The 288,358-nt window shown below is 45.2% G+C and overlaps 3 protein-coding genes and 4 long non-coding RNA genes across 13 annotated transcripts in view; 5 read left to right on the top strand and 2 right to left on the bottom strand.

Annotated features, from left to right (window-relative positions):
- OTC (ornithine transcarbamylase) overlaps positions 1–9,219 on the top strand; it is a 25,861-nt gene extending 16,642 nt beyond the window's left edge. Inside the window, exons 5-9 of the mRNA XM_048289146.1 lie at positions 4,708–4,830; positions 5,503–5,556; positions 5,662–5,811; positions 6,324–6,461; positions 8,455–9,219. Coding sequence (XP_048145103.1) covers positions 4,708–4,830; positions 5,503–5,556; positions 5,662–5,811; positions 6,324–6,461; positions 8,455–8,514 — 525 coding nt within the window. The 3' untranslated portion in view covers positions 8,515–9,219. The remainder of the gene's footprint in view (positions 1–4,707; positions 4,831–5,502; positions 5,557–5,661; positions 5,812–6,323; positions 6,462–8,454) is intronic.
- A 36,705-nt stretch (positions 9,220–45,924) lies between these two features.
- Positions 45,925–56,525, bottom strand: LOC125318466. 6 transcript variants are annotated; one of them, XR_007200367.1, is made up of 4 exons: positions 55,825–56,525; positions 49,728–49,789; positions 49,195–49,490; positions 45,925–48,963 (listed from the first exon to the last, which is right to left on the bottom strand). It is a non-coding gene; the product is annotated as an uncharacterized LOC125318466 (long non-coding RNA). The 6 variants fall into 6 exon arrangements; XR_007200370.1 differs by having other exon boundaries at positions 45,925–46,140; positions 46,652–49,490; XR_007200371.1 differs by having other exon boundaries at positions 45,925–49,331.
- TSPAN7 (tetraspanin 7) lies at positions 54,416–139,308 on the top strand. Its single transcript, XM_048289174.1, has 8 exons — positions 54,416–54,560; positions 120,427–120,615; positions 122,775–122,849; positions 124,329–124,424; positions 126,198–126,353; positions 131,170–131,253; positions 137,791–137,863; positions 138,183–139,308. The coding sequence occupies exons 1-7, from the start codon at positions 54,480–54,482 to the stop codon at positions 137,857–137,859; spliced, it is 750 nt and encodes a 249-aa protein (XP_048145131.1). The 5' UTR covers positions 54,416–54,479; the 3' UTR covers positions 137,860–137,863; positions 138,183–139,308.
- Positions 139,309–140,689: 1,381 nt separating this feature from the next.
- On the bottom strand, positions 140,690–171,469 carry LOC125318478. Its single transcript, XR_007200373.1, has 3 exons — positions 171,382–171,469; positions 145,107–145,213; positions 140,690–142,098 (listed from the first exon to the last, which is right to left on the bottom strand). It is a non-coding gene; the product is annotated as an uncharacterized LOC125318478 (long non-coding RNA).
- A 193-nt stretch (positions 171,470–171,662) lies between these two features.
- MID1IP1 (MID1 interacting protein 1) lies at positions 171,663–173,437 on the top strand. Of its 2 annotated transcripts, none has more exons than XM_048289188.1 (2): positions 171,663–171,838; positions 172,226–173,437. In XM_048289188.1, exon 2 carries the CDS (start codon positions 172,375–172,377, stop codon positions 172,867–172,869), a length of 495 nt encoding a protein of 164 aa, XP_048145145.1. In that variant the 5' UTR covers positions 171,663–171,838; positions 172,226–172,374; the 3' UTR covers positions 172,870–173,437. The 2 variants fall into 2 exon arrangements, with proteins under 2 accessions (XP_048145145.1, XP_048145155.1); XM_048289198.1 differs by lacking the exon at positions 171,663–171,838 and adding an exon at positions 171,855–172,042.
- Positions 173,438–180,832: 7,395 nt separating this feature from the next.
- On the top strand, positions 180,833–186,429 carry LOC125317086. Its single transcript, XR_007199937.1, has 3 exons — positions 180,833–181,068; positions 184,070–184,249; positions 186,357–186,429. It is a non-coding gene; the product is annotated as an uncharacterized LOC125317086 (long non-coding RNA).
- Positions 186,430–244,531: 58,102 nt separating this feature from the next.
- LOC125318480 lies at positions 244,532–256,140 on the top strand. Its single transcript, XR_007200374.1, has 2 exons — positions 244,532–245,053; positions 254,914–256,140. It is a non-coding gene; the product is annotated as an uncharacterized LOC125318480 (long non-coding RNA).
- Positions 256,141–288,358: the final 32,218 nt, after the last annotated feature.

Raw genomic sequence — 288,358 nt, forward strand, 5'->3', positions numbered from 1 at the left:
ATTTTCTATACGCTATTAATTTTGTCATGTGCCTTCTTGAATCCTCCTCAAGTACTTTGTCTTTGGTCTGAAACTACAAAATTGCCTGGTTTGTCTTGTCAAAATGTTTTCTTGCTTATACCTTCTGATTCCCTATTCAGGTGCATTTTAGTATGGTTATTTTAGTATAGTCCATCGCACCCCCCAAACAATGCAGCTGGTTTATTTTCAGGGATGTGAATTCTCCTTCTGTATTCAGGGCAAATTCTCCTCCTGTAAATGTTCAGGGTGTTCTTTTCAGATCCTACAGTGTGCTCCTGTTATGAATATTGGGGTGAGATTCCTCAGGTTCAGCATCCTCCTGCCCAGTGCCTTCTTCCTGAGCAACCTGGATCCCCTCACGTTTGAAGTCTAAGCTGGCTCTGTCCTTTAATGCTGTGCTCAGGGTTAATGCCCTCTATTATGCCAAGATAAATGTTTTTCTTCGTGCTTATATACTACCTTCTTTCTTAAAAGTTGTGTTGAACCGAGTTATAGCCCACTCCAAATGGTTGCAAACATGTAAAGAACCTGATTTTGAGGGTTTGGGGATTTGGCCTTTAAAGACTGTGAGTTTGTGTGCTGGTAGTGTGCACACACTGAGCCCCTTTACTCCTCTGCTGTGCTGCCGCCGTGTAACAGCCTCGTGCTGAGTCCACCCGGTGCCTCTCAGTGTCCTGGGCAGGAGCTGTGGCTCAGCTTCTGCTCTGCTCAGCTTGGCTGGAGGGCAGCATCACACAATTTGTATTCCAGAGACAGCCTGGGTATTGACATTGATTCAATTGATATTAATGTCACTGGCCGAATCAGCTCACTTGTAACTGACTGCAGGATGGCCAGACTGGTAATTAGAGTGGATCCATATGCCACTAGCTTTTTATGTCACTGGTCTGGGGGGAATTTTCTTTTTCAGAAAGCAATGGTTAGCATAAGAAATACATCAGAAATACACAGATTTCTTTTTAAACAGCATAACAAAGAGTGTTGCCCAGCTTGAAGAGGGCTGAAATATATTCTGAAGTTCTCCTCAATGTGTGACCCCGACCTCAAATTATTACAATTTTCAAATTCATCCCCATCATCATCTTCATTATTCTAACAATTAGAAATCCCTGCTAAGTTCTGTCCTGATCCTCTAGAATATACTGTATCAATAACCATTACAAAAAACAGTGTGGGAGTAAGAAAGATAACTGGCCCAGCATTTGCCTTAAGCCCAGTTTGAGAGCCAGAAAATACAAGTTTGCCCAGTTTCTCATTTACTGGATTGCACTGTCTCCCAAAGGGCTAAAGCTTTGATTCGTCGCCAGCATTTCATTTTAAAATTTGACAGATTATTGATTCATTATTCAAAAGCTTGTTTTAATTGAGGGCTGTTATGACAGTTGTGGTCAAACATTTCAGAATTAATCTATAATGGTGTCAAAGTTTCAGTCTCGCTGGAAGCAAGTCCAGGCAGAGGCAGACACGAATGTACCTAGTTAGTTAACCCAGTCTTCTCCACACGTACAGCAGGGTCCAATCTCTGAGCATGCTTATTTTTTCCCAGGGTTGGATACACTGATACGCTGCAGCCTTGGATAAAAACAGAATGAAACATTGTAAAAGCAACATGAGGGTGAGAAAGTTGAATGTAAAGTCCGTATTACTTATTTAGCTGGGATTTTTCATGAGAATAACAAAGGCAAGTTTTATGGCACTACAGCAGCAATTACTATTGTGCCAAAGAGGCTTCATAAGGGAGAAGGGCTCTAGACTTTCTAAACATGTTATTTTTTTGTGTGGCTTTACTAGGAGTCATGTTCTGAATACAGAGTGAAACTGCAGAACACCCATGCAGGTGTAAAGCCTACATCAATATAACAAAGTTTGGAAAAACTGGGGAGGGCTGCAAAGGGGAAATAACTTCTAAGGCTCTGGTAATTAACAGGTAGTGTAAAGGCTCTCATTTAATCCAGAGTGTTACCATCCCGGCAAAACACTTTTAGCACGATTTCATCTGTGTGGTCGCATAAGCACATAGTGTAAAAGAGGGAGTGGGCAGGAGGGGAAGTGTGTCTCATTTACAGTAGCTTTTGTGTTGCCTCAAAGCTTTCGGGTTCTGACCAACAGAGTCACCTCAACTCTGCTGGAAGCTGAGGGTGCGTGCTTGCTTTTAGGCAGCACAGTCACAGTGATCTGGCTTTAGATGAAGAGGTTTGAATTACAGCAGCAGTGCACCAGTGGCAGCATAAAGCCTAGAACAGGATATAAAACAGGTTCCCCTAGCGCACACACACAGCTTGATTCTGCCTTGCTGTGACTCCTTCCAATAGCATAACATCTTCATTAAAATCAGTTCAGCTATGTCCACTCTATCCAGTAGGCACTGCAGATGCGGCTTTGCAATTTGCAGCGCATATCAGGGATCGTTATACAGACACGTCCAGTACTCCATATTTTATCTGTAACAGCTAGTGGCTTGGGAAAACAGAGGAAAGTACTTAGTATGCACTGTGCTTCTTTTAATGTAGAGTAGCAGCTGGCAATAAGGTGAAGTTGTTTAACATAGCAGTATATTTGTGACTCTAGTCAATGCTTTGAGTATTAAGGCTGAGATGTCTATTTTTAAACAGTAAGATGAAAAGAACTCAGGACTGTCTTGTTTGCTTCTGGCTGTGGGTTCCAGTCTCAACTACCGCTAAGCGCTAAATGGAAACAGCACCTTAAATAAATGCTTCAGTTCTGCCTTCTCCTAGGAGCACCATTGCTAGGAGATGTGGAAGGACTTTGAAAGATCCTTGGAGACCTACAGAATGGTTATACTGAAATAGCTTCCATGTCCACAAAGTCCTGATTTGTTTTCCTGTAAATTTGTTCTCCTTGCATCCAATCTCTGCCAATAAGCTTGCTGCTAACAAACTTTGGCTGAAAAAGTGATATTTCTGCAATACCATAGCTGTAGCCTTTGAGCCTGGGCAGTCTAGGACTCTATTATGTTTAGATTTTTACAGCACTTTAATGTCATTCCATATTTCGAGTACTGCTATTTTTGACTCAAAATTGTGATCTCTGGAAGAAATGCCAGTAACTTTGTTCTGGAACAACTTCACAAACTATTTGTTTAGGAGAAACTGCCGCCAGGAGAGGAGGGGGTGGTCCCAGCCCTTTTTCCTGTTCAGTCTTTTGGCATCTTTTCTGCAACTGCCTTCGAGGTTGCCACTCAGTAAAATGTGGATGCTTATCCTCTCTGACAAGCATTGAATCATGCCACACAAAGTGTTGAAGTGCTGTCTGGCTTCCAGCTACTACAATGCAATCGTAACATGGCCCAGATTTGAACTAAGAATAAAAGGCTCTCCAGAAATTTTTTCAAGTCATGAGGTGGAGTTTTACAGAGCAGGCTTATAGGAATATTTGGTTATGTCTTTCAAAAAATTTTGATATCAGCTTAAGTGCCTATAAACATGCATATTTAAAACAAGGCTCATTAAGGAGCCTCAAATTATCCTGCTCTGGAAATACGTAACCCCTCTTACTCTTGTTCCTCCTTAGGCCTTATCTGTTGGGGGGGAGGGACAGAGTAACTGCACATGGCCAGGCTCTAAGTGCCATCAGGCAAAGCCACAGTTAACTCTGTAATGCTGTTTCAAGTTTGGATAATCCACATTTTTAAAAAAATTCCTGCACTCTTTTGTTGTACCAGCTGGACTCTGCCGAGCAGGCTGCAGCTCCCTGAGAGCACAGCGGGGGTTTCCCTGGGCCGTGCAATTGGTCACATCCCGGAGTCCATTTCGGACAGCCCCTCGATGTGGCTCTGGCAGCCAGCAGTGTTACAATGCAGTGGTGGTAAAGAAGGCAGAGAAGGGTCTCTCATGAGGGTTTGGGATGGCTTTATTCACATCTTGTCCCAGTGCCCTCGGAGGCAGAGAGAGAGAGAGAGACCTCGTGGTCTGGGTGTGGGGTGGTTTTGTCAGGGGCCCAGGGGCGGTCCCTGGGTGGGGTTGGGGTACAGGAGCCAACAGGGAGAAACCAAGGGAGAGGCCAGGGCTAGGGCAGGGATCAGGGGGAACATGGCATCACAGAATCAGGGGTTAACAGGCTACCACACTCTTTGGCTGTACAATGGAGAACAAATGCTGCAGGCCATGCGTGGCACAGCTGCTTTCAGAGTGCTGCCCTTTGGTGTCCTGTGCAGCTGTGGGGTGAAGATGCCTTCCCAGGGCATGGCCACAGCCACAGGGAACAGCATGTAGAGGCAACCAAGCCAGAGCAAAGCTCAGTAGGGGTATTTTCACAATTTTGGGGGAAAGCTGAAAGGTGTTCTATTCCAGGCATTAGGACAGTCTCTAATTAGTAGTTTCTAACATTCCTCTAGTTTATGAATCCCAAAGAACAGCTGTACATCAGTGATGATAAAATCACTTAGTGTCTGGTGCTGAATCCCTCAGCCTGAGCCTCACCACTGGCTCATGTTCCAACGTGTCCTTCTCGAAGGGAAGCAGCTGCACTTGGGCCCTCTTGTATGACATGGGGGGCCTTCCCTCCATGACCATCCTGCAGGAGCAGTAATTTCAGGTGTGGTCCATGCAGGTAGCATTGAAGGTAGCCAGCTGCCTTTGTGCAGAGCTGTCTGATCATTTCCTCTTGCCCATCAGCCTGCCCAGCTCCTCCAGAACATAACCCCAGAGCTTGTGATTGCTTTGGCAGGAGCACTATGGAGGGCTGAAGGGACTCACCATCACCTGGATCGGGGACGGCAACAACGTCCTCCAGTCCCTCATGACGAGCGCTGCAAAGCTGGGAATGCACCTGCGGATTGCCACTCCCAGGGTAAGAAAAACCATGTTCGTGGAGAAAGGAAGGCAAACTTCCCCCAGGCTTGTCTCAAACACTCAGGCATTGCTCAAGGGCCCCAGCTGGGGGTGCCCACATCTATCGTGAGTGCCTGTTATCAGAACCAAAATCCTGATCCAGTTATTTTGATGCAAAGCGAGAGTGATTCTGCTGAGTCCAACATCAGAAATGGGAATTAATGACAGGAGTATAAATCATGGAGGATCACAATTCCATTTGACAAAGCCTTACAAAGTCATCCAATGCACTCTCCCCCACCAAAAAAAAATTGAAGCTTTTTTCAGATGGGTGGAGGTGTTGCATCTCATTTGGTTTAAATTGGTGGTGCAGCATTTTAGAATGTTGCATTGTAATACAATATAAAATATTTTTTTAAATCAGTTTAGAACCAAAAAAATAAATACTGTGTATGAATTTAATTCTGTGACTGTCAAAATACATTTTTCTTATGTTTTTAGAACACTTGCCACCACTTTATCTGCAAAATAAACTTTCAACAAAATCAACATAATTTCTTCAAGTTTTACGGTTCTGAAACATATTCTTCCATGGCAAATGGTTCAGTCAGTAGGTTTTTAAGCAGTGTTATTAAATAGTGAAGATATTATACATGTTCCATGATGTGTTGCCTATTATTTCTTTTGTCAGGGCTTTGAACCAGACCTTGGGATAACTAAAATAGCAGAACAGAACTCCAAAGAGGTAGGAGCCTAAGGAACAGCCGAGTAGAATTGTTCGAATAGAACTTATTTTCATTATAAATGAAGTTCCTTGTCTTAGTGATCTTCCTTATTTGATTCACATTAGTATGGCACCAAGTTACTTCTCACAACAGACCCTTTGGAAGCTGCAGACGGTGCCAATGTCTTAGTTACAGACACATGGATAAGCATGGGACAAGAAGAGGAAAAGAAAGAAAGACTAAAGGCCTTTCAAGGTTATCAGATTACAATGCAGGTAAAAACTGAGATATAGGTTTTTGTTTACATTCTTACAGTTTGCATTTATCAGATTCAACATCAACAAAGCATAAATTTGGGGGGTTTTTTAGTGGGGCCATGGAAATTCAGATGCAAACCTTCCTCCAGCTTAAAGAACTCTCAAAGATAACAAAGTTTGAATTATTTCATACACTCCACATGGCTTGGCCTCTTTCAGAGCTTCCCAATGAGACCCAGCTCCTGAACATGTTCAGCAGAGGCGTTCTCACTCCCCTTCTAAAGTCAGAGAAATTGGAGTGACTTTTTGACTTTGTGAAGTCAGCATTGAACTCTTACAGACTTGCATGGACATATTCCATCTTATTCACAGATGAGGAATTCTTTCGCAGTCTGTGGAATTCTTCTGAGTTCATCATCCAAGTAACCAGAGTGGGAGTTAATATAAAATTTGTTAACATTTTTACTAGTTAAGGACTTTACTAATGTCCTCACTTATGTCTTTATTTTTATATGCTTTTTAATCTACAGACTGCAAAATCTGCTGCTTCCAACTGGACTTTTTTACATTGTTTACCCAGAAAACCTGAAGAAGTTGATGATGAAGTATTTTATTCTCCACGGTCATTGGTTTTCCAGGAGGCTGAAAACAGAAAATGGACAATTATGGTAAAAAAAAAAGAGAAGATAAGTGTAGTTGGACATTAGGGTCAGTTCTGTTCTGCCTTACATTACAGGCTTGAATTAAGCCTGGTTTCACAATAAATAGTAAATGTTGAAAACATATGTTTCAAATTCACCCCAGAGCACATCACAATTTTGACTATAGGCAACATATATTTGTAGCACAAATGTGATCTTTTGGTGATAATCTGCTGTTGCTTGACCCAGGTTTTATCACTAAGTGAAATCTACAATATGAACCATTATTTTTTTTGGTAATTAAATCACTGGATTTACTGTAATGATTAACTCAACTTCTCAATTAAAACATGTTAAAAGCTGAGGTCACAGGGTCTGGTCCTAGAAACTACAGTTTCCCAAACACTTAAAGCTAGTTATTTTCTGTCAGGAAAAGCTGCCGCTGACACTGATGGGAACTTTCCTTGAGAAAGTGCTGGAAGAGCAAAGATTTGAAAGATCCTGAGAAGTTATGTTGTGGGCAACACTGTGTGATCTGTGGGAACCATGAGAGGACACTTGGCATTTAACATAAACCATAACTCCCCTCTCAGCATTCCTAGAATTTCAGAAAATTACTGCCAGATCTCAGTAGCCTATTATTTATTTTTGGCTTTAGAACCACCAAGTTGACAGAAGCTAGTGAAAACTTTCAGAGGTGAAAAGAAAAACAAAAATGGCATTGTCATAGCTCTGAGAGGAAGCCTAGATGTGCTCCAAATGAATAAATAAGGGGTTGAGCATTGTGTTTACTAAAATCTCAGACATTGCACACAGTGAAAAGTACTAACAAATTTGTGTTAAATTCGTAGTTTTGGCCTTAAAATTCAACAAAAGGCTCATATTTTAAATTTTAATTTTGCAATTTAATTGCCCTAAATACTACTTTTTTAAAAAGAAAAGAATCCCTTTACTTTGGGTTCCAGGTGCTCAGTTTTTTGGGGGGTGGGGGGAAAGAAAAAAAGTCATCTTTGTATTTTATCAAGCTATAAAAATAATGAATGTATGGGTCTTGTTTACATAGTATTTTCTACCACTCAGCACAGAGAGAAAACTGAAGAATAGATTATTTGCTCAGCTGTAGATCAAGCAGTGCTGAGTGCAGCCACGAATGTGCAACACTGAGGGGCTGCACAGCTGTAATTCAGCCACCTCTGTGTGCCTGGGGTGACCTGTCACACTGGGCAGGGATGATGGGAAAGGAAGGACAGGCAGCAAGCTCACAGCCCCTGGAGAACCCTCATAAATCCAGTGCTGGGCCAAAATAACAATGTGCAGCCAGACCTTGCTGTGAAATCACAGCAGTGTGAACCAGGTAATGCCCTGTCAAGGCAAAGCAAGCGTGGTGCTTGTTGCATGCACAGGCATGGGAAGGACAGCAGAGATTCTGCAACACCACGTTTTATTAAGCTGACAGTCCCATCACTCCCATTTCACAGCCATGCCTAAGGCTGGGCAGGCAGGGCAGGAGGGGTAGATGGCACACTGTTTACCTCAGGGAGGATTTACATGTTTTACTACAGAAAGTATAGCTAAACTGGTATAAATTTCAGAGCCCATATTCCAGTGTGGCTCTCACTGATGCTAATGGAAAATGCTGAAATCCACAAGTCAGCCCATGTGATGTCTGGGTACCTACAGAATCTCCTAGAAGTAGCTGAGAATACATCACTGCATGCCAAAAAGGCCTCAGTATTTGATCTAAATGCTTGTCTGAATTGCTCCTAAGCTGTCCATTAATATATTTTGTCCACACTGAGAAAATCAATCAGCTACAATACAGAACTTCCTAACTGATTTTCAGCTTTTGCCTGATTCATCATCAGAAATTCTAGTGAATAAATCTCAGTGTGCCATTTTTGTCAGGACAATAATTTTCAACACAACGCTTCAGAGCTGGAAAATATTTCCCCCTTATTTATTTTTATGGAGTATCTGTTTCCAATGTGATTGGATTTTTTTTCTTTTCTTCCTCCTCTAGGCTGTCATGGTTTCCCTGCTGACAGATTATTCACCACAGCTACAAAAACCCACATTTTGATGCTTGAATTCCTGCCAGGAGAAAAATATTCCTCATCAGCAGAATATTCTGGTCTGCAAGCACATAGATTTTCTTCAGAAAGGACCAAAGCAATGAGTGATTTTTTAATAGAACCATATAGTTAGCTGTATAATATTGCATTACATTCGTGAAAATGTTCAAGACAATAAAAACCATTGCAGAAGCTGCTTTTCATCTGGATGCTCCAAGCTGGCTCTGCTTTTTAGGGGTCAGCATCACGGAAAACCTTCCAAGGTTGCACCTTAATGGTTGGGTCTACCAGCAGCATAGGCATGGCATAGCCTACAGGTGTGGTGGGGCTTGCACTGTGTGATATTGATGCCTGAAGATTTTTAGCTTTTTCATATATTTGTAGCTTTGTAGATTTTTAATATATAGTTGTATAATTTCTAGTGCTTTTCCTGCCCTCTTTCACATTTTAGAACAATAAGCTAACCCTTTCTAACACATTCTTGAAATTCTTTTTAGTCTTATTCTCAAGAAGAGAATTTCTAATGAGGACACCTGGTTTTTCACCAGAATTTGAGAGACATAACAACACATAAGGCAAACAACCTCCTGGACCAACTGCTAAGAGGCAGACCCCAGGGTGGGTTACTGGGGCAACTGATCTCCAATTGGATGTACCTGCTAGATATACTAATTATTTAACCTTATAAAAATTGTAGAAATACCGTATCAGGCATGTGCGGAGCCATATTTGTGCACCTGAAAGCTTCCATTAAAGAATTGGTTTTTTCTTACCACCCTCAATATTGTTTGGAAAGTTTTGTCTTTTGATTCCAAACAGCAATATGACAGACATAAACTCCCTAAACCTGTCCCTTAATTGCTCATCTAGGGAAGTGTGTGTGGAGAAGCAGTGTTGCAGTTTGCCTTGGCTGCCTGCACTTCCCAGGTGCCCTGGCTCCTGTTTCTGTTCTCCAGCCAACATCCAAATCCCACTCCCGTTTGACACCAAAAATATAGAGACCTTGTGAGCATTATCCTCCTCCATGACATCCCTGTGGGCTGGTGCAGGGGGATATTGCTGTGGAATCGGAATGGAGCAGTTTCCACGGAGCTGGATGCAGCAGAGAGATACAGCCAGAAGGACCTGGTTCATTCTGTGCCTATCTCCCCTAGACCGTCATTCCCCAAAACAGAATTTTGGCTACAGAAGTGAATATTCCATTTTTTTTTCCTAAGCAAACATGAGGGAGACCACATGATGAAACTTATACAGCTCCTTTGCAGAAATAATTTGCTGCATTTTGATGTACACTGTAACACAGTGTACATTTCAGCTAATCCTTCCCAGTAATAAATTCATGACATTTGTAGTTTTTGTGATGGCTAGGTGTGTGCATTTAATATTTTAGGCAAAGCTTAGAGTTAAGCATTAAAAAACACCTTCTTTGTTGTTTCTAAATAGTTTCAAAAATACACTGATTTTTTTTCCCACTGTTATACTGGGACAGTGTCTGTGATATTCTAAAAAATTCTGCAAATGGATTTGCATTTTCTGACCAGCTGCAAAACATTATTCAACTCCTTTCTAAATTGGAGTTCACTGCAAGGCCACACAGACCATGGAAATGAAAATAAAGATACATTTTATTCCTATCTATTTACAATTGATTTCTTGGTTTTGCAGGCATTTGTGTGTGTCTCGTTAAGATTAACATTTTCCTTTACAACATTACAAGGGTTTCAATAATTCAGTGAACATTTACACCTCAGCAGAGATATAACTGCATCAATGATGCAGGAATAGGGTATGTGCTAGAAATCAATGTTTTACCTCCCAGTTCAGCATGTGGAGGAAAATGCATGGAATACAGTATATTTTGGTTTGCAGTAAGTCCTGCTTTTTGAATTAGATTCCAGTTCAGCAAGATATGCAAAAGTGTGATTGGTCCTCTTGGATGTGGTGAGCAGTTCATGTGCTCAGAATTGAAGATATCCTTACTGACCTGATTTTCATTCTGTCTGAGAGTAAGACAACTCACTTTGCTGGTCCTTTCATAAAAACCACATTAATATCAGTTTTATGGTGTTGCTCAATGTATTAGCAGTGAAGTCAGGCACATTTATGATACCAAAGCTGTGTTGCTAAATGTTTCCTGGTGAACAGTTTAACAATCCTGCTCCTCTTTTGATTCTCAGTGCTCTGATTAGAGCTAATGTGCATCTTGGTTATTGCTGACTCTTTTTGTATCCAGGAATCTGAGCAGGATGCCAGGCAGCTGAATCCCCTTGACATTTTTATAACACGTCCATAGAGCTGCTGCATAGCATGTGAGCAAGAGGGTCCAACATCTTCAGGAGGGTAATTTCACCTCATCCTGTTTCTCTGTAAAGATATACAGGAAAGGATGACAGTCCCTGCTCTGTCTTGCACAAACTGCTCACACCATGAGCTGTTCTGGTGCTTTTTAAAAGTACTGGGTGGACTTTACACATCCTGAGTGCTAGACCACTGTGTGGAATCACCAAACCTCCTACACCCTCCTGCACGTGCAATACCCAGTCTGTGTGCTGGGGAGCCAAAGACATCCCAGGAGGGCAGATTTATGGACCATATGTAGATTGTCTGCACAATGCACACAGAGCAGATCTGACACTTTCTAGAGGCATTGGGTTGGTACCAAATAGACTTTCTGCCCCATGGACCCTGAAATATGGTGCCCTGAAGGGTTTCTGTTATGCCTGTAGGGACTTTCACTGCCTTGACATACAGCAGAACAACACTGTGAGGATTCATCCACTTGGGTGGGTTAAGCATCCTGGGATTGCTGGGTGGTAGCTGTGGTAGTGTGCAAGACAGCATTATTATGCCATCCAGACTCCTCATGAATTCATTACTTGAATTTACCAGTGATGACTGCAAATGTGGTAAGGGAAACAGCAATAACGTAGGGAGATTTTCTACGGGGGAAAACAGTTTATCAGCATTCAAAGGACTTAAACCAAATGTATAACAGGAAGCAGTCACTAATAGCTCACAGTGTTTTTCATTACATTTATTATGCTTTAATCAGTAGGAGTGCTGTTTTCATTGCTGAGTGTACTTGAAGGATAGGGTGTTATTCTCTCCATGTTTTTACAGAGATGCTCCTGCCTGACTCCTGATAGCCCAGACCTTCCTTCCACAAAAATCCTGCTCTTTGGTTTGACCCAGAGAACAGCCCAGGTTCAGTTCAGGTCTATCAAGTCTTACCCACATCTGACTCATTCAATAATCCCCTGGTCTAATATCTTACCCCACACATCTGTAGGGCTGTGCTCTGGCCCTGTCTCCAGGACCTTGCACTGGTGGGGACAGCTGCCAGCCTAATCCATCTCCTGCTCAGAGGCACAAGGGGTGGACTGATCCCCCTGTCCTGTTCCTCCCCCCTGCAGGGCTGGTTGTGTGCTCCTGCTTGTGCAGGCACATCCAGACCTCACACACAGGCAGGCACTGAGGTCATGCTGTGTCCCAAGAGAGAATATTCATACTAGCTTTGGTGCCCAAAGTCCAGATGCAGATCCGAAGCTAGTACTAAATCTAGCTCTGATCCCAGATGAGGCCATGGAGGACCACAGCAGACCAGAGGTACTCTAATGTCATTTTAGACAGCTGGAAGTCTTGGGAGATATCTGCACAGACCCAGGAAATGTGACACAGGACCGATGGGGCACTTGGAGCAGAAATTTGTAGCCAGCAAGGGCATTCTACAGCAACTCAAAAGGCCCCAAATCCAGTGCTTTGGCAACCACTCCCTCACTATATTAATGGCCCATAGAGGATTTCTCCTATGCCTAGAAAGAAAAGCACAGAGTTACCTATTAGCAGTTCACAGACTCTGTAAATACTTGTTCTGCAGCACATTAACAGCAGTGGGAGGATTCTTTGATTATCAGTGCATGATGTCCTAAAAGTGATCTAACACTGATTAGAGATTCAGTAGAGAAAGAGGGGCAGAAAGCTTCCCTATAATTTTCTCAAGGAGAAAGAAGAGCATTTTTTCCCAGTGTACTAGAAGGCTAAGAGAACACAGTCACTACAGCAGGTAAGAGGCCTGCGGAAAGAATTTGCAAATGATTAGTGCAACTTAGGAAGGACTGAGTGAGGAGCCTGGACAACCAGGAGAGAACAAAGTAAGAATTCTCAAACAGAATTAAATATTTTATGTGAGCCAGCTTACATCCGGAATGACACCAAGTACAGCAGATTTACTCATTGTCTGGTAGCAGAATCAGTCGCCTGTGAAAGTCTGAGCTGCTAAAAGGGAAATACAGGAATGACTAAATAGCAAGGACACACCGAGGTTTGGTTGCCTGAAGTCCTCTAGAACTCCTGAATTAATGTTTGCCCCTCATAAGACAGGGCTGTAACTAATGCATAATTACCTCTCTGCCTTTCAAATTTTGTGAGAGAAGGAGCAAGAGCTGCACGAAGATCTGAGCAATGCACTGAGCTGATCATTCAGTCTGGGGAAAGCTTTCATGGCTGAGTTGAGATATATTGAGCTTAGTTTTGTTTTCCAGGAATGTGTAATACTGGTGGAAAGTCTGAAAAACAAATTTCACACAAAGGGAAAGGTTTCTTCTTTCTTCTGGGTCTCTCATTTCTCAGCTAATCACTTGGTTAATGTATTGAGCAAATAAACAGTGCTTTTTTGATTATTTTGCCGTGGTTATTTAGCCAGCTGCCTTTCAAATGCAGCGCCCAGAATTTCTGGGTCTTGCCCAAGGTTATGTGTACAGAGACACTTCATAAGCCACAATCAACATTTAATTCAGCCCAGCATTTGCTCTCATGACTAATGGGATACAGCTATTTGCAAGGCTATTTGATTCTTACACAATCTTGTTACCAACTTCTTGAAGAAATCCCAAACCTCTGTGGCCTATGTAAAGGCTGATGATCCCTTCCATGTGTATGTGTGTAGACAATTTTTCTCTACGGGCAAGAAATCTGAGGTGCCTCCATTCAGACCACAGATCCTTCACAGCCACAGTCAAAGCATTGCCTGCCCTTGCCAAATCCCTTGGAAAGTTCCTTCTGGTCGGCATTACATGCTAGAGGATTAATGAATGCTGCGGCTCTTTAATGGGCCTATTTTCAGGGGATTTACACTCATGCAAAGTAGGCTCCAACACAAGCACAATATATCTAGGAAGAGGGATGAGCACCAAGATCTGCAATCCTTGCTGATCAAAGTTTACTTAGTTGAGCCAAAACTTGATTCCAACTATAAGGAACAACAGTGATAGCTGGAGAAGACTACTGAAGAGTTGGCAGGGCAAATGCAGGTCATTCTTAGTGATTTAAGCACAGAGTAATATTAATTGGAGGGAGAAAGCTAAACTACCCACACAGGTCATAGAGTCATAGAGTCACAGAACAGTTTGTGTTGGAAGGGATGTTAAAGATCCCCTTGTTCCAACCATCCTGCCTCAGGCAGGGACACCTTCCACTAGGCCAGGCTGCTCAAGGCCTGATCCAACCTGGCCTTGAACTGTTCCAGGGATGGGGCACCCACAAGTTCCCTGGACAACCTGTTCCACTGTCCCACCACCTCTGAAATTATGGGACTTCACAGGTTCCTCTCCATCTCACAGTCAACAAGATCAATGGTATTGCACCTGACTGAGTTCTGTCCTGTCCAGCAGCCTCACCTGATATGCCCACCCACTATCTGAAGGTGAGGTGAATGTTCTCCATGGTCCCACTCCTGGCCAGTTTGGATTCTTGGAGGGGAAGCGCCCCATGGCTCCCTTGCTGCTCACGTGGCCAATTCCCTGCTGGTGGGATGCAGGGTGTGTGGGGTGGGTGTGTCCCAGTCCTGAGAGGTGGGAACCCCTCCATGCCCCCAGGTTTGGGCCATGCATCCACAGCCCCTCTGCAGCCACAGTGTGGGACACCTATTTCAGAAGATAAAGACCAGGCTGATCACAGCAATGCCAACTACATGGGGTTAAAACACCTGTTTTGGGTGACAGAAACCAAATTCTGTTTGTGGCCCAAAATGGAGGCCTACTTTCCCATCCTGCTCCCTATGCTGTGCCCAGGTGAACGTGGCCTGGGTGTCGCTGTGCCAAAGGGTTGTGTCTGCCAGACTGCAGCCACTGCTGCCTGGGTTCTGTGCCACACACAGTGCTTGTGGCTGGCTGTTCTTGTTTGGGTAACAAAGAAAGAAAGCCTCAAACGCCTGAAATGAGAAACCCTGTAGTGCACACACAGGAAAAAGGACCCTGACGAGTCCAAGTACAGGCAGCTGCACACAAACCTTGGCTTAGGTTAGAAATGAGAGTGTCAGAGTGCTCTCCTGACATGTCCCCTCTGGCAGAGCAGCCAGCCATGCTCTCTGCTGGTGTAAGGATGGGATCTGCACTGCTCTGGTCACACAGGAGGCTCTCCTGCGTGCCTGGGGCGTGCTCTCCCCATGGATGGGCTTCAGCCACAGCAGAGCCCTTGGGTTTTCTGCAAAGCACTGTCCCACTGATGGGTGATCACATCCTGCGACCTCCTGCCCTGCTGGGAGACAGGGCTGCCCCAGCACCCCCTGTGCCATGGGGCTGAACCGCCACCCCAGGGCAGCCTCAGTGGGGCAGGTTTGTCCCTGTCCTGCAAACCCTGAGAATGGGGCCCCACAGATGGTGCATTGCACTTGTCCTGGGGCAGACTGAAATATTTGTAACTGATATCACTTGAAATATATCTGCGTACTTCAGGAATTTAACTAATTGAAAAGAAATGTCTGCCAGCACCACAGGATCCCTGCATGATTCACCAGCAGGCTTACAAGACCCACTCCACAGCTCAGATTTCTGACTTCAGCCCCAGAGCAGTTTTGGGGCTTCCTGAAGACAGGCTGTTAGAGGAGGAATGGCACTAATATCTCTCCAAGGCGTTTCCCTTGTGGCAGAGCAGCCCTGTGGGCTCCTCCGGGGCACTGCAACCTGCAACAGGGCACAGCCACCTCTGAAGGGACCAGAGGCAGGAACCATAGGGATGTCTAAAACACTTAAACCTCAGACTGACTTCAAGCAATAAAATGTCTTAATCCCAATCCAACAATTAAAGAACACACCTCATGTGGTGATCTATACATATGCCTTATAGGCATATAATTCTCTAATGGAGAGCTATTGATAATATGGTCTACAGAAAAAGAAGAGAGAGCTTTCAGATCCCCCGTCTTAATCCTCTGTGCTGTGACACAGCTGGGTCTTTCTTAAGCCCATTTGTAACCCTGAATTTCCTGTGTTTTGTGTAATTTCAATACCCCATGTTTTTCTTTAAATTTCTCACACGGTCTCGCAATGGAAGGAACTTTTAAAAGTGTAGCCAAATAACTTGATTTTGAGAAGCACTGTGGAGGAGATAGGGGAAGATGTATATAATTTGTCTCCTACCGGCTTTATGAATGTCTCTCAGGAAAGGTAACAATTCCATCCAGAAATAATTCCATTAGACATGAAATATCAGAGCTGTGAATCACTGGGCATTACAGAGCATCTTCCCAGTAGGAGAGAATCTGAGCACTGCACCAGAGAGAAGAATTTAATTCTTATTGTAGCACAAGGGAGGACAATGCAATCAAAAACAGCTATAGGAAATTTCAGTACAGCAGAACTATCTATTTTACTAGTTCTCTTCCTGGGAAAAGGAAACCAGGAGATTATAGTTATTCTCCCAGCAACACTGTTGGTTTGCTCAGGTAGTAACTAGGATTCACAAGACTTCAATTAATGACTCATGAAAGAGTGTTAAATAAATTCCTCTGAAAGACTATTGGAGTGACTATGCACAAATTGCTTCCAGGTGTCCATATAGCAGGAATAACTGGGTCTGCCAAGGAAAAGCTTTTCTGATGTTCTGAAAGGGCATTAAGTCCAACCTGTATTAGAGATTTCTAAAGGCAGGATGGATCCTGAATGGTGGACCCAGTCAGTTATTGCCACTTGCAAGGATTTAGCTCTGTCTACAGGAAAAAGTCACTGGTTCCTTGTTCTTGTCCCTGCAGCTCGACAGAACTCCACAGTTTCACTGTGGATGACTGTGAGAGCATCCCTCCCACAGACAGGGCCCTGTGAGATCATCATAATTAGGCAGGGCAGTTGCTTCACCTGTAACTTTTAGGATTTGCCCCATTCTGCAAAGGGACAAAGCTGTTTTCCAGTGCTCACTGCAGATGCTCAGGCCCATGGTGGGTTTTCCTACTCTTCCCCATTGCTGAGGTGGACAGAAGAAGGATCACAGGCATGTTTATTCTGAACACTGTATGTTGCAAGCAACAATAATCAGAGCCCTGCTGACTTGCGAGGTTAATTTATAGACCTGGGACCTAACCTTCAGGAGAAATAAATTCACAGAAATTGCATGGACCTTAAGCACTCAATATCTCTGAAAGCAAGCTCATACTGCCTGTCTCCAGATTACTGCTGCCTGTGTAATAGGCAGTAAAGGCTAATAAACAAAAAATAAAGGAGGTCCTTGCAGGTTGTTAGCTAGGCAGCGGAAAAAGGTGATCTGCAGAGTATTTGCCTTACATGGCTTAACTGGATTAGCCTCTACGTCCTAAATGTCTGGACTGTCTCCAAAAGAGGTAGTGAGTGCCTTTCCTTGCAGCAGTCCTCTTTTTCAACCAGTGATTGGAGAGCCATTGCTCACAGAGATGCCTGGTTGTCCAATACCAGGATGAAGACAGGGCACTTGTATTACAGGGGCTGTTTGCAGAAGCAAACACAGGACATGCTTAAGCAAATTCTTAAGCAGGAGAACACTCTTTGCAGCAAAACTTCTGTAAAAACCATGGGCAGTTTTTCCAGCTGCAGTTGGGGCAGTATCAAAACACTTTGCCAAGCCAGGTTTTCAGGGTAGAGCTCAGGTTTTTTCAGGAAATTTTACTTGTCTTTGAGTTTTTTCAGTAGGCTACTGAAGAGAGTATGTGTTCTTTAACCTAGGTGTTTACCTGGTGAGGAGACACAGACCCAAGTTCCCACCAACTTTGGGGATCCTCCTACCCCAAGCATCTGAGTCCGTGGCTGCCTGAAAACCTGGGCTCATGGTCTGATCACCCTGGAGCCACCTCTAGTGTTTGGCACTGAGGTGCTTGGCAGGGGACTGTCCTGTAGCCAAGATCTTCATTCTGTTCTTCAGAGACTTTCAACACAGCCAGAATTATCAAATTCTTCTGCCCGTTCCCTTCTCTCAGTCCTAGAATCCCCAATGCATCTCCCAGCTTCCCAGGACCCAGGAATGCAACACAGTGAGGAATAAAGGCCTGAAATGAGAAAATTTTTTAAGGAAAACATCCCTACTCTTAAATAATGAATGCAATGTGATGCTCCATTTATGTCATATATTGTCTGTAACCACAAAAATAAGAGAAAAGTAATCCTAGATTTGTCTGAGATAAAAAAATTCTGGAACAGAATGAGGGCTGCCAGAGGTGTCTGAGTCTATAGAGAAAAGTCTGCACGGCTAAGAGGTACATCTCCAATGTGGCAGAAGACCTTGCTAAAATCATTTGTGATGTATTTCCTGCATCTGCCTTGAATTGTCAGGAGGCCTTCAACGTGTCCTTCATAATTTCCCATCTTTTTTCTTCTTAAACTTCAGTCTCTGCATCCCCAATGGGATTGTGATCTCACATAAAATCCAAGAGGAATGCCATTCTGGCCTCTGGATGCCATTTTGCACTAAACTGGTTGCTGGCCATCAGCAGGTGATATGAGCCACTCCAAACATTTATTTAAATATTCCTGTGCACTAATCCCCACGAAGTCATAAGCAGTGTCATTTATCATGTGTGTGCATAGGTGTAGGAAAAAAAAGGACAGTCATGAGAACTGTGCTGAGGTGACCTATGTCCTGGCTAGAAATGTGTTAAGCTGGTAAAAAAGAGGGGGAAGATTCACTGATTCTCACCTGCCCTCTACCAAATAAATCACAAAGGCTGGCTGTGCCTCCCTTGAGATACTTATTTGTTCTGCTCTCCCCCCGGCCACAATGAAAGGGGCTTTTCTTCCGCTTGAACTGACCTTTGGCAAACATTTCCCTTCCAATTAATATCTGAAATGTCCTTGTGGATTGCTGCTTCTGGAGACAGCAGGGAGACAGCTCTGAAGCCACTCGCAAGAGAGTCAGGGCAGAGAATAATTACCTGAATTCATAAGGTTAATTCCAGTCTAGATGAAGGCAGAGAGTAGGTTAACTAGAGGTCTTCTTTGGAGAGCAATATGTTTGTTTTTCTGGACTCTCTGGTCTCCTTGTGCTGGCTGCTATCTATATACTGTGATTATTTCTTATGGACTGTTGAGCAATTACTGTGTCTGAGCACTGGGCTCACTGTCCTCATGTCATTATCAGTTTTATAGCCCAGTGTGAGCCTCCCAGGAATGAGGCTTTGTCTGGGGCTTGACCTGGTTCACTGGACTGAATGGAAAGACAGCAGGCTGGGCGTAGGTGTTTGGCAGTGGGGAAGTTATTGCCGGAGTAAACCAAAGAAAATTTATTAAAAACATACATCAAAATCTTGCTGCATGCAAACTTAAAGGTAAAGCCCAGAATTACTTAATATACTTGAGACTTAATGTAGTCTCAATAAAAAGGACCAGGATAACTAGAAGAGGTAAAAGAAAAACATTAGATTAATGACTGCAGGAAATTTAAGGGTTGCACTGAGCATTTCCTTGTCCAGACCAAGTTCTCTGGATTTTGAGAATTCTTGCTAAGGGGACAATACTGCAGACAAATTACTGGCTGGAGACTGGCTATGTGATGTGCTCTGAAACACTTGGGTTTACATGGTACAGTTATCTGGGTTTCATGGCACTGCCATATCAAGCCAGTGGTGTTAACAGTGGTGCCACTGTCAGGATGGATGAAGGACATGATGTAAGGTTGGTTGGTGAGAAGAGGTAAGGTCCTTCAAGACAAGGTTTTTGCCACACAGCTAGAATTCTCTCATGTGCTCCTGTGCAAGGATAGGTGAAGTGGGATGAGCAGTGGCCCAGTGCTTGTGCATTTTTGGTGGGTGGCACATACACTGTGTGTCATCCCTTCTTTCTCAGCTAGTCCATATCTTTAGGTCCTAAGCCTCCTTCCTGGCTTTGGTGACATCACTTTTATCATGTTGCTGAAACCTTTTCTTTCTTTGGCTTTGGCAGTCCTGTCCCTCTCAAGACCCCTTTCCTCTTCTCTTATTCCTTTAATGCTTCTTGTCAATGGCTTCCTCTGTTCTTTTCCTTGCTTCCTTTGAACAGAGAATCTCACAGTGCTGCTCATCCTCTCTGCATTCCAGCCACATACTCTTATGAGCTTATAAGAGCCATTCATTAACCTGGAAGCCATCATTCTAGCCTAAAAATCAACATCCTTTGCCTCTTACTTCCCTTCCCTTAGTCGTCACCATTCTTCTTGACCTTGGAGGTCTCTCATTGACCACTCTCCCTGTCTTTCAGGTCCATTCTAAGATGAATTTCCACAGCTTTGAGTTACTTGCTGTGCCCAGCATGGTATTTGTAATAGTCCACTGTGAGGAGAATCTATGAATCCATCCCCTCTTGGCCTTCTTAGTATGAAAACCATTAAACGTAATGCATGTGCACTGATAAAGCAATTTCCTTCCCTGCTCTATCCCTTTCTGCTTCTATCTTCCTTATAAATACATCAAACACATTCTCTTTTCCTGTTCCAGACTTCTGTCCCTTTATTTACTTTAACATTCTGTTGATTTGCATCCTCTGCAATGCCAGAAATCCCAGCCCCATTTTCTTGGATATCCAGCTTCCCACTGAGTGCACACATGCTTTCCTCATCGGGAAGGGAGGCCCTTCTGATACTGGTCTCTAAAATCTGCATTTTGCAGGCATTTCCATTGTGCTGCCTACACAACAGTGCCAATTAAGCATGATGGTGCAGGCAGCCAAGGAAATGAAAAGGCCTATTCTGTGTGGTGTTTTCCCCCACATTTACATGTGTGTGCCTGAGCTATTCATAGGCATTACGTGATCTCTTTAAATGGGACCCGAGGAGGAGGCAGTGTGAAAGTGAGGGGAGGGCTGGCCTATGACTGGGGTTTTGATGGCAGCTCTGTCACTGCTTTGGCATGCTCTGACAAGTCAACTGCTCATGCCTCTCTTTCCCCACCTTTGAAACAGGGATAAATTTGCTTACCCTGTTTTCCAAGTGCTTTGATTTGTTGATAAAATATGCTATGCAATAACCATGCAGTGTTGTTTTTCCTGTCCCATTCTTTCTCATTATGTGTCACCCCAGCTGGTTTCATCTGTGGCTAAATTAGTCCGTGGGCATCTGAAGGAATCCTACATTTTTCACAGTATGATGGCAGAGGCGTTGCAGTGGTCTCTAACTTGCAGGTAGTAATGCAGCACAAATAAAAATTATAGTAAAAGCACCTCTCCTGGAGCTGTGGATAGTGCTACAAAGGGGAATGCTAAGTGTCTGCTCTCAATAATGGGGATCTAAAGTGACTTCTTGTGACATTTTGTAGTCGGACGGTTGCCTGAAAAAGATCCCATATGGGATGTAAATTGCATGTGTTGCTACCATATGCTTGGGGAAGCAAGATCCATTTGTTCTGTTAGAAGAGAGGAGCCTGCTGAATTCAAACCAGAAGTCAGGTACACATCCTGTTCATCCCAGCTTGTGTGTTAGGGCTGTAGCAGTTCTTTATTCTTTTTCTTTTGAGTGCTGCATGGAGCTCAGTTTGGTGTGGCCGAGCTTCTGTCACAGGGAAGTTGTTTATTATTTGTGAAGGGATGTATCACATTCTGGTTGAAAATGGTATTTTTACTCCAAGGGAAAAAAACCCATATGAGCTCCCCCATATAATATAGGAAGCCAAATTTAGGCATAAGCCTGACTTCATGAATTTCCTGACTTCAAGAGTGTTCCAATCACTTACATAAGGGCTGAATTTGGCCTGGGACGCACATTAGGACACTGGATTGCTATTTGAAAACTAAGAAGTTTCTCTTTAATCTTTTCAAGATTTTTATACTCCAGAAAAGATAGGTAGAATGGGTAGGGAGTGTTGTCTGAGTTTTCTCTATCCTCTGTTTCTCTGTTCTGGCACCTTATAATGTTTTAGGGATTCTAGTTCTTTATTTAAGACCTGTAACAGTTTTGTTGCTAAGCATAAATACAAGAAATAGCAACCTGTGAGACACAGAAACTGCCAGACTGAACAGATGCTGATCTTACCTGTCCCTTGCTGTAATTCTAAAAACAAGGCACTTTTTGATTAAGGCATTATGTTCTATGATGGCTTAGGCCCTTAACAGTATCTGTGATTTCCTAATAGCATATTTCTAAGTTCATTTTTAATTTGGCCCTGACACTCAAGAATCTTGAAGCAGAAACGCCATGATCCTGAGAGGATATTTTCCTCAGGAAAAAAAAAACAAACCCAGGCTGTTAGATTTAATTTTTTTTTTTTTTTTTTTGCAAGATCCATGTACTAGATCACAAGAAAATGGCTTTGCTTCCAAAATACCCATTGTACAGGTGTCACCTGAGGTTAGGGGGTTTGCAACCACTCAGCAGCTGCATCAAACAAGGTGCTGCAGGGCAGGTGCTGCAGCCTCTCACCTAACTCGAGACCTCTGAACTGCTGATAGCTGGGCACGTTTCTGAGGGATGCATTTTGTCCTGGTGTGAACATCCAAAGCAGTCCAAGAGGTAAATGCCTGAAGCCCAGCTACTGCTTTCTCCTGGCTGTAAGTAGGGTATTCATGACCACCCCACATATGGACATCTCCAGTGAGAGAAATTCCTCTCATACTGTTTCAGTTTGGGCTCCTGGATTTTATGGCTGCTTTGAAAATGTGTAAATTGCTTTCCTTGGGTCATGAAGTAAGTCTGCATCGCATCCCCCAGTGAATCTTCAGATGACTCATTCCTACACTGGTCACATCCCAGTCTCTGCCTCTCTCTGCCGGTGTCCCCATCTCTATCTCATTGCTTATTTTTTGATAATGTGGCCAAGTGAACACTTTCACTGTGAATATTTGAAAGAGCCACTCGCTGTCTTTCATTTACATGCTGATAAAAGTCATAAGCCATGAAATAGTTTAGTCATATATCATCCATGTTTCCACCTTCCTGCAGGGATTCAAATATGTCTCCCAGGAAGAAATTTTAGGCAGTTTACCCACCCCTAGGCAAGGGCAAAACATCTCTCCTCATTCTTTAGCCCACATATGGACTGCCGACAGAGAGCATCACACTCACCAAACCATTTAAGAGAGAAAAGAGAAAAAGCAAGACAAGACTACGAAAAAAGTCCCTGAAAGAAAAAAAGAGGGAAAAAACCAAAGGGAAATAACCCCCACCAACAGTAAATCAGAAAAGAAAAAGCTACTAGAGTGAATTAAAAAGTTTTCCAGGGATGCTGCTGAATGGAGCTTTTGTGGCACTTGGATGCTGTGGTACAGAGCAGAGACCTCAGGCCATGTCGTGTCCTGCACCTCTTCAGTCTCATTTCTGTGCCATAATCAGCACTGCTGTCTGTGCTGCACCAAAACCACGGGCAGTCAGAAACCAGAAATCCCATCCTCAGGAAAGCTGCAGGGCTTCAAAACTTGGTTTCATTCTGAATCATAAATAAAACTGACTTTCAATGATTCTTTTTTGTTTTGTGGGGGCAAATGTTCAAACACTAAAGTCAAATTTTTTCCATTGGGCTTATTAAACTAGACTTCATTTTGCATTTATGTAAAATAACAGTGTAACATAAAAGCTGTAGCAAAAGGTAAAACCAGAATATTCCAACATATTCTGCAAATATTTTAATGAAAGCCATATGTACCAGTAAAAAAATTCAGTTTTGTCAAACCAGCATTTTCCACCTGAAGAAAAAGTATCCCTCTAAAATATCTCTGCCTTGTCTTTCTGATACATTCACCTATTGGTTAAAACTAAGTGTTAAACAATCAAAAATATGTATCTGTCGTGCTCCTCTTTCGATTTCCTTTCTGGAAGGGAGAAGGCCACCCAGTGATTTATGGAGGCCTATGAAGACCAATAGAATTTTTTTCTGATGGAGACCAGCCTGAAGATTTTTCATCTCAGTGTCATACCAGGATTTAGGCTTCAGAGGCAAAAAAAAGAAAATTGGTGGGAGAGGAAGAAGGGAGGGACCATAAAACAGCCATGCTAGATGGTTGCAGATGAGTAAAGGTTGACTCCACTGCTTAGAACCAAGCCAAGATAAAGGTCAGGTATTTATAACATTATTGCTTGTCATCATTCTCTTATCAATATGTTGTGGGACATAGGGGACAGCCATCCCTTGCATTCACACGTGAGAGAAGCAACACCACAGGCAGCAAGCAAGTAAAGTCCCAGATCATTCAGGAATGTAAATATTTTTCTGTCCCTCTATGGGTCATTTCCCTTCTCCTCGATGGTCTCTTCAGGTCAGCATAGTAGAATAATGCATATGACTGAGCATTTATGAAACTCTAATAACTTGCTTAGGCCAGAAAATGAAGTTGTGCATTGTTTGATAATCCAGCAATTACTAATAATCCTGCTAGTTTCCTTTGGGAAGAAACAATGGTTATGGGAGAGTCGCTGCATGAACAAAGCATTCAAAATGCTTTTATGAAGTGGGTAATATTTTATAGCTAGTTCTGTAAATATATCCCTGGGCAAGGAGATTCAAATCAGGACTTAAACTAGGGAACACCTCCTTTGATGAAAAAAATATGTTTCTGAGAACAGTTGGAGCCATTTGCTGAGATAAATCAGATGCTATGCTCCACTTTTATGGGTTGCTAAACCCCAGAAATATACGGTGTGTCTAGGATCTGTTGGCTGCATTCTTGTGCTATGAACACAGATCTTGTAGTTCACTAACAAAGAAAAACAATGGACCCAGCAGGCAACGGCGAATATCTTCTTTTCCCATTCTTACTGATTAGAGCTGAGAGAAAACTGCTCTGGTGAAACCTCTGGAGTTGTCTGATTTTTCCCATATTAGGCATGTGCTGAAAACAGCCTGGGTCTCCCACTGCCACTTTTACCTCTAGGAAGGAAAGTAAAAGAAATATCACTGAGCTTTTTTTTAAGGTAGAGCAGAAGGCTCACTAGCTGTTACAAGGGTCTGGAAAGAATAATGGATTTTTAGGAATGCTGTCTCAAGGGGCAGTCTTAGAGACCACTAAGTCCCTCATGTCTCCAACATGTCCAAGTTTATGATAAACACATCTTCTATTCTGGACACTGTCAACTTATATAAAGGGAAAAAAAAATCACTTATCTTAACAATGATCAATGGGTTGCAAAAGCAACAAAAGAGGAAATATATTACATTGCCCTTCCTCTCTCCTCCCCTCCTGTGCAGGATGGGTTTTCTTCACAGAAGCACTTCTCACAAACAATTGCACCTGAAGACTTTCAGCCAGGCAGCCAGAGAGCCATGGGGACACAATCTGTTCGTAGGTAGAAATGATTGATGATGAGGATGATGCAAGCAAAAAAATACAGGTATAAATGAATAAATACAGAGAGCAGATCTCAAAATACATGTGAGGCATCACAAAAGGATAACAACAACAAAGCTTTGCTGCTTTGCAACATCAGTTCAGGAGGCAGAGAAAGGTCCATTTCCAAGCACCCCCAGAAAATATGGAATGTGAATGATCTGCCCAGTTCATGCCTTGTTTCATTTTTCTGAAGCTTGTGTTTCTTGGGTGTGGTGGCTGCAAAGGTAAGGGACAGACTCTTGTACTCCAGACACTTAATTGGCTGCCAGTGAGATGCCCAGTGTTTTCTTATGGAGATGTTGTGTTTTTTCCCTCTATTGTTCTGCTTAGTCTGTGTTACTATTTATGTTACAGTTGTTCTTCTGCTAATCAGTAAACTGCTTTGAAATTCTCCCAGTTGAATTATCAGCCAAAACTCAAAGTGTTGCTTTTGTTGGCAGCTAGGAGAGACATCACAACATTACATCATACAGAAGTGTTCAGCCTTCTATTCTCACTCCCTCTTTTTGTTTCCTTCACTTTTCTTTGGCCTGGATAAAAAGCAATGGTAAATATGTTACTAGCACTTATAGGGCAATATTTCCATTGTGAAGTCTCCAGGATGTATTCTATTGAATTTGTAATTCCAGTTCTGAACTCTCAGACTAATTGTCTCAGCAATTCCTCTGGTTCGATCTCTTAAGGAAAGGATTTTTTCTGCATTTTTTTCTAAAGCTATTTTAGCCAGTTGAGATATACACGTTTAAAAAGAAAGCTGTTTCTTCCTTCCCTCCCTCATTCTGCTTCAGCACTGACAATGATGTAGCCTTTTCTGTGTGGAAATGTGCAGTTTCCTGGTGACTGATGTAATGGAAGGTACCACAGGGGATCTCCAACACACCTGCAGTGAGAACACGCCTTCCTCCATTTTTGTGCCAAACAGAGAAAAAATCCCATTTTTAACTAATGACATTTTGGGGTGACTTAGGGGTAATTTCAAAAGTAGTGCCAATTAGTTAGACAAAAATCCCCCAGTTACAGAACTCTCTGTTTGGTAACTTGGGTTGACGTCATTAGTGTAATTAAAGTTTTCAGAGAACATTCTAGTGCTAATGGCGCCATGTAGGGTAAGTGTGGACCTGCCTGTTCTTGTGCAGGCCAAGAGACAGGGTGGAATACATACAAGAAACAGCATAAACAGGATAAATTCACACCTCTCTATTCATATAATTTCTTTCTTCCACCCACTTGACCCCACTTTTACAAACCGACACAGATGTATCTTCTTCCACCCTTTTTTAAATCTTGCACATTGAGTTATGCTCATAGCTAAGAAAAGCAAGCATTTCTAAAGGTCAGAGAAGTGGTGGGCTTTTCCACCTCCTGGAACAAGGAAACTTAGGAAACACTATAATGATCAATACTAAGAACAAGAAAGAGTACTGCAACAAACTGCATGCTCCAAAGAAAGATCGGGGCAAGGGGTGTGCTTTTAAGTGTGTATAAAAGAAAAGAAAAAGAGCATTTTGTTATGATCATTACAGAATAGATGTTTTTTCAAAAGTCTCAGAAACCAGGAAAGAGGAGATCTCCACACCCTTCCCACAGTTCCTCCTTCCAGACTGGAAAGAACGAAGCACTCATCTCTGAGGATGAGCTGTGTGCAGTTGTTCTCATATGGGTACAGGAACACCATCAAAAAGCCTGAAGCAGATGGCAGGCACGTGGGTGGGGAGTGGATTGCAGAGATTCCAGGAGTAGCAAGGGAGAACACTGGTTATTAGAAGAACTACAAATGTGCAGGGACATGGCTTCACCCGTGTTTAGCTCCCCTTTGCTGCACAAGCCTATGAGACATTAACACTCTGGAGGGGTGTCAGCTAGTGGGAGGAGTGTGGTGGGACAATAATACCCTGAGATGATTAATAGCAGCATGGTGAGAGTTGCCATTTATATTTAGTTATTCTTCTGCTCTGTGTTATGAATCATCTGTCGCACCAGAAATTGAGAACAGATTGTGCAGAGTTTGAAGTGCTCATGACTGGGTGCCACTCAGGTAGCACAGGCCATGCTGGCCCTGTGGTGAGCCCTGTAGGCCTGCTCTCCTTTCAGAGAGAAATATAGGGAATGCGTGTCACTGCTCCTCTCTGGACAGCTCATGCAGGCTTTTGGAATGTGGAGACAGGAGTCTGACAAATATCCAAGTCGTGATTCAGCCCCAGGTCTGGAAGTGGGAAGAGGGCACACACACAGATCCAGAAGCTGGGAAATACCCCTGGATCCCACAGAAAAGGTACAAATCTGGAACCTGAACAAGCAGATGGATTGGTGAACCAGTAATCCAGACAGTTTTTGAAAAGCCAGGGTTCTTCAGGAGCCTACTTTTCTACCAGTACCTACATCAGAAACCTATAGCACAGAGCAGCTTGGGATGCCCTACAGAGCCTGCTGGAGAAGGATGCATTTGGGGCAAAAGAGTGGCCTTCATCCCGTCTAGCAAAAGGGACATGGAATCACATTACTCTCTCTTTTTACATTCCTATTGTTGAGATATTTTCACATGAGCATAAAAATAGAGGCATCACATAGAGACCAGGAATTGTATCAGAGGTAATGATCGGGTGGAACAACTGGCAAGGAGATCAAACTGAGAACCTAATTCTATTTTATCTCCTCTTTTTTCTGTCCTTGATGTCTAAAGTATTCCATGTGGGGATACTGGGCAGTGTCAGTGTCATTCTCTGTCACTAGAGCCAGCAGGAGGTATTTAGACACGAAGACCCAAAGAATGGGATCACAGCTCTGCGTACAACGTTCAGGATTGTTGCACACAGCCATGCTCAGATATCCACCCCTGAAAATGATACTGACCATGAAGAAGAAGATTAAACCAAGTATGTGCCAGCTCCCAGTGATGTGAGGCCACTCAGGGCAGGATCTGCACTGCAAGGCCCTGGCTTTTCAGGACAATGGGCTCAGGGTGGGCTACCCTTACCCTGGAGCCCAGAGTCATGTTCTGTAACATGAAATTTGCTTTTTTTTTACTTGCAGCACTTTTGCTAGAGGGACTCGCACTTAATACTGCAAATTCCTAACACCAGGAATGTGTCTGTTAACAAGTATTGGAGGAAGGCATCTCTGAGCCCCCAGGGGCAAACTGCTTCTGATGATGCCATTTCAGAAGATCCAGGGATATGTGCAATATGCAGAATATTATTCCAGGAATGTCAACAGCATCAGGGCCAAGAGGTCTCCTGAAACCACATACAAGAAACCAAAGGCAATCACTCACTTTCTCTCAGTGCTCATACCTAGGTTATGTAACATGTCCTGGTCACTATTGTTTTTGTCTTCCCATCCTATCCCTGTGGCAGATGGTTCACCTTGTGTTAATTTGATTCACAAGATTTCTGGGATAGAGAATGTATCTCGCTGTGCTTGCGGTGTGTACATCTGGCATTTCCTGGCTTTCAAGTGCTGGACTATGCAGCCTAAATAAATACAGTTTTTGTACAGAGACATTTGTAATACATTTGTATTGCTATATTTATATTAATAATGTATCATTAAACATTGGAGGAAAGTAATTTGAAATGCAAAATGAAGAGAGAAGTAGATACGAAAAACTTATAATGTTGTAAAATGTAGAAAATTGTAATATATTCAAAAGGTAACTGAATTATGTTTTGCAGAATGACTTCTACATACAGAACTTTTAATTTTCAAGTGTCTGACTTTGCAACTTGTTTCTTAACATAAATTTTTTTGCATGTTTCAGGGTTTTTTTAATGTAATTCCCCATTTTTTCCCCTGGAGTGGAAAATGATGAAGAACAAATTATATGTAACTGTAGCAACCTGCTGCCCATTGTGAGAAGGACCTGAACCCCAGGCACAGACACAGAGGATGGGACTTGGCTCCAGACCCAGACCCCAAAACCTGGGTGGTGCTGAAATAGCTGTCTACATGTGAAACACTTACCTATACTGTCACTGTAGTCATTGTGGTCTACAGGCCTTCCCTAAAATGGGATGTCTGGTGAATTCACAGCTCTCCAGGTCCTACTAAATGGCTCTCCAGTGACAGTAACAGGAGCTGAGACATTCACTCCACCTGCAGGTACCTGTAGTGGGGATAGGTATGTTTAAGGGTCTGAAAGTGGGGATAAAGAGGAGCATCTGAATCTATTCCCTAGTCATGGACCTCTGGAGCTATATTACACTTACTCTCCAGCCACCTCTCCAGAAGATCATGGGTCTCCTGCTTTTCCTTCAGCCCCAGAGAAATCTGCAGGAGAGAAGAGGATGTCTGAAACAGCACAAGCTGTCTTTGGACAATGGAACTGAGTCCCAAGTGTCCCCTCCAGGCTGGAGAATGGATACACCTGGAACCGCTGTGGTCAGCTCGCTCCTTGCTTACCCTCTGGAGACAGGAGGGCCCTGCAGTGCGGGGAGTGAGCAGCTGGAGGGGGAGGAGGGAGAATGCTGGTGTTTAACATGGTGCCCCAGAAAAGAAGGTGTTCTACTGCTGTATACAGGGCTCAGAATAATGTTTGGTTGTACAGGGAGAGGGAAGGCCCCTGGCCTGCTTCTCTTCTCATCACTGATTGCTTCAGCAGAGGCATCTCAAGAGGAGTGAGTGGTTCTGCTACAGCCACAGCCCACCCTCAAAAAACTGATGGCTGGCAAGGAAGCAAGTCTTTCCCAAAGATTAAAATTAAGGGTGATATTTTGGGGACAATATACTTCTTCACAAAAACTTAACAAGAATTTCACTCTTTTAGCCAAAAGGCTGTGCTGCTGCTGAAAATCCAGCTCCCCTCACCCCCTGGTAAAACATATGAAAGCTTCTGGTGAAACACCATGATGGTCTTTTGTAATGGAAAGCATTAAGCAATGTAAAATGACAGGGCCCTAATCCGCTCCTCTTGAATTAATCAGAAAGAGGTATAGGCTTTTAAGAGAGGATAATGAGGGTAGAGTTGCTTATCACAGACACGATGCCATTTACATGGGTGCCTGACAGGCAAATCATCTTGGAAGTGGTGAGTATTGCTGTGCCAAGCCCCTGTGATGGTTTGTGTGATGCTCACTGAGACTAGAATGCAAAATCAGCCACTCTGATGGAAACCGCAACTCTGTGAACTATTTTCAGAAGACACTAATGAGATTTTGCTTTGGGTTTATCAGTACAAAATGGAAAGCCCAAAGAGGATAGACAGGACAGTTGCTGCCTCGCAAAACTATAGCTGCATCCACATAAACCAGAAGTTCAGGGTTACCAAGAACTAAAAAATTGGTTAAAAATTACTTTAAATGGGGCATCGCATGATTTGAAAGGAGTCTGACCCTGTGGTGAATCAGAATGTGCTAAGTTTGTGTATGGACATCCCTTCTTAGTCATGCTTCAGGCATGTCTACAGCACCACAGTTTGATGTTCTGTCACGTGTTCTCTTGGCTGACGAAGACCTGCTGCCACATTCCCAAAATGTGCACAGCTGACAGGTGGTCACTTCCATGACTGTGCCATCCAGGAACATATCCTGACACTGAGTCTTGCTTTTATCCTGTTTAACTGCAGATGACACGTTCACCTAGTTACGTTCAGCCTGGAGATGAGACTTCAGTGAGATGTCACACCCTCTCTATTAATGGCATCCTCAGCCACATGTCACCACAGCAGCTGAAAGCCTGACTTGTTCTGAAAGGGGATATTAGAACACGGGTTTTGCTTTCTCCCAGGGTGCTAGGACGTTATCCCAGCTTCCTGCAATCAGAGGTTTTGTGTTTCCCTATGCTGCTTCCAAACTTCTGTGTTTAAGTGCTGCTAATGATAGCTTTTGGTACCCTTGTTGCTGGGCATTTGCATCAGCAGCTGTGCAGGAGCTGGAACAGGCTCGTGGCTCTGCCATGGCAGTGGCAGAGCAGCCCGAGTCAGAGGGTTTGTCTTCCAAGCTTCCTCAGCATGCCAGATATGAATGGCTGTATTTTTCTTTATGTGTAACCTCTACATGCTCAGGACTAGAAAGCAGTTCAGAGGTGTCTGGGAAGTGGGCTGGACAGTGTGCTCCAGCTGGAATCACCCATGAATCCATCTCTGTGTCATGCTGAACTCAGCTGGGACTGAGGGCAAACAGTGAATGAGTCCACTCAGGCACCAATATGAAGCTGAAGAAATAACCACTGCACATTTCTGCCTGTGTTATAAATAATTGACATCTGACCCCTCAAAAAGTCTCTGGGAAAGTCCCTGGTGTTGTCTACTTTTCTACTTCTCAGCTGCCATATTCCAGACTTTGGAAGATGGGGCCATATTATAATGGACCAACTTGTTATACTGCCTATTTTTGAAAGGCCACTGTGACCTCTGCAGAAAACTATTGAAGTGCTACAGGAAATTCAATAATCTTAGCCATAAAATATGAATGGGTTAAAAATTCAAAGTTCTTTGTTTAAATACTGTGTTTTCAGCAGAGCACAGAGCTGCCCAGAGTGTGCTATTAAAATATAGTCCATCAACTCGGGTTCAATCCATTACAGCAGAATATTATATACTGATGGAAAACCATAACAGCAACAGCAGAAGAGATGTGGTATGGAACCAAATCAAACCATGTATTTTGTAACAGCTCAAATGCACCCTGACTCTGACTGATTACTACCTTACTGCTGTAGCTGCTGCATGGACATGCTGGGAATGTATAAAGATTCGCTCTGACTGTTACTCAAACCCTTTTCTCTGTGGAATGACAATTTCCCATTTTTCAGTCTCCAGCACTCCTTCCTTTCTGTTCAGATGTGCTTAATTATTCAGACCCATTTAACTATTTGTCCTTCTGCAGCATGATTCATACCTCAAGACTCAACACAGGAACTGTCATACCAAGAAAAGAATACAATGCCATCCAAGACACCCTCTTCTCAACAGGTTATCCCTTCATTTTCTAGTGGAAAGCCCTTTGGCTTGGTTTTATCTTACCAGCATGACAGACTGTTTTAAAGTATTGGGGTTTTTTCTGTAGCTGCTGGGTACAGTATCCATCTATTTCTGTCTCCTATTTTGTTCTTGTCTTTTCCATGCATTTCTCCTTACAAGCATAGAGCCATGCTGGCTGCCATCAGTTCTGCATGTTTTTCCTCCTATTATATTTCCTCCTATGTTAAAGGCTTTTCCTCTCCCCAGTCTTGCCATTCTCAGCCTACTCAGAACCACCCCTCTAGTGGAGAGAAGAAAGCCCTTTCCAGGTATTTTGGCTTTTCTGGGACAAAAAATATAGTACAGATTTTTTTTTTTTTTTAACCAAAAATAACTGACTTTTGGCTTTGTGCATAAATCAAGACAAGGGTGGAGCAATGGTTGTTTATCTGGGTCTGCCTCTCTGGCCTCTTCCTCAGGGACTAGGTCAGAGGAACTGGTTGATGGCTCTGTGTTACTTCCTAACTTTCTATATTTATATTTTCTTCCTATAGCTCCACTGGAAAAAGATACTGCCTGAGGCCATGAAGGCTCTATGGCATCCTGAATCGTGCCTCCCCTGAGGCAGGGGGATCTCAGGGGCAACAGCTGGGTTAGGAGAGAGTCTGAGGAGACTCCTGGTCCTCCCTCCACTCCAGTATAAACACAATGGTCTCCGTTTCCTCAGATTCATTTGCAGCAGTTGTGCTATTTGTCTGACAGAGGGTGGTCACTGAGCCTTTCAGATATTACCCAATACTCCCAGAATAGAGTTATTGCAACACACAGATACGAGAACTTGAGAAATTATGGGCATTTCTTGAGTTAGCCTCTGTAGACTCACCAAAACTGTTCGTGGAAGAGAAATATCCAGTCGAGAAATTTATTACAACCTTTTTCTGTCTGAACATTGATCCTACCAGGTTTTAAAGACGAGAACCTGAGCAGCTCTCATCCATTCCCCTAAATCCTTCCTATGGCTTTTGGAGTATAAGGGTTTTTTTTTCCTTTTAGCTGGCTACAAGTACTAGGACCTTCTTCTCCCTGTCTGCTGGAGACATGGGGAATGAAATCCTTCTGAATTCCTCACAGAGTAAGTGCTGTTCTTCTCTAGACCATGGAAACAACCCAGCACGCATCAGGCAGAGGAGGTGTGATAAAGACAATGGGGAGTGCAGCAAATACATGGGGAATCCAGCAATACAGTTCCCTCAGTGGTGGTCCCCATAGCCCTTGCAGCACAGACACTGCTTTTTCTCAATGTTCCTGAGGGAGCAGGACAAAACTGGGAGAAATGCAGCTCTCTGCCTCTTTCCATGACCACACACACACACAGAATCCATGTCATCAGTCAGTGAAGACAGAGACCAAGTAACATCCATTCAGCCCAACCATGACTGACATATCTGACAATATACAAACCCTCTATTTGAGCCCTGCACATAGAGTTCAGCCAAATCCCCAAAGATTTTCAGTCATAAATCACTAAAAAACCAGAATTTATTTTCCTTTGCTTGAAAAGAAATTAAGAAATTGCCATGAGTTTAGAAGACAGAAATTGAATGAGTTTTGAAAGTAAGATTAGGGGCAGGTTAATCTTAAGACCAAGCTGTTTCCAGATAGATAGAACCTTCAGGTAGGTTTAATGTAGCAACTGGTGGGAAAACCACACTATTCAGTGCAAAGAAAGGAAGGGAGGAGATAGGAAGAAAGAAGGTGTACCAGTGGGTATAGAAGATGGTGCAAATATTACTCTGGTTTCTAGGCATCAAGAAAGTATCATATTTTTGCAATACCCAGCTTCAAGTCATATATACCTTTTGACATTAACACAGACTTTTGCAGACTGAAAGAAATAGGTATGTTTTCTATACAGACTAAGAAACAAGAGTTAAAAATAGCCCATAGAGTCAAATAATTCTGAAATTCAATAATTAAATTGCACTTAATTCTTGCACAATACATTAATTTCAGAGCAGTGCCTGAAGAGTAATTAATAGTCATCATAACAGCTGAAAGAGTGTATAAATATTATCCCTGGTTTAAAAATTTGAGAAAAAGGGGAGGGACAATAAGTGAAATGCCTGGGACTAGTGAGGAATTATAGGAGAAGCAAATGAGAAAGAAATATCTTAGAACATCATCTCCACTGGTCAGCAAAATGGGCTGTCCTTCACTCCACTGGAAGATGAGGACAGACTACCACCAGTGGGGAATGGGAGAACATTCCACTACTGCAGGCTGCTTTAAACAGCTGTAGAAGTGGTGGGCAATGACACAGTGGATTCTTTGCCTCCCAGTCCCAGGGTCAGATAATAACATCCCCATGCATCACCCCTCTGCAAAGGAACTATGGTTCACTTACCAGCAACTCAGGGCAGAGCTAGAATCAATTAGCTCTACATTAAAAACCACTTTTCTTAGAAAAAAATCTATGTTAAACATTAATACTGGGAAATAAGTTAACTATTACACAAGAGCAGAGCACAGTACAAAAGGACTTTATACACACAGGCAAGTTTGTGAACATAAAGTAAAATCCAGGCCCCACTGAAGTCAGTAGGATCAAGATTTTATCTACTTGGCTTTAATGAATTTAGCAATTTGTCCACAGATTCTTAGCCTGTAGAGGACACCATATGGTACACCACTCTCACTATTAAAGCACAGGGACAAGGAAAATGATGGAGGACTTCCATTTCCTCGGATAGGTTAGTAATAATACAATATTTCCATCACCTTGCGAGGAGGTGACATAAATGCTTCACTAGCCATCCCTGCTAAACCACATATTTCTCCTTCAGCACTGTTCTCAGAACTATTATGGCATTATTTATATTCTGCCAGAACCACTCCTCTGTGAGTAAAAAATGGTTATACAAGCAGACAGCACAGCAGCTCCATGTAACTGTGTGCTCCTCTTCATGTGGACTTCAAATATTTTGTTTTCAAGGGCTGGCTGTGGGGCATCTCAAGCAGGTTTCTGCCCTTACATGAACAGGCTTGTGGCTCCAACCACTAAAGCAGAAGCTGTGCAGACAGAGCCTGACTGTAATTGGGCTTTCTAATTTTAAAGCCAGACTACATTACCACTGATCAAATTCTTCAAGGCGCTGAAATTGATCTCTGCAGTAAAGCTGCACCCACAAATGCTACCCATGTGATCCTGTTTAAATTGGAGCACCATAGAAAAGACAAACCGTTGTGATTGCTTTTATTCTGCTCTCTACAACAGATATTTACCAGCCTGGTGAGTTGATAGGAGAGAAAAGCAGAATAATCCTTGACTGTCTTAACTGTGTCAGCAGAAGCCTCTGGTGCAGATCCAGCTACACTGACGAGAGTTTGTGTTTTCTGGGATAGTTTAGCTTGCTCATAAAATATAGCTTTGCTTTCTTTAGGAGCACAAAAAGCAGAAATGGTGATACAGCTAACACACCCAAGAACAAACTGTGTTGTTCAAATCACTGTACCTGTATTACTGTGCAAGAAAAGTCCTTCTAGGGCCAGTTCTGACTGCCACACATGAGCTTTGAGAATCTTGAGCAACTGCTTTAATGTGTGACCAGATCCAGCTGTCACTCACTTCTAGTTGCAAAGGTTATTGCCCCTGTAGAAATACAAGGTGAAGGAAATGTCACCTCTTCTTTGGTGGCTCCAAATTTTGATCCATGACATTAGCTGAAGGCCTCAAAGTGTAGGATTGGGAATGAGAGCAGATGTAGGTGGGTGCACGTCTCCTTCTGCTGACTCTTAAGAGGTTGTGACTTTGAATAGAGGGACAGAGCAGGCAGCTGGAGGCTGTAACACCTTAAAATGCTACAGCAAGGGTTACTATCTGACAAAACCCTTTGTAATGGAATTGCATACATTGACTTGAGAAATACAGATGTTAATATCATCTGCTAAAGCACCAAGAAATAGGGAGAATATGTGGTAAATTTCCTGTGTGCCAGCATCCCCCCAGGACTTCTGTGGCTGAAACCAGGACTCAAACCTGGTGCTTTCCCTTTTGAGTCAGTCTCTAGCAGGGGAGGGTTAATGTTTTTTAAGCTTTCCAGTGTTTGCTGTTAAGGAGATCTGCAGACTGGGGTTTTTCTGGTGCTCACCTGTGTGAGAAGGAACAGTACAATCCTGGGACCTGTTCTGATAGACACCTGAACATGCAGAGAATCTCTCTGGTTACCCTGACTCATCTCTGGTTGGAAGGTGAGAGTGATGGAGCCAGAAGCAGAAGGGGCAAGAGCAAAATTGCTCCAGTTAAGGGCAGTCAGTGCCTTGTCCCAAAACACCCTGGGTCCTGCTCAGTGACTACTTTTGTTATTATTGACATATTGCCGGGAACAGAGCCTCCTGCTGCTTCCCAGTTGAGACTCACACTCCCTCTTGCTAGCTTTCCTGCTGAGCCCCAGGAGGTTTGGGAGCTACCCCCTTTAAGGATTGCAGAGGGATCCCCTGCCAACAGGAGGGACAGAGGATTCCTCACGCTCCCTCCCTGGCTCCCCTCCACCCTGAGGCTGGCATGCTCTCATATCAGACAAAACCAGATCTCCTCTGAGGAAAGCACAGAGGCAAAGCTGTTTTCATTCAAGGCACATTTTCCACCCCCTAGTCTTATTATATGGTGAGATGGAAGACGAAGAAAAAGATGAGCTAATGCCACTGCCTTTTCTTTAAAAAGCTGCTGATCCTCCTCAGAAAAGCAGTACCTCTGGTGGAATGAGTCATCCAGCATTTCCTACTCATTTCTTAAATTATCAATGGACAGAAAGAAAGATGCTTAATCAAAGATGCTGATTTAATATCTGGAAGCTTCTAGGGATGCCTTCTGCCCTCTCTAAATGGCAGAGAGAATTTGCTTTAGGAAGGCTGGAATAAAAGTTTCTATACCATGGGCTAGAGATCCAAAAAGCAGGCTGGTGCTGACCTAAATTGGATCATGGAATCATAGAATATTCTGAGTTGGAAGAGACCCACAAAGATCATCAAAATCCAACTCCTGGCTCCACACAACACAGCTCCAAGAATCCCACCATGTGCCTGACAGTGCTGTCCAAACACTCCTTGAGCTCTGTTGGGTTTGGAGCTGTGAACATTGCCCTGGGGAGCCTGTTCCAGTGCCCAGCCATGCTCTGGATGAAGAATCTAATATCTGGATGCTTCTTTATGCTTGGACAACGCCCACTCTGGAAGACACAGTGTAGGAGTATATCTGTGGTGCTCCAGCCACTGATTGGACCTCAGCTCATGGGACAAGTCCAGGGTCAGACTCAAGTAAAACCCCTGCATGTCCTGCAGTAAGGGTGAGGGATTCTGGCTGTCAGACCACCCCCCCGTTTCCAGGTTCTGCCTCTGCTACTCCTCCTCATGGACTTGTGTGAACAAAGCCTAAATGAGGTGGCATTTGCCAGGCAGTTTGCTCCCTTCCCTTGTGGCTCATCCTGCTCCTTTTCTCCCTTCTCACCACTGTTTTCCTTCTTGCTCTTCCTCCCACTCAGCAAGCTGCTTGCTTTCCAAGGATAGCAGGTCAGAGCTGCTGCTAGCAGCTGTTTTATTTCTTATTAGTGTTTGAGGAGTTCCCTCCCTGCCTCCTAGGTCTGCCTGCAATCCCTGCAATGACATATCTATAAAATATCTGCACCTCCAGTCTAATAACGCAAACTAGATTTCAAGGCTATTGAACTAACATGGTATCTTAGCAACAAATATTTATTTTAATAACAGTACTCCCAGCCATGTTAAACAAGCACCTACTTCAATAGTCAGAATGCCCTAGAACATTTTATTTTGTACCACAACCCACCTTCTGTTGGCTCATCTTCACTTTAAAGAGGTACTAAAGTCAATGCCGTTGTCCCAGAGAGGTCATCTGCGGTGTCTTCCCAACATTCTAGAACAACACCCAAAAGAAGCAGGTCACTGTGCTCCCACTAACCACCCACACAGATTTGATGTGGGGGCTTCTCTCTCACTGTCTGCTAGAAATTTCTGATGTTGCTTATGGTGATTTGCTCAGAGGAGTTGTTGAACTGATTTCTTGCATTGTCTGTTTACTGCATATCCAAAGACTGCAACACTCCAACTACTCCCCCAGCAAGGACCACCAGGCTGATGCCTGCTCTCGTCACAGTCCATCCCTGACTGACATCCTCTCCTTGAAGCTGTCATGAAGCAAGAAGTGGCATCCCAGTAAACCTCCCTGCTACCACTCATTCAGGCTGCTCACCCAACTTGACGTGAGGCTTTACCATCCATTTCCTCTGGCCCTTATTAGGATTCCAGAAGGGATTTTTCTTTAAAAGAAATTTCCAATTTCCTCTCGAAAATTAGCTGTAGTGGAAACATTCACACATCAGAAATAATGGCTAACATAACCACCTAGCTTTACTGTTTTATTGTCATTGTACATTTTGCAATTACCTTTTCCTCTCCCCTGCTAGCTAAGCCAAGAGACTGACTGTGACATCAAACTATAATTTGTATGGTCACTGTTATAAATTTATGAAAGCAAGTAATAGTTTGTCTTATGGAATAAAATAACACAGCATGAAATTAGAGTAGCTTATCTTCATATTCCTTGGACAGCACATTGTTGCTCCCTGATGGGTTGAAAGATCTTTCTTTTGATAAACTCACTAGTATCTGCCTTTGTACTCTCCTAGTGAGATATTTTAGTGACAGAAACATCCAGAAACGTTTCTCTCAGCATCTCTCTATAGAGGATAGACCCAGCCCTTCTTGTCCCCAACACTCACTGGGGTTCAGTTTTGTTTCAGGAAGGGAATACACTGGTCATCAGAAAGCTCAGCCTCTCCGAGTGCACATTTACCTGGGGATTGTTCAGGAATACGTTCTCCAGGTCTCTCCATTTTTCCCCATATTGCCTCCTGTTAATTTGTGTGTCAGCAGCAGTGAATCCAGTGGCATCTGAGCACTTCTGCTCCAGGGATTCAGAATGATCCAGCCTGGGCCAGTGGGCACTTTCCTGGCTCCTGGGGATGGTCCAGCACAGGCCAGAGTGCACTTGCCCAGCTCCCAGACACAGCTGCAGGCTCCTCACTGAATTGCTCCTCTTCCAGGCTGACTTTAGTCCAAGTATTTTCTCTCCTTCTCCTGTCACCCTCCTCCCCTAGTTACAAATGAATGTTTGTGTACAGCTCAAGGAGAAACACCTTTCACAGCTTCATAAAAATAAATTATGTCAGCCTGCGCTGAGGTAGTCAGGAAGTTCTGCTGAGGACAAAAGCTGTTCTAAAGCTGCCATCATGCAATATTTAGCAAACCCACCTGTGCTAGAGGGTGGATCTACTATCCCCCAAACTGTGTGCATGGACAGGGGAACTGGTAATGACACCCATCTCCCTGAAACAGCTACAGGGCTTTAAAAAATGTTATGGCAAGAATCACTGTTTACACACGGATAGCTGAGCACTACTTATGTTGAAAGAGGAATATTGCTCACCTCTCTCATTCTTGCTTGGTAAGGGTCTAAGTCCAGACCAAACAGGTGGTGCAACCTGCTCTGCTCCCCAAATGAGTGAAAGGAATATTTTGGGTAGGATGCCAGACACTTTTGGTCTGAAAACAACTCTTCCTCTGATTCTCTTAGCATAACTTCATTAGTGACAAGGACTGAGAGTGAAACTGACAGCCTCATCATTTGATTTGATTGCTTATTGTGTTAATTTGGTGCAGAAGCACTTTGAAGCTATTAATCTATTGATTCATTTTTACTTGAGAACATAATTTGATTACTGTATTTTTTGCATTTTTATTAGCTTTGTAAATAAACTAAGTAGCATGCTTGCTTTCAATTTATGTTTGGTCTATTATTCAGTTTGATAAATTCTATAAAAAAGGCCACTGAGCTGGCTACGTTAGACCATTCCAAAGGCAAGCCTGCCTACCATGGCAAAGTCCATGCATGTGGCTCCTCTTCCACATTACCCATACACAGCACACATAGCTGTACTCTGTCCAGCAGCACTACCCACTCCCCTATTCATAAAGCACAGCTGGCTACTCCAAATGCATCACAGTCCTATTTTCTGGTGTGTGAGCCACATTTTTTGCAGCTGCATTAACCAACCTTTGCCAATGTCTGTCTAAGCCAGTACCAGCCCAAAAACACACTCCAGTTTTTCTAGGTGGAGCTCTTCTCCCCATTCACCCAGAGTAGCTGCTCATATGTATGCACATACAGCCCTATAAATTAGGGCAACCTGAACTCATAAAAGCAGGCAAGCTGTCGGTGTTTTGGGCTGTTTTTAGCACTGCTGCACAGCTGAAGCAGGAAAAATGGATGCAGGCTAGGCATTTAACTTGCTGCTCTCCAAACACAAAGCACTTTTCACCATTGCCAAGATGTTCATTTCCAATCTCAGATTCTAAGAGACTCTGATGCCTGTTGTAAGGCAACACCTCTCGGGATAATTTTGCTTTTTACAGGTCTCAAAAGAGGAGATGCCATGAAAACTGTAGTGTTGAGTGCTGCTTCATAAACTGGCCTAAATTTAGGTTTTGTTATTTACAGCTAGAGCAGCAATGCATTTCAAAGCACTGGTTCGGTAGTAGCTAGGAAATTGAAGATGAGAGATCTGACCTTTAAAAATGTGACCTCTTTGTCTAATGAAAGTATAGCCATCTCTTCTTCCCCCTCTTATGAAGGCCAGCCTTAACCCTCCAGGCTTTGCAACATCACCGTCAGTGTGGCCTAGGAGAATGAAATATACTTCCCTTTAGAGACTATCAGTGTTTTTTGATCATAGACACTGACAGTGAGTCACCAATTAAATAATCTGTTAAGTATAAAGCTGGAAATTAGCTGGGAAAATGATGGAGAAAGATCCCATCAAATATTTGTGCCTAAGCACACAGAGATCCTGCTCAGCCAGGCTTAAATCCCTTTGTGTTTCAGCAAACATTTGAGCTGCCATTGTTTGTTCACAGGGAAATGTGGACAGGGACTGTTCATCAGTGCTTGTACACAGACAAATCCACGCTGCAGGAATTGGTACCAATGTGGTTTAACCCTCACTGTGTGGGCAGGGGGTGTTTGGGAGAATGTAAGGAAGCACAGGGAGATCAGGGAACAAAGCAACCAACACTTTTAGTCCAGACTCACATGACAGATGCCTGGCAGTGGTGAGGAAGAGGAGGAATTCTTGAGAAGTGGTGAAGTCCTTGACCAGAGACAAGCTGTTTGTGGTCCTGAGCAGGAGCCCAGAATGAGGTGCCTGAGCAGGAGCTGGGCAGGAGGATGCAGCTAAGTACAAACTCTTTATGTGCACTGCCCCACTCTAGCTTTGACCCTAACAATCACTGAGATGGACTTGTTTGGTTGGGAGAGGGAGACACTGGTAACTATTTACATGGTTCTAAATCTGACTCCTCTCTGGATGAAAAGGACAGCTACCAGCCTGCTGTCCAGAGATAAGTGTGGAAAGAGAATTGGGTATCTTAGCAAGATTTCTGCTGGAGCTGAATTCAAACTGCAAACTAATACATCACTTGCAACTCTTCAATCCTTATTACCCTCTTTGCTATCTTGAATCAAAGTTCTCTGTCTTCCAGAGTTCAGTTCTTATTTTAACTGAGACATTTTTCCTGAAGAGCAACTCTCCAATCTAGGGGCAGGCAATAAATTAATGAAAAGATAGGTATAAATCATCACTCGTGACTTGGAATAGCTCTGCAATTATTTGGGTCTGTAAGGCTCAGCTAATGTTTCTAATGTAATATTCTGCCATGAGATTTAATTTGCCTCATACGAGTCATTTAGCAACATAAGCATAGATGTAGAACTGACAAATATCTATTAAACCAGTATGTCCAGATACAATGGGGTGGATTTGTCCATCACTAGGTATTATGGCAACACTGAGCAGATGATTTTGGATAGATAGCCTCAGCTGTAAACTCTACTTAATTACATGTTTGTTATTCTCTTATTGTATCTGTCTTCCATTGAGCCATGTGCATCAGGAGCTCTCTCACATGAGATTTCTGGGTACAAACAACTAATTTACATTAAATGGTTTTCTTAGTCACCTGCCTGTTATGTTTCCATCTGGATATAATTCCATGCCATGGACTGGGCCTTTTTCTATGGATTTGAGGTGGCTTGTCATCACTCCAGGAGTTTATGACTGAGGCATAAGATACCACTGAAGTCACAAAAACCACAGAAGGTTATAGCAACAATTACCACACCTCCAGTTATTTTAATTGAATTGTCCATGGCATTCCCAACACACCTCCATGCGCTGTTGTTTTTGTGTGCTAGAAATGATATTGCACTTTTCATAAGGTAATAGCAATTAGCAGAACTATGGTTGGTGTTTACTTTAGGCAGCATTGCCTCTTATGGTAACCCTCAGTTTTCTTCTCAGCAGTTGTCATGGTGCACCTGAATGTGATATTCTTCTTGGTCACAAGGTCCTTGACTATAAAACTGGTTAAAACTGGCTTCAGTCCACAGTAACTTGTCATAAAACAAGCTCTTTTAACCAAAATCAGTGGGAAAGCACCTGCTGGTTAAAGAGAAAAACGTAAATGGAATCCAAAAGCAAAAGCTAAGAGGGGAGGGTATTCAGTCAAGACCTGACACTCTCTGTGCCTGATCTGTGCTTTTCTTCACCACCTTTCTCTACACAGGAAAAAGTGGTGCACTTCTTGCTATACCACCTGCATGTTACCCAGGGAGATAAAATTCCTCAATTAAAAAAAAATGAAATGCAAGGCTATATGCTTTCAGAATTAAGCCTCATTTTTTAAATTCAAACTCCTCACATCTTCAAGCAAAATAGCATGCAGCATTTAGTCTACAGACTTCTTATCCCCCTTCTTATCCCCGTGTTTTGAATTAATATTAACCATGAACAATTCTACAGGAAGAAAAGACTAAACACCAGTGTTGCAGAACACACTCCTGGATGTGTACCAGTTTCTGAAGAGACTATCAGCATTTCCTTTTCTTGTTTTATTGTGCCTAACCAGAGGAAACTCCCAAAAACTCAGATAAGCCTGGCACCATATGGCCCTAAACTTCTCTTGTCATCTACCTTCCAGACTTAATTTCTCTCTGCCCTCTTTCTACTGCACTTTGGAATAAAACAGGGCTTTAATAAGTGTTGATTACAAAATGCTCTGATCCCATCCTGCTTAGATTGCATGAATGGCCTATTGCTAGACTGTTCCGAACTTGACCCTCATTCTGCATCCAAATTCAATGATACAGCCCATTCATCAGCTTGATTTTGGCAGTGTTATACATGCTCTCTGAAACATTATTTTTGGCAGGCTCTCAAAGCACGAGTGACTTTCAGCATACAAATCTCATTTGCTGCATCGTCTCCTTCATGATCCTTGATCAGCAGGAGCTCAGGACCTCGGCTGACTAGCACAAAACCAAAAATAGTGTGTTTGTCAGTGCAAGTCTGAATAACCATTAATATGTAACCTCAGTGACAACAGGTGGGACGTGCATCTGTGCTGCTGGTTGTTGGTATGTGCTCTGTGACTGCTTTCCTCCACTTGTGTTCATGTGAGCTGGTCAGCAGGAGGAAGGTGCCCTAAAAGCACTTGCATCTGGTCCCTCAATCAAGCAAATGTTGCAGTAAGTTGATTTGTCCCACCAAGGACTGTCTGGAGATGGTAACTGCAAAGGGCAGGCCCCTGAATCAGGGCCTTTTTTTGGCTAGAGAAGCAGTAGTAATGACTCTGTGTATTTTTTTAATCTTTGGAAAATTTTAGAAGCATTTCTATTCTTTTTGATGGCCTGGAGTTGAATGTTAGTTACCCCTGTGCTACCAATGGAAAAATGGCAGCAGAAAACAGGCCTGGAGCTCTCCCTGCCACTCAGATTTTCTCCCTGAAGGACCAGTTCTCAGGCTTTTTCTGAGATTGCTGGATCTCACCTCTTTAAGTTCTCAAAGCCTCCAGTGATAAGTACAAGGTGCGCTGCAATCCTCGTGCGCAAGGTGTGAGTGTCCCTGCAGCAGTTCTTTGGCAAAGCAGTAGGAAGTATTTGATTGCTGCAGTGCCTTATATAACTCAGCAATACCCACATGCAAAGGCACCTGACCCCCCTGTAGTTGAAGAAATGTTGTGGGGATCTGCTCAAGTCCACCGAGGCACAAGTGACACCACTGCACCCCAAACACCCCTCTTCAGACACTCCTGCAGGGAAAAAACTGGAGGAGCTGCCTGGACACTGGCAGTGTCCTTTACTCCCTCAGAGGCAAACCTCAGGACGAGAAGTGATTCAGCAGAAGATGATGCAGTGCAGGAGTGATTTGCTTGGCAGAGACCCCATTGCAGGTCTAAAGTTGCTGCTCTACAGCACCTCTTTCACTGAAAATGAGTAAAACCAAAACCTTTGCCTGTCACAGAAGGCAGATACTAAACATGAAACCACCTGGAATTGTTTGCTCTTAGATAATACCCTAACCTAGCAAGTAGGAGCCAGCATTCATAGCAATAGCCCACAGCTTTGTTCTTTCAGCCGGGCTAACTGGAGTCCTTGTGTTCCTCAGTACTTTGAGAGCTGAACCCAGCCCTTGCCAGAGCAGGTCTTTGTGCCCTCTTAATGAAAGAAAAAACAATCACTCAGACTGCAGGGGTGATTCTTCACTGAGTTGTGCATATTTCATGCCAGTAAATAACTGTAATAAAATCTATGTTCGAAGCCAGTAAAATCTATTCTGTGATGATGAGGGATCGGGCTCGGTAAAACGTATCCAGAAATTAAACAAGTAAAACAGAGCAAACAGCTCTGTCCTATCAAGGTAATTTATATCCTGTTAACCACAAGAAAAAAAACAACCCAACATGCACAAGAGACATCTGGAAGTGAAAATTAACTAAAACCAGACTAACGACATAAACGAAATACAGCCTCCAGATCTGTGTAGCTGAGCCTGATGTATATCACAAACTAAATTGCTTGGGGTTTTTGTTTTTAAAAGAACACAACAAATCAGGGAGGAAATTTTCCATTTAAAGCCACAACTTCTCAATTCAGACATTTGTGAGGGCATAAAAGACACAAGCACAGAGAAAAAAAAATCAGCTGCCAAGAGCTCTACATGCATGTTGGTCCCAGAACTGATTGAATAACAATAACCATTATTTGAGAATCATTTTGGCTGTCAAAATTCACAATTAATATTATTTACAATCTGGTGTATGACTGCCTGCAGATTTAACAGAATTTAAAAATACATACTGACATATACATGCATAAATTTGGAAAAAATAGTTTTAATTCTAATTTTAATCTTAAAAATGCCAGTTAAGCAAGCACATTCTGCCCCTGTTGCAATATTGTCTTATACTGAGGGCATTTGATCCTGGTTGTGAAAGAATTTCTGGGTTTGGTGCATTTCCTCTAAATTTGTGAGAAAGGCTGTACATGCTCCTAGTTGAAGAAAATCTGGGCACAGTTTTCACCTAATCACTGACCTTGACTATTCTCTTGTCTATCTAGCTATGAAATCTTCATCCAAACTGCAGTGGGATCTGCCATCTGTTTGATTCCCCTGCAGATCTGGGCAGAGCAGTTTTATGATTTGCTTCCATGCCTATAACAGAGTTTTTATAAAGGTGGCAAATGCTACTGCTTAAAAAACTGGGGGGATGTTGGCTTATTTTTTATTTTCAGTATTGGAAAAAATATCATTATGGAGCTTTTATTTGCTCATATAACCCCCAAAACCCCACCAAAACAAACATTTGCTAAAATAATGGTAAGCTAAGCAAAGCAGAAAGGCTCAGGTTTTGAATTATATACCATCAGATCTTAAACAATATTGCCTGCCAAATCCAGAGTCCACAACATTTTCAAGCATACAAGTAATTTTCAAATACCCAGCTAGTTTTGCAGTGCTGACAGACTAAAATGATCTCCTGCTTTACTTAGAAGTTGACCCAGTTTGACAGAAAAATCTTCAGGAGGAAGCAAATGTAGAACTTTGTATTTTATTTGATACTACTTTACTGAGTACAGCAAAGCTCTGAAGGTCAGTAATGTTATCCAGGCACTAAATACCAAATACTGCATCAAAACACATCCCAGAAAGGTGTGCCTTGTTCTTTTATTCCTGCATGGAAATGGTGAAGTCTTTCCCTATGGTACTGCTTCCATGGTGCAACCACCCTGTGTCTTCATTGTCCTGCTCCTGCACAGAAATAATACCATGTCAGTAAGTCATAACTATTATAGAGGCCCTTGCTGTGCTTCTGAAGTCACCAGAAACCCGTGAAAGGCAGCCTATAATTTAGTTTGGTTTTGTGTGACATGTGCAGTCCTTGTAGCTCCCTTACTTATGTACATCGTGGAACTGCCACATGACAACCTCCCTAAACCTGTTCTGCGGGACAGAAGATCCTGTGCAGGTCTGCAGGCTGGGCTGGGCTTTGGAGAGGACTGTAAAATGTAAGGTGGAAGGAAAACACTGAAATGGAAAAAAAGGAGAGTCAGACAAAGTTCATTTTCTAAGGCCTATAAGTTCTCAGGCACCAAAGTGATGATTTAGAGATTTGCTGAGTTCTTCCTCCCCACAGGGGATGTTCCACACAAGTGTCCCTGGGACACCTGCAGCGACTCCCAGGGGCTGAAGGCAGGCTTTGTATCCCTCATCCATGAGGCCAGCGTGACAGCAAGAAGACATGGGATGTTCTGGGGCTGACCTGTGATTCTTGGGTCAGAAGCTCCAGGAAGAGCTGGACAACGCAGGGGGCTCTTCAGAGATTGTTTCCACAGCGTGTTGTAGTGGTGATGTTTATGCAGCCCTGGTTTTATGTTTTCTTTCCCTATATGAAACTGAGTATTGAATACAAGTGACATGGTTAAAAATATTTCAAATGAGTCAATAAACTATTTTTCTCAGTTCCTAATACAGGTATATTTCTGGAGGTTGTCCAGGAAAAGAAGAAATGTTAACAAATACATACAATTTAGGACAAACATGGAAGTCACACATTTCAAAGCCAATAAACCAAAACAAAATTTTATCAGCCCCCACTATGCATCCTTAAAAAGGAAAGCCCTAGCTGATTCCCTGTTAATTAAAACTCTGCATCTTTCCAGTCTGAGCCTGGATGCAGCAGGCCCAGCATGACAGGCCAGCAGTGCAGGCACCCTTGGTGCCTCAGGTGTCAGTGACAGTGGCACCAGAGCTTGCCTGCCGTGCTCTGTGCTGGGACCATGGCACATGGACAGGACCTCATCTCCTTGTCCAGGTTAGTGATCCTGCCATTGGTTTCACCTGCAGCTAAGACAGCAGGGGAGGCTGTAAGGCAAAGAGGAGGGCGGTGACGGTGTCCAAAAGCAGTAAAAAGGGGAAGATGCCCATAGAGTAGCCACCTACTGCCCCTAGAGGCAGGGTATCAGAAAAAGAAGTGGGGAAAGCCCCCTCTCAGAGCTGCGGGGAGAGGAGAGGAGGCACCTCTGAGTCACCCCTCAGTGCCCATAAGGAGGAGTGGGGGAGCATGAAGCAAGGTGTCCTGGTGCTTCCCCTGTGCACCTCCCTCGCCCTTCTGCTCCCGGCTCCCTTTGCCTTGGGCTCGTCCTTTTGCTCCGGCTGCTCGAGCATATGGTGCTTTGTTTCCAGTGCCAGGCAGGCTTTGTGAACAAGCTGCGTGTGCTTCTTGCATTCCTTGACCCGGGCCCATCTCGGGTGCGTGGCCAGTCTGGAGCACAGGCACGGCCACAGGCTCGGCTGCGGAGTGGCTGCAGGGCATGAGGGGAGTGCCCAGCCTAAGGGCACCTCCGGAGAGAAGGACAGCCATTCCATCCTCACCAAGGCTTCTCCAGGTGTCTTCCCAAATGTTTGATTCAAGGTGTGACACCTGCACCCCCCAGCCAGGCCGGCTCGGCGCCCAAGCAGTGAAGACCCCAGGAGGGGAGGAGGGTGTGCTGGGGGTCAGACAGGCAGTGCTTGGCAGACTGGCCCCAATTGAGACACAGCTGTTTGCTGCTCCTCCTCTTAGAGGAACAGAGCTCCTCGCCCAGTGGCTCAGGAAACCGCTGTGTGGTTGTGGAGGAAACGAGGCTGCTCACTGAGGGAGCCTGAGAGGGACAAGCAGTGAGTGTCTCCAGGGAACAGATTGCTCCTCCAGAAGGAAGGGATGGGGGCACAAAGCAAGAAAATCCTCTGCAAGGGAAGAAGAGCTGCTCTTGTGCACCTCTCAGCTCGTCCAAGAAACAAGCAGGGTCTGAGCAGTTCATGTCTGCCCCCTTCCCCAGCATCAGAGGGAAGGAGTCTGCTCCACAATGAGCAGCTGGGCCTGAAAGCTGGAGCCAGAGCTTTTGTGTGCTCATGTAACAGATACCTGTATGCAACATGCAACAGGCTGTCCTTAAAAGTCAAGAACTCTGCCTATAGTGGCACAAGATGTGCTCTATCAATCTTGTTTCTTTGGTTGTATTAAGATTTGTTGTCATACACTTTACCTGTAATGAATTGGTTTTTAAACATTATTGCTTTATATAGCATAATTCTATTTGCTAAAACATGTTGCCTATAAATTTGTTGTAATTTTCTCTCTTTTCATCACTAGCATGTTGCTGTAAAATACACATCAGCTTTAAAAATCATCTTTTATTTTGAGGACATGAAGAGAAGCCATTGTTTAGAGGAGCAGAAGGAAACCCAGACACCATACCAAGACAGAACACATTGGCTCAAAATTCATACAGTGTACCTCAAATTCCTTTCATTGTGTGCATTGTCTCATCTTACCTTGAGCGTGGCTATTTATTAAAGAGCTCTTGGTGTTCCCATGGCCTCTGTGGTGCTTTTCACATTGTCCCTTGGAATACCACATTTCATACCATGACCTCCCTCAGCAGCATCCATGTTGTCCATGGTCCATCAGCTGTCTCACACCTGAGCTTTCCCCATCCCGCTCTCCATAACCTGAGGACATCCAGAATTCCTTTTCTGCTTAAATAGCTGCACAAGACTTAGGCTATGGTTTCCTTTCCTCTGGAACTAGACCTGAGATGCATACAAGGAAAAGCAAGCCTCAGGGAAAATGAAGCTTTCTCAAACCTGTTTCCAAAGTGTAACTGTTTGTGTAACTGTTTGGAGTGGTCTCTGCTGAAAGGCTGTGAACAATTTTGCTGCAGGGCTCTTAGGGCTGACACAAATAATCCAGAGTCTGCAGCTGGGGCAACAAAAGTAGGAGCACCCCAGGCAAGAGGATAGGGTCCTCCCCCATGTACTTACCTGTGATTGCTGTCAGAGACGAGGTCCAGGGCCTTGCAGGTCCTTGCAGGTGGCCAGGCTTACCCTGCCCAGAAAATACCACACTATATGCAGACACTTCCATGTCAGCCAGGACCCTGCATCTGCCGAGGGGATTGCTGCAGGACAGAAAAGTTGGAATTTGCTCTCCTGCCCCTACTTCTTCTGCAAACACTCACAGACCAGCGATGACAATGGATAACTTCTGCCAGTGCTGGAGAAGAGGCTGAGATCCTCAGTTCTGCCTGCATTTGCTTCAGGGCAGTCAAAGGAGAAGTCTAGTGGAAACGAATGGCACAGTCAAGAAAGGAAAGGGAGGAAAATGCAAGCAGTACTGAATGCTTTGGTGTTCACAGTTTAAGGTGCAGCCCAACCACGCTTCCTGACAGAAGCTAAATAACAGAAAACCATGGAGAAGCGGGACCTCATAGATGTTTCTTAGCCCCTCACATTGATCTTTCCAGAAGAAGAAATTACCTAATTCCTCCCAAGGCTATTATAAATTATCTACTGACCTTAAGAAAATGTCCAGGTAATCCAGGGACACCAGGACAGAATCTGGTATTGTTATTCATAACTACAAAGAAAAGAAAAAAGCAGAGAAAATACAGTGTGACAAATAAATTTGAGTGACTTGACAAATGTGCAGGGTTAATTGTCACTTTATTGCTAAAGATGAAGGTAATAAAATGGTATGGCTCAATTTTTCTTTCTATGTGTCAAAACTCCCATCATTTGGAGACGTAATAATGCTTCTCCTGAAATAATATAGACATGCTCTTTGTGTATTTATATGCTCTTTGTGTATCTGTTTTCTGACCTCTTATCTTTTCCAAGTCCTCCACCCTCCCTTTGTAAATGTTGGTGATCTTAATTTGTCCTGTTGTGGTAGTTATGCTTAGTCACAAATGTATTTATGTTTCATTCCCTTCAAGAGGACACTTCACAAAGCTTTGGAGTAATCAGGAAAGTCATCACAGGCCATGAGAAGTACCTACCTACAAAACAGCTATAAACTTCCCTTTCAAATCAAGGCATTTTCTGAGAAATAGGAAAAGTTATGAAAAGCTTATTTGTATCAAAGTTACTGATAAAAGCCAGATATTACATGTCTGCTCTGAAGGGAAATGAGATAAAGGACATCTCTTTTTGGCCTAACATAAGAGCATAAACTGAGCATAATTCATAACGCATGATGTGCTGCCTAGAAAGCATCCTAAAGACCCTCTTAAAAGTTTTAAGAAAGTTTCCTAGCATTGCTGTTTCTCCCTGTGCAAACATGTACTGCTTGTCCACCAGGTTGAGGTGGCACCATGATCTCAATACTGCAGAGCCATCCCATGAGCCCTTTATGCTGAATTGGTGCTAAATATGCATTACATGATAACTCATACCTGTTACCAAACTACTGAAGATGATGTCTATATTTGCTCCTTTATGCCTGTCCTGCAGGAGACGGGCCCTTTATTTCCAAGTGGTGGTAAATGGAAACACCTTGGCTGATTTTGTCAACACTACATTCATCTCCTGACAGAATCTTTTCTGGGAAATCATTCTCTGGCACTGGCTTTGTAACCCCACGTCTCCTCCTTGGGGACCTATAAAGCCTGAGGCATCTTCAGCAGACACATTTTGGGTCCTGGGCCTGGCAGCTTGGTCCCACTGATGTGTCTGCCAAAAGCATGCAGCCACCAGCCACGTGACAATCTGGCTGCTGTGCAAGAGCTCTGCTTTCTTAGAGCTGAATTATGGTGTAGAGGTGTCAGTGGGACCTGTACGGAGTTACCTGAACTCACCTGAGACACGTGAGTGCAACAAAATTATCAGACACTCATTTTTCCTCCTGCTTCCGGCATTTTGCCACAAAGCTTGTTGCTCTGCAATGGACTGACACAGGCTGTGGGCTCCACCAGCTGAGGACAGCCACTGGCAGACCACATGGAGACAGGGGCAATGAGAAAAGGACAAAAAACCCCTCAAACCTCTGCTCTCCAGGGAGGATGAAGTGAGTGTGGATTATAAGCCTGAATGCCCAAAAAAGGACAGCAGAGGTTGCAGCCTTTACGTTCAACAGCACCACAGCAAATCCAGGAAAGGCCAGAATGGACATCAAGAGAACAGAGCACCACATTTCTCACCTGCTTTAATTGCAGAAGGGTGTGAGACCTTTATGTCTTTCCACCACTTTCCCCAGAAAGTTTCTATTTAACCATCAAATAGCCAAGGTCAGTTTCAGGTAAGGATAGAAGTCCTCATTTTCACTATCTATGGTACAATGCTCTGCCATGGAATGAAGGAGCTCCTTCTAGACTGGTGCTTTGCAAACAGACTTATTAAGACAGAAGATATTCCCTGTGCATTATGAAGAAATAGGAGTCTACAGATTGAAGAAGAATCCCCCGAAAACTGCTAGTGTTTTAAAGAAAAATTTTTCAAATGACACAGTTAGGCAAAAATGTCCTGTTTTGAATAACTACAAGAATGTTCTCTCTGTGGGGAGAGCAATTTTGTTCCCAACTTTGCAAACACGGATTACAGAACTGAAAATGTATTTTGCTTTAGAAAGGTGTGCTTTGATTTCGTTCAAGTAATACTTGAGAATCTGCCCTCCCAAATCTGCAAAACTATGATAAAAATAATTTTAAGAGGTAGATGTGCTTCCAAGCCACACATAAAGGCTAGCAATTGTTCGGTAATCCATTTAAGCCTAAAATGTTTGATGGCTCAGAGCTCTTGTCATATTTTAATGGTATTTGCTGTAATCAGGCAGATTTTTGTTCAGCTCTGTTCAGACATTCTCATTTTTTAATCCAAAATTTGCATCTACATCCAATAAAATATATGCTGCTTGACTGTATGCCAAAAGCACTCAGAGATCCTCCAAAGACATCCTCGTGAGAAGACTGTAGGTTCAGGTGAAGATATCATGGAGCCTCTGTTTCTCAGTTCTCAGGACATTGTCCCTTCCAGGGCCTGACATTTGTGAAGAAAGGAGCTGTATTTCCTGATGTGGACTTTTCTTCTTGCACATCTGTTTTGTCTCTGGTTCTCTGGTGCAAAATTCTCTAAGTTTTAACAGCACTATCAAGGGAGGCTTTGTAAGCACTCATGCAGTTTAGATCCCCAACACATCCTTCTGAGACGACTCAGGGGGTGTATCTCAAATTAGGCACTACAGAACAGAGTGACCTAAAATCACATGCTACTGGCAGAAAATGTGAGCCTTTGTCAAAATCAGCATCTACCAATATATCCATTCTGATCGATATTATAATTTGTTTCATGTTTTCTTAAAAACACCTGAAGGGGAGGGGAAGTATAACCATAGCTACTGAAATAAATGGCTGCTGTCCCCTGTGCTGTGACAGCAGCATTTATATTTTCTACAGCCCATGTGTGAGGGGAAGGAAGAGAATTCTCCTGCTCGTAGCTATTTTCTGTCAAAAATCTTAGTGTAATTTTTGTACAGTGAATATTTATAACTGTTGTTAGTGTCAATACAATTTTTTGCAGTTAGTGCCCTTATTTACATTTTAATGGCTGAGCCAATAAAGATTTATTCACCTGTCAGCTGAATTTTCCACAAAAGTGGTGATTGCTTAAAAAAAAACCCCAGTATCTCTTGCAGAATACTCCCTTTCCAAGCATCCTTTAGATGCCTTCATTGTTTTGGGAAACAGTAGCTCTGAAAGTCATAAGTTAAACCCAGCAAAATCTTGCAGCAGTCATCATGGCAAAACTTGTGCATATTACAAAAACACTTGCTCAGGAACCATTTTTTTCTCTCTCTGTTTTTCAAAACTGTCTCTTGTATGGCAAAGGCTGTTTTATCACTTTGATATGTCTCAGCTGCACAAACTATATTACTCTTGTAGCTTGAGGAGATTCGCTGCTTAGTGTTGATTTGCTTTTAATGCAGTGGTATGAAAGGTATAATTCAGAACCCTGTTTGTGGGGTGTGCAGGGACACCACTCAGGGGGGACATGCAGTGCTCCAGCATCCACTGCCCTGCACACATAACCTCCTCCAAAATGTGAACTACAGAAAAAACCCTGAAGGCATCCCCTCTGTGCCTGCCCATGGTCTTGGTGCAGCAGCTTGGGCTGCCAAGGCACATATGGGCCCTCATTCTGGCCATGCTTTTCCTGGAGGCAGCCAGCTCACAAACCTTTTTCTTATTCCCACTCAGAGGAGGCTGGTGAGACCCACACCACTGCTTTGCTGCCAGGGCTCTGCAGGATCAGCTCATTTTCCATCCCCAGGCTAATATGGTTATTTTCCTGCAGTCCATCCCCAGCTGGATTTCCCAGTGGGATGGTGGCTGCCGTGACAATGAGGAGAAGCAGGCTCTCTCTGGAGCTGTGTGCTCTCTCCAGGGTGTGTTGTCACTTCAGGCAGAGCTGAGCCAGGTCTGTTCCAGCTGAAGCCCAGGGTCTCAAAGACATAGAAGAATGAGGTTTCTGATCAGTTTAGGCTGGGGTTCAATGTCCAGAGTGGTTTTAGGATAGAGTTCAGATTCGACGCTGACATGAAGCCAAGGTTAGAGGCCAGGCTCCAGCAGCACCCCAGCTTCATGCCCTGCTCATAGGTCACAGATCTTACAGTCTCCACACAGTCACCTGCACTAAAGCTGCAAAAGAGGCACGTCACAGGAGCAGAGCTGGACGAGACCCGGTCCCTCAAATGGCTTCGGTGCAGAGCTCTTGCTCTCAGGTACAACCTGGCTCACGCAGACTGTGTGGCTGTAACCAGAGCACTGTCAAACCTGCGCTACTTGCCCTTGCCGTGGTCTCCAGACCTTTGCAGCTTGCGCAGGAAAACATGTTTTAATCGTGATACTGAAAAATACTTTCTCCCGTGCGGGCAATTCCCTCTGCAGCTCCGACCGTGCAGCGCCTCCATCCCCAAGCCCCTGAGGAGACCAAGCAACGCCTCCGAGCACCTTCCCGAGGAAAGGGGGCGGCCGGGGGGTGTCTTTCACCTCATCTTGCAAAACCTCAAGCCCCCCCTCCCCGAGAAATTCCAGTGAATGACACCCCTGCGGCCGAGCCCGGCAGATGATGTTCGAGCCCCCGTGCCCTGCCCTCGGCGGCCCGGGGCGGGGGTCTCCGGGCAGCGGCGGCAGCAGGAGGCGCGGTGAGCCCGGCCGCGGCAGCCGGGCGCTGAGCTCACCTCCCTCCGCCCCCCCGCTCCCTTCTCCCTCCCCCTTCCCTCCCTCCTCCTCCGCCTCCTCCCGCGCCCAGCCTGCAGCCGGGATCTCAGTATTATGGCATCGAGGAGAATGGAGACCAAACCCGTGATAACGTGTCTGAAAACCCTCCTCATCATCTACTCCTTCGTGTTCTGGGTGAGTGCGGCGCGGCGCGGAGAGGGCAAACACGGACCACCGGACACGGCCGGCACCCCCCGGCCCCCACCTGCCCGGGGCGGGGGGCACCGGGGGCTCCGCAGCGCGGCTCCGCCGGGGTGGCACCGCTGGGCGTGCGGGGACGGGGCATATCCGCCGGAATATTGATCTGCATGCACACACACGTATATATGCGCTCATACATATACATACACACATATATATGTATAAAAAATGATGGCTTTTGCCTCCTCTCGCGGCGAGCACATCCCCCCGAGCCCTCGCGGGGGAAAGTTGTAGGGGTCTTCCCGAGAGCCTCCATAGCTTGACCCCCTCCCCGCCGCTCCCCTGGCCGGCCGGACCGTGTCCGCGCAGCCGGACCGTGTCCCCACTGCCCGCCGCATCCGCGGGGCGCGGGGGATGCCGCCCCGAGCCCCCGGCGCGTACCTGGGCGCAGCGGGGCTGCCCTCGCCCCGGCCGCGGTACCCGCCGCACTGCCTGCGTTTCGTAACCGGGCTCAGGCTCCCGCAAACCATTTTCCTGACCCAGATGCATTAATTGAGTTGCCGCGATTGCCTGACTGGCAGCCCGGCCGTGTTTTTCAGGCGACCCCGGGGGCTGGAGGTTTTCGCAGCGTCCCGGCCTGTTACTCAGCAGATCCCCGGCAGGAGCCGCGTATCGCGGCGGCGATCGGCAGGTTAAAGACCTTTTAATGGCACACGGTGACAACATACGATAATGGCCCTGCTGTGTGCAGTTAGAGACCTGCTCCTCACATCATCGATACAGCGCGCTGAGGCGCATTTGTCACTTCCTAGCCAGAGGAGCTGGTTGTGCTCTGTCGGTTTAGTAGCTTTGTGCTGTGGAAAGCGCCTGTGAAACACAGTGACTCAAATCCTCATCTTTCTGCTTAAAAAGGCATTCTAAACAAAGAATTGATTATTCATGGCAATAACGTTTGACATTTTTTACAGAGAACATAGGACTTCAACTGTTTCAACTGTAACTTCATAGGCTTTTTTTTTAAAGCATAACCAAAACACATTTTGCTAATCCATACTTATGGCAGTACCTCGGTGTTACTGGCCCCCCTCATGCCCCCCCCATATTCAACATATCCCCCCCCGCTTCTTTTTTAATAATTTTGGGGGCAGCAGATATGTCTGAAATGGATAGGAAGCCGGAATCATCTGTTGGGGTTTTTTGTTGGCAAGTAGATCCTTCACATTAGTCTCGAGGTAGGTGGCTAAGTTTATATACTTACCACAGTTTCAAGATTCATCCTTTCCAGTCCTCAGTTCTCAGTGGATCTGTAATAAACCCCTCTTCATCCTGTGATGAATGAGCAGCTGCAGGAGCTCAGGCGAATTCATGGCATCTTTTAAAATCGCAGATTTTTTTAAAAGTGATCTCTGTATCTGCTGTAGCCCGAGTAAACAGAGGACTTGGATCAGCACGCCCGTTGAGCTAGCACATTTCACCATCGCTAATCTCATTTAAAAAGAGAGAATTGTACATCGAGCCAAGCAGCTGGCTAAGGGCATTTGTGCCGTAGGCTGTCAGGATGCCAGGCCAGGTTGACAGCTGGGACCTGGTAGGGTAAATAACACAGCTGAGCTCTGGTTGGGCTCCTGCAACACAGCTGTGCTGGTGGGATGCTCTGCTGAGAAGACTTTTCCTCTGAACTGTGGGTCAGGCTTCTGCGTGTCCTGATCTTCTCCAAGGGCATGGCCCACTCTTCCAGTTACCTAACATTTGACAGCTGCCAGAGTCTCTGTTTGTCCTCTTCCTTGAGCCTGGAAAAGGAGGAGGAAATCAGTGGTTGGAGACAGAATCCTATGGCCATGATCAAAGGAGAATGAAGATTCATGCTTGCTGTTGCATCTGGTTTCTCAAGGCACCAGACTAGGGAAACCTAGGCAGGTCTCAGTGGAAGAAGACAGCAAAGGATTTGTAGATTCTGAGTCTTTATCAGCTCTTCTGTGCTAAGAGGAAGAACAAAAACTAGTTGACATTTTTGTTCCCTTTCTGAGCTCTGAATCCATTTAGAATAATTTGGAGCAGGATGCAGCTATTGCCATAAGGAGAGCAGAAATATGATATGCTCTGGCTGCATGCTCATTTTCTTTTCTTTAGACAAGTTTGAGAGCTGAGGGACGCATGGACTTCCCTCAACACCCCCCGCCCACCTCCATTATTTTCTGGGGTGATTTTTGTACTCTTAGAAGCTGCTGGCTCCAGAGTCAGTGTAACTCAACTTCAGTCCCTGTGAATTCTCAGAGCTGAAAATATGGGAAGGATTCTATTGGAGGAACTATTTTTAAAATTTATTTCTTGGACTGATCTAAATACCAGAAGGAAACCATGCCAGCACCACAAATGGCTGGTTTGTAAATTTTTATTCTGACGGCTTTCCCACATTTTTTGGAGAGGTTGTAAGCTGATTTCTGAAGGAGAAAGCTCTGCGTTGCTTAGCTGCTCTTTGTATGGTTTCTTTTCTAGCTGTGGGAATGGAGTTGTGATACAACACAGGGCAGAAATTCATCCTGTGACAGGGTGGTGTGTGGTGGCAAGCCTTTCTTTGCCTGTTGGGTCAGGTGGCTATGGATGGTGATGTGAGGCAATGGGGAGAAGATGCTTCTTTGCAACCAGTGAGCTGTTCTGAACCATCATGAAGGACTTCTCTGTGTTTTACATTGTTTATAAAATAAGAAAATCTTTGTGCACAGCATGTTACCCCAACGAGTGATGTTTTGTCAGGGTTAAATATGAATTGCATTTGTATCTGTGGGACAGATGTATATTGGTGAAGGCTTTTAGCATAAGCATTAAATGAGGCTGCACTGACTTCCATGGGAGTTGTAGGACCATAATGAGGAGACACGGTTCATTCAAATTTCACACTGCATAGCTTGTTCCCTTCCAAATAGGTTTTGTTTAATGGTATTTGTTATTTTGATAGCTTCCTCTCCTCCCCCTCACCATACTTCCCAACTTCTTTCTGTAAATGTATCAACATGGCTAAAAAATTCCATAAACAGAGATAACAAGATTTTTATGTGCTCATATGTATTGTTATTCATAGAACACATCAGATGCCTAAGGTTACCGCTTTTGGTCCTTAAGGGATGTAGTAATAAAAATTCAACAACCATTTTTTTCCTAATCAGAATTCTGTACTGAATGCATCTGGTTTGGAACTAGTAGATTAAAAAAAGGCGATAAAACCTCTGCTTGGCTGTTAGCTATTTTTATTTTTCCTTTTGGGTATCATAAATTGCTTGCATAGAAATCCAAGATACAGCCTGTCTTGTTTTTAAGGGAAGATAAATTTTGGATTAGAATTCTAAGTGAATTTTTTATAGGAGAGAGAAACCTTGAAGCACCCCTCAGTATCTTGTATTTATCTAGTACTTAAGTAACCTTTGGTCTTAAAACATGTGTACAATTAATATTTCATTGTAGCCTTCTAAATATATTTTGTTGCCAGATTAGCTGCCTGCCTCAATGTGTTTTGGGGGGGGAGCTTTAAGGGTGCATGCACTTGTCCTTAAAGTTACATGGCTGAGGAAAATGGGTTTTGTCTTCCATGCAAAGCTTGTTGTTGCCCCAAATAGGCACTGTAGCAAAGTGATTACTTTCTGATCCTAGGCCCTGTGAGACACTCGGCACTCAAATGAGTGCTTTGTGTGTGCTGTCCTGCTGGAATTGGGTTTTCTTGCTGTCAATTAATGTAATAAAAGTGTGTAAGTAGAGTATCCATTCAGATATTGTTCCAAGGTGGGTCACTGATCTGAAGAATATCTTCCAAAGTTTTTGGGGACTCCGTTTGGTTCTTAGAACTTGGTGTGTCTTTGGCTATGTGACAAAATTAGAACTAAGGTAGCTACTTGCAGTAGTGGTGGTTTGGTTTTCCAAGTTTTTATTGCTTTGAAAATAGACCTGTGCATCCTGGTGTGATGGAAGTTAGCAGGTGGCAGGAGAGTGGTGGGGCAGGTAAGTGCTGCTTGGCTGTGAGGCTGTGATTTTAAACAAGGTTGAAATGACGTGTTTTCACACGGTTCCTCATCTTTTAGCCAGTTACTCTGGGAATGTGGTGTCACTGGTGTGGAGGTCAGGGAGTCTGGAGATGGCCACAGGAAGGGCGATGGGCTCAGTGCCCCTCTGGGATGGGAGGTGTGGGAAGTGTTGGTGCCTGCTTTGAAGCGCCTCCCCATTTCCATCTTCTCAGAATTCCCCCAAAAGGAGGTCACTGGTGGGTGCTGGGAGCACCTCTGGTGTTGGGACAGGCAGCTCCCGCTGTGGCAGGAGGGTGGAGGAGGCATTGCCCCTCCATTCCAGGGACTCACAAAGCTGTTTTCCAGGAAATGACTGAGACAAAGAGTGAGTGTGGCAGCCTGCTCTGGAGCAGAGATTTATGGCTCAACTGCTGACCCATCCTCAAATGCAGCCGTCTGAGCTGTGCATTATAATGTGGGATTCAATTTGCATGTCCCTTTGAGTTACTAGTGGCATTAGTCATCTCCCCTATAAGTGTCCATCTGGGTTGCTGGAATTACCGGTTTTCTCCCCAAAACTTCTTTCCAGTGCTTCTGCATTAGTTCCTGTGTGTTTCTGGTCTTTTAAATACCTCTTACCATGCCTGTATTTTTTTCTTTTAATTCTTTTAAAATATATATGTTAGCAGATGGTTTTAAAGGAAATATTTTGGGAAATTTTTAGCTTTCCCATGTGGCTTAGATTGCTCAATCTTTTGGTGGTTCCATTTGATTGCAAAGTCAACATTGCTATACTTTTAGAAAGAAGTGTTATTACTCACATGTAGTTACCTGAAATCCCAGAAAAACCATGCTCTCAAAAGTGCACAGTATCCCCCCATCATGACAAATTTGAAGTGCTCCACTGTTCAGGCACAAACCTCTTGCAGTTGCCTCCTTAAGTCAGTTGTTTTCTGGTCTGTTCTCATAATGATATACATGAAAGATTAAAGATAATAGTGTTTTCTAGTGAGCATAGCCCAAGGTGAACTCTGTTGGCTAAATAAATAACTGGATTTAAAAAACAACCAAAAAACAGCAAGATGGTGTTTGAAACCATAACTCCAGAGTCAGCTTTCTAAGATCCTTTGGGCAGTGTATCCAGCTTGGCTTAGTTTAGTGGGGTTTTGGGTGGGATTTTTCACATTCTGAAAATTGTGTGTTTATGGTACAAATTAGCATTGTACAACTCATTTAATGGAATAATTGACTTTGCCTGTTGGCTAAATGATCCTTTTCTGTTTGTGGAGCTGTTCTTGCCTCTCGGCAAGTGCGACCCCTTGACCTTGGAGTTTGTATCAGGACGGTTCTGTAGTTTGAGGATGGTGACATTTTCACATTCAGGGGTCAGTTTGGACTGGTGAAGGGGGATAATGGGTGACTTGAAGTTGCCTCCATTCTATTTGGGAAGGCATAGGATGCATTCATAACCAAGCAGTGGCAGGAGCCCTTGTTTTTTACAGGGAAGGGAATGAGGCTGTGGAGGAGTACCACTGTATGTGTAGTAAACATTTGGCTGTTTAGCATTCCCTTGTGCTCTGAGCAACCTGTTGTGTGGCCTAAACAGGGTAAATGTAAATTCTAGGGAAAGGTGCTAGGGAGGCCTTGTTAGCAGTTTTCCTTGAAAACAGCGGTAGAGTCCTTGGATGCTGGTTCATTCCAGCCTTGCTTGTCAAGGAAATGGAGGCAATTATCGTAGGTAAACCAGGGGAATTTAAAATGGATCCAATAATCTGATTTTATCTCTGATTCTGTGTCTATTTATCAATTCCCTGTGCTGTCAGGGAGGGAAATTAGGTTACCTGGTACCGTTAGTTGTCTCCATCTCTGGATTTTTATCATCATTTCTTCTGTTGTTGCAACTGTCCTACAAATTTACGTGCCAGTGAGTTAATAGATGAATATCTAGAAAGGCTCTTTGTGCATGTAAGCTTGCAGAAACATCTCCTTCAATCTTTCACATGCTGTTTAAGCCCAGTGACGCTTGTTACAGAGGCTTTGCTGTAGTGCTGAATCTGTTCTGCAACCACCAAATTTTTACTTTCCAGCCCTGTTGGTCTCAGTGCCTTGCAAACCTCAGCGTCTGAATCTTTAGAACAGAATGCAGGACTCCAGAAGTGACTGTGGGGAGCAGATGACAGATACTGTATGGACATTTTTATTTGCATAATGTTACTTCTTTAGGCTTATTTCTATTAATTAGTGTTTAATCATCTTGCAGAGAAGAGATCCTTCACATGGGCAGAGCAGGCTTCTTTCCATCTTAGCTCTCTCTCATGGTGGTGGGCAGATGGCTGATATGTTCTGTCTCTGTAACAGTTCTGGGTTAGGAGAGGGAAGCATTTGAATTTCCCTTGCACTGAAGGGACTCCAAAGCATGGCACACTTGTGTCTTACTGGATTATCTTTACTTCATAGCTGAGCTGGTTCTTTGAGCCCTGAGAGGAGGACACAGGATTTTTAGGAGCTGCCATAAAAGAGTGGAAATTAATGTTGTTAATACTAACTTTGCTGTAATTTCCACGTGGTGTTTCCCAAGATGTTTTCCAGATGTGCTTTTTTCATCTCTGTGTTTATGGGGACAGTGCTAAAATCTTTAAAGGAAGCAAGCAGCCCCCCTTCTTTCTCTGTTTCTTGCTTTTCCCATCTCCCTGAATATCTGTGCCGAGTTCAGTTGGCGGCTGACAGTATCACTGTGTGATACTGTCAGTGACCTTCTCCCAAAAGCCAGGCAGGATTCACCACATCCACCAACAGCCTGGGCTGAGCAGAAGGTGAAATTGTGTCTTGCCATCATTTATTATTGGGAGATATTTGCTGAGAGCTTTGAGGAAAGGTTGGGTTTGGTTTGAGCTGAATGTGGATTTGGACGGATCAAATTGAAATGTTCTTTTTCTATTATTGTATTCAAATTAGCCCCTTTTAAGAGTTTAATTGCTAGGAGAATGGGATGGGGCGAATAATGACGTGATGGACTTAATCTGCAGAAGTCTCTGGATCTTGGGAGCAGACCTAAGGAAAAGGTTGGCATGCTTATAAGGTGCTGCAGAGAAGGAAGAGAGGGAAAAAGAAACTCTGTAAATATCATACAAAGAGGAGCACTTGTATTTCCCTAAAACTGGGAAGAGAAGGAAGCCCCTGCTATCTGACCCACATAACCACTCAGTGCCTTAATGCCTTTGAACAGGAATGATCAGCTCAGACCTGCTGCTGCCACAGGATTGAAGCTGTCCGTGAAGCTGACAAGTTTCTCAGGACCTTGTTCCTGACCACATTAAGGGCACTGCTTCAGAGGATGCAGTGCACAGGAACAGCAAATGGCACCAAATGCCACCAGCAAACCACGTTTGCAACTCAGCACATGAGGAATTCTTACTGCAGGACATGAGTACATCTCCTGCAACTGAAGATTCAGCTAGGCCATGCTGATTTAGTCATTTGATAAGTTTTCAAAACTGTTATCATTTGGACGGAGTTTCTCAGGGGTTGGCCTCCATCTGGAAGCAACTTTGAAGTGTTTGGAAAATTTCTTGCATTTTTTGGCAAAAGAATATGAAAAACTGCTCATTTTGTGTGTTTCTGAAAGTAAATGGGAGCTATATCAAAACCTGACATTTCTGATGTAGGTAATCTTCTCAGTGATAAAAACTTAGTGATTTGGGAAATTCTAAAAAAAATGAAGTTTTCAAAGAAATGAGAATTTCCTGAGTATGCCAGGTAGCACTGAAATCCTTTTTTTTTGTTTCTGGACTTGAAGCTGAGCCCAGGTTATGGCACCACAGGCTGTGTCATGGCATGTGTTGCATCAATGCAGTTGGGCAGTACCAAGGCTTCAAAGTTGTGTCTGAGGCTTGGAGCCCAGGCAGAGGTGAAATTCTGTGGAGGAGATGGGGAACTGTGGTCTGCAGGCCCATGCAGTCTGCAAGGATATACACCTGGGCAGGAATTCTTGTCCATGCTGGAAGATAATTCAAAGGTGAATGGCAGTGTGCAGCTTGCTGGGGCTGTCTGGATGCTCTGCCCTGACCTCAACCAAAGAAAAGGTGGAGGACATAACAGATTATGGAAACATGTCCAAGTCAATTCCAAAAGCTATTTGAGATGGACGATTGCTGCAAATTTCCTGCAATGGAGAACACATTATTTTTGCTGCGTTCCCTAATAGTCTCCTGCCCAAAGCATTTTCATTACAATTTATTGTAGCCACCACTGCATCAAAAGACAGCCAACACATCAGAAATATGCCATGAAAGTTGTGCCTTTCAATCCTGGAAGAATAGGTTAAGATAAAAGAGAAGACACTTTCCAGGTATGCATTAACAGAATAGATAGAAGAATAGGTAGAAACTCAATCCTCCTGTTTCACTTCAATAGTACTTAACATCTAACTGGCTCTAATTAGGCTTGGAATGGGAACATAATTAAGTGCATGTCACTTCTGTTTCCCTTTGAAAACAAAAAAAGGAAACAAATACAGATAGGTGACCCTCAGTGCCTTGATGCTCTCCCTGATGGCTGCATCTTATGGCTGGGTTCATTTTCACTGGTGCAGCTGCCCTGTGCTGGATGTAGCATTTATTGCTCTGTGGTGTGCACTGATTGCAGACAGAGCATGATTCAATTTACCTGCAAAATAATGTCTTAGAGGAAACCAGAAGCTGATATTATTGCATGTTTTTGAGAACTTTTTTCTGAATTTCCTGTGTTTTCAGGTCATTGATGCTATGCTAGAGCTGCTTTTCTGTATAGCTGAGTCTTTGAGTCAGTTGAAGCTGCAGTTTCTTGTAAATGTTGAGAGCAGCTTGAGTGTTACCTGGAACTGAGTTCCTCTTTCCAGTATACTTCAGGAAAACTGCTGAGTTAAATCGTGTGCGTCAAATAATCTAGGGGCTTAAATTGATTTCTCTTATCCCAGAACAACTTATAGGCCATCTGTGCATCACCTGCACTCTTCAGGGTTTTGCTTTTACTGTGCAAGTGCGATTTAAAAACTCCTGAAGAAAGAACCAGGACCTCAAGATGTTGGGGATCTGACTGTCAGGAATGTTTCCCCATTATTTCCTGGAACATACAAGCCAAGCCTCGGTGTATCCTTGCTACCTGTTCTCACAAAACAGGAGCTGATGCAAAGGGATTGAATCAGGATTTTCCAACAGAAGGTCGCATCATTTAAAAAGAAAAAAATGTAGTTCATGGAGACGACCTTACAGGTTTATTTTTGTCATGGCAGGTAGGACTGGGGACACATAACAGCCTTTCCAGGAGGCAGCGTGACCTTGCTGCATTTACTGAGTGTGTGCAGGATGCCTGCGCAGCTTTCAGAGCACTCGTGCAAAACTCCCACCAGCAGGATGGGGCAACTGTTGTTTTTGCCCATGGCCTTGTAGATAAATACTTCCTCATGGAAAAAAAGACTCCTTTTTCAACCTTTCCCCATTGGTCTCCAACTTCAAAGCAATGCTTTCACTAAGCCTCCTCCCAGCATGGAAAGGGCAGCTCACTGCTCTTTGTCCCCTGCTCAGCACTGACTTCACCCACCCTCAGCTGTGTTTACTGGCATTCTCACCAGAGAGACGTGCAAGACAGGACCATTGCTCCTTGACCCATCCAAGGTGGTCCTTGCCACAGCCAGGGGACAGCCAGCAGCCTCCTGGCCAGAGGGAGAGCACCACCAGGCAGGTGTGGGGTGAGCTGTCCCTCTGTGCTCACCAGCCAGTGAAATTACAAACTGCAGGGGATGTGCTGGACCAGCCAGTGTGGTAATAAACAGTATTTCATCCAGCACTTGTGTAATTTTCAGCTGAAACCAGCAACAAAAATAAAACCTCCCACTCCCAGGACTTTTGTATTTTGTAAGCAACAGCTAGTTGTTTTGTGAAGAGATGGTTGTACTCAAAATAGGTATGTCCGTGGTAGAGAGAATTTTCAGCTCATGGAATTGATCAGAATGATATGGAAAAGTTGCCTCAGTTTCTGTGAGCTGGCATGACATGCATGTAATACTCTTTAACACAGAACAAACCTGGTCCCTGTTGTACAGAAACCTGAGCATGCTGCACTATAGCTATTTTTTAACAGAAGTATCAGATTTAATGTGTTCCTTCCCCCACTGCTCACTGACCTCAGATTGCTGGGGAACCAGACAGGATTAATCCATGTGCCATGAAGAATATCCAGTATTAAAGCAAGAAGCTGGGCTGTTTCCTAGAGCAATGCAATCCCCTAGTGCAACCCCCAAATGCAATGCAATCCTCAAATGGTCAAGAATATAACCGAACCACAACCACTTCTTTTTTTTAGTTGATTTCTTCTCTTAATTTTATTAAGTGCTTGGCTTTCCAGTGTCATGCCAGGTGTTAGACCAAAGTGAATTCCTATTTTTCCAGCACTATTGATTATGAAAAATATATAAGATTGCAGACCTTTAAATCTGAAGGATATAGAGAAGAATTTCATGCTAAGCTCTTTGGCAATCAATCAAGTTATTAATGATGTGAGAGTAAGAGCCACCTCATCACTGAAGAACAGCCAATTACCCAGTTTTTCTTCTAGTACCATTAACCAGCTGATCAGTTGTGCCCCAAGCCCAAGTCTGTGTGACAGTAAAATTTCCCTTTTGAAAACATATTTGCTCTACATCATATGTTAGTGCAATACTGGTAAGCAAAAGAATATCAAATAAAAGGACATTTCAAGAAGAATTACATCAGCTCTGGTTGGTGGGCACATGTACGTGGACTTGGCTTGGTCCATATGAAAGGTGTAAAATGTCTTGCAACATCATCTTGCTCTCCTTAAATGCAGTGGGAAACAAACAGGACCAAACTGTCTTATGCAGTCAGGCAATGGTTTTTGGAACTCACCTGTGCTTAATATTCAGGTTTGGTGAAACAGAAAGTTATTCTGGCTTGGATTCCACAGACTTTCTATAGACATGGGGCTGGGAGGGTTTATCATTCTTGTGCTGGATATCTCAACAGGATAAATTTTTTCCCTTTCCACTGTCAAGTCAAATTCTGCCTCTGGTCTCTAGACTTGCTTTGGTTACCCCGTGGCTTTGCAGCACAAAATCATTTTATAAGAAGTTGTTTGATCCTCTGGTGTGGTAGTTCCACTGAAGCTTAGATGGACCCTAAAAGAGGTAGAATTGTGTTTAAAATTTTGCAGCTTCTATGAAAACAAAGCCTAAACTGAAAGAATACAAGAGCAAAAGACTTATCCAAGTGTTGATGAGATGGTGTAGTGCAAGACCACACATGAGCCAGCTGGTGGATGAATAAATGCTGGGTGTTATGGCTGGCATCAGAGGGCATGGCAGAGTGCACGCTGTCTGGATTAAATTCAGAAAAAACTGGACCCCTGCTGCACCCTGTATGTTGAAAAGGTGGTGTTTTTTTACAACAGTGATAGCTGTATGTTATATTTTCTCTGTTCTTAAGAAGCACTGTGTAATTTCTTAGGGCAAAACTAAATCTTTGGATTTATTTACCAGTGGTAGTCCTTAAAGAATAATAGCTGGAGTGCCCATTTGATGGACTGAGCCACTGATGCAAGTCAGGCAATATGTCTAAGATGTGGCACAGCTGTGAGTTAGTTATTTTAGGTCCCTAACTGTAATAATTATTATGTTGTAGCACTCACTTTGACATCTGCATCATTTCAACTGCAGGAATAGCAAACTGAATTAAAAATTAGTGTTACCTGATGTTACTTGTAGAGTATAGGAATGCTTCTGAGAAGTCAAATGAATGCTGCTTGTGGAGACAGACTATGATGGAGCAGCTGGCTGTATCTGAGCTATGAAATTGATGCACCATGAAGCTTCTTTATTCTGAAGCTGTATTTTTGCTCTGGAAAAAGCATTTCAGGCTGCCCAATATCTTGGGGGAGGGAGGTGAGCTGCTGGTGCATGAGAGCAAGCCCCAGATGAGTGAGCTTCCACAGCTGGGAATGATCCATGCAACTTTCCTGACTTCCTAGATCAGACAAGCCATTTTGTGGGGGGAAAAAAAAAAATCCTGTCATGCAGGGCATAGGGAGGATAGTTTTCCTTCAGGGAAAGAGGTGCACATTTCTGTAGATGGATATTCACCTTTATTTTGGAAGATCTTTTGGCTGGGGCACAAGCATGTTGACACAATTCCCTATGGAGGAGACTCGGTGTGCCTGCTTAAGAATGTCCTCATCCTCTTTGTGCTAAGTGCCAGCGATCTGTTATCTCCACGGAATGTTCCAAGTGTGGCAAGCAGGATCAGGTTTAAGTGGTGACCTCCAGAACAAGGTGGTTTGCTTATTCTTACCCTGCTGTGGACATGAAGACATGGAGGAAGATTTTGCTGACATGGAGCTCTGGTTAAAGACCAGTATGTAGAATTTTGTCTTTTTTGGATTCTGCCAGATTTTGTGAGTGGGATTGTCAAGTGCTTCTAGGAACTGGGTTGACTTCTTAGCTCAAGAAGAGTTTGTCTCTGGTTTACTCATGCAGTGGATATTACGACAGAGTTATTAGCAGTTTTGTTTGATAAATTCTTATCAGACAGCTACAAAGAACTTCCCATCTGTGTGGGGATGCAGCTTTCAGGACTCTGCTTTAGCACAGGAAAAGGGCACTAGCACCTACTGGGGCAGAGGTTGTGCTGGGAAACACAGTGTGGGCTTCCAAGCTGCCATTTAAGGCTAGAAGAGGTAATAAGGGAAAGGATTTCAGGCAACTTACTGCTTGGAGGACACATTTTATTCGGGGATTTCTTCAAGTAGAAGGGAGTTTGTTCATGCTGAGAGCCTATTCTGTAGCCTGTGGTTTCTCCCACATCCCAGTGAGACCCTTCTGGAAGAAGTTAATGCTGGCTGCTCTTGGTTTTGTGTCAGAGTTAAATTAAGGCTTTTCACTAGCCTGGATTAAGGTGTATTTTGGTGTTTGGTGGGTGTAGGCAGTGACAGCTCATGGAAAGATGTGATCATTCATCCTAGCGTGCATCTTGAATCTGAGTGGGTGAATGACAGGCTGGTTTTCTTCTGATGGTCCTGTGCAGTTCTGTCTAAAATCCCTTGTAATGGCTATTGCCCAGCTGGTCAGGCTGAGAGCAGAGCGGAATGGCTTAGGGCAGTCACTGTTTTGTTCTTATCCTCTCCTATGGCTTGGTGAACAAGAGGGCAAAGGGCTCAGCAGGGACTCAGCAGAAGGTAATTAATTTCTCTGGCATTCCTGGACCATGCTGCTTTTAGGCAGAGAGAATTTTCAGGTTAGCCACAGCATGGTTTCGGTTTCCCACTTCTCCTTCCCCCTGAGTGGGTATCATGTAGGGACAGAGATTGCTCTGCAGCTTAGTTCACGCTTTGTTTTCTTTTATTACCTTATGTGGTGCAGTTTAAATTACACTTTTCAAATGGTAAATTGCTTAGGAAAGACTTCCTAATGCCATTTTTCCTGGCAGTTTATTTCATACTTTTCAAGCAAGTTGTACCAATCAAGTGTCTAGTGGGGCTGCCTGCTAAGCAGTAACAGATGGCCCATGCAAGCGAGGACAGGAAGGATCACAGGGGTAGGAGTCAGTGTTATCTACATATGTGTTTTGGATTGCATCATGAATGCTTCCCAGGAGGAAACACAGCTGGCACTGGAATTGCAGAGATCTGATTTTTGGTATTCTCTATTCCAAGTCTTGGCATATGTAAAAATCAAGTTCATGTTGGGCTAGATCAATAATATTGAAATTATACCTCTTCTTGGATAAAATCACTGTGCTTGCTATTTTTCTCTTTTTTTTTTTTTTTGGCTTATCCTGTAATCAAAAGTACTTGTGAGAAAACACACAGAAGACAGCAGCCAGGTCCATGATGTAATCTTGCTACCATGTGTGCTCTACCACAGGATGGCCTGAAAATGGAGTAACTAATGCAAAACTGAAGGAAGAAAACCAGAATTAATCATAGATGATTTGACCAATATTTCCCCTGCTAGCTTTGTTCCTGCACTAAAATACTTGGGTACCATGATAGGCAAAAGGCCAAAGAGGGGAGGGGGATGTGTCAGAAAGTGGCTGCCCTGCAGAGATCATGTTCTGGGAAAGTTTCTTCCTAGAGCTGGGCTGGCAGCATCTCCTATGCTTCGACCTGGTTTTCATCTCCAAGGGGGCAGGGAAAAAGCATGAATGAAGAAAGCTGTGATCTTAAACACAGTCTGTGGAGCCCAAACTTTGATTCTGCTAAGGTGACCAAGGCTTAGCCACAGCCACCTTTGCTTTGTGTACTGTATTATATTGGATGTTCGTCCAGGTGCCAGTGGGAAAAGGTCAAGAGATCCTAGACATGGCCACGTGATTAAAATTTGGCACATCAGGCCTTTCAGAGGACTCTTACAGTATATAATGGTACCTGTCTCCTCTTGACTCTAAGACACAACATGAATAAAAATGTGAGAAACTTCTTACTGAAAAATTCACTATCAGACAGTCATGGGAAATTCATCACTTTGTTGGGGTTTTTTTTTGCTTTTTGTTGTTGTTGCTGTCCTAGAAGCTTCCAGTTTAGAAGATAACATTTCATTTGGTTCTGATATTTAAATCCCTTTCCTTCCCCTGCATGGACAGAGGCTAAGCAATCCTTGCTTTTTATAGGGCAGCTAGAGCTTGTATCAGTCCTGGGATGATACAACCACAGAATCACAGAATGGTTTGAGTTGGAAGGAACCTGAAAGATCCTCTAGTTCCAATCCCCTGCCAAGCACCTGCTAGACCAGGTTGCTCAAAACTCCATCCAGCTTGGCCTTGAACCCTTCCAGGGCTGGGGCAGACACAGCTTCTCTGGGCAAACTCTTCCAGTGCCTGACCACCCTCTGACTTCCATTCTCACCAGCAGGATAATAACCTGTAGTAGATAAAACACACTGCAAGTGCCCAGAGAATGATGTGGAAGATCTTAGGAAGATGACCTAAGGAAATCTGTCAGGATATGCCCTTGTCCTTGGGCAGCTGAGCAAGGGGAAGACCCTTCTTCTCAGCCTGGCCTGGAAGGATTTGTCTCACAACTTGCCTTATGGATTTTGCACTTTCCTAGTGCTACATCACTGTGGTGACCGTAGTTCCTACTGTCTTGATACGTGTCTTTTGAACATAAGCAGAAAATGTTGGCAATGTGTTAGGAAAAGATCCATGAGGAATGCCTCTGAAATGCCCTGGGAAAGAAGAGGAAACCAAGTAAGGCAGTGAAAATTCCTCCTCTCTCCCTGGCTCATGTACATAAACTTGCTTGAATCTAGGGTAAAGTCAGATTCTCTATCCACTTAAAAGCATTTTCACCAACAACCTTGTGTGTGGAGACAGGACTAGAAACACACTGCTGGTCTTTCAAGAGAAGGAAAGGTAAGTTTATCCCCACTTTCTCCAGGAGATATGGAATACATGGCTGTGCAGAACTGTCAAATGCACTTACCCTTGAGGGAGGTGGCAACTGGGTATTCTCTGGTTCTCCTATTCTCCATGTGCCATGGCATTCCTTCAGCAAAGGAGGGACACCTGCTTTTGTACCTAAGCTGTTGAAGGGATCAAAGTACTTAATGATAACTCTCTCTTGCACTTCCCTCCTTAAGCTCTGCTCTTGAGAAACAGCTCATTAATTTGTTAGTGGCTTGATGAGAAAGGAGGGGGTGGAAAGCCACTAACAAATGGATTTGGTCCAGGTCAGGTTTCTCTCTAGCAGGAGGAACCTGCTCTTTCCTCCCTTGCTCCAGTGGGGAGAGCAGGAGCTGGATGGTGAGGAAGTTGCTTCCCCTGCTATTCCATAGACTAATTTGCCTGCTGCTCATACACAGGCTGCTATATATAAAATCTCTTCTTGATGGACATGACAAGTTACCTAAGAAATGATGTAAGGGTGGTAGAGCTTACACAGATTCCAAAGTTAACTGCCACCTTCCTCCCAAAACTCCACACCAGAGTTTAAGTGTGGTACCTTTCTGTCCTTTTCAAAGATCTGTGTGTATATCACAAGTCAACAGGCAAAATGATCTTTATAATAATACTTTGACCTCATAGACCAGTCTTGCAGACAGATAGATATTGGCAGGTTCCTTTTGTATGGGTTTGGCAAGCACTGCTAGAGGAAAAGGCAGTTCATTACCTCCTTAGGAAGGAAAATATCCTTGTCATAACACTATCCATTGCTGGCCTTGTCTCTGGCTCACTGTTCTCTCTGTTACAATGAACCATGAATTTTCTACCTGACTTTGAAACTGGCAAGAAAACCACAGGATGACTGTAAAATGTGTTTGTACTTGTTTCCTGTTGTAGGAAGATGCAGATTTTCACATTATTAGTGCATATTTCAAGTTGGTCAGGGAAGGTGAGGAGGCCTGTAGAGACAGAAGATTTTACTATGCTTTCTATCCAGCAAACAATACATGAAAGATGATTCATACAGAAAAATTGGAAGAATTTAGCTAACTTAATCTGATGATGTAGGTATTTGAAGGAAGAAAAACTCTAGTATTGTTTGTTTTGAAACTCTCTTTATGAAGGGACATAGTTGCTCACAAATATCACAGTAATGAAGTTTTAGATGTCTTTGCTCCTGACACATCTGCCAGTGTTTCTACAGCACACCTGGGTTGCACTTTTGAGGCTCCCAGCTTTAGAAGTAGAAGGCAAATGGTGAACAGTTTGTCTTGAAACACTTAATGATAAAATGGTACTTGTGTATATATCTAACCTAAATATTAACAACGGCAATGATATTGAACATCCTGGATATAATCCCAAAGTTCAGAGTTCACTCTGCTTCTGATGCTTCTAGCAGAAGCAGTTATCCTGTTTTTAATACTTCTCTTTGGCTAACCAGCAGGTTCCCTCTGAATTTATGACCTGTTCCACAGAGAATGCCTCATCCTAAACACCGTGCGCTCCTGCCCTTCCCCTTTGCATTTTTTTTAAACTGGTGAAATCCATCTCTCTCTCTTTTTGCTATTTCCCCCCCACCCAGTTTAAAGGTTTACCATATGTTTTTGTGTTGGTTTAGAAAAACCTGCCTTCCCCTTTGAGGGCTCCCTCTATTTGAAACTCTGCCCAGCTTGTCAGAAGTCCACATGCTGGGACTTCTAGGCTGCGGTACAGTCTGGGGATTCAAGCCCTCACTGGAGGCTGTTTTCCCTGTGCTTTTGTCCTTGTTCATCGTTTTGGGAGAGTTATGTTTTGGCAGGGATCTGCCTCTTGGGAACTGCTAAAACAAGAGAGGGGGCAACTGCACTGCAGAGGCAGGGGATCCAGCTGCGGGGCATGGAGGGTTTATACCAATGCTGAGTAGCACAACCATGCTAAATCCATCCTGTGCTAGCTGTATCTGGGATTTGTAATGCTCTGCCAATGAGGCTGCAGTTATTTACTGTGCATGCTTGGTGTGGCTGACTGCCCTGCCCTCCTCAGCACCTGTGCCTCGGGCAGCACTGCGCACCCTGCACACCCTCCTGCTCTGCCCTTCAGCTGTGCTGGTTTGACTTTTTCCTACATTCAGCAGTGTGCAGGGAAAAGAAAAAAAAAAGAAAAAAGAAAAACAAGCTGCATTGCATTAAAAAAAGGGAGGGGAAGGGGTGAGGAGAGGTGAAAAAAAAGGAAAGCGTAAGGTAAGGTGCAAAAGCATATGCCTTGGTGCACTGCATGCTGACACAGGAGGGAATGGCATCAGATGAGGTACCAGCACACACAGAGATGTCAGGAGTACAAACTGGGCTGCACTCCTGACTTCTCTCTGCATGCTGGTGCCTCTCCTGTCACCTCATTCACAACTAACCCCCCCAGGACAGCACAGTCTCCCTGTGAACAGATCCATTGTCCCTCGCTGTGTGATTATTGGCAGCACCACCCAGGTATTCCCGAGGTGGTGGTGTGAGCAGTCTGCCTGTGGTGTAGCTCACCCTGTGGTGTGAGGGGTGTCCAAGTGTCTCCCCCCGTGCCCAGGCAAGGCAAAGATCATTTTGAAAACAAACAAGTCGAGCCCAGGGCTGCCTCCTGTGCTCCTGTGTTGTCCTCCAGCAGCAGGCAGTGAATGCTGCTGGTCTCAGGGTGCCAGGTGGCTCTGGTGGGGCAGCAGCCCTTTGCTTACCCCCCGGTGCAGGGTGGGAGCAAGGCTACATCGGGGATCCCTGCCCCTCACCCCTTAATACCATTTTCAGAGTTTCTCTAAGGCCACAATAGCATGCAATGCCTTTGGGGTGGGAATTCCTCCTGTCTTTTTTGGGCTTTTCTTCCTTCAGGCAGCTTCACCTGCCAGGAGTGAGTGTGGGTGTTGGTGCTGTCGGCTGCCTGTTTCTAGTTGTGTGAAATGTGGACACCAACAAGTGACAAAATTTGGTTGTGCAGGCAAAGATGCCAAAGCAGAAAGGGTGGGCTAACAGAAAGAGAGAAGGGGGATGTATGGAGAAGGAAGGCAGAAGTTAATGGAAAAGAGAAGGGCAAAGGGAAACAGGTAACTGAGGCGACCAACCAGTCAATTTTTGGGCAGTAAAATAAGTAAGTGGCTAGGTAGAATGAATCAGGAAGGTGAAAGGGGAGATAAGGCTGGCAGGGCATTCTGTTTTATGGCCCTGTGCACTTGCTCTCTGGGACATTTCACTTCTGGGGTATCACTGGGTTTGTTGCTTCACTGTGGGGCCTATTCATGCCCCTCTCTGCTCCCCCTTCAGATCTCTGTGCCTCAGGATGAGGAGCTGCTGCCCCACTGACCCCACTCTTTGGTGGGGGGAGGCAAAGGGGGAAATGGATAGTTTGTGAGATCAGTGTGTCTCAGAGGGGATTGTGTTGGGATAGAAGAACTCCTGGGAATGGGTAGGGGAAGACATCCCTGTGCTTCTTTTCAGCTTGCCATCATGGCATAAAACCCCTTCATCTGCAGGCTGGTCTCTGGAGCAGAACCAGAGGGACTGGTGGGAGAGGAGGTGGTACTGAGGGCAGAGAGGGAAATTTCTCCCTTTCCCAAACAGGTTTGTAATGTTGTGACTCTTGGTGGCATCAAGATTCACAGTGGTTTCACCAAAAAATCAATGGTGCCAATGGCATTGGCCATGAACATTGTCGCTACAATGGCACCTGTGCCTTGAGTCCAGCCCCACAGCTTTGGATACACCTGGGGGACTGTATTTTAAAACTTTCTGTGCAGGGAAAGGGAGTGCATGTCAAGGATACTCAGGAAACCTCTCTGGCTGGAAGAACTTGCGTCACCTTCTGGAGGACTTGTCACAAAGCCAGCGACAGCAACATCTTTGTCCATCAGTCACATTGCTGTTAATAAGTGTGAACACTGAACCCCCAAGGAGCCAAGCACTTCACTGGCTGCATCCCATGTGTCTGTTCACTGTGCTAAAGGTGTTTGTGCAGTGGGAGTGGGGCCTTCAGTGCAATCCTAAAGCCAAGGGGCTCCACGTGTCCAGTCAGCTGTGCAGGAGAGCAAGCTCCAATGGTCTTATTTTCCAGCCCATTCCTATTAAAATTCCATTTTCTCCCGCTTCCTTTTCTTCTATTGAATTAAAAAGCCAGTATTACTAATAATTCTATTTTTAAATATAAGTTTTGGAAACTAATGCGCTGCCTGGGTGGGACAGAGCATCTCTTTTGTTTACAAGTGCCAGTCATTAGATTTTGCCAGACCATGCCTCTTGTGGAGTAGCTTAAAGAGACTTTTCTGGTGACATTAAGGGACAGAATATGTTGAGACACCCAACAATAGTGAAGTTTGGCTTATGGTGGGCAAGTCTGTGCTGAGAGAAGAAGACTGCTTCAGAACGTTTGTATTAATGAACTTTCTTTGTGTTCTGCTTGTTTGTCTGCTTTGTTCTCTTAAATGATGGTGCATTTGTGGATAATTTCCTCCACTGGTGAGCTACCCCCATCAAGTTGAAAGTTGTCTATTTTTAAAATGCCAGCTGCCTCTCAGATAAAAAAACCAGTGCTGATGTACCGTTGCTTGCAATGCATTATTCAAAGTCCTTTTTAGACTCTCTCAAATAAAGAGCTTCATTAATATTTCAGCGGTCGCTGTGATTCTCTCCAAGGGGGCTCCATTCCTTTTTCTCACTTGACACTCCTGTATTTCTCTGTATAGTGGAGATGATTGGATTTCGAGTTACCTTTGGCAGAGCGAACTCATCGTTTTCTACAGGCAGTGGGTCTTAAAAGAAAATTTGACCCTGAGATTGGTGCTAAGCAGATACCTGGCATACCCAGAATCTTACCACAGCCCTCAGAAATGGGAGTGGTTTGGGAGTGGAGGGGCTATTTTGTGCACCAAACACCAACTGTTGTGCACCATCATTCTGATCATTCTAGCTGGCTTTGCTAGCTTAGAGGGGAGGCAAGGAGGGGGATTGGAAAAGGAGAATCACAACAGGTTGGATTTCTAGACATAAAGATTTACTTAATGAGGTTTTCTTACTTAGATATTAATTGCATTTGTGCTGATTTCAAAAACACACTAAGACTTATTTTCTTTTTTTCTCGCTGTTAGGTACAGAATCTGTGATAAAGCTGGGCTTTTGAGAAAGAACAGAGTGGTTTCCTCACTTGAGGTACTGGTGGAAAATCGGTAGCAGACAGGTCTGGGAAAAGTGTGTTTAGCTCTAAAGAAGAAAGGCTGAGACAAAAAGTACCAACCATTCTGAACTTGCTGCAATATGAGCAGTTTTCTTAATTTATAGAGTTCTTACTTCTTTCCTTGTGATGCCACAATTAAAGATTCCTTTGGCTTGATTGTGCATGACGGGTTTTGATGCTGGGAGATGGAGACCTAGTGATACAGAGCTGCGTAATAATTTTAAGATGTAGTTTCTCAATACATCAAGCAATTAAGTGTCTGAAGGGAAGACAAGCATTCAAAGCTGCTGCTTACCCATGAAACAAGAGCAGGAGAGAGAGAATGGTTGCTAAAAACCAGCGCTGCAGCCCCTAAGTGCACCAGAGCTGCAGGCTGGGGTCTCCCCTGCGAGTGGAGGCAGTAGAGGAAAGGATGATGAAGAGGGTGATCTAAATAGGGTGGGGACCATCAGTTATCAAAGAAATAAAGCCACCACCAGCATAGAGGGGATTCACACTGTGGATACCTGGACACTGTGTTGGCTGCCTACAGTGTGCCTGGTTTGCATGTCGGGCAGCTCTTGCACTGTCAGAGCTCTTGCACTGTCAGGCCTCTTGTCAGGACACTGTGCAAGGGAAATCCTGTGGCTTTGCTTGCAAAATACTAGAAATGCTGTGAGCTGCAGTTGTTGAGCATCCAGAAACTTAAATTCTGCTTTGCTGTTGAAGAAAATGACCATGACCAGGCTGGGTAAGAATAGCTTGATGTTTCTGCCCTGAGTCAGCAGTAAAGTAATATTCTGGACAAGAAACAAGTCTTTGGTTTGGGGGGGTTTTGTGTTTGGGGTTTTTTCTGTTGATGCTGCTGTGCTTTAAAATATGGTCTGTGTTTAGTTACCTTATTCAGCCTGAAATTAAATTTCCTTTTGTTTCATGAGGTGAACAACAGTATCTAAAAGTCATGATTCTGCTTTCCCAAAATGTACAGAAGGGTTGCTTATTCCTTTAGGACACAAATAACAGCTGCTGTTCTCAGAAAATAAAGGGGTTTTTTCCCTGCCACACACACTTCACTGGAATCATTCATGACTTTTCCAGTGTAATTTGTTTAACATTTAGAAAAGGAGCTTGGCTTACAAGCTGTTCAGAAGGTACAGGAGAGCATATTGCACAGTTCTGGGGAGATGGAGGGGATGCCAAAGCAATACCGGCATATTTTGACAGAAATGTTGTGTCTTGCTGGGAAAGGGCTGGGTGGGCTGGTATTAGCATCAAAGTCCAGCACCCCGTGGAGGTCATGCAGACCCCGCAGGGCTCTGGGTGGAGATTCGGCATCGGGGTGTTGTTTATGGCGTGTGACTGTGGGGGTACGCCCTGGCAGCAGCACCGGGGGTGCCCGGGGCGGGCAGGAGCTGCTGCGGTGCGGAGCGGGGCAGGATTTGCGCCGTGGCTCTGTCACAGCCCCTTCGGCGCCCGCAGCAGATTATCCTGTCACGCGCTCGCAGGCTGACCTTAATCTTTCTAATACGGGATCGCCCTCCCTGAGAGGGACAATAAACAGCCCAGATTTTCCTGCTGATGGTAATGCGGTAAGCAAGAGCATAGCTCCGGGGAGGAAGCGTTCGCGGGGCGCTGAGACGCGGAGGATGGAAAGGATGCCCTGGGGAAAACGGAGGAGAGATGGGATTGCTTCCTATTTTCCCTACAGTGCGTCCATCAGGGAATTAGCACTGGCTGGTGGGAAGTTACTTCTTCTAAGGTTGCTTTTCCTGGCCAAGACACCTTTTCCCCATTGCAACAGGGCTCTCCGAGGTACTTCGACTGGCTGCTGTTTGCTCTTTTAAATCACCGGAGATTTCTGCTTCTTCCCTGTCCCAGGAGGGAGGGAAAGCATCTCTTTCCTTTGTGTTCTGGACCTGCTACAGCTGCCTTTCCTTCAGCAAACTGTTAATTGCTGCTCAATGCCTGTTACCAGTCCCTGTGCACTAACAGGTGACTTGCTTCTGCAAGGGCTGCAGAAGGGTCCCGGCCCAAGGGACCCGTCCGAATAGTGCCCGGAGCTGATGCTCCCGTCTGGTTGTTAAACATTTGACACTCATTATTTTACCCAAATGGTGGCTGCTGGAGAAATTGGGGCCATTGTGTTTGAGGACTGACCGATGTAAGAGCAGATGCTCAAACACAAAGATGGGTGCTTGGGCCTGCTTGACCTTGCAAATGGCTCAGCTTGGGAAACAGGAGACAAATCTCTTCCAAAAGCCCTTAATATTTGCTAGTGGTAAATCTTTGTTCCAACATGGGAAGCAAGGGCTGTGTGCAGGAGCAGGGAAAAGACAGTGACCAAAAAGCATGACAGGAGTTCAAATTGTCTGGGCAGATTTTTCTTGATCCAGTGTCTTAGTGGATCAGCTTAGCACATAAAAATGCCTTTTTGTAACTTTAGCCACTTCTTTTAGTTGTGTGTTTTCTGGAAGTGTGCTACAACAGTCAGGGTCAGCACTGGTTACCTCCACACACCACCCAAATTTGGAAGGTTGAGAATTTCATAAGGGGACAACGATGCTAAGACTCTTACAGTGACATTTTCTCTTTTCCCTGTCCATTTTTCTTTCCTTCTTCCAAGTCAGTTCTGAAGAAGGTCTCCAGGAATTTTTTGATGAGTCCCTCTCCCAGTAGGAAGAAGTCTTTCTGCAAGCCTCCTGACTCCTGTTTGCTCAGAAAGAGACCAGGAGATTTAGTCAGAAAAAGCTGGTGTGGTTGGAGGACAGCCAAGCAAACAGGCACTCACACAAATCAGTGCTGCTGATAGAGTGAGACGCCGCTAGAAGTGACTCAGAGGAATTGGCTAATACGTCCTGCAGCTACAAAGAAGTGCTCAGAGCAGAATGTTGTTGTCAGCAGAACATCTGATGATGCAGTAGGTAAACTTGTTTTTAATGGAAACTGGGAAGTGAGGCTTGGAAAAATGTCAGGGGCAGCCTTGTATGTAGAAAATGAATGCTGTATTCTTGGATGTTTGCAAGATTGTAATGATTATTTAAGAGAGTAGAAAGTTAATTTGTTAATTAAATGTTCTGTCATCTTGCTCCTCAGTGCCAGCTTGTCTGAGTCACCACTTATCAGTCCAGCCTTCCTTTCTACAAGTGTCACAAGCTTAAATCTTTACCACAGCTTGATCTGCATGTACTGGAAACTGCACTCTGCTTGTTTAAGCCTGTGCGAATGTAAATGCTGCCTATAGCATACCCCGTGTGGTTAAAATTACCTCTTTTGTGGGAGACATGTCAAAATTGGCTTGGATTTTCTTCTGGGAACAACTGCTGATGGCAGTACGAAACACTGTTGGGTTGTACCAGTGGACAAGCAGAAAAGGAGAATGTTGGCAGGGTTTGGTGGGTCTCTGGGAACACCAGAGAACTGAGCTGCTGCAGTGTGAAGCAGAGAAATGGCACATCACAAGTGCCTGTAGTGCAATGTCTACATTTCTTTCTGGTTTTTGCATCCTTGCCCTGGAGTTGGGGGTTTTGCCAGGCATCAGTGCAGTCCCACGCAGCTGCAGCCTCTTCACAGCCAAGTTTTCAGTGGAGATCCCAGCAGGGAAAGCTTATGGGAGGCTCAAAAATGTAACTCGGAGCAATGAGAAAATCCATGAAGCATCTGTCATGCTGCCTCTTGCCTGGACACATGTCTGGTTTTAAATCTCTTTGGGAGGATGTCTGTTTGGAGCTGAGCTCTCCCAGCTCTGAGGTACTTTCTGGAGGGATCTCTGGCTCAAAGTTGCTCCTTGCTCATGCAGCACACAGGAAAGGAGGCTTTTTGCTTCTGGAGCTGCACGAGCCAAGAGGTTTTTGCAGAAGGATGCTGAGGAGAGCCTGCACTTCCACTGGCCATCACAGTGAGAGCTGGGCACCTCACTGCCCTCCAGAGATGCCAGCACCACTGTCAGAATGTCCTTGCTTTGCTGCTCTCAGCAGCTCGTGGCCTCTTGCAAAAGCCAAGTCCCGCTCGTTTGCCTCCCTGGTATTAGGTGAGGTGTTAGTCAAGTGTGTGCACTGCTGATTTACAGCCCCTGCAAGAGCATCACAAAAGAGGGCACATAATTTTGGTAAGTTTGTGCATAGCTACCTCAGTCAAAGGCTCACAGGATGAAAGTTTCTTCAAGATGAGGGAGTGAGCCTCCTGTCCTGCAGGCTTTTCAGTAATGCCTCCAAGGGCACATTTCACTGGTACAAAATGGCTCTTTGTGAAAAGTACAGTGACAGTGCCATTACTACACAGTAAGTTATGTCTTGGGTCTGAAATGAAGCTATTTGGGCTTTTTAACACTATTAATAGGAGAGATTCAAAAGCTCTTTCCCTCTTTTCTTTTTCTGCTATTTCCCCCCTTACTTTCCTGTCTTTGATTTTACATCTGAAATGATTTAAAATTGCCACAGATGGACCTTCTGGGCAGAATTATCCAGATCCAGGCAGCATAAAGAATACCTCCTTGTACTTGTGCCCATCAGTCTAACGGCAGTGAGGAGTGGAAGTCTTTGCCAGACTTTACAAATGTACCTCTATGCCTGTTTATTTCATGTCCTGTAGAGCCTTACCTTCCATGGGTGCCTTCTGCTTATGCAGGGACAGCTTTTTGGCCCAGCTGAGGTCTTGAGTGCTCAGACCTGGGCTGGGGAAGCCACTCTGCCCTACAGAGTCACCAAACCAAGTGTGCAGCAAAGCACTCCTGAAGGAGCTGTGCTGCAATTTCTTCTCTGCCCACGATGCCCAGTGAGCCAGCGGGGATACTGTGCAGGGGAAGGCTGGATGAATCAGAGGCTGGGTTTTATGGTCATTTCTTTTCTCCCACCATCCTCTGGATGTGTGACTGCTGCTGATTCCCAATGTGCACAGGCCATTCTCTAGAGCTTTATTACCCCTCAGTTTATGGAAATGCTTGTTGAATTGTGGTTCTTGATGAGATTTGCTTAAGAACTAGTACTCAAAGCACTGAAAAATTCAATTAGTCTTAAAATAATGTTTGAATCATTAAAAAATAAAAGCAGAAAATAACTTTTCTAGAAGAACTGTAGGTTAAACAGGTAGGAAATCCAATCTCCAGCTAAGGAGAAAGAAAAAATTAGTTGTTTTGTTCTGGTTTTCAGTCTTTTGTAAGAAATTGCTTCATTTTGCAAAAGATAAGTTGCTTACTAGCAGTTCCTGTTGACCTAGAGAGCTTCAGACAGTGATTGTGCAGCTGCTGACGTCTCTGTGTTTTGCTGGTTCTCAGGAGAACCCCTGAATGCAGCAGGTGATTGTCTCAAGGCGTTGGGCTCATCTGTGGAGAGGGAACAGCAGTGCCCCTGCCCGGGCTCCTGCCCACAGCATCTTGCATTAAATGTTTTTTTGGAAAATATGGCTCCTTGACTGTGGTGAGAGGAGGACTGGCTGCCTTAGGAAGCTGCACAAATGTCTAGCTGGGAAGTACAATCTACTGTCAGTGCACTTCTCTGCCAAACTGTAGTCCCTGCCATAGTCTGTCCTCACAGGACTAGTGCCATCAGCTGTAATGGCTTGCATAATCAAGCTCTCACATTATCCTACCCCTCACTGGATTCTACTTTGCTTCTCATTCTCCTGCAAACCTATGAAGAATGGTGTGTGCTGTCTTGACTGGGAGCAAACCTGTGCTGGATGACACAGATATAAGTGCACAGGCTCCACTTCTCTTGGCCATTTGGACACCTAGGAAGCAAGGATGGCAGGCTTATTAATTTACCTTCAACAACCTCTGGAAGCATGCACAAGACATTACACTAGAAGTAATGTCAGGGTTCATATTTCTGTTCTCAGGCACTGTCAGCAACAGTAACAGACAAGGGTTGAGACCAGTAAAGGATCTGTGTGATGTGCACCCAGCACTGGGGAATAATGGGAGTGCTGGCCTTAGTCCAGGAGAAATGTGACCCAGTAAACTTCTTAAAAGACTGTTCAATCACTCTCTTTATTATGCTGGAGCATGCAGGCTGTGTACAGGATGAATGGCATTTTCATAACTGCTGCCAAAGGAAACATTTTCTATGCTGTGTATAGTAATTTTCCCCACTCTGGAGTCCCGGCTGGCAGCAGAAGAGGGCTGCTCCTCACCTCCTCACAGGGGTGGGCTGTAATGGTGCAGCTTGAACTGAACGCTTCACCAGTGATTTAATCCCATCAAGCCTAAGCATAACTTCATTGGTTTGTATCTTTGCAGAGGAATCCACTGCCTTTCTGTAGTCATTCAGATCAGGAGTGAAATAATATAGGAAAAAAGTTCTTTTTGAAGAAAAACAGCACAGACAATGGATATCTGGATGGGAACAGCAGTGTGGTTGCTTGGCTGGAGGAGCAGTGAGATGCCCAGGCACCTGAGGACTGTGGGCTGCTCTTGTAGGAGGGCTGGAGTATAGAGCTCCTGCAGGCTCCTTCCCAAAAAAATCCTCAATAACATCAGAAATAGCACAGAGTCTCCAGGTGGGTTTTTTTTAATGCCTCTAGCCTTTTCTCTAGCCTTTTCCCTTCCCTGTGGTTTATTGCTTTCCCAAAATAGGTTTCCTGGGAAAAAAATTTTCCACTAGATTCACTCTGAAGCCAGAGTGACAAGCTGTTTATTTATTTAATTTGTTTTATGTTCCAACCAATAAATTAATCTTCTCTGTGTTTGATTTTTAAGCAAGCAAAGCTAAGAGAAGGGGGAATGCATTCCAGAGATGTGGGGTTCTCTTTTTCATGTTTTATCAGCTCTTTCTTTAAATAAAAAGCTTAATTAAGCCTGTGTTTCTCATTACAGTCTGTGTAAATGTGGCACCTAGAGAACATGAACTGGGCTTCAGAACAGTTTGCTGTTCCAGTGCAGCCCATCATTTTCTTTATAAGAACAAATCCTGCCTATAATGATTTTGTTATCCCAGTGTATTTATCTTTTGCATCTTCATACACGACTCTCGGAGATTTTCCTGGCATTCTGACAGCCTGAGCTTCCCCAGCACTCAGACTGTATTCTTCTCACAACCTTCTGAAATTGAAACATTAGATTTGATTTTTTTTCTTACTTTTTGAACCTACATTTGTTTTTTATGCATCATAAGCCGCAGTGCTCACGGTTGTGTCTACAACCCATCTGCACACAAAACAAGAATGAAATATGCAGGGTTCATTAGTCAGATGTGGTGAATGGCTTGAAATGTTTAATTAAAGAAAAAACACAAAAGGCCCAGTGAATCAGATATTCACAGAGTAACAGAGGTGGGGAAAAAAAACTTTGTGAATAATCTGCTGTTTGAAATGTAGGCTCCCTTATTTGCCCACAGTTAGTTCCCACCCATGTTTTTTTGCAAGGATGATCAGTCAGTAAAAATATATGATATCCTCAACTTTTTTATTTCTTATGGAAATTCTGCTATGCTAATTATTTTGCCTTGATGGTAGATCTTTTGTCCTTAATCTATTTTAAAGCTAAGTGTTTCTGGATTCTACAATGTACCTTTGTTTAAGAATGTAATGCCCATATATTTCCTAGCAATGGATGGTCCTTTTGTCTTAGAACTGAAGCTTTGGAAAAGTCTCTTTCCACTTAGGATGAGTCTATTCCCACTTCATTCTTATGAACTAGTTTGCAAAACCAAACTGGTGACAACCTTGCTAATCAGCCCTTGTAAGATTAAAACAAAAAAACCTAACCAAAACACAAAGAAAAAGCAAGTGCTTTATCTCTCTTGTCATTGCTGTTAAATTTGGGTGTATTTTTAAACCTTTCCTGAAGATTCATGCTTCTTGTGAGCCTCTCATCAGTGGTGAAGTCGAACAGAATAGAGGTTATTTCAGCTAATTACAGGGTGACGTTATAGCTCGAAATGGAGGATGAGGAATAAAAAAGCACTTTGAGTGCTCTGCCCATACTCTGTTCTGTGCAGGCATGTTAATAGCTGTATCTGTTAGTATATTTTTAAGGCTGTGTTCAGTCTCAGTAGGGTGATGTTTGTCTGTGGGCCTCCCTCTCAGCCTGTTTGTGCCCAGTGTATTTGTGACAATGCCTGCACTGTCTCTGTGCCGTGAGCCGAATGGATGGCTTGTAAAGGGGACTGAGATGTTAGACTGGGTTGTCAGTGATGCTCTTCATTTGTATTCTGCTCAGGGGGCCAAGCCACCAAGGAGGAGACGTGCCAGAGCTCTTTCATTACGAGAGCCCCTGCCCTCTTCACTTTTTCTTTGCACTTCTTTACCCCAGTGAACATTTCTCTTTACAGGTGTAACTATTTCTGCAGCACAGAGCTTGCCTTTAGATGATGAAACAGATAGGATGTGCAGTACCTATAAACCAGTGAGTTGTTTGGGGCTGGTTTGTTTTTGGCTGTGAAATGTTGCATTAGGAAACAGAGAGCTGCATTGAAAGCATCTGGTGCCTGCCCTCTTCCAGGCTGAGAGGGGGGTTTCATGTGGGCAGAGAAATGTGAAGTATATTGTGGGAGTATGGCCTGTGCAGAGGTGCCTCTGAAGCAATAGCCAGCTCAGCTTTTTAGGGAATGGCACGTGCTCTTGGAAACACATGAATGACAAGCTCCCAAAGTGCTGTTGCTTTAAACCAAAAAGGCTGGTTTTGCAGTAAATCTAAAGGGCTGCTTGTTTGAGACCTGGCATGCTAATGCTGTGTGTTTCTCCTAAAATGATGCAGTGATGCATTCTCAGTGCTGAGGGGATGTGCAGACGAGTGCAGTGTCCTCGCCTGCTCTGCTGGTGAGACAGCAGCAGCCTTCCGGGAGAAGGAAAGACATTTTAACATTATGAGGTAATTTTGATACCGAATCCTTGAGTACCTTCCTGTTCAAGATATCCTGGGTTTGCTCTGTGGTTTTCTGGGAAGTGAAGAGTGCTGGTTTTACATCCTGTCATTTTACATCCTTCGTTGCTTTAACCACAGCAGTTTCCAAGTCTGTTGTGCCATGGTCCCATTTTCAGGGCCACTGATGCAGCACATCCCCATGGCAGGAGAGACCAGCGCCCTTGACTATTTCCTTGTGCTCCACACTGTCAGGGCCAGGCTACTCCAGCTCCTCTCCTGGCAGCCAGTGATTAATCTAAAGTTCAACAGCATCAACTTTCACCTTCTGCCATGTGAGTTGTCCCCACCAGCGAGAGAAAGGTCTGACTGTTCTGCTGTTGTCTGCAGTCTGTGCTCTGTCCACATGCTGGTGTGACTTTTCTCTCCTCCATCCTTCCTGCAGTTCCCTTTTGCCCTCTGCCCTTGGAGACTCCTGTGTAAAGGTAAGATCAAACAGTCACCCTGAAAGGAAAACGCAGAACAGAGAAAAGGCAGTTTTGTGAGGATTGCAGGTCATATGTCAGGTCAAATCAGTCCCTGGTGGAGACAGCAAAGAAAATGTAACATTGCAAGAGCAAATGTGGTTTGCTGAGGAAAGGTTTTGATTGCTTCAGGGCCATCTGCATGGCTGCCTGCAAACCCTCTCTGCACATAAACTCATGTGGTGCCAAACTCTTTCAAGTGAGGAAAATGAAGATCAGGAGGAGCTTGCTGGACACTGTCCAGGGCGAGTGCCTGACCATTTGTGTGAGCCAAGTTAGGAACAGGACAAAGCAGTTCCTACCTTGGTATCCTAGGGAGTGCCATGGCATGAATGAAGATGCCCATTTCTTGTACTGTACTATTATTTTCCTCTGAGCCTCCCACTGTCTGCCTGCTTGTCCTGGAAGACAAAGATCTGATTCTAGATTTAGACAGTCACAGCTAGAGTCAGGGTCAGTTACAAACTTCTCAGTATATTCCTAAAGAAAACTGTTTTCTCCATCCCAGTTCCCTGGTTCTTTTGGTATGTGCTGGAAGCAAAGTCTTGCTTTCTTCTTGAGTTTCACCAGCTTTTGGTATGGTGAGTGTTGCAGGATACTGCCTATGTTGCTGCCAATATTAGGAAAAGAGGAAATTCTTCTACTTGAAGAACATTTTGGATGAAGGCCTGGTTCAAAACAAATTCAGTGAATACTGTATCCTGAAGCCATGCTAAACCAACACACGTGATGGCAGAGCAAGCCCTTATCTTCCTGGGTTATGAAGGAATAGAAGTGACTCCTAATTTCAGAACAAAGGGGAAAATAACAGAAAACCAGTTATTTCTTGTATTCTAGGGGGAATGTGGATTCTGTGCGCAGAACTAGAACAGCCATGCTGTAAATCCTGTTACCTCTTTTCCTTCATCAGTGATGGATGCAGGGAAGCAAACTGAAAGGAAGCCACATCACAGCAAGCGAGGCAAGGCAGAAATAGCAGCTGGGTCTGGTTGGTGCCTGGTGCATTTGGAACTCAGTATCAGGAAGAGAGGTCCCAGCATCCTCTGAACAGAGTAGGGTGATCTGCTGCAGTCCCAAAGCACTGTTGTTGCCATGCATTACACATTTGTTCTTGTCGCAACAATCACCATGTCAGTGGAATTTTCTTGCATAATTAGGAGGAATGTGATCACCTTCAACCCTGAGAGCAAATGAGCTTCTGCAGCAGCAATTCCCATTCATGTGTGCACTGCATACCAAGGGGAAGAGGAATACAATGGATTTTATGTGCCTAAGCAGAACACAGTCTGCAACTGGAAATGTCACTTCTTGTGAAGCAATTTTATGTGCTGGTGACTGGACATTTTTCATTTGAAATTAAATTCCTCTTGTCCCTGCTGCGTATTGGGGTTTGGGTTGATGAGTAATTTCTCACAAATCTGTGCATCATCTCTGTTTTGCATCTTCCCTTTCTGCTTCTCCCAACACTGTGCAAATTGATGGCAAGAAGAGAGCATGACTCAAATTGTTATTTGTTAGGCCTTCTGGTTTTCTCTCATAAAAATAATTTTTGCTATTTGAAAGTTAATCTTTCAGCCATAACCAGACCTGCCCACTGGAATCATCTGCCCAGGGAGGTGTTGGAGTCACTGTCCCTGGACGTGTTTGAAAAAAGACTGGACGTGGCACTCAGTGCCATGGGTTAGTTGATGAGGAAGTGTTAGGTCATAGGTTGGACTAGATCATCTTAAAGATCTTTTCCAACCAAGTTCATTCTGTGATTCTGTGATTCAGTGACCTGTGCAAATTGATAAACAGGTGAAGGAATCACCCTGTCCCAGCAACAGGCCAACAAATATAGTCTGTGATACTGCCTGAGCAAAGCCTGTGAGTTAACTACATTTTAATCAAGTGAAGTGGGTAGCTTGGGTTTGCTCTGAGACAAGTGTTTGAGCAAAGGATCAGCTTACTGTTTCCCAGTATTTTCAGCAAGCTTAGGAGGATATTTTGGAATTAAACAGGCAACCTTCCCCAAAATGCTGTCCTGACTGCAAGCTTCCTAGATCCTTAAGCATGATCTCACTGCCTCTTTCTCATACTTCAACTTCTGACTAGACTGAGCCTCTGATGCAGATGTCAGCATGTTCCCAATTATTATGGCAATGTCCTTGAGTGGAGCCATCTCCAGTCAGAAAAAATCTGTAGAGTTGAATATAGCAAAGTGCTATTTCAACTCAAGTTTGGCTTTCTTCCAGCTGACATAGCATTTGTTCCCAAAGTCAATTCCAGGACAATTTTTTTTTCCCTTTTCTCTTTTTTCTCCTTTCTCTGTTCCATTCTCCCAAAGCCATTTCAGGGAAGAGAAGTCACAGAAGTTGTATTGACATCGGAAAAATGCAGCTGAATATGAATTAATGGTTATTTTTCAGTTGATGTTCTGTGCCATTTTTATCAGCAACCTTTTTCACAGGCTCATCTACGAGAGGAGGGGGCATATCTGAATGCAATTCATTTGGGATTTTCACATTTTAAAGTTTTCCCTTCTTCTCCCTTAGAGATAGCTGAGTTGTCTGGCTGTCTGTAATGTATCTATTGGCATGACTGCACTGAAAAACACAAAAAATGTCTCTGTTCTTCCCTGATAATGCTCCTTTGCTATGAAGAAATTTTGCCAGAATCAACCCATCTTCTATTGCCGTGTGAAGTTTCCAGAATAATAATGGATGCTGACTTCCAAATATTTAGAGTTCTCTAATTAGAAGAAATTATCTCTGTGCTCCACAGTAGGGGAATTGTGTACGCCTTCCTCACCCTCCCAGCCCCAAGGGGGCTGGAATGAATGCTGGGGTGTTAAGAAAACAACTCCTGTACCATGCAAAAGGCCCATGAGCTGTGGGACAGCACTGCCCTGGCTTTGTAATGTTTTCCAGAGAGGCCACGCTCCACCAGGAGAAAGCCCAGTGAAAATGGACAGACCCCAAACCTGAAATGTGATCTGAAAGGTTATGTTCTTCTTACTTTCAAGAAGTCAAGCCTGATGTTCCAGTGAAGATACTAAATGAGCTGTTCCTGTCTGGTAGCTTTACAAGGTGTGTCTTTAAAAAAAAAAAAGTCTCTGGATCCAGGGCTAATGGTACATCTTTCAAAGAAGAGTTTCTCTAAAAATATGCTGACGTCCCATATGGAATAACATCAATGAGAACCCTCACTGAAGCATGTTGGGATGCTCTTCTCCCTTGTGTGGTAAAAGGTTATAGCCAAAATCTTTTAAGAAGAGAAATGTGAAATCCATCTCAGATCTCATGTGCCAGTGCTGTGCAGCATCTTCTCTGGCTGCACTGCTCAGGAAGTCTCTGGAAGTGTCAGCATGGGTTTCTGAGCGAAGGGCTGGGTACACAGGTGTGCACACATTCAAATCCTACTGTAATACCTGTTCAAGAAATCTCACCATTCCAGCCAAGCCCTGAGCTAGCCCTGAGGGTGCCTGCCCAGCCAGCACAGAGCACACTCCTGACACAGCCTTTGTCCCAAGGTAGGTGTTGACCATGGGCATTTGTCTCTCTGGGCTCTGCTGGGGGCTGAGAGTGATATGTGGCTGAAATTTCTCTTCTTCTGCTAATTCTGTGTCAGCTGAATCATGTCCTTAGTAAAAGGCACTTCCCTGCCACACATTGACCAGACAGCACAAACCATTTGTGACTTAATTGTTGGTATTAATGAGGTACTTAATGCATGTTAACTTCACTGAGGTTTGCAGTAGCTCTCATGGTTATAATATTGTTGTAGCTGTTAGTGCTTACAGTTGTAAAGATGAGATAATGGAAAACTAAGAAAAATGGGTTGCAGGGAGAATGCCAAGAAGTTACCAAGGTCTTGTCCCTGCTCCCGGGTATGATCAGCAATGCTTCAGTGATGTCTCACTGCTGTTAATTTACCCTGTGTTTGAAGAACTCTGAATAAAATCTATTCCTGTGCTTTGTTATCATTATATGTAGTTTTTATAATGTTTGATCTGAGTCATTCTTGCTTCAGTTTCAGCCCATTACTCCTTATCTGCTGTTATGTAGAACAGATCGTTCTATTGACTTTTGTAGCATGTTTCTATGTACATAGCAGTCCATTATCACCCTGCTCATGGCATTCTCCTCACTAGATAAAAACAATGCAATTTTCTGTAACACCTTCTGACAAGTCCTATTTTCTGGATGTCTTTCCTGTTTTTTGAACTCTCTTCCTTTGGTCCCCTTGTATTTACCTAAAATACTCAGTGTGGGAGATAATACTTCATCTGGGAATTACAAAGCTGAGCAGAGCAGAAGAATTACTTATATTGTAGGGGATGTGGGCTCCTGTATTTATTAATGCCAGCTTGTTCAGCTTTCATAACAGTATGGCTTCACCAAGGCATGTTCCCCTTACAGTCTGCTACACCCCAAATCTTCCTCTGAAGAGCTCTTGCTGAGCAGTCTGAACAGTTTTCCCCAACCTCTCTTTGTACAGTTAGTTCCTCTTGTGTGCCTGTAGTAACTATACTTCTGGCCGTGTTGAATTTCAAAGCATGTCTTCAAATGATGAAACAATCTCATATAATCTTGTCCTCTGGTGTAATTGTGTTCCCTCCAGACTTGTGTGCTGCAAATTTTAATAAGCATGTCCTCTACTTCTTCCTCTCCTTCACTAATGTTAGTGGGGAACAGAACTAAGAGCAAGAAAAAAAAAGGAGGAAACCTACTTGACATCTTTTTTTGCTTTTACATTGCCCCACTAATGACACCCATGGGGGTCCTCCATTTGTTGCTGGTTTCATCAAGACTGTGCTTCCTTGGTTGCTTATGGGAACATCTGTGAATGCAGCATCCAAAGAAGTGTGGCTATACATGAAGTAAAAACTATACAAATATTTTTGTACAGAGGTATCTGGGGCTTTCCTGCAGAAGTGAAAACTCGTGGGCTGCTGATATACTCTCTTCAGTTTGATTATAGACAAGTTGCAACAGCAAGTGATTGTCCAAAACAGTGGTGGTGTAAGTGCAGGTTCCTCACATGAAAAAGTAAAGAGATAAAAATCATGCAGAGAAGTGTAAATCTGTCATAAACATAAGGATTTTGGAAGCTGGGAAGTAGCAGACATTGGAATGGCTGTACTCCTGTCTTTAAATGTTCCAAAACATTCAACTAGGTGCTAATATTCAGGAAGATTGGCATTGAAAGCTCCCATGTTAAAAGGCCTCATTTTAGCTAAATTATTTCATAGACTGAAGGCAAATGTAGGTTCAAGTGCTATGTAGGTCCCCAACTCCCTTGCCAGTGTGTGGATTTTGCAGTAGGTTCTTTTCATAGTACTTTTGCACTTCTCCATGTGTGACAGCTGGGGAGAATGGAGATGGGGTGTGTGGCACCGACAAGTGCTCAAACCAAAATAATCCTGAGAAGAGAATCTTCATGCCACTTTCTCTTTGGGTTTCTGATGATCACAGCAGATGTGTGCAGGGATGGGAGATGCAGGCTCCTGCTGTGAAAGACTGTAATAATGAGAAGCATTTGATGAGCTGATTGTGTTTCATTCTTACTGATGAGTTGATACTTTAAGTATACAAATTATTACAGCAACTTTGATCAGATTTAGTTTAGGTGCAACTAGAATTGATTCCAAGAGAGGCAGCTTGTGTGGATAGAAAAGTAACTAAGATGTGCTGTCTTGCTGGGTTTATTTTTCATTCCTTCCTCATCTCTGTTTCCCCATCTACTTAGCACTGATTTTATGTTAAGTATCTCTCTAGAATTGTCTTGTTCTGCAGTCTTTAATGTTTAAGGTTGCGTGGCATCATTTTGGTTGCCTGGTTATCACAAGTACAGGGAAAACAGTCTTCTTGTTAAATATGAGTCTTACAGAGATACTCTGGCAGAGTCAAACTGCAAATCCATGAGTGCCTTGTTGCCTGGCTCTGTATGGGAAGGAACCTGAGACCTGTACAGGATGAGAAATGCAGAGGCTGGGGCTAATGCTGCCCTTCAGAGCAGTCGTTGGGGCTGGTAGACTGGAAGACTTCCAGGAAAAGCGTACTGATACCAAAGTATCTTCACACATGGCTGCTAATACTGGGAAGGAAAGTGCCTGAGGGAAGGACAAAACACTGTAAACAACTCTGAGATGGAAATACGTGCAGCAGCCCTTCTGGTTGCTTTGACTGAGGGCAGGCCAGCAGGAAGTCCATAGCACGCTGTTGCTTTCTCCAGGTCAAGGAAAACATTTGAGGAATAACCTCCCAGTTTTATTTTGCTTCTCATTCTTGTGAAACCGTGGGGATTGGAGAATAAATGTGCAGCAGTTATTGCTTTGTGGCCAGTGCCCCAGGGAAGTGGGTGCAGCCTGGTAGCTGAGCTGCTCTCCAGTCTCCTGCCTTCCTGTGGAAACTGCTGCAGGCAGCAGGTGCCCTGCCGGCTCCAACAGCTCTGGCTCCACTTCCTCCAAAAGATTCCCCAGATCTGGAGTGAATAAGAATACATATCCCTTTCCCCATGCCACAAGGTCTCACCCTGAGCTTTCTTACATCAAGAGGGGCCAGGTGCTCCCTGTCAGCGCAGGGTGTGGGGCTGGAGAAGCTGCGACGGGCCAACACTCCAAGGGCTGGTGATGTCTCCTGTGCCGCTCCCAGCGCGGTCGGCAATTAAACGGTGGCTGTGAAATGGAGGCGGGCGGGAGGGGGTCATTTTTGGAGAGCTGCTGGTGAATGTGTCACGGAGCTGCTGCCTTCACACCGCCCCAGCAGCCAGCAGCAGCCGCCCTGCCATGAGCCAAGCGCTATAATTAGCTGGTGGCAATCAGCAGCCGCTCGCTGCTGTCACAGGGATTCAGGCTGACTGGAGCAGCAAGTGCGCAGAGCTACGGCGCCTGTGCTTTCATGACTGTGTTTTCCCAGTGCCAAAGCCAGCTGACTTTTTCAACCTGGATTTCAGACTGATTTGCAGCTTTATTTTTGTAATTCAGGAGTGGATTGGTCTTTGCTTTCCCCAAGTAAATTCTAGGAGATATGCTGAAGCATTAATTGGCCTTATTGACGTTTCTGTGCAGCCCCTTCAATTTACAGGAAGCTTTAGTCAATTAAAAGACCTCACTGATTGGAATATGTGCATATCCATTTCTGGAGATGGTCAGAGTGCATTCCTTTAACCCATGTCCTGACCATGTTAGCCCACTCTGCTTGAACCACTTGGGAATACAGGAACCCTTAAGGGTTTGAAGTTCTGTTTTCTGAAGGTGTTTGATTATGTGAGAAGATCCTGGGTCTTTTTTAGCTGAGATTGCTCTCAGCACTGCTGGGTTGGCAAAATTATGTGTCCCCCTGAGTTTCTGACTTGCATAATCTACCTGAGAAGGAGGATGGAGAAGAGATTATGACACTGCACACTACCAAATGCTCCTGTAGGAGCCAAAGCTGGGAAAGGAGGATACCACATTCTGTTTACTCTATTTTTGTTTACAACATGATAAGCCAGTACATCAGGATTTGTACTGGCTTTTAATAGATTTTGGGAGTGCAGTTAACTTAAAGGGTTCTCAGTTAAGGTACCTGCCTGTTCTGGCACATTTTCCATTTCCATTATTTTGCTCTTTGGTAGTAGAAAATGTGCTTCCCCTCTCTGAAAATTATCTCTGTACCTAATGTTTGAGGTTTTTTGCTGGTATGTCAATCTACAGCACAAGCACTTCTCTGGTGGTTCTTAAGAGCCTGACTGTGGGAAGGGAGAATGAGGTCTCACATCTTGGTGAGCGGGGTAGGATCCAGAAGTCTACATTACATCAGACTGAGCGAGACTGATTTTGACCTGATTCTATCAAACTCAAATGCTGACAGTAAGAGCTGGAAACACGAACTCCTTTTGGTGTCTGCAGTTGCAGGGCATGATCAGCCTGCTCTGCATTTCGCTAGAGAGCTGGACAAACAGTGTCTGGAAGTAAACTGGGCACTAACAAACTTGGGGGCTTTTTTTTAAGAGCATTTTTTTCCCCCTCAATCTATCAAATAAGTTCAAGTTTGCTTATTAAAGGATTTAGGGTGTGCCCTGACAGCCCTCCTTTGCAGCTGTGATCAGCCCTTGGTGCACAGCTCTCCAGGCTTTGCCTTTAATTCAAGTTACTGTTTTGCATGGAGTCCCATCTAATGCCTTCATGCAGCCTCCCGCTCTCCTACACGAGGTTAAAGCCATTTATGTGCAAAAGCCCACAGCAAACTCAGCAGGTCTGTGTCTGGATCTCTGTGGGGAGGCTCTGAACCACTAATCTCTCCTGTGGTTGCTGATGTGCATTTGGAAGAGTGAAATGACATCGTAAGACTTTAAGATAACTGTGCAGTCTTATCTTTCAACATCAGAAGATTTTTCTTCAAATCCGTACATACATTATAATCCTGAGCACCTTGTTTGTACCCATCTCTCTCCTTTGTCTGCCCTCTTTCATGAATTACTCACTGATTTCTAAATAAATAAGGACACGAGTACATTTTGGGAGATTTTTCAAATGTTGTTTATAGAACAAATTTGTTTGGTACAAAAGACATCTCTAAAAAGCATTTGGCATCAGATAACAGGACTGTAATCCTAAGGACCTGATTCACACCCCAGGTGCCAAAACCTGAAGGAATTTTTAGGAGGCAGTACTGCTTGAAGTGTGTGATACTTAAAGGGTCTGCTGCCTGATGTACTGTGGAACTAATGCACAGCCTTAGCTGTATTTATAGCATGCAACAGCCAGACCCACCACAACAAGCAGAGCTGCTCTTCAGTGTCATGGGATTTCCTCAGTGTTCCGACTTAACAGAAGGATGGGGACATCTCCTCACTGATACATTTGGAGCTCGAGCCCTCCGAAGCAATTTTCATTCAGCTGCACCCTGTGCTGTGTGCACCGAGTGTTTTATGCCGAGGCTGGCACACACCAATTTGTTGACGCTCTGTTTACCTTGTACTCCATACTGTGCCGTGTTCCAGAGAGGAAGGGAAAGCATTGGGCCTGCTGCTCTCGTCACCTGGGAGAGGAATTATGACGGGAAGCAGAGCATCCACTGGAGCTGGAGCTGTTGCCGTGTATCTGCTGCTCACATAACCGATAATCTCCTACGTTCAGCACGAAGCATCCAGAACAAAGTGCTACCCACGCTGCTCCCCTGCTGACATCCATCGTTCCCCTTCCCATCTGCTTGCAGCTTTCCAGGGCATCAGCTGTGCTCCCAGCTGCTGCTCCTCTTCATATATCACCCAGGTCCCAGGACAAGATTCCTGAGGAGTTGCCCACTAATCCAAACCCTAAGGGCTGGCAGATTTCCCTTTCAAAACATGGCTCCTTAGATTTTTTGTACTTGGATGTCGATGTGTATGTATATTCATTGAATGCAATGTATAAAATCATACATGCAGAACTCCTACAAAAAATAATTAATTTGCCATATGCTATTGGCTGCTTTGCCAGGCTTCCCTCTCCTCACCTGATCAACACTTTCAGCCCTGTTTCAGCCTTGAATGTCTTAAAGCCTTACATGTGTTTTTCAGTCGCTTCATCTGCCACAGAAACAATTTTCTCCTCTAGACCTCCAAGTTTCTCTGCCTGAAGTGAGTCAAAGGTGCGATTTAAACAGCCATAGCTTTGATCATGTTCTTGGACTGCTCCTCAACAAGATTTGCACTGCAAGAGAAGTAGGAATTTTTCTCTTCCCTTGGGACTTGTAGCACTTCCACCTTACTTTGGAAAGGACCCAAGATACCAATTTTTAACATTCTTACTCTCTTTACAGGAAAGTGTAAGTGTTTTACATCATGTAACAGACTTCAGCATGCTCCAAGCCTTGTATCCATCATACTGAAGGGATACCAAAAAAATAGCTGTGGTAGGATTTGAAAAGCCATCTGATGTGTTTCCAGGAAGGTGACATATGGATGGTACAGGGTAGCTCTTTTTTAACATTTCCATCTTGCCATCCAAGCCCAATTGTGGCTTTACCACCTGTGAACAATCCACAGTTTCGAACTCATGCTGCAGTCACCTTGCATGCCCTTCTTCCCCATCACATATTCCAATTCCTGCTCTCAGACTCTTGAGTAACTTGAAGGGACTCTTCAATTTTGGCAGGAAGAGTGTGGCTGCTATAGAGCCTCTAATGCATCCTTCTGCATTTTATTCATCACTGAAAAAGGATTTGGAGAGGGTGGGGATTCTGAATAAAGTGTGTAAAATTTTGCTGCCAACAGCATGATAATTAAAAGGGAGAAAATAGCAGTACATGTAAAAATATTGTTACAGGAGCACAAAGCAGGGCTGATCTTAGTGTTGGAAGCTGGATGTTTCTGAGCCGTGTGCCTTTAAGACCTACATAATGCTGTTACGTTACCTTAGGGTTTTTCTTTTGAATTTCCAGCTTCACAAAACCAAGCTTGATTTTCTTTTTTTCCTTCCATCCCCTGACGACGCTCTCAAAACCTGGGGGTGTTTATTTGAAAGAAGACTCTCTGCATGTAAGATATTACGGTGTGATAAGACACGTTGTAGTAAATAGGGGTAGAATCATGCAGACATCCCTGTCAGAGCTGCCATGGCCGGGTGACTGTTACCTCCCCTTTATCACGCCAGCTCTGTGATTTAGGGCAGCTACAACTAATTTTTCTCTATTGCTCCCTGACATCTCGTGGCAGCACCAGGTAATGCAATTAATTGCTTAAAATTCTGCCAAGAGAGTAGCTCCGACATTAGATTTTGAAGCTTCAATATCTTTGCTGGAAAAGAAACTAACTTAGCTGTTGGTATTGTGTTTCGGAGTGGTTTTTCCCCCTGAGGAAGAACACTTCTCTGAGGAAGGATTTTGAACAGGTCAGATCTTCCAATAAGTTTTGGGTGTTTATATAGATATAGATATAGATATAGATAAAAAATTAGAAATTAAATTAAAAGTTACATTAACGTGGTGCATTCTGTTTTAAAATGTTGCCAGGGAAATTTCACTGATAACTGCTTTGATGCTTGGAGAGGAAGAGGTTGATGATAGCAAATGCTGCAGAAGAGCTGAATGCTGTTGGCTGGCTCTTTGATATTTTCTTGCTCTAACACTTAATTCCCCAAATGAGTTAGAGTTTGCTGGTTAGCTTTGAGAAAATGGCCATGTCTGGAAACAAAATTATGCTGCATTCTGAGCTAGATGCAATGCTAAAATTGCTAGAAATAACTGAGTCTTTTCTATTCCTTTCCTTTCTTCTCCTTCTTAAGTGCTGAGTAGAGACAAAAATGAGGGCAGAATGGGCAGTAAATGCGCATGTTTGTGTGGCAGGTGCAACAACACTTAAGAGTAAGACTCAATGATCCTTCTGGGCCCCTTCCAACTCAGAATATTCTGTGATTTCAATATATGAGCTGCAATCCAGTTTAGGGGCTTGGGGTTTGTGTGTGGCTGCTGAGAAAGTATCAGTGAACCTCTCCCTGGTACTCAAGTTCTGTGTCACTTAGAAATAAGGTTTTTCTGTGAAGACCAGTAGGAGGAATGGATGGATAAAGCATTGCTAATAGGGAAGGGTGGCTTGCTCTATAATGGTTTGTTTTCTGTTCACAAGTTCCCTTTGTAATACCTTTTTTTGCCTCCTCTCTGGGTAGGAGCAGTGAGACTTTGGTGAGGATGTAAAGTGATAGTGATTAATTTTGTGCGGCACACTGCAGATTGGACTCCTGTTCCAGTTTTAGGTACGGTGCCTGAAAATCCATGTTTCTTTTCATCTTAATGTCCAGTCCCAAGGTAAGAAACCAGCCAGCTAATACTGGGAAGTGCAATCCCCACGGCTTCTTACCTGTACAGTGAGTAGTGCTGTATTCCAGAAGGGGCTTTTCCACCATTTCTCCTGGTTTTGCACTCTGTGCCATCTTGGCAGTTCTTTTATATGGATGGCATGGAATTATCAGCAGCTTGTTCCATCTTTCTCTGGCAATTTAATGAGATAACATCTAAAAGTATCTTCTCTTTACTCTCTTCCTTGGTTTTTGGGGTTTATTCTTTGCTTATTCCAAAGCCTCTCCATCCTGGATTTTGTCTAAGAGGTTTCCCAGCTTTACCTCTCAGGCACAGTTGCCATTTGTTTATCTCCATGACTTCGTGAGTAGACGGCCACACGTCCCACCTTCAGTGTTTGAGGGGAGGGCAGAACAGGAACAGCAGCTGCTAGCTGCCCCCAAAGAAAACCTGAGGCAAGTGCCAAGGTTTATGTCCATCAGCATTGCAGGGCTGAACTCTGCACAGAAGAGACTTCAGAAAACACTGGCTTTGTTCAGCAGATGGGACAGCTCTGTGGAAGCCTGAATTTTACCAGAGACCTGATGTATATGAATGTCCCACTGAAATACCTGTGAAGTCTCAGCCTTCCAATGTCATGGAGGATGTTTTGGAGAGAGCAAAAATGCTCCGGCACAGTAGGAGATACTGTGCCTCTGAACCAAGCATCTTGTCTTGAAGGGCAGCCCTTGGAGGGCTCTGGCTGATGGAGCTAGGCTGTGACCAAAAGGAGTGAGAGCTCCAGAGAAAGGTGTCAGGGCAAAAAAAGAGAGCAACATCAGGATACCTTAAGCTTATTATCTCCATCCTTTGCTCTGTAAAGTTTTAACAGAAATCATGCCATAGGAAGGTGCCTGGATTAGTGCTTCCTTCCCCCTTTGTCCTGTCATTGGTAAAACCATGAGTTTAATGCATTATTTTGGAATTATTTTCCACTTTGGTGATAGTATCAGAACCTTGTTCTAGGTTACAGACTGTTACAGAGTCATTTCGTCCTCGTTCATGGGGTCACTGTGTTGTAGGAAACAAAGGCCCTGAAAATTAAAGCCTGCATTTTGCAAGGATGTTTGTAGTCTGAATTATACCCAAGTCCACTACAGCTTATCGGGTAAAATATTTACCATATGTGTTTTCCCACTGGGAATGACAGACTTGATTAGATGCTTAAATGCTCAGATGTTTTGGATGAGGAATCAAGGGGAGGCTCTTGGTTGGTGGCAGAGGCAGCATTAAGGGACAATATGAGCCTGTGAACTGCCACAGCATCTCCCAAGCAATAAAACTGCACTCTGCAATCTTTTGTGTTCAAGATGACTGAATCTTAACCTACATAGCAATAATTTCCTGCTCATCAGTGAATGAGTGATCACATGCAAGTCTGCTCAATCCTTTTGTGGAGAAGGAGCAGGTGCAAAGACCTTGGGTTTGCAGTGAACCCAGGGACCGTACTTCCTGCCTTGGAGAAAGGTGTGCCCTTCACATCAACTGCTTCTCCTCTGTGTGGCAAAGAGTAATTTCTCCTCTCCTTCCTGACAGCCAGCTTTTGTGTGAAAGTGAAATAAACTCGGTGTGCTGAAGGTTTCATGCAGTGCAATGGCTCCAAATCCTGTAGTGCAGCCCACACCTCAGCAGAGGTATTGTTTTGTGGCACTTCAGTATTGTGTAGCACCCCTGGGGTAGTTACACCGGGCACTTCTGCACGAAAGTACTAATTTTGTGTATTTTGGCTGCATTTGCTGCAATTTAGCAATTGGGTCTAAATAGCAGCAGGACAGCTCTGTGCTTGCTGTCACACATGAAGTATGGCTTGGGAGCCAGTAGCTCCACTTGTTTGTGAAAACATCCCAGCACTGCTGCCTTTTAGCATCACTCTGGGGTGAACGAGCTCAGGAACTTGCCACCATGAAGCCAGGAGGGGTTTGCTGCTTCCTTCTGTACAGAAAATGCCTCTGCATTGGAATAGATGATTTTGATTTAAGACCTTCATTTAACATTTGAGAGAGATTTTTTTTCCTGTCTGGTTATAATTGTTAAAGTAGGTCACAGTTGAGATCCAGATCATCATAAATCACTCTCCTTCAAAGGCAAATGTTTTGCTTTGTGGCCCGAGGGACTGAAATCAAGTCTGACAAGGCACACAGACCTGCATTTTATTCTTGGCTTTTCTGCACTGCCTCTGTAATTTTTTTCTCCATCTGGAGAGCGGTGCTTACCTTGCTCTGCTGTGGTGGGGATTAATTAATCCCTCTATTAGCACAGTGCTTTGAGCATGCCCAAACGAAACGCTGTTCTTTTAATTGCCTCATGGCTCTGTGCAGCCTCCTGTGACAGCAGAGGCTGAGGGACGATTGGATGGGCAGAGCAAAGCCCCTGGGCCGCCCCACGTGCTGATTTCCGAGCTCTGCCTGCCACCTCTCAGCCAGCCCAGAGGGAGGGGGACACCAGGTGTGACAGACTTCTGGGCTGGCCACAGGCTTAGCAGGGCTTGTGCAGATTCCTGGACTGTTTTCTGTGCCTTGTGGCTGGACCAGCTGGTGAGGAGACTGCCATGGGAAAGTCTTCTTCAGCAAGACTGGCTTGCAGGTTACAGGTTGCTGTGCATCTATCACTGACTGCGAGAAATTTGGTCATAAATTTAAGAGCCAAACGGCTATATTAAGTTATCTGTTGGTGTTTGGAACTCAAGAGGGGTTAGAAGATGTCAAACCACCACAGGATGACAGTGTAAGCATCACGTGCAAGTGTCTAAGGACAAAACGGTCACATAGCCATCATAAATGTGCATTATCAATTGTGTGTGTAATCTACTAGGCATTTAAGGCCATAAACCAGATCACAGTTTTTAGAGGGCCATAGGCTTTGTGTATTTTTTTGGCAGAGGTCTGTTTGATACACTTGTGATCTCACCTCCTAGAATTTTCTTTGCTTTACAGCTTCACAGTAAAACAGGGGCAGGTTAAAGGTGTAACAAGGATATTACCCAGTTGTAGTTACAGCAGGAAGCATTTGCAAAGCAGTGATGGATTTGTCCTAGCATCTCCTTCTACAAAAGAGATGCACTAGTAAAGCATGTAGGGCTTCACAGATGGGCTGTAAAAGAACAATGGGAACATTGTAGCCGTGTTTGCTGTGTCATTTCCTTCCATCTTTTCATTTGCTGTCTTACTCCATCACTCTTCCTATTTTTTTTTTTCTGTCTTGTCAGTCTCTATTTACTTTGTTACTTGCTGGCAGAGTTATTTTGAGTGGAAGTGGATGGTTCACATCACATGGTGATGCTCGTGCAGTAGTGCCCTCACCAGCCCAGCCAGGCTGGCTGTTTGAGAGCTCCAGAAAATGAAGTCCACAAATGCACAAGGGATGGGAACCCAGAATTTACTTTGCTGTCATCGTGACAGCGGATCCTGTTCCAGTGGTGTATTCAGGACTCTTCTATGCCAGTGGGAGGAAACTGAGAATAAAAGAAAACAGAGAGGGAAAGGCCTCCAGAAAAACATTTGAGTTATTAATGGTGTGCCAGGAAACGAATTTGGCATGACAGTGCTGCATGGACAGGGTTGTCTGTGGTCAGCCCATGGTGACCTGCTGGAGCAGTGGTGTGGGTTTTCCTAGCAAGGAAGAGGAGTATGAAAAGGACACTTTTCTTAAGGATGCTTTTCTTAAGTTTCCTAAACAGAAGAGGTGCTGCATAGGTGTAGCTTTCAGAAAATTCAGTTCAGGCATGAAAGAGGAGCCTGTGGAGAAAGCTTGAATTACTCCACTGCACTGAAGAAGAAAACAAAACTTGATCATAGCTGCAAAAGTCCATCCAGGAAAATCACATTGTGTTGCCATGTTTCTGTGACAAAATACAAACGCCATTCTGGCCATGAGCTGTTGCAGTATTCCCCAGTGGTAGGGAGAAGAAGAGAGATCCAATAGGCAGGAATTGTGCAGCAAGATTGATTTATTTAATTATTTTACAAGTCTTTTATAGACTTTTTTCTTCATAGTCTAATTGGACAAAGGATCAGCCACCCCTTGGGGTGATTGGCTAAAATCCTAAAACATCCATTGTCAAAATATTTTTCTACTGTACCATAAACAAAGCTCTGCAAGGTCGCAGGTGTTCATGGTTTATAGAACTCTGCAAATATCCCATGAGAAAGAAAAGTATCTCATGGGACTGGAAAGAAGCAAGAAAAATTCTTGCTAGCAGCATATCTGTATCCACAATGAACATGCTTACTGCATTGTCTGAAAAGATGCATTTTGATCCAGTAACAACTGGATTTCACCCGCCATTATTTTGTCAAGTTATGCTGCATTAAGCATTCCTGCTAACTGGAAGTTTTGGTGGTGACTCTTAGCCATGGGAACTATGGTGTGAGACCTGGATGTCTGCTGGGAAATCAGAGCTTGGAGCTGACAAGCTCAGCCCATCACTTTGCAGTGATACCAGTGTGTTGTGAGGTACAGATTGCTGTTGTTTCCATCTTTCTCCATGTGCTTTGCCACAATTTAAAGGACTTACAGATGGTATTTGTTATAAAGCAGCACCTGTAAGAGGGATAATTGATTGTCAGCACAGCTGACTGCCCATGTATGCATCACTGCAACATGTACTGACCTGCCTTCTTCATTTAAAAGCCCTGTTCCCTCTGCTCTCTTCCTGCCATGGACTACATTCCACAGAATAGCCTAAAGCCTTCTCAAGGGCACTCTCTTAGTCATCAGCTTCCTGTTGGCCACCCCTGGAGCTGTTTTATACCTTCTAGCTTCTCTGATGTGAGCTCCTCCTCCTTCAAAAAAAAATTAACCCAGTTGCCTTGGGTAATGTTCGTTCTACTAACGCACATTGCTACGATAAGAGGAGTGACTGCTGCTTGAGATAGCTGGGAAAGGAAATGAGGAATTTATTCAGCAGTGTGCAAATCGAATTGCTTTCTCTTCCAGGGAGCCAGCAGGCACCAGTGGTTGGTGTGAGGTGCAGAATTGCTTGGTATTGGATATATGACTGTGGTCCTCACTACACCCATGCTATGCCTTCATCATTCATTGCTTGCTTCTGTCTCCTTCTTTCCCCAAAAAGTGAAAGGATAGAGGCCATTGCCTTGTATTCCCTGGCTGATGGAAGAGCAGCCTCAACACTTCTCTTCCTATGCATTGTGTCCTTGCTGTTAAAACCTCTTGTGAGGGCCTTCCTGCTGCCCTTCCTGCTCAGCCCAACAGGGGACCAGGGCTCCTTTCCATCATCCCTGCCCAGGCTGGCAGCCACGTCCTCACTACACCAGACCTTGTGCTCTGGGTGGTGGGAGGCTGAGCCTGCATTTGGGTTCTGCCACCTCCATCTGAGGGAAACCAGTATTCCTGTGCAGCTGGGGCCCCTGGGGTGGGGAGGCAAAGTTTATATCTTGGTTTTCGGCAGAAATGCCCAGGCACTCCCACACAGCTTTGGCTGCTGGCACAGTTCTCACTGCCCTGAGTTTACTTTAGATTGGGTCTTTTTGATCTGGTTTGGTTTGGTTGGGAGGGAGGGAGGAGTTTGGGGAGAGTAATCCCTGTGGCCCCTGGGTTACCCTTCTTGTGCTTTACTCTTCAACATGATGCTTTTCCTTGGCACTCTCAGCCTCACCTGCCCATGCAGCTGGTGGTGTGGGAGCTGTGAGCAATGCTTGGCTGAGAGGAGGTGTCACTGAAGCCTTGCCATGTTCTGCAGTTCCATCTGGGACTCAAGCAAGGCTGCACCACCAGTTTCTTACCTTCAGTCACCTAGAGCAGCTCCTTACCTGCTGGGTCTATCATGTGCTCACTCAACCTACCAAAGCCTGATTTTAGTCTCTACTTTCCAGGATGAGAGACCTTGGTCAGACCTGTTTGGCCCAGGGACCATGCATGACCTGAAGAAGGCAATTCCTTCCGGCAGGGGCATCCCAAACTGCAGCTCTGCAGGGTCTGGCTTAGTGGCCCTGGTTGTTCTGGCCCTCACCTGGGTCTCATCTCTCTGCTGCCTGGGCAGCCCTGGGCTGTGAAATGGGAAACACCCTCTTTTTCTTCAGGCTGGGGTCCAGAACCAAGGCAGGACCTTAAGCCTTCAACATACTGATGTGGGGTTTTGTAGGAGAAAGCCATTTGAGCAAAGTGCACCAGGTTTACTTGCAAGTTTGTATGGGGTGAAGGGAGTTGTTCATGTTTAGTTTTGATCAAAATATTTTTAGAAGCAGGTGAATTACACAGAGCATTCCTAAGCTTTCATTTCCCTGCTATATCAGTCATTAGAAATGTTACATTTTTGTTGTCTTTCACCTCTAAATTGAAATTAAAAAAAATAAATTTTATTAGAGTACATTTACTGTGCTGTCTCATTACCTCTTAAATGCTTAAAGTTGGTTCAGAACCGAGTATTAATAATTGCAATGTATTAATTTATTTTTAACTTTAAGCCTGAAAGCAACCAAGCAGAAAAAGTGTTTAATAACCAACAAACTTAGAGGAGCAGAACACATAGCCCAGTGCTGTTCACATCCTTCAGCAAAAAAGATTAAGTACTGCTGTCATCATTTAAGCTTTGGGGGGATGGGAGGGAGCGGGGGAAGGGAGAGAGGAGATGTCTGATCCACTTAATGCAAAGTATAAATTGATGTCATTTTAATTTTCTTCTTATAAGATTTACCACTTTACATGTAAATACCAGGCAGCACTGTGGCTATGTTGGATTTCTGATTCATATGGAGAATGCGTTCATCTGCTGGAACTTAACTGATCACACCGAGTTAAGGGGAGGATAATAAAAAGCTATGGAGTGAATAATGGAAGGATTTAAAAATGAGGTATGGGGAGCAGAAGATAGGATGCAGAGTAGTTTTGGAGCTAAAACTACAGCTGAGATTAACAATATATTTCTGGACATCTGGCTGATCTAAAGTCTGCCTGATGATTGTCTGGTAATTTTTAAACCTGCCACCTTTATGTGTGGGATTAGGCCTGTTTAAATATGCATGCAAAAGGCAGAATGGTTATTGATTCTGTGCAGCACAATTTGTGTGGATCTTAGTTTGGAGTCAAATGGAGTTTACTTCTACTTTAGTTCACACATACTCAGTTCTTGTTTAGCTTTTTTCTCAAATGCAATGTCACAACGAGCATTTGTGACAAACTAAGTGATTGGGAAAGAGTTTGAAGTAAAAGATACCCTTTTTAGAGGAACTGATTCATAAAGGAAAAATGGGCATCTTATTAGTTACTAAAAGTGTATCCTCTGAACAATTGTATGAAAGTTAGCGTCTAATAATCCTGCATCTGTATTTAATGCCTTTCACTGCTACAGATCTTTAATTAAAGACTCTTCTATCTTTATGCCAATTAGTCTGAGATCCTAACCTTGGTGCTTAACAAAAATAGTTGCAGGAGCTCTGCCGACGTCCTCAGCACTGTTTGTAAAGAAAGAAAACTCCAGGAAAAACACATCAATATCAGCCCCCATGGAAACACTCGAGCATTTCATTAGCAGTTGTAAGCTGGAGAGACAATAAGCTGGAGGGAAGGCTTTATTAGGCCAGAGGTGGTAAATGGAAAATTGGCAGCAGAAAATCAAAGTTTGATCATGAACAGCCCCTCACAACTGCAAACAGCATCTTGTTGTTCGTGCGTTTGCATTTCCATCATGCCCTGATCACAACTGTGTAAGGTCCTGTAATAAATAAATAACCCAACCTTCACGAGCAAGGAAAAAACAATATGATGGCTCAGAGCCAGCAAAAGCTGCTCTGCAGCCATCTGCTCAGCATCAGCCCAGCACCAGCCTGCACGCTGTGAGCAGCGAGTACAGATCCTTCCCCAAGGCCTGATGGTCAAAATGTCACTGATTTTATGTTCTTTGCAGAGTATATTTAATGTGATCTTTTCCTTACAGCAACCATCTCCACTGGTGTTCTACTTACACATCTATATTAGAAATCCACTGTAAATACGTTGTGTCTATATTAACAGGCTGAGGGTAGGGAGCTGAAATACTGAATACTTTGATTTGCTGTTCTAAGATGGTTTAAATGGAAAAAATGAACACAAGGGATGTAAGTGAATGGACAGAGTAATGCTGGCATGAGAGTGGTCAGAAAAGGTGATGTTTATGTAGAGTCAAATTTCCATTTAGGCACCTAAAAGCACAGATGGGTCCTGGGGTTTTCGGATGGACCTATTTGGGTGCCTGCTTTCTACTGCGTTCTCTCTTCTGAATATCTTGGTGCTTTTGAAAGTTCCATATTTACGTGCTGGGCTTTTTACATCTCTGGCAATCTGGTTTATAGTAAGTATGGAAGCTGCTGCCTCTGTATTTTATACTCTGGCCTGTGATGCCCATTCTTGGGTGCAGTCTTCATGCTTTAGTAGTGTTGACAGCCAAAATCAACACTGGGTTTTTGGACAGGAGATGGAAGAAGAAAATAGAGGACATGGGAGCTTACAACTCTGGTTTAGGATTTAGATACCTAAAATTGTGGACCTATAGTCTACGAAGTGTCTCCAGGAATGGAGATTTCTAAGCGTTCATTTCAGTGTTTCTGCTGTCAGTTCAGGCAATATTTTGTGGATATGGGTGCTCTTTGTCCCTGGGGGAGCTAAACACTCTTAGGTGTTAAAAAAGTAAAAGTGACACCTGAGAACTCTGTTCAAGTAATTCTGGGTGGATTTAGAGAGAGCCATGTCCTTGATGCTTCAGAGATGAGGGTTGAAAGTGTAGCAAAAATTGTCAAGCTGGAATATAAAAGCTGTAAATGAGACTGAGATCTACCTTTATTCTTTTCTTCTCAGCCAGCTCTAATTTAAACTGGCTGTGTGGCCAATTTTACGTGTGATCCACAGAGTCACGTAAGCCATGTGTGCTTGCAAAAAGGAAAGAGTTAAGAGCATGACTGAAAAATGCCAATAAAACTGCCCTTAGACCTTGCACTTGCACTGTTGTGAGTGTGACTGGTGCTGCTGCTAGAGAAAGACAAGGAACCCCCTGAGCAGCCTGGAAAACTGGTTTCTGCAGCAGCCATGGTGTCTTCCATACTCATTGTGTCGTATCTGAACATGGACAGCTCAAATCACACTCTGCTCCAGAGGAGATCTCATCCGTGCTTTGTTCTGTATCCATATTTCCACGTGCTACTGGAGGTACATTGTTTGCACAAGCATTTTTCATACCTGCTTTGCACTGGTAGCTGATACTCACCTTCTGAGCAGCAGGTCTTTCATGTGTAGTTCCTGAACACTGAGACCAAGGTACGCCAGAGACCTGTTCACATATGCTCAGGACATTACACAGTTAATCAAGTTCCCTCTGTTTTGGTGTGAAATGCCTCCATTTCTTCCAGTGTCCTCTGTGTGACAGTACTGGCCATTTTCATCCTCAATAAACTTTCCTTAGGATATCCCCCATTTTTTGTGACACTCATAAAAGCAAGTCAGCTCCAATTCTTGCAGAATTCCTCTAACAACTCCTACTGGCACAGGTGATTGCAGCTTCCCCTTTGCCAGCTCCTTTGCCATCAGGCTGTTTCAGTACAGCTTTTTTGTGTTTTCCATGTGATGCTCTGTCAGCAGATTTCCTGAAGGGAACTCAGATGGTTCCAGCAGTATTTCTGTTGTATAAAAAGTGAGTCAGCTTTTCAGAAGGAGTTATTTGGGTTAATTTGCAATAACCGAGCTTCAGTGAGCCTTGCTTTCTGCATGGTTTTATCCCTCTTCCTGCTTACCTCTGTGCCTTCAATTAATAAAGCAAGTAAAACCAGCTAGAAAAAAATATTTTTATGTTAATGTTTTTGGGGTCAAAACAGGACCTCTGTTTAAATTCATGAAACTTTGGTTTTGCTTCATTTAGCTGCAGTAATGCAGGCAATGCTGCTAAAGATTTACAGTGGTGATCTAGATTTGAAAATTAATGCTGGTTTTAAGTTTTGAAAGGAACATTTTCATAATATTGTTGCATTTTGATGGGACATTGAGAGTTTAAGAAATAACAGTGAAGATAATACTTTGCTGGTGGCTAGCTTCCAGGTGCCAGCCATTCCAGGAGGTGGAGGTAATGGCTCATACCCAGTGGTATGACCATGCCTGCTAATAGATATGGCAAGAATATTATTTTCTTTTCAATAGGTGAGTCCTGGTTTCCCATTTATGTTGGCCCTTTATCAGCTCATACAATGAAAATTATACCTGCATTTTCTTAACTTTTTTTCTGATATTTCTAATACAATTTTTTTACTTTCTTCTTGTATTTGCATTCTTAAACAGTGCAGTTGTTGTATTTACTTGTGCTGACATTAAAACACCAATTTGAATGAGAAAATATTTTCCTCAACAGAAGTGTAAATGTGTTTTAGAAGCCCTTACATTTCTGTCTTTATCATCAAATTTGACTAAAGTAAGTCCGGCTTACTTTGTCATGTTGGCACAAAGTATTTGGCTATGTTTGAGCAATTCTGTTGAGGAAGAGGGCAAAGCATGTAGAAAGAAAATTTTTTTCTTTATACTTTAAGCATTGCTTTGCTTTGAGGCATCTGTTGAGGTGCACTTGCCTAAGCTCTGTTTTGTAAGGCAGCTTGATTTCACAGTGGCATCATTTATCCCATGTGAAGTATTTCTGGGATGTGTTCTTATCTGAACACCCATTTATCCATTTGTGCCTCTAGCATCCAGCCGCAGGTTTTTGTCTCTATGAATTAAACACATCTAAGTGTTTAAGTAAGTCCCAGTTGCTCTGCTAACCAAAGTCTGCCCCACTCCCTGGGCCAGAGAGACCATCCAGACCTCCCAATCATCCCTCTCCTGTCACTGGCAATACCACACTGCTCTTGGAAGAGATGCACCAAATCCCTTTCCAGTGTCTAGGACACGGATGTGGTTGGTTGGTTGGTACTTCTGTAATTTCTCTAGTAAGATTCAAAGTGGGAGCCAGGAAGCTGGATTGTAGGAACCTGGTGGCCTGAGAGACAAAGGTTGTTGCCTGATGTATTGAAATGGTGTAATGGTAGAAGGGGTAAGTTCTAAGCAATTTGAATTTTGCAAATTTGAATTCTGTAAGTCAGTTTGTTTGTCTTTCTTGCTATATTACAGAGTGGTACTTTTTCTTTAATTGACAAGGCATTCATCAGGTGTTTCATTCATGTTAACCATGGTGTTTGGTAACTTCCAGGTCAGTGAGTTTCAGCCCTTCTGTGCTTAATTCATAGTGTGTCTGGAATATATTTTGAAAATCTGCCCCTCTTGGCACAAACAAAAGAAGATTAGTTTTTATTAATTCTAGATATTCAGATTTCTTGACATGGCATGTTTTGGGATGCTTTTCACTGATCTTGATTATGGATTTCTACAGCTGCAGTGCAGCAAAATGCACTGCACAGTGCATCAAGACTTCACAGTGTAGAAACTTGCAACTGAGGTACCAAGGTCAATGTAAGTGAAGCATGAATGGAAAAGCCCACGTGGGAAACTGCCATAAGAAACTGCAGAGCAAGGGTTAAAGGAACAGCATGTTTTGGTATAGAGGATCCTTTGTATGAGGTTCAATCAAGGAATGAAATGGCAAGAAAAGGAAGAATTATATTAGACTCCCTCAGAGAAGTTTCTGTTACTTATTGGGTTGTGTTGTCTTCTCCAGAGGTTGATTTTGGAGCATTCCCTGTTGGTAACACTTAGATGGGAATAGCACGTTTTGTTTTTGAAGAAGCAGAACTTACTGGGACTGTTTCACAGGGCTGTCACAGCTGGAAGCAGCTTTTGTTTTCTCCCTGTGAATCCTAGGAAGGTGCACGATTCCCAAGCTTTGACCTCAGCAACATTCAGGCAGCAGAGCTCCCCAACAGCCTGGCACGCTTGGAAGCCATGAGATCTCCCTGCTAATACAATCCATGTTAAAATGCAAGTCTTTATAATTTTATATGTTAATAAAGTAGGAGGATGTGGTCCTTTTGAATATGCCTGGAGTTAGGAAGAGAACACTCTACTGTGTGTTAACAGGGTGCTAGGCAGTGTGAGGTGGAAGAGGTGTGTCTGGTCTTTTCCCATACTGTTTGGTGCCAAGCTTTTTAATTTTTTCTTTAATTATTGTTATTATATATGGATGAGTGTAGCTACTTTCTTTTTGTTGCCTTCCTTGCTGATACTGCTGTCTTTCACTCCTCCCAAGCTCTGATGCCCAGAGTTTAGAGAAGCCTGTTTGGTAAACCACAGTGGTGCTGGTGTGTCATCCTGGATTAACAGTGTGCATCAGCTGCAGCCAGCTAGGATGACAAATTTAGGAGCTACATCCCTGCCTGGAGCCACTCACAGTACAGTCCTAGTGACAGCTGCTGGCAGTGTGTAGTAAGAGCTGGTGAAGCAATAGAGGAAAGCTTGGTAAATGCATGCAGGAGAGTAATCAACTAGGAATTTTTATGGCTCATGCTCAGCCGTTTAAAGTTTTCTATTTTCTGTTGTTAGTAGGTGGTTCCCCAAATTGGAACCTATAAAGAGCATAGATGAGGCTTGAATAAGATCCACTGGCAACAGTGCAAACATGAATTTTACAACAACCAGTCAAATGAAATAAAACAGAATGATGTGTATAATGATGGTAACATTAGCTTGCCTTACTGCTAATATAAATGCTAGTAAGATAAATATTGAATATCTGTAAATAAACTAGCATTATACCAGCATGAAGCCCCCCTTCAAACTGTAATTCTTCTTGAGAAAGATGCAGTGGTTTTCTCTAATCTTTTCAACACGGGCTCTACAGTGAATCATTTCCTTTAATTGCTGTTCTGAAACACGTAACAGGTTTTTTAATGCCTACTTTTTATATTTGTCTTTTTTCTTTCCGTTAATTGCAGTACTTCCATTCAAGCTTGAAAATGAAATTGCTTCCTCAACATATTTCTTCTCTGCTTTATGTAAACATAGAGGGATTTATTAGCCCAATTTCCAGGGAAGATGGAAGTGTGCTAGTGCCGTGCACATGCTTTCACCAGTTGTTGTAGTTACAGGCACTTTAAAGGAAACTCAGAAGAGTTGCCAGGCAGAACAAACCTCATCTCCTTCTCTCATTCTATGGAATTTATCTCGTGCCTGGGGGACTGAAGAGCAGCACCAAAATCCAATGGGATGGCTGCTCACCTCTGCCTTTCCAGTGCCTGCTCCAAGAGGCTCAGAAAGGCTTTGCAAGTTGCACTCTGGAACTGTGTGCACCAGAGCCAGGGATCAGATAAAGCAGTCCTCTTCCTTTCCTTTAAACAACCCACTCACTTAATTTATTTGCATTGATTGCAGATTTGGTTAGCAAGTTTGTTAACTGTATATCAAAGCATGATTAAAGCTGATGAGACGAACAGGAATAAAGAAGTCTGAAAGTATTTAAAAATGAATTATCTTTCATAGCAATACAATATGCAAAATATTGTACATTTGGTCCATCTGTCATTCAGGACATCATTGTAGCTGTTTCAAGAAAAGAAAACTTGAAGGAGAAAGCAGCAAGTGAGCCCCAAGTACTATATGTAGAAATCTAAGAGTTTGATTTAAAACCCAAGAGTAACCCATCCCTTCTGCAAATCTTACACTGCATCTCAAATAGCAGGAGCATTCCTGCTCAGTTTAGGGGTATTTTGACAAAGGGCATTTTGCAGGCTAGGATGAAGTTCACAATAGGGATGAGGGATCTGCAGACAGAAGCAGCAGCCGTCACCTCCCGAGGCTCTTCTGAAGGGACTCACAGCAGTTCAGCCACAAATCACATGGATATTTGTCCCTGTGCAAAGCTCCAGAGTGGGGTGAGGGAATCCTGCATGATGGAATCCCACAGCTTCTGGACCCATGCCAAAGAATGAGTTTAAGTAGTGGGGGACCAACGGTTAAAAGGCTTTCCTGATGGCATCGCTGTCCTGATGGGGAATAGAGTTGCAGGTTTCTTGTGTCTCAAAAGGGCATTAAAGTGCTGTAGTTACATGTGTGGTACCAGCAGTATGGTAGTGTCACTTTGGCATTGTCATTGTCTGGTATTTTTTACTGGTTTTGATGTTGTGGTGGTGGGTTTTGGGGGTTTGTTGTAGTTTTTATTGTTGGGGTTCTTTTGCGTTGTTTTGGTTTGGTTTGATTTTTTTTGGTTTAGTTTGCTTTTGCTTGAGATTTTGGGGTTTTTTTTCTTGTATTGTTGTTTCAGTTTTTTTAATAACCAAACATCTGGGTTGAAATTTTTTACATTTTGTTTCTGCTCTGGCTGATGTTTTTTTGTTTTGTTTCAGCTGGAATTTAGCAGTTTGAGTGCAGGCTACATAGAAACCTCTTCTTTCCCGTACATACACATACAGTCATACACACTCAAAGGTGTCAGTATTTTAATCAAGCAACTCTGACATGCAACAAAACCCAGCTTGTATATGAGGAATACGCCTTTGTTTTCAGATGCATTCTCAAGTGAATACCCACAAACAGGAACTCTGGTATCTCAACCATTTAGGCACCAGGATATGTTTATGTATAGGAATATAAAACACAATTCAGTTGTTTCTTTTAATTTCATCCAGAGAGTTTTGGTGGATGGTTACAGGTCATAAACTCTTTTGAAATAATATTTATAAGCTATGGTGTGAAATTTTGATTTTGCAGTCCTATTGGGATTTGGGGCAGATATTTCCTTCCTCTCTCTAAAAAAGCCCTGAAGTATTAAAAGCAACTTCTGGCTTTGACTTTGGCTCCTGCAGCAGGAGCGACACATGACAACCAGAGCTGTACACAAATGAACAGAGCAGTGTAAAAACTGTCATGTAGTTGCAGAGCAAGAGTGCTGGACCTTGGCTGGGCAAAACTGGGTTATTTTAGAGTAGAACAAACCTTACTTTTGTCGTCCTTAGCCTTGTTTAGTTACCTTTCTCACTTCCTTGACTGTGTTGCTGCTTGTGTTTGGGAGGAGGGCAGTAGTCAAGGTGTGGGTGAGAGCAAACGCAGAGGGTTGTGTAGAACATGGTTGGTTTTAAAGGATTGACTCAGGTATGCTGAAATGAGAACACTTAATTTCTCATGTGAGCTGTACAGCAGCATAGTGGGGATCCACCCTATGTGCACTGCTTCCAAAAGGAGATCACCAGAAAACACTGGAGCATGGTGCTTGGAGAACTGGAGAGGAAAACATGTCTTGTGTGAAAGGAGAAAGGGAAAGAACCAGAAGTCTTAATGATGAAAGAAATCTGCCCTTTCTGGGGGAAAAACAAAGCAGCACCACAGAAGAAATGGTAGTTCTCAGCTCATTCTGAGTATGATCAGGAGAATGTAAATAACCAGTGATTTTCCAGAAAATGGGATCAGGACATTAGGGGTTTGGTTGCAATAATAAAGTCCTTTTTAAACTTTAAACAAAACCTTATCATTACATGTGCCCCCAAGCTGATTTTTGGATGGACTGGACTGAAATTAATGCTGCAGCTGACAACCTTCTTGCCAGAGGCAGCCTGGCACTGCATGGAGGGAGCCTGACACCCCCCTGCCCCCCTTCCTCTTCACAGGCTCCAGACTTCTAGGCATTTAGTGGGACCCCCCAGCTCTCCATATGTGCAGCCTCCATCCCACGGTGAAGGGATGAAAGCTGCCCAGCTGTCGCCCTTTGCAAGCTGTGGTTGTGTTGCCAGCTTCACCTCCTTCCATCTTCCAGAGGAGGAGGAGGCTGCTCCCACCCTCATTTGCAACCTCAGTGCATTCATGGCCAGCGTGTGCCAGCTTTGTTCCCAGTTGGGCTGTCTGGTGGCTTAACCAGCTCCCTCTTGTCCTTGGAGTGTAATCTCCTTACAGGCAGGTTTACATCCCCTCACCCCTCCTTATCCTGCTCCATGCCAGCTTTGGAAGCCACGTGTCTCAACTCCTGCTCGAGAGACTGTCCAGTGCCTCGTCCTCCCGAGGGTCCTTCCATGGACCTGTTGCAGCATCGCCTCAGCTTTCTTGAAACAGCCTCCTCTGGATATTCCTTGCCTTTGGAAATGCACCGCTGGGTTGCACGTGCCTTTTTCTGTATGTGTGCACCATGAGTGGTTCCTCATAAACACCGTGGTCAGCTGGCATTCTGAAACCCTTTTCCTCCATTTTATTGCAATTTTAGGAGCTTGAAGCTTCTGGAATTGGTCCCAGCACCATGAACTTGCATTTGGTACTACTGAATTTATCATCTCACACTTCAATGCCATATTCTGCTTTTTCTGAAGGTTATTAGGACAGTAGTTGCTCAAATAAAAAATGGTTCTGAAAGAGCTTCACACCACTGCTGTTGTGTGCAGTGACTAATGAGCTTGTACATCTCTTTTTAATTCTTTTCAAGTTTTCTTACTGCTAAATCCAAACTCTGCAAGGCTGTTACGTGTGCCAGGAGGAATTTATGCGCTGATTGATCCACTGAAATTGCCAAAACTCTTTCACTGGGGTCTCTCTCAAAGTCTTCTTTGCTCTGGTGAGTCCTGAGGTACAAGAGAGTCTTTTCACTGAAGCCTAACTCATTCTTGTGCCAGCATGTGCTTTGAACACAGTTCTAGTCTCATGGACAAAGATAGCACTAGAGGGTATCCTCAGGGTGTTTAAATTTGTTTCCTTACGTTTTTCATATTGGGGTTATAGAAGTTTAGATTTTGCCTTGATTTATTTGGAGGCAAGCAGACAACAAGAGCATTTAAGAAAAAATAAAGTACTTAAGTAGGGGATATTCCTGTTTCAAAACATTTTATTTTCTTGCATTTTTAATCATCTGAAGTGTTATATCTCAGTAAAATTGGCGAACTGTTTTAAAGTTTGAGGTCAAGCTACATTGTGCTGTTGTCATGGTTTAGCATAGTTAAAGAAGGCTCCATCAGCCATGGAAGTTTAGTAAACAACATTTCTGTCACCTCTGTGGATTGCTACTGAAGGGATTTGAAAGTGTGAGTATGAGGGACAGCTGCTGCATTTAAGCTTCCAAAAACTTTCAGGCCCTACAGGTAAATATTCTCTGGCTGTATCACTTTGCCGATGATCAGTTAATTCCTTCTATTCTACATCCTACCAGGCCTTCAAAACAACCACAATTCCTCTGGCTAGGAGTGTCCCTTAGCCTTGCAGAGTGGGATGCTGCTTTTGAAGTCTCCACTCTCGAAGTTCTTTTCCCCGAGATGTTCAGTCATACATATTTAAAGCTACATTTCAAGAAATTAGGTCTGAAAAGTCCCAGCAGAAATGTATTTTTGAGTTTTATTTTTATCCAGCGATGACCACATTTTTGTCTGCAAGCTGGCTTAAAAGATACATTAATTAATAGAGCCACTGGTGACTAAACTGTAAAGCAGAATATCTTCTCTCATTTAATGAAGAATCTTACATAAAAATAAGTATAATTTTCATGATAAAGGACTTAATTTTACTGAGATTTCTAACTTTTTTTCTGAAAGTGCAAGGTGTAATAAAGCTGCATCTTCAGCATAAGAATTTGGGTGCTTATTATAACTATTCATCACAGGCATGATATTAGTATAGAGATCAGGTCCCAAATGTCCTTATTCTTCCTGAATCTTCCTACAAGCGGCATGTAGTCAATTGTTTCCTAATAGAAAAACTCTCTAAGAATAGGTATTTGCACTGTTTGGCAAGAAATTTTTAGTTTTGAGCAATGCTGCAAGGTTGTTTTCAAGCTCTTGTCTCCCCACTGCAGTCCTTGGTAGTGCTCTCAGGACTTCTTGGGCCATGTCCAATTTTTTATCCTGCAGCAAACAAAATTACTGGGATGTTTTCTTCCCTGCTGTTCATTAAATGATCATTGGCCTCTTCTGGTTGCAAGGAGAAGGTTGCACTCTCCTCTGCATGATTTTTAATCTGTTTTCCATACAGAGTAATGATACAGTCCTGGTTGTCATTTCTGCCCCAGCCTGCAAGGAAAGCACTATTAGACCTTGGTGTGTGGTTGGTATATGGATGGGTAGGGGTGCTGGGAAACACCTGGGTTGTTCATAAAATGTTCACTTCCTTTCAGAGGTCATTTAACTCTGTATTTGATAGAGGCACCAATAAAGTTAGGGATTAGTACACACTCTGTTGTCTGCAGAGTTGGTGGTGAGTAGCCAGATCAGCTCCAATATCATTTGGTATTCGATTTGTCATCTGTGTGAGAGTCAATATTTTAATTTCTTTTCATTTTATTTCTTTGGGGTTTTTTTATCAGCACTACAGTTTCACCTTTGAGGACCTTAATCTGATGGCAGCTCACTTGGAACAACTATTCATATACTTGTAACAGTGTCCCAGCTAGGACAAACACTGACCATTAAAAATGTTTTTGAAAAGGAAATAGGATAGTAGTCCACTTACAGGAAGGAGCTGTGCAAGAACAGGATGTTAAGATTGATATCAGAGTGCCTAATCAAAAATCTCCTCCACTGTACTTCAGGGCAGATCTAGTGGTCGTCCCCTGACTTGGGTGCTCTGAGCTGGTGGTGACACGAGAGCAGAGGCAGCATCCCCATTGCTGTGGTTTGCATGGGCTGGTATCCCTACAGGGAGGACGTGGACCAGTAGTTTTAATACACAGGACTCTCAGTTTTGGACCGAAACAGCAAGGGCTGTGGTGGATAATCAATTTTGTGACAGCAGCTAGTTCTAGATGGATGCTGAACTGCAGGGATCATAGCTCAAACAGGTTCCTGAGGTGAAGGGATGAAGCAAGATTCATTGTGCTGGACATCCCACACATGCAACAGGAAGAGAAAACCCTGAGCCCAAAGCATGACCAGGTGAGAGAGGTGGGGGATGGCAGAGGGGAATGTGAATTAATCTTAGGACATTCTTCCCTTAAATCCTTTTGGCCATGTCTTTTTAGGAAGTAATTATTTACATGTAAAACTGTGGGGAACAAAAAAGAAGAGGGATGGGCCTGAGTTACAAGAGCAGAGGGACAAAATAATCATGTTAGGTACTGGGGGAACGTGCTAAGAAATGGTGAAGTCAGGAACCAGAGGACACTAGAACAGCCACATACAAGAATGGCCACTGCAGGTGTTTTCTCCTAACACAGTGAACTTTACAGGCTGTCTCTCAGTTCGCAAAGGGGCCAGAAATGGTTATTTATTGTCTTGCGACTTGTTGCCTTCTTCCAAAGATACAGATCATGGTATCTTCATTTCCTGTTCACTCCAGCAGAGATCAGTTCTGTGCAAAGGTGACCCAAGCTGGGATTGCAGGTGTAGTCAAGATCAGCAGATGTGAGGACAGAGAATTCAGGTGTGTTGCTGGCTTACATGCATTTCCATGTTCTGTTTTATCTTTGCTTAATGCTTTGCCCCTGCCTGTGAAGAGCTGACACTGAAGCTCAAAGGAAGATTTATATTAGTTTTAGTCACCTGCCTGCCTGATGAGAGCCCAGGGGCTGAGGCAGGAGAAGACTCAAAGCCAGCCACTCCCAGTGCTTGACAAGCTGTAAGGCAAGAACATTTTGAATGTGATCCATTGCCTATTTTGGGAAAGTTATAAAATTTTCAGAGGTAGGCCAGTTATTTTTAAGTCTCTCTGGACATGCTTTTAACGCAGGATTTGTTCTGGATGTTGTCAAGGTCGGACGTTTTCTTTGTGGAAAAAGTTTCCCTCCTTTGGGGAAATGTCTGAAAGAGCTAATTAGCTGTGTGCCTTGGTCCTCTCTCATTTCCTCACAGCCTGCTTAAACCTATTGCTAGACCTTTCAGTCTTAGCCAAGATGGATTGAGATAGCTCTTGTCTGCCTGCCCCTGGCTTCATCCATTTTATGGACAGCCTGTTGGAGGAGAAGGTTGCAGAAGAGCTGTGCAGAGACAGCATACCTCTACCAAAATGCAGGGAGGATGATGTTTGGAAAAGGAAGTATGTGGAACTGAGAAGCTGAAAATACCAACAACACGGTTATTTTCCTTCTGTCTGGCTCTTTGCTGCTGCTTTGAATTTCTTTTTAAGTTGCACACATTTTGCATTCATTTAGCAATGTTGAAAATATGAAATGAAACAGAAGAATTATACCTACAATGAGATCATCATTAATGAAGTTGCCCTCCTGCATCTCACCTCTGTAGACAAAGAACTGGTCCAGAGAAATTCTGAGCTCTTCCTGCTGCTTTTGGGAGCAGTAGGGATTGCTGTGTGCTCTGCAGCAATCAGATTGGCTTCCAAGTTTTATTTTGAGAGAGCTTAGGAATCAAAATAACTGACATCAGTAATGAACAGGAAGACATGAATTATGTGGACAAATAAACTAGCAATTCCTGCTGCACATTTATCTTCACTCTGTAATTGACAAAAGTGTTCCATATGGCAGTCCTGAGTATAAATAAGGGTTTGAATTAGGGTCTTGAACCTATGGGGATGTGAGGTGTAGAACCTTTCATACCTCTTGTATCAGCAGCAGCAACCTTTATATCATGCCACCAGTGCTCTGTGGGTTTTGGGTTATGGAGACAACAGACTCTTCCAAGAGTGGTGTGCATCCAATTGAAAGGAGTACATAGTGTTTTCCTGCCTAATTCTGACAGAATTAAAGACTGTGCACTTTCAGAAGTTATTTTCTCAATATTCCTCTCTGCATGCTTTGCTGCTGTTACCTAGAAGAAGGGGGTTGATTGTTTAATCTTTGTTCTGGCACTATTAAAAGAAGTCATTCTCAGACATTTTTCTGTTGCCTTTTATGGAGAAACTGCATGTGTCTAGTATTAGTTCTGATTTTAGCAATGCCCAGCGTTATCAGGACATCACTCTCCCATCCTGTAAAGTTGTGGCACACACCCTCATGTCAATGCTGTTGGCCATGTCTTTGTGTGTCTCTAAAAAGCAGTTGGTTTATTGGACAAGTGAAGTTAGAGCTGGCAGTCAGTTCTGTTGTATTTCTGCCTGCCTGTTGCATGTTAACTTTTTCACTACATCCAGTGAGCTCCAGAACTGGGGGTGATACTGCTGGTAATATTGGAAACATCTGTATTAATGCTGAAGGAAGGTAAAAGGGCTAGAAAGCCTGCCTTTGACTGAAATCAGGGATTGGTGGGATGTGCCTGTGATACTATGCTTGAGGGGAGTCAAAAGGTAGAGTTGGGGATTTTTTTCACAGATTTTTTTTGTTAAGCCAGAACAATCCAATTCATCTAGATTAAAACATTCTGTGGGAACATCTTGGTTTCAGAGGAGTTTTTCTTAGAAAATGTCCAGGTGGCCCACCTGCTTCATTTCCTGCCATCTCATCAGTCAAGGGCTTCTGGGGTGTGTTTGCTGAGCCTGAGCTCAGAGGCACTGAAATGTGAGACCTGCTAGTGCTAAACAATGTGATTACTACTTGTATGGAGCCTTTACAATTCTTACCCTACTTGGATATCTCCTGTGTTGTTTTTTTTTCTTTTAACCTTTAAAATTTTGACTTAAATGAAGGGCAGGGGTAATAATGTTTTATGGAATGCTACATCTCGGGTTTCCTGGCTGAGGAAACACGGGTCCAGGTGCTTCCACTGCAGTGAACTTTCGTAAGGAAGATATCATCTACCTTTGATGAAATCCAGGATGAAATAGCTTTCTAATAATGTTGCAGACCAGAGAAAGAGCACAGAAAAGAAACAGAAGTTGCAGGAAAAATCCATCAAAACAGCGTGGCGGGTGGGACAGTTTGCAAGCATGAAAAAGAGCTGACCAAAACCAGCACAAATCACTTGCAAGCCCATTTGTGGACACAAAAAAAAAAACCTGTCTGAGTTTCTGGGGCTTGTTGTGATCATAGGAACTGGTCCTAAGCATGGGTAAATCAGGCCAGCCCTGGCTGCTGTCAGGAATCTCTCTAGTGATGTCTGGTTGGGTGTGGATGTGAGCTTTGCCTGTTTTATCCAGGGTGGGCTATTACTCCTTAAACCAAGGCTTGTATAAAGTCCGAGGAAAATTCCAGAGTTTTTTTCTGAATCAAAGCATTGGGTAAGTTTGTGACAGGCCTTGAAACCTGGTATTTTGGGTAGTTTTTCTCTTTTGCTTTCTCCTAAGGACACCGAAGGACAGGATCCCACATCTCCTTACATTTGGGTAGGATGTCTCTATCGGTTGCTTTTTAGAAGGAAACTTCTTCCTTTTTTTGTTGTTTTGTTTTTGTTTTTTCCTTTGCAAATGCTTGTTTTTCTGTACCACTCCAGATGTATCATTTGGGGCATCATGGGCTATGCAGCTGCCAGTTCATTTCTTCTGTGTCTGCTGAGGATTTGGAGTGGGGTTGTGACACTCACCTCACAGGCTGTAGCTGTCACAGCATTTCCAGGAAAAATCTTAAAATTCTTGCAGGGCCATATGAAGACCACGTTTAGCTGTAGAGGTCCACTGGTGGAATGTGACTGCTGCTCTCATGCTCCATGTGTGCTGGCTCTTGCAGGTGTTTGTAAATAAAGTTGCTCTGGATGCTGAAGGCTCAGAGGGGCTCTAAAAGTCAAAGAGCTGGTTGTCACTCTGCTCTGACTGCCAGGATATCTGAAATACTTTTTACATCTCCTGTATGATCATTGTTTTAATTGGAACTTTGCAGGGAGTAGGGAAGACTGGGGTGGGATGGTGCATTGGAGGAGGTGCTCTGAGTTTCCTTTTAGACATTTCAGGTGTAAGTGGACCCCCATCTCCTTGCTTTTGCAACTGTTGAGCCTGACCTACAGGTCACAGAATTAGGCCGGTGGAGAGATTTCAGGTCAAAGGAAGGAGAGAGAGGTAGAGTAAAGAGAAGATGTGTGTACTGATGGTGTCAGGAGCAGTGTCTATTCCTGCTGCCTTGTTCTCAGGCCAGCACTGTCCTGGTCTTCTGTCTGGCCATGTCCCTCCTGCTTTTAAAGAAAAATCTAAAAACCAAACCAGAGACCAGTGCATTCATTGTTCCCTAGCCTGTGTGATGGGAGATAGTGATAAAATGTGTGTCTTGGAAATAAGGAAATGAGGCTTGCCTTGGGGTGGAGGTAGGCATTAGTCATAACACTGCTTGTGCTCTGCTAAATAAAGGTCATGAAAAGGTTTGTAGGGAAGTCTTATGGTTTTTCCTCCTCACAAGCAAATTCCAGCCAGCACTGCTGCAACCCGAGGTGCATCTTCAGTGTGTCTTTGGGGAAACATCCCATCCCCTCCGCACTGTGCCAAGCTTGCTAGGGGCTTAGACCTCCCAGCAAACTCAGGGATTTCCTTAAATCCCTGTAAATCAGAGCTCTATTAAGAAGCAGAAGGGGTATAAACCACCAAGAGGCTTTCCTCCTTTTTTCCAAAGCCTGTGTGTGCCATAAATTGAATAGCACCCCCTCCCCCCCCCGAGACGTGGGGAAACCAAACTCTTAAAATGCATAGTAAAGGGTTAGTAATTGTTTCAAACAGCCAACTAAAAATGCTTTTTATTGCAAGGCTTGAGCTCTCTTTCATATGTGAAGCTGCTTGTTCATTTTGGCAGTGAAGGCTGCTTTTATGCCTCCCTGGGGACAGTGGTAAAACTTTCAGCAGCTCAGGCACAGAAACCAGCCCTTTGTGGAACTGGAGGCGAGAAACCAAAAGTTGTTCTGCAGATTTACCAGTCTCCTGCAGCTTGCTTTCAGATTTTGCTGATTAATCCACTTTTGTTTGGGAGAAGGAGAGGTGAAGATGGTGCTGTGCAGCGAGGGGACCAGACTTGGCGAGGGCATTTGATGTCTATGAGTTGGGAGGCTCCTCAGTGATTTTTTCTGACATTCAGCTGTTGGGTGCAAGAGCAAGGAATCAGCACTTATGACACAGTTGCACTGAAAGATGGACAAGAGCTGGATTTATTCTTATTGCCACTGTGAGCAGGAGAACAGAAGTCTCTGCTAATTCTGCCCCAAAGTGGCAGCAGAAATGCCAACACCAGCCGAGGCTGATCAAGGGGAGCAGGGGACGCTCAGACAGAGGGACATGTGGAGCTGGCCGTGTGTCTCAGCGGGCTGCAGGAGCAGAGAGCTGTTCCTGCAAGTGATACACTGCATCCTCCCTTGGCAGTGATTGGTCTTAGATGTTTGTCCTTCAATGGCAGCCTTAATGTACCACCCCCAGGTGCTGGAATTTAATTTTGTCTGTCCATCCCTCTGGAGTTGGTAGAAGTCCTAAGGCTTCCTTCTGCCAGCAGCACAGCCCCAACGAATCCCTTCAGGATCCCTGCGTGCTGCCTTTGGATGCCTTCCCCGGTGGCTCCTGACACGTCTCTCCCCCTGCTTTGCAGATCACCGGCGTTATCCTGCTCGCAGTCGGCGTCTGGGGCAAGCTCACCCTCGGCACCTACATCTCCCTCATTGCTGAGAACTCCACCAATGCCCCCTACGTGCTCATCGGGACAGGCACCACCATCATCGTCTTCGGCCTCTTCGGCTGCTTTGCCACTTGTCGTGGCAGTCCATGGATGCTGAAGCTGGTGAGCAAACCCAAGTGCCTTAGAAGGTTTTGTCAGTGAACTGGGATTCCCACCCCCCCACCTGAGAGATGCTGATGTAGCTTTTTAGGCACACAAGCTAGATTTTATTAATCTGTATGTTCAACATGTGGGCCTTTTGGACAAAGGGGGGAAAAAACCCCTTTGACAAATCCAGTTTTTGATTGACTATGACTGAATTTTGCTACCACATGGCACACAGGCCCAAGTGTTTGGAGCAGGGTGGAATGCTGCTGAATTGCTCTGTGAGTCGCCCTACAATCATTCTGCTTTTCTGTGGGCCAGATCATAAGTATATTTACAATCTTAAAGATGCCCAAAGCATCATAAATGTGAAACTCTCACAAACTGTATTTTAAGAGGTCAGTTCAATACCCTGATGTGAAATTACAGAAAGAATAGTTGGTACCTCATAAAAGCACACCAGCCTTTCTTTTTCTCCTAACATTCACTAGGATAGAACAATTCAACCCAAGAAGCAGAGCACTGGGTAGTATGTTTGGCCTTATCTCAAAAGCATCAGGGGCTCAAGGTGCACTGAGCAGAGGTAAAGCTGTCATCCCCCAGTCCACTTTAACCTCTCTCTATATGAGTTTCTCTGTTCTGAGTTTTCCAGCCTACCTTAAAATTCAAAATAACCACAGGTTTAAAAAACTTACATGATAAACTGTGTTTCCAGGCATATTTAGGAGCAAAATCCTGCATGTGGAATAATTTGAAGGGTGGAAATAGCACTTGTGAAGCACTGAAGTAGTGAGAAAGGGCTTGACAGTACAACGCATCTCCTGCTACAGTATTTTGGGACTGATTTTCTAAGGAGATGGGATGATTTTTCTCCAGTTTAAACTGCATTTTAAAAAAGAAAAGACATCTTAAAGAGAGTTAATTTCCTCAAATGGTGGCAGGGAGGAGAAGGGCAGAGACAGCAGCTGCAGTTCCATCAGCTGGTGGCCAGCTGGCAAGTACCTCACTGCTGTCCCTTGCTGGTGATGTGCTGCTGGGGCATGTGTAGAGGCTTGCTGGAGTCACTGCAGTCCAGATGGGAAAGGGATAAAGGTGAACAATGATATAAATCCATAGGAAATCAGGCTCTGCTGGCTGCTCCGTAAGTCATGTAACTTTCTTAAAGCTATGTCACTAACATAGCTTGTGCTGTTCCAAGCAGGTGGGTTTATTTTTATTGTACATGTAAGAAATATTTCTAAACTTCTTTTCTCTCCTGAACAGACAGTGATATGACAGCTGCATTAATTGGACATTTTTTTTTCTAGTTCTGCCTTCACTGTTGTCCTCCTTTCCCCAATAACCTTTCATTGAAGCTACATTTCCCTTTCTCCACTAAATCCTGCTAGGTGTGAATTTAATTTAAAAGGTTTCCTTTCTTGATTAACTGTTTCTTAGCAGGTGGAGTAAAAAGGTAATTTTTCCTCCAGAAGATTAAGCCCCAACTTCAAATTTTACCATTCCACTTTGCATTTTTTCTTTACCTTCTTTATTTCTGCTTAAATATATTTTTAATAGTTGGTGAGTGCCTACACTGAAAGCACTGTTTTCAAGGTTTATTTAGCTCCTGATCCAAATGCTGCACCTAAAGCCAAACTTGGGCCTTCGCTCAGCAAGGTATTTGGAGCATATGTCTAGTGTTACTGTGAGAATATTTCCAGTGAAGGCAATGTTTCAGTTCATTCATTGGAGAAACTTCAGGAATCAGGCAGCAAATCCCAACCTGGCAGTGAGATAGATAAACACAAACCAAAACACCCAGGGAAGCCTATTCAGCTTAGCAGAGCACCATACAAACAGGAAGGGTCTGTTTGTATTCCTTTTTGCAAGATCAAAACCTGAGTGACTTGGATTCATCTCTGGCATGTGAGTGTGTTTTAATTTATATAAGAATGCTAAGAAACATGGGAACAGAAATGTCAGAAAAGCCTGTAATTAAGCAATATGTATCAGTTGTGAGTTGTATAAACACATGTGTTACATTCAGGTCATAACCTGTGTATCTCCTCCAAAAGACCTTTGGTTTCTTAACATCTTTGAAGGGTGCCTAGAGGGGAAAGCTACATTTTATGTGATAATATCTGTATTGAGACAAAAGCCTATCATGCTCTGACTTCTCTTGCCTCCTGCCTTTTCAGTATGCCATGTTCTTGTCCCTGGTGTTCCTGGCTGAGCTAGTGGCTGGCATTTCAGGGTTTGTCTTTCGCCACGAGGTAGGTGGAAATGTGCTGAGTTTGCATCTGGCAGTGCCTCCCTGGGCAGGAGCTGCTGAGAAGTTCCCTGGAGCGTGGAGAATGTGCAGGGCGCTGAGCTCGGCAGCTCCAGCACATCTCCAGGGATATGGCTGATGTGCAACAATAGCTTGTACAGCTCTTAAAAACTGATGCCATTCCAAATGAAGGGATGTAGCCAAAGCTCTTGCCTTCAGCTGCCTGATGATTTACTCTGGAGTTATCAGGTTTTGTGTGTCCACCATGTAAGATCTTCTTTATTCTTTTACATATGCTGAGGGCTGCAAAATAGATTAAATGCTTTTCTTAAACACAGCTTTTTCAGCCAGGCAAGTGCTGGTTTATATAAGGCAGAGACCACTTCTGCAACAGACCAGACTTGCTGTTTTGTAAATCTTTTTCTTTTTTTGGGGGGACGGGGGAGAAGAGGGGGCTGGGGAGGGAGTGGGATGGGATTTCATTTCTATCTTGAGAATAAGGAGAGATTAGAAGTAGAGTGAGTTAGGAAACTGGGACAGGAAGAAGCTTTAAAAAAGCATGATGGTCTAGATCTGTAGTAGCACTTCTGCTTTATCCAATGTAATCAGGTCTATCTCTGGCCTTAAGTCCATGGACCTACATGCCACTGGTGCTGAACCAGAACAACCCCAGAGACCCTGCTTGTCTCGTCTCTTTGTATTAACTGGTTTTCAAGTCTCCTCTTTTGACATGTTTCCATTGCTGTGGAGTTTTCTGGTGTTCACCCTTGCAAGTGGTGTATTGTTTTTAATGTGGTCCTGAGGTGCCTGTCCACCATTTCATCCCACCTAACCTGCAGCCCCAATGTCAGACTGCTCCCTGTCGGGAGAAGCAGTCTCTTGTGAAGGCCACAGCCACACGGGTTGCCCACATCATCTGCTTCCCAGCCCCTTTCCCACCCAGTCCAAGTGCCATTCCCAATGATGTGCCTGACGTTTTCCAGCTGAAAGACCTCTTGTTCCTTACCCAAATCCCTTTGGTGCTGGGGATGCCTGGTCAGGGGATTCATGTCTTCCTGTAGTGCCCCTGGCTTGTGTCCCCAGGGTGTTTGCACAAGCTTTGGCTTGCACCTGGCATCCATGAGTAGGGAGAAGCATACAGTCTCCTTCAGACTTAGTGCTGGAACAAAGTGTTTGGGGGAAAAAGCATAAAATGATATCTTTCTGGTAGGTTAAGTAATTTTATGGGATTTTTTTGAAGTGGCTAGTTTGCTGGGGTTATCTCAGTTATCTGGTAGACCCCACTGGAGAAATGGCATGAATGACTCCTGACAGTTAAAAGGGAGCTCTACCAGCTCTAACAATACCCTTAAAAACAACTCAGAAGGGCTAGTTTGCATGTCTTGTTAGGAAATTTGGTTAGCATTTGCTTCCTGCAAAAAGTGCTTCAGATGCTGTGCTTCTTGTTGTTCACCTAGGCTGGTTTTTTTCCTCACCCTCACAGATCAAGGACACTTTCCTTAGGACATACACTGAAGCAATCCAGAATTACAACAAAAATGATGAGCGGAGCCATGCAGTGGATAACGTACAGGAAAGTGTAAGTCTCAAACTGGATACCAAAAATTAGTCAACAGAGAAAGCACACATTCAGATTTGATCCCAGAACACAAAGTTTGGATGGCTCAATCTGAAAGCTGTATTTTGCAAGTAAAATTAGAAGCTGGCAAAACTGGTCTAAAGGAAAAGTATTTCAGATTAAATGCTTGCCCAAGATGCCTAAGTTTTAGTGAAAAAGCTGTCTGATAAAGGCAGGGCCTGTCCCACTGGCTCATTGTTGGTCCCAGATCTTGAATAAGGTTTAGGGGGCAGTTCTATTCCTAAAGAACACACCTTGTTCCTAAGCAAATTTGCCAATAAGATTATGAAATATTTTAAATTTGAGTTGGATGAGACAGGGCTTCATAATCTTGTATCCTGTATCACTGATAAAAACTGCAGCAGTTCTCTTCACAAGTACAGTGGGAGGCTGGCAAGGGAGACCTAGTGAGTTAAGAGTAAAACTGGATGTATTATCCCCAGAGGAAAATGGAGTGGAAAAATGTGCTGCTGAGGTTGGCAGTGAAAGCTGTTCTGAAGGGATGGAGTAGGAGCTTGGTGGAAGAGCCTTTCTGACCCTCGGGGGGTGGTAACAGGGCAGTGGGGGGTTGCTTTGCCTTCCAGCAGGGCACAGGGCAGCAGCAAATGCCACAGCATGGCCAAACCAGCTGGGGATGCCATCCACGAGAGACCAAGTCCACCAACTACTGCACAGAGCGATAAAATTCATATTTAAATTCCCACTGGAAGCTGTACCATAGCAAGAAGCTATTCCTTCAGCTTGCAATACATTCTGTGAGCCAATTTGCTTTCCATATGATTGTAACTCGATGAATGGCTGAAATGTCAGTGTAATTGTATTGATGACTTCTAGACCTTTAGAAACTACAGCTGTTATGTTGGACCCTACAGCATGGTTGAAACTGTACTTTTAACCAGGTTTCTCCCGGCCAGCAGATTACTGCAGCACTCTACACTGAGTACATTCTGCTGTCAGATTGTCTGTTTGCATATGTTAACCTGTATTTTAAATTTCTGCTTTCTTGCAGTTGACCAATCTAAATAGATCTGAGTCGTTTTTCAGTGTTTCTGTTGTAGCAAAATGTTCATTTCATTCATAGCTCTGTTTTTACAGGAACTGCATTTATAAGCCCTTTCCATGCAGAAAATTCAGCACATGCTCCATATTTTTGAGTCTCTGTCTTCTAGCTTAGAATCTAAATCAGAACATCCTTCCCAATTTAGGGTTTTCTAGCTGAATTCCTAGATACACCCTGTGAACATACGGTCTCTTTCTATTCACAGCTCAGTGAATTGTCCTAGAAATTATTTTGGCAAGTTAGAGAGGCTTCACCTTATTGATTTGTACTAGTTTGAATCTGTATGTGTTACACGTAATTCTGTGTAATGCTTTGAGGTCTTGAATTTAGAGTCTTCTTTAATCAAATAAATAAGTAAAGAAAACAAAAAATCCAACAGACCCTCAACTAAAAAAGATGGGTTTGTGGCTGAACCTTTGTCAAATGTTACAAATAATAGTTCTGATCATAAAATACCCTCTTTTTAGCAGGTCATCTGCTCCCATATTCTGTAAATTACATCCCTGATACTTTCATAATTAATGGGGCAGGGGTGGTATCTGCTTTTCCAAACTTGAGATGCCCTGTCTTTATTTTGATTATAAGCTTATAAAGTGGCCCATGATGATTCTGTACTAGTTTTAATTCTGTTTTGTTTGTTTGTGTGTTTTAAACCTGCTTCTTATCCCTCCTAGCTGAGCTGCTGTGGCATTCAGAGCTACACCAACTGGAGCACCAGCCCTTACTTCTTCAAGCACGGCATCCCTACAAGCTGTTGCATGAACTCCAGTGACTGTAACACTCAGGATCTGCGCAACATGACCGTGGCTGCCACTAAAGTAAACCAGAAGGTACCAGTAACATTGTGCCAGAGGCAGTTGTGACACCATCCAGCATCCCAGCCAGTGGGGTGTATGGCTGCTTGCAGTTGCATTTCATTTCAAATGATTGGTTGATAATGTGCAAATAAGGCTGGAGTGGTGGTAAGGATGGGCTTGGTCCTGCACTTGCTTCATACTCTTTAAGCTGGCCTTTCTCAAAACCCAGTCTGAGTTGCAGCAGTTCTGAGAAAACACAGGTGATTGACAGCAAATGTTGTGGTTGTTTGGGTACATTTATTGTGAGTTAAAATCTTTGAATATGTTGGGCTGCAAGCACAGCACGGCCAAAGTGACCCTTTCCCTGGGGTCACCTGAAGGAGCAGGTTGGAAAGACAAGAGATACGGTTGAGAAGGAAAGTTGGGAGAAAAGGAAGAAAATGAACAACTGGAGACTAAAATGACAGAAAACACTAAGAAAGGGAAGAATAAAGAGAAAATAATGCAGCATCTGTGCATTAGACACTGTGCTGAATAAGTGCAACTCAGGTTATTGTTTCAAGTGCTAGTGCATCATCAATTCTTTCTTTCTCACTTGAGATTTGCAAGAGAGGGAACAGTTTATTGGTACAAGGAACGATACTGTGGCCAAATCACCATTCTAAGTTACAGCATAGCTTAGGCAGATTTAAGGATTATTTTCTTTTCTGTTTTTATTTTCAGAGATCTATTTAAAAATAAATAGAAGTCCTGAGTAAGCAGGAAAATGATGGAAATGCCTCTGTCTCTTCTGTTCCTGTCTTTTGCACCTCAGTCACCTGTGGCTCAGAAGGTTGGACTGGTGGCTGAGCACAGCCTGAAACATCTTTGAAAACCAGTCAAGTAGACAACATTTTCTGGCATGTATTGTAAAAGGGATACTAGAGGATTATTTTCCACTAAGCCTTTCTTTTTTTTGCAATGTTTTAATGAGAGCCACTTGTTGCAGACATGTGGAATGTTGGTGGTGTCCACTGGTTGAGTAACTCACACTCACCACCAGCAGAGTAACCTTGCATGAGTGCAGAGGATGAGCCACTCTGTTCATCTGCTCATTGTGAATTTGTACTAACTTGATGTTTTTGTAGAAGTGGAAGGAAGGGGAGAGGCGGGGCAGGGCGGATCTAGGGCATGTGCAGTACAGCCAGCACCCAGTGCAGCAGGCTGCCTCCTGGGCAGCCCACCCTGAGCCCCTGCTTCTGCCCCTCTTCCCAGCAGGAAAGATTGCTGGTGTGACTGCTGTTCCAGCAGCAGGTCCCACCTTTGCAGTTCGGGACAGTCACGCACTCTGAACCTTTCCTGGCTGCATAACCATTTAGGTACTACTTGCATTCCCAGCACCAATCTGGTGTTTCCCCCAAGTGCCAGGCTTGCTCTGTGTGCACAGAGAAATCCCTGTTCACTTTTGAGCTCCTCACAACACAGGATGCCTGCTGAATGGTAGGAAGCGACTGAGGGATGGGTGTGTGCTAGTCCAGGGGCTAGTAACACACTTCCAGCCGTTCTTGCTCCTTGCTTTCCTGTCAAATGCACAAATCACCTGACAGAAAAGGACTGCTGATTCCTCAGGAAACAGTTGAAGTAATTACTTGATTTAATTGCCTAGAGGAAATTTGGATGTTTGGAAGTTCATATGGTTTTGTCTCATTTTCTGACAGCCATTGGTAACCAAAAATTGCAGATTTCTGTTCAGCAGTTGTGAGATCTTGGAGTTGTCCCAGACATTTGAGCAAAGTGAGATGCTTCTGAAAGGCACATGGGAATAAAAAGCAAGCAGGAGGAAATGTTGTTTGGCCCTATCCATTCACTTCAGACAGGTAGCAAACATCCTTGCCTCTGACCCACACCCCTTGCTCATCTTGGAAACAGGCCCTTTGCTCTCTATGTGTCGGAGAAAAATGAAAATATATATTGCCTGTGTTGTGGAAGACCCTTCTCTCCATGCCTGTGGACAAGTATATTTGGATTACATCTTTTGGTGGATCTTTCAAAACTATCAGTAAGACGAGTTCTCTATGAGCTAATCAAATTACTAGCAGTTTCTGAGGACTAATAATGAATTAACCAAAGAGGATTTACCTAATTATATAATTACAGGACTAAAAGACAGCATTCCTGGATTTTCTTTGCCAATTCTGACCCTAACTTGCTTAGTGACCTTGGGTTAATTATTTAGGCTCTCTGTTTCTTCATCTCAGATGGCACTAATACCTAACTTTAAGAGCTGTCATTAGGATTAGCTAATTAATGTTCATCTAGTGCTTTTAATCACAGTTCTTTACCAAGAAACCTCAAGAACTATTTCTCTCTAAAATCTTAAGAAAGGAACAGATGCATGGAGTCAAGAAAGATCAGATCCTTGGAAACTGTCCCTTCTGTGCTCTGGATCTCTGGATCAGCATCCAGAGGTGCTCACACAGTGCTTCACACACTTCTGTCCTGTAATGCAGCTCGTGCTGTCCATGCACAGTTAGGATTGAGCAATTAAGCCATATGTAAACAATGTACTTCAGTAAACAGATTATTGTGCTTGGGAAAACAGTCTTCAAGTGAGGAGAGTGATCAAAACTCTCCCACTGCATGTTTTGTTGACAAGATCTTGATCTCCCTCCAATTACCACCGTGCTTCGGTGTTGCATCTCTTGAAGGCTCTTCAGCAGAATAGATTTCAGAAGATCAGGGAGAGCATTAAACCATGTCAGACAGAATGAAAATACTGCTTGAGAAATCCAATCTCATTGCATAACATGTAAGACGCGCAAACTATAGTTGCTTGATGGGTTAAATAAGCAAGCTTGAAGCAGACTTACTGTACACTGTGGTAAAACATAGTTAAGGTCAATATGTACACTTAAACATTTCTGAAATGAATCACAGCTGTGCTGGTCCTCAGCTACTATTAAGTTCAGCACTTCATTACCCTCAGGATTAAATGTCTTCTGATGTTATAAAAGAAGTAAAAGAAATGGTACAATTTATTTCATGAATTGCCTGTCTCTAATAAAGGACACTGTTTGTCCTTCTTGCTGCTATTTTTTACAAGCAGCTGATGCTCTGAGGTCATAAAGAGTTCCTACAGTGCTTGCAGAATGAGGGGTGTGTGGATGTAGGTGAAATGTGGAGACCCTTCTCTCTTATGGGACAGGAGTCCAAACTGGGAAAGGCAACTCACTGTTATTTCTGAGTTCCAGCTTCTGATAAAGTGGATAAAGTTATAATGTATAAAATTCCTCAGGACTGGACTTAAGCCAGAGTGTTGGTCATTTGAGGAAGGTGGCAAAAGGGGCTGAGCAGTGACTTTGGATTGTGGGGACAGATGGGTTAATAATGAAAGAAAAAATAGATGCCATCTTTTTTTCTTTCTTCACATATCAAGTCACTTGTTTAGATTAATTTAGGCACCACAAACTAGGAAAGATAATTTCAAATGCATTTTTGAGGGGTCAAATAGATGAGAGGAGAAACTTGGCAAACATTATTGTACTGAGGGGGAAGCTCTCAAAAAGTCTATCCAAGAGAAGGGCAGATATTGTAGATGAAGCCTCTGGCCTGAGTCTGGGCTGTGAATTGAGGCCTGAGGAAGCAAGTCAGTGTTCCAGTTTGGCCAAATTTAGAAATATATATATATACTCTGAGAGAAGGCACAACCACCCCTCCCCCCACCAGGTTCGGGAAAAAAATAAATTTTCCTCGAAGGAAAGTGAAGAAGATAAAACTATTTATTTAACAAGCACACGGGAAAGGAAAATAATGTTAAATGGTAAAATCTTTCGCTGTAGAGGAAAAACCTGAGAAAGTGTTCGAGTCCTCCCTTTGGTCTCCTCGGAGCTGGGGCTTGGGCCGGGGCCAGGCCCTCTGTGCCCGGTGAAAAGTCCTCCCGATGTGCTCTGATGTTACAGCAATCAAGCAGTCCAGTAGAAAAGGGGAAAAATCCGGAATTCCAGAGAAGGAAAAGTTCAGCTCTCAGCCTCTCTCCAGAGAACAAGGAACTGCAAAAAAACTGGCCAAAAGCTGACTGGAAAAGCCGCCAGCCGGGTGCTTCCTCGCTCCCCCCTGCCCCAGCTGAAAAAAAAACCTGCTATCTTTATGTGACCTTGAACAAGTTTCAAACTGCTTTGAGAAAGTTTTGCTCAGTTTTTTCTTTCCCCTCTCAGGCTCAGTTCAGAGGCATAGAAAGGCCAATAATTAATTTCTGGGCATAGGCAGCGATATGGGATACACATCATAAGGTCACCCCAAGACAGTCAGCAGAGAGGAAACTCAGTTTGGGGAGCAGGACAGGGAATTTTATGTCCAAGGGCAAATGAACCAAGAAAATTCATACAAAACCCTTGATAACTTTGTTACATGGTTTAAAGTTACATGCTGCCTGGTGTCCTTTGATGGGTAAAGGCAAGCAGAATGCCTCAAGGGACACTTTATTAAATATCTGGAGTATTAGGAAATCACCATCATTTATTCATTTTTGACATCTGTATTGTATTATAACATTGGTGTATTGTTACTAGTTTGGTTTCAGGTCAAAACTATATTGTTTTTTAACTGACTTTATTTAAAAAGACACATAAAAATGAATGCAACATCACATTTAGCTTTTAAAAGTAATGAAATGCATTTGTTTCTAAAAGGAACTATTTTTGCCACCACTCCACATCATTCACACAGAATTGCTATTTAAAAAAAAAAAGGTGACATTGTTGGAAATTACAGCAGAAATATTGTCTAGCCAGAGTTCATTCTAAATGAGAAATTTCTATGTATGCATTCATAGCAGGGAAGGTCAGTACAAGGAATGATGTTTGTTTTCTAGGGCTGCTATGACTTGGTGACCAGTTTTATGGAGACAAATATGGGAATCATAGCTGGAGTGGCTTTTGGGATTGCATTCTCACAGGTAAGTGCATAAACACTCCCCTTCCCCCCTTCTCTTTTCCCCTCTTTTTCTTTACCTGAACTTCAAGGAAGGAAGAATTATGGAAAGGGACTGAACTCAGCATGCTCATTAGTCCTGAGGTCATGTGTTCATTGATTTTCTTTTTTCAACTTAAATGAAGTTTCTCCTTGGGAATATCAGTTACGGTTGAGCTAATGACTAGCTCAAGGAAAACAACTTGTCCCTCCACTGGGTCAAACAGAGGTTAACCCAATAAAACATTGGCTTAAATGGAGCATAAACAGCTAAGAAGACAAATAGCTTATCCATTGTTTGGGTAGGCTTCTTCTAAGTACTCTTATTTGTTCTTAGAGGACTCAAGAATTGAAACAACTGCACCTTCAGGCCTCCCCATCCTGGACCTGGAGCCTGGAAGGGACACTTTGTGACCAATTTTATTTATTTTCCCTTTAATTCTGAACACTGAGAAATGTTAAGTCTACCAAAATCAGATTATTAAACCAACTCCTTGTCTGCACCAAAAGGAGTGTGGCACAAGAGCAACAAGAGGAGAGCTAAGAAGGAGTTTTCTGCCCCATGATATTCAAGCTGCCTTTATGTAGACAGGAGCAGGGGAAAGAATAGGCCTGGTCAGATTGCTCTGATCAAGAAGGGGCAGGAAAACACCTCCATCTTTCAGCAAGATGCTCCTTTATACCAGTCACTTCATGTGTGACAGCAAGGACTCTACTGGAAACATGCACAAATGAGAGGGAAATACGGACAATTCAAAACTGTCCCCAAGCCGTGTGGAAAATGGCCGGCCCCCCACATCCTCTCCATCAACATATGCACAACCTGCAGGAGCCCTAAAATTGTCTGGGCTCAGACTGGCAGACTGCCCTGCCTTGGGCATATCTGGAAGCCTGATGCCTTGTAGCCAAGGTGTTGGATGTGAGGAGCCTGTGGTTTGGGCTGCCAACCAGTTTCATGTGGGTGGAAATGTTGGTTCATGACAACACCAGCTGCCCAGAGCACGTGCCTGCATGTTGAGTTTTTGGGATCCAGAAAAGGTAAACAATTGGGAATTGTTCTTGCATGAACGAGGGGAGGTCAGGTTTTTTTGTTAATAGGCTATTTTAGCTCGTGTTGAACGATTACAGCATTGATACTCTTCTCCAGCCTTGATAACGGCTTGATTACTGCTATAGGACTCCAAGCTGGGTTTCAGTTTGGGTTCTAGATATCCAGAAGGCTGTAAAGCATCTTTTAAAATGCCTTGTGTAAAGCTATCCAAGAGAAAAATGAGATGAATAGAATTGTAAAATATGCTGCTGGGGGAAAAAGTCAGGACCAACACTGCCTGAAAGCCTTTAATGGGTGTTTCATGGCAGGCTGCAGGCAGCACAGGCTGCAAGGCACTTTGTCCCTGTGACTGAGGGAAAAATGAGATGTGTTTTGATGTGGTGTTGGCATCTCACCCAGCTGGTGGCACCATGAGCCCTGCTGCCAGGTGGGGATGTCACTCCCCAGCACAGGCACTGGGGTCTGGCACTGTGAGGACATACTCAGCTGCCTGGGGTTTTAGCAAACACGTCAAAAGGAGAAGAGAAAGGCTGCAGAGGAGAAAAATGCAGCTCTCCCAGGCTGTGAAGAATAGGTGGCCAGTTGTAATTTACTGCTTAATCTGTTTTTCTGGGCCCAATTAGGGGCAGTGTTTACAAATTGATTTCAGGTTAGCGTGGCTGGCAGTAATGCCAGGCAGGGCTCCAGCTGTAGGCGAGTTTTCGCTGTTCCTATTGAGAGGTTTAATCTAAATAAAAGACAAATTAAATCATGTTGCTCTTCTACAGTAAAGCATGCTCAAGGGCCTTTCCTTCACATGATTTGTTAGGTGTTGAGTAGCACGGGGAATGTGCTGATGCCCAGAAATAGGGAAGGTTGATGTAATGGCACTGCAAATCTTACAGGCCTGGCACAGACCTCCCCATCAAAGTCAAGAGTTTTTATAAAAAACACTGTTTTGCTGACCTTGTCTGCTCTCCTTCTCGGGTTTGAAATAATATCAATAAAATAAATTTTGATTGGTTTTGGACTTGGACTTGAATGCCAATGGTGACTTCCAGCTGGAATAATTTCAGTTTAGCAGGTGCTCTTCAGAGCTGAGAAATGGTTGCTGTGTTGTGCCCAACAGAGAATAAAATTATGCAACTGCATAGATGATGGAGAGCTGTGCCTAGAAAAAAATACAGTGCAGGCATTGGCTTAAGGAATGCAAGAGACACTGGAGGGGTTTATAGATTGTGAGTAGGGGAGACTCAGTGCAGTGTTAAGGCCACATTATTCCCTTTGTGCTCAAGGACTGGAAATCAGGTGCTCTCCACATGCTCCAAACAAGTTGTTGGGCATATACAGTTCCCATCATTCCAAGATACATTCCCAGGCAGCCATGGACCCTGTCTACTGTGAAACATCCACCTGCCCTCTTTACTGTCAGCATTAATGTGAGTGGCTCTGCCTGAACGTGGACGCAGTTCTGGTGCAGACATCACCCACCTTGTCTGCTACAACTCCTCCCTGAGCACAGGCAGGCAGGCTGGGACTTGCTCAGGGGTTAGGGAGTGGGATCCACATCAAGATCCAGTATGTGACTTGAAATCTGGTCTAAGACTGGATTGTTTCTAAAGACTGAGCAGCATGGATTCAGTGTGAAGGTAGGCCCTGTGACAGAGGCACACCATGGCACAGGAGGCTGACTCAAGTAAGTGACATGTGGCATAGAAAATACTCTCTTCTAAAATAGAGCCAGAGAACCTACATGCTTGGAGATTTGCATTTTGAGAATATGGGAAGGTATTGAGCTAAAAAATTATTCCTGATGAATGGAAACCACCCCCCCCCAGCTGTAGCTTACCTGATGTGCTGATGAATTCCAAGTTACTTCAACACATTTCTATTTATAGAAATTCTCCTAAAGAATGAAAAATGGTGATGACACCAAGACCCAAAATAAAATAGAAATTCAAATTGCAATTCATTTTCTTTCTCTTCAGTACAATAAGGTGTGACAAATATGTCATTTAGAACAGCTTCCAGTCATTGGTAACTCCTACAGAATAACTGTATTAAAAAGCCAGCTATTACGTGTACAGTAGGGATAAGACTGCTAGGAAATTGCTGTGGGTGGTTTTCAGCGGTCAGAACTAAGATGTGCCTGAGATTACTCCTAGAAACCATGGAGAGATGAAGAAATTTACTGTATTCTGCTTGCTGGAATGAGCTGTGGCCAACAGGATGGTAGTATAGGAGACACACCTGAGGGGCGTGGGTTTCCCAGTTGTCTAAACCAAAGAATTTGTCAGCATTTTCAAGCCTCCTCTTGCAACACCAGGGTATGGAAAACTCTATTCTTTCCATAAAATAGCTCAGAAGACCAAGATAATCTTAGGAAAAAAGGGGAGAAAAGAAAAAAGTGAGAGAGAACACAAATGCAGAACCAAGTCTGGCATTTAGCACTCAAAAATCAAGACAGTAAAATAAAATAAATGGATAAGTGGATAAAAGTTGAGATGGGGCATTTGAGAGGCAATGGGGGCACAGGGAAATGAATGCAGCTCCCAGCAGCAGTTTCTTTGTGGGAATCCTTTAATGCCAATTCTTCTGGTCTTTCAAAGGAGCTGCGGGAACCTGGTGCACAATAGGATAAGGGGCTTCCTCCTGCCTGAAGAGCAGAGGAGGCAAGTGATGGAACAAATGCAGAGAGCAAGGCAGGGTGGAGAGTGTTCATTTGTGCTGCACAATCTGGGAGCCTCCAGCCTGACTTAAATGCAGAGGGCTGTAGTTATGCCTGTAATGAAAGAGCACCATGAAGAAACTTCAGCAACTCAGTACAATATTGCCTCTTCTTGGCTCCAGGAGGCACAGTGCTCTCATGGTTAAATGTGGAAGTCCACACATCGAAAAAACCACATGTTTTTATATGCGTTCAAAGTATTTCAAAATAGTTATTACAGCTCTGCTATGTCCTGGTAATACTTACAAATGCTGAATAAAATGTGTATGTAAGGGCTTGATATGCATGCCATTGTTTTTGAAATACAAAGTTAAATATTAGGTGACTATAACCACTTAAATGCCTAAACCAGCCTAAGATCAGAGCCAAGAATCACTAAGTGGGCCAAAGATCATAAGGATACATTCATGAGTAATCTGCCATTTGTCTTAGGAGTGAGTTGAGTAAAACAAAACATTGTTACATGCCTGCAGATGCCACAAAATTCAGACACACTGATTCTTAGAGTTGCAGGCTGCCCAGGACAGAAGAATCCTTAATTGAAGGTAGCAAGGGAGGTCTGCTCCAGCTGAATGGGGAAAGAAAAGCCTGTGGCTTCCTATTTGTACAGACTACAGCATCTTTCCCCTTGTGAACCTGATACAAGCAGCAGATTGTGGTTGAGAAGAACAGTGGCTGTAATCTGGGTGCTTGTGATGGGGAAAAATAAACAAACAACTTCAATGTACTTATATTCTTGGCCATTTTAGGATGAGAGAGGAATTTATTAGGGTCTGGGCTGGAATTTGGTCAGGGAAAAGAATTTGGATGAAATACAGTGTGAAGTTCATCTTAGTGAAAAATGCAGTAAGGCAGAGAAGTAACTTCTGAGCCCAGCCAAGGAAGGTGAGGAAAGACTGGGAGTCACCACAAGCACAGCAAAGCGACAGTGAGGAGGTGGGACAGGGCCACCCAGAGGCACTCTGTTTGGCCTGTCAAGAGCATGGAGAAGTACATACCACTGTCCAAAACAGAAATCTCGTTCTCCAAAATTGAACTGAGCTAAAGAACAGTGCATCAGTCAGCTGCAGGAGTGTCATGTAACCTGTAGCATGTGGTTGGTTTTCAGCAACATCTTCAGCAACTGATTAAATCCTCATTAAATCAGGGACAGGAGTATTTAAGCATGGAATCCAAAGCCCAGCTAGACAATGCTGGCATCCTCATTGTTGCTGGTCCATTTCCTGCCTTAACACCTGCCTAGAGAAGTTGAGTAGAAAAGGCAACAATATGGCTAAAATGTCTTCTTGGTATCAAGTGAAATTTTCAGAGGAGGGTGTTCAGCACCCACATCTCTTTTGGCAACTGAAAACAGCCCCTGGACCCTTTGGTTTTTATTGGAGGTTGCTCAGGACGTGGTACCTGTGCCCCACATCTAGTTATAACCAAGGCAGTGTCATCCTTGATGCCAAAATCAGGGGTGCATGTCGGGAACAGGAGGGTTCAGTCTGCTTTTAAATGTGACTCTGTGCCCTTTTGAAATTCTCCAAACAGCTCTGGTGGACACTGAAACAGGAAAAGGAGCAAATTTCTGGCGAAAGAAATGTGGCCTGACAAGGACTGTGACATCTCAGAGGCAGGAAACAGTTTATCCAAATTTGAGTTACCCTGGCTTGGCCTTGCTCTGGGCTTGCCCAAATCAAGCAGTTGCCTGGTACACAGGATGTGTATTTTGATGATGATTGTGGTAACAGGGAGCACTGCCTGGTCTAGGGGAAGGGCCACACAATCCCAAGGAATGAAATAGGAGGAGTCAGTTTGGATGAGCAGCCAGCCAGTCATACCTGGGCACACTCTGCAGGCTCTGAGGAGACTCTGCTGCTGCCAAAAGGTTGTGATCCCCCTCGCCATGTGCTCTGCCCGCAGCAGCAGGAGACAGGCAGAGGTGGTATGTGTGGGCTCAGCCAGAGGCACAGTGACAGCCCGTGCTGGGAGCCAGGTCCAGGGAAGCCTTGTCCATCACCAGACACAACCTTATGGCCTCATCTCCTTAGCCAGGGATGAGCTGTAACAGTCTGGATATGCTCAGGAGTTAATTAATTGACCAACCCCAATGAGAAAAGCACGTTTGAATTATTTACAGCATATTAACACTGTTGGCACACACAGGAAACACTAAGAAACTGCAGTAGACAAAACATTGAAAAGACTGAGTGCTTATTGACGAGCAGAAGCCTGGGATCTGTTTTCAATAATCTGAGTGACAGCCAAGGGAATAGTGAATGACTTTTTTAAAATTTATTTCCAGATTTATCGCACTCATTTCTACAGTGCTGCATCGCTTGTAGAGGAAGCATAACCACTCTGGGACACCAGGAAGCTTTTCCCTGGCACAGTGATAAAGAAGTTAAAGGCACCAGCTCTCAGGGCTGATGGGTGTTGGTGAGGGACCCAGGTGGAGCTTGCGAATGAAACACAGCCTGTAACGTGCTGATACCCCCAGCAGTTTATTCATCCACATCTGGCTTGGCCAGGCATTGACATTGGGATTGAAAAATACCAAAAAGTCATGCTGCCTGTCAAATAAACGATAAAAATCAAGAGGAAGATCTGACAAAGAAAGATGAGAGATTTTAATGCTGTTTTTTTGATTAGAGCGGTCCTTAAAATAGGGCATAAATACAGTGTGCATAATAACTCCAGAACAAGAAATACTTGTTTACAAATGCTTTGCACTGATGTAATTTAACTGAAATTCTATTCTGTCTCTCTCTTGTCTGGAACAGTTGATCGGGATGCTGCTGGCATGCTGTCTGTCCCGGTTTATTACTGCTAACCAGTACGAGATGGTGTAACAAGGTGAGCTTTTCCCGTTTTCCAGGTGGTAAAGCTACAAAAGCCTTGGTATGTTGTGGCTGCGCTGCTTCTGCTGAAGACAGCGAGCAAGTTTTACATTCTGAGCATCTTCATTGAGAATTAAGCCTTTCCGTGGGCTTCTTTGCTTTGGGACTTTCATCCCAATATTGAGGGGGGGGAGGCAAACGCAGTGCTGATTTTTGTCCTTTCACTTTTCACGAAAAGAGAGAACAGAACACGTGTTGTGAATACTGTTAGCAATCAAAGCAACCCACTTGTTGGCTCTTTTTTTTTTTTTTTTTCCATCCTCCCCTCTCTCCAGTCTTTCAAGAAGTGTGAAGTCCAGAGCCTGTGTGAAGACCAGGAGCTGCAGAATTGGAGAAAGACTGACATGAATGTTCTAGCACACACTGTCTCTCGCACGCACGCACGCACACCCCCACGAGCAAGCCCGTGTGCGCGCACACTCGCACCCCACCTCCCGAACTGTCCCATGCGTAGTGTCCCATTCTGTGAAGTTCCACGGTGCCACCGAGAGCGGCCGGGTCCCCTCGGCCTCCAGAGCCAGACCCCACCCCCGCGGCTCAGCGTAGGAAGGCACCGCCTGTATGTTCTTGGTCACACAGTAGTTGCATCGTAAGTTAACAAAGGTAACTCATTAACAGCATTGATCGGGCTGTGCATGTAGTGACTGGAGGGCATAATTAGCCTTTCACCATGGTTAATAAGTGTTGCACACATTCATATAAACCGGTATATGAAATATATATTCTTTTGGTTTTATCTTAATTTCTCATTTTGTTTATTGCTTTACTAAGGTTTCCATCCTTTCCCCTTTCCCTGCGCCTGTCCCCCTTTCCCCAAAAACAAAGGAATCAGTAACATAACATACAGATACTTGAAAATGATGTTAAAATGTTGTGCTTGAAGGGAACTGTTATTCCTGATGTTCTTCTACATCTTTGATTCTTACTCAGTGTTGTATGCCTAGTGCGTATCCCGGTAGGCTTTGTCTAGTGCATTTTGCCTCGGAACCTGATCCTGTGTAATACTGTTATTAAGCTGTGTTGTTGCTTACTGTGAAGGCAGAAATTTTTGCTCCCTTTATTTTTATTACGTAGTTATGAACTAATTGAACTGTGCTGTACTGCGGCCTTCATACTTTTTTCCTGTTCTTTCTTCTTTTCCTTTCTTTTTGCATTGAGGTTGCAGCCACCAAATACATTGTTGAATCAAATCGAAATAAAGACACAGACACAAAAAAAAAAAAAAATCACAAAAAAAACCAGGCATATGAAATATTTTTGGGGGAAAGCAAAAGTTTAAAACCTTTTTAAAAAAAAATAGGACTTTTTTAATAATGCCTCTGTCTAGCATGCCAACGAGAATGCATTGATATTGTGAGTATTTGTGATATACGTATTAATAAATGGAACCATTACAGATTTCTAGCTGCTTCCTTCTCATTCTTTAGTTATAAGAAAACTTTTTTTGGGAGGGGGGAAAGTGAAAGTGAGACACCTGCGCACAGCCTGGCATGACATGTCTTTACGCATTTTTTAACTAATGTGGTTGTGACAGAAAAATGTTACTACACTGGGAAAGAAGAAAAAAAAAAAAAAAGAGAAAGAGCTGGAATTGTTTCAAAACTCCAAGAAAAACCTTCCACAGCTGGTTTCACCATGTGACAAATACATACCCTCTGCTTTGCAATTTTTCTTCTTGTTACTGTTAAAAATCGGCAGTGTTTAATTATCCCATCCTTAGTGCTGTGAGTGATTTTGGCATTAAGCATTTCTCTCTTGATTTTGGTGAGAAAGGGGAGAAGAGAGCTTTGGGGTTGAGGGTTGGCTCGTGCAAAGGCAGACACTCATCTCTTTCTCACTTGAATAAGTGAAATGTCACAGATCTGACAGAAAAACTGGTTTAAACCTGCGAATTTTGGGCCAAGCCCTTAGCTTGGCAGTGTTGACTGAGAGGAGAGAAGTCCTGGACCCTTCTGTTGAGGAGGAGCTGTGCAGCACCTGTGTCCCCACAGCCCATGCAGCTGCTGGAGTCCCAGTCCTTCCTCTGTCTGTCTGTCCATCCATCAGTGCCACCTACCCAGTTACTGCAACCCCCTGCCCAGGAGGGGCTGCCCTGCCTGGTGCCTCCAGCATCAGGTCCTGGTGAACCTCTGACTGGTGCTGGTGTGGTCAGTGCACTCCCACGCACTGCTCTAAAAGGGCTCACAGCCACATGGGCAAAAAGGTGCCAGCATGTCTTAAAAATCCCCGTAGCATCCTCTTCGACTTTATTCAGAGAGCACTTCCAGAGCAGGAAAGAGAAAAAGAGCTTTGCAAATAGAAGAGGAATCTGGTCCCCAAATTTAAACCTGCCCTCAGTAAAACATCAGCCGTGAGGGAGTGACATCTTTAAAGGTGGAGATGCCAAGACAGGTCCTGCATCTATGCTGGGCAGCCAAGCAGGACTGTGCTGAGGACAAAGCCACTGGGCAGGCCACAGCACTCACATTTGCAGTCTCTTCTGAGGGCTTAAGAACAGTCACAGCCGCTTGCTCGGTTGCTGGGGCTACGCGATGCTGGAGCGATGCCTTTCTCCTGTAGGCACAGGATGTTCACAGAGCGATGTTTTTCCATACCAGAAAGAACTGGCCCACCAGCTGCCCCAGTTTCCTTCCCCTGTTCACTCCCGGGCAGGTCTCCCCTTGCCCCACGGAGGGGAGGGAGGTGGGTGAGGCTGCTGCCTCCTCCTTCAGGAGCCACCAGTGACCCTCCGGAGTGGAAAAGCCCCAGCCTCTCCTCGGTTTTCTTTCTTTCCCCCCCCCCCCCCCCCCTTTTCATTTTCCTGAAAGAAAGAGCTGTTTGTGCCAAGATCTGTTCCTTTTGAAGATGCTGATGTTGGGTGACAGGTCAGCAGGCCCCCAAACGTGCCTGTCCCCATTCAGTAAGGCATGTGCTCAGCTTTAAGGCGTAAGCGCTGAATCAAGTCCATTCAGCAAAGCCCTTTAGTGCGTGGTCGATTGTTTCCCTCAGCGCAGCACCACTCCTGCTTTTATGGGGTAGGTGTGTTAATTGGGCTCTTGGCAGCTTCCCTGAAGAGGATCCGGCTGGTGAAGGAACTGCCAGGGGCTTCCCTGCCGAAATCCCCCTGGCTCGGGCTGGGACCACACAGGCTGCGCTGGCTGGCACCGCAGCATCCCCTGCTCTGGGTGGAGCATCCCCGCGCTCCCTTCCGTTCCTCCCTCTGGAGGAAGAAGTGGGGGAGTTGAGTAGGAAACGAAGCCGGAGCTGCCGAGAACGGGTCAGTGTCAGCCGGGCACAGATGCGCAGGATTTTCCTTCCAGAGGTGGAGCTGCCACGGGTCTTTGCCTCAGGGGCTGAGGTCCCTCTGCTCCCTCTGGTATGAACTGAATGAGCAGCAGAGGAATCGGGCTCCTGCTGTGCCGGGCTGGCTCTGGCTGCCTGATCCCTCCATGAGCACGTTGTGTTTCGTGCAATTACTGAACCAACTGGGCCAAAGAGAGGTGGGCAGGTTTAGGAGTCAAAGCAAATTATGGGGCAACTAGATGAGTCCCAGCAGGGGTGGGAGGAATGGGGCATGGCTGGAGGTCGAGGAGAGTGGGGCATCATAGAATCATTTAGGAGGGTAAAGACCTCTGAGTCCAACTGTTACCCCAGCACTGCCGAATCCACCAGCAGATGAAGCAGGACTCCGGGAGGAAGAAGAAGGGGCACTACCTTGCTTCGGTCCCAGTGAGCTGCCAGCTTGGTTTGGCTGTAAGGTGGTCCAGCAGCCTTAGCTGATGTGTGTCCTGTCCTGAGCTGCATCCCAGGACTTGTTTCTGCTGAGGAGGACAGCCCTGAGCCCTGCCAAGAGGACAGTCTGTTGCTGTGAAGGTGATGCTCCACGGTGTCAGCGAGCTATGGCACCTCTGTGGAGGCCTTGCTGGCTGCTGCCATCCTTGGGCGAGCAACTCTGCAGAGGAGACTGGCTTTGCTTACACGAGTTCAGGCTGGTGGAGGACCCAGTGCAGCCCCTAAGATGATTTTGTCTTCTGTGACTCTTCCCTTGACTTTAGTGGCTCATTACCATTGAAGATAATTTGAAGGCTAGGAAATTAATTTGCTGCCAGCCGAGACCCTTGCATAAAATACCTGACATCCTGCTGGAGGGGAAGGATTGATCAGGATGTCAGACTTCTACCAGAGCTGAGTGAGGGCTGCTTCAGTATGAACCTGTATCATAAAAATAAAAATCCTCATGATTTGACACAAGAAATGACACTTCTCTGTTTTGTAAGTAAAAGTGTTTTGCCCTCCAAACATGTGAAGTATGGTCAGCTTTCTGCAAGCTGTTCTTGCCAGCTTGGCCTGATTTTGATGAAAAAAAGCTGTTGCTTTTGCCTTTTTCTTGTCATTGCACCTGTTCCTGTTGCAACCGGGAAACATTTTATTCAAAAGTCATTTCAGTTTTGTCCAGCATGACTGGAGATATTGGGTATGTGCAAGCTCATTAAAAGCAAGCTGTGCTGAGGCAGCAAGTCCTCACGCTCTGGAGTCTGTTCTGCTCCCTGGTAGCTGCAGTGTGGTTATTTTTGGTGTCTGGAGCTGTCTGTAGGTGACACCGAGGACCTATTTTAGATTGTGGTCCTCCTGTGTAATCAATAACTGGGGAGTGTACATTACAGACACAAAACATCCAGGCCAGGTTGGCTGGGGCACTCTGCAGCCTCATCCAAGGGGAAGGTGTCCCTGCCCATGGTAGGGGGGGTTGGAACAAGATGATCTTTAAGGTCTCTTCCAAGCCAAATAATTCTGTAATTCTGTGATTCTATCCCCGGTGCACTATGCAACAGTGCAACTCCAAACCTTCCCAAAGCAACTACTAAATCACCTGAATGCTATTTTTTATTCACCATACTTGGCCAAGACTTGCAGAAGCAGTAGATTCCAGGCAACCCCTGGAGGTATTCCCAGAATGCTTTCAGAAAGTGCCAAACGACCAATTTTTTGTTAATCCAGCCCTCTCAAAACCTCTCAGGGCAGTGAGAAAAGTAATTTCTGAAAGCCCTGTCTGTTCTTAAAATGGAGATCATTCAACCATCATTCAATGTTAAAAAACATTAATATTTTTTAAACTGTGATTTCCAGGGGGAAAGACAGCTTTCTGGCTTGCAGAGGGCATGGTTTGTGGGCTTTATCTTCTTGAGAATCAGAAACCATGATGTGAGAGAAGACTGATGCCCCGTAGAACTGCTAGGGTGGGATAGGAGAAGAAAAAAGAGAGAAAAAAAACCCAAAAAGCATTTTTCTCCAGTCAGAGGTGTTGGAAATGGGAAGTAGTTCAATCTGATGGTGTGCCTGACAGTAGCTCCAAGGTAAGTAGGCTCAGCAGCCCAGGTCTGCAGCCACAGGGTCTGAGGTCTGGTCTGGAGGGGACTGTTGCCTACCAGGACACCTCTTACATTCCCTGGGTATTTTGTGGGAGTCTGTAGGTGTCAGACTGCTAGAAACTACTGCAGTGCACATCCAGTGAAATTCCTGGCCAGCATCAACCCATGGCACCTCCTGAGGCTTTGCAGGAGCATTTGGACCCTGGCAGTTTCCCACTCTGCCTCTCACAGGCTGACTGTACTTCTGTGGAAGTATTTATAAGTTACTGCTTGCTCAAAAGAACTGAAAGGACTTGGTCAGTGCTTATGTTGATTTTTTGGTACCTTCAGCCCTGTAGTTATTGATATTAAATAAAAGCAAACAAATGATTATCCAGAATTTTCTTCATCCTGGAGTGCAGTGTTACCCAAAGATCAGGGGAATGGGTTTTCCTCCCAAGCATAGGAACTGTTACACTGACCTCATGGGTAATTGCTGCTCCTTTTGCCTTCATGCAGTCCTGGTGCTTGCAGGGCCAGGGATTGCCTTGTTCCTGCAGGCAAGGTGGAATTCAGCTCTGTAGGGAACCTGCCTGAGCCTTGTGCATTCGCTCTGCACTGCCAGCGCCAAGGCCTGCCAGAATCAATGCTGTGCCTCGGGGGACTATGGAAAACAGGTCTCCACTTGCTCCATGGAAGCATGAGGCAGCAGGAAGGTGTGAGACCCAGAAAATCCTGGCCTGCATCACAGCAGGCTCGAGCACTGAGCTGAGCATAGACTGGCACGGTCCACTGGTCTTTGTAATGGTGGGGTTTCCTCCCCACGCTTATCTGGATAACCTAGCTGTTTCCAGCTTCTTTGGACTATGCATTTTAAGCATTACAATATGAGAGGGAAATCAAAACCCAATCAAAATTATCTCTATGAGACCCATTCAATAAATAGTTATTGGCAATTAACACAGATTTTTTTTATAAAGAAGTAATTAGCCCTCCTGCCCTGAGCATTAATGAATGCTTTTCATTACACCCTAAGGGGTAGTCAACCCGATAATAATCCACTTCAACATGAATGTTGTTATAAAACAACGTTGTTTGACAACAGAGACAGCAGGACAGTCACAAACAGGAGTCAAGCCTGCTCTGGTGAGCACTGGAGCTGGTTGCTTAAAAATGAAAGATCATTAATAATTTGCTTGGATTGGTGCTATAGACTTGTATTCTTACTCATAAAGGAGATGAAGCAACGGATACAAAAAACAGGGTCTCATTTTTCCCTGGCTGCAAAGCTGAGAAAGCCAATGGAGATGCAGCAGTGCTGGCCACAACCTCGTATTGATGGTGCCTGTAGGGCCTGGCAGGGCGGAACAGGACTCCTCTGTGTGGTTGTCTGGAGGCAGTGATTTTATGGTCTGGAGGTGTTTGGCAGCCAAATGGCAGAGGGTTGTGTGTCTCTGCAGTCTCCACTGCTTAACCCTTTGGCACTACAGGGAATGAGCGCCAGGCTACAGCACCCCTTCCCCTATGCTCCTGTTTGATTGTTGGCATTTTCTAGTGAGGAGTGTGTTAGTGCAGATGCAAAAATCACATTGAATTCTCAATTCAGTGGCTCTCCTGCTCTGACAGCCCATCACAGCCACCTGGTTCTGCTCAGGGTGGTGAGCACAGCACGGGCAGGGCTCTCTCTCGGAGGAAAGCCCTCACAGACTAAACAGATGAACCAACAGTTTCCCTTCCCCTGCCCTGGGAACATCCTTGCTGCTCCCCTCTGACCCCCCTGCAGCCCTTGCTCAGCCCGGGTCTGGTGGGAACCCCAGCTGCCACTGCTTCCTGCAGCCAGCCTACAAAGGCATCCCTGTTACATTTACAAACCTGAGGATTCAGGTGAACAGCTGGATCCTCCCCTCCAAGCTGGGCTGTCAAATCAGGAAGAAGTGGTCCAGGATGATGCTGGGGAGCTTGGTCCCTAGGGCTTTACCCTGTGGAAAGACAGTCGGTAAGGGGAGGTCTAATTAAAGAGGCCAACAGCACATTTGCACGCTGCTGGAAAGATCTTCCTTGCCCACTCTTCCCCCTGCTATTTCACACGTTTTCTGGGGAGCCCATTCTCACTCCAGCCTCTCCTCCTTTGCAGTTATCCCTGTGCTCTCCTGGGAAGCGGGGACAGTCCACCCCACAGTGCAGATGAGGACTGCTAGGAGATGGTGCCGCAGCCCCTGGGACAACGTGTGACACTGGAGTCAGGGGTGGCAGCCGGCTCTGGAGCCAACCCAGGCTTTAATAGGCAGCTTTGCCAAATGCCTCCGTGGTGGCCATGTCTCGGCTGCTGCTCCAGGCTGCGTGCAGAGAGAGGAACCCCTCGGGTGAGCAGGAATTGTGATGATTGCTCAGCCTGCAGCGTGGGGCTGCCCGCAGGCCGTGGGGCGGGATCAGAGCACTGCATCCCTGGATATGTCAAGGGAATTCAGTCCTGCCAAGGAGCTAAAGCTGCAGGTGTAAGGGTAGGAACAAACAAGGGCAGAAGACTCGACGATCCTTGCGGGTCCCTTCCAGCTCGGAATATTCCATGAAAAAAAAAGAAGGTTATTAGGCAGCGTGAAGGCTGTTGGGATCAGTGCAATGAGCACAGAGCTGCATTAGCCTTGCTTTAGGCAATCTCGATTTTGGCATTTCATAGATTATGGGTGCCTAATTTCACAGCTGTGAACTTCTTTGAGCACACATTTGTTCTGATGTAATTACTTCACTTCAAAAATAAAGTACATGCAGGAAAATATTTTTTTCATGTGGAACCATAACCATCCTCTGAGGACCCCTTAGCAGGGCTGCAATCCCGACATCAGCCCTCAGTGCCTGTCTCACCAGCTCTTCATGGCATGGGAAGTGGGAATGTTCAGCTCCTGGCCCAAAGGAAAAGCTGCCTAGGCTGCAGAGTCGCGGGGATTAAGGGAATGCTCCCACAGAGCATGGGGCTCCCTGGGGAGGCTGATTTCCATGCTGTGTCATGATTTTAGTATAAAGAGGAAAAAAAAGTCCCTCAGTTTAACATTCACTAGAGTTTTATTCTCTGTTATTGCTGGAAGGCTTGGCAGACCTCTAGGGAAAGTTTTACAAGGGGGAAAAACGAATTTTTTCCAATGCAGAAGTTTCCAGAATTTCAATAAGCCGTAATTAGCTTTGAAACATAAACTAGGAATCACTTAATTGCTACATTTAAAATATCTGAGATCAAGGATTACCTTTTTTGGTAATATAATGACATTTTAAATTAATGTGTCTGTATGTGCAGTTTTCGCTTTTTAGAGAGTTGCCTCTTTTTTGGTTGTTTTTTCCTTTTTTCAACAAACAAAATAAATGAAGATGTGGATTGATCTTACTAGAGAACTAAGGAAGGCAAGGGCTAGGTCTCCTATGGATTCATACAGCACTGGACTCCATATTTTCCCTCACTCACTTTCCTGCAAGACCAGGAAGGGAAATTTTTGCAGGAATAGTTGAAGCTTGTAAAAGGGAATTATCATTTAATGCCATGACAGCAACAGTGCCAAGAAATACCAACTGCTTGTATCTGCAGCCAGGACAGGTCAGACTCTGAGACATAAAGGCAGCTACAAGCTCAAAACCAGGGGGAGTTACAGGGTGAGTGTGTTTTGCGTCAGTGGGAGCTGTGACCTGGTACACAGGTGCACTTACTGAAGTGGGAGATGCTCATTAACCCTCCCTATAAATGACCTGCCCCACAAAACTCCCATTAATACAGCACTTAAGGAGCCTATCCCACAGCAAATGTAAAGCTTGGATGGCTGTTACCTGCAGGCTGCACTGGGCCAGGGTTCTCAACCCCTGGCAGCCTGCAAGGGAATCACTGTCCTGCAAAGGATGCTGCCACGGTCCTGGGGTCACACATCCAGCACCTCCTTTTCCTCCTGGTTCCCTGTCTGGATGGCTTTGCTGGGCTTTGGAAGGACAGCTGGGAACAGCAGCAGGTCAAGAGCAAAGGCTGACAGAAGAAGGACATGGACAGACTTGCTCTTTTATTTGCATTTTATCCTGCATTGAAGGTTGCACACAGCTGCCTGTCTGTCCTGGCTTCAGCTGAAGTAGAGTTAATTTTCCTAACAGTAGCTGGCACAAGTCTGTGCTCCAGATTTAGGATGAAAATAATATGGATAACACACTGGTGTTTTTAGTTTTTCCTAAGTAGTGCTTACACTAAGTCAAGGACTTTGTATTGTGTACGCCTTGTTTTTCTTGGGATTTCTCTCTCTGCCTTCTCTTTTATTTACAATTATTACTAATAGTAGTATCATTTTTGTTGTTGTTGTTATATTTTACTTTGTTTTGATTATTAATCCATCTTGACCCACAGTTAAATTTTACTTTTCTTTTCCCTGATTCTCCTCTCCATCCCCCTGGGGTGGGTGGGGAGTGAGTGAATGGTTGTTTGGTACTTAATTGCCAGCTGGGTAAAACCATTACACTATCCCAGGAGGGTTTCAAATGCTGGACACTCTGCACAGTTACAACAGTCAGGAGGTAAATTTTACCTGGGTGACAAATGAGCTGTTGTGTTTGTCATTGACTTACTTCCAAACTGGAAAATCTATGGCTGTGACGGTTCCTCAGGCTCCCTCATTCTCTCTTACCTATCAGTGTCTGGTATTTAAGAATAATTGGACTCTCTTTTTTTATAAGTAGGATACATTTTTCAAGGCCATGCTAGTCCTCTGCTGGTGGTCAAACAAGCCATGCTGAGTGCACAGGTGCCCAAAAACTCACAGCAAACTCTGTCATCTCTCTGGGGAAAAAAAAAGGCTGCTTTTAAGACATGGATTGCAACAAGGCATTACATGGAGTGGGGCTCTGAGCAACCTCACCTAGTTGAAGATGCTCCTGCTCATTGCAGGGGGATTGAACTAGATGTCCCTTCCAACCCAAACCATTCTGTGACTCTGTGGCTCTATAATTCCATGACTCCTGCTGCCTGAAGAAGGGTATATTTAGGAGGGGCAACAGGAGGTCTTTCCACCCCTAGAGCCTCATTTATCTTGTGATGGGGCTGTATCCCTCCAAAGGGCAGCAGGTGCAGGTGCAATACCCACGCTTTGCTCCAGCCTGTGATGCTCACTGTGGCACCAGCATGCCAGGGAGCAGCTGATAAATGGCCAGGGAGGGCTCATATCCCCCTCTTACACGAGTTTTGATCCCTTCCTTGGCTGGTGGTGAGCACAGTTTCACCTGGTGGTGTTATGGGGTCCCAGCACAAAAGAGACACTGAAAATTCGTCCGTTCTGCGGCACATCCACCAAAATGTCATGGGTGCAAATAGGGACTGGCCTGGCTTTTCTGCCATGCTGCAGTCAGTCCAATCCACCTGTCTAAACATGAGTCAGGCTGTGGAGGACACATCCCAGAGGCCCAGCTGCCAGGGTCCCAGTTCTAGAAGTCCCTCCCAGTCCCATGTTGGTACTGACATTGCAGTTTTCAAGACCGCATCCCAAGACCAAGCTTTTTGTAATTTCTCCGCCAATGAATGTTTTCAACGTTATGATTCCTTGAGAAAGGTGTGTGTCTGTGCCACCTGGGGAAGGTACTAGTGAGGGTGCACAGCTCTGCAGCTAAGGCATGGCCTCAAGACAGCTCAACTACCCATGGCTGATTGATTTAAATAATAAACTGAATGTATTAGTGGCAGACTAATGAACTGGCCTGTACCATCTTGAAAGTGGAAGATGGGCATGATACACCAGCCCTTCATGTCAACCATATCTTCTTCATTTTATGCAGGTTATTGAGCAGAAGATCCCATGGAAAACCCTGGACACATGTTCCAATTTATCAATGTTCATTAATTTTACCAATTACCCTTCAAAGTAAAAATACAATCAGATAAACCATGCTTACGTGAACTTCATATACTGAGTATTTTCTATAATGTAAGCATGTGGTGGCACTCACATCTGTGTATGTGTGCAAAAGACAGCTATTATGCCATTTATCATCATCATCATTATCATCATTGTATAATATACCTGTATAACTTATACTCTGATTGAAATTGAATACATTTTTTGCCTTATGGGAAGGAAGAGAATGTGGCAAGGAAAGGACAAGTTAAAAGTGTCTGGGTGCTTTTAAAGCTTATCTCTGAGACACAGCTTTCTAGGGCAGCAGAGATTTGATAGGTCACCACAGTGGTCCCAAGCACAGCTGTACCAGACACTTTGTTTGAAGTATTCCCAGTCAAAACAGTTCTCTGCTTATTCTGGACCATAAACAAGGTCAGTGCTGAGTTTCACAAGCTCAGGGTTGTTGCATCCTTGGATGTCACGGTGGAGCCACGAGGCAGAGCCCTCAGTGCAATGTAACATTGCACCTCCTGCACACCCACACAGGAGATCGAGAGGTCGCATTTCAGCTCTGCAAGCTCTGACAGTGTCCCTTTCAGCACTATTGCAACGACACCTGTTACACCACCTCTCCTCACTCCCACTTAATGTATTGTGGCACTCACAGTGGTGTTGCAACGACAGCTGACAGATTCCCTGCCTTTGCAGACCCACTCCTGTCGGATTGCAGGTGCTTGCTAATCAGATAATGCCATTGTTTTGGTGGCACTCGTGTTTGTCTCTGCTAAATGACAAGCAGGAGCCTGTATTCTGCTTTCTGGCGCTTCCCTTTCAAGCTTCACAGTCATACTTGCCATTTCACCTTCTGTGTGAATCAAAGTTGTTCTCGCAGCTTTGTGAGACGGTGGCAGCTCAATCCGGGGGATGGATGCGCGGTGGCATCCCCGGCAGCACCTGGAACCTGGCAGCCCTCATTGACCTTTCACAGAGGCAGCTCGGAAATCGATAGCAAACAAAGGGCAGTCGCCTGAAACTGGTCCCAGTTTGGTTTCTGCTGATTGATCTGGCAGCTCCACCAGGGGAAAACAAGTTATGCTGGATATCAATTATTTGTGGATCCACTCCCTTCATCTCAGGAGTGCTTTTAGTCAGAGTCCAGGGAGATAAATGAAGGAAGAGAGGACCCCTGTCTCTCCAGCAGTGGCTGTTCTGTAAACCAGCTCTTACTAATGAGTCCAGGTGTAAATGAGGTACTGCTGAAATGCACAATTAGACATGCTGATCATCAGGGGAACTTGATACTAAGATTTCTGCGCCAAACCCACAAGGTTTAAAAAGAAGATTTCTCATTATCAGGTACAAAGTTGAGGATTTAGATATTCTTCTGTTAAACAAGTTTGTTCACCAGCACCTGAAGCCCAGAACAGCTCCAGCCTCTCCCAGGCAGGAGACCATGTAGCCAGGGCTTGCTCAGGGCTCTTGTAGCAGGGCCTGAACTTTCATTCAGCTCAGGTGCCTGGGAGAAGACTTTCTAATCAAGAAAAGGTGCAATTAATAGACTGCCCTCGTGCATGAGATCAGAGCAACGAATATTAAAACTTAATAATACAATTGCCCACCTTGGCACAGATAAAGGACGTCTCATTTAGTGCAAGTTGGAAGAGCCCCTGTAGGGCAAGGCTCAGTCTCTGCCCAGAGCAGAAGATCCCTAGGTTATCTCCAGGGAAGTGTTAAGCCCAGCAGCAATTCTGAGCCCCTGTATTTCCTAGAGGGTCACTGTGTGGCACCGAGTTTCCAGCTGACTTTGGCAGTGCTTTGGACACGGAGCTGGGAAGCAGCTCCAAAATACACCCAGACTAGAGCACAGTGGGGTTGGAGGGCTGTGTGCTGTATGAGTTTACTTTGTTTACTTTAGAAATCTTACTACAGATCAGCCACCAAGCTTAAAAGATTAAATATAGGGAACATGGAAGCATGCCATGAAAAATAAATCAGATAAAGGCCTGCCTCTTGGTAGGAAAACGGGAAAGAGCACAGTTGGTGTCACTTTTTGTTGGTTTTGGTGGGGGGAGTTGAGAGCTGAGAGTAAGAAGGGAAAAACATTCCTTCAGAAATTATACATTTTACATAAACGATCTACCAAAGATCAATGTTCTGCATAAGAAGTCAGAGATTAAAAAAAATCCTACATATTTAAAACAGACTTAAAAGAAATAATTAGCCTTGTTAGCCTGGCATATTAAAGAAAGCCCATAACTTCAAACTGATCAGCTCTTGACACATCTTCATTTAGCATCCTACAGGCATGCAGAATGTCTCCTGTTGGGCTATAGAAAATAAAGATACATGGCAGCCTCTGCGTGGGTGCAGAGATCACACTGGGCAAAGCAGAAATGAATAAACACATCTGTAACGTGGTGTCCAGAAAGCCTCAAAAAGCGTGTGGCTGGAAATGCCAGAGTAAAGCAGACAGAGAAAAAGTGCACAAAAAATCCAGGGGAAAGGGGGAATCCTTTCCTGCAAGGAGTGATAACAAGACAGATTGGATGAATACTTTAAAGAGCTTCCAACCAGGAAGAATCACAAAAAGTTCAAAGCAGGAAAAACTGGGAGGTGAAGGTTAAATGTGAAGGGTCTTAACAGGAAAGATAAGAGCAACTTCAAGTGCAGTGAGAAGACAATCTGTCAAATTTTAAGGCTCTCACTTGTGAAAACATCTAGCAACAGTCATAGCTAACCACGGCCAGGCAAGCAAGCACGGGACCACAACATTCAGGAAATTTAGTAAGAAGATTAAAACTTGCCATGCCAAACTTTCCAATGAGTGACAGCTGTAGATTGGGTACCTGTCATTTAATCAACTAAAGCCAATGAACTTGACAAAGAAAAGCTGTAGGTCGTGAGATTGCATGTACCTGAGCTGTTAGGCCCGAGACCAACAGGGTGCACATCACCCAAAGCTACGACAATAGAAAGCAAAAATCCTTCCCAGAAGCAAGGGGCCAACTCCATCCATATAAATTCACAGGGCTGTTCACCAGAAACACAAGGGTATGTCATGGAAAAGATGAGCCCTGTTCTTGTCACCACCTGCAATGTTTCACAAGCCTGAAATTAAGGGATCAAAAGAAGCATTGCAGACAAAGAGTGTCAATAGTACAGCTTGTAACATACAAAATAAGAGAAAGCTCTGTAATAGTGTGCTGGTTTGGGCTGGGGTAGAGTTAAATTTCTTCACAGTAGCTGGTATGGGGCTGTGTTTTGGATTTGCTGAAAACAGTGTTGATAATACAGAGGTGTTTTTGTCATTGCTGAGCAGCATTTGCACAGCATCAAGGCCTTTTCTGCTTCTCCTACTGACATGCTGGCAAGGGGGCTGCAGGTGCAAGTGACACTGGGAGGAGACACAGCAGGGACAGCTAACCTCAAGTGACCAGAGGGATATCCTATACCATATGGCATCACGATCAGCATACAGAGCTGGGGAAAGAAGGAAGGGGGAATGTTTGGAGTGAAGTTGTTTGTCTCCCCAAGTCACCATTTTACACATGATGGAGCCGTGCTGTCCTGGGGATGGCTGAACATCTGCCCAACCATGGGAAGTGGCGCATGAATACCGTGGTTTGCTTTGCTGGCACACAAGGTTTTTGCTATTAAACTCTCTGTATCTAAATCCATGCATTTTCTAACTTTTACTCGTCTGATTCTCTCCCCCATCCCACTGGTGGGGGAGTGAGTGAGCTGCCTGGGGCTCAGCTGTCAGTTTGGATTAAACCAGAAGGAACCGCAGAGGAGACAATGAGTGGTGTTGTATTTCCCACTGATTCATTTATTAAATGCCTTTCACATTGATCCCCCCACCATGTTCCCCTGCCCCTATCCCTGGCCACTCCCTCGGGCTCTCCCTATTGGTTCCTGTACCCCAACTCCGCCCAGGGACCGCCCCTGAGCCCCTGACAAAACCCCCCTGTGCCCGGATCATGAGGTCTCTCTGCCTCTGGGGATCGCTGGGACAAGATGTGATTAAAGATCCTCTTAAACCCTTATGGAGAGACCCTTCTCGCCTCCTTCGCTGTCACTGTGTTGTAAAGCTGGTAGCTACTGGAGCAAAACCACGGAGCTGTCCAGAATGGACTACAGGAGGGCAAAAATGGTCACACTGCCCTAAGCAGCTCCACTGAACTCTCAGGGAAAGCTGCAGCTTGCTAAACTAAACCTAGCACTACAACAAGAAGGGGCACAGGAGAGGTACCAGGTCTTGTTTTGACCCTTTGGCAAGATCACAAACAGCAGGAAGAAACTCAATTCTTCCATCAATCAGTTTTTTGTCAGGATTTTATCAGCCACTGATGGACCAAGGGACACTGTAAACGAGACCTCTGGCTGGGTGTGAAGGTGAAGACACCAGCCTTGAAGAGCTCACAGCCCTCCTGCAAAGGGACAGGGACCCTTAGAAATTCCTATAGCTCGATGAAGTCCTGCTGGAGGCTCCAGCATGCACAACAGGCACAACAGCTGAGGCTGTCTTGAAATAACCTTCCAGAGTGCTCTGAGAGCCAGAAACACTTCACTGCATTATTGTCGGCACAAGGGAGTCTTCAGGAATGAAAGCGCCCATTGATGATGTGCCATGCCTGGGCAGGCAGTGATCAGAATCCCAAATCAAGGAAGACATTGAGGCAGCCAAGAAGATGCAACCCAAACCTCAGCAGAGCCAGATGTCAATCGCAGACAATTTAATTATGTCTGGAGGAGCCAACCACAAAGGTAGTAAAGCCGGCTGATTATAAGCAACAGTGAACAAGCTGACAATGAAAGGGATAAACAGAGAAATTTAAAAATTGCAAAGGAGGTTGAAGTAGGTCAGTGTGTTCACACCCAGCCATGCAACTCAAACCACTTGCTAAAGAAAGTGCATTGCTCAGATACAGAGTAATTATCACAGCTAGAGCAGTGGACATGGTCCCTTCCAAACTTACCCGTTGTGTGATTCTGAGAGCAAGGACCTGAAGCATTTACAAGCATCATCAGTATTCCTCCTCCTTCACCCTCCTACCACTGCAATCGGGCTCATGCTACAGGGCAAAATGTGGATGTAAATAAATAATAGGACTTTGCCAAGCTGTTTCAATGACTACAAAATGTTCCATGGTCTGTAGTTCCCACCTTCACAAGTGTCTATTTCATTAGGATGGCCATATTTTCACTCTTAAACTATAATCCATCAAACAATGTGACATCTGTTGATGTGCAGCACAGACTTAACATGCTTGGTGAAGCTGAGAGGATGATCAAGTGTCTCTGCCTTTGGAAAGCTGCTAATCTGAAAAAAATGGAAAGAGAACAAGATGTCCACAGGGAGAACTAAAGAGAGGAGAGGTGGTGTGTTACCCGAGAAATAGAGGCTTGAGTACCTGTAGCCTGTAGTGAGCTTTACAGCAAGGCTGGGAACCAGTTTGGACAGATGTGCCAGGCCATGTAGGTCAGTGTACATTCTTTTGATGGCCATCCCCTCACTCTGTGGCATCCTAGTATAAATTGCACCTAAACCACTACATTACAGAAAAAGACAGGGAGTAGCACCCTGGCAGGCACCCGTGAGTGCCTTTGTTAGCAGGTTGGAAGTCTGGATGAAAAATCATGTCCATTCAAAAGAGCAGCCAGCATTCCACCTGGTAATTGTCAGCATGTTCAGCTTGATGAGATACTAATGATTTGGAGAAAGCAGAAGCTTCCCATGTGAGCACGATAAGGCCTAATGTGCTGTATGCCCAGCAAAAAGGGGAGAGAGGGGAAAGAAATGCAGAGGAAATACTGTAACAGCAACAAACCCTCAAAGTACAGGACGGTGTAACTGATCCCCCCTCACGAACATTCAGTCATTTAGGGAATATGCATGAAAAGTGTGGGCACAGTATTTCCCACGATGCTGAAAAGGAAGGAGTGGAAGAGGGAGTGTGGGAAAGCACTTAGCAGTGACTCTGCTCGCTGACACTGAAACGGAGAGAAAATAGCCTGGAAGTTCCGGGGTGGACAGAGAGAAGGACCTCTGTGTCTGCCCTGAAAGGAAGTCAAGTGGGGGCTCTTCACCTCGAGGCAGCTGACTGAGGGGCTCAGATCAGGGCTGTGAAATCCCTCCTGATGCGGCTCCTCGTGGCATCCCAAGTGTTCAGCACAGCTCATGCCCAAATACCCCAGCAATGCTCCTAAGAAATAATTCGTATTGGAGGCATAGGAGATCTGTGGAGTTACACAAACAGTTTACAGACTTTTAATGTCAGGCTGTGACCACACGTTACCCACAGCTTTTTTTAAGTCCAATCTGCTGGGATTTTGTCACAGCCGGAGTATCACTGTCCTTTCCAACTACCAAAATCTGACTTCTGAAAAGGCCTCCATCTGTCTCCCATCTTACTTTAATTTACTAAGTTGTGCCATATCCCCATCTGGCTATTGGCTGGAATTTTGTTTTGTTTTGTCCCCTTGAGTTATTTAAGGAGACACAGATCTGGCTGAGTACATTAGATCATTATATGTCTCTTAAACTAGTTGTTGGATTTATTTGAATAGGGTTTAGCGAGATTAAGAATGTTTCTTTAAATTACTATAGTAGCCTACAATTTTCAAATGGTCATTTTGTCCATTATATTGATTTCTATTTAAAGGACTTTGATGTTTTTTACTGCAGTACAAAGAAGGCAGTTAAGCAATGCTCCTGTGGAAACCAACAGTTTTAGAATTTTGTTCAAGACTGAAATAACAGATGCACAAATCCCATTAAAACTCGATGGAAACTGACCTCACATGTCTGTAAGTTGCTTGAAAAGATCATTTCTAGAACTTCCAGAAGTAGCTTTACACACAGTTGGTGTTTCCTACCAAACATGCTTCATACAACTTCACATATTGTCATTTTGGGGGAAAATAATGAAAGCGCATTCCTGACACAGCGTTACTGACATGGAAAAGTGGCTCAGCCCTTCTGAAAGGTGCTTCAGTCCTTTCCTTATCTGTCTTTGTCTCTCTGAAGTGTTGCACCTCCATTTAGCTACCTGTGCTGATTGCATCAACAAGATACAGAAGGAAGCCTCAGTGCAGTTTTATCCTTCTATCTCAATGCCACCTCCAGCCACATCCATTATTTCATCCAAAAAAACCCGAAACTGAGCTTCTGTAGCTCTAAGGAGCTTTTAAGGAGCCATCCAAGATTCCTCTATCAGAGGGAAGCATTTGGATGGAGGGCTGGTTACTCAGGATCCCATCCCACTGATCCATCAGCTCCATGCCCAGACCATCACAGCTGGTGCAACACCAGCAGCTGCTGCAGGCTGTACTTGAGGTCGCTCCAGCATCTCCCGGCTGTCCTTGTGTCTCACTCAGGCAGATGGACATGCCTTATGCCACTAACTTGCTTTCATATGAACCCAAGGAAAGCTAAAGGTGTGGCACTCCTTTCTCCCTCTAAAGGTCAAGGTATTGACCCTTCTACAAGCCCACTACCCTTTGCTGTTTATGCCCATCTTCCAGGCTTTGGCCGTGCTTGGCATCGACCCTCTGGCACAGTTTGGGTCAGTGACCAAGCACTGGCTGCGTGCAGCCCCCTTCTACCCTCACTGGCACACAGGCAAGGCCTAAGATGAGCTGTCAGAAAAGAATGCTTAATTATTTGCTGCCTGTCTCCTGCACCAAGTTCTGCACAAAAACCATGGGATTTTATTCTCCTTTCTGGAGAGAAAAAGATGGGGGGGAATGAAGTACTTAGAAACCCTTTCTTTCCCAATCAAGCTTTGCCTGTCCAAATTATTTAGTCATTCACTGTGCACACTCACTGGGATAAAAGTAACAACAATAATTACAATAATAATAACACCTTAATGAAATACTGGAAAGAGAAAATAATTAATAAGTGTTATAGTACCCTTTCTGCATGTTTTCTAAATGGCAGAATTATTGTCTTTGTGCTGATGGCAGGTGAGTTCAGCCTCCCCTCAACATGTAACTACCATCAATTTTAGAATCTGTAAAGTGTAAAGTATTCAGTAATTTTTCCTCTCTGTCTCTTTGTATGCATATCCTAATACATGCAGAGACTCCACAGCTCACATTTTTGTAAGAATACAAGCAAATATCCTGCCCCAAAAGTTAAACTGAACCACAGCTCAGCAGCAATCCTTTCAAAGGCTTTTCAATGGCCTGTTCTCTGCCTTTGAACACATCTTTGGCATTCAAGTCCTCAGAAGAGAGGCATTTACTAGTTTGGATCTGAAGCATTATCTGGTGTGTGCTCTGGATGTTTTAGGATCTGTGCGATCGCACATCACTGCACATCTCATAAAATCAACATCGCTGTGCTTCTGTACTCACAGTACAACTCTGATCCAAATTCAGCTCCTTGTATTGACAGGAGATTGGCTTTGGGGTGTCTCACCTAAAATGATGCTCACAGTTTGCCCAGTCTAGCCAAAAAAACCAGGGAATAAGACATGTACTGTTTAAGTCCTGTCTTCCTTGCTTTAATATGAAAGAAACCCTGACATTTTATGACCGAGCAGGAATCTATCTGAATGTCTTTGTCTAAAATTTCCTCTCCCTCCACTGATGTGCAGTGTGTTGCAATCCATGTGATTGTCTTCATCCTATCCAAGAAGGGACTGGGCTATAGCAACACTGCAAAAAATGTAATGAATTTTGAGAGAATTACTCTGAAAGTGGAGAAAAGAAGTTGAAAACCACTTCGAGATGTAAGCTATTACATAAAAGCTCAGTTGTTATTTTTATTACTTTATTAGTCATTTTTGCTGATAATGATGGAAATGCTTGCCAGGGTTAGAGAAGGTCATCCTTTTCTAAGTCATCCTTTCTGCTGCAATACAATCTCTTTTTGAAGGCTGAAGTGTTTATCCCTCCAACTCTGCGTTGTATAACTTGAGTTTGCTAAGGAAAAAAGACTAATTCAAGCTATTTGTTGATTTTGAGTCCAGGTAACCTCAACAGTTTTTAAACTTACCACCCAGTTTTATCCAAATGTGACAGAGGGCCAAAGATGCCCAAGACAAACATTTCCTGTGGGTTGCATGAAAGCAGAAAGGTGGATGGAAAAGACCTTATTAATATTTCCAGCTGAGGGAAAGGGCACAGTGTAGGCATAACTGCTATTACACAGTACAAGTTCCTCTTAGGTGCTCAGCCTTAAGCCATGAATCTGTAGAAAACCAGGTCTGGCTGGATCTTGTCTTCAAGCACTTCTTTGTTATTCTCTCTTGATAGCAAACCAGAAAACCTCATAAGTAAAGATTTGAATTGTAGATGACAATATAGCCTGTGCTAGCATGTGAAATGAAACTTTGGTATTATTCATAGCTCACCAAGCCTACAGGGTGTGGCACGGCTTTACCCGAAAGCTGCCAGGTATTCTTTGTGGTGGCACATCTGCTGCCCTGTTTTCCTGCGCAGTGGGAGAGGCACTTGGAAAACAGCTCATTAGTTTATTATTGTTATCTTCACTCTTTCTGACTGTCTCACTCTCCAGCTTAACTCAGTCTCCTTTTGCTTTGCCTCGTCATCATCTACTTTTTAAGCTGCTTGGCACACAGTTTATGCGCTTTTCCTTTACCCAAGCAATGCCAGCTCCTCCCTATGACAAGTTCTTGGGCCTGTAAAAATGCCTGTGTGAATCCAACTGCTGAAGGAAGTTTTACATAACAAAACCAGAAATAATTTCTAAGACTCCTCTGGAAACTGGTTGCCAACAAAAAGATTGGTTTTTTCTTCTTTAAGGAAATGGTATTCAAAGTCCAAACCTGTCCCCGTTAACTTCAGTTCATGAAGCATGAGACCTTTTAGTTCTACGTGCTGGGAACTGATTGTGAGGCAGCCAGACTCACTTACCTACGCCCTCTCTATTTCAGAGGTGACTAGAATTTGTTGGAATTAAACCTAAAACGAAAAGGTTCAGCAAATATTAATTTGTACTTTATGGGAAATTAGGTTGGATTTGCATCTCAGGCATTTTTTCATATCTAGTTATAGTCTTAAAAATGTCAAAGCCTGGAAGTTTGTGGACACAGCACTCTCTAAGTGAACAGGGGGGAATTATTTCAGAGAGTAAATCAGAAATTCATACACATGAGTAAGCCCCGTGTGTCTGGACCAAAAGGCTTAGTACAGTGTTCCCATGCTTTCAGTCAACCAGCTATAATTCCTGTGACTCCAGGGCCCCCCAATAAACTGCCTGCACATCCTTTAGGGATGGCCTATGTTCACTGAAGTTTTTGACCCGATAATTTAGAAGAGTAAGTTAATGTGAGAAAATGGAAAATTTTCAGGTGAGAGGGAGGGTCTACAAAACTGATGGGATCCATTGTCAATGTCACTGAAAGGGATTCACCCATCTCTGCTCCCAAGCCTTCTCTTGTAAATCATGTCCCTCACAACTCAAAGAAGCCTCATTTGCCAAACAAGTTGAGTGGCGGCAGCAGTGCTGTGGCGGCTTTGGTTCCTTTGGTTCCTTTACAGTTTCAACCCTAAACCAGGAATGACACCAAATATCCACTCTTAGGTGGCTGCAAATCAATGAGGGAAGGGTTTCCCAGCGAGCCCCAGGCAGCTTGTGTGGCCACCAGTGATGTATCCTCTTCCCACTGCTATCGACCGCACGAAACACCCACTGCTTCTTCGAGATGCGGTTGTGCAGCCATTGCGGCACATGAAATATTGATGAGAATTAATGTTAAAAAAACCCCAAAAACAACCCAAACTGAAGTTCCTGTAATTCCAGCTGGGCGATAAAGCTGAGTTTCCGTGCGATGCTGGCCACGGGCTCTTGCAATCCGGACGCGCGGCACTAGATGGCAAAGCAGCGCCAGGTTTGGCAGCGCAGCCCGGGCTGCGCCTCCCGCCTCCCCCAGCCCCGGCCCCGGCAGCGGGGGCCGCGGGTCCGGTCCCCATGGGCACCTCGCGGAGGAGGGGCTGCGCATCCCTGCCCTGCCCTTCCGCATGCCCTGCCTCCCTCCTTCAAACCACGGCGAACCGCAGAGATCGCGCCCTAGAGATGGGATGAAGCTCATCAACACCGTAGGTGAGGGGACTGTAAGGATGCAGACGTGGCTGGTTTTCTTATTGCTTTTGCTGGCATTAGTGGTTTGCGCTGCAGTCGCCCTCAGGAGCTCGGGATCCCGTGCAAGACAAGCAGTCCTCGCTCCAACAGAGATTACACAGCAGCTGAGTGGCAAAACTTGTCTCGTCTCCTTATTGAACAAAAAGAGATTTACATTTAATAGTCCCAAGTGGAACCACCTCTCCTTTCACTCTCGTCAGTCTATGCTTTGGGTGTTTTACTGTGTGAGGGAAGCTACCACCTATGCACTTAAGGTGTGAAGTATTTTTATTAGGAGTCTGTTCTCCCTTTTCCCTTGTGTGCAGATAATACCTGTTTATGCTAAAAGGAGTTAGAGAGGGAAAGGTGGAATCTTCAGGATCAAGTTTTGCATCAAATAACCAAAATCTTTTAGGTCTAAGTGAAAAAAAATCTCTGGGCAGGCCAGTAAGTCCCTCTTTATTTTTTGTAAGGGAGTGTCATGGTTTAACCACTCTTTTAACAGGGAGTTAAGGTTATGGTCATGTCAATAAACTCATCCTCACAACTGCAACACTACAAATTATACCATTTTAAGGGTAACCTCTGTTGTCCCACCATATCTAACTGCTGGACTCCAAGGATCAGCTTAAGTTGGAGATTGCAACCTTTACAGAGTCACCAGAAAGGGATCTCCAAACTTCTCTGCCCTTTCAATGCCTGTGAACACAGGATTGATGGCAGGAGTGCTCCTCCTGTCCCCTACAGCTGCACGAGAGTGTATAAGGCTCTGGATGCTAATGGTCATGATGTCACCCTGTTGGAGGTGTCTTATGCATGGTCCCCTTCTCGGGAGCAGCTGAGCCCATGTTGCTGAAACATGATGTTCAAAACATCTTTCCTTCAGAAAGTTTTGCAGAAGCTTTGAGCTATGTCCCCCCCTTTAATTTTTTTTTCCATCCTTGCAACATTCAGTCCTTCCTCCTCTCCCTTGCTTTCTATGAGCTGCTGGTGACAGTCCCAAAATGAGCTAGGAATCTTAGAAAACCCAAGTCCCAGACTTTGCACTTGGGGATAAAAGGGCAGCAATGAGCCTAAGTGGGCAGTGCACACACACTGACAGAAGGGCATTTGCTCCTCAGGGTGGAAAGAGGTCATGATACCTGCCAAATCTAGATTATTTCTACCTTCAGGACAGGACAAGACTAACATGAAAAAAATCCTGCTTTCTGCTGGTGTGGGCTTTTAGTAAGATGTATCATGCTTGTCCTTGGCTATTCAAATAACACTGTTTCGCTCTGTATAAACCAACTTAAAATATGAATGAAAAAAATGCTATGGATCGTGAAGCAAGTGGGAATGGATAATCAATTTTTACCACTAATATTGTGGATATGACCAATAATTCTGAATGAGTTATGGAAGCCTTTGCTCTGAGCAGATGTGTCTCCTTTCAAAGCAGTCTTTTTTTAGCACAGCCTTAATAACAAAAAGTGTTGATTTAAACATATTAAAACTAAACAAACGTGTTTTCATTGTCCATCATATTTCTTCTTAAAATGTAGGAATATGAAATTCTCAGAGGTGGGCTGGCTGTGGGAGGCACAACAACAATGGATTACAAAAGCTTTCAGCTTTACAAACATGGGTTCAAATCAAGCTTAAGTAAGTGACAGGCAAAATGGGGCTATTGATTTCCTTCTAGTCCCATTTGGCTACAGCAAAAACTGGGCACAACAATGTCTTAACACTTAAAGGGGTGGCATCAGCCAAAAGATAAAGCTTCTGCAGGAGAACATTTGTGGTGTTATTTATAGCAGTTGAGATTACTGGACCACTTGAGATTACTAGAGCTGAAAGACATCAGAGAGTAAATTCACACCCCCCCATTTTGGGAGCTGTGCTTGCTTTCTAAGTTTGGCTGTGCTTTCTGCCAGAGCTGTGCCCCAAATCTCCCTTCCAGTTACATGGTAGAGCAGACATGATCCATGTGTGCAGGTCAGGCAGGGAAACACGTTTTCCTTGCAACACGCCTGTCCAAGAGAGAGATTCATACCAAGTCAAAAATCCTCTCCTAGCCAGGAACCAACCTGCCAGGCAAGTGATAAGGTCTGCTGATTTTTCTTTCTGCCCATGCACTCCTCCTACAAGAAAGCCCCAACAGGTCCTTGAAGCAAATTTGGTGGCCAAGGCTGTGTCTCCTTGCAGGTGACAACACATAAAGAGCCAGGCCTTGCCTTGACTGAGAGGTGCCACAAGTAGATCTGTAACTGGGGTGGACTAACAGCTCCATCATGAGCTTGCAAGGTCAGACCTTAGGGATACTACTTCAAAAGCTCCCAGCAGACACCATCAGGACTTGGTTTTTAAACACCTTGATGCTCTTGGGTGTGTAAGTCAGGTCCAAGGGGCTCAGGAATGAGCACAGGAAGCTCTGTGTAAAGCCTGGCCTGCACTCTGACTCATTAACACCCGAATGTCTGGCCCAAGGTGACTGGCTCAGGACCACTGAAGTAGCCAGGGCTAAAATGCAAGAGTTCCTTGCTCCTATATGGCTCTTCTACCTTTCTGAACTTGGTGCACCTCTCCTGCTGCTGTTGAAAGACGCAGCAGGGCTCAGTGGAAGGTTGTGTGGCTGCCCTCTCCATTTTCTTACACTAGGGGATTTGTGTCAGAAGTTCAGCATTGCCAAATGTAATTTTGAATGATTTTGTAGTTCTAGGTCAATAAACTGCTTACCATCATAGGGGAACTGAACCATGAATTACTCCAGTTGCTGCAGTGCATCTTTTTTTTAGCCATGTACATAGAATGTGCAGTTCAGGATGATTCTCAATAGCCCTACATTTTCTGATTCACATTTTTAATTAAACATAATTTTCTTTCTTTCTTTTGTTTCTAAATGGGCATGCTGTGCCATTATATCTCAAGGACCGCCAAGACTAGAATATCTCAAGACCTCGTCGCTCCAAAGCTCCACTCCTGCTGCAGAGAAGAAAATAGAAGAGAATAGTGAAATAGTAGGGCAAAGAGCAAGAAGGTTCACTGTGTGGGTTGGGTTTTTTTTTTTTTTAATTAAATTACAGGGATAAACATTATATTAATTCAAAGTCTCTTTGTAGTGACCTCTCTTCAACATTATCTGAAGATTATGTTCATTCCTTATTTAGTGAGGCTCCACTTCAGAGGAGGAATGGAGTGAAACTCCCCCAACCCAGGGAGAACCAGGATGAGAATAAAATATTTGCTGGTGGTACTGTCTCCAGTGTAGTAGGGAGTATGTGGTATGTACCTTCTCACACATGTAAGAAGGGTGGCTTCATAATCTTCTGAAAATTACCTTAAAACACGTGCAATATTATGTTTTATACTCATGTATCATTCCCTTGATGCTGTAGAAGACAAATAGCTAGTGATGGCAAAGATCCCTTTTGGTGCCTTAGACTGCTGAACGCTGTGTGTTTCTCCTCTCAATCCACCATTTACTCCAGTCTGAGGCAAGGAACACAGTTTATAATTTTTTACCGACTTTCCCAGGTGCAACCCAGGCACAATGACTATGATTTACTTTCCAGTGGTGTCCTTCCCCTTGGAAGCTGAGGAGCAGCCAGCTTTTGTTGTGAATCCTGCTCAGCCCTTCACCCCACAGTAGGGACGGCAAGTGTGGCAGCTCGGCTGCCCACTCCCGTTCCTTCCTGCAGGCACCACGTTATATATCCCTCACAAGCCTGGCCACAGCTTTCAGAAACATCCAATAAATCAACAGTTAAAAGGGAAGAGTAGACATGGGGAGCAGGTGCTTATTATGTGTGCATCTCTGGAGAAGAATAACCCACAGTGTATTTCCATGCCCATTTGAAATGGAATACGACCATGACCCTGCAAGTGGCTCTGCTTGAATTGTTCCTGGCATGATGTTTTACTCCTAATATTTTCATTGTCTGCCTCCATCAGTTTTACCTCCCACTGTAGCATTAATTTTGTATGTGAATATGGAGGCTGTGCTTTAAATAATACAGCATATGCTTTTTATTTGCCATGTAGAATAATATTTTTTTGGCTGATTTATGTTCCACCTGGACAAAATTATTTTTTATGATGGGTTTATTTCATTTGTTCCCACATCCCCAAATGGGAGGGAAAAAAAGAGAAATCTTGTAAACCACTGATAATGATGGACACAAAAATCTGCTTTGAAATACAAATTTACTGCAAAAACAGATTCTCTCCAGCCATGTAAATGAAAAAATGCTGTTGTAATAATTTTAAGGCTGCAAATGCATGTTACTACTGGAGAGAGTAATCTTCAGGTTCTTGTGTCATCTCTTACACAATGCTGGGAGTACAGAGAAATTCACTGACAGCTATAAGGTATTCCAGTAGAACAAAATTACACATATGGCTACAGCATGGATTTAATTTAGCTCTTTTCAGAACTTCATCAAAGCCAGGACAAAACCCTGTGGTCTTTCGGTTTACGGATTTGCTCCAGAACTTCATAGGCTAAGCTGCCAAATCCACCTTATTTCCAGTTTTCACAAGGACTGCGGAAAAATATGTTACTTGCCATTGAAACAAATTCATTTCAAACAGCTGATCTGAGTTTCAATTAAAAAATAATATATGATGTACCTTGTGTTTTACAACCCTGAAAAAGACTGGCAGTATTTTTATATTAATCTATCACCTACAGAAATATGCACTATGAATAGATATATTAAAAAAAAGTTATATGCAGTCCCTAGCACAACTTCATTCTGATTTTGACTTCCAGCTTTTGGTGCTTTTTGTAGAGCAACTAAATATTAATCATACAAATTCATAATAGTCATAAGTTTGGGAAGCTCTGGTACTATTTTTGGTTGTAATAGTCATCTTTAACCATACAGCATCCTTCAGCTAAAACCACACTATAATAGGAGCGCTTATAATAAGGACACGTAACGCCTCCATGTCAGCTCTGAACAACAGAGACACGAAAAGTAGGATATTCTTTCAGAGCAGCTTCTCTTTTAATACTGAATGTAAAATGAAGAGATAGGACTTTCACAGGAAAATTCGGCTGCTTCTAGTCCCACCCTGTAAGTCCCCATCAGATGGCAGAAATCCAAGCTGCTATCTTCTCCCTTGGCATCTTCCAGCAGCAAGTGGAAGATTTGCTCCCATGTAGGGCCCCTCCACCCCACACAGAGCTCTCCTCCAGCCCCTCGTCCTGCCATGGCCCCAATTCTTGCTCCATCAGCCAGCACGGAAAGCTTCAGTGACGGTGGCCACCTTTGTTCTGCTCCTTCTCTTTCTGAGCACCGGGAAGCGAAGAATTCACCCAGCAAGCCAGGCATTGAAAATCAGTGACTGGTTTACAACGATGAACTACAATTTATAGGACTGTATGAACGCGTACTGTATTTGTTTCACCACCTGGACAGCTCGAGCCTTTCAAACAAAACCAGAGCTCCCGTTTTTCCGCCAGCTCGGCGGGATAAAGGGGCAGCTCCTGCGGGAGCCGCCAGCCTGCGGACGGGAAGGGGCGGCAGTCCCAGAAAAGTGCAGTAGATGGAGCCGGAGAGGCGCGGCAGAGCCCGCGCGTCACCTGAGGATACCTGCGAGATCTCCCCCTCAGCTGAAGCGGGTTAGAAAATGTGCAATTTAGATTTATCAGTTCAGGAGGAAGATTCAGATAAAAACAGTTGAGCTGGTGAGATTATTAAATGCAGAACCCCATACTGAGACGATGCTCACCTTACTACACGTGCTGGTGAACGGGAAATAGGGCACTGGCACCCCCTCAGCTGCACCCAGGCAGTCACATGAGAGCAAGGTGATAGAAGCAGAGGGGGAAAGTCGAGGACAGAGACCTTCCTTCACCCAGGAACGTTTTCTGGGAGCTTGAGATGGCACCTTTGGGATTGGGACGGCAGAAGCAGCAGGAATGGTGCAGGTTTGGGTCCGAGTGGGAAGTACAGATCTGTATTTCCTGGTGCCAGCCCCTGCGTATCAACCCGGTAATGTCACAGAAAGGTGGTCTCGTGTATTTAATTTTATCAGGCGGGAGAACTCTGATATATGCTGCGCTCAGTTCAGCGCTCCTGTGCAGATTTACTCGGCGCTTTAGCATGCGTGCTGCCTCGCTGACAGAGATTAAAGGCTCTCCTCAGAGCCCCAGGTATTACGCTCAAATGTATAAATCAGGGCTTAATATATAATATTTGTCCATAAAAATACATCATGGTGGCATTCGTTTGACTATCTGCATATTAAATACCATTACAGAAAAGTCCTGAGCTTATTGAGGATTACTTTGCTACACCAGTAGTCTCCTGCCATCCTAAACAGGTTTCCTTCCTGCCAGAGCATGGATGAGAGGCAAAGAGGAAGGGGCAGATCTTGCTAACACTGTTCATGACCCCACGCACTCCCCAGCCGTGCAGAGCTGTGCCAGGAACACGCTCCCAGGCTGGCCCTGCTCTCTGGCTCACCAGCACTGGCCGGGCAGGGCAGCGATCACGGTGGAGATGACACCGCAAGCCTCTAAAGGAGAAAATTGCATGATGTATCGCCACTCACGAGCACCCACCAGAGAGCTGTTTAGAGTGAGATTACAGTCTCAGAGGAGACTCTCATGCCTCTTGGTCACAGGGTTACTAAGATGATGCAGTTGTAACTTGTATGCGGGAGGTAGGAGGGATTTAAGCGACGGCCAGAAAGAAAAGCTGGATCAAACCTCCACAAGCCTTGCTCAGATTAACCCAGATTCCTGAGTCCCTATCTTTGAGGGACTTGAAATCAGCCAAATTGCTTCCTTTGCCTTGAACAGAAGACAAAAAATGTGAGGGAGATGGTAAAGTTTATACTTCACCCACAAGTTTATGAGCAGGATTTTAGAATGAACAGTAACAAAGCTCCCCAAAAAAAGGAGTTTGTAGAATACAAAGGTCTCGATCCTGCTCATGCCAATTCCATAATAGCACAGCTATACGGATTTCTCTGCGTTTGCTGCTGACTTACAGAGACACAAGGGAGAAAAAATCAGACCCAGTTGCAATCTTTTCCCCTTCATCCTCTTCATATTCAAGCTTTTTTTTTTTTTTTACTTCTAAATTCCAATTATTAACACAGGAGAAAAAAAAAAAAGAATCCCTGGGATCCCTGGTGCATCCTTGGAGTGGCTGCAGCCTCATCATGGATGACTAGACAACCGCCACTGTGCCACATAATGAGGAGCACACATGCTGCACCGGGAGATACTAATGAGGGAGCTACAGCCCCCTTAGCCCTCTCCAGTAAATCCGTGTCTGCAAGCCATGTTTTATTTATCAGGCTTATTATGGCAGCACTAAGGAGCCATTTGAAAAGGGCCGCTGCTGTCCTGGGCACTGCACACTGCAGTGCCTGCTCAGACCAGCTTCCAGGGAAGATGGATGAGGCTGGCAAGAGATAGGGGAGAGAGATGCTACGCACACGCCATGCAAACAATCTGTGGCAGCATTTATCCCACCGGCTCCTTTAAGGAGGAAGAGGATTCAGCCTGTTTCGACCTCACAGCACTAGCTAGCTGATCCCAGGCCCTGGAAATACACAGTAACTGGCAAACAGATTGAAGCTGTGCATGTAATGATTTCCAGGAAAGCTGAGGAAGTAAGGACTTGACAGGCCTGGAGAAACCCAGGTGCGAACTGCAGCCAGGCGACTCAGAGGGGCTTCACAGGAGCTCAGCTGCCTGAGACAGCCACCTACCTGCCCAGCACTGGTCCCTGATCCCACTGCCAGCAGAGCTCCTGCTGGATCCCACACTTTTCACTTTTCAGTGGCTGCTGTGTGTCGAGATGTGAGGACACGGAGCTCTTGTGCAGTGTGCGGTTTCGTGCAGATTTGTGCATGTGCCAGAGGGAAAAGGGATTTACCATCGTCACTGCCTTCTCCAAACATCCTCCTGACCCCTATGCACATCCTCACAGAGGTTTCTGTGCACTTTGGAGAATCACTCCACTTGCAGAGGATCAACAGAAAGAGGAGTAAAAGGCGGCTAAGTGAAAGATAGGAGAGAGATGAGTAAATCTTTGCAAAACGTACACTGCAGGTCTCAGCAGGGCTCAGACAAATTGGTCTGCATTCCTTTAATATATTAGATTTCTACTTACCCTGTTCATTAGCACGTTAAGCTACAAGGGCTGATTACATGAACCTCATGGAGAGGCATCAATTAAGATGATAAATTTACATACATTCCTTCTGGATAAGAAATGACGGGTTTCCTCGGTTCAGTGTTTGGTACAACTGGACTCGCTTTCAGAAACAGAAAGTGTTAAATGCGTGCATCTGTACTGCCTCCCAAAATGATGGGAGCAGTTCACAAGTTTGAGCAAAAATGTATGTCAAATAGGAATAGAAGGAAACAACTCACAGTTTCCAAGGCTGAACTCTAATCTGCCATGTCACATTGACAACAGATTATGAGAGGAAGTGAAATTCCCAAGAGATGTTGCCCTTAGAAGGCTGGCCCAAATGGTGCTCCCAGCCTGCAGAATTGCAATCCTAAATATTTGCACATATTTATCACTTCTTGCCCACACAAGATCTCATCTTATTTTGCAAACACTGTGCAGCAGAACAACTTCCTAGCCACCAAAGTGTAGCCATTTCTGGTCTGCAGCGTGCCAGTGGCACCTCTTTTGTGCCAGCACGTGTCTTGGGAAAACTGTGAACAAAGACGGTTTGTTATCCTGTTGCCACTGAACAGAGAAATTAGATAGGCTTCGCAAATGGTATGAAAACCCACGCAAGTTGACAGAATCATCAGTCTTTGCTTGCAAAACACTGCACAGCTGCTAATGTTGCCAGAGGAGACAGGCCCATAGCAGCTCTGTTCCTATAGCTAACCTTTGTAGTACTAACCTCAGTGTTCCTGGGGCTAAAGACTGGTTTACAGCTAAGTCAAACAGTTAATGCCATTAATAGCTCAGTAACAAGAATAGCTAAATAGTAACAGCTATAGTTCATCCCTGGTCTTCTTCAGGAAGAAAAAAGAAAGAAAGAAGGCTCTTGTCCAGAAAGGGCTGAACACCACCAGCCCTCATTCATTTCATAGAAAAATAAAGGTTTTTAGCTAATATAGTAAGTTTTATGTGACTCCTGCTTTCCTGAACAGCGGAACCAAGTTTATTTGAGCAGAAAGGTGTTTTCACCCCCACACTGCTGGGCTTGTACACCAGGGGTGCTCCATCCAGCTGAGGTGCTGGATAAAGACTACTCCTGCATGTTTTCATGTTAGTCTCCTTATCCAGGACTGTGCTGGGTAAAGGTACACGTTTCCACCTTCTTGGACTGCCAGATAGTGAACATGCAACCTTCCTCATTGCTCAGGGCACGATAAGGGGTTTCCAGCTGATTCCCCTTCTAGGCCCTGCACAGCCACGATAACTGGATCATTCTGAAGAGGACACATTTCAAACAAATGCCACTTGCATATAAAAGTTTATGCCTTAAATGGGATCACCTTTTCTTAAGAGTGGAAAAAGTGCCATCTCTTTTTCTCTCATGTGTACACCTATGTCAATTACATACCACAGGAGTAAGGAATATGTGCTCCTTTATTTTGTTCTAACCAAAGAGCAATCAAACCTACCCAGGCTTGTGTTCATGATATACATTATGTGTACCAGGGACATTTATGCTGCATATCAAATTTGATCAGAACATAAGGAAGCAAAAAAAAATAAATAAATAAAAAAGCCAATTGCCTTATGCTGCTAAATTTGACTTGAGTATGATCCGTCTCAGCCTAACGGGTGAGGCACACGCCTCACTAAAATAAGCAAACATTTAAAGCCATTTAAACCCATTTAAAGCCAGGCTGGAAGCAGAATGTGTGGCTATACCTTTTGGGAAACAAAGAAGATAGGTGTGGGTGAAAATTACTAGTGCCCAGGCCATAATTTATATAATATCATCACACTGAAGTCTCAGGTACCTCCCCCCTTTGCTGCTCCAAGCTGGGTTGTTTTTGCCAACTCTTTCTCCTCCCCAGCCAGTACGTTGTAACCTCAGGTAAAGACTTCAGTTTTAATTTGTTCAAACGTTTAATTGTTTTAATTTGGAAAGTTGGACAATAAACCAATTCCCCTTGTTTCCAAAGATTTATTGCTTTTTCCAATTTATTGAATGTTCAGTGTAAGCTGTATTTCAATTAAAGGCAAGAAAACTGTTAATGGTCTATTAATGACACACTGCATCTATATGAAGACGCAAATGTAAGTCGTGGCCAATTTTCTGGCCTGGTGAGATTATTTCTTTTTTTCCCTGTAGTGAATTATCTGCTAACAGCTCATCATTTTATACCAGTCCGTATCTCTGGCTACTGCTTAATCACAAGTAACCGCAGCGCACGAGCTGCCCGCGGTCCCATCCCTCACACAGACGGTCTGCCACCCAGGGAACCGGCCTCCTGCTTTCGGGTCGGGGCCTGGCGGCAGCCGGGCACCGCGGAGGCTGCGGGGAGCAGGGCGGGAAGCCGAGCCGCCGCTGCGGGCAGGCCGCTGCGCCCCTCGGAGGCCGGCTACCGCCGTGCGCGCATCGCGGGCCGCCGGCGGCGCGGGAGAGGCGGGCCCGGGGCGCGCCAGCGCTGCCGCTCCGCCCGCCGCGGCCCCGGCGCCGCCGGGCGATGCCCGGGCGTTGCCACGGCAACCGCGCCCCCCCCCTCCGCGCCGCTCGGCCCCACGTGACCCGCGGCGGCGCTCGCGGCCAACCCGCCTGTCACCAGGGCGGGGGCGTGCAGGGGGGTGCTCTTGTTTCCCATTGGCTGCTGCCGGAGCTCGCTGATTGGCGGGGGGCGGCCGGGCGGCGCGCCGATTGGATGGGCCCGGAGGTGAGGTTGTGGGGTGATGCCGGCCGCCCCGCGCAGCGCCGGGACACAGACAAAGGCTGCCCAAAGGCTGCCCAAAGGCTGCCCGACCTCTCCCCGCGACCCGGGGCTGGCGCGGCGCGGGACGGCAGCGGGGGAGCTCTCGGCGCGCTGCTGGGAGGCGGCGACGCGAGCCTGCCCGAGCGCCCGCGCGCCCTGCGCCCTCCCCGCCCGGCCGCCCGCTCCTACTGGCGCTGGGGCACGCGGCGCGCCGGGGGGCGGAGCCGGTGTCACGCTCGCCGCGCGCCCGGCAGCCAATGGGCGGGCCGGGAGGACGCGGGCAGCACGCGGGGCCCGCGTGTCCCCGCGGCAAGGGCTGTCAATCACCTGTCAGTCACTCGCCCCGCCCCGGCGCGGCCCGGGGGGAGGGCCCGCAGCGCTGCTCTGTCACGGTGCCCCTCGCTGCGATCCCCGCCCGGGGCGGGACCGGCGCTCGGGAGCGTTCCGTGGCCGCCGTTGCTTTGTCCCAGGGTTGGGGTGCGAGGCAGCCGCCGCCGCACTGCAGCGGCTCCCCTGGGGACTCAGCCCCGCAGTTTCTGCCGCCAGCACCAACCCGCGCGGCCCGGGCCTCTCGGGATGCCCGCGGTGCGGGCTGTGCTCCCGGCGCCCTCCCCCGGCGGGGGGCGAGAGGCGGAGCCGGCGCGGCGGCCGCCCGCCGCCTTTGTCTGGCGTGGCGGCGCGGGGGGTGGCACTGGGGAACACCTTTTTGTAAGATACGCGCTATAAATACGGCGCCGGGTATGGGAGCGCGGCCACGGGCGGCGGGAAACAGCTCCGGATTACGGTGGGTGCCATCACCGCGGCACGGCGGCTGGGGACCGCTTGAATTTTAATTTACTGGCGCGGTGGGGGTCTGCCATCCCCTCGGCCACGCCCGGTTCCCGGGAGGAATTGCGGGGGGAGTTCTGCGTCTTGCCTCGTTTTGTACGGAGGGGAGCGGCCGCAGCGAGCCCCGGCGGCTGCAGCGGGGCAGGCGGAGGAGGGGAGGGTGAGAGAAGGGACGAGGAGGGAGAGGCTGAGGGAAAGGCACGGGGCTGGGGATGAAGGCGGCGGGGGAGGAGGAGAGGGCGCTGGCGGGAGGGGACGGGAAGGCGGGCTGGAGGAGGGAGGAGGTAAAGGGGGAGGGAGAGCAGCCCCTAACCCCGGCGCCTCCGCCACCGCCTCCCAGCAGGACTCTGATCGTGAGCAGCCGCCGAGCCCAACCCGCGGCGGAGGGCGGCCGGTGCCGCTAGCGCGGAGGAGGAGGAAGAGGTCGCCGCCGGAGGAGCCCCGCGGTCCGGTCCCAGCCGCCTCGCTGAGCACGCCTGCCCGGCCGCCAGCATGATGCAGATCTGCGACTCGTACAGCCAGAAGTACTCCCTCTTCAACGCCATGAATCGCTTCATCGGCGCCGTCAATAACATGGACCAGACGGTGATGGTGCCCAGCCTGCTGCGCGACGTGCCGCTGCTGCTGGAGGAACTGGACGCGGCGGGCGCCGTGTGCCCGCCCCGGGATGCTGCCTTGCCGCCCGGCGACCCCGGCGCCTACTTCTCCCGCAGGGACATGTACAGCCACTACATGCTGCTCAAGTCCATCCGCAACGACATCGAGTGGGGCGTGGTGCAGCCGGCGGCGGGCGAGGAGGCCGCCCGCAAGAAGGACAAGCTGGGCGGCGGGCCCGCCGAGGATGGCGAGGGGGAGGAGGACCTGGAGCAGCAGTTCCATTACCACCTCAGCGGACTCCACTCGGTCCTCTCCAAGCTCACCCGCAAGGCCAACGTCCTTACCAACAGATACAAGCAGGAGATCGGCGTCAGCAGCTGGGGGCAGTGAGCGCCGGGGGGGAGCGGGGCGAGGGGCTCGCCGCCCGGCGCTGCCGCTGCTGCTGCGGTGGCCGAGGGCAGCTCCCCGGGCCGAGGCTTCCGTGCGCGCTCCCAGGACTGCAGCAGGTTTTCTATCAACGCACAAGCGAGAAAGAGATGTAAATTAATCAGTACTAGTTTATTAATTATTTTGACCCCCCCCCGTGTTTTTTTCATTGTACGGTTCGGGGCGAGCGGTCGCTGTTCCCGCCTGGGTGGGGACGCTGAACCCCTACGTGTACGAGGTGGTGGCATTGCTGGCTGAGAAGGAGGCTCCGCTGAAGCCGATGAACATAACGAAACTAGCACAAAATTGCTTCTGTTACCCCGGAGGGAACCCAGTGAGCTAAGGAGCATCCCTCTGTTGTGGGAGAGATGGCGGGTCCCACGGTTGTACATGTACTGGAGTTTATTTAAAACTTTTTTACTCAGATGTAGAGTATATTCTAAAATAAATGCAAATGTATTAACTAAGACTGACCTAAACTTTTGGTATGATTTATCTTTCTTTAATTAAATGATATTTTTAACATCTGGAATTCTTCTGTTTTTCTTCTATGTTACAGTCAGAGCTGCCTTACTAGATAAGAAATCTGCGTGTGCAAGAGAGGGGCTTTTGTGGCCTTTTTTTTCCCATCAAAGGGAGCAATTAGGCAGTGATGAGATAACTTGGCATATCTAAACTGTTTGAACGACCATACTAAATTTAACCATTTGAGTTCTGGTAAGCTGTTCCCAGCTGCACAGTGCAGTTGCTCTATGTGAGTGTTGGCTTGAAGGTCAGTGCCTCTTTAACAAAATCTGAGAAGAGCGAGTCATGGTTACTCTGCAGGCAGCGATTCATGGAAGTTGGAGCAAAGCCTAGGAATGACTCTTGCTTTTTTTGGGAAGTATCTTAATGTACTGTGGGGACCTCTTTTCTCTCCCTCCGAATAGGTCTGGCAGACTTGCCTCCCCAGTCTCTTGCATTTCTTTCCTTTAATCCTCCTTGGATACCATGAATTAATCGGTTTTGTGTTATCCAGATTGTATTGATTTCTTTCTCTCTACTTTTTTTTCCATTTGTTGAAGTAAAGTACCTCGGAATTGGATGTCTATATTGTGTTCTAATATTAAGTTCTGATATTAAAGTGCACTTACTGATTGTGATACAATATATAACAGAGGACAAATGTTTAATAAATATGTAAGTCCTTACATAATGTAAGTTTTCTTCTCAGGCACTGGAATGCCAAGTCTGTAGACATTTTGTACTGAGATTTCACTTTGTATTATTGTCATCAAATATAGGGCTTGTTTAGTGGTGTTGGTTTGGGGGTTTTTTTCTTTTAAAAATAGAATAATTTTTCTCTTCAATGATATTTTTGTTTAAATTGAAATATTCCCTAGCACTTTATTTTTCAGCCCAACTGTTAGGACATTGTAGTAAAGCATGAGCACTCCAGACATGGAGTAGGCAGACATTTGTGTAAGTTAAAATAATCAGCCTACATCTATGCTTAAAAATATGTATTTTAGAAGGTTTTTCTCTTCTGGGGTAAACAAGAACTTTGTAAGGCTGGATAATTTTTAGTTTGGCGATGCTTGTTCTTTTCATAATGTTTTTAACTCCTCTTCCCCTCCCCTTCTGGGAAAATGCCAGGAAAAAAAGTGAGGAACAGGGAAAGGGATTACCCTGGTTTCCTAACATGGCTTGCCAGTCTTTCCACAGTCAGACTAACGCAATGCAAAAGATGTGGTGCCCTGTGCTGGATGGTAAAGTTTTGTTCTGAAGTCAAGGGTGAGAGGGAGAACCTGTTCTGCTGTGTGGCTCCCTTCTGGCCTTGCACTCCATCAGCTGGAAACCACATTACAGCCTCTGCTGGGGAACGCTGGCAAAACCTCAGACAAAAGCACCTCATGCAGTTTCACCCGTGTGCCTTTTGATCTCCTGGTAACTTCTCCTGGTATGGGTTTAGACAATACTGTTTAAATGTTGCACAAGAGACAGTGTGATGCTGATTTAGACTGTGAGTAATGTCACAAAAATAGTGTTGCATTAGTGCAGCACAGCCGTGAGTATTGCATCCATTACCTTTGCATTCCAAAAAAAAAAACAAGAGAAAAGTTTCGGTGGAAGAGCAGCTGAAATCTAGTGCATTTCCTTACCAGTAAAGCTTTGGGTAACAGGACAAGGAGGATTCTGTGATTCAAGGGTTTGCCTTGCCTCTCTCTGTGACTAAGCTGCAGTTGCTGAACTGCACGTGGCTCCCATGTGGGGGCCCAGCTGCTGGGCTGGCAGCAGCCCTGATAATCCCAACTCAGCCATGCAAAACCTGCAGAGAGTCGCACCAGCTGAAGAGACTCCACCACCTCCCACCTGGGAGCTGCTTTAGAGTTTCCCCTTCTCAAGGTCATGGGAGAGGATTGAGGCTCTTGGGATCAAGAAAGTGATCTCTTAATGCAGGGTGAAGGCAACAAGAGATAAAACCAGGGATGTATTGCTCATGCAAAGGACAAGGGATGAGACTTTGCTGCTGGCTGTTGTGTAAAACAACTTGGCCTAAAAGGTGGGGTGGTCAGGCAATTACATGAATGCTGACTCCTGGCATTGCAGTAAGCAAGGACGAGATTGCAGTCTTAATGCAGATTTTGTGTGTTAGATGCTGAATTGGAAAAAATTTCCATGAGCAGCACTCAAATATACATCAGTTAGGTTTATTATTAAGGAATTATGTTTCCTTTTGAAGGACTGAATCACTTTAAGTCTCCCAATTATATACAGAGTTCAGCAAACCTTTAGGCTGCTCTGGTAAAGTGATTCTGGTGCTTGTAAGTGTTAATGATGAATTACATCGGTCTAATGTAAAAAGTATCTTTATGATCTCAAATACTTTGGGAAGTGACTTAGTTTCTTAGCCACACACAGGCAAAAAGACAACTTGCCAAGCTACCACATCTGTGCTCAAACCAGGGGATATCCACATGCACTGTGAGAAGCAGTTGTCATTTCTAGCTCACTTAAGTGAAATAGACTCCATATAGAGTAAGGCAGACATTAGAAGAGCAATAAATAATGAGATTCAGAACTGTTTGCACTAACAAATTGATTACAGCAGAAGGTATCTTACAGCCAAAGAGCCTCAAGAACATTGCTCATGGCATGCATCACTTAATATATAAAAGTGCACAGTATCTGTCATTATAGTTCATGAGTCAACTCTTGTTTTTATGTTTACAAAACGAGGACAAATGAGGGGAAATCCATGCTTTTCTCTCTCTCTCTCTCTCTCTCTGTGTATAAAAATAAGGGCATTGGGGATGGGTGTGGCTTCCATGGGAAGAACAAGAATCGTGGGCTGATCAGTGCTTGGTGGAAGCAGATGAGGCTGAGTCAGGCTACGCTGTCACCTTCCTACTTTCCCTCTGAAAGCTGTTCCTTGCAGAGGATTCTAACTACGTCAAGATACATGTGTTAAGTGGTTTGTGTCCTCCCCCCCTGCACAGGCTCTTGCACCAAGACAACATGAGTCATCAGCAGATTGGCTTTGCTGAAATATGCACTAGTGTTAGTGGTCAGAGGGGAGGTTGTGTTAGGATCTTATTTTCCTGTACGTAAGCTCTGCACCCTGTTCTACCGGAAAAAAAAAAATAATAAAGCATCTCCTTTCTATGCCTCTGGATTTGGTACAGAGCTAATCTCTTTGTGGAAAACTCTGCAGCAATTTTCCCTCACTGACTTATTTCCCTGAAGTCTTGAGTATGGGAGAGGATTGAGTGGAAGTATTGCTTTTTATTATTAATAACTTTAAACTTTTAATGTTTTTATTAGTTGTATCTAGGTAACAGTGTGCTAGGTACCATACTCCAAGGAGCTCAGAGATCATAGAAATAGAATTGGGTAGGAAGACACCTTAATAATCGTGTATTTCCAGCACCCTTGCCACGGGCAGAGACACCTTCTGCTAGCTCAGGTTGCTCAATGCCCATCCACTCTGGCCCTGAACATTTCCAGGGATGGGGCATCCGCAACTTCTCTGGGCAACCTGTTCCAGTGCCTTGCCATGCTCACAGTAAAAAATTTCTTCCTAATATCTAATCTAAACCTACTTTCTTTGAGTTTGAACCCATTTCCTGCTGTCCTATCTGTACATGCCCATGTCCAAAGTCCCTCCCCAGCTTTCTTGTAGCCCTCTTTAGGTACCAGAAGGCTGCTGTAAGGTCTCCCTGGAGCCTTCCCTTCTGCAGGCTGAACAATCCCAATCCTCTCAGCCTGTCTTTTTAGGAAAAGTGCTCCAGCACCTCTGATCATCTTTGTGATCTTCTCTGCGCTCGCTCCAGCAGGTCCACTTCCTTCCTATGTTAGGGACCCCAGGGCTGGATGCAGCACTGCAGGTGGGGTCTCGTGACAGCAGTGTAGAGGGGAAGAATCACCTCCCATGATCTGCATCTTGGGACGCAGCCCAGGACACATTTGACTTTCTGGGCTGTGAGCACAAATTGGTGGATCATGTCAAGCTTTTCATCAAACAGCATCCTCAAGCTGTTCTCCTCAGGGCTGCTCTCAACCCATTCTCCATCCAGCCTGTGTCTGTCTGTCCTTGGGATTGCTCTGACCCACATGCAGGACCTTGTGCTTGACACTGTTGAAATTCACAGGGTTCACACAGATCCACCTCTCAAGCCTGTCCAGGTCCCTCTGGATGGCACTCCTTCCCTCCAGCATGTGGACCACACCCACAGCTTGGTGTCATTGGCAGACTTGCTGAGCATGCCTCAGTCCCACTGTCCATGTCACCAACAAAGGTGCTGAACAGTACTGACACCCAAGGAGCACCACTGGTCACTGCCCTGCACTTGGACATCGAGCCATTGACCACAACTCCATGGGTGCAATCAACCAGCCAATTCTTTATCCATGGAGTTGTGCACCCATCAAATCCATGTCTCTCTAGTTTAGAGACAAGGATCTTGTGTGGGACAGTGTCAAATGCTTTGCACAGTTTCATGCACGCGACCTCAGTTGCTTCCTAAGATCTTAAGTGATAACACATGCAGGGAAAAAAGAAAAGCACGCTGGGTTATAACCTGCCATAAAATGTGAGGGAAGTGTAATCAAGGTGAGCGTTGCAAAAGCATCTCCAGCTTTGCATGCACTTTTCTGTTATTTGTCATTGTCATCCCTAAACAAGCAGAAACACCTGAATGTGTTAGTTCTAATGTTACGAAATAATTTTTTTTCCAGACCACAGACGTGCATGACAAGTTTGGATCAAAATTAGTTTTAAGGAATGAAGCTATAAACTCCTTTCCAAAAGGAAATTTGCAAATAGGGGTGCAGTAATTGTATACCTTTTTGTTGGTAGCCAACTGCCAGAATGGGCACTCTTTGTAAAAAGTAATATTCCCTCCCTGTTCAAATATCCTTATTTGACCCGGAGTGATAGAATGAGGAAAACACCTTCCAGTTTTTGTGCTTTTGAATTTTGTTCTGGAAGGCATGGCACAGAAGAAGCTTGAAGAAGTTACAGGGAAAGCAGGTGCCTCTGTGTTAAATCACAAAACAGTGAATGAATTTGCCCCCTATTTGTAAGGTCTCTCATAGTATCAGTTGTATCTTTTAATCATGTATATCTACATACATCTGATTCTAATATGATGCTGTCTTTTTGTTCTGGCCTGTTTTATCTTAGCAACTTTGGGGTACAAACAGCAGGGTCAATATCCCACAGGCCCAGACACACAACTTTAGACACTTTAGCTGAACCTTTTTAAGTGCATCTCCCTTTTCATGTGTATTTGAACTGAGAAGGTGGGCAGAATGCCTAAAGCCAAGGTCCAGAGTACAGCACAGCAGCATGGCAGCCCCCGTGCTTTGGGATTGCTTTCTTGGTCATGGATGTATGTGCTGGACCAGGGAGATGGACGAAAGGTGAACCATTCCTTCAGGGATTTACACCAGGTTGTACCGTGTTTGGAAGGGAGAATAGCAGTGGGGAGGTTTCTCACCCCATAACCAATGTGTCCTTCCCAATTCCTTTTCTCACCTCTCTGAGAATTTTCCTCCCTGAAATTCCTAGAAAACCAAGCTCATTTTGTCACCCAGACAGCTCTCAGCTTTGAACTGAACTGCAATTACTAATAATAGGAGTATTAGGTGATTTCATGGTATTTTACTGTCTGAATTTTGTAATTAAACTTGACTTCTTTTATTAACCTGCTGTTTTTTATGTGGAGACACTTTTCTTTTTAAAAAGTTTCAGTAGTGATGGCTGATCACCAATCCATACTTTGAGAAATACCAGTGTCTAAATAGCTGTTTTGAAGGCAGAGCCAACAATGCAGAAAGCTGGTTTCTGTTGCTAATGTGTGCAGTGCTCCTCTTTTGACGTGCCCTAGTAATTGCCATTTGTATTAACTGTAGCATCGCACACTGGGAGGAAAACACACCCTGTAGCAAGCCTGAACAGAGACGAGTTAAACTAGGGGAGCTGGCAGATCATGGCCTTTGCATTTCTGATGTTGGCTTTTGTGTTCAAGTTCAGTGTGATGCAAAAAAAATGCCTCATTTAAAGAAGTTGAGAAGTCTGATTGTAATGAAGCAGGCAGTAGGTTTCTTTCCACTTTCACTGGTATTGGTATATGGTATTTAGCAAAGACTAAAATAATTCCTCATCCAGGTGAATACAGTCATGAAAGCCTTAACTTCAACAACCAAACTAAGAACACAATATTTTTGAAGGGTTTTTTTATTTTAAGACGCAGCAGTGACTATTTCTTGACTAGTTTAAGCTTAGGCCGTGCCAAGAGAGCTGGTTCTGTGCTGTCCCCTGACCCTCATCCCAGCCCTGTGAACTCTCCGGTTCTGTTGTGCTGGCACCAGCACTCATGCAGCAATGGAGTTACCAGACTTAAGGAGCTGATCCAGATCAAAATTAGCAGAGGAAAAAATCTTTCAGCTGTACTAATTCCCTCGTGCGGCAGAAGGTGTAGCTGCAATAGCTGCAGGCTGGTGTTGGAGGAAGGGTTGGGAACGGGCTGCCAGAAGGCTGAGTGGGACCTCCCCTCTTGGCAGCCACTTCCAAGTGGATTGGATTAAGCGTGTTGTGAAAGTGTCATCTGAGTCCCATCTTCAGAAGAGGTTTGTATGCTGATGAGTTTCAGTATCACTGAAACTGGCGGCTGCTCGGGGCTGGCGTCCCGGGCAGGACGAGCACTGATGTGCCACCTCTGCCAGGCGCCGGCTCCTTGCGCCAGAGCCTGCAGTCCCGAAGGAGGCAGTGCCGGGTCCCCACGCCGCCCTCCTGGCAGCCGGGACAGCAAGCACTGCGGAGACTGAGCTCACACCTCACCCCGCCGGCTCTTGGCTGCCTCCGTCCCCTCGTGGTGGCCATGGCCAAGGAGGCCACGAGAGTTTAAGAGGTCTCAGAGTTTAAGAGCCATGGCCAAGAAGAGATGCTCCTACATGGAGTTTAAGAGCGAGACCCTCAGCTCCTTCAGAGCACAGCCAACAGCGCTGCTGCCGTCCCGCCTCTGCTGGTGTCCCAGCTTCCCAGAGAACACCTACAAGATTCCATGGCACAACAATGCTGAGTACACCGTGGCAGCAATTTTGCTTGATATGAAAGGGTTTAATACTTTTGAATTGTGTGTGAGGGAAAGAGCAAGGGGCAACAGGAGCCCTGGTTCATTTTGTGTGCAGGCACTGACACACGCCAAGTCCCAGGCCTTGATGCAGGGATGGGAGCCCAGGACTTGCTCTCGCTGGGAGCGCCCTGAGCACAAGGTCTCTCTTGCTCTCTAATTAAAGGATGCCATACAAAATAAAGCTGTGACCAGAAGACTGAGAGCCAGGAGAGCAGGTTGCTCCTGAAGTGACTTGAACCACTCTTAAAGAAACCTTGAGAGGTGATCTTGAAGCTACTTGGAGCTTCAATAAGGTCTCTGCTACCCCTCAAAGGTGCCAGTGGGTAAAAAGGCAGAGTATTTTGTGGGGAGCGCTTCTCAGCAGACATGCTATGAGACCACTACAAAAGCTAAAACCATTTCTCATGGGAGCTGTGGTTTAGTGGAGTGCAAATTTTGGCACAGTTCTCTCCTCTGGCTCACCTCGCCTTCTGCAGGAGGTAGGATCTGGCTGCAGTACAGGAACAACCAGACTTCTTCTCTTGCCTCCACATCACTGTGCAAGGTAAGATTTTCCATTGCTGTTGCTGCAACCATCATGGATGAAGAGCAAAGGAAGGCAGCTTCTCCCAGCAAATTTTACCTAATTCTCTCCTTTGGGTAGGTAGCACTGCATGGCAATGGCTTTCCCAGCCAGCCTCCCTCTCATACCCTCCCTGTGGCACTGGAGCCTTGTCATGCCCTACTCTGACTCTCTGCTTCCGTTCCCTCCCTGCTCTTAGAGCAGTGTTCCGGTTTGGCCCAAATTTTGAAATATATCCTCTGAGAGAAGGCACAACCACCCCTCCCCCACCAGGTTCGGGAAAAATAAATTTTCCTCGAAGGAAAGTGAAGGAGATAAAAACTATTTATTTAACAAACACACAGGAAAAGGAAAATAATGCTAAATAATAAAATCTCTCGCTGTGGAGGAAAAACCTGGGAAAGTGTCAGAGTCCTCCCTTTGGTCTCCTCGGAGCTGGGGCTTGGCCCAGGGCCAGGCCCTCCGTGCCTGGTGGAAAGTCCTCCTGATGTGCTCTGATGTTGAAGCAGTCCAGTAGAAAAGGGAGAAAATCCAAAATTCCAGGGAAGGGAAAAAAAAGTTCAACTCTCAGTCTCTCTCCGGAGAAAAAGAAGCTGAAGAACTGGCCAAAAGCTGACTGGAAAGCAGCTGAGGAAAAAAAAAGTCGCTATCTCTGTGTGACCTTGAACAAGCTGGAAACTGCTTTGAGAAAGTTTTGCTCAGTTTTTCCTTCCCCCTCTCAGGCTCAGTTTAAAGGCATAGAAAGGCACAAAATTAATTCTGGGCATAGGGCAGCGATATGGGATACACATCATAAAGTCACCCCAAGACAAGCAGCCACCTGGAAAACACAGGAGGTTGCAGGCAGGAGCCTGTACCACCAGGAAAGAGTAGGAGGGAGTTTGATTTTGCCAGAAGATGCTGCTTTCATGAGAAGGAGAAGCAGAAAGGAATCCACCGCAGTGGGAACAATAGTGCTAATCCACAGTGTTCCTCCAACCTTTCTGCCCAGCTTTCCTTCATACAGAGAATGGAAAGTATGAGAATGCCCTCATCTGACCTGGAGTCACCACGTAGGATGAGGAAGATGCCTTGATGTCCACAGTGCCCTTTTGGTCTGCATGTGTGAAATGACTTACCCAGATAATTCTGGAGAAGAGTTCCCATCAGAGACGTGGCTGAGGGCCCCATGGCCTGAATCACACAGTCACACAGGGGGAGGATGTTGATGACGTTGGTGGCAGTGAGAGCCGCCCTCTGCATCAAGGGCTGGGCTTTCAGGGCTACCACACCAACTCCCTCCTCCTCCTCCCCTGACTCAGCTCTCAGGAGACATCTCCAGGTGCAGTGGCTTTCTCCAAGAAAGTCAAGATCAGGAGAGACTGGCTGTCAGACTCTGAAGCACTTGCTGCTTTTGACTGTGTGTTTTGGACAGAATCCCCTTCCATCTGCATTGATGCAGCTATTGTTTGTATACATGATTTTAAGTAGAGATTTCCCTTCCTTCCTGCTCCTTTTAATATCATGTAGCAGCTAGAAGCAGGGAAAAGAGACTGGCACCATATGACCAACCAGCTGTCTGTGGACTGTCAGAGCATATTGAGGGGAACACAATGTGACTACCTAGGGTGCTTGATCGTTCAGTCTCTGTTGGCTAAGCTGCACACTGTCTTCCTTCCACTCAGTTATCCTGAATGTCACTGAGTCAGTGCATGGTTTACAGGACAGTATTTTGAACTTTAATAAAAAGTGATCTGGTACATGTCCAGTGCAGGGTAAGATCCCCTTCCTAGGAAAGCAGCATGACTCATGCTGACAGAGCATCTACTGCCAAGTCATCCTTTCTGTTGCACAGCAATGTCTTCCCTTTTTCTAAATTGCCTTTAAAGGCAGGAGAGTGGGTCACCTTTGCTCCAGCTTCAAGGTAGCAAATATAAGTGTTTAGGAATGAGAATACCAAAGGATGTGAAGCAAAGCTAAGTATGGATGCCTCACATTGACTAATGTTGGAGAGATGGTGAGTTGTCTTTGACCTCAGTCCTCTCAGTTTTCTCTGCAGAGAAAACACAAATGCATTTTAAAGATCTCTTCCATTATTTGTGAGTTTCATGGATGAAATAAGACATGTAAGTATCCTTCAGTTTCCACTAGAAATCAAGATGCTTTTACAGAGGGAAAGGAAAGGAAAGGCAAGCACCCTGAGGTGCACAGAGAACAAAAGGCATGACCTGTCACTGGTGCAGTGCAGCAGGAAAAGGCAGTTTGGGGGCACTAGGGAAAAGATAATCTCTGCCACTTGAGGAATTTATCAGGTAAAGGCTTTTCTGAGGATGCCTCCTAAACTGTGCTCTCTGACACAGCCAGTCACCAGAACCGTTAGGCAAAAGTTCTTCAGGTTGAAGTTTGATGTGGGGGGATTCCTCAAGAAATCGACACAAAATGAGGAAATGTTCTTTCAGGAAAGAGAGAAGAGTCCTTTCATTATTAATAGGATGAAATTACTAATTTCTAGAAAGCCCCACTTTCTCTGAATTGGCAGATCTGAGTTCCCTCAATATACAGATGACACTATTATGCTCTGCACACTTTGCCAGCAGACATAGTGCCTTAATTACTCAGGAACATGCCGTGTTTTACTTGACAAGTGGTAAAAACATGGTCTGCTTTACTTCTCTTTAACATTCTAATTTTTAGGCTACTGAGGTACACTCCTATGCCTTCACCTATTCCAGGAGGATAGGTTCTCATAAAAACTGTATGATGATTGTTATTGATTATGACCAATAATATGTTATTTTCATCTGCCCCTTCTTCCTTCCCTCTTGCATTATTTATACTGCAGTCCTTTTCCTTCTAGTGACAATCAACATCATTATCTCTCTTCACAAACTATGCACTGCTGTTTCTCAAGTCTGCTGACTTTTGCAAGCAAGTTTCCAATTATTCTTTTGGGGTTGTAATTCATCTGAATGGACATGGAATTATTGTCTTTTCCTTCCTGCAGATATCTCCCTGCAGTTATGGAAGTCCGTGGAAAACCACACCACATGAATTCAGCGTTACAGGCTGAGCCTTGGACATGAGCTGGTGTCATGTACCTGCTGCAAAGCCTCAGTATGGCAGAAAGGGCTGCTAATTACACTGCCTGGAGTAGAAAGTTTGGGTAATCAAGGAAGGGGAAATGGTGAGTAGCATATGAACAAAGTTGTTCATCATTTCCATCTCAGCTCCTGCTATAGGAAAGGAGGAGAACTAAAACCTGCAGAAACCTAATTCTTATTGCAAGAACATCATGGCAAATGCATATAATTTACTGCTGATGCACTTAAAGGGCTGTGGTGTCTAGATAAGGCAAGTCAAGGCAGTTCTAACTTGCTAGCACAATTTACTTAACAAAACATAGCTGATTTGAATTTTTGTGAATTAAGAGATTTTGAATTAATGGTTTTTTTCCTTCTTTCTCTTTCTGCATATTCTCTTTCTTCCTGTCTCTTTCCTTTTCCTTCTCAGAGAAGCTGTTTAGCAGCTTGGGGTGGTTTTCCTGTCTGTGTTTTTTACATTTAGCCCCTGTGTTTTCGAGAACTGCCTGCCTGCAGCAGCCTAGACAAACTTCCAGGGCTGGAAGCATGTTTTCTAAAACATGAATGTAGATTTACTTCACCTTTGACCCTCTTCCACTGAGGAACTGAAGAAATCTCTGAAGAAATCTCAGAGCTAGATTCAGTCCTCTGCTCCCCATGTTGCTCCCATAGCGACCCTAAGCTCTACTGTTTTTCCCAGGCAGATGTTTTACAGCCCAGGAAAACCTAGAAGAGGCTTTCATCCTCGCTTCTCATCTCCTCTGCTCTCTCTCATGTAGGAAGAGGGTATGAGATGCTCACATCTCTCAACCGTTAATGCTGATTTCTGTTTCCTTTCCCTCCTGGCCCCACTGAAGGAGGAGATACTCCAGTAAACATCACTGTCTTTTCCTCCTGGTTTTGGGGGCAGAATGGAGGAGGATCCAGTCCTTTTCGTTATTGTCAGGGTTACTGAATCCCTTCTGGACCTGCTTGTATTTCTGTGATCTAGTTTGGGTGATGCACAAAGTTGCCCATTTCTGCTTCATTTCCCAGAATAGTACAGAAGTTTGAGGGAAGCAGTGGCTGTGAGAAATGACTTTGCTATGAACTATAAGAAAGAAAAGGCTGAGATCATGATGAGTGGATCCTCCTTTACCCTACTGTCTAGATCAGCCACCTAGAACAACTTTCCCAGGGAGTGACAATTTGTTTCAGTGAAATACAGATTTCAAGGGAGACCCTGATTACAAGGGAGAACATCATGTGTCAGGTAATGTGGGCTTCCTCTAATGTTCCCTTTTTTTCCCATCTTCTTCAGTCCTCTCTCCCATCCAGTTCTCTTTTTTCCACACATCCTCTGCCAGTCTCTTCTCCCTGGGGTCTGTTCCTGCTCCTTGTGGAGTTACATTTCAGTCCTTGCATGGATTTGGATGATGTTACATCAGGCCTCATGTCATGTTCTGGGGGAGAAAGCAAGACAGTAAATCTTTCCTGTATTTAACAGGCTAATTATGATTTTGTGTAACCCACATCCCTGGCTTTCTGTTTCTCCAGGAGAGCTAGGGAGAGGCAGGGAAGGAAGAAGCAGAACTACTGAACAAAACCCCACACTAGCCTTTTTGGCATAGTTTGTGAAGGAAAGGGGAGAGAACAAGAGAGAGATCCTAATCTTAATATGTATTATTTTCTCCCATACAACAGTGGTGGGTGTGGACTGAAGTGCTCAGTAGCTGGGGAGATGGTAGATTAGGGAGATTGTTTGCTGTGAGATGGAGGAAAGACTCAAGGAGGGGCTGGAGCAGAAGGGTGTGAGGTAAGTAATGGAAAGAAAAGTTCAAGTAAGTTCCAGAGAAGTTGAAAATGGAAGCAAGAACTGGGATGAGGGAGAGCAGACAGAGGATGCAGGGAAAAAAAAAAAAAAGATGGGAAGATGAAAGCCGTGCGAGTTAGTTCAGCTCCTATTAAAGTTGACAGCATTACTCTTTCCAGATAGTAGGCTTGGCTCATAGGAAGATTTTGAAATAGGACAGAAGGAGGAAAGGAGGACTGGTAGACAAAAGACAGACAAAAAGAGAGAGCAAGGAGAAGGAATACTCCAAAATGGAAATAGAAAATAGTTGAAAATGAACACAGAGAAGCATGCTCTGTATATTGGAAGTATGCTGGAAAAGGGAAGGGAGATTGAAACCAGAGCAAAGAAAAATGCATGAGATAATTTTGTGATTTCAGATTTACATCCAAGGGGATGTGAGAGTCCTGCCTGTGGAGCTGAGACCTTGAGAAAAACCTGTGGCAGATGTGAAGATATGCAGGGCAGAATATAACTGCAAACTATAAAAGGTATTACTTTATGCAGATACTTTCCTCTTAAGCTGTATGGCCCAGGAGTGGAGTGGGCTCAGAGAGAATGCTGGGGACTGGGTAGGGAAGATGGGAAATAGCAAGTAAAAGAGCTAATGACCAGATGGTTTGGTACAGATCTGTGTCTTGGTGTTGGATTACCCTAAGGAAATGAAAGCTTCAGCTGAAGCTCTTCTTGAACCTGGGGCACTGTGAGGTCTGTCTCCATGTTTTCTCTGGCATTGGGGTTCCCTGCCAACAAAGCATGACCTCATGCTTCAGTCTTCTCCCTGGGGAGAGCATGAATACCCGGCTGCCTGTTCCCACAAAACCTGCAGACGCCAGGTATCTCTGGCTGTGTCTGGACTGCGAACCCCCCAAGCCTCTCCATTCCTGGGTCCCACAGATTTACTCTCCCCCTGCAGGACAGTAAAACACAGTCAAGTGTCTGTGCCCCAGTCCCTCCAGCCCCTGATTTCCAGAAGAGGGAATTGTGCAGTGGGGAATGTGGCACACTCCACCTGGTCCCCTGGCATGTGCCACCTCCAAGGTCGCTTAGCCCAGCAGGTAAGTGCAGCTGGAAATACCAACTCCTTTGTCAAACCTGGGTGAGCTGGACTGATGGATTCAAAGTTTGGTATGGATTCAAAGTGAGATCCATGCATTTGTATATGCACAGAGTAAAACCTTGTGCACTTTTCTTCTTTTTCCTGGAAACAAGGCTTAAACCAAGATTCTTGATCAGGCTTCTTTCCAGAAAGAAAAATCAGCAATGGGCCGCCTGTCAAGGGAGAGCAAGCTGCATGGGGCATATGGGCTGCTGGTCCCATGCCTGGGAGAAAGCAGGTCCCAAACCTCAGAAGGGTTCATTGTACACAAGGGTTGACTTCCTGAATGCTTCTGGGGCAGGCATTGAGGGACCTGCCTGCTGCAATGCTGGTGAGATCCCTGTACTGAGTGTGTTTGGATGAGGGAAAACTTCCTCCAAAGTATGAGCAAGACCCATGCCTGGGGGCAGCCCACTGGGTTTGCTCTGGTGCTTAAGAGTTGGACTCTTGTGGGTTCCTTCCAGCTCAGAATATTCTGTGGTTCTGTGATTCTTCACTCCCTCAGTGCTAGATCACTACCCCTGAGCATGAAGGCTCTGGCTCCCACTCACTGCAGTCAGACACAGAGTCCCACAGGGAAAACTCCTGCTGGGATGGGCCAGACCTGCTCAAACATCCACAGCTGGGCTGTCAATGCCAGAAATATCACCTCGCCCCAGGGACCAGCAACGCAGCTGGTGTCCCTGTGGATGGAAACCTGCCGTAATCAAGGGGGATGTTTGTGCTGAGACAAGGTGCTTTTCCATGTGCTCCGTCTTGCCTATGCATTTTCGTGACATGAGCAGGGTCTGGTGAGATTATCTTATTTTTCTCCTCAGCATGATAGCAGGAATCGATGGGACTGGTGTATAGAGCTTCACTGCCTGAGCTCCCTGTGCTCCAGCAGGAAAAGAGCATCTTAAACAAACAGGATCCTAAGCTTTAAGAAGCCTAGCAGGTTTATGGCAACACATTTTGAAGAAAGAAATACAAGCAGAATAAATGTATATTCCATTACATGTGCTTGTTATAAGCTTGGTATGGTGCTGAGAGCATTCAGTGTATGCAATTCATGGTTACAAAGTTCCCAAGGCAAATTCCTAAGCCTCCTTTTCTTGTAGTATTCCTTCCCACCCCATCAGACAGCCATAACCCCTGACAGTGGCAGAAAACTGCTACCCCAGCTCTTCAGGGTTTGATCCCAGTCCTAGAGAGCCATAAGGTAGGATATGGGAAATATCAGGTCTTTTTTAAAGTTGGGAATTAAAGATGTGTGGGGTTTTGGCCACAGCCATCCACAGTTTAAAATCTCTCAATTTTTTCTTTTCCTGGGCCATTGCAGCTGTATATGCAGCACTAATTCCCCAAGGCTGGAGGTTTTGGGGGTTTTTTCATTTTCAATCCTGGTGCATTTTGTTCGCTGTTCTTCAGTCTGTTTATTGATTCTCAGCTTTTTCATGACTCTAAGTGCCTCTCACTTTGTACTCCTCCCTTCCCCCCGTTCCCCCAAAACATACCAGCCTGCATTCACTTAGGCTGAATCTCGATTTATTTACTGCCTTTTCAGAAGCATGGGTTTTTTCCTAAGGCTTGCTGAAAGAGAGCTGTCCATTAAGGTTCTTTTCCCACTGCAGAGAAGGTTTTGTCCTGTTTTCTCGTGGTGTTTGTGGCAGATGTGAAACTGTTGAAGACAAAATGTACTTTTGAATCGTTCAGGCTGAAGCAAATGAGAGCTGTGTGCAGGCAGATGGAGAAAGGGTCCCAGGGTACTTTTCAGCTGTGGGACAGGACATATCACTTTAGCAAATTGTTGCTAGCATCTGTTTTTGCATGGGGCAATTCTCTAGCCCCAAATAATCCCCTCTGAGTGCCAGGACTGGCTGTGCTGTTTGGCTGCTGATCTGTCACTTCCCAGCAATTGAAAAACTGCTACAAAGCAGCTATTCCAGAAGTGACATTGCTGCAAGATGAATGAATGAATTTATTTAAGCTTTCTACATGATTGTCAAAAAAGTACGGGACTAATGCATGAAATTTGCTCTGTGTTGATGCTCATGATAAGAAGTAAGAGAAACCTTTGCCAATATTTTACTCTCTTATCAAAAAAAATCAATAAAAGTGCTTCCTGGTAAATAGCATGTTTGACATGTGGCCTGTCAGTCGGGGCATTGGAAAGGCTGATAAATACCCAGTATCCGTACTACAGTGCTTCCCTGGAAAACAAACAGCCCGGGGGAGAGAAGGGGCTGTGCAGCTCTGCAATGCGCTGTGTCTTTGTCCTCAGCATCGCCGCGGTGCTGCAAGTCTGGATACACCGATCCTGCTCCTCCCCCTGTACCCTCTCTCTTGCCACTCTTCACATCAGCCAAGGGAACACTGCTCAGCCCCAGCCACACTCAACGTGTACTGACCCATCAAGGACTTTTCTGCAGGCTAGCGCAGGCTCTTAGTGCAGGACTAATAAATTATCATTTATTCAGGATGCTAAATGTGCTTTCAAGTCCAGGTAAGACTATTCAGTCAGCCTCCTCATCCCTCCCCCTATTTCCTCCAGAGCCCTGTGCTACTTGCCCTGCAGTCAGTACAAACCTGAAGGCACAGCTGTGATGGGAGGGCCCTCCTACACTCTCTTCATGCTTGCTTAATGCAGGTCCAGGTATGTTCAGCAGTATTTTACTCCTCTCATGTAGTGCTCTGCAATGTGTCATCTTCTTCTCTTCTTTTTCTCTGTTTTTGATTAAGGTATGCTGAAAAAAATAGAAGTGATTGGATTGCTCTCCCTTGATTATCCTCCTGCTAATATAATTCATTGTCATTTAGAGCATAATTTGCTGCTAGGGACGTGATTAGCTTGGATTAAGACACCATTAAATAAACAAGGCTGGGTAAGACTAAGATGGCTGCAGAAAAAGACAGAGTTGTTGTGTATCAGCTCACATCTTGTAATTAGTCGTGATTTAAAAAGAAATACCTGAAAATTTCATAAGGGCTGAGGGAAGTCCCAAAGCAATCTATCCACTATTTTAGTCTGAATGTGATCAGTGATCTTAAAAAGAGTAAGTATATAATGATGGACTGAGGAATGCCAGCATACCTCCCACACAATCTCCTCGATGTCTTCCTCATCCTCCACCCAGTGCAGCCCTCACTGGATCTGAGCACCCAAATGCTCAGTTGAAGCCATGGTTCTCAGTCTTTGTACTACGTGTTCCATAAAATGTGAAGCTTTAGGGAAATTCAAGTATCATCCTTTTTGGAACCCTTCTCTAGAGTATGTGGAGGTTGAAGGGGAAATCTGTTGAATCTGCAACAATGAAGTCAAGAAAGCCATCACTTCCACCCCTGAGTTGAAGGATGAGTTCTGCTTCAAGAGCTTCTGGTATTCACATTTCTATTATATTCAGGTGGAAGATTAAAATTCGCATTTTCCCAGTGGCTGCAGAAATATGTTAGAACAGCCAGGCAAAGTTACCATGGCTGTGAGCAGAATGCTGTTAACTAAATGTGGGACCAGACCTCTATGCTGCACACCAAATGGGAGTTATAACACTTTCTACATGTCCTTAGTAAGACCTAAGGACAGATTTAGCTGGGAAGTAGAATGCATTACTATAAAAACTAGTCTTTTATTTCTTCTCATCCTGAACCTCTCTGAGCCCAGCTCTGCCTCCCTTACAGTAAAAAAAAATGTGGTTTTGAATTGTTCAGAACAGGTACTTCCAAATAAAGCTCTCTGTGTAATGTAAGCAGGCTTCCAAGCATTTATTCTACAAGTTACCTGACCTGCTACCTTTTGTTTGCATTAATTTGGCTGTTACATTTGACCCGCAACTTCACTGAGAATAGATTTCTTGAAACTGCAACCCGGCCCAAAACTCAGGTGCTGTATAAGAAAGTGTTTAAAAGCTATAGGTTTTGACAGTGGCCCACAATCTTTTTTTCATCATGTGTAGAAACTCAGAATTAGAAACTTAAATATAGAATTGGCTGATTTACCAATGCAGTACAGTTAATGATGTGGATTAGCCTTTTCTGCAAATGCTTTTGTGGAGAAACAAAAGAAGCAGAGGAACTTCGTACTCTAATTTGTCTAAGCGTGTCTGAGCTACAATGAAATTTGCTCAGTATATAATTTCCCAGTTAGAAAAGTTACGCTTTTAAAAAGTCTAAATGAACTCAGTGGTATCATTTGTTGACCCACCTGGAAGAGATGACCGGTCGAGGTCTGTTGACTTTCCCGGAATAGCTGGAGTAGGCTGCAGGGGGAACAGTGACCTGCAGGCCAAGGCTTTTGGTGGAATATAATCTTCCTGTGTTGACTCTTGTGTGACATTAGAGGTGAGACTGACATTCATTTACATTCTTCTGTTAAGTAAGCAGAGGGTTCTTGTGTTGCCTTAGCCCTTTGCAGCACAGCCACGGGTACTTTGGGTATGTGCAAGGAAACAAGAAGCATGGCTTCCATTCCTTGGAGGGACAAGGGGCAGAATGCTTGTTAGGAAACATCAAAGAAAGTATGTCCAGGTCCCTCAGAACCTGATTTGAACAGGTGAAATTCCTCCCAACAATACAACTGCATCTACTTCCAACCACAGCCCAGAGAATTAAATCTTAAAGGAGAAAAAAAAAAAAGTAATAATGAAAATCTTGAGAGGAAACTGTGCCTGGGCAGCATATGGTAGACATTTGGTGTGACCCTTCACATGCTTGCGTTGCACAGGAGCCTTGTGAAGGGACCCTAACAACCACGAACTGTAGCATTTTAGAGTACAAATCTACCCTGGAAAGGGTCTGGTTAACTTCAGCCTCGACTGCTTTGCTTCGCAAGTCTGCCCAAACTGGGCCAGCTGAATTTAATGATAGAATAAGTTGTTATGACTTCACTGCTCTTTCTCTAAACCAGATCCAGCTATGCTTTGGAAATGTGAGCTGTGCTGGCCTTTGCTTTATAAACAGGAGCATTCAGTGGATTCTAGCTGTAACAACTCGATTTTTGGGGGAGGCGAGCCAGAAATCATCCATCCTGATGAAAGGGCCAGTAGGATTTGCAGCATCTAAACAGTGGGAAGGGAGCACATCTCTGCATGCTGTGAGCAGGTGCAGGTCCACAGCAGTCCCTCCAGTGGCCTTGGTTACATTACAAGGAAACCTGCAGGCAAGCACAGAGCCATGGGATGTGCCAGTCTGATCCCAGAACCGAGACTGTGGTAAATAGGGAGCAGACCTGACCCACGGTTTGGGTACACAGGGGAGCAGGATGTAGCTCTGTCTGCACTCCAGCCAGTCTCTGTCAGCTGGACTTAACCTGTGTTTGAGGTGCACCAGGGCTGGCTGTGTCCTTCCTGAGCCGGCTGCTCGTTCAGGGCCAGCTCAGCTGGCCCTGGCAATGCTGCTCTCTGCAGTGCAGACACTCTCTGAGCTCTGCACTGGCATTTTCAAACCACCACTTCTCCCAGAACAAAATTGCACCTTACCACTTCCTGATGCTCCAGTCGGAGCTGTCTTCCTCTGTTTGCAACCTGTGGATCCCTCTGGCAGCAGGCAATTGCCTTGCTGCAAATGAGAGAGGGAAGATGACCTCAAAGGCAGGCAGGCAGGCAGGAAGGCAGACAAGCTCTCTGCTCAGCTTGTTTCATATCTGCTAATGCCTTTCATCAACAGCAACAGCAAAAGCCCAGTAGATCATGGGTTGGGGCAAAAGTCTGTAACTCCTATATATTCCAGCACAGACTGCCAGGAGCCAGTATTTTCTCAGTATAAAGTTTATTGTAACACTGTAAGTTGATCTAATTTTCCTCCAGAGTTGTTCCTTAGAAGAGAGTGACTGTAGAGAGGAAAACCAGAAAGCTTTGCAGGACCTTGCTGTCTGAGACTCTGCTTTTTCACTCTTATTCCCACGTGGGGAAGTCTCAGGTTTTTAGTGAATGGAAGAGGTGGTGAAGTGTTTTACAGCAGCATTTACCAAGCCCAGAACTGAAGCCCTGACTCACCTCTGGACCTCTGTAGCTGCAGAAACCAGAATTTCAGATCCCACAGCCCCAGGAATTTCAGGAGAGTAATATCTGGATCTGAAATTAACCATCACAGTGTTGGCTCTTCTCACATTCAAAATCCTGTTCTCTGAGTCAATCCAGTGTACCTGTCAGTATAGAGAGCCAGCAGCCAGAAAACTGTCGAGTGATGCACTTAAAATAGCTGAGCCACTAAAGGGTGGGAGCTGGGATGTGAACAGGGGCGGCTTTTTGAACCATTGCCCAGCCCTAAGGGACCAGGCTGCTGTTTCCAGTCCCCTTCAGGACAAAGTCAACAAGAAAATTAACATCTCTGTCACCAGGAGAATAGGCTCATCTCCTTATCATGCACTTGAAACCAACCGAGGTCCATCAGGCAGCCAAGGTGAGAGGAGTAAACTTCTGTGATCACTTGTTACTCGGTTTGATGCAAAGTCCTACAGTGAAACTCAACAGCCCAGCAAAGGGCTCAGCTGCAGAGCTTCACCCAGCCTCAGCATTTCACATACACCTTGAGGGGTTGTTATTATGTCTCAGTACACGGAGAATGCTCCCCTCGATGTCTTTGCTCACAGAATTAACACTGCACTCATCACCTCTCTATGCCCTGCGGTAAGTAAGTACAAGTTGCTTCTCTAACTTCTGAATGCAATCAGCTTCCTGGCCCGTGCTGCATCACAGCTCAGTGCTCTCCTGGATATCTGGGTGGCACAGTGCATATTTTGGGATGTTTTGCATCTGTTAAAGGCAGATCCCTTTTCTCAATGGAACTTTTTAAGCTATTCCCCCCAGTGACATCATGCCTGCTCCGCTCCCACAGCCACAAAGGCGTATATTGATAGGCGTGACATTTTCCTTTAATGCTTCCATTGTTTCCAGAGGTTTATTTGGGTTGTTGTTGGAAGTCAGAAAAACAAGACAAAAGGCAAAGTATGTCAAGAAGGAGACTTGGCCTTTGTGCAAGTATGTGGTGAGAGAAAATCTCTGGGGCAATTTTTAGGGAATTTACTTTCCACAGGCTTCTCCACAGTGACAGATGACAGTGTCATCCAAGCCCCTGGAACTGCCACCTCCTTCCTGCAGCTTGCAGTCCAGTGCTTGGGTTTGGTGCACCTTGCAGGGATCTGGCATGGAGATTTTAGAGCACTTCTGTAGATGTATCTGACTGCCTCGCTCTTCTTCCCTATCTGCCTCTTTAGATACTCTTTTTTCCCTGAGAATTACCCACAGCACTTCCAGTGAGTTGTTGTCCAGAACGATGTGTTAGTTTATAGATAGATAAACTGACTGTTACGTATTTCATTAAATATTCCTTAAGAGTTGCTTTGTGTCTAAGGGAGTTTGCAGACATCCATATAGACCCCTCTTAAAAGTTAATTTGTCTGGCAGTCTGGACAAAACAATACTCCAAAGGTTAATAAGCATGAAATGAATGGCTTGGTAAACCCGGGCTAAATGATCATTTGGAGGAGGGAGCAGCTACTATTCTATTACATGCTGCTGCTGTTATAAACCTCAGCAAATCTGCTATCTAAGTGAAGAGCCCAGAAGAGAGGGGCCCTCTAGGTCTTGCCCCTCAATAGCCTCTGGCTTTGGTCTCACATAATGCTTGAGCTGCTTGACAGACCTGTGAGCTCTGCTGGGACTTGCTTTCAGAGGAGTCCTGTAGGGTTTTTAAAAAATCTTTTATTACTATTATTTATTTGGAGGTGTTGCTGTTGTTGAGGGGTTTTTTTGTTTTGGTTTTTTGTTGTTGTTGTTCTTTTTTGGGGGGGTTTCGTTTGGGTTTTTTTGGTAGTGATGGTGGGGTTTGGGTTTTGGTTTTTTCCCTACAAATTAAGACCTAGTTAACTGAGATGTGACATGCAAGCATCATGAGGTCTTGCCAGTGCAGTCTCTGGTGAGGAGGGGAGAGTGCAGAACATGGCAGAATCTGTTCACCCAGGCTGGCCAGAAGCCAAGAGCCACTGGAGGTGCTGGGAAGACCACCAAAAGTCTTCTGGGGCTTTGCTTTGCCCTTTTCTTTTTCTTTTTTTTTTTTTTTTTTTTGGGGGGGGGGAGGGGAGTTGTTCCTGTTTTATTTCTTTGCTTGGGTTTTCTTTTGTTTTTTGAAAAATGCATCTGAGCCGTGCCCTGCCCTGTTGGTCCCAGCTGAGACAGAAGCAGGTGAGGGCCTCCCCACGTGCCTGCTGCAGAGAAATCACCTGTTGCTGCTGAGGAGAGAGAGTGTGCAGGTGAGGCATTCATCCTTTATTGCAGGTGGTGATTAGAGCTGACCCTCTGCTCTGGGGCTCCTTCCACCCCTTATCAGCTCCTGACACTGAGAAACTTGCTGAGCCTTTTCTGGCTCGCACTGGCCGTGCTTGGCTGACAGATTTTCAAGTACCAAACATCCCACTGCTGCCTGAACTCCTGCAGAGACCAGGGTGGTGACAGCAGGGGTCATGTCCCAGTGACATAATCACCTACTGCAGAAATCACATTTATAACTTTCACAGCTTTTCCCTCCCCTGCAAGATCGACTCAGATGTTAAATCAAACTTGTGGCTGTGTAGAATCCCCTGTGCTTTCCAAGGACCATCAAACCTGTGTCCATGTAGGTCCCCTGTGCTTTCCAAGGTCCATTTACTTGGTCTGAGATGCTGCTGCAGAGGATGACTCATTTTTGCCAGTAACCAGCACCAGACCCTCAGCCTATTGACTGACACCTGACTGTGTGGCGCTTACCAGGTGTGGATAGTGTTGTCCTGAGTGCAGCACACACCCGCATGGGGCCGAGGTTGGAGGAAGTGATATGCCAGAAAGTGGGAGAGAGGGCTGGTGTGAGAGTGGGAGATGGGAGGGGAGGACCTGGCAGCAGGGTGAGGCAAGGCTAGGTCAAGCCAGGGCCTTCCTTAAAACGGCCTTTGTCAGCTGGCAGCAGCAATTCTACAAGCCTTTTTTATTTTAGTTCTTCCATTGAATTATTTTCAGCAAACAGAAGGGAACCAAAACAAACCTGCCTTTTGCCCCGGGTTTGGCTCAGGGAGCTGGCTCCCCTCTGGCAAGTCTCCAGGAGGGCAGCTTGTGTCTGTGCCTGCACGTGTGCTCCAGTGCTCCTCACTGGGCCCTGGAGAAGTCTGTGGATGTTTTAATCCTACGTCTTGGCCCCAGACAAATCAGCTGTTCATGTGCACCCCGAGCTGCAGGGTGTGTCCATGCAGGGCAGACTCTCTGAGGGTCGGGGTAATGACCAAGGAGGGCTGGCTGTGACTCCTGTCCTGTCCTGCCACTCTGTAGCAGGTTAAAGAAGCTCACAAAGCTGTCGCATCTCCTGTCCTGGAGCATTTGACCCCAGGAATGTTCTTCAGGGCTTGCCAGTCCCAAGTCACAGCTCAGGTCTGAGCCTCCAGGGCCTGAGAGCTGCACCTTGGCTGAGACCAGAGGTTTCTGGCTCTTGGCCAAGAGGAACCAGGCAATAAGCGTAGGAAAGCTGGCACAGCAATTTCTTCTAAAATTATGGTCCCCTGTGGAAGGCTGGCAACTCAGGATCCTGCTTTTGATGAGGTCTGTTGCCAGCAGACCTGGGTGAGAGACCCTCCTCACACCCCCTGTGTCTGCCAGCAGCCGAGGGGACAGTCCAGGGGACCTGCAAGCATGGCTGGAGCCCCAAGGATTTAAATGAAACACATCTAGACCTCTGAATTGACAGCTCTCTTCTACTCCTGGCTCCTTTCATCTCAAGGAAAGGAAACCAATTTCCTTTGCAAAGTAATCTGAGCTCCAGGGGTTAAAAGTGCTGTTTAAAGAGCTTGGTGATGTTGTTGCACTAGGAGCATGCAGGCTGGAGAAAGCTCTCCACCTCAGTGTGTAAAAACTAGGCTAATAATGTTTTTCTGCCTCGCACTAGCTGGTGAGAGTTAATTAATTTTAAAAGCAGTTTGAAACCCAGTCACAACATAGGTGCTAAGTTTTATTTATTAATATTCCATATTCAAAATACAAGACTAATTACTTATGTGCATGGCAAAGAGTGCATTTCTGTGCTAGTAATTCAGTTTTAATGGTTTAGGTGGTACTTGCATTGAGCTGTACTCAAAAAAAAATGTTGCATTAGGTAAAAAGTGTCTGTAGGTCTCTCATTAAGTGTTATCTTTATTATGCTGGTTTAAAATTATTTCATGCTGAATTTGTCAAGACCAAACATCTGGCTTTTGCTGTAGCAGACAGTGTTTCCTGAATTGCCAGCTCCCAGCCAGGAGGAAGGGGCTAAGGAGAAGTGCATGGAAGTAGAGGGGTGGGATGGAACCCCATTTGTTCCCTGTGGTTTTGTTGTCAGTGACAAGAAGACAGAAGAGGTTTGTGCCTGCTGTGGAGAGGGATGTGGAGCCCATGGAGGTCTCTGAGCTGGGGTCGTGGAGGTCTTCCCTATGCACCGATAGGAATGCAAGGAAAAACACTCACCAGAGGGCTTTTCTCTCTGGGTATCACATGGACTTTGCTGATGCTTTAACCCCTCTACAGTCAGACCATATTTTCAGAGCTCTAACAAGAGCTTAGTTTACAAGCAAAATAGTGGGGTCTTGCAAACAATTATTTCTCTGTGTGTGTCAAAGGTTTAGAGAAGATATCCCAGTTGTACATGCTATGAGGCAGCAATTATCTCTTCCTTCATGCTTGCATATAATTTAGAGTGGCCTGGCTCTAACTGGAGCCCCTGGATGCCCTGGTAGTGAATATGTTCCATGTTCCACTCTAGGGGAAAAAAAACCCAAAACAACCAAACTACATTTAAGAATATAAAAAACTATTCTTTGGATTTTTGTCTCGCTGCTGAGTCTGATGGAGATGGAGGGGGTGCAGAAACCTGCTGGGAAGTCTAGCTATGGTGAAATTTTAGCAATAGGGAGATACAAATACACCCTCTAATGTATGTAAGAGATGTAAGAGAAGTCCTCTGCTCCAGCTTATCTAGGAATTGCAGTAAACTCTGACACTTCCTAGTGCTTCAACCACATGCACAGCAAGGATTTCAACTGAAGATGGTAGATATGGGCAGCAAAAGTCACATTTGCTCCCCTCAGCTCTGAAAATTGTCCAAGTTGCAGCTCAGTGAGGTTGTCACCAGGCTTAAGGAAGCTAAAATGTAAATGCATTGGAAGTAAAATGGCCTAAGTTTGGGTGATTTTTTAAAGAGAAGTAAGTCACAGTGAAGAAAACTTGGTAATGCACAAAGTTCAAAATTGGTCTTTGCACAAGAGCAAAAGAGCCATGTGAAGGGTGACTCAAAATTATAAGCAGACATTGGAGAGGTGCCCACTGTGATAGTCTGAGCTCAGCTTAGAGATAAATAAAGAAGGAAAGTTAAAAATTAACTTTAAGTTTTGCACGTTAAGAGATGTGTTGTATTTCCTTGTGATGCAGTATAATGAGAAACAGAATTATTATTTAGTGATTTCACCTTTTCCTCAAAATGTATGAATCTGAGACTTGTGTGTTGACTGTTGGCCACTGGATCTATGTCTGCCTCACCCAAGCTTGCCAGTGCTTTTCTGAGAATTGCTGTCTGCCTCCAGATAAATTCATATTAATACTGGCTCTGCTTTAGCTATCCACAGGGTAAGGAGGGTAACAACAGGCAGATTCTCGCCATCCTGGATGAAAATATGAATATTTTACTGATGGTATCTATTCCACCCTTCCCCTCTAGTTGAAGTCTCCCATGGGCTCAAGGTTATCACTGCCCAGTGCCCCCACCAGCCCCTCTCTCAGTTCCTTGGTGCCTGGGCTGGGATGAGGAATTTCCATCCAAGGGACATACTAGATTCTTCTTTCTTATGGGGTGATGTGCATTTTCCTTCTTGAAATTATGTTTTCCCTTTAACTTGTGATTTGTGTAGGCTTCTTTTCCACCTTGTATGCATATTGTGAGCTGGAAAAGAAACCTTTAAATGGTTTGAAGCTGCCACTGGCTGTAAAGTAACTGGAGCTTGCACAGTGGGCTTGCACAAGCACAGAGCTGTAAATCAGTTAAATGTATTGCACACAATTTCCTGGTGCCTGCTCTCCTCGGGAGCAGAGCCCTGCTGGGATGAATGTCATCACAGCGTGCAAGCTCCTGGATTTGATGCTCCTTTTGTTTGCAGGGGGAATGGGGCTCGCCTCTGCCAAGAATGGTATGTTCTGCCACAGGGCCACCAGCCACCTGACTGCTCTGCAGCCTTTCCCTCTTGCAGCCTTAAGGCTCTTGTACTTCACCCCACAAAATGCCCAGTAATTTACTTTGGGTGTACAGAACGGGTGGGAACTCCCTCCTGAAATGCTGCTGTCTCAAATGGGAAAATCCATGGGGAAAGAATCTCTGAGTGATCGAGGGCACTGTGCTTCTCTGTGTTCACTGGCAACTGGAGATACAGCTGGTTTCTTCACCTTGGAACTGTCTGGAAGAGATTTTTATTGTATTAAGTTACATTAGTTATTAAATAAAATTTCCACACCCTGGCTAATGCATGCAGATCAGCACTTGATAATTTAAAACACAAGGTAAGAACACAAAATAATTTCAGAAAAAGATTCTCAAAGCAGTTACTTTTTGAGGTTATCTGTCCATTGGAACTTCTGCTAAACCGCTGGAGTGCCAGCAGCTGCCTGGAGCAATGGGTGGCACTGGTGGCTGCCACCAGGGAAGCAGCCATTACCATTCCCAGTAGTGCTGGACTGGGAGCAGCATGGCACCACTCCCTGTGGATCACGGGCACTTACCCTGCCATGTTTTTCTGTAGATCCAGTCCCATCTGGTTCTAAGAGCTGCCAGAAGATCTGGTTACCTTCCTAAGCAAATAGCTTTTTTTATTATTTTTTTTTCCTTTTTTTTTTTTTTCCCCTGAACCCAGTGATATTATACAATTACGATCTATATTTATTTCTACTCTCACTACTTCCTCTTGAAATTATGCAAGCTGTTTAAATCTCTCTGGCATTTTCATGGAAGGGTGGATTCTGCAGGGTGTGGGAGTGTGTGTAGCAGCTATATAATTTCCTGTCTCTGATTTCCCCTGGGGAAGGGGAATGACACACCCGCACCATCTGCACATCTCGGGAGGCCCTAAGCACCTGGCACCCTAAAAGTCAGCTGAGAGGGATGCAGCACCCCAAAGGCTGGTCTGGGGGACCTCAGAAGGGAGGCAATTAATCTCTGTCCTTTTGAGCTACAGAACTGGGACTGCTTGAGGGAGATTGCGACAGATTTGTGTCCTTGAGGAGCTGGGCATGGGAACAGCCGGGGCACGCGAGGCAGCAGATAAAAGAAACACCTATCCCGGGTCAGTGCTTGCTCTTTGTACCAAAAGCCTGATTCTTCTGCAAACACTCATTTCACAAAATACCACAAACATTGTGTTAGGAAACACCAAAGAAAACCACAAAAATAATCTGGATGTAGATCTTGCACCTGCTGTGAAATGACCCTGCCTGGTCAGTGCTGGGTAAGGAGGTGAGGGCGGGCAGGCATCCCTTTATTACCTCCTCGGTGGTAAAGTTGCATCAGCCCCTGGACTGGCTGCCCTCAGCCTGCCTTCACCTGCCTCATGGGAGAACACTGCCCATTCCTGCCTGCTAGCTGGTCTCCCCCAGAAAAAAACCTCATGAAAAGTACACTGATGGGATTTTTATGAGACTCCAGCTCTTTCAGCACTGACATTGCGGGGAAGTTGAAGTATAGCTTGCTTACACTAACTCCCTGCATTAAAAAATTACCTCTGTGGCAAAAAAAGCTTCCAACTCTGGGCTGTCTAAGGTAGACTCCAAAATCCCTTTGCATCCATGACCCAGGACAGCTGTACCCAGTGCATCCACGGAGAGCAGAACACTATTTAGGGAGCTCTGCTGGCACTGAGCCCCACTGAGCCCTGGAGACTTCCATTGTTTCTGTCAGGCTGCTGAGAGCTCTGCTAGGCTGGAAATGAAGTTTGCAGCATGGAGTAAGTGGAGAAGAGGCAGGACGAGGCACTTTCCTCCAAGCCCCACACCTTTGGGTACTCTGGACATAAAATTAGTAATCCTTGGTGGGGTCCCTCACATCCACTCCAGTTTTCCCTCATGGTTGCACAGATGAAAATAAGAAGTTTGCTGATGTTGGATTACTTTTTTCCCTCAAAAATATGCTGACTAAACTCTATATATTTACATCTTTTACGCATGCTAGTGGCTTTGCAACATTAGCAGTCCAGGAGGATGGGTAGCACTGAGATCAGTACATACCCATGGCACATTTCACCCTCTGTCTTTTCTTCCTTTTCTGGAAATTCAGCTGCTGCCTTCAAAGTTTGTCATAACATTATTCAGGACAAATAGATACAAACAAATGATACTTTGGGGACAAAAAAAAAAAAAATTAAAAAAAAACCTAACTAGTTTAGGGAAGCAGCTCGGCAACCTTTTGAACTTTTTGCAGGTTTTTGAAGCTTTCCTTGACAGTGTGTGACTGGCCCAAACAAGCGAAGAGATCCTTTTGGTCCCTGTGTTTGCAGTGCCAAACACAGCATTGCTGCTGGTTCCAAGACACAGTAGGTGGACATGCTGGAAAGATGCCTGATGTTTGGGGAGTGTGAAGTGGATTTAGTATGATTCCATTCTTTCTCCTCTCTCAAACCTTTTGCATGAATAAAGCAAGTCTCTGTCTCAGCCTCCTCACAAGTGAAAGGGCTGGGGAGGGAACGGGGCAAGGAGGAGGGAGGAGAAAAGCCAGAAAAATGGGGCTAAAGAGAAGAGGTCGCTCCTCCTCCCTGCCTAAGTCCTCTCCAGAAAGTTCTCCAGGATGTCCAAAGGTCCCTGCCATGATTGCTGCTGCACCTCCTTCTGCTGACTGGCAAACTCTTTTCTGTCCTTTTGCCAAGCCACATTTGGAGAACAGAAGAGGGGCAGTGTGTCTTTTCCAACATCCCAATACAGCAGGAGACCAGGGGAAGAAGGGAAATTGCCACTTCTTGGTTTCTTTTAACACTTCCTCCCAGCAGACCTTTGGCTGCCTGTTTGTGCCACCTCCAGGTTTTAGTTATATGTCATGATTATCTACAAAATATTTTAATATTCTAGGCTTAGAATTTTTAGAGTAAATACCATCCAGTCTAGAACACACAACACTCACTGATGCATTGCACAGTTTTCGGTACAAGCAATTTCCATTTGGGCTCCCCTCGCACTGCACAGTTTAAAATGGAACTGGACGTGTTTTAGGCCACATGTGTGCAACCCTGGTGTGAAGTGAGGGGTGCTCTGAATAACACAGGATGCCATGTAATTCCATGAGGACCAGGCCCCCAGTGCTCTGCAAGGGAGTGCAAGCCCAGCGAGCCCCAAGAGCCTCAATCCACCAGTGCGGAGGCGGATTGCAGTGGGATTCGCAGGAACTGCTGTGGGGTGATGAGGTTCTTTGGGGTGCAGGCTGGGCACTGCCAGCTGCTGGGAACAGGTTGGCATTGTCACTCTCCTCCAAGTGCCCAGGGCAGAGGAATAGGCACGGCAGGCTGGGACCAAAGGTGCTTGAGGAAGCAAGACGTGCCCTGGAAGCGCCTGTTGGTCTGTGAAGGTCAGTGAACGGCAGCACCATCTGACTGCCCTGGCTGCCCTGTGGCCTGTAGGTGTGCAAAGCTCACATGCCTGAGTGCAGATCTCCCTAATTCCTGCTGTACCTTGCACGACTGCGAGGAGTTGCTCCTTGTCTGCAGTGGGCTCATCACATGGGAGTTCTCCTCCCTGCCTCTGCAGGATGTGTTTCTTCCTTCAGCTAGCTTAACCAGGCTGGCTTCAGGTCTGTCAGGCTGCTGCCCCATACCAGCCTCCAAAATACATTTTGTGGGGAAGAGTCCCTCCTGCCTGACATCCAGCACTGTCCCCTGGCTGATGGTTGTCACGTGAGAACAGGGATGGGTGCAATGCTGCTGATTCCAAGCCCACCTAGAGACAGCTCTATTTATGTCTTATCTTTAATGGTTAATCATTACACTTTATGTGCATCCCCCTGGCACACACTTATTCCTTCTGGAAATAAGCTGAGTCTCCTGAGACTGAGTGATTAATGTTGGAAAGGAAGAAAAACTCCCAGAAACTGAGCTGAGCATCTCTCGTGCCCATGTGTAGTACACCTGTATGATCAGACCTAGGGGATTTCTGAAAGTCCCAAGTCCCTGTGCTGCAGCAGGGCCAGCAAGGAGGCTGAGCACATTGGCCACTCAGAACACTTGCAGCAGCCTTCCAGAGTGAGAGTCCTTGGGCAGGGACTCATGGGGAAGGCACACGTTCTCCCTCCAAGGCTCAGAGATGCTGGGCAGATCCTCTAATCCTGATCTGTTGGGGGCAAGATGGGGTGAGTTCCAGGTCTCACTAGAGGTATAATTTAATCAGCTCATGTATTTAGAAAGGGCAGAACTCTGTGTAGCAGCCATCAGTGCCTGGCTTAGGGCCAGATGAGGAATAAGGAAAAAATCTTTTACAATGGGGGTGGTAAAACTTTGGCACAGGTTGCCCAGAGAGGTGGTGGATGCCCCATTCCTGGAAACATTCAGGGCCAGGTTGGACGGGGCTCTGAGCAACCTAATCTAGTTGAAGAGGCCCCTACTCATTGCAAGGAATTGGACTAGATGGCCTTTAAATGTCCAGTTCAATCCAAACTATTCAGTGATTCAATGATTCTGAGACAGGGCTTCTGCTTGGGGCTCCCCAGCCCCCTCCTGCAAGATTTCACTGAGGAGAGAGCAAACCTGGGTCCTGCATGGTCCATCCTCAGCTCCACAATGCAAGAGCTGCTCCAGGCAATGTGCAAAGCTGATGAAAACATGTAAACGCCCATTTTTGTTCAGCCTCTTTGAGAAGTCCTGCAAAATGGAGGAGGAAGGTGCTGGATTTGTGGATACCTGCTGGATACCTGGTAGTTGCACTGCTGGGAGTTTGAGCTCCTGCTGGAGAGTTTTGAAGGAGACATCTCCAGCTCTAGGACAAATATGAGTTAACAGCAAAGGGGAAAACCAGTTGTTTCAGCCAAGATGAGAAGATGTAAAATGTATAAAACACCTATGGGTTTGAGCACAGTACCACATGACAAAAAAAAATGGATGTAGGGATGACAGGAGAAGTCATTACATGGAAAATTGATAATATGGCATGAAACTGTCCCATGAATTCCCAGTCCCAAGCTCCCCCAGTCTTGAGCTTGGTTTAATAATCACAGCTTAACTGTAAAGTAGGAAAAGGGCTTTTTCTTTGCACCGTGGGTTGTTTCGTAGGACTTTGGATATCAGTTATGTTATATTTTCAAGATTATCTGGTCTATAAAGAGTTATAGAATGTTTGAAGATGATCATGTAGGAAGGATTTGTGAAGAATACTTGTTTTAAGGAAAAAGCTTAGTATAGTGAAAAACTTGGGAGCTAAGAACTTCAGATACTTTCAAAATTTCCCCTTGCTAAAAATAACATCCTCTAGCTTGGGCCACAGCTTGGGAACTGGATCCAACACCTGCAATTGGTTTTAGTTGCTTTTTCTCTGGTTTTTCAGCTCTTTTTATGTTTTATGTTTTATGATGTGCTGGTGGATTCTGACCTACAGGTCAGAATCTTTACTTTACTTTACTATGATGAGCCAAATATGTTCAAAATCATGTGTAACAAACCAGTACCTAAAAGACACAGTCTTGATATTCTCATCTCTTGTTGGGGTGTTATTTGGCATTCTGGTGGATTTAATGCATAGTTGTACCTCTTCCAGTTCCATTTCTTTATTTAATTAATGATTTTTAAGCATTCTTAATACACAGTCATGAGATTTTTCTCTTTCAGTTAAAAGCAAAGATCATTTCACAGGATCAAGGTGGAGTTATTTGTGGAGTTATTTGTTGGAGTGTTTGTGAGAATGCCAGTCAGAAAATTCATATATTTTTTATAAAATGTGTATTTTCTTGACAAAAAATTATTTTAGAATCGTGTAAAATCTCCAAGGTAAGAGTTAAAGCAAACCTATTTAAAAGCAATAAGGAAAAAATAAGTGAAGTGATCAAAAGAAGGCTGAAATGTCCATAAAATCACATATCTCCAGGAGTGTGTTCTTTAGCTGGCATACCAAGTGCCACAGAGGTTTTGATGAAAGCCTGAGATCTGACTGTGTGACTGCTAACAAATTTAAAAGTGCAAAAACATGTTTTCAACCAGGAAAAGTTTTACCTTTTAATTGAAACCATCAAAAGAGGAAAACTGTGACCCTGGCCATGCAGATTGTGGGCTGGGGACAGGATAATCAGCCTGCTTGACACATTTCCCCTTGCTGTGGGTCTAGTCACTCTTCTCCTGATGGACAGAGAGAGAGGAAAGTCCTTGCAGAAGAGGGGAACTTTGCAGGAATTTTCCAGAAAGACTGTGTGTGCTGCTGCTGAGTTTTATTCATTAGCTGGATTTTTAATCAACTTCAGTTTAACCAGATTAACAGTGACTTCAAATCCCATGAGAAAGGAGTGGGGAAACCACAACAAAAATCCAGGGAAACAACACTCTTTATTGCATATTGATAAAAGACAAAGCTTTGCCACTCACCTAAAATTAAGTGGTGTTACAAATGAAATTCAGGTGTGAAATGCTTCCAATTTTGGACAAAGCCTGCTGCTGAAGTCAGCAATGTAGGGAAGAAGGGGAGTGAGACAGCAACTTCCCCACACCTGCAGTATCCCTGGCAAGTAAGGACAGGGGAATGTTGTGTGCCCTGGGTAAGAAGGTTGGGACTCAGAACAAGTGGCTTTTATTCCCCCTTCTCTGTTTAATGTGCTCCTTACTCCGGGACCATGTCAACAAGCTTCCTTCTTCACTTCTCAATCGATAGGCTGAACTCCATGGAGTGCTGTGATACCTAAAGCAACTGGACAAAGTGGCTGAAATATGTTATCTACACAAATGCTCAGGTCTTTTCTAAAATAATAAGAGTGACTGGGGAAATTGGGTGCCCAGAGCACCGAGGAATGATGACAAAAGTAATGGTGGTCACATGGAAAGCCAAACAGCAAACCCCACTTTATTACCATTGGGAGTGCAGATATGATGTTTCTGAGCAGGGGGCTGTGGGTGTTTCCAGAGATTCTCAGTAGAAATAAATGTTTTTGTGGTGAAACAAAAATTTCTGGGTGAAAGCAAAAATGCAAAAATAAATTCCCATACCTCTGTTGAGTACAAAGAAGGCTGAAGTGTGCTCCTGTGCAGAAAGCAAGCAGGAACCTGAGTACTGTTTAGGTCAGGCTGTAAATCCACTGAAGTCAGGGGTTATTCACAGGCATTGCAGGACTAACAGCAAATCCTGTTGTAAAACTGAACTTTAGCTTTTACTCATTTCTCAGCAACTGTTCTGGATATTGGCCATTTGTCAACATCCTCTTAAGGATTTTGTGTTGGAATAGAAATCTGGAGATCTTTTCCATGTACCTAAATATTTATCCTGAGACTTTGCAATGATTAATGTGCATTTAATCCCCTACCTATGTGACTGAACATGAAAATGCAAATATCTTAGTGACTAATTACGTCCTTGAAACCTGGTTCTCTCTTTTTTTTCCTTTTTTGGTCCCATAACTATTTTAGTTTAGTTCTCCAACGCAAAACTCTTGTTATACTGACATTCCCTCCCAGTCCTATCACCCCTTCCAGCTGGACGGGTGCTCAGGCCCTTGGATGTGCACTGACCAAGAGCCAGTCCCCCAGTGTAAAATATCCCCCATGAATGAGTCACTGGGTATCGAGCTCTGCAGTGTTTGTTTTCCCTGCCCTGCACGATAAGGGATGACGTGTCCTGCAAATCCTGAGGCCTCTAATGCAATTTAAAGCTGTTCACAACAAAGAGCAGAGAATAATATCAAATTTCATTTCGGTGCACTAAAGGGAGAAGGTGCCATCTGTTCTTTATGTTGCTGTTAATGAACATGCAGAAGAGACGGACCCAGTCTCGAGTGGCACCGCGCTGCCGCAGGAGCAGCGGCAAGACTCGTCCCCAAAGGGACTTTCTTGCACCACAGCATCCAGGTATGGACACATCCCTGGTCTGGACCCCCAGGGAGGAGACTTGCTGCCAGTCAGACCCCGAGTTAGGACCTCCATTTGCCTCAGGGACAGAAAACAGCTTTAAACTGGGAAGGGATGGAGGAGGAACTCATTAGCACACCCAGGCCTTCCCAGCAGGAACTAAAATGCTGCAAACTTGGAGAGTGGCTGGAAGAGGCTCAGCCACGGCCAAGGGCTACACACAAGCACTTGGGGCCAGAAAAAGAGCTCTTCCTTGCAGTAAGCACCACGTTCCTAATGATTTGCAGTTAACTCCGCTGTGAAAATGCACAGCAGAAGCTTCGGCGTGGGGTGTATTGTGGCAACAGGAAAAAAAGGAGAGGTACCTACCTCTTTTTGCATGTGCAGGCAAGGGAAGAACAGTTGGCAAGGGTTTTGCACCTGCAGAAATACCTTTGTGATTTTAGGAGCAAAGTCTTTTGTAAGATTGTGTTATAAAAAGGGTTTGGACTGAGACCTTCCAGGAGAGATTAAGGGAAGGCATGGAATTGCTGCATGACAAAGAACGAAAGCTTGTCAAGAAAGAGAGGTAAATCATGGAAGGAGGAGGACAGTGCCTTGACAGAAGGGACAAAGTAAAAAATCAAGATGCTGCAGGTAAGGGCTTGACACAAGGGGTCATGTGAAGTTCAAAGTCAGACTTTAGCAAAAAATGGCATGTGAAGAGGCACAGCCTGTGACAGCCAGCATAAACAAACCCCTGTGTAGGTAAAGGTTGTTCAAAAATATAATGCATTGCATTGCTGTGCAGAAGAATTTGCAAGAACCTATGGACTATGCATATCCTGGACAGAGAGAAAGGGAAATATGCTCCTACCCCAAACAAATCCTGCAGAGAAACAAAAGTAGTGCAGGCTGGCAGGAGTGAACAGCCATCTGAAGACAGAGGAGTATCTGTGGATCCCAAGCTGGACAAATGCAAGAGCAGTGCAGACAAAATGTGGTGGGTGCAAAGTTCCAATTTCCAGTGACTGCAGGCAAAAATGCTCTTCAAGCTACAATGCTGTCGTGCCTCTGCTCCCATGAGCAGGATGCCTTTATGCAGGGCCAGAGCAACGAAGGAGGGATCAGAGGGATGTCCTCCAGGAGATATGAGTGCTCTGAACCCAAAGAAGAGATAACTCATGCAGCAGGGCTTTGTAGGGCCTCCTGGCACACAGTGCTGACCAAGAGAAGTTCAGAATGTGAAGCAGAGTCCTTGGTTCTGGGTATTATCTGAAGCACGGGGTATAACCCTCTTCCCTCTGCATGTCAGAGCTCTGACTTCAGGAAGAGGCTTGTCTCCCAGGATGACTGGGCAGCATCTTTGTGCTGTAATTAAACCTCCAAACAAAATGGAAGAGGGTCACCTCTGAGCGGCCCACTGCCATCCCTCACACTGACAGACCTGTCCTTTCCCCCACAGAAATCGTGGGGTGTGTTTGTGGCAGTATCCTCTGCCCCTCACACCAGCCCTTCCCTCTCTGTCTTCCAGGCAGCTGAATTGTTCTCACTTGGTCTGATGTGAGCAGCTTCCCACAAAAAGAGACTGTTTTTTCATCAATACCATCTTCCCAGAGATTATTTTTTTATTTTTTTTAATTCCCCAGACTGTTTGTTTACTAAAATGCTTACTCTAAAAATGTATGTCTCCTTAATTTATTGGTCCACTAGAGAAAACTGCATCATGTCTGAAATGCTTTAATAAGGATCCAAGGCGAGGGATGATCAAATAAATGATAATTACAGTGTCAGAGAGGCATCCCCAGATCCCCCACCCTCCTCAGATGTCAGCGCGCTGCAACAACCGAGCAGGAGCAGGAAGCGGGTGTTGGAAGCCCACGTGGTGCTCCTGATGGCCACACACCTGCAGCAGCTCTTCCCCATCCTGCTGGACACAGGGAGGACTCCTTAGCACAACAGCTCTCCCAGCCATGTTGGTAACCAACACTTCATGGGTCAGAGCACCAGGGGACTCAACAGCACGGTTTTTTAATTGACTTTTCCTCGCTAGCTCACGTGGGTCACCCCCCATGTTGGTGGAAGATGAAAAGTTCATGGTCTCTGGATAGTGGGGGCCCAGTTATGTTGGGAGCCAATGCAGAAAGGAGCCAGGTCATGGTTGGTAAGAGGGGTCTGAAGTTGAATATGCAGGCTGGGGGAGCTCGGGTGGGTTTTAAGGCAAGGGTCCCACGCCCCTCTGCAGCACGTGCTCCATGGTGGGGAATGTCTGCATGCAAAGGGGAAGGGTCTTCCACTGGTGCTCCAGTATACATGGAAAACCCCTGCTTTCCTCTCAGTTCCTCTGTTACCAAGGCCACAGTCATCATAGGAATCACGTGTTGTCAGGGCTTTGTTAGACCACAAACCTCTTTTACACAAGGCTTTACCCACAGACTTTTCTGTAGCATATTTTATAGCTCCAAATGGCAATATTTGCATGCTACAAACCTCAAAAACTCCAGAAATGATGGGTACATCCACAGCTGCAGGTTTGTCCTCATGTCCTGAGAAACATCTTCTGGTCTGAGCTTTGCCCTTGTGCCCCAAGGAGCACAGGGATTATCCCAGCAGGGAGCAGAGGGGAAGACCCTCAGGCTGAGGTGCAATGGAGACAACTCAAAAAGTCCCTCAGGTTTCTCTCAGGGAAGTAAAAAAGAGCAAAACGTGGCTTGAGAGATTGGGGAGAAGGCTCCTCTGAGGATTTACAGTGAAGCTGTTCCCAGAGTCAGAGCTGGGACCCAGATGGTACATTGCAGGTAGAGAAGAGGATACTTCCCCCATGCCTCTCTCCCAGCAGGATATCCTCACACGGCCCAGCTCTTCATGTGCCCATGCAGGGCCAAGGGGCTCCCAGGCATCACCTGCCTCAACCTCCACCTCCCCCAGTCTCAGCCCTCCTGAGCCCTCTGGGTGGTAAAGTCTCCAGTGAAGTTCCTCCATAAATCATCTCTCTGCCTTTGCCTCGTACTGAGAATCCAGCAGCTACTTAATATTTATAATATGGATGGTATTACACAGTGTTATCAAAATATGCATATTATTTTATATCAACTCTAATGCTGCAAGTAGTGTCAGCTCTTTCACCTGGCATTGTGTGCTGCTGGTGAGGAAAAATACCAGGGTTTAACGTGCACGGTTAAAACCTTGTGGCATAGGGCTGATTTACAGTGTGCCTCATGAGATGCTTTTTCAAAAAGGATTGAGTCCTTCTCAAGTGTTTCTGTTGTTGAAAATGTTTGTGGGAATGGCATGGGCAGAGCCCACAGCACCGGCAGTGACCGGAACCCATCTCAATCACTCACTTCTGACAACCCATATCTAAGGTACTGTGTTTGTCCAAACCCAGGGGAAGGCATGGTCTCTGCTCCCTGCTCCTCAGGCACCCTGAACCATCACCGTGTGATTAGGACACTCAGAATCACAGGATGGGAGCTAAATGCTAAGACTGTTGATGGAATTGCTAATGAGGACCTAAAGATGACATGGTGAATGATAGCAGATCAGTAATTGCTTTTTCCCTGTAGTGACTTAGCAATTAGAAATGGAAGAAGAAAATCAGGGTGAAATTTGAGAGCTGTGCTGTCTGGAGTACCTGCTTTTGTTTATTTTTAACCCTCTCTTTTGTCCCTCTAATCCCTTCTGCAATGATTTTGCTCCCTCACTCTGCGAAGTGCTGCATTATATTTGCAATGCCCTGTCACTCGCATCATGTCTGCAAGCTGTCTTCTTCAGGCATGAGCTTATTTAGACAAGTTGTCAGGCTGAATGGGAAAAATCTTAAATCAATGTATTTCAGCATGCAATCATATATAGGCTAATTTATCTGCTGCCCTGTACAGCCTGCCAGGTTAAAATGAGGTCTTTCAGGCATGGTGCCTCTGAACATCTCCTGATTAACAGAGCAATTTTTATTGGTAGGGCGACAACATGATTGTTTTATGGTAATTGTTATCATTTGGACCTGTGTATATGCAAATGGGGGAGATTAAAGTAGAGAAAATATAAAGATGATGAATATGCAGCACGTAGCCAAGATGGCAGAGGGATAGAAATATTTTCCACGTTATGTTCTCCACCGTGGCTGGGGCGGTGAAGTGCTGGCTGCTTTTCCAGCCAGAGGGACATTCCCATCCCACAGTGGCAGCCAACAGGACCCCTGCCTTCAGGGGACAGAACTCAGTGCCCACTCAGTCCCACACTTCTGTCTCTCTGTGCCCTGACACTGATTGACATGGCTGCCTCTCCTCCCCATCAAAGGGCTTTGGGGATGGAAAATAGATGAATGGACAAAAAAGATGAAGCAGTAGCACAAGTCACATCAGTGCAAGCAAGATCTCTTGAGATGGAACCACTAGTCTTAAGTGCACAAACCCTTTTGGGGTGGGTTTAAATGTATTTCAACTGTTCTTTTGCTGGCTTTCCTGCTCATTACTTCCTATCACTTCTGTTTCTCTTGCCTGTTTTTAAGTGAAGCTTGGATGTGTGAAATACATTGGCTCTACAGGCATGGACCTTTCTAACCCTCACTGGCACAAAACCCCACAGCAAGACTACCCCACCAGTAAATCTAATCCCTCACCTGGGAAGAACTACCTCTACAAATAAAGAGTACTCCAGTCTCTATCCCTTCAGCTCTGCTGCCCCTGAAATGGAAAAGTAAAACCCCTGTGGGGAAAGTCTGGGCCATCAATGCCAGACTTTCTCGAAGAAACCAGCAGCAGGTCAGGAGTGTGCAGATGCTCACTGAGCCTGGATCTGCCCACTAAGAGCTGGACTGAGCTCAGCAACTCACTTCAGATAAATCCTGAGCATGAGATCATACTCTTTTTTTTCCCTTTTTTACATTACATTATTGAGGCTTATGGCAAGGGGAGCAGGACAGCAAATTTTGTCTCTATTAAAAACATGTCAGGCTTTTTCTGTTTTGTAATATATTTTAGTATCCATGTGGGAGAGCATCTCTGGCTGTCCCCTGCAGTTACAGATGCACAGCCTGAGGCACTGCAGCCTCCCTTTTCCTCCATCTGCTATAAATGAGACCAGTGTAGTCCCTCCATTCTTCTTCATGTGCCACCATCCTCAGCTGTGTATTTTTGCCTTGCAAGCCTTAGCCACTCGTTCTCACTGCATCTCTCAGCTGCCAGTGGCTGCTACTCACCTGTTCCATCTCTTTCAGGAATGCTGCTAGAGTAGGGAGTGACTCTGCCTTGCCCAAAGTCCCTGAAGAGTAATGGCCAGCAAGAATCTGTGCACAGCAAGGGTCATGCCCAAGCTCATAATGCATCCATGGATGGGACTGCTCCTCACTTTTGCAAAGGAACACAAGTGATTTTACAAGTTTGCTGACATTTGTGCCTGAGCAGATCAGGCATGCAGTGCTCCAGTGTCAGAGATGCTCTGTCTTCCACCAAGCATTTCTCAGGATTCTGGTCCTGTCCTCGAGGCCAGGAGGGCACATGGGAAGATTGCACTGGTTTTAGCTGGGACAGAGTTAATTTCTTCCCCAGTAGCTTGCATGGGGTTATGTTTTGGGTTTGTGCTAAAACCGTTGTTGATAGTTCCTCTATGTTTTAGTCGTTGGCTTACACAGAGTCAAGGCTTTTTCTGCCCTTCAGGAGGCTGGGGATGCACAAGGAGTTGGGAGGGGACACAGCTGGGACAGCTGACACCAGCTGACCACAGGGATATCCCAGGGATATTGAGCTGGGGGAAGAAGAAGGACGTGAGGGACATTCAGAGCAATGGTGTTGGTCTTCCCAAATCATCATTACATGTGATGGAGCCCTCCTGTCCTGGAGATGGCTGAGAACCTGCCTGCCCATGGGAAGCAGTGAATGAATTCCTTGTTTGCTTGTGTGGGTGCTGCTTTGGCTTTACCTGTTAAACTGTCTTTACCTCAACGCATGAATTTTGCCACCTTTACTCCTCTGATTCTCTTCCCCACCCATCCCACCTGGAGACAGTGATCAAGAGGCTCTGTGGGCTTGGCTACCACCTGCAGTTAAACCATAACATGCACATTTTCCTTAAAGCTTAATTTCCTTAGCTGCCCAAGAAGAGAGCCAGTGCCTACAGCAGCAGAGGTTTGCTGTGAGTGGGAAAAGTTGAATACATTGAAGATACATTTCTCTCTTCTCTGCTGTCCTGTTTCATCCCTCTTTGTCTGTGTTTCTGAATGCAACCCAAACCTGCCCTTGAAAACCCAACACACCAAAGTACAACATCCTGGCTTGGATCAGCAGTAGTGTGGCCAGCAGGACCAGGGCAGTGACTGTCCCTCTGTACTGGCCACTGGTGAGGCCACACCTCCAATCCTGGGTTCAGTTTTAGGCCTCCCACTACAAGAAGGACATTGAGGGGCTGGAGTGTGTCCAGAGAAGGGCCATGGAGATAGGGAAGGGTCTGGAGCATAATCCTATGAGGAGAGGCTGAGGGAGCTGGGGGTGTTTAGCCTGGAATAAAGGAGGATCAGGGGTGACATTATGGCTCTCCACAACTCCCTGACAGGAGGACATAGCCAGGTGGGGGTTGGACTCTTCTCCCAAGTAACAAGCGATAGGACAAGAGAAATGGCCTCAAGTTGTGCCAGGGAATGTTTCAATTGGGTATTAGGAAAGATTTCTTCATGGAAAGGGTTATCAAGCACTGGAATGAGCTGTCCAGGGGAGTGGCTGAGCCCCCACCCCTGGAGGTATTTAACAGATGTGTAGATCTGTTAAATCTCAGGGACACAGTTTTGTGGTGGACGTGGAAGTGCTGGGATAATGGCTGGGCTCAGTGATCTTAAAGGTCTTTTCCAACATAAATGATTCTATGATTCTATAATTCTATATTTACCAGTATTTCCTGATGAGCCTCTGCTGTTCCATGACATTTGATTCACCATAACAGAGAGACTGGCTTGGCATTGTGTTCAGCCACTGTGTGGGTCATGGACCCAACCATGGACCTGATCAAGGATATTCCCTCACCACTCTCATCCTTCACACTCTAGCTGGCAGCACAGAGGCTGAAAATTTCAAAACATCTCCACTAAATGGAAAGGATAACAAAAGTGTTTTGTCATTGAGGGCTACCTGTGATTCTCTTCCATTCACCACCACACAGCCTTTCCTTGCAGCACTCACCCCAGGTCAGTTGAGATGTGCAGTTTCATCACTTCTACTGCTTTCCCCAAAAAGTCATCCTGATAAAGCCACAGGCCCGTTCCAGCACATTCTTCTATTTGAGGAGCACTGGCCAAGCACTGTGCATAAGGAACTTTCACTCATGAGTTCCACAGACCTGAAGACATGTCTCAGAGCTATCCCTTCCCTGTGTCACTGGCAGACATCTGTGTCAGGGATGAGGCAGCAGTCAGGCTCAGCTTTGTCCCAGCAAGGAGCTTACTGCAGCTCACAGTCCAGAAAGACTTGCTTTTTTTAAAGCTGGAAGCCAAATTGCTGGAACAAAATCCTACTATTTCAACAGGAAAATCTGTTCAGCTGGAGCTGGGTTGCAGAAGAGCACGGATATCTCATTTTGTGTAAGACACCAGCAAGTAATCTGATGCTTTTCTATGACTAACACAATAGGTCATATTTGAATGGTCGATGGAGAGATGAGAGGTTTCATATTCTATTACCAAATCCCTGAGCCATCTGGTTCCTAATGGCTTCTTTCAAAACAAACAGAATAAAACTTCCAAATTGTGCAATGCAAACTGACATCCTCTCTTAGATGGAAGATGCCCATTGCTTCACATCAGCAAATGAGATCAATGCCTCCATCAATTACAGTTTCAGGTATTTCTGCCCATGCACTTAATGGCAAATATATCCTCCTCATTGCTCAAGCTGGCTTAGTCCATCACTGGGAACCACAGGCTGGAAAGAGGAGCACAGTGGCTGTTGCCAGAGTGAGTGTTTGTTTCCAGTGGGGCAAGGGAGGTTTGAGAGGGAAAACCTGGCAGGAGCTGGGGCTTGGTGGGGTGCTGTGGGCTGTGCCACCTGTCCCAGCTGTGGTGACAGCAGCTGGTTGAGCTGGGGTGAGCAGCACACTGGGGAGCATGTCTTTGTCCTCATCCATGTCCCCAGGGGTGGCAGCTGCTAGCTGGGCTGTCACAAGGTCCAGCTGCTTCCTCGTGACTCACGTGAGCTGGAGCTGTAGGTGAGGAATGAGAGCCTTTCCTATGTCACATACTTTTTCTCTGATTATGCTTTGACACTAGGAGCTTGTGCAGTGTGTCCTTTGCTCGTGGCTTGGCTTCTGCCACAGCTTGGCACTCTTTGGGGAAGGATTCCTCAGAAATGCTCCTATGCTCACAGAGGCTCACTTGCCCAAGGAGAGGTGCCCCGTGCCAGCCCAGACCCTGGGCTGGGTGAAATGCAAAGTGCAGACAGAAAACCCTGAAGAAATAAAGTGGTTTTTAAGGTGGAGCTGCTGCCTTTGCTTCCTGAGGCCAAGCCCTCAGCACAGCCATGAGATGCCATCACAGCCTGGGTACCTCAGCCATGCTGGTGCCTTTGGAATTACAGATCTGAGCACAGCATCTATGGCAGTGATAGCCACAGGAGCTCTCAGCAGCCAAGACAAAAGTCTGTGGTCATCAAAGCCCATGCCACGCTCACCAAACTGGTAAATTTGCCTGAGCTGGCTTGCTTAAGTGATAGCTCAGTAATGTTCATTATTTGTGGTCACAGTGCAAACCTGCCCCAGGCAAACCCAGGGCAGGAGTTTTTGCATCCACACTTTCACTGTTGTGAAGCATTCAGTGACCTGGGTTTACCTGTTGTCTAGCAAAGGCCCTGAGCCCCCTCCCCACACCACAGCCTCTGTTCCAGGGGCTCCTGGGCCACAGCAAGACGTGTGCAGAGCTGCTGACATGTTCTGCCTCTGGTCCTATGTGTCCTTGTAATTTGAATTAAACCCTATGTGTCTTGTAATTTGAATTAAACACAAATGAAAGGACACAAAATGCATATATTTATTATTCTGTATTTATTACTTGTAGAGTTTAGCCAAGAACATCACAACAGTGTTTGTGAGACGCTATCAGGGATTACATATCCAGTAAGTACGGTGTATTAGCAGCATGCTATGGCCCCATTATGTATAATTATATATGTTTATGGATCCCCCATCACAGGCCAGTGTAGTTCATGGATTCATTTGTGATACGCTGCTTGTTGCATCACATTCACAAATGTTCTGCTACCTCTAATTACGTACATTTATAGATGCACGCTGTACTTAGTGCACACTATCATGTTTGCACCATCAATCAGAGTCATCCTGTTGATAGGCCAGCTGATGTTTATTTCCTCAATGTCTTCTGATTCTTTAAACATCTGTCTTTTAAGTGGTGGGTGCTTTACAATGGATTCATCCAGTAGTTAGACCTGACTTACACAGCTGATTAAGTCAGTTGGTGAAACCCTGGCTTCCCTACCAGCTGCTGGCCAAGAACTTGGCGGTTTCATAGGGGCCAGGGTTTCACCACCTGTGGCTGGGTTACACACCAGCTTATTTAGGAAGAGCACTGACTTTGGTGGGGTTTGGGGTTGCTGCAGGCCTGCACTCAGCTCTCAAGTGAAAGGCTGGATGATGGCCTGTAACACCACCCAAGATCTGGGCTGCCAGCTGTAGCTCCTCTCTATTGCTTGCTCAAGGGTAAGAATTCTTGGGTCTGCAAGAAGCGTTGGGCTGCTCTGCTCTTTGGTGCTTTTCCTAATGTCTATTGAATTTCTCCTCCCTTTGTACTGTATAATTTAGGTCTGGTTGAGTACAGACTATTTTATTTATTTATGTATTCAAATTTTTAAAATGTATCTCTAGGCATCTTAGCAGTACACTGGGCGCCTACCACATAAATTAAAAATAACAGCATAAACTTAGACAAAGGACCTTCCATAAATAATTCCTCTTCAGCTCACACCCTTGGCAATAGCCTTAGCTTGGAACAGGGAAATAGATGGGCTTTACAGCCTGTTGGGAAGGTTAATAAATCTGGGTGCCGATGGACCAAAGGGGAAAATGAGTTTCAAAATTGAAGCCCACCCTCTCCATCCCCTTTGTGGAGACTCCTTGCCTTGAACTCTTCACCTATCCTAGTCCTTAGTGGGAGATCAGATCCTGCTGGAAAACTTTGGCTAGAAACTTAACTGTCAGGGACATATCACACTGCTACCATGATGCAATTTAGCTGACCACATTGTGATCACAAAAAAAGTTATTTTTAAATAACTTTTGTCCACAAAAATCATTTAATTTAGCACTACATTTTGGTATCCAATCTAAGCCATATTGGATATAGGTAGATAATCAGAAGATGTCTATTCACCCTTTTCTAAAGATCAGGTATCAGACTGAGCACCAAAATCACCGGTTAGTTTTGAAAAGGTAAATCTGTGTGTGTAAGTGTACAGGGGAAAACATCCTCTTTAGAAGTAATTTGCTGAAAACAGTTTTCACATTTTGTTCCTGCCTATGGCAATTTATGAAACACAAATGAGATATTGTACCAGTAGCGATGCCGAAATAAATCACTCTAAAAACAGAACTGAAATTTTATTTCATTACTAAAGTAAATATAAAAGTGCTTTAGCACAGTTTCAAATTAGATTGGGGTTTGGTCAAGCTTGTTATAAATCCGATGATTGTAAAGCAAACGGCTGAAGATGACTCTCAGAAGAGCAGCACTGCAAACACGGCTAATGGGATGCTGTGAGGTGCAGAGCAATAAACAGTGTGGATTCTGTGCCCACAGTACAGGAACCAAAGGCAGTGATGCAGCATGCCACAGCCAGGTCTGCTGTCCAGTTCCTAAAAGGATGCTGAGAAAATAGAGAGGGGGACAGAACATGCCCCCAAAATTTTCCCACAGCCTGGACAAAATGCCTTCATCTCAGTACATGGAGGGGAGAGGCAGCTGAGCTCCACCTGGCGTCCTACAGCCCAGCTGTAAATGATGCTGGAAGACCATCAAGAAGGGTACAGCACAGGAGAGAAACAACTGCAGGAGGTGGAGTCCCCTCTGATGGTAAAGGCCACGTGGTAAGACACAAGGTGGTGGCTCTACCTGCTTGAGAGCAGGGGTGAGCCTCAGCTCTGGTAGTCTCATACCCAGGGATCACTGATCATACAGATGCACTTGTGCAAGGAGATGTTCTGGTACCATGGGTTCTTCCTAAGGACCAAAAGCATGTGATAACATCAACCAGCTGCTGGCAGCAGATGTTCACACCAGAAACATCTTGCAAAACGTGGCAAGGAAGTCACAACTGGCTGTGGGTGGAAGCTGAGTAAACTTCATCTGGGTGGACTTTGGGAGGGGCTTGACAAACCACTGCTGCCTCCAACTTACACGCTTGACATCCACTTCTTGGTCTCAGCTTGCAGAACAGCCGTCAAGGAGTGATGAGGAAGCATCCCACCACAGAAGCCAGCAGCTCCTCAGAGGGCTGGGTGTTCTGCAGCCTTTCTCCCATGGGAGAAAACCCCATGCTGGCAGTCAGTGGTCAGCTTCAGGTCACCTCTGATTTCCCACCAGGGCAAGGTGCTGGCTCACTGTCCAGCACGCTGGTGGCACCCAAGCCCACAGCAGCTGCCCTTGAAGGTACAACCCTTCCTTCACCTCCATGGGGCTTTGGTGGGGCTCCTGCTGGAAAAGCACATAGAATAGCCCTAGGTCCTCCCTAAAACCTTACAGCTCAAATACCAAACTGCCTTCCAAGAAGGCAGGACTTGATCCCATCAGAGACTCACAAATCTCTGTTTAGCAACATGCTTTCCCTCCTCAATGAGAATATTTTCAACCTGGTAAAAAGGGAGCTGCCTTGCTATTATTAACCCACTTGGGGGTTGATTAGGAGATATTGAAGTTACTGGAAAGATGCTTGTTAGTATATAAATCTCTGCATCATAATGACCAATAAACAAGGTCTGTTTTAGCTAAAGAGGGAAAATTGAAACTATAGTTTCAGGTCATTTCCTAGGAGGGCAGATGCTGCAATCTGTGCAGCAACCTGGAATTGACATGTTTTCTATATTGTGTGCTGTACCCTCCCCTCGAAGCACCTGCACCAATGTAACTGAGCATTATGCATGTTCATCAGCTGAACAATAACCCCTGGGGAATGAATGATTCATTACAAAATGGTTTCTCTCAGAAGAGAAAGAAGGTTTTGTCTAATTTTTAGGAGTACCCCAGGAAAGCTCCATTTATTTATGCCTGCTTTTGTTTGACAATAGTTTCTTTGTTCCCCTCTGCTGTTGCTTTTTCTAGTGGCAGTTAGCAGCAACGTTTGGCAACGGCAGTGGGGGAGAGAAAGGAGAGGCAGAATCTTTGTCAAGAAGGAAAAAGAAATCTGTGCCTAACAAAACAGAATTGAAGCAAAGTGTTTAAGCAAACCAAAGGCATAGACACTTGAGGTTTTTCTCCATGTGTATTTACATTTTCTAGTTATTGGATTCTGTCATTTCCCACAGCAGCTCTGATTTCTCCAGGCTGTCCCTAGCTCAATTATCTTACTCTGGTCAGAGGAAGGTCCATCCTAAAGACCCAGCTGATGTTTTGCTGGACAACTGTGGTCTAGAAGATGTTCTTAAGTGGGCATAAGTAGATTTGTATCTGTTAAGGCTTTACTGAAAGTGCAGAGCAATCACCAATAGTCATTATCCACCCATACCTGCAGTCTACAGACTGCTTTTAGCCCATCACTGGCTCTTAAGTCAATGACCTGTCCTGGGAGGTCATCCCATGCAAACAGACACAAGATCTGATACCCCATCACCTCCTGTGACTGTGAAGCCCCAGGTGTGGGAACCCAGATTAAGAGAATGTTTCCATGCTAGGAGGCATTTTTCTTTTTATTTAGCAAGAAATCCACGGAGAGGAGGGGAGCAGTATCCCAAGGAAGTACAAGAGGACACACCTGCCCACTGATAAAATAAAACAGAGGTGCTAGACAGAAAAAAAAAAAAAAAGATGTGCACTTCCTCTTCAAGGCTTCCCTCTGGAAGTTCTTAAAGTATCTTCACTAATGAAAGCAATTCTTGGTGTATGGAAGAGGTAGGAACGAGAACAGACACACAGAGGGACTCAGGAACATGCCAGAGTCTGCAAATTTGCCATTTAATTTATAATTCAAGGCACAATAGGCATAAATAAAATGGGATGCAGAAAATCAATGCTGGTAAATAGTAAAGGATGCTTTGGGGGAGATTGGAGAGGAAAGGTGTAATTGCTGCTGAGGAATGTTTAGAAATAACTGAGATAAGAGGCATTAGGACAATGGTATATGGAACTGGTGATTCAAATCAGAGCCCACCCTAACTCTTGGGACAGATTAAAGGATGGCTTAAACAATCTCCTGGCTGGCATGGCTGAGATAAACCCGGCCTGATCTCCAGAGGAAAGAGCAGATTCACGACTTTGCCCTTTCCTGGGTTTCTCTGCTTTTACAGCCCCGCGGGCACCCCTCGCAGTTTAACCATTTCCTGGAGCACCAGGAAGAGCTCTGCAATGGCTCTGCTCCACCTCACTCTTTTTAACTCCTCTCCAGTACCTCCAGCTTCAGTGTGGCGTGGATCCAGCCCACAACCAGGCATCCCTACCTCGCTGCTGGGCACTGTGAGCTAAGTTGGGATCAGACAGGTGTTCCTGGTGCTTGTTGCAGCTGTTTGGAGCTCTCACCTGAGAGAGGCAGAGCCTGTGGTTCCAGTAAACCCTAAAGTGAGGTGGAAGCGGTTCCCCAACGGGGAGAAGTGGAGACACCTGCTTCCAGTGCAACTGCATAGGAAAAAACGAGAAGTATGGGTGAGTTTGAACCACGTGTGATAAAGGAGAGAAAGGGCATGAAGTGGGCTGGCAGAGGATGGAAAGCAGTGGCACATAAACCACAGCCTGTCCACGGGTTTTTTGTGCCACACAGGAATAAATACTATGGGAGTTAAAGCAGGACACTGTCAATGAATGTGGAAGAACAGAAAATAATCAAGGATAAGAGAGAGGCATAGGTGAAGTGTAAAATGTCACCCCAGAGAAGGGAGGGAGGTGTGACAGAGTAGAGGGGAGTGAGTGAAAGAAGTAACACGCACGTGTGCACACTCATAGACAAACACACAACAGAAAAATAAATAATGAGAGAAATATTGTGCAAGAGATCAAGGTAAATATGAAACTCTTCAGACATGCAAAGGAAAAGGTCTCAAGAGGAGACAGCAAATTTACTTGCACGACATGGTAAGGATAATTTATTGATGTGAGCTGGCCACTGGTAAATGGAAAAAAATATAATTAACTGTTTTCCTTAATATTCCCAAAGGAAGGTAGCAGGAGAGAGGCCAGGGCATATCCCACACTAATTTACATTGTAGGAGGACAAAAAACACTGGGAGAAAACAAGGAGAGCATGGCCTATCAGAGCACTGAAAAAGTGACAAATCTCTGTGGGGAGGTCAGGGAAGTGCAGGAGGCAGGGGACAGGAGGCAGGGGCAGGGTGACAGGGCCCGAAGGAAGGGTGATGGGAGGTGCTGGCACAGGGATGGGAGGATGGGGGAGCCTCTGCTGTGGGCATCATGAGGCTGGGAATGTGAGAGCTCCTGTGCCTCCCTCATCCACCCCACTCCATTCCCCTTGCAGACCAGTCTGCTCAATGGCTTCTTGGAAATTAGGGAGATTCCCCCCCCACCACCACCACTTGTGGGAGGTGTAGCAAAGATTAGGGAAGCTTCCAAAGTGCAGGAATGCAAAATAAGCCATGTTACGGTAAGGCAGCAGGGGCAGAGTGATACTGGAAAAGCCACGACTGGACAGCAATCCATGAAGTTTGGCAGCTTTTCTGACAAGGGATCCACCTCCCAGATGTGCTGCTGCTCCTGCAGGAGGGCTTGGGCATCACCAGACTCTTAAGGAAACTTGACATTAAAGGACTCTCTGGTTTGACAGTGTGGTACAAAGCACCACCTGCAGCATCCCTAGGATGGGGTCCTGTCCTAAGCACCATCCACGTTGATGCTGTCACCCCAGCTGCGCCTCGAGGCCTGGAGGACTGGAGGGAACACACACTGTGTCAGCAGAGCTGTAGGGACACCTGGCACCTCTGCCAACCAGCAGGAACACTTGGCAGCATCAACCAGGGCCAGGGGCAGGCCAGGAATGCTGAGAGTGCTCCAGGCAGCTGCTGGAACGATGCTGGGGATGAGGAGAGGCAGATGAAGGTGCCATGTGGCTTGGTGGCTCAGCTCAGTGTGGAATGACCATCACCCTGTTACACACAAGTTTAACAATTAGCAGGATCCAACATTATGTGGCTTTTGTAACCAATGTGATGAGCTGGTTTATCAGGCTCACTTAACTTTCCCCTCAAACCTGCACTATCAGCCTGTCAGTGTCAGGGTGCTTTTTTTAGCCTCCTCTTTCGTATCTGTGTAAGCTCCAAGGGCAGATCCTGTATCCCATAAAAGGATTGTGCTCCGGAAACTGATAAATAACCCGTGCCAAATGGAGGCAGCAGCATCTCTCGTTTGGTTTTGGAGGACAACTCCCAGCTGCATGTCTTGTGTTGGTGGTCTCAGCGCTAAAAGAAAAGCGTTCCTTGTCTTTGCTCTGAATCTGGATGCTGAGTCCTCAGGAAGCCCTGGAATATGGCTGAGGACTGGTCCTGTGGTTTTCCCTTCTCTATGGGTCCCTATCAGTGTCAGCACCAGCTACACGGTGCCCTGGTGGGTACTGGCAGCAGCATGTCTATTACAAAAAGAGTACATTAAATTACTGGGGTGTAAAACAGCTGCATTGAAATAAAGGACTGCAGCACTTCTCAGTGCTTATTCTCCAGGTCAGCTCCTAAGGTTTCTCTCTTGTTTCATCCAGCTAAATATATGTGTCCAGCTGCTTGTGTAACCTTTGGTAGTAAGAGGCAATCTGCTGCTTCTGGACAAGCCCTGCTCTTAAATGTGCATTTTCTCCCCAGAGGCCTATTTCCCCTGCAGTCTTCTCTGTTTCATAAACTTTACCCAGACACCAGTTTTCACTGCATGCCCTAAAAGTTACTGGTGTCACAGTTTCACTTTGGAAATGCTTGGTAGACCCCCCTGCTTTGCAGACAGGAAAATTTGTTTTTCCCGGGGCTGGGAGCCTAAAGATCATCCTGGCACTTGAGAGGACTGTGACTAACTCACATCCTTCCCCACAAATGGACTGTTCCCTCCAGAGCAGCAAAGCAGCTTTTGAGCTGTGTCTCATTCCCTTCATATCCTGATGTTTGGCTCAGAAACACCTGAAGTGGTGGCCTGGCCTCCCAGGGACAGGGGAGGAAGGTGAGCCTGAGGAGTTCCGCCACTGCTCTGGGGAACACAGTCACAGCAAGGATACAAAGGGAAGGCTTTGAAGCTCCCAGCTGTCCTAGAGACTGAGGGAAACCTTGAAAACGTTCCTTTTTACTCCTTATTATGTGATGTCCAGTCTGATGCTGGTTTCCCAAGTCACTCAGCAACACTCTTCTTCTTCCTTTCTTCCCACAGGAGCCTGTGGATCTGCTGAAATCCATAGAGCTCTGGCCAGCATAAATGATTGCAGGGATTTCCCTTTCATCCTTGTGTTTGTGGGAAAGCTTTTCTGGGTGCAGTCTGAGATCTTAACACTGGACATCTACACTAACATGCCCATGGGGTTGTTTGTTTTTTTTTTTTTTTTGGCTCTCTTGTGGTTGAACTTGAGAAAAAAATGAGCAGCATATGGAAAAGGCAGTTATACCACAATGGTAGTGTCATCTCTGTTCCTGTGCTGGGACATCTGGCAAAACTCCTCCGTGCAGCTAATGTTTAGGGTAGTCAGCTGTTCAGGATGAGGCCTGAGCTCACTGGGGATATTCAGACAGTTCCTATCAGACTCATAGGTCTCAGGGGAAGAAAAATAAACCATAAAGTAAAGAGATCCCAAATTTATAAACCAGCAAAGTAAGTGCCTGCACCTCCTCCCTACAGGATGCTGTCATTTTTCATTTTATTTGAAGCTTTCTATTACATGTTATATTTTTACTTTAAAAACATCTCATTGGGGAAAAGCATATTTTATGTCATATTTTCAGTTGTTGCTGCCCTGTTCCACAGGGCACAGGGAAGAAAAGCATTGTGGCCTCCCAGTGGTCCCCACTGAAATAAATCCAACCAGGAGGAGGACAGCGACGTGCTGTGATTTCCTGCAGGAGCTGTCCCATACCCAGGAGCACGGGTGGTTGGCTCATGGGCCTGGCTCACACAGGCAGCAGCCATTTGCCAGCCCTGCTTTGCAGGTAGCCAGGGCTCAGCTGAAGGTTCTGCTCAGTGTCTGAGGCTCATTTGCTTCCCAAGGCTCTCCCAGTTTACCCCTGGCAGCGGTGCTGTGCCCACTCTGCCCTTGCCACAAGGATGCTGCAGGGCACTTGGCTGCCCAGAGCTGGACATCCCTCCTCTTCTGCCACGGTCCTGGATCGTGTATCCTGAGCACCTCAATAAAAGTTGGCTTGGTAGGAGCCTCATGGGCGCTCACTGTGCTGAGCTCCTGCGCGCCTGCACCAGGAACGCTGCGGGCCCTGCACATCCCAGCACCTTTTAGAGACCCGAGGATATCCGAGGAGGGCAGATTCAGCAGAGGACCTGCCAGAAACCTCCACCCTCCCGAAGCAGCTGCTGGGAATCAAGCCGGATATCCTAGCGCATTTCAAATGGCACTAATCACCGATATCTGAACACTGGAATCCCACCAGGTAAGCCAGCAAAGCCCTTTCCCGGCAGATCCACTCCCTGGTGTGACAGGGTGGGGCAAGACAGATAAAGCAGGACAGATAAAGCGTGCCGGTACTTCCCTGCTAGGCATTCCCTGAAGGCAGCAGTCACAGGAAATTCCCGTAGAGTAGAAGAGAGGGAGAGCCTTTCAACTGGTTTAATTTTAACCATCCTGCAGAGCTGTATCATTTCCTGGGAATACTACGGGCTTGTTTGGGGATGTTGCCATTCTCAAATGAGCTCTTCAAATGAAAAAATAAATAAATAGCATGCCCTTTTAAATCTTTGTTTCTTATTTGACTAGTGTTGGATGTCATTTGTAAGTGTAGCTCATTTTAAATTCTGCATGGAGTTGTGAAGGCTGCCTGGGGTTTTGTGGGACAGGTGTGGTAAAAAAGGGTCTGTCATCTCCAATAATATGGCAAGGAGGCTGTGTGTGTGGGGAATACACCCATTCACAATGAAAGCTGACTTTCCCTGGTGTAGGCTGCCTTCCAGCCTCTGGATGCCTTGAGCGAATTGCAGTGGGGGTTTTTTTGTTCTTGTTTTCTTGCTTTGTGAAGAAAAATTGAAGCGACTGAGCCCCAGAGCATCTTAACCCCAGGGAGCTGGTGGGTTTCTTTAACCACAATTACCCAGAAAAGTGAGGGCTGTGGTAGCTCTCGATGGGCTGGTGTCCCCTGCCTGAACACTGGGTTGCTGTTTAAGCTGTGCTGGAGCTGACTCCTGCAGGGTGGGGTAGCCTAAACATGAGTGTTTGTGTTTTGTACCCGAAATGCTCTGATGCACATCCTTTCCCAGCTCCACAAAGGACAAGCACAACTTTTATTTCACCCTTGAGCAAAAGAGAGAAGGCACCAGTGACTTGTGTTTTATTAAAGCCAGGCCAACTGCTTGGGGCTTTCATGTGACAGGAATTATCAATCTTAAATATATACACAGTGGAGCGGGCTGGATTTGCCGAAAGCCTGAAGGATGAGCTGGGCATTGCACTGCTATGTGCAGTGTATAAACACCCATTCTTTGGTACCCCTGTGTCTGGGGCAGGGCAAAACTTCCTGGCCTAAGTGCTGCTCCTCCACCATGGAAGCTTTGCCAGACAAAAGGCAGCATTTTTGACCCTAAATACATTGTTATGCTGATTAGAAAGAGGGGCTCAGGAGCTGTCACTGTTTTATCAGTTCCCTGGGTATTCCTGTGCTCCCCTCCTGTGGGTTGGCAGCCCTCAGGAACTTGCACCTCCCTGAGGTGCCCCCTGAGCATCCCTGGGCTTGAGAGCTCCCTGAGCATCTCTGGGTTTTCAGCTGTGCTGCCGAAGCACTCATCCATGTGGTGTGGGATCCCTTGGTACCCAGCACAGGCTTCTGTGCTGCCCCCCGGTGATGAGGTGCACAGAACACAGGCAGTGACTCAGTGACGCTCTTTCAGCTCTGAGCCTCAGATCAAAGTGTCACAGCAATACCTGGCTCCCAGAGCCCGGCAGGGCCATGTGCTGCAAAGCCCAGATTCACGGGGAACTCCCTCTGCCTGTTCAGCCTCGCCAGGAGCTGTTTGAAGGCTGTGGGCTACCAGGCATCCTGAGAGTTCGGGTATCGTCTGTCTTCCCACAGCCCTCACAAAGGCAGCACAAAAGCAGAAAGGCGTATTTTGGTCTTTGGCTACTTCATCAGAAATACCCACACCTGCTGTCAGGCAAGTTCCTGGTGGAGGGGGATGCTGCAGTCACAGAGGGGAATGGAAGCACCTCACTTTTCTGCAGTGCAGGGGGTCTGTGTTCTTTTGTTCAAGATGCTCAACAGGATCAGAGGAAGAAATTATTCTAAATGTTTCCCCCATGAGAATGTAGGATCTAATTCCTCTCTCCCTAAATCAAAAGCAGGATGAGAAGGTAAGAATCCAGTTTTGTCTCATCTCAGATCTCTGTTTCAGGATATAGGGCTGTAAGATCACTGTGCCTTAATAGCTTCCAGCTAAGAGAACAACATCCAGAACAAACACCAAAATTGGTTAAAAAGAATCACTTAGGGAATAAAAGCAGGCTGGAAATGATTTCCCATCCCAAATGAAATTAATGTAATTGCTTCAGCCTTTTCCTCTCAGGACCAAGGTACTATGGGGCAGTTTGTTTTCCTCTTCCTAATACACACCATGTGTTTTTTGGACTCGTTCTCTAGTCACCACATGACCTGGCAGCTGCTTTCCCCTCTGATGAGATGCTCGGGCAGCTGTAAGCAGCTGCTTCCTCTGCCACACCCACACCGAGTACCTCCACAACCAGGGGAGCAGGAAGGGGCTCTGGCACTTCTGTCTCACTCCTTTTGCTGGCTGCACAGCTCTTTTCCTGCCCTGAGAGGCAAGGGCAGGGAGGGCAGGATGCCCTGCTGGGCACCCCCCTCTTTGCCAGGGCAGCACCTTTTTCTGCAGGTCTGATTTCAGCATTGCACACCAGATTTCAGATGGAATTTTGCAGCAAGGCTTCCTTTCTGGCAGCTGGGCTTTGTGTCCCCACTTTCTGTTAGTGCCACTGCTAATTGTCCAGAGAGCCTCAAGAGAAACTGCTGATAATTGTCCCCGAATTTCACAACTGCAACAAGAACAGACTGTGTCTAGCCACAGATTGAGTGTGCTGCCAGGCCATTAGCTTTTGTTCATTCTGCTGTTTAGGAGGCACCTTTAATTATTTTTTTTTTCTGTACTGCAAAGTGAGAAATACTTAGCATTTATTTAATTAGCTTGGCTACAATACAGACGTTCCATGATTACAAACCAAAGTCACTAAAACCCTAACGTGAATGGTACTTTTTTGTCCCATTGGAAATTAAAAATCAGTTGCACTATGATTAAATTGATTCCGGGTGGTTTCTTTTGAGCAATTATGTTCAAAAACTGTCTGCCAGTCCAATTTGCTATCAAATCTCACTTTATCGCTAGCATTCCACATGCAGGTGCATAGACAATATAAACCCAAAGTCCTACAGAATTATCATCCTTTTGTAGGAATGAAACGCTGATTGTTTATTATCTGATTTAATTTCTGGTGGTTAAATCTGAGCAGTCTGATTTAGCAACATTTTCAATCAACCTTACAAATATTTGAATGCATTTATGTAACAATTAATGTGCAAAATAGCGTGGAGCAAAGTCAGCTCATTTTTTCTGCTTCAGTCAGGGCACCCAATTCCTGTCCCCTAAGGAGTGGGATGTTCTCAGGGCAGCCTGGTGTGGGACTACATGTGAAAGGAGATGTGGTGCTGTCCTTTGGAGAAGGGCACCATGCGGCTGTAGCAGCCCCTCTCCTCTCTGAAGAGCAGGAGCGGTGCCATGATGGGGTGGGAAGCTCTGGGCATTCAAACAAAAGAAGCGGACACAGTTAAAAGGATTTTCTGATATTTGTTTAGCTTGGGGCCACCAGCGAAAGGGGCTGGAAGCAGGGCTCCCCTGGGATGAATTTGGGACCTCAGCCCAGTCTCGTGCTAGTGCACCTGAAAGTGGGACTGCACCCCTCGGACCGTGCTGGCAGCTGAGAGTGAAGCTGAGGCTGGCTGCAGGGCAGGAGCTGCTACATGGGACACAGTCCTGCTGCCCCTCTTGGGCATGGTGAAACCAGGTCACCAAAGAGAGCTCATTTGTGAATTCAGGTCACTAGAACAGCTCTAACATCACACTGTATGACTTTACTTATCAGAGGCATTGGATGGATTCAATATTGCCCATAAGCTCTCAGTCATCTCTGCTCCAAGCCATGAGGCACCATCCCTGTTTGGAGACAGGTGGAGGCAGCTCCCATGGCAGTGGATTGGAGCTGTGCCAGCTGATGGAGCGGGGATGGGGCATCTCTGAGCTTCGCTGGTGGCACTTCTTGCTGTTAGAGGTGACTGAGTGCAGACTGGGATGGCTCTGGCATCATTTTTGCACAGCCACTGCTGTTCTGGATGCCTCCCTTCCCCTCTGCACAGCAAGCTGTAGTTGGTAGTGATGCTGTTGACAAAGAGGTGACTCATTTCCACCACCAGATCTCTCTCACACAATGCATCTATATCCTGTTTAATTTCACACCTATCCTGCTTGCTTAGTTACACAGCATCACTGTTCTGTTTGGTGAAATTTTGATTGTATTATAAGGAGTGAATTTTTATATTATATTATACTATGTGATAATTGCTCATTTAATTTTAACTTGGTAATACATTTGTACTGCAAACAGTTATGAAAATTACTTATAAGAGTGTTTCAACTAGATGTGTAATTTGAGGATACAAATTTAATATGCTATACAAACCCTTATGGGGCAGAATTGCTGTGCCCTTACTCAGGTAAATGGAAGTTTACTTGAGCACAGAAGCATTTACAACCCAGGGAGTATTTTGAGACCACTTCTTAATTATGATAATTGCTACCCGTAAGTCAAAAACTCGGATGTGATGTATCACCAGGTCTGTTCCTGGCTTTGCTGCAGATGGGCAGTGCAGTGTTGAGCAAGGAGCACACAACCCGAGCTGTGCACCTCCTACTCACTCCTGAGAGGAGTTACTCATGCTGCTCGTTTTGCCACAGGAGTAATGAGGAGATGAACACCCCTGTTTTCACCAAATACTCAAGAGTTCCTCAGGTGGATGGATGTTGTCAGAGTGGAAGCCACATCACTCCATTATGTTGCCTATTTTTTTGGCCTGGACTAAAGTGTTGCACCCAGCAGAGGTCTGATACCAGAGCACTGGGAGCTTTGTGCATCTCCCTGCCAGCACCCCACTCAACCTGCCCTGAACATCCCTCCATGAGCCACAACGTTCCTGGGTACACTCTCCTTATCCTCCCAACCCTCTGCTCCTCTTGCTCCCACTGAACTGGCACTTTTAAATTATTCCTGTCCTTAGTATAATTTAATGAAGGAGCTGAGGGAACAGACAGGGATAGGGGGAAGATCAGTGGGAGATGCTTAGATGGCACTGAAGGTCTTGTCAGCCATGAGGAGGCCCCATGGCAGGCTGGCTGCACAGCTTGCAGCTTTCCCAGCTGGAAAGTGTCTGCCCTATACAGAGTAAAAAGTTGCTCTCCTTCTGTCTCTGTTTCCATAGTGGATTTTAGTATTGTAGATACTGATTGGATGAATGACAATGAAAGAGACTTTTCAGAGCACCTGGAGGTTTGGTAGGTAATATAATTTGGCTTGCTGTGAACACTTGTACTTGAAATTTCCAATTTCAGTGTGGAATTAAATTTTGACCTCATCAGCATACCTGACTTAGCACTACTAGCAGGTTTGCCAACCCTTTATTTAATGTTCTGATCTACTGTTTGTTTCAACTCTAGCAAAACCCTTCCTTTTCTGTAGCAAAGTGTGGCAGTCAAGCTAAACAAACATCAGAAAATCCTTTTAACTATGTCCACTTCTTTTGTTTGAATGCCCAGAGCTTCCCACCCCATCATGGCACCGCTCCTGCTCTTCAGCCTCACAGCAAAGGCACCTCATTTCTGCTGATCCTGGTGCCCAGAGGCACCTTGCTCTCAGCATCTGGATCCTGCCTGCAAAAAACCATCATGCCTTGGCCCCTTGGGTTTCAGGCAGCTGCCCATTCCCCTCCTTGCTCCTGCTCTGTCAACCTTCTCGCTTGTAGTCTCAGGACCTGGGGCTGCACCCGCAGTCACCCCAGCAGCACAGGATCACACCCTCCTCCTAAGTCAAGTGCAAAGTCAGAGGCTAAGCAGAGATTAGGGATCAGGTATTTTAGTCAGTGGACATCCTAAGAACTTGATCCAAACAGCTCGGCTTAAAATAAATAACCCATTTTCAATCAGGTTTCTCTTCTGACAGGCAGAGCTCCATGAACACAGAAAAAAGTAGGAGGATGAGGCCAGGCTCTGGAGCAAATCCACCAGAGTCGTGCATGGCAGTGATACAATACCAAGCAACAGGGACTCACTAATACTAAATGGTTCTTGGGTTAAGCAATGTGTCCTGGTTTTCCATCCATGTAGTATGCAAGTAGCCAAGTTCCACTGTCAGTTTGGGTTCCTGTTGGGACTATTCCCGTAAGGCAAATCTGAGGAGAAAACTCAAGGGATTAACAGGATTTCTTTTCCCAGTGGTATTGCTGGATTTCGAATGAGGCCTAAAATGTTGCTGATGCTAAAAGTATGTACACTTTTAGCTTCCCAGGCTTAGCCATGCCCTTTAATAATCTTTAATGATCTGATCCCTCTGCAGTACCAACAGTAATAACAGCATTGGGGTGGTGCCAGGAGATGATGAGCCATCCTGGTTACACTTGAGGGCTTCAGGAAGACAGACTTCTACTGCTCCTGCCTAAGAAAAATGGGTCACTTTTAACTCCAGTAACCAAATCCTACTCCCCCTTAAGCTGCCAAGTGCCTTCTCCCACAAGATCCTACCTGCCACACTCTGTGCCCCATAGGGTGCTGTGTGCCTGCTTTGCCTGCACTTGCAGCCCAGCTACAAATGTGGTTTTTCCCCAGTCACCGTGCTGTCTCATGATCTGCGGGGATCTGAAAGGGTCTGGAGAACACGCTGGCACTCCAGGCCCTGAAGGCAGGCCATTTGCACCCTGCTGAAGCCTCTGGTTTTGCCAGGCACATGACAAAGTTGGCTGCCGTGTGTCATCATGGTGAAGAGGATCTGAACAAGAGCCCATTCCACGGGCGGGCTGCAGTGCCAGCACACAGGATTGGAGCTGCTGGGGCCCACTGCAGGGAGGGCCCAGAGAATAGAGACAGTGAGCAGTCTCTCCTGTGTTTGCAGTGTGGAAAAGGGGCTTCTGAAGGCACCTCATGCTTCTGACAGTTCGTCAGGTATGTTGCAATCCTTTGAAATCAAAGCCTCCTCAAGTGTGCAGTTTCTGCACTTCTCCCTTGGTGCTGTTCTCCCTCTCTCCCGGTGCCGATGCTGCCTCCTTCCCCGACCGGCAGATGAGAACTTGGTTTCAGTGCACTTCCCTTTGGCCAGTATTTTTTAAAGTCAGCTGCTGACCAGCCTGTTGTTCAGCCAGGTGACTCCTGAGGCAAGTACTCCTAAGTTTTCTCTTCCACAAACTCCCGGGATGGCTCTCTCACAGCCAGCCACTTGTTCCCACCCACTGCTTGCTACTGTGGGACACAGCAGTCAGTGCTGCCGGACTAACTGAGCGCAGCCAGCCCGGGATGCAGGAAAGCTCTCGACTCTTGCTGGAGCCACTGGAGGGTAGTTCATGGCATGACATCACCAGCACAGCGCAGGCATGAGCAATGACACAGAGGGGAATCGGGGCTTGGATGCCAGGGGGAGGAGGGAACAGGAAGAAAAAGAGAAGGAAGAAGAAGGTTTGTTCTCTGTTTTCTTTGCTGCGAGTCTCAGCAGCACACCCTCGCTGTGTTAGAGAGGGATCTCTGGTTTAGGGACACTGTAAAACACACAGATTGAAAGGGAAACCACCACACTGCCTTGCTCCTAATCAAACCCTGATTTATTGCAGCATCTTCATTTCCTCCAGGTAGTGCGAAGCTTGAACTCAGCTCTTGTCTTAATTCGCCCTGGTGCTCCTCTCCCTTCTGGCACCAGCAGGGGCTCTCCCCAGGGTTCTCCGCCTCCGGGCACCACGCCCGGGCTGCTGTGCCATGGTACATTAGAGCATGGCTTACCCTGTAAGCCCCACTAATCCCTCCAGGGCAGGAAAACACTGTTTAACAGGAGGGATGCCGCAGAACGCAGAGACTGTGGCGTGCAGACACCACGGTTAACAGGGGTGCCCCAGACTCCTAATCCCCGGGTGTTAACCACTGCCAATAGGTTTCTGGGGGGTTCTGAGGACACCCGGGCCCAGCTGAAGGACACAGATTTGAACCCGAGGTCTCCAGGGCTGCAGCTACAGCTCAGTCCCTGCTCGTTGTCCACACCTCATCACAACCACCACGTTCAAAGAGTCTCGAGATGCTGTTCCCACATGGAGAGTTCCTTTCTTTTTCACTGATTTATTGAACAGAGTAGGGTGTCCTGACATCCCTTAGGATTTCTAGGGAAGGTATTTTAAAAAAAACCCTTGGAACTGTAGGTTTCCATTAAAATAATGGCACCAGGCAAAGTATAAATGCTTAGGCAGACAAAGATAAGCGTTGGTGCTGTGGCTCTCTATTTAAATCAGACCCACACAAACGCCGGTCTGGACAGGAGAGACCCAAAGTCTTTCTTGTTCATTACGTGAGCCTAAGCAGAAGACCTTTATTTGAAGCTTATTTCTGCTTTCATATGTCACAGCAGCAGTATTCTCCAGCAGTGGAGGGCAGCTTTTCTCTAATTTTAGATCTTTCTCTCGGAAGATGGCAGCTGACAACGGAGACAGGCCTCTGAAAAGGATGGATTTGAAGGCTTGCCTTTTTACTAAAGATGTACAAGCTGTGCAGCGCGGCAGTTCTTGTGAGATCAAACCGAGTGGATTTCAGATTCAAATCCCACCCTACTTTGAGGTCAGACTCCAGGCAATGTGTCCCAAGCTGCTCACCAACAGAAAGGCAGGCATCGTTTTTTTTTTTAGCAAAAAGATACAAATTGTGAGAGCTAAGGAAGGGGAGCAAGAGCAGGGATAAATGATTTACCCGTTGAGGAAGTCAAACAGATGCTTTATTGTCTCCCAGGGCTCCGGGCTGGATACATCAATTTCCAAATAGGGCTTGCTGCACCTCAGTGGATCGTTTCGGGCTACAAATTGTCCCGCAAGGTTCAAGGTAAAGCTTCTCTGTTTCCCTCCCGAACAGCTCATTGCACCTGAGAAAAGGCAGAGCCAGCCCACAACATGGGCAGAGGTAGGAAACGCCCCACCAGGTCAGCTGCGATCCCCCTTTTTTGTGTCCACACTGTGTCTGATGGGCTTTCAATAGCAAGCTTAGGAGACACCTCAACAGCTTGCTCTGCACCGTCTCAATTATTAAGAGAGAAAAGTTTCCACAAATAGGGAGTCAAAGTGGGCAAGCAGAAGCTGCCAGCTGAGTTACTCATAGAGGTGAGTTAATTTTTCTTCTGTGGAGCTCCTCCCTCATTACAGATGTGTCACCCTTTGTGTCCTCACTTGGGGCAAGTGATGTGTTCTCCCCGGGGCCCTTTTTTTGTCATTAGAAGGCAATGTAAAGTACCTATCTGTGTATCTGCCTAATCTCATTCCGGCTGTTGCTGTGATGGCTAGATAACAGATATGAAAATTAGGGCTTGTCTAGCAAAGCTCAACTCTCCTGAATGACTGCCGAGAGGGAGTGACCAATCTTTAAGGCACACACGGCTGCCCTGACAGGCAGCAGCCTGCAGACCAAGCTTCCAACTCCCATATATGTTTGCATTCATTTCTGTGTAATTTTTAAAAGGAGTGTCATATTGGATTTTGTTCAGGTGCACATTCATCATATATCAATGTCTCATGGAGCTGCAAATTTTAAAGGGATGTTATAAGGCTAAAAATAATCTTGGCTGGTTTCCCCTTTGCTAATCAGGTGCTGACGGCCACACAAGCTGAGTGGGAAATGCCTGTCTCTGGTTTGCACTCCTTTTGCTCAGGAGATGGAGACAGGGCAGAGCTCAACATCTCTCAGCAGGGTTCAGAACCATGGACCATAAGCAAATTTTTCTTGGAGTGTTGAGCAATTCGTTCTCTAACTTAACAGAAGGAATTTTAAATATCTAATTTAGCTTTCCACTGCATGTTATTAGCCTTTTTTTCCCCTTTCAGTTTGAATTGTAAAAGAGAAAAAAAGAGAGAAAAAAAAGAGAGAAAAAAAACCTAGGCTTCCCTTGGTACCCAGGCCCTCAGTTTGTTTTCCTTTTCAGTCTGATGCACAAGGATCCAGTAAAGATTTGCAAATGCTGCTGGAGAGTGTTCATTTACATTAGAACATGCTGTTTGCAACTGATTTTTAAAGACCCACTCTCCTTCTCTACTAATTTTACACTGTGAAATAAAATCGTGCAAAAATAATACATACAATGATTTTGACAGCAAACTAAATAGGGCGCTCTGTAGGAGATGCCATCACTGATTTTGCCCATTTTGTTTAGCTGAGAAGGAGCAGGGGAACACTTGCTTTAAGAAAAATCACTCTCCAAAGGACAGCAGCTGGGGAAGTGGAGGCTGGTAAGCAGTTGCTGACTGAAGATTCCTAAGCCTGGGAGCACTTACTACAGGCAGTTTTCCCTTTGGAGGGTGCGAAGCTACGTGTGGTACTCTGCCACCCAAAGGGGAAGAGTTTCTTATCCTCCCAAGAGGAACCTTTCCAGTGGCTCACTGTCCCCTGCCAGAAAAAAAGCACATATCTGTCTTCATCTTGCTCCTCTCCTTAAATTGAGAGTGCCTTGCAGTGCCAGCCTGTCTTTAGAATGACTTGGGGAACACGCCTACAGACACATCTTGGCAAAGGGGGGAAAGGGAGGAGTGCAGAGCAACCAGTCATGGCAAAGACTGTTGTTTTGTACAGGGAGCAAAATGAAGCAGAGATCTTCATGTGCAAAAAAAAATAGCAAATGCAAAAAGAAAAAGAGGAAAAAAAAAAGAAAGGAAAGAAGTGCAACCCATAGACATAGCATCATAGAAATCTTACACTTGTCTGTGTACTGGGGCCTCCTGTGGTGAGACCATACGTGGAATAGAGACTGCTAGTATTGTTCAGATAGACATGACACTCCCTTCCTCTGCTTCTGCTGGGAAAAACACCCCGAGGTGGTGGAGAAGGCAGTTTTTCCAAGAACAGGAGCACATCCCTGTCAGCCCCGATGAAGGGATGCCTGGGTGACCTGAACACCCCTTTCCCCTCTCCCCATCTGATTTATTGCGAGGTGCTCTCAGCGGTGCCATTTCCCCCCCGATCCCAGGGGGCTGCATCCTGCCCAGCGCCCCTGGGACGGCTCCAGAGCAGGCATTCCTGCCCACTCCTCCAGCTGCTGCTTGTGATCCTTCCAGAGCGGGCATTCCTGCCCACTCCTCCAGCTGCTGCTTGTGATCCTTCCAGAGCGGGCATTCCTGCCCACTCCTCCAGCTGCTGCTTGTGATCCTTCCATCTCCATCAGCGCCACTGCCACCGGCTGGGGACCGGCGCTGCTCTGCAGCCTCCTTAGCACCAAGCACATTTCCGGCACTCACAAATCATTCTCACGATAATTAGCAGCAATTAGTGACTTAATGGAGAGTCTTTGGGGATTCCTAAGCGTGCCTCATGAGCGTGGGTTTTTTAGGACGGTGGAAGTTGAGAAAGCCCTGAGGAATGCTGGTGGCATCTGGCTGTCCCTTATCTTCCGTGCCTGCCCGGATGCGCTTGTTTGTGTGCGCCCTTCCCAGGCACCGCCCCGCCGGGGGAATTCCACCTGCCTGCGTGTGGTGGCATTCCCGGGAGCAGTCCCAGTGGATCTCTGCCTGCTGCCCCCGCCCAGCCCCCCAGCCCTCCCCCGGACTTTTTGTGCATGAAATCCATGCACAAAAAGGCATGTGCACAAGGGTAAACTCCGAAAGAAGGGGAGCGAGCTCAGCTTGCACAAAAAGAGGGGAAACGCAGTGGGAACCAGTTTAAATTCACATTAATTTCCTTTGCCCCAGTAGGTCCTCGGCTGTGCCAAGGTTGGGGCTCCCGGGCAGTCACACAGGGTTTGTTTGTTGAGGGCACAAGGCATGAACTCCTCCGCCAAAAAAAACCACCCTCACCTAATTAAACTTCTCATTCTGAAAACAAATAGAGGTTCTCAGAGGAGACAACGCAGTCTCCCTGAGGTTGTTACTGTTGGGCAGATTTTTGCAAGTCATTAGCAACCTCGGGAAAATGGTGATCAAATGGCTGGAAATGCAGCTTTCCAGTTTTCCACTAAACCGAGCATAGTAAGCCGCTGTGGCATAAGCATCTTCATAATGATGTTTCTGAGTTAACAGGAGAGGCCTGGGGTGTTTTAATTGCCTTAGTTTCTAAATACATGTAAAGAGATTTGTACACGTCCTGGATGCAAACGACCTCTTGGGGAAAGGCTGCCTTGCTTTCCTCGTGGCTTTTTGCCTCTGAAAGAAGGGAGAAAATCCCATTAAGGCTGGGCTGTGGGTGTGGTACTAGCATGTGCCCAAGACTATAATTAATGCAGACACTTAGTACTTCTCATTTTGAGATATAACCAGCGCCTCTGTATCTGTGAACCCTTCTCAGCTGCTAACACAGCTTGTTAAATACGCTTTCGTCTAGCTGATTTTTTTCAAGATTTTTATGCCGTTTCACTGGCAAACTACAAGTGACATGAAGACACATCAATAGAAATAGGACAATTAAAATAGATAGATAGATAGTCAGTCAGTCCTTAGGTCAGTATGCAAATTGCTATTTTTAGAAATTACACATTTTTGCCCTGCATTTGGGATCTCATTTTTCTGTAAGTACGGGCATTCTGCTATATAATAGGGTCTACTGCTGTATGACAAGTTATTTTGTAACACATTGGCAGCAGTTTCAATTGCACGAATCGATCCACGCATTGGAAATTTAAAACAGAATTTTTGCCTTTACTGCCTAGTTTGGTTTCTACCTGTTCTCTGCATGTGCACAGGGAACATTAGTCTCGTCCAAATTCCAGATCACTATTTGCTTGGGGTAATTTTAATTGAGCTGGCTGAAGGTGAAACTCACCCCAATGAATAATAATACCTGCTCTTTTAGAAGAATGACAGAGATGAAAATAGAATTAATTCAGAGATCCATTCCTATGGTCTAGCCACTGGGCACACATCCTCCAAATTAGACTGGACAGAATGGGAACTCCTTTGAAATCATCAGGCAGCCAATTCAAAATAAACACAAAGGAATGCCTTTCCATAACGTACATCATTGAACTGGGGAGCTCACTGCCACCAGTTGATGTGGAGGCCCCCAGTACAAACAGGTTCCAGCAAGGCTTAACCAGAGTTGGGAAGTTGGACTAACCACTGCTGCAGTCCCCAGAGGTTTGGCTACAAGCTCCAGCTGAGAGAGTCTTTCAAGTCTCCCATTTGCTGGTGATGAGACGCTGAGACGGTGCCGAGGTGATGAGATGGGTCATCTCCTCGCCGTGTTCCTCTTCCTCCTTCCCTCCCCATCCACCACTGGCTGCTTTCAGGAATGCAGTGTCAGGTGGATCCAGAAGCTTTGGTCCGGCCCTGTGCACTGCTCTCGGTTTCTGCGTTGCAATTAGGGGCATGTCAAGCCGTGTGGTGCCCAGGCACAGATGATCACCTGCATGCACAGCCGGTCCAGAGAAGCTGCTTGCACCCCTGCTCCGGAGACAAGTCCGTTCCACACATCTCTCCTTTTCTAAGTACTGAGGTTTGCAGAGAAAAGATCGTATTTTACTGGAAGGTCCACAAGCAAACCAGAGCATTCAACCCAGAGCTGGCTTTGCAGTGCCTTAGTGACCCTCCAGAGGAATTCAAGGCAGACTGCATTTTTGTGTGTGTGCTTGTTATCTTATCTTTGAAGTCCTTTGGGAGGCCTCCATCTGCCTTCAACTGACCTGAATGCAGTCTGACTGCAAATCTTTGTTTGAGGAAGTAATTGTGTAATTTTTTTTTAGCTCCCATATAACAGATAGATGTAAAGAGCCTGCCCAGTTCTGTCTTATATTCAACACATGGCTTCACACTGCATAATGTTTTCATTAGCATCACTACCAGAGATGCCAGGTCAGAGCTCAGCCCTCCACCTTCAGTAGGCCCAGCACAGTCAGTGCTCTCAGACCTCTTCTTTCCCTAATCCACCTACCCTAGGGCTCAGGAGAGAGCTATTTTCCAGCTCTTCCAGAGAAAGCCAGGGGTGTGGGGTTCCCCCAGTTCCTCCTTTAAGGACAGTATTTTCCCACTTGCAATCATTCCCCCTGTTCACTTTTCAGCACTGAGCCTGCTACCAAGGACTGGGAATGTTCCTGTGGCTCACCAAGGGGCAAGCCATAGATGAACACTTGCAGAGGTGGAGATGACAAGACTACTACAAAAGACTATTTTTGTGATGCAGGAGACTGACTGCCTGGGTCCCCCATAGTGGCTGCCTGCACAGCAGTATATATATTCAAACATATTCCCCATTCATGCAATTCCATAAATGCTTGTAGGTATCAGTTTTTCATAAACACTGTGGACAGACTCTGTTAAGTGATTAAGACATCCATTTCCTGCACAGGTGCCTGTATCCCAAGGGTGTCAGTTGGAGTGTGCTGACTTTTCCTGTTTGCACCCAAGCAGCTGATTTCAATTTCTGCTCAGACCCCTTCCTGCACTCTGGCCGTGTGAGGGAGGCATGAATTGCAGACTAAATGTAGTGGTTCTCCACGAACAGTGGGTAAAATTCACCCTGCCAGGCCTTGCTCCAAAGCTGTGGCCCAGTTTATACAGGAGGATGGTGGGAGCAGCACATCTATAGAGAGGGCTGTTGTACCATTGCGCCATGAGAAGTCTTTCCATGCTAGCCTGAGAGTCAAAAGGAAAACAATGGTCCAGGAGACAGATCAGGAGGGCGCACAGGTCTGAGGTGAGTAAAGAACCCACAGGAATGTAAAATGAGTGAGCTTTCATTTTCTGTATTACCTGTCTTGGTAGGAGGGCTTTTGGACAAGATTTTTTTGGAGATTTTCATGAGAGATATTGGCACCAACTGACACAAGGTTAATTCCCATCCTATTGGTTCCTTCTGTGCCTGTGGAAAGCAAGGCAGCATTTCCAAATGCATGAATGGGGTCTGGATCAGACACTGCAATGCCACCTAATAAATTCCCCCACAGCTGAGCTCCTTACCTGAGCTAGTACAAATTCTCACCCTGCAAATGGGAAGCACTTCTAACTTAGTGCAAGGTAATCTTGTTTAGCTCAGAGTTTTTAAAATACAAGTGTCCCTTGTGACATAACTCGACCCATTCACCTGGCTTTGGGTTTGTTAATAATTGAGAAACACTTAGTGGCACCTATTGTGGAAGTACAAACAACTGGTGCCAGCAGGAACATTTCCTATAAGGGACTGGAGTTTATCTACGGATCCTTTACTTACAGAGGAAGAATTATACGAGTGGAGTTAATCTTAAGTGTGTGTCCCAAGTGAGATGGACTTAGGTGTCTCCTTCTCCTGAACCCCCCCACTACCCTCAGGCAGCAGCTATATCCCCTGACCAGTGGTCATATTCACCAGTGGAGAGGAAGCATTGGAAAACTGACCTTCAGAGGTGCCACAGGAGGTTTTTCAGTTGGAGAGAAAATCCTTCTCCATGCTCCTGCTCCCTTGGCTGCGGCACAATTACTGCAGCAGTTGGTGTGTGCTTGGAGGGACCTACAGCTGAATGCTAAATTCATTTATTTCTCTGATTGGACTCTGCCTATCTATTTACCAAGCGTAACTGTGTGTCTCTCCAGCCTCACATGGGTACTCCCTTGTTTTCTTTTCCCATTGCCAAGAAATATTAAAATGTTTTGCAACAGCTGGCTGGGAGCACCCATATCCCAGGGCAGCTGGAAGACAGAGGATATAGACACTCTCCTAGTAAAAGGCAAGCGCAATAGATCACATTCCCCTTGGGCAGAGTGGGAGTTCAGCCCTAATCTCCCACATCCTGTGTGAATGTCCCAGCCACCTCCTGCTTTGCTTGTTGACACATAATTAAAAAACACAAAAGTTTATTAGAAATACAGGCTACATTTTCACACAGTGTCATAGAAGTTGTCCCTGCACAAAATGTGGATTCCTGCTTTGAGCAGAAGGGGCATAGGTTAGTAATTCTTACAGTATTAAGACTTTTTGTTCCAAAATGCTTCACTTTTTAAAAAGGCGTGTGTGGTTTTTTGTTTATCCTGTAAATTATACTCAATCAAACAGGCCCTTTGTAACAACAAATGTAATCACAGTGACTTAGGAGAAGCAGCAGAGAAGAAGCACATGTTTCATTGGAACTGCAAAGGGAATTAAGGTAAATAAAATGGATAACTTGTGCTGGAGTCAGGACATGATGTAGGCCTGAAGTCAGTCTGGTACTTGCAGGCAACCTGCTGAACCAAAGTGGGACATTTAACACCACAATTTGGGTTTTTGTGTCATAAAGTGCCCTATCTGAACTAGTAGTCAGGATTTAGGAGTGGGCTGATATTGAAAAAAACCCATTAATTGATTATGAAGTTTTTCAAACTTTCTGGACTGCCAGCACTGTTGTGTTCACTCAGTCCATCTGCAGAGAGAGGCTGTTTGCAGAATGGGCGGCTTTTATCAACCTTCTTCCTCGTCAGCACGTTCTTATCTGGCAAAGGCTGTAAAAGTGCCAGGTGAGTTCAGTCACCATCTGCACCCTGTGAGTGGCAAATTCTCCACAACTGCCCCACTGAGGAGACCTAGGAAACGGTTTGCAAGGCCTACCTATGACCTAAACCACGTTCAAAAGAACCGATGCCAAAATATGAGAGAAAACCACACTCAACCTTGTAGCCAAGATCAAGGCTGAACCCAACTAGGGATTTTCTCACCATTTTTCTTCCAGTGGACTTGCCTGTCTTAGCTATTGAATGATGTCTTCCACAAACATGATGCTTTACCTCCATCCCTGCCACAGTCACCCCAACTCAAGGTCACCAGTACCCACTTCTTCCCCCTGCAACTGGGTCTTTTGTAAAAACACCCTCTGTAGGCATTGATTTGGCCTCGTTCTTTGCCTGAACTTCATCCAACAACAGCACGAGGCGGTGCAGCTGGGGGGGATGTTTGGAAAACCTCGTTCATGAAATGTAAATACTTGTAGGTGATTGCATAGATAATACGGTCTCATGGAGGAACCACTTGATGTGTCAGTGTTAATACCTGCATCCCTTCATTCCACCGGTGTTTGTATGCACAGTACATATTTTGCTTATAGAATACAGAGCAGGATTGTAATAGAGATGTCTTCAAGCTACATTTATTTGATCTATTTGTTTTTACATTATTTTTATGCTACTAGCGAATGGGCTGTTTGGGAATCAAAATGCCAATGCTGAGGTACGAGCAGGATCTCTCATCTCCATCCCCCATCCCCCATGATAAAGAAATCAGACTGGTATTGATTGTGGCAGTGAGGGGAGCAGAGTACACTACGTATGCAAGTCCATGGCAGTCATTTAACACCTTGGGAATGGTGATATTTTTGCCTTAACTTCCTGGCAGTTTAGAGCTGTGCTCTGCACTGTGGGACAGCATCACGTCTTTTGGGAAGACACAGCGGGAAATACCTTCTGGTAAACATCATTAACAAGCAGCTTCAACAAATATTGGTGATTATGCATCACTCAAGGTTGAAGAATGGCAAGGGAAAGATGTGTTTCTTTAACCAGCACACCGCAGGCATTCAGACCTCTGCGAAGAGGGATCCCTGCAGGGCTGATCCCAGGGCTGTCAGTTCCTGCACTGGCAGTGTCTCCCTGTGTCCCAAGGGCATTTCTCCCTAGTCCCAGTGACAGTGGCAGTCCCAGTGGCAGGTTTGCTGGCAGTGGCCTCAGCAATCACAGCCCGAGGGAGAGGCTGCCCCAATGCAGGGGCAGGTTAACACCCCAGGGCTCCCACGATGCACATCCCAGGGCTGACTTCTGTCTTGGAGAATCCCACATCAGGGTGAGTGCTGATAGCCAGTTGGCTTCAACAAACCCCCCAAAAAGCTTGGTTTCAACAAAGACAAACGTGCAGCCTGCCACTTGAATGCTTTTGCCCAAACTGCCATCAGGCCTGTCTCCCCCATGGAGACTGTGGCCATATCTCTCAGATCCTGGAACCCAAGCACCTCTCCCTCTTTCTGTCACAGCTGCTGCTTCCTCCAGTTTCTCATCTTTTTGTCTTTTGTCCTCCTGGACGAGGTCAGCCAGACTGTGACTCTCTTTCTGCTGAAGCTGAAGGCCCATTAGCCCCGTTGTGCAGAGCTTGAGGGATTTGCATTTATCACCACCCCGTGTGTTTAGACCTTGCTGAAAGTGCTCCTTATCTCTCTCCCCCATTGAGCAAGGGATGTAATAACTTCCAAGCCCTTACCAATACCCAGGATATGAATGCTGCCACCTCCAAACAGCCTGTGACACTGCATCCATCACCTTGTGTCCGTCACATCTCAGCCTTGTGGGAGCTCTGCTCCAACCAGCCTCAGGCAGATACACATGGATTATGTATCTCTGCTTCGAAGCAGAAGATTTTATTGCTTTCTCGACGATTATAAAATACATTCTTAGGTCTGAGTGTGCTTTATCTTTCTCTCTTGCTGGCAAGTGTGAAAAACAAAGCCTTAGAGTTTAAGAGCAGAGATTTTTGTGTGTGTGTGTGTGCAGGTTTGAGGTCAAGGTGTGAAAAACCTACCTCCAACTCCTAAAACAAGATGTGAAGGTGCCACCAGTCTGTGACATACAACTGCCTGAGGAACAAGCTTATTTACACAGGAAAAGGTGCATGCCAATTGATTTGTGCATGTACAAATGAGAGGGCTCATGTGTGGACAGACCAGGAGATGCCAAACAGACCAGAAATGGAAAGCTGAAACATAAAAGGACAATGGCATTTGAAAAATGCAAGTGTTTGCTTTTATGGTGCATTTATAACAGGCAGTTCATAAGCCTGTACCCTTCCTGGGCTACTGTAAAAGCGAAGTGAGAAATGCAGGGAGGAGTATCACTTTTTATCAGACCAGCTGATAACAGCCTGAGAAAACAGATAGATTGGGACACACAAACCCTTTCTCAGGCCAGAGGAGAGGTTTCTGTTCAGATCCAACAAGAAGTCCGTGTACTTGTTAAACTTGGCTGTTTTTCATGCCTTTCAGAGGTTACAGTTGCTATCGGGCCGTGGGATTCAGCTGTCAGGAACAGCTGGGAGCTGGCAAGGGATCCCACACCCTCAGGGATGCCTGGATGCTGTGCCCCCTCCCCTGCTGTGCTGCTCATTCCTGCAGCCACCAGCTCCCTGCCAAGGGCCTCTCTGATGCCCAGTCTGAAATCAGGACTGCCTGGAACAACTTGTTCCTGGAAAATGTGCGTTTGTGTGGTTAGACATGCTCTGCAGGGATATAGACAGGAGGACATCAATGGTCCCAAACAGACTCCTCAGTTCCTGGTTTCCTCACATATGCTCTGGAGCTGTCCAGTTGTCCCAGTATACCCCATTAACCAGGATGGAAGTCATCAAGAAGAGTTGGGAGCCTTGAGAGTCTCATATAGTTGGTAGCAGTTCCCTTTCCGGGACCAAGGCCAATCTGCTAAGAAGGGTGAATTTGGAGGATCCTGAACTGGAGGACAGGATAGAATAGAATAGCATAGAATAGAATAGAATAGAATCATTTAGGTTGAAAAAGGCCTCTAAGATCATCAAGTCTGACTGTTAACCCAGCATTGACACGCCCACCCCTAAACCATGTCCCTCAGTGCCACATCCACTGGTCTTTTAAATGCCTTCAGGGATGGTGAGTCAACCACTTCCCCAGGCAGCCTGTTTCAATGCTTGAAAACCCTTTCCATGAAGAAATTTTCCTAATATCCAATCTAAACTTCCCGTGGAGCAACCTGAAGTCATTTCCTCTAGTCACCTGGGAGAAAATACAGATACACACCTGCCTACACCCTCCTGTCAGGTATTTGTAGAGAGCAATAAGGTTTCCCTTGAGCCTCCTTTTCTCCAGGTTAAGCAACCCCAGCTCCCTCAGCCAATCCTTGTAGGATTTGTGCTCCAGACCCTTCCCCAATTCCATTGCCCTTCTCTGCACATCCTCCAGCACCTCAGTGTCCTTCCTGCACTGAGGGTCCCAGAACAGGACACAGAATTTGAGGTGTGGCCGAGGACTGGGCCATCCATTCTCTCGTCCTGCTGGGCACGCTATTGCTGATACAAGTCAGGATGCTTATCTTGTAGCAGCTGCTTAACCAAGGGGTGTTCAGCTCTTTGGGGTTTCCCACTTACCAACTGGTGTACCTCCTGTGACCTGCATAGCCTCAATGTAGGTTTTAAAAGGTCAAAATAAATTGTTTCGACCTTCCACGGTGCGGGGGAGAAATTGTTATTTCTATTCTGCACCGCATTTTTATTCCACGGTGGAATGAGATTTTTTTTTTTTGCACTTGTTGCTGAAAATTGGGGATGTCTTGTAAACTCACCATTCCTCGACTGGTTCTTTCCACAGCCCTTCCTGAACAGCAGCTTTGCAGACTCCTCTGGGCACATTGCCAGATGGAAGGGATGCCTTTGCAGGAGAGAGGTGAGGAGAGGTTGTTCGATTCTCTCCTATATTTGCACCAAAAGAAGCTAAAAAAAGAAATGCTTCTGTACCTACAGTTGCACTAAATATAACAATCTAGCTGGTTCTATATATACGTTTTTAAAAGCATGCCATGTGATACTTGCAAAGGGTTGAGCCTGGAAAATAAATTACAATGCCAGAGGGCCAGAGCTGTCAGTCACTCCATGCAAGGTAAACCACTGATTGATTTGGTCCTCGAGAATGGCTGACTTTTCTCTTTGTCACCCTCTGAAATAACAGACTTACTGTATTTTCTGGTTAAACCAAAAAAAAAAAGAAAAAAGAGCTCAACAATAATAATAATAATAACTGATATCTGAAAATCCAAGGAGTGCTAAGGATGTGGTGTAGAGATTTTGGTTCATCCAGGGTTAAAACCTCGAGCCCGCAGCGCCGGTGATATCAGTCACTAATAGTAACCTTGCGTAGCTGCATGCATTAAGGTGGTGTTGGATGATAAGGCAGAGGAGCGAAGCAATCTGTTGGGCTACAGCTGAAAATAGAGTCACTGCTGCACAGGGAAAAGCTCCATCCCCTCCCTGGCTCTTTCTTCGGAAATGAAAATGCTGGGAGTCGTGCCGAGGGAAGGGAAATCTGATTTCCCACTGCTGAGAGACAGGGTGGCACTTGTGAGAAGGATTTCAAGGTCACAGTGGCGATGCTATCGGCGGTGATGGGGGAGCCAGGCAGACAACAGGTGAAGGCTTCTCGGAGGTGGTGGTGCGCTGCTGAGGGAGATCATCCGATAGCTGTGGCGAGCTGCCTGCCGGGGGGCACCTTCAGCCCTTGTTTTCCACACAAAAGCACTGCAATCCGGCCAGCAAGGTGACAGTGAGGGGTAAGAGGTGAAGGAGCCTCAGCTTGCGTGCCTGTAGATAACTGAGGTTACACAGCCACCCACCCTCACAAGCACCAGGCAGTCCTGGAGCATCCCCCTCCACTGCCCATCATCCTGCTAAATCTTCTCCTGCTGCCGACAGGGGAGAGTCAGCCTGGCAACAAACTCATATTTCCTTTAATCACACGTATTCAAAGGCAAATAAATGAAATGGCCGGGAATTGGGAGGCTTGACCAAGGCCAAACGAACTCTCAGTGCAAGTGAAGTCTCAAAATTGCAGTTCTGTCAGTAAACAGGAGGATTTGGGCACAGGACCCTAAATTTCCATCAATATCCTTTGTGCCAATTGTGTTCCACCCACATTTCTAATCTTGGGCAAAGCACTTACGTGCTTGGCACCTCTGTTTACTCTTCTTGTAGAACAAAAAGAAGTCATGAACCACTTCACAGGCTTACATTAGAATTTCCTAACTAATATTTATATGGGTCTTGGAGATCCCTGGCTGGGAGGTACTACAAAAGGGGATCTCTACATCAAAGGCACAAATATCCACAAAAGTGGTTCGGGGAGTACAAGGGCTGGCTTTTGCAAAGAGGCTCCTGAACTGAGGGCAGCAGTGTGAGCAAAGGTTGCACAACCCAGTCAGGGTACGTTCCAAGGTGATACTGAGACCTTAACTAAGTCTTTTCTGAGGGCAGTGGAAATTTCGCCCTGTTAAGAACAGGTGCAAGGCATGTGGAATGTCATAAATTTAAACTGGACTACCTTTCCTAAATTATCTGATTTGGATGGAGAATTAAAAAATGCCACTTAGCTTGGCAACAAGCACTCTGACCTACCATCTTGTTTTTTTACCAGTCTTTTTTGTCCTCATTTTTTTTGCTCTCCAAAATGCAGAGCTGATCTGGACACTTGAAAGCATGCAGTCAAGAGTTTCTCTGATTATGCCAACACTCATCAATCCCACTGGCAGAAATACTAACAGATCCTTGGTGCTCTTTTGTAATTAGTGAACGAGTATATTCTTGCAGTTTAAGCATTGGGGAAGGTATGTGGGAGATGGGGATTAAATTGGCCCCGACAAAACCTTCTTGCAGAAACTTCCATAATAAAAAGGCTTTGGCCTGCATTATTATGGTCTCAAACTGGGCTGTGTTTCCAGCTCTCCTTGCATGCAGAGAATGTTCAGGAAGGACAATCTTAGGGTCAGAGCATGAGACAAGAAATCAAGTGAATTGGTTGCCTTTAGTGATCAGCCATAAACTCCTTCTGTGACAGGGAAGACAGACATTTCCCTGCTTAACAGTCAGGCAGAAGAAAAACTTCCCCCTAACATAGACCACTGTTGTAGGAAGAACCTGAGCAAAGCCAGATCTTTCCCTGGCTGTAGGAACTACCCAATCAAAGCTGCATCCTGCCATTCTTACTCCTGTGCTGCCTCTTTCTGCCCTCCAGAAGGGATTTAGAGCTGTTGTACAGAAGCAGGTCCAGCATTCAATCCAGCTGCACACACAGAGACAGCAAGAAAGCTTGTGGCACTCACTGTTTCCCTTGCCCTATCATTTCCATTTCTAATGCTGCATCCAGATTTTGTGTTTATCTTTCTTGAAGCCATTCAGTGCACGCTGAGATTTTAATGCCTGGAAGAGGCGTTAAGTAATGAGCCTCTTAAGTACAGCTGCATCCCCTCAGGTATCTCCTGGCTCTCCTGTGGGATCAGGCTCTTCCCTACTTTTGCCACTGGCACAAGGCTGTGCCAGCGGGGTGACTGCTGCAAGGATTAAACCAGGGTCACAATTAGCTCAAGATTTTGAGTACTGAGGCCAGGGCCTAAGGAAAATGGCAGGAATCCAGAAAGGAGGGGGTACCCAGCAGCACAGCGGGTGTCCTGGGATAGCATGGTCTCTGCAGGAGTGCTGCACACCACTGCTCTGAGCACCACAGATCTGCCCAGAGCTGAAACCCCAGGAGATCTGTGCTATCTCTGTTGTCCCCGTGGTTTTTGTATGCAAAAGCAACCCACCAATCTCACTTTTTAAGTCTTTTGCAAGGTTTGAAAGGAACAGGGGAGAAGCAATGTTAGGGGTAACCCAGAGCCTCGGGCTGGTGTTGTCAAATCCCAGAGGAAAGGAGCCAGGAAAGGGTAAAAGGGAAGTGGGAGGAGAGCTGAGGTTCCAGGAATTGTTAGCTGCACGTACAGGAAAAATAATATTGCCCTCCCTTTCTCAGTAGCAACAGTGGAGATGCTTTGCTGCAGACACTGAAAACATGCAGGTCTTCAGCCAGATGCCTACACGTGTCTGTGCTTGAAATAGTGGCCAAGGAAAAGGCCAAATGCTCTTAAATCTGAGCTGTTTGCCAAGCTGCACATTCAATAGAGAATAAACTGCTGCGAAACACTTCCCTCCCCCATCCTCTCCTCTGCACCTGAAATTCTGACCATCACAGAGCCCCACGGTCTCAGCAGTTTTCAGAGAGCTCCTCTCCCTCTCTGTCTCACAGAGAGCCAGAAGCTCCCGGGGCACTCTGCAATGAGCAGTGCTCCACTGACACTGCTGCCTGCTTCCTAAAGATGGAGATGTTTAGGAGCAACAGGAGTGATTCCAGATGATTTGGTAATGAACAGAGGTATGACAGGAACATTGCCTATCTTTTATTAAAAAATCATTTCTAGATGAGAAATAAAGGACTGGAGGAGGAGGGTTCTTTCTTCCCAAATTACATTTTGCAGGACAGAAAATGCAAATTAGCAGAACAGTTCTTTTGGTTAGCAAACGGATTTCAAAATTTCTCATTCCTGATTTCTTTGCAGTCCCCCTTTCTGTGCAAAATGTAATGTCCCTGCACCTTGGGGTTGAATTTTGCTCAGTTTCAGAGAGAAAATTAGTTTCTACCTCGCAACACTTTATGAGGATGCCAAAGACAATACTGGTATATATTTCATCAGTCTTAATCCTATCTTCTCCAGAATTTCCAGTAATGTCTGTGAAAAGTTTATAGAATTGTCCCCATTGCCTGCTGAAGAAATGCAAGGCCAAGAGCAGAAACAATCATTCCAGATCCCTCAAAGCAGCCTAACCCTGACTATCAAACATCCTGTTAGATGGGTCAAGTTTAGTCCTGCTGTAAACCAATGCAACAGCATTTAGAGGACTCTGGCTTACACCCATTGATGAGTATCTGTTTGCCATTTCTTAGATAAATGACCTCCCCACAAAAAGTATTATTCATCTGGGGGATTTCTTTATGAAAACAGCCAATTATATTTCATATGGGGTTCATAGGTTTAACTCCAAGTCTATTGCACTTCATACAGGTTCTCTCATCTCCGTGGGCTGTACAAGACGACCCTTATGGGCACTGTGACTGCCATTTCTCATAGTTTTCACCTGCTTCTTTCTTGCAGATTTTTGGCTTGGACAAACCTAAATGTCCAAGAGGAACTTACCTGCCACCTTGCTGAGGAAACAGCCAAAACAACAAAATCATTTGATTACAATGGAATACTTTAGGACCCAGGGAAACACGATTTTAAATTTTGTTCTGCCACAGGCTTCCAGTATGACACTGGATAAGTCACTTTGGTCTGGGTCTATTGCACCTAGTTCTTGCTATATCACTGGAAGCCCCTATGGTAGGAGCATGGTCTGTTAGGAAGCTCTGTTGCCTTGAGGGCCAGGAAGGGAGCTGGGAGTTTGAACAGATTACCCTGCTTTGATGCCTGTGTTTCTCCATGGACTATGTAAGAAATTTAGTCTGCTGGGTTAGACACTTCTGCTTCTTAAAACAGGAAAAGTCCAGGCTTTGACCTTTTGTCTTGGGGTGACTTTATGATGTGTATCCCATATCGCTGCCCTATGCCTGGAAATTAATTCTTGTGCCTTTCTATGCCTTTAAACTGAGCTTGAGAGGGGGAAGGAAAACTGAGCAAAACTTTCTCAAAGCAGTTTGCAGCTTGTTCAAGGTCACACAGAGATAGTGACTTTTTTTTTCCAGCTGCGGCAGGGGAGGGAGGAGGCACCTGGCTTGCTGCTTTCCAGTCAGCTTTTGGCCAGTTGTTCAGTTTCCTTTTCTCCGGAGAGAGACTGAGAGTTGAACTTTGTTTTCCCTTCCCTGGAATTTTGGATTTTCTCCCTTTTCTACTGGACTGCTTCAACATCAGAGCACATCAGGAGGAGTTTCCACCGGGCACAGAGGGCCTGGCCCTGGGCCAAGCCCCAGCTCCGAGGAGACCAAAGGGAGGACTCGAACACTTTCCCAGGTTTTTCCTCCACAGCGAAAGATTTTATTATTTAGCATTATTTTCCTTTTCCTGTGTGTTTGTTAAATAAATAGTTTTTATCTCCTTCACTTTCCTTCGAGGAATTTATTTTTCCCGAACCTGGTGGGGGAGGGATGGTTGTGACCTGCCTTCTCTCAGAGGATATATTTCAAAATTTGGCCAAACCGCAACACCTTTGCATGGGGTGGTTCCAAATGTGTAGAGGACACTCAGCATTTAGTCCACACAGCAGCACTGCCAAGAAAAATATTAAATACAGTGAAGTAATGAGATCCATCCTTCTGTTCCTGACAGAGAGGGGATGGCTACGTAGACTTTAGAAGAAAGTCTGAAAGTTGGTTTGAATGCTGACACAGAAGTTGGCCTGGGTCTTTTAAATCTCCACAGCATCTCCTTATGTTTCAGAATATTCCAACCCCCTTTTCATTCTACAATAATGTTAAAGAGCCTTTAGAATAATGGCATAACAGAGTTTTGTGGCCAGGATGCTTGAAGGTCAGAAGAAGGAATATTACCTCTTTCCACGAGCCTTGCCTTGCTTTGGAAAAACACAGCTCGAGATGGAAGTTTGAGATTAAATCCCAAAGTCCACATTTGGGATGATTTGTGAAATTCAATGTGAGCATTTGCAAAATGCTCATGTTTACATTTCTCCTGGCCTCTTGTTGTTATCTTCCATCATGAAGTGCAGGTGTTAGAGCACAACTACAACCACGCTGCACTCTCTGTTCTGTTATGAGCTTTTGATCACTTTAATCACTGTACCTAAGAGTAGCTTGATCTATTTTTTCCAGCTAATTTGACATTCTACAAGGTAAGAAGGTAATTAGTGATGTCTGCTCTACTGAAAGAGTACAGAATTTCTCTTATTCCCCCAAGAGCTTTACATTTTGGCTATAGCCATTGTTAGATAGAAAACAATGCTTCTTTCTTAAAGAATGAGACGTAAAAGACAACTTTAAGTAACCTGATTATGCAGCTTGCCTACATTTTGCTTTAGCTCTGTCTTTGATGCTATACAAGCAATGAATTTTAGCTTTCCTTTGCCCACGTAGGTCCAGCTCCTGGAGTAGTCAGTGCTAGTTACCTGCATGCCTCTCTTGTATGTTTGCTGACTTCATTTGGCAATAGGCTCAGGTACATGGCTGAAAACAAGGTTTTCTTGTTTGGGGCATAGGCATGGTTTTGTACCTGTAGGAAGTTTTAAGTAGGAGGTTCTGCTGCTTTTATTGCCTGATCTTATCTGAGTCACTTAGAAGGTACCAGCTGTCTGAATATTAGCTAATTGCACAATTTGTGTGTGTTTGTGCAGGCTTTCATAAAAGATAGGAATGGCATCAGTGGGGTAATGCTTTCACCTTCCCCAGGGGACTCTGTAGCTGTGTGACCTGACAGCGTTACACGGCTCATTGCAGAACAACACTGGTCTGCTGCCTCCCGAGCAGCAAGTCTGACCTTTAGACAAACCATCTGCTTTCTCTGCTCTCTCACTCTCTCTGATCTATGGCCGCAAAGGAAAAGGAGTGGCCAGCAAAACTTCAAACACCGAGAAACATTTCAGCCTGAATTTGCTGAGGTGCTTGGGATTCCAGCCTCCCCTGGGAGGTGGTGGCTGTATCAGAGCTCTCCAGCGAGTTCCCAAGGAGGAGATGCTTTTGTAGCCAGACAGGCAGTTTCTTTCCTCTGAAAACCAGGGGCAGGCTGGATGGCAGCAGATGCTGCTTCAGAAGCTCCTTTCCAGGTTTTGATGATCAGCACACCTCCCAGTGCCAGCAGCGCTCTGAAACCCGGTGCAGGGCTGCAGTGTTGGTAAAGCATTTGCAATCTCTCACACAGGTGCCCTCTCACCCTTGCCTTTTGCAATAGTGCAGGTGGTCCATCCCTCCCCATCAGCCCACAGCTGCGCTGCTGAGACATGAGACGCTGTGAGGCCAGTGCTGAACCCCAGAGCAGTTCCCTGCCTTGCTTCACTCTTCTAAAGTGTGATGGTGGGAAGGCCTTGAATGTGTTGGGATTTCCCTTTCCCTGGGTTGTTCTGCAGGGCAGCAGCTGCCATGTGTCACTGCCCACTAGAAATGGGCAGGTTTCACCAGGTGGATCCAGCTGAGCTCAGAACAGCAGAGAGGAAGGCTGGGGATCCTCAGCTCATGAGGACACCGTTCTTGCACTCTCTCCAGTTTCCTTCTCTCCATGGAGATGGAGTGCTATAGTTGAGAAAGCGAAGAAGAAAGAAGATTTAGGTCCATCTTAAGACACCTCAAGGTCTGTCTGAAAATAGGGCAAATGTACACCACTTCACTGAACTTCTGAGTTTTAGCTTCATTTTAGAATTGGGATGGTTACTCCTGCTCATATAAATCCTGGAGCCTCCCTAGCTGGAGCAAAGAGCCTCATGTGTAGCCCACACAGCTCTTTGGAGTACTGCAGGGCTTCACTAATCCTTTGCCTCTATATTACAGTAGAGTGCAGAGTTCCCAGTGAGTTCCCCAGGCCTCACTGTGCAGATGCTGGACTGCAGCCAAATCCAGACCTAGAGGGATTGGTGATGGCTCCAAGTCTTCCAGCTTCTCTCAATAGCCTGGGAGCAGCACCTCTTATGCTCCTGGAATCAGCTGATGCCAGCAGGGATTGAGCTGAGAGGTCCAGAGCTGCTCACACCACTGTGACCTGCAGTCCCTGTTTAGCTTGTATAGGAAGGAACAAAATGAGGGGTGCCTGTTGTTACTGCACAGGGTCTGTTATGCAACAAATTTTGTTGTAAATGAATGGCCAAATCCCCAGTGCTCCCCAAATAATAGGATTTCTTCCACCAGCATGTCCTAAGTGAAACTATTAGCCTGTCCATGAGAAGGACAGGAGACAGATGGCTGTGTGGGGAAGGACAGTTGCAGTGTAGGATTCTTCTTATCCAAGAGCTGCTGAGATGTTTGATCTTACACTACAGAAACCACATACTTCAAAGGCAGCAGGATCCAGGCCATAAGGAAGCGAAGATGGGAAAAAATCAATCCACTTTATCAAATAAACGTGTGTCTGGAAGCACATGCCTAAGATAGCGATGTTATTTCTTGGCATGCTTAAAAATTAACAGTCTGGTGAGAAGCACTGGGTTTTCATGATGGTGAAATCCTGGGGAGCCCATGTGCTGTCTCCTTTTGGAGAGTCCAGGCCCCAAGCTGGTGCCTGCAGTGCCCTCACTGGGGCCAGAGGCTGAGATCTTTGTCACAGCCGCCTCGCTGCCCTCTCCGCTCTTCCTCCCTTTGCTCTTCCAGAGAGCCAGGCTGCAGTGAGGGCCACATCCACAGAACCCCCCACGTGCCCAGCCCCTGAATATCTTAAATGCTGCATAAGGAGCATTGTGGGGCTTTTTTTACAAGACAAGGCTTCGCATTTGCTGGGCTTCTTGCTGCAATAAATTGGCAGATGATGCTCTAATGAGAACAATAATGCACCCACCCTACTGCCTTCCATCACTTACGTGCTCTTTTGCAGCTTGTGAAAGGCTCTAAAAGCTTTCACCAGACACATTGTCTGATTTTTAGGGAGTGTCACTAGCGCTGTTTACCCTAGACAGGCAGAAGCCTGTTTTTATCCCACACGGTTGCTGGGACAATTAATGTCAGGCTAAATGACCAATAATTAGTCTGACCCAAGGAGCCCTGATTCCAGAGGTTTTCCAGCAATTTCAGCAGTGGCTGCTGCCTCAAAGCAGCCTGTCCAAATGGAGCACTTCAATAAACTGCTTAATGGGTGGCGTGCTGGGATGCAATCAATTGGCATCAGATGTGCTGTGCCATTTCGCACCAGCTGATGGTCAGCACCAGTGACTGTGCGTGTGCTGTCCTCCTGTGACAAAGTGATCTGTGTTCTCCAGAGTTTTCTACTCAGAGATACGCATACAAGGGACAGAGAAGCGTTTCAATTTGCTCCGTTGTTTCTGCTTGTTCAGTTCTCCAGCTACAGGCTCAGGACCGTCTTTACTCTTTGTTAGAAAAGTTACTTGGCAGCTCAGATGAACTCCCATGGGTGGTTATCACCAGGTTGTGATTAAAATTATCCACCAAACAGCTGTTTCTTTGGAAGGACTGTATTGTTTCATTAACCTGTAAACCCACTGCAATTAAAATTGGGTTTTGAAACTACAACAAAAAAAAGCTGTCTGCGTGCTATCTCACTGTTGAGCATGCCATTTCCCATGTGCTCTGCTTGTCTCCTTTTCCTGAAGCATCTCAGTGTGAGGGACTGAACTGACAGGTGATCTTTTTTGACTTTCAGGTTACCTTTGTCTGCTTTAGGACCCACAGCCAGCTTCTACTTATTTATGCATCTTTATCTGAAGGGGAATCGACTCTATTTTAATTGCACATGAACGGGATGATAATAAAATGTTAATTACTTTTTCTGCCTGTGCACTGATCTCTATCTGGCAGAATTTGCCCTTGATGATCCCAGAGCATCAGCACCACTGCAGACAAATAAATGCAGACATGCCTCTCGCATGAGAATCCAGGGATCTCCCCCATTGTTCCCAGGCTGTTCAATGCTTTTCCATTTCAGCAGCTGCATGCAGCATCACTGATGTGGAACTGCTCAGCACATGTGCTATTACCAATATTCACTATACTGGCAATCCCTACGTGAGACCTAATGTGGGATTTCTTTTGGATAAGATGGTGGTGTCTTTTTTTTTTTGCAGGACTGAAATCTTCTCATTGCTTAAACCACCCAGAAATGGCCCACTTGTCTGCCTCAGAGGAATCCTAGGCTCACAATAGCCGTTTAGAACAGGGAGCTGTTCAAACACGTATCCGTCATCCATAGCTTCCCATGTCCTGTAACATACCTACTGCTGGGATAACTGAGCACCTGCCAAGATTCTATATTGCTAGCCATGAAGTCCTCTTGAATTTATCAACACAGAAGCTTACACTGCTGCCTGGCAAGCTTTTGTGACTCAACCTTAACCTCTAAGGATCTTCTGAAGATGAGAAAGCATCATATTCTCCTTGCAGATTTAATCACTGTTTCCTCTGCTGTGGGCTCTGACTGACAAGATGGTAGAGATATCCTTAGCTCAGACAAAATCACCTGAAAGCAGTGGCTGCTACAAAGACACAGACCACACACTTGTGCCATGCATTGTGTTTGGCATCCCAGGTTCCCAAACAAAGCACACAGCAAAGCAGAAAACTGCCCACAGCCTGAGGTGACCGACTGACCATCAAGGTCGGTCAGTTGCCTTCCAGAAGACTCTGGGCCATGTTTGAGCTGCTGGTCCACGTGCAAGACACTCTCTACTCCCTCACTGTCCCTTGAGCTTCAGAAGGATGCTTACAACCTTGCAAAAAGCCCCCCCAAAACATGGCAATGACGCATCGAGTGACACTAGACGGCAACTAGAAGCCACCAGAGGAGTGCTGAAAGATTCCCACCTGTTAACAGTAAATCATTCCATTATAACTCTAGAAAAAACAAATGTGACTTGTCCCATGCACCGATGTCTTTCTCAAGTGCTGCTTTTCACAGAAGTCCAGGTTTAAGGCCTCTCCCTTTCTTTTTCTGGATGCTCCCCGTTTCTCAGAATATGTCCCAGAGTTGGAGGCAATTCCCTTGCTGAGACACTGCATTTCTCACCTGCTGATTGCAATTAACCACTGCCAGCTGGGGTCTGGTGAGCTGCTGAGGAGCCAACAAGAAGCAGAGACCAGCACGAGGCCTCGGCTGCACATACCCTGAGAACAAACAAGAAACGCAGTGCTGTGTTCCTGAGGTGCCTCCACTGTAAAACAAGGTTCTCAAGGCCCAGTGTGTGTGTCAGTCTGGTTTTGGAGGCTCAGCTTGCTCCTCATGCTCTTACACATTGCCATCATGTGTTTGTTAGAAAGGAAACGTGGAAATAAAGGTTGCTGTAGGTAAAAACAAACCCAACTGTGCTCTTGTTAAGAAATCCTCCCAGTCATCCCTATCCCAAGGCAGCATCAGTCATCCCAAAGGATAAATTACCTCTGACTATGGTGGTTGCCACACTAGGTGAGCTCTGGAGGTGGGCAGAGCCACCCCTGTCCCCTGCCCTGCCTGCTGTGTTCTGAGGCATCCTCATGAGCTCCAAACCACAGTTCCCAATAGTCTTCACCTCACTCTTCACCTGTCTGTAAAGAAGCCTATATCAATGCTCACTAATCTGCTGGGGCACATAGGTTTTCATCTCAGATCTCCAAGGGAAATTCCCCTGAATTCTGTGAAGGTAAGTCAGCCTCCCTCCATGTGCCCCAGGAAAACATCCTGGCATTCTGTCACTTGTTCATTAACTGCCCAGTGCAGAAGAGGATGCACAGCAGACAGGCACCACATCATCCCTGAAAACATCCAGTGCATGCCTATTTCAGAGGAAACAGCAATTCTGACCAATAGGCTATTCTCTCAAAGCAATGGGAGACAGTAGTTGCATCTACTTAGAAATTCCTAACAACCCTTAAGCCGCCATGTTAAGAAAGTAAATGCTGATAAGGTCTTTCCCAGGACCTATGTCTTCCCCTTCTCATTAAATATAAAAAGCAGGGAGAAGGTTTGCCTTTAAAGCTAGAGACCAGAGCAAGGGTGAAGCTCAGACTGGAAAGAAGCCCCACCACCTCCAGCCCCAGGGACCCCTGTGTCCCGTCAATACTCCTCACATTGCACTAGTGCAGCAGCCCAAAGGGTGCCAAGCCCTCTGCTCCCCTGTCCCTTGATCTTTAAAGGTCCCTGGAAGGCTGTAAAGTCCCCCTCACAACCTGTGCTCTGATCTAAAGGACACAGCTGTGGAAAGAAACAGTCATAAAAAGGTGACCAAGACTACCAAGTGCACGCTATGTATGGAAAAAGTGAAGCTATAACTTCCTGTAGATCTGCCGAAAAGGGTCAAAGCCTGCCAGGCTAAAGAAATGCCCTGAAGGATTAAGCTGTGATACTGTCCACTTTTAAGGTTTTTAGATGGAGTCCAGAGATTTTCAGAGTACAGCCTCTGCATGTAGGTAAAAGCAAGATGAACTCACACATTTTCGGTTCCTCGGCACAGCTCTTTGTCATCTGATTTAGTCTGGGGAGGCTGCTGCAGCACCATCCTCATTTTGGTGGATATAGAGGATCTGGCTGAGAAAAATGTAACCATTTTTTCAGCAAGTCAGATTTTTTGCTGGTAATTTCCACCTTTCTCCGGTTCGGCTCCCAGGGGATTCACAAAGGGGTTTGTCATCTCTCCAGGTCATTCAGCACTCTGGAATGTGCTGTAAAATTATTTGCCCTGAGCAGCATTACAGGAAAGGCATCCGTCAGTTAACTCCATCGTCAGCTTTCTCTTCTGAGGGATGTGTTGCTGATGATGAGCCATAAAGACATTGATTTTAACGTTTGCTTTGAATCATAATTGCATTCGTAAGATTACATAGTGGCTCTCAGGGATCTACTGAGTTTTTAAATCTATAGTCAATGCCTATTCTTCTCAGTTAAGTAGTATATAATGCATAGGATGACTGGACAATTTTTTATTTTTATACACATTGCTTTTGGAAAATGGTGTCTTACATCTGAAAAATTAAGTTAATATGAAAAAAAGCGATTTTTTTCCCCCAGTGATAGTCTTTGTTTAAAAAATTCAGTATAATGGTTCAGCAGGGTGAAACAGTGTGTTATAATTGAAGGTTAATATCCATATGGAGTTAATATCAGAGGGGTTCCCACCATGATTTGAGATTCCAGTGTTCTAAGCTGCTATAAATCTAAACCAGTGGTTAAAAGTATAAAACTAAAAAGGCATACTTGGGAATGAAAATGGGGTGCAAGGTCTAGTCACTAGGAATATGGAATGACAGCCCTGTCTTACAGTCTGTATTGCTGTGCACTCATTTCTTTAGGTAAATTCTTCATGGCTATTCTAAAAGGTGATTGTTGGTGTTGTCATTATTATTATTACTACCATTACTACCATTATCTCTCACTTTGTATTCCCAGAGGGAACTCTCCTTAAAATTTCTTTTGACTTTATTCTCTTCTCCTGGTCTTTACCTACAGAATCCCTGGGCAGCAGGCAACACCCCATGAACCTCTCTGAAACCTCTTCAGCAGCAGCTGGCTCCCCCAGTTTGGAGGCAGTGGTTTTTTCAGGCCTCCCACACCCCTGATGCTTTGCCATTCATGGAGAGAAGCCAAGCTGTTTCTCTAATGTGAGTCTAATGGAGGGGGTGAGAGCTCCAGGAGCACACCAATGCCCATATTTGACTCTATTTGATGAAGATTTTGTGTTCTAGGTGAGCATGAGAATGCTAGATGGGCATTGACAGATCCCTTGGTAAACAAAATGCACTCTTCACTTGTGTGATTTGTCTTTAGTGATCATGATGCCCCTAAGGCACTTTCCACCTTGGTGCTGTGGTCAAGGAAATAAAGCACTGTCACTTTACAGAACAGGCACTAAGAAATCTCCCTTGCTGCTCTTACATTCAGCCACTTCCCTATTAATTTGCTGAGTCAAAATAATGGAATAAAAATCCCAAGGCATTAGTGAGGGCAGCAAGAGACAGGGGAGAAGTCGATCCATTTTAAAACCTCATAGGGTCTGGTCTCTGGCTTGTGCACTTACTGCTCCCTGCCTCTCCTTTCCACAATATTTTTATCCCTAGTACTATGCCTAATAAACTGGTGAGAGGTAGGAGCCAAGATCTTCCTTCTTTAAAAGCAGATGACAGGATTACAAAATGTCATGGTCAAATCTAAATTTTAAAAAAAAGGACAAACCACATGGAAATCCTGTCTCTGCCTGTCACAGCCCTTAACAGTACTTTGAATATGATCAAAACCAAAGTTGTTCTTTGCAACCTACATGAAACAGGACATTTTTTGTTCAACTGGCCTATGTCTCACAGTATCCTGCTGGACTCTTGTGGAAAATTTCTAATCCTGGCAGGCAAGAGCCCCACAGGGCTGGCTTTCATTCGGGCAGATGAGGAAAGGGGTGAAAGACAGGTTATAGGAAAGGTGCCTGAACTTGCTGTACCGTTTGGGCTGCAAGGATTCTTGGTTTGTGGTTCTAGAGCTATTAAAACTGCAACTGCTAAATAAATGCCAAGTATGGTATTCCTGGGGCTAAGAAAGAAAGCAATCTTTCCTTATCCTACAGCTGTGAGGTCAAGGTAAATGTGACTGTTCAGAAACACTGCAGTTCTCAAGCCCCTGGGGGATTTTAATGTGTTTTATAAACTTGTTTCCAAACCGAGCTATTAGGAAAACAAGATACTTCTCCATAAAGCCTTTATTTTCCTCTCTTTAGGGACAGTACTGCCTGCCTTATAGTGCTTTAACTCAATCAGAATCATCATTTTTATAAACAGGCCATTTTTCATGACTTGCTTGATCAACTTGGGAAGGCAGCTTTTCAGAAGTTATACGCAGGAAAAAATCCCCCATCTTATTCCGTCTGTTGCAACCAGAGATGTAATAGAAGCCATGTCCTTTCTCTGAAGGTAACACATAAGGAAAAACACAGATATATGCACTTGCTTTCCTTTCACACTCAGCTGCAGTTATGAAATATTACAAAGGGAAAGGAACAAGCTCTTTCACAGTTAGATTGCAGAGAACAACCTTTTTTTTTTTTTTTTTGTACAGAAGTTTTTGGTGGGAGAGGTCAATATTTACCCAGGGCTTCACCTGTATCAGGAGGAGATTTCAGGCTGGTGGCTTTTGAATACTTAAGTTGGGATGAGAAGGGCCTCAAGGACACACAGCCCAAATAACCCTGGAGAGCTGTGGCAGCACTGGGAGCCAGCTGGTTGCTCAACAGTGGATCAGCTCTGCTAAGACTAAAATGTTTACTTACATTGGAGGTTTTAATTGCCCACATTTGTCTTTATATCCACAAGATGGACTGTGTACATCAAGGGGATTTGGTTTGCTTTTTGTCTCAGCACAGGAGAAGGTTGATACCTGGGGGACACACATGAAGGACTTGCTCTAAATGAACAGGAGAGGACCCTCTCTGCTGACTCTGTTGAGGGGCTGGGAGTCAGCCAGAAACCTCAGGAAACTTCTGAGTGTTCCAGGACTGCAGAGTGATTTCAGTGGCCTCATCAATGCCATGCTTTCTCACACTCACCCCCCCAGCCACAAGTGAGAGCCTTCTTTTCCCTCCCCTCGTCACACATGTACTCTAACATGTAAAATATTCAGCAAAATAAAGATTTAATGCAGAATCTGATAAAAACCCAAACTTATTCTGAGTTACAGTGGTCTCAAAGCAGTGTTGTCAAACTGGGAGAGCAACCCAAAGATGTTTTGAGACTGTTGTTATAGAGAAAATGTTGTGCCACATGCCCCACAAAAAGCAAATATGTATAAGAGGAAATATCTGCTTACCTGAGAATTAGTACTACTCTAACATGCCTTTTGTGTCAGGAGAGAGAGGCAAGGTCTGCAGGTTTAGCTGCTGACAGAATACCTCCAGCAGGTGTGTTACACTCTGTAGGAATGGACTTTGCACCACAGCACGGATCTAATTCCACCCCAGCTCACGGGAACAGAGGGTTTTGGTTGTCTCTGAACTGTCTCTTGACAACTCTCTAGAGATTTTCAGGTGGAAAACTCAGCTTCCTAATGAGAGTCGAAACTTTTACATAGTTTGATTGAGGAAAAGGACATATATGTGTCGTTTCTTCCCCTTTTTAAGTGTCTGTAGCTCAGAGAGCTGGGGAGGTAGTTAGACTATTCCAAGTATGAAAACTGTGAATAAAATGCTAAAACACAAACATAGTTTTAGAAAGTTAGTGGTTTTGGCTGAGCCCTCACTGTGTGTCTGCACTGAATTCTCCTTTGCAGGTGCTGGTGCAAGTAACATTTTTAATAAAGATTTTTTTTCCAGTGCACTGTTATCACTGTTAACAAACAACTGTAATCAACGTTCTGCATCACTTTCTCAGAGAAAGCATTAATTGGGGGGTGGTAGTGGTGGTGTTTACATCAGAAAGGAGCAATAACAAGTAAAACATCTCTTTATTTCTATAGACAAGACGAAATGAGTAAAGAGAGAGGAGACATTAGCAAAGAGGGAATAGGAAGGAAATGGATTGAATGAGCTACATTGGCTATGGTTGCTGTTCTCAAAGTATAAGTCTGCTGTCTCAAGAACAGTGCAGATTACTCAAATTCCACCAGCAGGACTGGGGACTTCTCTGGGAAGTTACAGCTGATATGGCGAACAAAGGGAAAATATTCCTTATTACAGACTGTGAACCAGTGGTTTGCTGGTAGTAGTGAACATTGAGTCAGAAGATTATCCTGGGATGCAAATTAACAAGTCCACTAGGAAGAAACTTGTGAGGCAGAGAGGGGTTTCTGTTTCCCAGTACTGATCAGGGTGCAGCAGCCACCCGACAACACCTTGTTCAGGCTGGCATGTTTTATGCCTCTCTGGGGCTCAGTTTACCCCGGGAGAACTAAATGACCCATTCAAGGTTGCTCAAGAAGAGTATGAATATGTGGTTCTATATAACTGACAGCCTCCCTGTCTCTGGGTCAATTTCCTTAACTACAAAACTGTCCTCCCTGTTTGCCTTGTTTTAAAGCGAATCCTTGACCACAGCTGTCCTCTCCTCTCCTCTCCCGTGTCATCAGCCCAGCCTACTGAATCCCTGTTGGCAGCAAACACTTGATCACATTTATCACATTATGGTATTTTTGCCTCCTTGGCCAAACTCTTCAAACTGCTCAGCTTGCAACAAAGCCACAACAGAACAACCTCTGCTGCCATTGCTGGTCCTGTTTCTTGCTTTCTGAGGTGCAGATGGAAATCTGACCTTCACCTTGGAGTGATTTCCCATTCATCATCAAGATGAATAGCTGTCGATCCACCCTGTGCTGCTTGAAGAGGCGCCTCGCAAGCACTCACTCGCGGTGAATTCTTCCCAGCTGCACCAGCAGGGCTGCTGCTCTGCAGCGTCTGCACCGAGTGAATAGTGCTCATAATCTGAGACTTAACGTCAAATATTTTCTGCAAGGGAAATAAAAATGTCAACAGGAAGTGAAATGTGACCTGATTAACAGTTAGACCTCTGACTCTGCTTCATTTTTGACTGATGTGGTGTTTTGCAAGGATAATAATACCACCGATTCCTCTTAATTGATGGACCCTGATGGAAATATAAATTAAGCAATTAATACTATTCTCTAAGACTCATAAAAATAAATTGTACATAGAGATAGTCATATTTATTTTTTTAATTACTTTAAAAACATGTGTCATACAAAGCATTACAACATTTTCTCCTAGGGAAAGCTAAGGCAAGTTTGACCTCCTTAAGAGCCAGAATGTTCCAGAGGAGGCAATGCAAACGATCAGCCACAGACCCAGGCAGTTTATGATAACCCAAGCTGACTTTTGTCTGGGGAGTTCTGCAAGCCCTGATTTTCATGTGTTTTGTTTAAAACAAAACTAACAAAAAATAATTACTGTTTAACACTTAGAATCATGCCCAGAGGCCCCATTCAGGATCAGAAGCCCTTTGTGCCAGCTAAGAGCACAGCAGACACAGAGGGAGAAACACACTCTGCAGTAAATGGCTTGTGATCCGATTCCTGATGCTTTTAATGGTTTCTTCCATGGGAGGTGGTTTTAATAGTGAATAGCAGGCCAGTGTGACCTTGAGAGATGCCAGCTTGAAACCAATGGGAGTTTTCAGGAGAGAGCATGAATTCTGGGAAAGCAAAAATTTAGAGATTTGCAATACCCAAGTGATATGAAATAGTATTTACAGATATTTACAAACAGGCTGCTGTTGGATTCAATCCTGTCTGCATCCCTCCATGCCTGCACTAATGGGCTTTCTGTGATTGATATGTTCTCCATGTTTCTCATTTGACTTCTGGTTCCTGAGCAGTCAGAGTTCATACTCAAAAGCTTTCCTCTGCCACCATGAAAGCTCGGCAGTTGTGTTAATAGAGGCTGGGATTCTCTTGTAATGTCTTCAGGTGTAAAGAAAACAGCTTGTTCACCCAGAGGCGCTCAGTGCTTGCTGTTTAATTCCCTTTGAAAAGTTACTCCCTGACACCGGGAGCAGAAGCCACACCACAAATTACAGGCAGTGAATAAAGCAGGATTGATGCACATGCGGTCTGTTCCCTGCCTTTGAAATTTGAGAGATGAGTAATTCGGAAAAGGGACTTGACTTCTTTTAAAATCAAAGTGAAGTAGATGCCTGGTTTTTGACTGTGATTTGAAACGTCTGCAGTAGACATTCCTTCGAGCTGGGAACTCACTGCGGGTGCCAGGGGAAGAGTAAACCCCAGGGGCAGCCCTGCCTTGACATCCAGCCCATACAAATGTGCACAAAAGTGGGTGAAAATGTGCGAGGAAGGGGGTATATGGATGCACATGCAGCCACGGTGCATCTGCACTTACAAATGACAGGTCCTGTGAGGGACACCCCGGGTGTGAGCCGTGTGATGGGAGCAGAGCCTGTCCCAGGAGCAGGGAGGTGCTGGGGTGCAGGGCTCTGTGTGCCTCCATGGCAGCCCTGCAGGCTGGCCATGCCAGAGAAAGGCTCAGCAGTATCGACTCATCCGGCAGGTACGAGGCAGGAAGAGAGGGCGGCAGACCCACCTCTGCCTCCACAAGTCACTGCAAAGGTACCCAGGCTCAGGGGAGACAGCTCTTGCTGCTGGGCCTCGTCTCTCTGAGGAGAGGAAATGCCTTCATGAGCTCGACAGCTTCTCTGTCTCCAGGGAAAGGACTGGGAGCAAGACTGGGAGCCACCCAGCTGGGCTGATGCTCAGGCACCATGTGGCTTCTGTGCAGGAGCTGAGTCAGGAAAGCGGCTCTGAGGAAGCAGTGACAGCATCCCTCCCCTTCTGCCATCCTACACAGGAGCTGTTGGGATCCTGGACTGACCCCAGCAGCAGCAGCAGCATTAAAACAGCCCTCAATTATTTGTCAAGGATAGTTAGCACAACACAAGTTGTTTTGATTATACAGTGCAACCTGCGAGTGCCACCAGGTTTATAGCCTACGTTGACATTTCCGTTTATCTTTCTGTCCTCCATCTGTCTCCTTTTTATATGGATGGATTGGACAGCCTGACATCATGTAAAATAATTTTTTTTTTTTTTTAGGGTAACTACCTCCTTCACCTCACCATTACTCCTAGCCAGCTGCTCTCACTGGCCAGCCAGTCTTTATGAACAGCCACTGGGGCAGAGGAGGAGTTTAACTGGGCAAGTGTGTAAAGACGTGGCTGCCAAGCTGCACAGCACTGCACGAGGTGCTGAAAGGCAGTGATGTTGTCCATATCTTCACTGAGAATTGTCCTGCTTAGGTGAACAGAATCGCACAAACACAGAATCATTTAGAGTGGAAAAGACCTCCAAGATCACCGAGTCCAACCTTTGACCAATCACCACCTTGTCAACTCATGGCACTCACTGAGTGCCACATCCAGTCATTTCTTGAACACCTCCAGGGATGATGATTCCACCACCCCCCCAGAGAACCCATTCCCATGCCTAAAAAATCTTTCCATGAAGAAATTCTTCCTGATGTCCAACCTGAACCTGCCCTGGTGCAACTCAAGGCCACGTCTGTACTCTTGCACCAGGTTGTTGTGACCAAAGTGCAGGACCCAGCACCTGGCCTTACTGAACCTCTTGCCATTGGCCTTGGCCCACTGATCCAGATCCCTCTGCAGAACCTTCCTGCTCACCAGCAGATCAACACTGCCACTCAAGTTAGTGTCAGCTACAAACAGGTCATCAGTCCTGTGCTTCTGATGCCAGAGGGAACAGAAAGCAGCATGGTTTATCAGAGGACCCAGCCAGGTGTTAGGAGGGTTTGGCGATCCCAGCTCATTTCTTTCAGGCACCTGGCACCTCCCCTCCAGGGAATGGCTTTACTGCTAGCACAGTGCTGCACCTCGAGCACATGCCCAGGCACTCAGGCACAGAAGGATTTGGTCTGTGACTACCACAGAGTTTTTACAGTGGGTACAGCATGACATCAGTAGGGCTGTACCCACCACTTTCCATTTGCAGACCTAGTCTGGGGCCCTTGCACCACTCCCACATCAAGGTGCATTTCACACAATTGCAGCCCATGTCTGCCTTCCCAACATGCAGACAGCATTATTTTCTCCTGTCCTGTTTGTTTAACTCTTCCTGAAGTTCCATTACAAGGACTTTCCTTTGTCATCAGTCCAGTTTCAACTGTATGTTGCTAAACTACAGGTAAACAGTGCAACTGGGCTTTCACAATTCTTTTGTATCTTGAATATTGCTCATTCATATGCAAAGCCAACAAAGCAGTGAGAGATGCAGACATGCAGACTTTACGGTTGGAGATAGACAAGAAGGGCTGGGAGAAGACCAGAGAAACAAACGTTTTATCACAGATACAAGAAGCCCAGTTTTCATTTTATGAAAAGAAAAAATTAAGACAGATAAGTCAGATACTTAGAAATTAGATCTATAAAATGTCATTGCACATGCATCCTTAAATTGGCCATTTTGTTCTTGTACAGTTCTTACACACACATGCTTTAATTATAACTTACAACTTTTATCAAAGCAAAGCAAGACACCTTTCGTGAGTCCTCACTCTGTCTCTGTAATTTTCCAATATATTTGAAACTGAACCAACACGAAAGGATGTGACCCAAATAGGTCTCCTTTGGCCAAATTCCACACAAAGCAAAATCTGAGGTGCAGCATCAGCCCACCCTAGTGTGAGTTCTGGCTTTGCCTGCACACATGCATTGCCAAGGAAGTGGGTGGGTCTAACTCATACACAAAATAAAACACGGAAGAAATAAATGTGCTTTTCAGGTGTGTCTGTGAATGATGTTGTGGGAGTGACTGGATTCACTTACATTTCCTTTCTGTGAAATTTTGCCCACTCATCTTGGTGACAAATGATAATAATTCCAAAATCCTCAGATTAATTCCATCTCGTAGCATAAGGATAAAAGATCTCAGTGAGAACTCTGCTGCCAGACTGCCTGGGCATGGCAGGGGCTACTTGCCCAGCTTTCTGAGCCATGCCTCCACCTTGCAGCTGAGACAGCACTGGCAGCACTGCTGCCTTGTTGGCATCTTTCACTCAAAAGACAAGGAGGCCATAAGTTATCAGCCTATGGTAGAGGGGGCAGAGCACCTCTTCTGTGACTGTAGTGAGGAGAGGTAGTGGGAGAGGCTGACTTTGCTCTCTTTCTCCCACAGCTGGAGCTGGAGGGGTGTTAAATGGCTCTGCAGTCAGTCACTGTCCATGGGATCCAACAGGAAGCACAGGTTTGTGCTGCTGCTCGCCCAGGTGTGCTGGGCTCTCGAGGATGCTGGGTAAATACTGAATAGACAGAGTGGCCCAGAGACTGCTGGGAGCTGTACTAGGTGACCTTTAAGGTCCCTCCCAACCCAAACTATTCTATCATTAAGCATCACAGAATTATTGTGGGTATATTGGATTGCAGGCTGAGAGGTCATGCCTTCTACTAGGCAGCATTTTTCAGAGCAAAACTCTTCCACGCACCACTACTGCTGCTGCAGTGTTAAAATGCTGTTTAAAAAGTAATGCAAATGTCCCAGGCCGAGTCCTGTTAGCTCTGAGCTACACCCTACAGCAGAGGGTTGACTACTGCCCCATGGCTTCTTTTTTTCTGGGAGATATGTCAGGGAGGGGGTGTCAGAAAACTTCAGCTGTTTTCAAACAAGGGGTCACAGCATGTAAAAGGCTGAGAAAACCCGAGGTAATCTTTTTGCAGGGTAATTAGCAGCTAATAGAAGCTATGCCAGGGTATGGATAGACTGTCTGCCCACACAGCCCTTCCTGGGGTGATGACATGCTGCAAAGAGGCCCAGGAAGACATCCTCACTCCTCACGGACACTGTCCCCTCTCTGAGTACTGCTAAATCAGCTTGTCTGCAGTGATGACCCCAGGGAACTACGTGTCCATCCCAAAGTACCCACTAGGGAGGAGCAGGCAGGGGGAAATGCCTGCAAGGTGAAACACAGAAGCCAAAAACCTCAGGGCAGGAGATTCCTTTGCTTCCCACTGCAGAAAAGTGACAGCATTCAGGCTGCAGCCTAGCAGTGTTTGCCTTGGTGGCCTTGGCTCCCCAGGACCTGACAAGAAGGTCTGGAAAGCAGGGGGCTGAGTCCCCATACTCTTGAATTACACATCAGAGTAGCTGTCACTGGTGTTTAGAAAGTCAGATATTCCCAGCTGGACTGGCTTTGGCTAGGGCAGAGTTAAATTTCTTCACAGTACTGTGCTGTTTCAGGTTCGTGATGTTAAACAGTGTTGATAACACACTGATGTTTTTGTTATTGCTGAGCAGCTTCCACAGAGTCAAGGCCTTTTCTGCTTCTCACCCCCCCACCAGCGAGAGGCTGGGGCTGCACAAGGAGCTGGGAGGGTTCACAGCTGGGACAGCTGAGCCTGGCTGACCCAAGGGTTATCCCACACCATATGGCATCATGATCAGCAGACACAGCTGTGGGAAGAAGAAACGGGGGGATGCTCAAGTGATGCTGTTGGTCCTCCCAAGTCACTGTTACATGTGATGGAGCACGGCTTTCCTGGGGATGGCTGAACGCCCACTCACAGGTGGGGAGTGGATTCCTTGCTTTGCTTTGCTGTTTTGTGCAACTTTTTCTTTACCTATTAAACTGGCTTTAGCTCAACTGACAATTTTTTGCACTTTGACACTTCTGATTCTCCCCTATGCCACCTGTGAGTGGGGATGAGCAAGTGGCTGTGTGGGCCTCAGCTGCCCACCTGGCTAAACCATGACAGCAGCATTTTTATTTTAGGCCCTGTCCAAGTTTACTTGAAGCGATCAATCTCTTGATTTGTGTCACTTCTGGGTCAGGCCCTGTAGTTCTCCTTAGGTGTCCACAATTTCAGCAGGGAGGATGGCCAGTGGTATCGGCCGCCCTCACCAGCAACCTCCCTGGTTAGCTGTGGAGAAGCTACAGAGACTTACAGGAGGACAAAGGAGCAGGTTTCCCCATTCCTATGTCCTTCTGTCTCAGTGTTCAGGGTGCATAAAGCAGCTTGAAATTCTGTGGGCACTGAGATTTTGGGCTAACATTGTTACCATGAATTACAGCTCTCCAGCACAGAAGAGGATTTTTGCTATGGAATTGAAGTTTACTAATTATTCCTGCACTGCCCAGAGGACAACACTTTTGCATAAATATGACTCACTTTTCCTAGCCATGAAATATTCCTGACCTGGCAATATTTATCATCTTCAGAAAGTCTGTATTTGCTTGATCATGATTTTCTTTTTTGCATTTGGCTAGGGCAAAAGTCAATGACAATGAAACAACTCTAGAAAAATCCCTGGGGTAGTTTGCTAGTGGGTACATGAGAAGTTTAGTTATGATCCATTGCTAGTGGTATGTATGTCACTGTATTCTAGAGGGTTAACATAGACAGTGTGTAGAGTTTCTTTCTTGAGCAGAAAGTGGCAGATCCCAGTGGCCTTACTTGCCACTAAATAATAAATCATTTTTATGAATGATTACAGGAGAAGCTACCTGCCTTGCTGAAGTTATTCCAGTGCTGTTGTTGGGAATAGCTTTGGTGTCAGGGACTCAGGATGTGATGGCTGCAATGCTGCTGCTTGAGATATTTAGTCAGGCAGGTTGCAAGCAAGTCAGGACTAATTCCTGATTTTTTTATTTATTAAGGGTTTTTTTTTATTTATTAGGAGAGGGGGAACACAATAACAACTTTGGGTCATTTTAAAATTAAACAACAAGGGTGAAAAAGAAAACCAAAGTGAATGTGATTGATGCTGCTTATTTGCTCATATGTTGCCAGGGAGCTCCAAGGAGAGCAGGGAACAACCAATAGCAGGCTGTGAGGGTAGAGGAGTAGGCCTTCTTAATTATATCACATCCTTTTTCTAAGTAATATTATGTTATCTCACACAGGATCTTAAACAAACATTTTGGAAACACAGCATGTTACATTTTTGCATGCTCAGCTATGGTTAACCACTGACTTCATGCTTAGGTTCCTGCTTAGACAGGCTGTGTTGTCACCCTTACACTGTTGGGAAGTTAATAGTCTGGGAGAGGTAGGAAATTGGAGAAGACTTGCGAGAAGGAGCTCAGCATCCAAAGGATCCCACACACAAAGCCATGTCTACGTGCCTGCAGCAGGATGAGCAGAGGGTGGCCAGCACAAAGGGCTGCATCCACAGAGAGCACAAGTCACTTCTGTCACCACAGAGATGTCCCCTCCCCAGGGAACTGGAAGGGCTGCACCGTGGGCAGCAAATCAGCCAGAGGTGGAGAATGGCCAGGTGAGGTCTGTGGGTGGTGCACCAAACCTGCACTGCTTGTGCTAGAAACTGGTTTTCCCCCTCTGTTCCTGAAAAAGTGGAGCAGTAGTTAAACAAAACAAAATAAAACAAAACAAAACAACAAAACAAAACAAAACAAAAGGCAGAGAGATCCCTCATCCATCAGTGAAGCAACAGACTGCCAGGTTAGTCTGGGTGGTTCATGTCCCTCACGGTGCTTTGCTTTGCTGCAGAAAAATCTTTCTCAAGGAAGATATAAGAAGGGAAATCCTTTCTCCTGTCCCAGCCTGGGCTGGAAGTTGCCTGCTGTGTTACACGATGCATTCTCCAGACTGTGCAGCATGACATGGTCCTCACTCTGGGAGGCACTGTCCAGTCTAGTGGACACAGAGCCTCCTGCTGCTTAGGAATCTTCTTTTCCCACCTGGGCACAAGTTTCAGTACCTCCAGGGATCTTCTCTCTCAGGCACAGGATGCACATGTTTAGGTGTCTCCATCCTGGCAGGATAAAGGCTTGTCTTGGGACACAGCTCTATCAAAAGCATAGATAGGGTGCAATGAAAGGTTGTGGGAAAAAAGTAATATCTTACAGGAGGTACTGAGAGACAAACCTAAGATTCCATTGTGGAGTGGTGTGATTAATCCATGGAGATTGCATCCCCAGGAGCATTCTAGGATATGGCACAGAACATCCCAGCCTTCGCAGAGGTCCAAACTGTGTGCTGGCCCAGAGCATGTCATTGTCACCATCCGTCAGCACACCCTGGCTTCCCTCATGTTCAGAAACTGTCACTGTGGAGAGGAGGTGGCAGGGCAGGTGTGGGATCAGAATGTGGTGGAGCAAATCTGGAACTAGCAACAGGGAACTGCCAACAAATTTGGAAGTAAAGAACCAGTTTAGACACCGGGGCTTACTGGAATTGTGTTGGTATCAGCTTAAACTCTCAAGCCTGTGAGGATCCACAGAAAGCCTTACAGAAATGGTTGGACACAACTCATTCCATGAGAACCGTCTGTCCCTACAGAAGACCTCACACATCTCAGAGGAGTATTGGGATGGTGCTGTGCAGGGCAGGGAGTTGGACTCAATGATCCTTGTGGGTCCCTTCCAACTCAGCAGATTCTTGGTTCTGTGATTCTGTAATAGAAGGTCTGTGGCTGCAGAGGAGCCACAGCAACACCAACTCACAAATGAGCTTCCGTGGGTGGCAGGAGAAGGGCAGTGGGAACAGTTTCATTGCCCTCTCCTGTCCAGCACAGCCTCTGCTGGGGGAGGCTCTGTTACTGCAACCTCCACCCGGGGAACTGCAGGTCACTTGTGCAGCTGATGTGTGCAGCCACCCGATGTGACTTAGGAGTCATCACCGTGAGGAAAGCAGGAGCAAGCCCACCTCATGGATATACCTGTGGGTCACTCCATTTAGGAACACAAATGATTTTCACCCAGCCCTACATCCAAAGCCTGAAGAAGATGTCTGTGATAAAAAGAGGTCAGTTGGGGTCCCAGCTCTTTCTTTAGTCCTTTTTTCTTCTTGTTTGTGAAGGAGAGATGCATCTTTCTTCTCACAGTAAAATCCAGGGGCCTTCTTTCCCCTCAATTCTCAGCGATACACCATTTTCCTTTATCACATTCCCAAAAGATTTAGAGGAGGGAAAAACATCTTTTCCTGCACAGCATGTTGACACACAGCCAAGATACTGCTAGGGCCATAAATAAGTGCAGAAATAAGCTTGATATGTAAGACCTGAGACCCTGTCTTTATAGTTCCAGCTTTCCATGAGTGTGTCCCAAGGCAGAAGCTGTGATATGATATCAAACTCTACTAAAAGATTACTCAAAAAGCAAAAAGAAAGCCATACAGGTATGATGAGGAGCGTGTGCATTTTACCGCAGAGCACTGGAGAAAAGAAAAACAAAGGGGTGGAGTTAAAAAGATTAAAATGGAGACTGACTGGCAAAGTTGAGGTGAGGAGAAGTCCCCATATTTCCTGTGCGAGTTTATGTCTGTAGAGTCTGTTTTGCAGTGATTGATATAACAAACAAGGGACTCACAAAAAGGCTCCTAATGCTCACTGATCAGAAGTATAATGACGTGTAGGCTGCAGCTGTTCCAGTGGATTTCTAAACAGCAGGCTCTTGTTGAATGAGCCCCATGATTATTTATCTCCATCATGGGCTCTTTATTCCAAGGTATTTGTTGTCTTCCCTGCATTTTGCCCGTCTGTCCTTATGCACAGAAAGCTCTGATAATGGATATTTTTTATTAGCCTGCTCTTCCTCTTCCTGCTTCTGCAAACACAATGCATCCCCGAATCATCCTGTTACAAAAGGGAAGGCACTGCCAGTGTTTTAACAAGGGCCTCCCACAGCACTCTCCCCCATTAGCCTCATAAACACAGGGCAGTGCAGGAGCACGTGCTGCAGAGAGAAGGGTCAGGAGACTATTTATTCTCCCCATTTAAACAAAAATGCTTTCTCCCGAGCAAGGGGAGAAGCAAACAAATAAATTAAGCTGTGCCTTGATGAAAGCCTTTAAACTGTGTCCTTGGGAAATGTACTGAGAGTGGGGACAGTGCAGGGCAGTGTTTAACTTGGCTGATTTGAAATGGTCTGTGAATAAGTGGAGACACTGCAGGGGCACCAAGTGCATTCTGCCTTTTGGTTTGTGTTTCTTTTAATATCTTGTGCCTGATGCAATCTGCTCTGTTTCAAGGTAAAGTGCTCCTTCTTTGAGTCGCTTTCTGACAGCACTGTGAGCTGAAGTCACAGGACTGGGGTACAGAGAGGGAAGACCAGAGGCCACAGACCTGCTACATCCTGCAGGAATGCAGTTTTCCTATCTGCCAGATAAGGGTGATATCTGTGCACCCACCTCACAGCTAATGGATTACTGCTTGAAATGACAAACATTTTTACTGTTTTCTTGAGACACGTTGTAGGCAGGCACGGCTGAGCAGAGTCTTCTCAAATAGGAAGCCATCCCCCCAGTCCCTTGGTTTATCACTGCTGTAAACCTGCACACATGGTCCAGTTGCAGGCTGGAACTTATACTTGGGAATTCACTGGCTGAAAGAAGAACATAGTTAAAGGAAAAGCTCTTTGGATAGTGTGAACTGGCATATAGCATCCCTGATGTCAGCAGGGTTATGCTGACTTATATCCAGCAGTGATATGGCTCTATGTGTCCATATTTTCAACATTTTAATATGAAAAGACATGTTTCTGTTATTGTGTTTAATTCTCAGCTGGTTCTTTTTCTCCCTTTTTTCTCCGGGGATGACATCATTGGAAGCCTGTTAGTATCACTTCTCTCCCTGTCACTCACTGTACCAACAAGTATTTTATCTCCATACGAGAGAACTGTAACTAAAAAAGGCTGTAAACTACAAAGGCTCTTTGATTATCATTTTCATGCAAGGTCAGCAGAAAGAGCATGCCTGGTATTTTAAAGAGAGTTTTAAACATTATTTTACATTTTTTCTATTTATGTAAACACAGAAATGAAAGGCTGACTCTTTGACACATTCCTGCTCTTCTTCCCCAACGTGCTCTTCTTCCTGGAAACCTGGAAACCAGTGTTACACAGGCTGTACAGAGGAGGGCACCAAGCCTGTGCATTCCTTGAATGGTTTGTCTTCACTTTAAAGTGGTGGTGAGTGACAGTAAACCAAAACCCAAGGTACAAATGGAGTCTCCAAACCAGTGTCAACGTGGGCATGGGCTCCTCCAGCCATGCAGCTTTGGATGAATGAAACACACTTTTAAAAAAGGAGGGCAGCCTGAAATCAAAGGCTTGCTGTGGGTTGCTGTGACAGAAGGCACAGCAGTGTGCTGTCCCCTGCTCTCAGGTGCTGGAGGCATAGCCACAAGGTTGTGTTCTTTCACAGGTAGTCTGGGAGGAGAAGCAGAGGCAGAATGGGATGCCTCCGGTTTGGGGGTTTTTGATATTTCCAGCCAACTGCTTACTCAGAGAGCCAAGAGGCTGAGACGATGACAAAATGCAGCAGCTGAATGGCCCTGACAGACAGAGGCAGCAGCAGACTTAAAGGGCAGCAGACAACTCCAAACAGACAGAGTGTGTGGCAGCTTTGGCTCACTAGCAGCCCCTCCCCTCGGGGGGAAAGGTTGTCTCACATCCAAGGAGAGGCCAGTAGAGGCTGTGATGTGGATGGGAACCTTGGAGAAGACAGACATGACTTCTGCAATGCAGCAGGAGGCTTCTGCAGTTCATTCTTCACCTAAAGTGCTTCAGTGGAATCAACGATGACTGTGCACCTCTTATGCCCTGCAGGCATTGGGGTCTCCTTTAGCCCTGGGTCTTGTTCTACAAGAATCTCTTCTTAAGGGACACTGAGGGCTCACTCATCTTCCAAGGCTGCATGGGCCCCAGGAGCCAGGGAGCTTCTCACACACATCCTGACTATGCTCTTGTGACATACCAGGTTGAGCTCAGGAAGGAGCCAAAGCTTGCCAGGAGTCAGGGATGAAGCTTGGTCTCCAGTGGGAGCCTGGGCTCTTTGTCTGGGGGGGAGCCTGCCAGGGTTCCAAGGAGGTATTCCAGAGCTGACTGAGCTGTAGCCAGTGGAACAAGGGTATGTAGGTACCTGCAGGGTGGGGACAGCAGAAAGTCAGGCTCATGCAAGTGTATTTATTGCACCAGAGCCAAATTTTCTCCATCAAGTGCTGAGAATGCATCGTGTTTATTATTAGACACTGCTGCTTCTCTTGTTGCATATATCAATACTCAGAGGAACTGGGCAAGATCACGTGCCCATGGCTTTTCATAGTATCTAGAGTTCAAAAAAAGCGCAGGGTGCTTTTAGCCAGATTGCAGCATTTTTGTCTCACACAGCTGATGGGCTGTCTGCTTTACATCCATTCATTTTCTGCTTAAAAGGTCATGTTTAATTTTCCAAATGAGCTCCCCCACCAGCGCGGGTTGCTCATCTCTAGACAATGCCTTTTCTCTCTCCAAGGCAAGACATCGTCGTCTTTTTCCTTTGCTACTATGCTGAAAGGGTGCTCGTGCTTACAAGGCTTGTGTGCAGTGAAGGAGAAAAAACATCTGCCACCAGTGACTTCCTAGACATGGTATATTTACAAACCTTGTTAGTTGCCATGAATACGTCATGCCTGGCTGATGCCCTTATGGGAGAAGCAAAATTGTGTGAAGGGTATTCTCTTTTCTACTCCCCTGGGGAAAAAGGCCTTGTTCTGTAGAGGTAGCACATGGGTGTGAGAGTCCCAGGGGATGGGGAAGAACACCCTGCAATTCACTTAAAACCAAAGCCAACTGGCCATCTTTAAAAGTTCTGTCACAGGTAGGTAATTGCAGTGTCTCTCCTGAGTCCCATGGCAGCACAGGTTTGGTCTAAGTCTTAGGTCACACCTAAAAAATGTGGTTCCAGAGGAATGGTATCAAATATCTCCTGTGGTGGAGCTGTGCACCTGCTGTTCTTCACCCACAGAAGTGATGATCTGATGTCACCATTTCTGTTAGGCTGCGGAGTTCCTCTCCAGTGTCATCTTCTGAAACACTGTCACTCTGAGAGGCTCTGAGGGTTTGCATCCATACTGCTTCAAAATCCCAAACACCAGTTAATAGTAGATACGGAAGGTAAGTGGCTCTCATAAGTATTCTTATGACTTCTGAAAAGGTGTGCTCTTTTTCCCAAAGCCTCCTTTCAACAGGATCCATTTTAATGAGCTCCTCTTTCTCTGTTTCCAGGAGCAATGTTCTTAATTTCCTTTAGCCTACTAACACCTCCTGACAACATCTTTATTATCACTCATTTTACGCATTGCAGTCCAAAACTCTGCACCTCTTGTGGCTTGGGTTTGAGGACTTCTCAGAGAAGAAGCTGAGCCTCAGGGTCTCTGCAACACTGGTTATTTTGCAACCATGCAGTAGATTACCCTCAGAAGTTCGTGTAAGTAATAGTTAAACCTTATGTAATAACTCTGACTCAGTCTAAGGGAAATAGATACCCTGAATATGACAAACATGTGTATGGCAGTACTCAGAGGGCTGGAATCCCTCCTCCGTGCCAGCCCCTATTTCTGTAACAAGACATTTTATCCTGATTCAACTTCCTCAGAATTTAGCTGAAGAATTTGGAAGTGCTCAGGATTATTTCCATTGGCCAAATAATCCTCCCAACAAGACCCAAACAGTGAAATTTGGGATTCACCCAGGTACAAAGCTAACTAAAGAATCACTCCATTGCTTTTTGTTGAGCTTTAAAATGAAAACTGTGCTATGCTAGTTTTTCTATGTACATCTGACTGTTCCTGTAGCATCTTTTCATAAACAATTGCCTCCCACTTCAAAAGAAACACCTTACTGCTGCCTCCCTACTTTTGCAATGCAACAGAAACAAGAGCCATTTGCAAAGGATATTGTCATGGTCCTAAAGCCATATAGGTGGAGTACCAGACCATTGCCTTCAGCTTTCCTACAACAGCACTTCAGTGACATTGTCTCATATTTTTCCCCCTTGAACTGTGGAGCCAATGTCGGCGTGCCCTCCTGGGTGTGCAGGCTGCTCTTTGTTGGCACATCACCTGAATGTCAATGGGCCCGATTACGGCGCTTTAGAATCCATCAGTCCTTTTGGGGCATCTGCACACAGAGAGGTGCATTCTGCTCTCAGCTACCCTAAACCTGAGTTCCTTTTCCCTCTTGTGCTTGAACTGTGAGGTCTGCAAACACTGTCACCAGCTGAAGAGGGCTGGGTCAGAGACTGCTGTGTGGGGGCTCTGACTCTGCCTGCAGCGTGCAGCACCGTGCCACAGACGCAGCAGTGCACAAATGCACTTCCCCATCCTCTTGCCTTTTAAAGTCAAGCTGGGGAGCTGGCAGCCACAGCTCAAACTAAAGCAAAGGAAAATTGGAGTGCATTATAGGCTCAGTCCTGCAAAGTAGGAGCTCACTCAGTAATTCCATGTTCCCGAGATCCAGTTCCCAAGTCCTTGCACAGTTTAGCGTTAGAGCTGAATGTCTCACTTAAATAAAATGCACTTTTCAGGGGTTGTAATGATCAGGTCTGGGAAACATGGAAGTGCAAAGTGGCAAAGGGCTATGGGATGGCAAACAAAAGGCACAGAACCAGGACTGAGATAAGGGATGGGATTAAAACAGCAGTACCAGCAGGTGAAAAGCCACAGTATAAGCAGGTACAGAAGGCACCCTGGTGCAGCTCAGTGGGAAAGGACCCTACCAGACAGAGACTGAAACACTGAAAAGCGGCTGTTGGTGGCCAGAAGAGAAGATAAATCTGGAAGCGGCATGAACCAGTTTGTTATCTGGCTGAAGCAGTCAGGCAGCACTCCCTGATAGACAAATTCAGGAAGCAATGACATTAAATAGATGTAAACAAGCTGTCTCAGCAGTAAAATTTTGTTACTAACCAATTAAATTTCATCTTCAACTCTTAGCTGGCGGCCCTGGCTCACAGCCCCTTCGCTCTTATTGTTTCACAGAGATAAAACATGTTGTATACCATTTCCATCAAAATCAGGAGATGGATGGAAAGCCCTTCCCTTCTCTAATGAGGCTGAAAGATTCCTTACCCTACATATCAGAGAAGCCTGTCACATTTGCATTAATTGATGCTGCGAGTTTTAGGGTTGTTCAGAAAGTGTTCAGGGCCAGAGAAGGAAGGGGAGGCCCATGAAAACGTGGTTAAAGTGGATCAGACTGTGCGTTAGTGAGGCCTGCAATTTCTCAATCAAGTGTTCCTTCCTAAGGTTTAGCATCCACACCTCACCAAACAGTGCTGAGTGGGGAGCCAGAGGCCTTCTGGCAAGAGGCTGTTTCATCCTCCAAGTAGACTATTTTTATTAATGCCAAGGAAAAAGCCCACAGAGCAGAAATGTGCTGCTGTTACAGCTATCACCTGCCTCATTCTGCCAATGATTTTGTCCAGGCAAGAGTTTTTGTAACTGTAAATGACAACAGAGCTTATAATTCTTACGTTTCAGTTTATACTTCTTCAGTCCTTTCAATGTTCTTGGAGCTAATGATTTCAGCACAACTTTCATTTCACATCACCCTCACCATTTACTGAAATGGATCTGTCCTGGGGACAGTTTCTTCTTTTTATAGCAGCTTTTACTTCTGGATGGAGCTCTTCATTTCCAGGCATGGGCTGCTGCATAATGACTGACAGTAAAGTTGAGGGAAAGGAAAAAATAAGTCATCATTTTGAGAAAGCAGAGACTTCTGAAACAGTGCAAAGCTCAAGCTGTTTGTCTTGGTGAGCCAAATGATGACGGCCTCTGTGAACAGCAAACATCTCCTAGCAGAGGGTGATTCCTGGCTGGGACTGAGCCCAGTGTGAGCTACGTCTCTCCAGGTACCTGCTGCATCCTGCAAAATGCTGCCTTTGAAACGCAGCCACGAGCGCTTCTACACACCAGCGAGCTTCTCCTTCTTCACAGCAAAAGTGTTTAAAGCCACACTTTCAGGAGAGCATTCCCTGGTCACTGGGGCGCAGTGCTCTCCCACAGCCCTGCCTCTAGAACGGCATTTATTGTGGAGCAGGCAAGGGAGGACGGGGAGGGGGAGATTCCTCATCCCAGCATTAATCACAGTAATAAAGCTGCCCGGAAATGCTCAGGGCTGGCACTCGTTGTGAAGTCAGGGAGGGCTGTGTGACTGCACTGCAGCCCTCGGACCATTGCCAGAGTTTCCTGGTGGTCCTGGCCCTACCAAAGTGGATCTGGGGCTGAAGGAGCTGAGGGTTGCTGGGGGATGGGCAGGGGTTCCTGTCAGGGCCCCCAGTTCTGACCCTTGTTCCATGCCCAGCTGGTGATGGATGGTGCCCCAGAGGCCACCTCCAGCCCCACGCTACTGCTAAGCTGGTGAGAGTCAAGAGGGGAAGGGAATGGCCATGACTTTTCCACAGTGGAGGCTGTGTGGCTCCCTGAGCAAGGGGGACAGCTGTGGGAGCTTGAGGGGTGGCTGCAGGTAGCCCTTCCCTGCCTTTTGGATGTGGGTTGCTGCCGTGCACTTCCCCTGAAATGCATTCACCTTGGCCATTCATCATCACCACAGGCAATCTAATTACAGGCCTGTCTGAAAAGGAAAGGCTCATTTATAATAGAGACTTTGTTATGAGGGTGTAATGCCTCCAACTACATTTTTGCAACATTTTTTAAAGGAAAATTAATTAATTGTCTGGTGCATTTTAAAATAACAGCCTCCTGAGGTTGGAGCAGCGGCCCCTCTGGTGGTGCTCCCTCCTCACCCAGGCCACATGCTGAGTGACAGTGAAATGCTAAAATTATTTGCCAGAGGAATAGTCTCCGATGCTGTTGTTTATTTCCCACAGCAGAGGAATATCTCAGGATGCAGCCTGCACCTCTGCCCGGTGGGACTGTCTCTAATTGCATGCGGCACTCTGCAGAACCATTCGAAATGCACAGTTCAGAAAGCAGAATTAAACATGGGGAGGGGGCACCCACATCCAGCATGTGCCCAGATTGGTCTTTAAAAGAGAGGAACATTAGAATACGCTTCCCTGCGAAGCACAAAAATGGATTGTGGACTAAGGCAGCTAATCTCCTACTGACATGCACGCAGCACAGCCACCAGTGAATTGGCGTGAGAGCTGAGGAGCTGGGCCGGCACGCTCGGCTCCTGCCAGCCTTGCTCACATCAGGTTTTGTTCTTTGAGCCATCTTGATGATGGGACAGCTCAGGTGGATACTGCTCAGGAGCAGCTTCAGACCAGCTGCAGGATGGCAGAAGGCAGAGAAAAGGTGTGTGTCCCTGTCACTGTCAAGGAGGAGGCATTGCAGAATGCATGGCATGCACCTCACCAGCTGAAAAGCCCGCAGCAGATTGCAGCACCTTGTAATGCGAGGCAGGTTCTGTTCCAAGCTGTTGTTCTTGCTCAGGATAGGCCATCCCAGGTCACTCAAAAAAAAAAGGTAAAAGCAGTGGATGGAGGGCCTTAACCTGTCTCCATTTTTTTGTTATCTCCAGGACTTTCTAGATAGTCATACCTCTTCTAACCATGCTTTTTCATGCAGAGAGATCAAGCATTAGATGAGGCTTTGATGCAAAGAAGCAGTTGCAAAAATGATGAGTCAGATCCCCACGCATCATGAGAGAGGAATAAACTGCAGTTGCATCTGGGGTGAGAGATACTCCAGAAGCACAGGAAGGGATCATCTGAGTTTCGAAGGGATCAACTGAGTTTGAAGTGAATAGTAGAAAGTAGGATGAGGAAGAAAGAGAAAGTTTTTGCACAAAAGAAGGGAACTATATTGCAGGAAGATACTGGTGAATGGTTTGCTATTTTTCCTGAACAGGAGAGAAGAAATGGACACCTGAAATTCGAGGCAGGTAAGAAGGGAAGGTTTTTAGAGGAAAAAATTAAGGACATGGCAGGGATGGTTGGACCTCTTCTGAAATCGTTCTCATTAGCTTGTATCTGTTGGTGGAGTGCTGAAAAAGCAATGGAGCCTGAATAGTGCCCATTGGGAATGGCACTTGAAGGAGACAGAAAATTTTGGATGTTTATTCCAGGTGAAGCTTTCTTATAAGCAGCATGATGCACAAAATATGTGCTGTACTAAGGTTGTACACATCTTCTTACACAATGACACTCTTTACTACACCATGAGATCTCTGTTACCCTCATGCTCTCTCAGGTAATGCTTTTAAGGTTAATCTGATGTTTGGACTTGGACAGAAGCTCCTGTTCTAACTGCTTGGAAGAATAAAACACAGGACACGTAAAGTCCAAACCCATGGTCAGTGAGAACAAGGGGTTTTGCGAGTGTTTTTCCATGTGCTGCTCTAACTTCTACCCAAAACCAAACGTACACAGAGAGTCTTTGTGCAGAGCAGCCTGTCCTTGTAGGTGTATGGACAAATGCTGGCAATCATAGGGTTCCTATTCCCAAGCTCCACACTAATCAGCACAGGCCAGCTGGGGCTGGAGGCAGAGCAACCACCTCAGTGTGATTCCAGGTCTGAGCAAACAAACCAGGTCAGCATTTATCCCAAGAGGTCTGCCTCGAGTACACCTTATGCCCACACACTCAATTCAATTCAAAGGCGGGCAGATGTCTTTTCAGCTTGGAGGCCTGCATCCCTTTGAGGACAGAGAATAAGTGCATGGCTGGGAATGGGTGGAGAACAAGAAGGACTGCAGTGAAGAGATTAGAGTGTCAGCCCAGCTTCGACATGCCTTCATCTCTGCAGGACTTTTTACTTGCCTGCCTAATGGTTCTTACTTCACAGAGTTTTCCTTCCACATTCTTGTCTGTATCTTTGCAGTGCTAACCATAGAAAGCTGCATGCTTTAACCCGTGGTTTTGCTATTTTGATGTTGAGCTACATGTCTGGTCTAATTAGGTATTCATGCAGTGATAAACACTCGTTTTTTATACACATTATGCAGAACCTTGTGTGTTTTCCTGCTTTTTCTTTTATTTCTTTTGTAACGTTTAAAGAAGGACATGATTCATTTGAAAGAGGAAAAAGAAAGATGTTTATAAAAGGATCCTGCATAAGCAGAAAAAATGCACTGTGTAATCCTCATAAAACTGGAGGCCAGCCCAGTGCTTGGACCTCTAGACCTTTTGCTAAGGTCTAGTGAAAATGTCATGGAGGTGCACTGGCTTTTGCCAGGCTTATGGGATAATTTTATGCAGGTCACTTCAGCAGGCACCTGTGCACTTGCTCCACTGCAGTTCCACATCTGCCAAACCCACCAGGTGCTGTGTTGTTGTCTGCATGGCAATGGTGGCAACCCCCTAGAAATGGGGGATCTCCTTCAGCTATATGGGGATCATCTTGTGTTTGGGGTCTTGGAAAAATTTGGACAACACTTAGTGATTCATTTAATTTATTCATCTGGAAGGTAGTCTGCAGGTAGCCTGCTGTTTGTATATGCCTGGGCACAGCTGGGCAGTTAAGTTGGACCACTCTTGGTGTCCTCCTTCTGCTTGCCATTTATTCAGAGTTAACTCTGCAGACACTGCTAGTACTACAGCAGTTGGTTTCTCTGTTGCTTGGTGGAAATCTAAAAGTCAGCTGGTCTGACTTTACAAATCCCCAGTTTTGGCCACCTTCATATGTGTGTTTTCACTCCTGCCATGTGAGTTATGTCAGTATTTTAATGACACAACCTTTGGACTTGATTTCAGTCTCGTGTTTTCTGGTATCCATTACAGTGTCTTCAATGAAGTAACAGATCTGCAATAATATAGACATGGACTGAGCAAAGGAAAGTCAATCCCACAGTTTTCAGTGGGAAAAAAGTACTCCTGAACTGGACAAAACTTGAGTCTTAATCCAGAAACTTACTGTTGTTATGCTTTATTTGATCAGTTTGGAGTGGGTTTATGAGGAAAATTCACAGGCACACACATGCACACACACAAAACATCTGTGTTAATGGGTTTGTGTGGTAAAAAATGGATTCAATCAAAAAAATGTAATGTTACTGATTATTACTATATAACGTGTAATGCAGCCTAAAGCTGTATATTATGCCAAATGAAAGAGCTTGTCAGCAATAGCTTGAAAAAGTATATGCTGTGTGTGGCATTGTTTGTTGGGTTTTTCTGCACTAGACAAAGGATACTGTGTCAAAATGCAGTGCTCCGTACAAAGGTAACTTTACAGTCATTTACATAAAAATGATAGATTTTGCAAATCTATCTGCTGGTCAAATCCTGCTCTTGTTTTCCCTCTATATTCAAGTAAGCAATTTCTCACTATATACATTAATGAAAAATTCAGTGCTGCACATATTGTACACCTGAAAAGAAAGGAAAAGGAAAATGAAAAGAAGGTCACAAAGCTCTTTCAATTTAGATTTTGAGATTGTGTGGTACGTGCATTTCTTTCTAAAACCATCATAAGAAAGCAGGGAAACAACTATTAAACCAACCCTGATTTCCGGCCCTTTTTTCAGCTTGAAAACCTATTGTGCCCTTTAGGTCCTTCTCACCCTATATGCCAAGCAGCCCAAAGATTAACCAGCACCTGGAAGGTTGCTACTATTTCCAGGGGCGTTTTTTATTACAAGCTTTGCAGTAAGTGCTGTGCTTCTTACAGCTCCAGCTTCTGAATTCATGTGCTTCCTTCAGCTCTCAGGGTAAAGCTTTAATATGAAGCTTCAGAGATTGTAATCAACTCAAAATGTTGAGGGAAACTTCTTGTCACCACTCCAGTGTGGGAAGTTTGATGGTAAATCCCAGAAGCTGCAGGAGGTCTGCCTGTGTCATCATCCTCTTACATCACTGGAAGAACACCCACTAGCACCTCAAATGCCATCATGGTATGATGGCTGCTACTGAGGGTGCTCTGCTTGATGTCCCTTCCATCCAGCTCTCTCTCCAGACATGTCTAATCCTGTGATCCTCATATTCCTTCCCTTTATTTCACTTCTCTCCCTCATAATCAGTTCTTTCTCTTCTTTTCTTTTTCCTTTAGCCCTTCCCCTTTTCAGAGACCTTTGAGGTTTTGTAAGACCCAACCTGTTCCTAAAAGAAGAATTGCAAAAAGGAATGGCTGCCTTTTAAGAGCAGAAGCCTCATCAGTGTCAGCAAACACTGAAGCTGCACAGCTGTAGTGCCCACTTTGTGCTCCTACTGTCTTGTGCTTCATAGCACACCCAGGCAGTTGGATGGAGAAGACAGGAAAATGTTTCTTCTTCACTGAGGCTGGAATTTTCCTTCCAGGTGATGTAAAACTGCCCCATGGCACTTTGTATTGTGACCTGACAGGTGCCAGGGGAGTAAAAGGCAGCAGAGACTGAATGCTTCAAACCAGGGGAGCTTTGCAATGTTCTGTGGAAGAAGCAGAAATGTGGGTTTGAGTCACCCTGAGGAGTCAAGCTCCACTTGCTTTCAGAATTCAGCTTCAGAATGCATTAATTTTTACATGAATTTCCAGGAAATTAGACTGTGCTTTACAATTTCCGAGTTACACAGCCTTTAGTTTTGGAGCCTCCAAGAGGCCACATAATAATTGGTATGAATCCTTTCATCCATCACAGAGATGACGTGTCAGGTGTTTGGAAGCACAGAATGATGCTACACAACAGTTGTGGAGAGGCAGTGAAAAATGACGAGTTCTGTGGAAGCTGCAAGAAGGAATTAGGGAGACTGGAAGGGTTTTCTCAGTGGGGAGTTGGCTGGGGCACGTGCACACTGTGAAAAATGCATTGGTGTCTTCCATCAGCAGGAGCAGCTGCAGCCCCACTGCAGCTGCAGTGTCTCCTTCAGACAATAAGGAGAACAGCTCTCCTTTCCTCTTCCAAGGGAAAACACTGTCCACCAAGTACTTCTTACAACTCCTGATCATTTAGGATTGGTCTCCAATCAAGCCTTCACAAAGCCCGGAACTTCTCAGGTGGTCCTTGGGGGATCCTGGGTTTACACTGAGCTGTAGCAGCTCTGCTTGTGGCCCGACTCATCTTCCCTTATTTCCAAATGATCTCCTTCGATTTTTCATCTTTATTGCTGTGGATAGTCAAGTAAAAGTGAAAGCCATGTCAGAGGAGTCCTTATAGCTACTTACTGGAGGAGGAGAACAGCACATCTCTTTTTATGACAGGAGAGAGGACATGGAGCCATTCAGGGGAGCTGAGAGTGGAACCAGTGTTTCACCGAGACACCTGATGTGAATCCAGGAATAAAAAATAAGCACCTCCTTTAGCTTTAACTACCCCAGCTGAATTTTTATATTAGAATATATGAGATCTATCATAATCCATGGTAGGGTGATGACTTCAGATGTATGGGGTTCTTCTCTAACTTGAAAGAGGTGAGCAGAGAAGAGTTGGTGCTACAGAAGCAGACAAAGAATTCAAGGCAAGGAGCAGCTACCAGGGAAGTGCTCAGGTGCAGAAAAAGGCAAAGATTTGTCTCATAGGGTATTGTTGTGGGAAGCTTTTAGTAGAGCAGATTGACCAAAAAGAATCAGTGGAGTGGTCTTCTCTTTGTAAAAGTGTTTTTGTCAAAAAGCAATTATTTTTTTGGAAACCTATCAAAATTTAAAATGGGAAAATGAGAAACAATTGTCTTTTGACTTTCTCATTTCACTGTGATGATGTCAAATTGTTTCATTTATTGCAAGTCAAAACATTTCATTCTGATTTCCTCATTTAGATCTGGATTCTTCTATTGCAACATTTGCTAGTGTATTTACATATTTCTGTCTATATATTCTATGTTTATATTGCTTCAGTGTTGCAGAAGTACAGTTCTGCAGAAACAATTCTATTTTATTTTTTGTTCTGATTTGAAGTGAGTTTGCTTTAAAAACAGTGATATTCTCCACCCACCCTACCCCCAAAAACAGACATGCAGATTTTTGTGTTATCTCTGCTTCTAATGAGAATTAATTTTTCCCTCAATTTTGAGTGCACAGCAAAACCTTCTGAGGCTAATGTGGTTTTATTTTGGCTCAGTCCCTGTTCTGAGCTCAGGTTTTGATTCAGAGGACTTAGTGATCAAGTAGTAGTAAGCAGTCCCTGAATAATACCTGTCTTCCTGATGCATTTTAAAGTAATTCAAGTTACTTTCAGCTACTTTCCATACTGTGTTTAGGAGTCCTTCATCTCATATGCTGATGGTGCCACTCTCAATTCCACCATTCAGTCAAGTCACAATCCCTGTGGAAACGTATCCCACATAAAGAGCAGCTGTCCAGAAAGTCCCCAATTACTTTTCTCACTGTTTCAGCACTGTTTCCTTCTTCCACATTAAGCCAGTGTGTTGTGCACATGCTTCTTTTCAAGCTTGCAATGCTTCTCTTTGGATTCTCTGCACCACTGTGTTGTGTTTTGGGTTGGCATTTTAAACGTAACTGAACAGTGACATCGGGAGGAATTAAACAGCAGTGAGAAACCGACACTTTCTAGGAAACAGCTAGTTGTGAGTAGCAGTTCTTGTGTGCTGCTTCAAAATCCGGCAGCATCAGTCTGCAATTAAAGAAAGAACAAAAGAGATTCCAGAGACTGAGGTGTTTTTTCCCAAAAGGGCACGTGTGTGCACAGGGGGTGAGCGCTAATTGTCTCCTCTCTTCCCCTTGTGTTCAAGCTGACCCGGCAGAGAAATCAAGTGGGATTTAGTGGGCATGTAAACCAGAAAGACAAGATGAGCAGTGCCTTTCCCCACCTAATGCTTTCCCTTCCTCACTGGGGCCTTGGGAGGTTGCTGCTGCATTGGCGGATGGTGACTGAGATGTGCATTCACAGCAGCAAAAGTCAGCTTTAAAAAATTTCCCAGGTGAGTGTCAGTGGGACCCTAGTCAAATTGAGGGTTGATTGCAAAACTAAAAATGAAACAAACTCATTGCATAATTCGTTAGACTGCTCCTGTGTGTGCATGTGTGTGTTTATAGACTCTTCCTCAAGCATTGTGAATTGAATTAATCACGGAAAGAGAAGCATTCCGTGTTCATGTTCTTGGTGCAGTTCCAGAGATGTTTTGTATGTTCTGGACTGGTGTTAGGGCTGGGTTAGGAAATAAGGGAGAGACCAGGCCTTGTTCTCCAACTGCTGCATTTGTGGACAAGATTTAATGGCAGTTCAATGTATTTTGCATTACTTGAGAAATTTTAGATGGCTTTCCACATTTACTGTGTAGAAATCGAAAGAGCTGTTTTATCTCAGCTTGTAGGAATGCTTAAGTTAAGTTAGTCTGTGCCTACTTGCGTAACCACAGCTATTGAAATAAAGCACAGGAAATCCCAGATCCAGTTACAACACCCCAAAAATGCAGCCTTACTGCATCTGAGAAGTCCCCAGAAATTTCCAGTTCTCAACAAGCATCAGCCTGCCCTCAAAGTCAGGCTCAGCCCACAGTCTGGTCCATGAATTAAGTACATGCCCTTTCTCTCACTAAGACCTCACAAATTCCTCAGCCCTACCTAAGCCTACTGAAGTTTTGTCTCCTTTACACTGGTTTGAGTTGGATGAGTTACGATTAAGCAAAGGGATGGCCATAGTAAAAACGCTGAACAGCTCTCAGATTCCCATCAGTTGACTGCAAGGAGACTGAACCCTTTCTCCCTATGAAGGCTTTATGACATAAACATCTTCTGGGCAGTGCAGATGGACTGCTCTGTTCAAGACAGTCCTCTTTTGTTCTGTGAGATGAAACAAAGTGGCCACAGCTTATTTGACTAGCTCTAGATTCATTGCTTTGACATGTTTTCCCAGTAAAACCAAACCTAACCAGTGCCAGTCTGGAGCATTGGACTGGACCCATCACTTTTAATTATTTTCTTCCTTTGAAGAATGATGGAGCTTCTAAAAGGTTCCTTAAGGCCACCTCATTTTCTCTCCCATATGAATCCCGTGCTTCAGGATATCACTGCCAGTCCTGGGTGTTGTCAGGCTGCTCTGCAGAGCTCTCTGCCATGCCAGGTCCTTTTCCCCAGATTTGTGTTGTCTCACAAAGCATCATGTGGGGATGCTTTGGCAGTAGGAAAGGAAGGGGTTTACAGCTGTCGTGGTGAAAGGAAATGCACTGCAAAACATGTGTTCAAATCCCAGTGCAGCTCTCCCTCGGTGACTGATACCTTAAGCTTCAAATGCCTACCCTGTCTGATAGGAAAGGGTAAATAGGGAAAATGGAGGAAATGGTATGAACCTACTAACCATTATCTGCAACCCTCCTAAATGGTCAGTGCAAATCTTCACGTGAGACAATCAGTGTACGGACAGGTCCATTGATTCATAGTCTCTTGCAAGCAAAGATACAGGAATATCTTTCTCCTCCTGCAGGTAAGGCTGCCTCCAGCTGGCTGAGTGGCTGAGGGAGGCCAGGCAAGCAGCAAGGTGCCCTGAGAAACAGCCACGAGTTGAAAGGAGCAGGGAGAGATCTCAAAATCCCACCCAGCCTACAGGTTCCCTGCTGAGCTGGTGCAGGAGGAAGGAAAAACATGGTATTGACCCTCAAAAGCTGCTTCCTTGCTTTCTGTGCCTGCCCTCATTTCACTGCCAGGGGTATCTGGAACAGCACATCCAGATGCTTTCCATCAAGTTGTCATTCCCTCCTTGCTCAGCCACCTTCGCTGTTCCCTGACCAAGTCCTCTGCTCCAGGCAGTGCTTTGTGCTGTTCCTTTTTTGCCCCTCTCAGCCTCTCATCAAGGTGTAAATAGCCCTTCCCACTACATGTGAATCTGCAGGGCTCTGCTGTTCTCCTGCAGAGCTAAAAATCTTCTGCAGCAAAGCAGCTGCTCTGTAGAATTTATCTGACTAAAAGATGAGACTTCCTGAAATGCATCGAAGGGGTAGATCCTCCCGGCTGGTATAAATCCTCATTTACAACATAGATCACAGCTATAGCCAACATGTAAATCACAATGCTCCGTCCTGACTTGAAAATCTATGAATCTATGAAAATTGGCATAATTGCATTGATTTCAGGAGGGCTCCTGTGATTTACACCGGCTGGGGACGCAGCCCGGAGTACGCCCATCCTGTTAGAACAAATTAGGATTCTCTCTGTGGCGCAGCAGTTCAGCATCCAGGCAGGCTGGGTCAGCCACAGCCGTCAGCTCCTCCCAGAGCCCACAGAGGAGCAGGGCTCAGCTCTCCCTGAGCTCTGAGCATGTGGCTTTGCTCCCTGTTAGGCTGTGTTTGAAAAATATTATTGCCCAGTAACGTGGTACAGTGCAGAAATGTAGCAGTTCACTTTGACCAAAGAAAACCTGTGGGGCTTTTCACAAGCTAGCCAGGAAATGCTTTTGCAGTATGCATCCAACACTTCTGCCCATAGACTTCTCTGAAGCCCTCAGTGCCAGGTTCCTTGGCACAGCAAAGGATGCAAGCA

Source organism: Corvus hawaiiensis, chromosome 2, assembly GCF_020740725.1.
Source record: "Corvus hawaiiensis isolate bCorHaw1 chromosome 2, bCorHaw1.pri.cur, whole genome shotgun sequence".
Taxonomy (NCBI): domain Eukaryota; kingdom Metazoa; phylum Chordata; class Aves; order Passeriformes; family Corvidae; genus Corvus; species Corvus hawaiiensis.

Coding starts and splice junctions, on each gene's coding strand:
- TSPAN7 (XM_048289174.1), top strand. CDS start 54,480: ATGGCATCGAGGAGAATGGAGACCAAACCCGTGATAACGTGTCTGAAA. Junction 120,616..122,774: donor GTCCATGGATGCTGAAGCTG/GTGAGCAAACCC, acceptor CTGCCTTTTCAG/TATGCCATGTTCTTGTCCCT. Junction 131,254..137,790: donor TTGGGATTGCATTCTCACAG/GTAAGTGCATAA, acceptor TGTCTGGAACAG/TTGATCGGGATGCTGCTGGC.
- MID1IP1 (XM_048289188.1), top strand. CDS start 172,375: ATGATGCAGATCTGCGACTCGTACAGCCAGAAGTACTCCCTCTTCAAC.